We start from the raw sequence: 281,755 nt of genomic DNA on the forward strand, positions 1-281,755 counted from the left end.
CAACTCTGGTGTATGCACGGTGACCAAATACTAAGCAATAATCCTTTGGCAATTAGGCCTAGTGATTCTGTGGATTCACTTATTTTATACCAACCAGTAACCAAAAGTTGTCATTTAAATGGCTTCATTTCAGACTTACAAAAGAAAACCTAGTCCACCCAAGGCTGCCTTAATGGAAGAAGCAAAGCTCAACTTTTAGAACAACTATCCAGCATGGCCAATATGCTCATAAAAACCCCTATAACCTTGGGGGAGGTTAATTCTTCACTCTGAGATTCAGTTGTCCCATTTCCTCTACAAAATTTCTAGTCAATCCCCACCCAGCACAACAAAAGTTCACAATCCTGAAAAGCTGGATTTAAAGGCAACTGCTTAGTTTCCTTAGGAAAAGTAAAGAGCAACTGGACGATCCAAATCAGATATCAGGCAAAAAAAACATCCAAACTGTTAGCCTTGGCCTTTCCCGGAACCAACCAGCACAACTATGAAGGCCAGGAAGAGCAAGGACACCTGCTAAGACTTGAGCTCTACATGTGCAAAAGAAGGCAGCAAGAATCCATATTGCAAGAGAAGGGGCACACAGCAAAAGAGGGGCGCAAACTTACGTCTCTGAACGGCAACCCCGCGTGAAAGCACCGCCCTGCTAAGTTAAATCCATAAGGCAGCGTGTGATGTCTTAAAACGCTGGAGAAATCATGCCCAATGGAGACGGTCCTTGGTCTCCAGCTCCCCTTTGACTGGCGAGGTCGTGTCCTTCTCTCCTCCTAGGCGCACACAGCGATCACAGACCCTTCCTCCCAGGACAGAAGGCAATCCAATTTGCTCCCAAAACACCCTTCTTCCCGAAGCTTCAACATTCATTGGGGTGCGTGGCCGGCCCCTCCTCTCCAAAGTTACTTGTTCTTTAAGCAAACACAGTTGTCTCTGCTGAGCTGCCAGGCACTCCGCTCCCGGGAATCCAGAGGAGGTTAAAAAAAAAAGATCAAGTCGGTTTGGCAAAACTGGTTTCGTCCGATCGTACGGCAATTCAATCCCACGCTACATCCGTATGGTTGGGTTGGAGAGAGTCTCTTGCGAGCCGTGGAAAGGCTTCGGCAAAGCGTGTTTGCAAAAGGCACGGTCGGTCCGCTCCTGCCTGCCGCCAACTTGCAGCTCTCCTTTGCTTTCCAAGCGCGCGATTTCCCCTCCCGGCAAGGCACGCGTGGAGTGGTGGTGCTCAACAGCTTCCTCGGCTCACGGCTCCTTTTCACCACATGGTCTCCCGCTTGCAACTCTTTCCTCCGATCCTAGCAAAGACGAAGTGCAACGAGAATGTCTGCCGAAGAGAGAAAAAGAAGCGATAATAAAGAATGACGAGTGAAAGCACGGCTAGCATAAGAAGGGAGCGAAAAGCAAGCAAGGAAAAGCAATGGCTTTCTGCGACTGTGCCATGTGCTTGCCTGTTGCTGGTTGGGCGCTGATTGACAGGCTAACAGCACAGTCAGCGTGTCAGTAAGGAGAGGGGGAACTCAGAGATACAATGTAGATCTGCTCTTGCTAAACACAGGCAAGATCTTTACACCCAAAGCCTGCGTGCTCCCAAAAGGAACGGCGCTCCAGCAACGCTCCGGGGCAAATAAAAATGGAGAGCCCCAAGATTTCGCACCACTGCTTAATTCAAGGGTCTTCGCCCCTACAGCCGCCCCTTTAAATAAATCCAAACTGCTACATCGCGTTAAACGACGACCCTTACCTAAGGTTGTTTTTTAAACTCACTACTGCGCAGCTAAACGTTAGGATTCAAGCCGCACCCGTTTGCACGCAGGGACGCTGAGCAGCACCTGAACGACCTCCGAAACGCTCGCAAAAGATCGCGCTTACCGAATGCAAAGGTGCAGAGCTGTCTCCCAAAGCGCGGGCATCCGGAGCGACCAGTGCTAAATCCAAGGGAGCCCGTGGCAGGCAGGGGCTGGCCGTGGGGGTCTGCAGCTACCGCTCTGCAAGCCGCTCTGCTGTTTCCGAATGATCTTAACTCTGCACAACAGCATTTCAGCGCCGAGCCCCCCCTTCAGCCCTCCGTCACGCCTCCAGTGATGTCAATCTGTCACTCAGAAAGCGGAGCAGAAAACGCGGAGCGGATTTTTCCTCTCTGCGAGAAGAACGCGGCTTCCTCTCTCATTCATGCGTAATTTTTGTTTACCAGCCTCCTGCATTTTCTTCCGATTCACGAAAATAAAGCCAGATGGCGATCCTTTACTACCCACAAACCGGAACCGTAACATAGGCAGTGGTGGCATTTGGAAACAGAACTAAGGTTTCAGATAGTCAATGATTCCGAAATGTATTAATTAGCTACTTGTACATTTCTAATCTGCTTGCGTCACTGAAACTTTCTGAAAAAGACGTAGTTTTATTTATCAACTTGTATTATAGAAGGTGCGTTTTCTGCATTTTTTATTTATCTTGTCTCGCTGTTGTCTGTAAATCTTTTCATATTTGTAAAATTTAAACAAAGTCGCTTGCATAAATCCTGAAGTTCCTGTTGAAGATTACTTATTCAAAATCATCACAAGTTTTGATGACCCAGTTTGAGCCAGAGTGAGGAAAAGGAGCATACAAACATGGAGCTGGAAGGGATCCCAAGGGTCATCTAGTCCAACCCCCTGTGCAAAGCAGGAAATTCATCTCTTCTTGCCCTTCTTGTAATTAAATTCATAGTGACTAGTAGAATCAGCATTTATGACATCCTCAATATATTTCTTCATTCTTTCAATGAATGGCAATTACATCAGATTGATTGATCAAGAAGACTGGGAATGTCACTGACAGCTGCAGTTTTATTTGTCCCTTACTCCCTACTAGATATTGCCAACATCAAAACAAAGTAGAATGTCAATTACATTATATCAGTGGCATCTAGATTTGTTGTATGAAGTTTGTTGCATGCAGTTTAACACCCAATGAACTCAATAATGTTATTTACTTTATTGGTGGAATGATTTCATCTCCTGGTATGGCACTACATTTTGGGTAGTAAAGAAATAGTTACATTTGCCTCTCAAGATCTAGCACCACTCATAGCTCATTTGAAGTCAAGCAAACCTGTCAGGGTAAACCATTTTATTTATCTTATTTATTTAATTCATCTATGCTCTGCCTTTTTCCCCTGTAGGAACCAAAAGCGGCTTGCATCATTCTCCTGTCCTCCATTTTATTCTCACAGTGACCTTGTGAGGGATGTTAGGCTGAGAGAGTTTAACTGGCCCAAGGTCACCAAGCAAGCTTCCATGGTGTACGTGGAGATTCAAACCTGGGTCCTCTTGATTTTAGTCCAGTGGTGGCCACCACTGTTCTAGTCTGTCACTCTTAACCACTATGCCACATACTCTACCACGTTGGCTCTGATGGCTATGACAGAGGATGTGAAAGTGGATAACATTATTTCCTGACACTTAGGATCATCATGCCAAAGGTTCGGCATTAGGAACAAGTTTCCTGTGTGCTGGGGATAATGCCTGAAAATGCATTCCCCTCTGGGAGTGCCAGCGTGATATAGTGGCTACATCCAACTGTGACAGAGAAAGCTTGAGTTCAAATTCTCATGCACAATAAAAAATTCTTGGGGTGACTTTGGGTCAGTCACATGCTTTCAGCTTAGAGAGTAAAATGAAGAATGTAGGACAATGCACCATACCTTGTCTATGATGGAACAATAACCGATAGGCTTTGAGACATCCATAAACATACGAAAGATGGCATCAGAATTATACCCATTCTCCCTTTGCAACTTCTTGTAACATTCAAATTATGGTTATAGGTATATGGTTATTTGTATAGATGTCCCTTGATGTATAAGTGAACTATCTCCTTTGGCAATGTTAACAAGAGCAAATAGCAAAGCAGAAGTGGGAACAGGTGTATGTGGGGTTGTCGAGGCATACCTGCTTTGGGGGTGGAGCCTGGAGAGAACCAGGTTTGGGGACTGAAGCAGCCTCAGCAGGGATCATGCCACCCTCCAAAGTGGACATTGAACTCTGTTATCTGGAGAGCAGGTGTAATTCTGAAAGGTCGCCGGCAGTGGTGGGATCCAAAAATTTTAATAACAGGTTGCGATGGTGGTGGGATTCAAACAGTGGCGCCGCCGCACACACGCACCTCCAGTCCCCATTGGGCAGGGAGGTTGCTTTAGTAACCCCTTCTCGGCACTCAGAAAAAATTAGTAACCACTTCTAGAGAAGTGGTGAGAGCCGGTTGGATCCCACCTCTGTCGCCAGGCCCTACCTGGATGGGTGGCAACTTTAGATTTGTGCATCTCCAAAATGTTGTATGCCAATGATAGTTACAAGGATTAAACAGACAATATTATTGTCATCCTTGTTTGATAGCGAAGCTCTGTTTAAGGCTACATCAGAGAAGAAAAATTAATTTGGCCATTAATTTTTACAGTCTGACTTTTTAGGTAGTTAGCTAAATAATATACATGATCTTTATAAGAACAGTTCTGTTCATCTTATCAATGTGATCTCTCGATGGCCATTAAATATATCATGCCTGAGAAGGGTGTCAGCAATTAAAATGCATTTCCCATAGTACCCAAATTGTTGGTGTTTGGGAAAATTTTAAAGACAAACAACTTTTTCCGTTTTGTAACTTACGAAAGGGAGTTTTGGTTCTGGAAAACTTATGCCCTTAAATTTTTGTTAGTTTCTAAGGTGCTACTGGACTCCAATCTAGCTCTTCTGCCATTCTGTGAAATTTGCAGTGAGTATTGCTGTAATATATCTGGAGGGGGGGAAAAATTCCAAGGGTCATGTTGCTCACTTTACGAAAACCTTAGAAGAAAGATGGACACAGTTTGCCAAAAATTTATTATTTTCTGCAGTGGAACTGAAGGTCATTGATCATGGCTTCCCGCTCACCCCAATGGTACATTTAGCAACAGAGATGTGTAAAAGTATAATTTAAGAATATATTGTGGTCTGCTAATGAAAAAAAATTAGGCCAGATGTCCCTTTTAACAAGTTTGGGAGATTTGGAAAAAGTTTTTAAAAGGCTGGTCCAGATATATTTGTATTGACTTTTTTATTTATCATAATTCTTTCTGTTTGAAAGGGCATGTCTTCAGATGTTGTAGTGTTGTAGTCTTTAAAGATGTTATAAGAAAGAGTAGATGACTATATGTCAGTTGAATGATTTTTTTTTCCTACTGGTTTCGGTGTTTACAACTACAAAGTTCTATTATGCAACATTTAAAAATTGGTAAACTTTGAACTACGTTGTATTCATGTGAGTTATTTATTGTAAAAGCTGAGATGGTACACTGGCTAATCCTATCATTATAGGAATTAATTATTCTTTGGAATTAATTTCAAGGTTAAATGGGAGAGGCTTAAATATTATATAGGATCTATCACTCAGCCTATAGGATAATGGTTTTATTTGCAAATTATATGGAGAAAAAAAGTGTTGTATAAAGTTCAGTTGATTGGTCCATACCTTTTGACCCACTGGTATTGCTATGTGGCTACCTAAAAAAATCCATTATGAGCTTGAATGGAGTATGCCACCACAACCCAAATTCTTAAAGAAACTAAGACGGTAATCCTAAACACCCTTACTAGGGAGTAAGTCCATTTTAACTGAATGGAATTTGCTTCTGAGTATACATGCTTAGGCTTGCACTGTGAAAGCATATAATCTTATGATCTGGAATATGACAGAAAGTATCTCATAGTATATTCAGCTAAGAAATCGGAATGATCAATAGCAACTGGAAATCTTTCATTTTATGTCAAAAGGCTTAATCTACATATGTATACTTATAATGTATTTAATATTCTTTGAGCTGTTTGGGTCTTCGTAAGTTATATCCTTCATTTTAAAAACATGGATTGCATTCCTTCAGACAGTTGGTGGAGAACCCCTTGTATTAAAAAACAAGAAAACCAGCAGGAAACAAAAAAAAGGCGGGGCCTGGAGGGAATAGAATTTCTCTCTAGGTTGCATACATTTTCTATTTGCAGGAAGTTTTTAGTGCTGGCTTTAAACTTTACAGCCTAAACATCATTGCCCTTATCAGTATCCCCTACATCAAGATTCACAGATAAGACTTTGCTCCAAGTGTCCTCCTTGACTGAGGTGTGGATCCTTCTGAGACTGGATGAATAGTAGGTTCTTCTGTCTTCTCAGTAGCCAGCCCTGCCTTTGAAATTCCCTCCACAGTCCAGCCTTCTCCCCACCCCACTCCATCACCCTGCTCCAGTAATTGGTGAAGTTTTTGATTCCAGCAGGCATCTGGAAGGTGAGGCAAATTATTTTTTAGGTTGCCATAGTGTTTTATTTCCCTTTAGTGCAAAGTTTTATTGTTTTATAGTTGTGATCACTGTATTTTAAAAAATTTAGTTGATAAGATTTTATGGTCATTTGGCGCTCTTTTTATGTTAATTTCTTTACATTTACAAACTGCCTCTAGGACATTTTTTAAGCAGTGGCATAACTAGACAAACCGAAGCCCTGGGCAAAACCTGAGTCCCCCCCAGGCACATGCCCGGTGCAACACGCACCACCCTGGCCCCCTTGTAGCTATGGCCAGTGGCGTATGTAGGCAAACTGGAGTTTGGCACCCCCCTCCCATGGGCAGCTGCCCTCACCCACCGTGACCAAGCAATGATTTTTTACACCAGGTCGTTTCAAAGTCACCATCACATTATAGAACATGCCCCAACTCACAAATCTGAACACAGCAATAGGCCATGCCACCCAGCAGAAATATTTTTTGAAAACATTTTCAAAATGATTTCAAAATGTTTTATTACTGCTATGAAAACATTTTATGGTGTTGTATCCAGTCCCCCCAATTGGGGGAAACAGCATCACTTTCAATGTTATTTAAACTGGGAACCCCAGATTCTCCCTTTAAGGTGGATTTAAAAGGAGAATCTGAGCTCCCTAGTTTAAACAAGTGATGCTGGAATCCACCCCCAAACAGCATAATTTTCAATGGTGTTTAAACTAGGGAGCCCAGATTCTCCTTTTAAATCCACCTTAAAGGGAGAATCTGGGGTTCCCAGTTTAAACAACATTGAAAGTGATGCTATTTTGCGGTGGATTCTCCCCCACCCTGAAACAGCATCACTTTCAATGTTTAAACTGGAGACCTCAGATTCTCCCTTTAAATCCATGCCAAAGGGGGGGATTTAAAAGGAAAATCTGGGGAAATTTGGGGGGGTGCCTGCTGTCAGGGGTGTAATTGTTAAGCTAGCAGCACCAAACTTTCAGGGAATCTTTGGGAGACTCTCCTAATGATACCACCCTGGTTTGGTGAAATTTGGTTCAGGGGGTCCAAAGTTATGGACCCTCAAAGGTGTAGCCCCCATCTCCTATTAGCTCCCATTGGAAACAATGGGTGATGGGGACATCCCCTTTGGGAGTCCATAACTTTGGACCCCCTGGACCAAACTTCACAAACCTGGGTGGGATCAGTAAGAAATTCTCCTGATGATATCTCCCAGGTTTGGTGAAGTTTGATTCAGGGGGTCCAAAGTTATGGACCCTCAAAGGTGTAGCCCCCATCTCCTATTAGCTCCCATTGGAAACAATAGCGGATGGGGCACCCCCTTTGGGGTGGATTTAAAGAGACCACATAACTTTGGTCTCCCTGAACCAAACCTCACCAAACCTGGGTGATAGCATCAGGAGAGTCTCCTGAAACATCCCTGAAATTTTGGTGCTGCTAGCCTAAAAACTGTGCCCCCTGCAGGCCAAAATCGGAAAACCCACAGAAATACCCCAAAATCCCACAAACGAACCCTGTATTTTTGGCGCCCACCACAAGGGGGCATCCTTGTCCAATGGGCATTACACCCTTGTTTTTAAGGGGGCATCCTTGTCCAATGGGCATTACACCCTTGTTTTTAAGGCCACGTGGTGGGATGTAAACAAATACAAATACTCTATCAGTAGTGTTTGATGTGTGCTGGCATACCTGCTCCCCACCTCCTCACCCCCATGGTGAAGTTATTGAGTGATAAACATGGATGTATGAACCCTATCTTGCTGTGTAAGCTTCTTGGATGATTGTAAATTACTCATATATTTTCAGCCTAACCTACTACACAGGGTTATTGTGAGGAGGGGAGAATATTGTAAGCTGCTTTGGCCCCGATTGTGAAAAAAGGTAGGATATGAATGAAGTAAAGAAATAATAAAACTGAAGATAGGTGGCAAGTAAAAAATAGGTTGATAAATGGACAAAAAAGTGAGAATAAGGCTGGTAAAGGGAAGAGAATATGGGGGCTGCCGGGAAGAGGGAAATAGTATAGGGAGGGGAATATAGGAGGAAGTAAGGTGCTCCCCCACAAGTCTTTGTGGGCTCTATAACATGCAAGCGGGCCTGGTGCAGTGGCTAGTACCATACAACTACTCAACCTTCCTAATGCGAAACCCTTTAATACAGTTCCTTATGTTGTGGTGACCCCCAACCCTAACATTGATCCATTTTACAGATGGAGAACACTGATGCAGAGAGTCTCAGGCGACCCCTGTAAAAGGGTCGTTTGACCCCCAAAGGGGTCGCGACCCACAGGTTGAGAACCACTGCCCTAGCTACACCTCTGCCTGGAGGGGTGGGCAGAAGGTACTGCTGGTTGGGAACCCAGCCGTTGGAGGGGCAGGGGAGTCTGCCATCCCTGCCTTGGAGAGCTGCTTTTATAAGCACTGAGGCTGGGGGCGGGGCTTGGGGAGGTGTGGCCACACCCCGAACCCCCCATAAAAATCTATACCTATGTCCCTGTCCATAACCATAATAATTTTGTTATAATCTTGTTGTATCGCCATGGTGGCGAACCTTTGGCACTCCAGATGTTATGGACTACAATTCCCAACAGCCCCTGCCAATTGGCCATGCTGGCAGGGGCTGATGGGAATTGTAGTCCATAACATCTGGAGTGCCAAAGGTTCACCACCACTGTTGTATCATATTGCACTGTACTGATGCTGCTAGTTTTATGACTTTTGTAAATTGTTTTAACCTGATTTAATTTATTTTATTCTGTGTACTTGTGGCGTTTCCCCTAGTTGGCCCAACCCCGCAGATGGCTGTACCGACCCACCTTCCCTGATCTGGGGGTTGGACTCCCCAGACGATGTTACATTAGCTTGGCCCCGAGGGTCAAGGTACAGTCTTGCCCACAGGGCGCCTTGCGTTAGGACACGCCTTGTACCCTCCTTCCGTACCCTGGCCTGGGGTCCCGGTGCTGTTTGTCAGAGCTACCCGCTTGCCTGACCCTTCTCCCTCTCTCTGTTGCCTCACAGAAGAGAGCCCTCTGATTGTTCCTCCCCTTCTCCGGCTTCCTTGCCCCACCCTGTTATGTTTCACAGGGATGGGGTGGGTGTGCAGCAGGTGTGAAGCCCGGGGTTCCCCAGCCTGTTCCCACACAGCGCTGGGCAGCAGCCCCTTCTAAGCTCCTTGCCTCTCTACCACTCCCTTCCCCTGCCAATGCCCTCCCCAGTCCCTGCTGCAGCGGCAGCTCCAGAGGCCCATTTCCCTTCTCCTTTTATCTTGTTCTCTTCTTGGCCCAGCTGCAGCTCATCACTCTCTCTCACAGCCGGTTCAGCTGTGAGAGGCCCCTCCCTGCCAACTCTCACTCCGCTGGCTTTTACTCTGTTGGCTGTTATCCTGCTGTCTCTCCCTTTGCCAGCCCTTGCCCTGCCTGCTGTGCTGAGTCCGGGCGCTGGGGACATGGCCGTGCCCGGACAGTACTGTTGTTTTGGCCTATTGTATGTAATACTGTTTCTGGCCTGGTCTACACCGCCCAGAGCCCTTTGGGGGTGGGCAGTTTAGAAATTTGATATATATAAATAAATAAATAAAAATAAACTGACTGACTGACTGAAGTTGTTCATTCTGCTGGTCTGCTTGCCCGGTTTCTTCCTTACAGATCTCTCATTTTGTCCCAAATGGGTCCTGATTATACTACTATCTCCCTTCTTCAATCTCCAGAGAGTTGCTACAATCTGCACTTAACACAGACCCCAGAGTAACAATACACACAAATTGCATATCCAATTACATGCAATGTGATAGGCTTGTTATACATTCAGATGTCATGGATTTGTGACCATCCTGCTCTTATTTGATCCCAGAGAATAAGAAACATGGTGCCATCTCTTACCAATTCAACTTTACCTGTTATAATTCTGGAATGAATCAGTGTAATAAATGTTACTTCCAAAACTAGTTTTTAATTAACCCTAGTTTTCCTCATGTATTTTGAAGTACAGTTAGTGGCCATATGAAAAATCTATTATCTGCAAGGCAGGTACAAAGGATTAGTAGTTCCAATCTGCTGATGATTTAGATTTAAAGCTTTTGGGTTATCTTGATTTCCAAGACTGGTATGTAGCTTAATGTTGGCTCAAAGCTCTTTAATAAGATTTGTGTCAGAGGATGATGATTTACTGGATTGCCTAATGCAAGATAGTCCAAGCCATGTAAATACCTACTAATGTGATTCATGGGCTGGGATCTCAGATAGATGTATCTAAAGTGATTGAATTCTGCTATGAATGGAAGTTTTGTCACCAATGTAATTTAGATCTGGAACACATTCTTGGCAGTTTAGGAATCTGAAAAGATTGGGAAAATGTTCCTCATAAATCTTATGACTGGCTTTCTCCATTCCTTCTGCATGTATGGCATGTGGGTAAGACACTAATCCCTCTATCTAAGGATTTGTTCCCATAATGCCATCTGCCAGTTGAGCAACACTGGAGCAATTAATCAACCCAACAGAAACTATCATTGGCACTATATCAGTAACTTGTTTACATTCCTTCACTGAAGGCGTTTTTGGGATGATTATATAAGCCTCAATTGCGTGATAATTAAGACCTTAGAAATAGTGTTTGATCATTTTTGTAGTCAATATCCCATCACAAGAGACATGGCATTTTCAGTGCTTGTATAACAGATCTACTTACATATATTGGAAGCACTGAAGAAGATTCTTAGTGACTCAATAGGAAAGAATTCAAAACCTGGACTAAGGAGGTAATCCAAGCCCTGCTGTTTGTCACTCCATGTATGGACAGCATGGCTTTTTCAGTGGTGGGACCTTGCCTTTGGAATGTGGGAGGCTATTGAGGCTCACATGGTGCTAGGGTTGCCAGCCTCCAGGTGTGGGCTGGAACTCTTCCAAAATTATAGCTGATCTTCAGACAATGAATCAGTTGTCCTTGGGAAAATGCCAGGTTTGGAGGGTGGACTGTACAGCATCCCCAGGTGCCTCAAATCTCCAGGAATTTTCCAAGTTAAATAACCCTATCTGGCACCAATTCACATCAATGCCTATCAATTTGAATTTCAAATAATTGTCAACTGTAACTTGAAGCTAGGAGTCAGCCTACCATTGCATGGAAAACCCCTGAAACTGCTCACACACTGAAAATAAACCTTGCTATGAGTATATGAGCAAGGGAGGCTTGAAAATAACTTGCTGCAGTGTCTAGCTTCCCTGTAGTGAAAGGAGACTGAATAAGTGAAAAGCTGCAAAGCATTTTGCCACAGACAGCAACAATGAGTCTACAATGACCTTGAGGTAGACGATCAAGCTAGTTGATGATAACGATGGATGAGGAAGAAAAGGATCCTATTATGTTGTTCAACAAGACCCTGTATTTCCTTGCTCTTTTTAAATCAATCACCACTGAATGTTACCATCAACCTCCCGTTATAGCCACTTGTGCTCCTCAAATGCTCAGCAGAGTAATGACTTAGAAAAATACGAACCCAACAATTGTGTCATCTTCCAGTTCTCTCTGGAAAATGCAAAAAAAAAATGGACCTAACAAAGCATTCTGTGGTCAATTGTGTTATTAAGGCAGTTGGCACTACCAGCTGATTCTAGCTTACTATTAATCTCTTGGAAAATAAAATACTCCTTTGTAGTTAAAAGCCTAACCAGTTACTACTTAACAAAAGTGGCTTTTACAAAAGTATTGTATAATTCCTGGAAGTGGAATCAGACAGCGCTAACCAGCCTATATGGTTTAAATGCAGAGCAGTCAGTGGAGGGAAGATACTTCCCAGATGACAACATAAACTTTTTAAAAAAATAGTGGACAGTACTTCACATAGCAACAACAATATCAGTTGCTTCAGGACAGTTGTCCCATACAAACAGCAAAACTTCTGAAAAAAATGCTCTTCTACAATATTTTAGGATTATGATTGGTTCTTTCACTGGATACAGAAGGTGGAAGAATCAGACGCAATTGTCAAGCAAGAGGATTCAAAGGCCTTCATGCCATTTTTTCAGGAGTAATGTAATGTAATATCTTCAGACAGGAACCCAAGTTTGAGCCAAATGTCTTCAGGCACTCAGTGTTATACAACAGTTGAAAGTTCTTTTCCAAAACCAAGTTCTAAAATTGAACCTTGGATCTAAGAGGTTTGTAACAGCAGGACTTGATTGTAACAATATTACTTTTAACGACCGCTTTAAAAATTCACTTATCATTTTGAAAAAGAAAATATTTATAAGAGGGTTTCTCACTGAAAAACAAACATTCCTTGGGAACCCCTTCCCTGTGTGTGTGTGTGTGGGGGGGGGCTTTTCTTTTCAACATTTTCCCTGTCTTAATATTTGTAAACAAAGGAAGTATTCCATGGAACGGCAGGTAGTTTTTCCCAGGGCCATCTTTATAAGATGTCAGCTCTGTAAATTTCATAGGCACAACTGTCAGTTGTGCAAATTGTCTGGGATGAACATGAGTTGAACGTTGCTTCCTCTCTGGGTCCCAATTGTTGAAACAGCACTCTAGAGAACCACCACTGGAGCTAAGTATACTTAAGCCATCACATCAAGTCAGCTCATCATGACCACAAGTTGTTGTTTCATTGGCTCAGAATCAGAGTCAATAATAACCATGCTTATGCATTCTGAATTTGAGCCTATTTGACAGGGCTGATCTCAGTGGCTTCAACTATATCTCGCTGAACAGGTGGCAATTTTCATCTTAAAGGATTGTTGTTTGCATGTTCATCTGACAACTGCTCAGGATCCACGATTTCTGTTCACCACAGTGAAATGTAGAGTTTTGTGTTGTTATTTTTTCTGGGGTGCTGGATATGTACAATAATATATTTAAAATACAGTCTAAAGTCCATTTTAATTGAAACTGAAAGCATAGTTTACATTAAAAGAACTTAAACTAGACAATAATTATAGATATGCGTAGATTTTTGGATATGAGGACCAGAATTTACAAATCAGGAGCTGAGTCAGACATTCATTAATACCACAAATTTCTTGCCACAAACAGATTTCCAACATTCAAAGGCAGTCAGAAACTTTCCAATTTATTTATTGATATCTCCTTGCTGCATTTCATTATCCCAGGAAGCAAGCAAGACAATAAGGGCAGAAAGTGACTCAGAAAATATATGCCTGACAGGGATGTTGTTGAACCAGAACTGTCTGCCCATCCTTCCTGCCGAACAGGATAATCCTGACTGGCAGTTCTGAGAACACCATTTCCGCTTTCTGCTAATTGTTGCACCTTTTCACTGTTTTGAGGATGATTTTCTGATTCTCTACAAAATATGTAATTCTTTGGGGTTGTGCCCATTCTGCAAGGCTGGGGCAAAGGCTTTGCTTCAACAGAACATGTTGAGAGGGGCATTAGAAACAGCTGTCTGGACTACATTCCCCTTAACCCCAGCAGAGACAACGGCTTTGCTTGAACATGCTAGCAGGCAATCAGATCTTCAGAGCAAGATAGTGGGAATTTAGGCTTCAGCCCCTGAAAGGCATTAGTGACAAAGTTTTAAGGCTTATCTTCCCGTGACAGTAGAGAGTATGTGAATGTATACGTTTACATATGCATGGAATATGTGGATTGGATCGTGGGAAGAAGACCTGATTTCCTGAGAGAATTAGGAACTGAGGTTGCTTAGAGCATGGGGCCAGGTTTTAGCAAGCAGGTGAAAGAAGATTCAGAATGACCATGACTTCCATATTGTCATGGCAGAGGGAGAAGGAAAATTGGGCTCAGTGGGTGCTAGGGTACACATGTAGGAAGAAAGAAGAAATACATGGTGGATGTTTAATGGATTATTATACATAATTTTAACAGAAGCCAATGGATCACAGTTCTGAAAGAAAGAAGAAAAAAGTTTAAAATGATGGTAGCATAATTGTACTGTTAGAATAATGACAGAAACATATGGCAAGCTATTATGAATGGAGAAAGTTCAGTAATTCATATCACGCTGACAAGGTCCCCACAGCTATTCAAGCAAGTTTAATAGGAAAATTCCGACATCAACGTTGACTATGAACATTTGACTTACAAAAACAATTTGGTATGATATAATAGGATATTCACACTTCAAATGATACAAGAATTCTGGATTCCCCATTCCTCAATACAGATATATCAATCGCCTTATAGTGAATGCAGTCCACTCTGCTGCTGATAACTTTCATAGAACTGCTGTAGAGAATCAGGAATTCGAGGAGTTACAATAGCCAGAGCGTGCTGAAAATGCTGCTTCATAATACTCATGGCGTGTATATCTTCCTGAAGGGCAAGAAGGGCAGCTTCTCTACAAATGGCAGTTATCTGTAAATGAAAATAAACATGTGCATGAAAATAAAGACCACCCCAACAGTTTATCTGCTGAAGATCCGAAGCCACTACCCCTCCCAATGTTGCTGTCACCTCAGCAGGATCCCAGGTACGAGAGGAAATGCACATCTCCTTCTGCAGCACACCAGCAGGGTTTGTAGTGGGCTAAAGTAGAAGGGCTCCTGCAGCCCACCCTGGTGCCCAGGCTGCAACCATATGAGTGCAAGCCACACTTTCTACCTCCTCCCACCTTGATGCTCCCCTCTGGATTGAAGTCTAAAGTAATTGAATGGCGACACAGAACATATGACAGAAGCTCTTTTATAATAGCCTTGAATATTAATGGAGCATCTTGTTTTTTTGTTCTTTTTTCGGTGGTTGGTGGAATGGCAAAATTTGCAAAGGATGATTCAAAACCCAGAAACAACTGAGAGATTATCAACCCTCCCTCCCCCGTAGCTGTTCCTTTTCTTGTTTAAAACCCTGGCTTAAAAATAACCCTACAACATAAAAGCCAATCATTCAAACTGGAAGGCAGGAAGGCAGAAAAGGGCAGAAGGAGAGGAAGGCTAATAGCTCAAAGCTTGAGATATGTTCTTTAAGCTCCCCGGACTTCAGGCAGCGGAAACAGCCTCATGTTAATGTCATTTTAAAGACGCATTACTGTGGTGAAAAGTGCTGGAGGAATGAACAGAGAGACCACGGTTTTCAGGGTAAAAAGAAAAACAGTGATTGATATTGATTGTGCCGTTATGTGCGCAAATGAAAGAGCCAGCTGAAATGCATTTGTCAACCATTCAGCATATTTTTCGTTGTTTGTTCATTCGGTGAAAAGACTTCCATTGCCTGTGCTGAAATACCGGCTGCCAACACTGCTTAGGATTTTTAGAAGATTTAACATGCATTTAGGAAAGTCTTCCGGGGGGTGGGGGTGAAATGCAAAGGTTTAGACAGTTTTGTCAAGTTATAACAATATTGCTAGTTACCGCAGAGCAATCATTCCACAATTGTGTATTTTAATGCTTTACAACACAGTGAAGATACTATATAATGAAAAACTGCTGTTGTCACCAGACAGGAAATACCTATCAGTAGTCTACCAGCTAATGCAGAAAACACAACTGTACGCCATTTTAAGAGTCATCAGAGATTGTAGTGCATTTTCTTTTTGTAGCCATTATTAGATATCAACACTACTTCCTCACCCAGCCTCCCCCTCCATTATTTGTGCACAGGCTGTGTATACAGACACCACTTGCCCAAACACCCCTTCAGTCATTTCAAGAAACATTATGAACCAGCCAACAGCATCTATAAGCAATTGGTGCCAAATTTTAATAACATTACATTGGTCTCCCTGTGTTTGTAGAATTTTTAAAAATTCCCTAAGATGTCTACCAGGTCACTTCAAAAGAATGCTAAATACTTTGGTGGTCCTACTTTTTCTCATTGTCTGTCTTATAGATCAAAGAGATTCCATCTAAACACTAGGAAGAACTTCCTGACAGTAAGGGCTGTTCAACAATGGAATATACTGCCTCAGAAGGTGGTGGAGTCTTCTTTGGGGGTTTTAAACAGAGGCTGGATGGCCATCTGTCAAGTGTGCTTTGATTGTATATTCCTGCATGGCAGGGGGTTGGACTTGTTGGCTCTTGTGGTCTCTTCCAACTCTATGATTCTAAGAATATACAAAGACCCCTGATGGATCAGACCAGTAGCCCATCTAGTCCAGTGGTTCTCAACCTTCCTAATGCCGCGACCCTTTAATACAGTTCCTCATGTTGTGGTGACCTCCAACCCTAACATTTATCCATTTTATAGATGGAGAACACTGATGCAGGGAGTCTTAGGCGACCCCCTTATGAAAGAGTCGTTTGACCCCCAAAGGGGTCCCGACCCACAGGTTGAGAACCACTGATCTAGTCCATCATCCTGTTTCACAAAGCAGCTAACCGGCTGTCCTGGAGGGCCAACAAACAGAGGCCAAGGCTTTCCCCAAAGTTACCTTTTGGCACTCGCATTCCGAGTCTTATTGCCTTTGAATATGGAGGTTCTATTTAATTGTCATGGCTAGAAGCCACGGATGGTTTTTTCCTCCATGAATCATATCATTGTTGCTATGCATTCGGTATCCATCAGCCTACTTTCACCCAAGGGAGAAAAAGGTCACAGCAGGAAGCTCAGCCACCAAGTAGCTGCGACTCCAGCTTAGGAACAATATTCTGTGTGTCTGTCTGAGTCACTGTGAATAGACAGAGACAGCCTCTCTCCTTTGGATCTGTGAACATGCATGCTGAAGACTGTAGGTTTTGTGTTTCACATATTGCTTGAATATGTAATACTTACACTGACATATACTATGTGCCTTGACTCGGGACTTATCTGCTCTGACTGTTTGGAGCACTCTTCCATAAGACCAGTCTCAACCTCAGCCTTACCCATATGTAAAATGAATACATGTCTTCTAACTGTTTGATTCCTGAATAATGCCCTTCACCAGTCTGCGTTAAGCCCTTGTGACTGCATATGTAGTAAATGGCCAGATTCACCTGTTTATAACTTGGCATGCATTTTAGTTTTTCTGAGCTTGAACACAAGCTGGTGTGAAGATGATTTATGCTGGCCTGTTATCTCAAAATCAGATGTGCTTTGGGAGGCCAAGAACAGGTAAACAAGTCCAGCAGCCTTACATAAATGTCAGATTCCCCACAAATGGTTACATGATTGCATTACCTACTCCAAAAAGAACCCACAATTGTTGACATATTAGCAATCTTATTACTTCTAAGCCTCTGGATATACACTGCCATCTATCCACCTTCTCTGCAATAATGAGAACTAGAATATTTGAAATGTAACAGGGCTATCATATGTTCAAGCAAAACTGCCAGGTGTCCTACCTGTTGAATACATCTAGCAGACAGAGCTGCAGCTCTAATCTGAGGAAAAAAATAACAGAAATTTCACCAGGTATGACAGGATGTGCATGAGGGCGCCTTAAAAATGTTGAACTCAAATGCCTTTAATCATTCACTGGTTTAAAAAAGAAGAAAGCTCCGTGTTAGAATGGAGATTATTATTAACGAATGTCTAAATGAAGAAAACAAAATTCACTGTCAGTCAGTTGTGGCTTCCTGGGTGCAAACACTTTTAGGATAAACTGTCTTACTCCTGAAGCCATGTGCCGATAACCTGACAATTCATTTGCCAGGATGAATAAGTCAAGATGAATGGTTGATTCAGCCTGCTTGAGTCAGATCCATTGTCGTTTTAAGCACTAACTTTCTTCCAAAGGGCTGAAAGTTCCTTTCAACTTCTTTGTATTTGAAGTGCTCCAAACAAGCTTTAAAGATTTTTAAAAGGATTGAGGGAGGGAGAGAGAGGGAGAGAACGAAAGAAATGAGCTTCTGTGCTCAAGTCCTAGGTATTTTCAAGAAAGTGCCTTGGTTAATGCATCCTCTGCCAGGAACACCTGTGAACTATTGAATTTAATTGGGCTGCAGCTGGTGCTGATTGTATGTGCAGCCACTGGCAGCCTGATAGGCTGGCCTTGTACATTGTGTTTCATTTTCCTTTCCCTTTCTTTCAAGCTCGTTTCCCCCCCTGTAGATGGTTACAAGAGACTGCGTGAGAAAAGGATTAGGAACCTGAAGCAGATTGGCATCCTGTGGTGGTTTGTGAATAGTGCAAATTGTGGCGCTTCCCGGAGGAAGGCTACCTGCAAGACCATGACAGGGGTGCCTAGGCACCCCAAAAAGTGGGATTAGTGAGTGAGAACACCAAATTTCCCACTCAGCATGCGGGACAGTGAAAAGGCTCCAACATGAGGCCTTTGCGACGGAGGGAAGGATGAAAATCCCAGCGGTCAAAGCTAAAACCCCCTTTTTTCCTCCCAGTCACATGCACGTGCTTAAATCGCAAATGACGCTCGTAAGAAATGAACAGGTGTCAATGCGTTTTTAAAAGAAATCAAATATAAGTCAGAAAAATATTAAGACCACAATGTTTTCCTGAGTAAGGAACTACGTGCTCAGACATCTTAATTTGACACACATGACATTCCTATATGACGTTATGAAGCTTCATGTATTCATGAATTATGCTCTGTCCTTGAGCATTGTTCTTGTTTTACTCATGCTTTGGTACGTGGACATTCTGCGTACGCTGCATTTTAAGTGAATCCTTACAATCATGAAAGCTGAAGTCTGGTTTAGGTTATCTTTTCCGGAAAGATCTGTACCTGCAGGTTCAAATGAAAGACGGAGTTTTATATTCAAGGTGGCAGGAAAAGAATAAGTAGGAGCAAACTGCATTCCTGTTTTTACTTAAAACAAAATGTGCCAACTTGATTTCTGGAATCATTCTAGACTAAAGTTAAGCAATCTATGGAGTATGCATATCTGTACAGCAGAGATCTGCAAGTCCTACTTTCTACAATGCCACTTGCCAATACTTTTACAAGTCTCCAGTTTTCTGTACACGCTTCTTGCCAATTCTCACCACCTACTCCCATTCTCACCCACACGTTCAGTCTCCCCTTTGTAAAATGGGAATGATGAAGACTCACACATGAAGAATGTCCAAAGCAAAACAAGAATCATGCATTTTTTCAAGGCAATATAAATGATTCAAACTGAAGCGTACAAATTTACACATACAGAGGAAAGACTGAATGTCAACTGGGTGAATTTGCTAAAAAATTATTCAATCATCAAACTAGAAGGGGGATTCCCACCCACCCCCACCTCTGGTGCTTTAGAATTCAGAAACCCTTAAAGTTATAACATTCTGCAAGCCAGAGCCACAATTGAGAGGGTTAGGTGGCTTGGGGAAAATACTGTTTTGTGAATGTTCCTGGAAAAGTGAGTTAACATCATGGGCCAATTATAAAAATTAGATTCCCTGTTGCCTGCATTTGGGTCCATCAAGTATTCAGATGATATTTGGTTCTCTCTACTGATGTGCATCTGATTGTCATATGTCTTCAGAGACAAAATGAAGTGGCAGCAAATGAAATGAGTTCCTAGAATTAAAAGCCAGGACCTGCAACAAATGGAGAAGCTTAGACCAAACCTTTCTACATTGACTACATGGAGCTTTTATAAGCAGAGTGCTCATTCTCTATCATTCTAAGAATTAGTACCCTCAGGGTATATAGTCTTACAGCCCAATCCGGTGGGAGAGGAGCAGACTCACCTTCAGAATTGGCAGCCCATCCTGTTGGCCCAAGGTGAACCATTTTTCTGGCATTTTGATTTCTAACCTGTGCTCTAAGGATCCCTTGAACAACTTAAAATTTAACAGATTTCAAAAGGTCTCCTGATTGATTGTGTTAGCATTTTAGTAAAACTGTATTTAATAAAGACATAGCAGCTTTTTAATGATAATTTCCATATAAAACAAAATCCTTTTGGACATAGGAATCTCACAAAACACAATGTCTTCATTCTTGAAACTCGTGCAAATTTCCAGTGTATCTTAGTTACCTCATTTAATTTAAATGTTATCAGACTTGGTACAAGACTTCTTAAATAATAAGGAAAGAAGCTCCAAAGTCAAATTTCACCGTCAGAGAGGTTTGCTGGAGACACTGACATTTCAATGAGAAAGCAGCTCACCTAAAATAAATATTATTTATTTATTTAGTTTATAGGCCTCCCTTCCCCATACAGGCTCAGTGTGGCTTACAACAGTCAATTGCAATAAAACAGTAAAATCAATCAACAGCAAATTCTAATGAACATCCCAGCACCATTAATATCTACTTGAGGGGGACTAAGCCCTTTGGGGGTGAGTGGTTTAACAAATCCAAATAATAAATACATAAATAAAAACTTCATTAGAGATCTAAATAGTAAACAGATACCCTCTCATAAAATCAGAACCATTCATATACCATATGGGAGGGGGGAAGCAGAAAGTGAGGCTGGCTAGTGGGACACCATTGTAGTCCTCAACCATAGGCCTCAGGGAACAGCTTTGTCTTCCAGAGTCTCACTTGATAGAGCATTCCACCAGGCCAAGGCCAGAGCTGAAAAAGCTGTAGCCAGGCATGCAGTATTTTCCCAGGCAGCAAAGTCATGGAAACAAATGCTTCTATTGCTATGGGACCCAATGTGTGTGCGCTTGTGTGTGTTTTCTGCTCAGGACTTAGAACTGAATCCTTGTGACAACATAGCTATTAATAGCAGAATTAAAAAAAAAACCCTCCAAGCTCTTGCACAGACTGTGCATCTGGATTATGAAAACCGATGCATCCATGCATGGCCCTGTCAAGAACAAATTCTGTTTATCCTTGTTTTTCAGTCCCTAACCTTGTCCAACATACACAAGTCAAAGAAAAATAATGCCAGTGTCTTTCCAAGACTGTATGGCGTTTGTGTTATTTTTGTGTTAAAGAGATTTGACAACATCTTTGAAAGGATCAAGAGGATCAAGCCTCAGAGTTTCTGTTGGCTAGCTCCACACAACTGTTCTATATTTACTTAGGCAGGAATTTTAAAGATAGGCATACAAAACTAAGGACTTATCTGCATTATAGATTTTATGAGCCATGGAAGTGTTCTGGTTTTCCAGATATAAAATCCAGTTTAGATAATTGCTAGTTCTAAGATTCTATATTCTTATATCCCCCCTCCCACATTATGGTCATTATAAGCATTCGCCTCATAGTGCACTTTTTCATAGGTCAATTTGGGAAAAAACATGTATAATACCCAGAGGTTCCTATAAAAAACTGCCCCTTGTCACTACAGCTGAGATGTGACCACCACCACTTCCACTTTTATCACTATGCAAAAGTTAGGGTCCATAGGGGCCACCAAGGAAGGAGAAGGTCAAGGCTCCAGTTATTTGGCTCTATCTGGCTGTAAGGTCAGAGGGAAGTGTTCAAGGTGTTAGTTCTCTTCCCATAGTCCCAAGTAACTGAACTTATTCCCTCTCCCCACCAAAACTGCTTGTGGGAGGCAGGGGACCTATCAGCTTCTTGGAGTTGTTAGGAGATGTATCCTCCTTAGCTTGAATAACTCAAGGTGGGGTAGCTTTGGCAGGAAGATGAGTGGCAGGCACCAGCTGGCAGAGCCTACACGGAAGCAATGGAAAGACCTAATCCGCTTTTTGTGAAAGTGCTATCACGTCATGTTTCAACATGATATAGTTGACAGTTTAATGAACCAGTAATTATGTATCTCTGTAGCGTTTTTATCCCCTTCTTCCTCAAAGGAGTTCAGAAATGTCTTCCTCATTTTGTCCTCACAACAAACTTGTAGGGTAGGTTTGGCTGAGAGAGAGAGATTGATGAGCCTAGCTGCCACCCAGCAAACTCTGTGGTACGTTTGTACCCAAATCTCTTAGATCCTAGTATAACACTCAACCACTGTGACTCATTGGCTGATTGTATACAACTGACTGATACACAACCAATTTTCTTTTTACATTCCATCTATCTTATACATTCACAAGCATGCATTTTCTTTCACTGAAAATACTTTTTATTATTTTCACATGGTTGTTAGATGCCAATCTAAATTTTTAGACTTTTCAGTTCCTTGAATGCCATTTCTCATGTCTGAGTACAATGTTAATGATGCAGATTTTATTGTTTTGGGGTACTTAGATAATATTGTTCCGCTATCGTAATTCTGTACTCATCAGAGTAATTTGCCATTGAGTTTGCTGTGGTTTTTGGTATGTCAGAAGTTAATGGAGAATAGCTCAATAAATGGTTAAATGGGAATTCCATATTACAACTGAAATACTAATGATTATTTCATATCAGGAATTAGTTAAGATATGTTTTTTCCTTTGGTGTCTCTCTTATTCTGATAATTACAATATTGTATCTTAGAGAAGATTGCTTCAACATGATTATTTTTCTTTTGGAAGAAGGATATATGTGAAAAAGTTGTTATAATAAAACAGAAGAAACATTTCAATTTATATTGTTATTGGGTATCCACAAAATTAAGACTGTGGAAATCAATCTTTTTTGGTTTATTATATTTTCAAGAAAGCAGTAGCTTTTCCTCCTTATTTAATTATTAAAATATTTATACCCCTCTTTTTCCTTATACTTCCAAGATCACAAACTTACAAAATACAGTAAAATTCCAATAATCCTTCTCCCCAAGAAAATTCCATTAATTCTTCTCCCCTTCCACCTTAATTAAAAGCCCTTGCAAATAAAAAAGGCTTTAGCACCTCCTAAAATTTTCTTGACATTACTGGCTTCAGTAGGACCATCTCTCTCCATTTGTCCTTATGACCAACCATGGCCTTAAGAGTGTCATCTTAAATAAGGGAATATCTAGAAGGCAGCAAGCAAAAGACTGAGTTGGACCACAGGGTAACATGGGGAGAGAGGATCCGTTAGACATGAGAGGGTCCTAGGTTAGGAAGGGCTTTAAAGATTTTAATCAACATCTATAATTAAACTCCTATGGGGAGAAATGGTTCTTCAAATATATGGTTCATAGGGCATGAAGGGCATTAAAGTTTATGACCAGCATGTTGATTTCAACTTAGAAACAAACTGGCAGCCAAGGTGGCAGTTTTAAAATAGACAAGAGGTGTTCTTGTTGGGTAGCCTCTGGCATTGGTCTGGCTGCTGAGTTCTGAATTACATATTACTTCTTCAAGGGCAGCCCCATATTCTGTATATTACAGTAGTCCAACCACAAGGTGAAAATTACCTGAATTAACATGGCCAGGAATAATTTAGGTACAGAATGCATATGTGTGCCATTCCCTATATGAAGGTAGAATGGGAAGTACAGGTTCAGTTTGCCATCTGATTTGTTTTAACTTTAAATTTGTTGTTTAACTGGTTGTTTTAAAGTTTTATGCTGTTTTTATTCCTAATTTGTATACTGCCCAGGGCCCTTCGGGGGTGGGTGGTCTATTAAATACAAAATATAAATAAAAATATAAATAAATATCAAGTTGTGATGCCTTCGTATGCTTACAATATAGATTACCAAACACCATGAAGACATGACTCATTCAAAAACTCATAAAACTAATATTTTGAAGCTCAATCCATTCTAGAGAGGAGGTCTTTGCTTACTAAATATACACAATATTAAAAATTTCATTGCCAGCACTGCATGTGATGTCCTTTCCAGAGTTAATTTTTAATTTCCTGCCTCTACTGCATGTAAAATTTTCAAATACTTTTGGCATTCATTTCACAGCATGTGTGCACCTTATTGTAGGACAGCCGAGTCAGCCACACATAAGACAATCCACAGAGACGCTTCAATCAAACTGCAGGAATTACTGCAATCCAAAAAGGATTACAAATGCAGTATATAACAACTGCTAAGTTCTTCCTAAAGTTTGTTGTACTATAAAGGAAGGCAAGTATTTTAGCTGTCTCACATGCAAAACAGGATCCTTTTCTAGATCTGGCCGTTTTCGCATGGGCGGAAAATGACGGCCTGGAGACGGTAAAAACGCCGTCTCCAGGCTGCCATTCGCACGGGCGGTGCAGCTGCAGCTGCAGCGCCGCCACGCCGCCCCTGCGCCGCGCCACCCCTGCGCCGCCCGGCTGGCCCGCAGCCGGAGTATTCCGAGAACGCTAAGAAGCGTTCTTTTCGGAATACGCCGCCGTGAAGCCGCTGCCAAGCGAACGGCAGCGGCTTCACGGCGCCTCCCCGACCCGGCACTCACCTTGTCCCTGGGCCTCCGGTGCGTCGCTGAGGTCTGGGGACACGCCCCCCTGCCCTGCGCCGCTCGAGCAGGCGTGCAGGGCCAGGGGGGCGTGTCCCCAGGCCTCGGCGACACGCTGGAGGCCCAAGGATTCGCTTCCAGGCTCGTCTTGTTTCCGGCTCCGCGGTGCCGGCTGCCCGCCTCTTCCCGGAGGACGTCGTCGCGGGCCCGGTCCCGATCTTCAGTGGCTGAAGCCATTAGCAATTTCGCCGCCGTCTTGACGGCCTCTGTCAATTTTGAAAAGCTGTAATTTGTAATAGACAGAAGGCCATATATTTTAACGCTTTCCTGTTACTATACTCTTCTTCCAAGATCCAAACCATTTTGCTTTAAGTTTCTTAACTAATGACTGCATTAGACCAAAAACCAGTGAGAAGTTTTTTCTATTGTTAGAAGTCCTTCTCTCCACATTTAAAAGACAAATAAGTAACTTACAAATTAAATGCTGGGCTTGGGACCAAACATTTGAACATCACACTATCCTTTCAAAGCAAAGAGGAAGCGGCTGCTGCACAAAAGACAAGCCAAGAGAAATAATGTTCAACCTCAGCCCCATGTGAAAGTGATTTGAGATAATCAAAGGAATCTGCAAATAGGTTAAAAGACGAGACCACATACTAATAGGAGAGCTTTACAAGGAAGTCAGAAATGTAGTTGACCTTTGCCTTAATAATACACAGAAGCTTGTTAGGTGGAACGCTGCTACAATGGGCAGGAACAATAAAAAGAGAGGGCAAAAGATCCCCTTCTGGCTTTCAAAAACACACACTATTTCAGCAATTCTACTGGGCTGGACCCAAGGAACGGTGAACAGAAGAAAAATAGCAGCTAGCACTGTTCTGCAAATGCTTGTGTATAGGTTGTGAAAGAGTTCACACATTGCAAAATCTCTTGTCCAGGCATGAGACCATCTTCTTTTCTCACCAGGTGTAAAACAACAGGGTTTCCAAACTCCAGGTAGGCCTTGAGATCACCTGGAATTACAACTAATTTCAGATTTCAGAGATCAGATCCGCTGGAAGAAATAGGTGCACAATTCCCTCCCCTTACTCTATCCTCCCCAGGCACCACTCCCCCAAATCCAGGAATTTCCCAAGAGGAAGTTGGCAACCCTAAAAATAACCTTTCTCAGAATCCACATGGATCCACCTTTCTCAGAATCCACCTTTTGGATCCAATCCACTACTGTCTTTTTCTTTTGTGCAGTTTTTTCAGTTGTCAGTCCTAGAGCATTACAAGCACAAGAACAAATTTTCATTCTTACATTGATTTTGTATTGGGTTAATTATAGACAAAAATTTAGACAAACAGGATTTTTCACAACAACAACAACAACAAAAACATAGACTAATTTCAATTGTCAGAGGAGCAGGTAGGTTTCCAGGAAGCACAGAATGGTTCAGCACGCGGAACGGAAAAGCTGCCTTTTCTCATTCAGATAACACGAACCAAAAAAGAAAATGCCTATGCAGTTATTTTCTAAAGTGATTTCTAAGGAAATATTTTTTAAAAGTTACTGTGTTTAGAACTATGAAAAATCCCTCTCTTATTGGCTGCATAGCTTTCCCCCTGATTCAGGTCACTACGGGAGCTATGCAAGCTAAGCCCTGGTTAACACTCTGATGGGAGACCACCAAGGAAGCCCTGGGCTGCTATGCAGAGGAAGGCAATGGCAAACCACCTGTTTGTCTCTTGCCTTGAAAACCCTATGGGGCTGCCACAAGTCAGCGGCAACTGGACACTTTCCACCACCCTGAAAGTAAAATCTTCAGCTGTCATTTGCTTGGGGGTGGGGGGAGGGTTGAAATAAAATTTTATTTTTTAATAAAGACTTACAAAAGGAGAAAAGGAAATTTGGGAGTTTCAAAAATAGGCTGATTAAGGAAAACTATACAATAGAAACAATCATAGCATTTTGTGGATCTGCTTTGCACATAAGATACTGAAGGAAAATAATTATCATATAAACCGTCTAATTAGGTTTTAACAACATTCTCAGTTATAAAGTATTTTTAAAAAGTCTGACAGAATTTAATTTTATATATAGAAATGTCATCATCTAAAAAAATGATCCTAATTTTACATTGCATAACACTTAAGACCCCTATTTTTCTGTGTCAAATAATAATGAACCAATTTGGTTTAGTGTACTGGTATAATATATTTTTTAAAAAAATACAGCTAAAAGTAATAAAATGGGAATAAATTAGCACTTTAAACCCCTATTTTTCTTTAAATTCATGCTCAGTTCTTCCATTTACAAAGTTAGCGAGTTAGACATTCAAAAATACTCTCTCATCTTATCTTCTCAGTTTTCTTGGATGGGAAATCTTTCCATTTTCCAACAGGATGCGGCAGATACGTTTGAAGAAGTTAATAAGTATAGAAATAGTTCTCTTTTTTCTTTTTGGTAAGTCTTTTGGAAAAATTATTAATAACATTGTTTTTGGATCCATTTGGAATTTCATCATTGTTTGCATTTCTGTGTGGATCGTTATCCAATTTTTTTTAGCCTTTTTACAAATCCACCATATGTGAAAGAATGGTCCAGGTTTTTCTTGACAGCTCCAACAGGTCTCTTTGTATTTTTTTTAAAATCCATTTTTGATGTCTTCAGGGATTACGTACCAGCTATAGAATATCTTATACCAATTTTCTTTCAACAACTGACATGAAGTAAATTTAATATTTTTGTCCATTTTTGTCCATAATGTTTCCCAATGCTGTCAGGTAATCTCTTATTGAACATTTTGCATCTACTTTATCATGCAGTGCTTAATTTGCTCTGTTTCTGAGTCACATTTAAGTAATAACTTATAAACTTCCCATTAAACGTTGTTTTTGTTGGGTAATTTCTTTATCTTTTTCATGTATTTATCTCAACTGTGAAGGCTTTTCTGGCCATACAAGATTATGTATGCCAGTCTTCAAGTCTTTTGAGTCTATGTATTGTCAAAGGCTTTCACGGCCAGAATCACCGGGATGTTGTGGGGTTTCTGGGCTGTATGGCTGTGTTCCAGAAGCATTTTTTCCTGACATTTCGTCTGCATCTGTGGCTGACATCTTCAGAGGATCTTTTGACTCTAGTTTTATTATTCTTTGCCTTGGGTTCTTAATCTAGTCTGTAGTCCAAACCAGCTTAGATGCCTGGTTATACAATCTGAGATTAGATACAGCCAGACCTCCTCTCTTTTCATCTGATGAAATATTTGATCACCTTATCAATGCCATTTAAAAAATTATTACCATTGGAAATGGTTTTGTGCATTTGAGAGAAAGCAATGGGTGGAGTAGTTGCAGAAGAAAAGCAACTCTCAATTTTCCTTTCTGATGGAAAATATTCCATTTTCAGTAGGCTTCCGGGTGTGTGTGTGTGTTCTATGTTTCCTTTATGCTGTTTCTTCATGGGAGATTTTCTCCCATGAAGAATGCCCTTCTCTAATGGAGAAAGCTTTCGCTAATGGGGAAAAGTATTTCATGATTGAAGGAAACTGTAAGAAGACTTGGTGGAAGGACCCAATTTAGTGGAAAGAATTAACAGGATCCAACTTTTTCTTTCAGCCAGTTTAGACAGAAACCCTTGTCTTCACAGCATAACCAGTGGCAGCAGAAACAAACGGTAAATCTCTAACTGCATGCCCCAGTTTCCCCCATCCCAAAATGTATTGGGATTTGAATTGGCTCATTGCCTCTATCAAAGAGAAAGATGATTGCTTATTAATATTACCCGAGTTCTTTAAAGGAAGGGCAGACAAAAATGTTGTTAAAAATATTTCACAGTGAAGCACAGGGGAGAAGTGGAAGAACAAAACAGCTGAGAGGAAGAAAAACTTTGGTCAACTAACAATACTCAATTTTAAATTATTGTGGCCTTATGAGTTTGGCTGGCCAATTTCCTTTTTCTAGAATGTTCCTGTTAAAAAAAAATCACAGATGTTTACACCAGTACAAAAAAAGGGGTGTGTGTGTGTTCCAATTTTATTTTCACATTTATTTCAACCATTAGCAATTCAATTTTGCTTTGTGGGGAACCCATTTCCTGAAACTAGCTGTGCCAGCACTTGTTGTGTAAGAAATTAATCAAAGGGTTCCTATTGCAAAATGTTTGGAATGATGAAGAAAAGCAGACTGAAACACAAGTAAACAAAAGAGGCTGAATGGGTGTGCGTAGTTTTTGGCTAGTCTTCGTCCTTGGTTTTTGAACTGAAAATCTAAATCTCCCGCGTGGTCAAAATAAATCCCTCACAAATGGAAGGCAAGGCAATCACCAGGGATTGACAGTAATTTTATTTTGCAAATGATTAAACTATGACATGCATGTATAGATGCTGCTCTTAAATGGAAAAAATATGTTTAACGTACTCTAAGTCTCCAATGGATTAAGCTACATAAACTGAAAAAATAACAGTAACAAATGAACACTAATTGCTGGAAGACTCAGGCAACACACACCAAACACATGATTTGATCTTGCTCTACATTAAAGCAATATCATCATCGTTATGACTGAAAATGTAGAACTGGCCAATCCTCTTATAAACTAACATAAATTGATTTTTTGTTTTATTTCACAACACCAGTTTAAGGAGCATTTGCTTTCACACAACAAAAACTATGGTTTACTTTCTTCAGTCAGTTTCTGCTCTGCAATGTGCCCAAGATTTTGATTGCAAACAGGGACATTCTGTGGTAGCATGTAATTTACAGAGAAAACTCGCTGTTTGCCTGGAAAAGCTGAAGTAGTTTGGAATCTCTGTCCTCAAAAATAGCGCCACATTCTGTACTGACTGCATTTTAAAAATCAGTTTATTTCTGAGTTAGGAAGGTATGCATATTTTCTTCACTGGTCTTTATTTTCTCCATGCATTAATGGTTATGGAATTGCATTGACCTGTGCATGGAACCCAGGTTCACATGTGTTACTTTTGGAACAGTAAGTAGTTCAGTGCTTGCTGGGTCATGTAAGAATGTGAAATGATCTGGAAGTACTATCAACTACTACAGTGGTAACTGCTGTGCAAACGATCTTCTTGGAGTTATTGCTCTTTCACGTACAATAATTGTTTGCAGCAAAATATGCACCCTACCCCAGGTTTAACACTAATGGCAGCTGTAGTATGTGTAACAGAAAATCCACAGATGGCAGCAAGAGGGGATGCTTAGCTTTTTCCCTTCCATGTATTTCCTCTCTACAAATATTATTTCCTCCAATTAGGCTCAGTTGGGATGTCTCAGGAATGCAGCTGAGAAAAAGTGGTGAGCGAAGAATAGACCAAGCATTCACCATCTACCAGCCTTTCTCCTGCATTCCTGTTACCTGTGCAAAGACTGCATTTGCCAATGAGTTGTTCCACCCTAGATGTAGCTACATGGAGGTTCTAACAAAATCTCAGAGAAAACTCCACAAAACCTAAAAGTTATTTTGGAATGTTCAGTTACCAACTTCTGTTAGCCTTGTAAAGAATATGGGCAAAATGTAACTGAATCTACATACTTTCATACATCACTGATTTGAATGGAAGAAATTCCGAACATATTTAATCCACTGCAGTTCACAAGATTGAAAAGTGCACAACTGTGGCTGGATTACTCAACAAGTATATTTGCTATAGAAAATTACGCAACATAATAAGGTAATACACAGGGTGAAGCTACAGATGGATATTATATTAGGAGCTAACAATGAAATGGCATCAGAAATTGAGTTGGAAATATGTATAAATCAAAATTTCCTTCAGATTATGATACTGACACTATGAGCCTGAATAGCAGCATAATACACTGCCTGTATTGACAGCATATCATCATGTTTGTTTTACCGCAATTGTGCTGCCAACAGAAACAACTCTATTTTAGAAATTTAGGAGTGCAGCCAGTGGGCCAGGTGATAAAACTAATCTCTAATCTCTAACAAATGGGTTAAATTCACTGGATCTTATTTGTAGGACTGGATGTTGGAATCATGTTGATAATTCTTTCTCAATGGCACACCAAATTCTAATGATCAAACAGGTAAGCAATGCCAGCTGTTATCAGGAAAGAAACAGAATGTGATACAGGAAATGTCATAACACCCTGATACTAATCAGTGGTTCTGTCACACCTTGAAAGCAATAGCTTGCAAACACAGGACATTACATAAGTCCTGGATGCAAAGCCAATAGTCCTCCCACACATTGAGCAATGTGTGTAGATTGTCTTGCCATCTTTCCTTAAACAGGACACTCTTGAAGTGGAGGCATTAAGCACTTTCAAGGTATATTTAACAAAATTAAATAAAATTGTAAGTAGCTTGGTGATTCTGTTAGCATACTCAGGACACAATTTAAAGTGGTGGCAGAAACTGCATTCAGACAAAATCACCTGCCCATCTGACATCACCATAACATACTCCAGTACATTCAGATAAAATGGAGGTCCTGTGGCTGAGCCGAAAGAGGCAGGTGGGAGAGTGTCAGTTGCGAACTCTTGACGGGGTGTAGTTAATTGATGTGCCGGCCATCAAGAGTTTAAGTGTTTTCCTCGACACCTATTTGACATCAGAGGCTCAGGTGAATTACGCCACTTGCGCAGTATTTTACCATCTACGTCAAGCATCTACGTCGACTGGCACCCTGTCTGAATTGGAAAAACCTGTTCTGCATACTCAGGGGTATTTGTGCTTGGTTCGTCTTGAACAGCAACTGCTCATATTGCATGACAAGCCATCTGAAAAACTGAATATCATTTCAAACTGTTTTGTGATATGCCTTTGGCTCGTTAAGCATGGAACTCTTACTTTAGGGTTCTTCCCTGCACAGTACGCTAGTAATGGAATCTCTTCACATTTCTCTGTTTATATGCAAGGAGGCACTCCTGGCCACACAATTATTCTGCTGAGAACACTCCCAGATGTGCTTTTCCTGGTTCTCTTAACTTCACCCATCAACTCAGCCTTGAAGGCACAGATCTCAACACACAGGGTAGTTTCAAATTGGATGACTTTGTAAAAGCCTTTTAATTACAGTTATATCAACACTGCTGTAGATACTGATATTACAGTTATATTGATATTGTAGTCCTTTCCAAAAATAACCACCCCCAAATAAAAGAGGCAAAGCAATTCCCTGGACAACACACTGCTGAAGAAGGAAGTTATGTCCTCAAGCTGATATTTTCTCCCCCTTCCCCCCCTCCCCACACTTCTTGTCACTGCTGCTGCTGCAGGAGGAGACAGAGGTTTGTTATTTCAAAGCAGCCTCTGCTATTATATCGATAAATCAATATGGGAATTTAGAGGTCCAAATTTAGAGGTGTGGCATTTGAGAATGGGTGTCTTTATCACTGCTTTCCTTAATGGAGATATGGAGATTATTTAGGTTGTAACAAAAGAAATAAATCTGTGGGACTGAGCTTCTTTCTTTAAAGGGTGAAGATCAGTAGGCTGGCCATGGGTGGAGGGAAGATGTCCAGGGCAAAATTGTGCTCATTGGCAAATCTGCCCTTCTCTGGTGGTGAGGCAAATTAAAGTTGTGCCAGAAGTGGTGTCGCTTGCTGTGGACAGAATGGAAAGTGAAAGTGGGGCTCAAGGAAATACATCCATACAAGAAATCTTACTACAACGGACATTCACCTGCACTGTGTATCAGAAACCTTGTGCATAATCACCCCCTCCTCCCCTTCCCTTGCATGCCACCCTTCCCCCTCCCTCCCCTCTCCCTCTGCTAGGGTGGGTGGGCCATGTCCAGATTCCGGGACCCCTCCCTCCCATTTCCTTGCATACTACCCCTCCCTCCCCTTGCATGCCACCAAAGAGATTCCAGCTATACCTTCAGACATGCCTCATATTGATCACTAAATCCTGGCTAAGGTTTTAAACTAGGGATTCAGATGTTTTCAGATTACTACAGATTCGTCAGTCTTATATCTGAAGCTGCTCACATTTAAGCATTTATATTTAATCTGACTTGGTGTTTATTGAAGTAAATATGATTGACCTGGGTCAATCCAAGTCTGCGGGATTGCAGTTTTTGCCTGAAGATAAAATAGAACCACTGTAGTCAGTAGAATATTAAAGGGACAACAGCTCCCTCTGTTTGATTCCCAGCCAGCTTTTTATTCTGTTTCACCACATCTGATTTCAGCTCCCATCTCACTTGGCTTTCAAGCATTCTGCTCCCATGGTCCCTCAGAAAACCTTTTACTGTGGTCATTTCCCCCCAGTAGTAGAAGAAGGCTGATTACACACAAGGAATCTGCTGCGATTTCTTGTACAAATGTATTTCCTCAACCCCCACATTCATTTTCTATTCTCCCCATGGTAAACACGACCACTTTTACCACAAATTTAATTTTACTTAGAAGGCAGAACAGGCATATTTGCCAATGAGCACAGCTTTGCTCTGGGCCTCTTCCCTCTTCCCTCAGCAGCCCACCTAGTCTCACTCCCTACACTCCCTCATGCTGTTTTGCACGCTTCCCCCATCCCCTCCTCCCTGTTGCCAAATCCTTCCCATTTCTCTAAATGATTGTATAGGTACATCAGTATAGAAATAATAGGGACTTGACTTTTGCAAAGGAACAGCGCTATCATCTTTTTTCTGGCTCCATCCCACCTCCCCTGCGCTGCTTCTGCCCACCCCAGTTCAGGAGGGCATTTTAAAAATTCCCTGCATAATCAGCCAAAACGTTCAGATTTCTACCCCACTTTTCTCAACTGCAAGGAGTCTCAAAGAGGCTGACAAACCCCTTCTCTTTTTCCCCCCACAACAGACACCTTGTGAAGTAGGTGGAACTGAGAGTTCTGAGAGAACTGTTACTGGTCCAAGGTCCCTCAATAGGCTTCACATGTTGTTCTCCAGATTAGAGTCAACTGCTTTTAACCACTACACCACACTGGTTCCAGAAGAACATCTGGTTGGCTCCAACACATTAATCTTTCCTATGTCTATGTAGATTGCCACCTGCTTCATTCCTTTCTTATTTTGTTTTGAATTGAGAACAAGAATAGATACTATATGCACCACAGAGCAGAACAGGAGGAAGAAGAGCAACAGCAGCAAAATGAAAATGAATGACTTATCAAACTTGGAATGCAAGCTTGTCTGTTATCACAACTAATATTAGCATGTGTGCATTTATATCTCCTGCCAAATGTTATCAGTGTTGTTCTGACATGCAGGGAACAACATATTCCACACTGATAGTAACTGGGTAGGAAATGGTTCCAACTTATCTTTGTGACGCTCAAAAGGTAGCCTTGTTCACCAGAAACCACAAAGTGAATGATGATCTTTTCAAAATGTCTAGGTTTCTGACAAACTTTACGCTCCATCTTCAATCAGAAGTGAGCAGGGAGGGATGAGTGTGTAAAGTGCCTCTGGAATGCCTCAGGTTTTCAAAATATTTGAGGCATGAGGCATGCACACCTGTTCTGTTTTGACATATGTCTCTCTCTTGAAGCTGAAGTCTCAGGCATATTATTGGAAAAGCCAGAGAGAAGATATATGTTTGTTTGTGTTTTGCAAATAATTCAAGGACTGCCGGTAAATAGCCTAAGCTTAAAACCTAGGTGCCTAGAACCATACAACAGTGACATCACAAGACAGCTGAACTTTTGTAAGTTGACAGCTCAGAAACGAAACAGCAATCTGTTGTGTACAATTATGGAATTTTAGATTGACTGATGGTCAAACCTCAGCAGCTTTTATTTATATAGAGAGAGAGTGACAGGAGCTTTTAGGCACATTATTAAATTTAATGTAGTACACTTTTTAATTGCCCCCGAGGTGAAGTATATACTTTACAAAGCATAACACAATCCTACCGCTAGCAGGCCCTAGAAGGTTGCCAACCTCTTGGAGACACTGGGGAACTCCCCAAGTTGCAACAGAACTCCAGATGACAGAGCTCAGTTTCCCCTGGAGAAAATGCCTGCTTTGGTGGATAGGCTCAATGGCATCTTGCCCGTCTGAGGTTCCTTCCCAGGTGCCACCTACAATTCGTCAGAAATTTCCCAACCTGGAGCTGGCAATCCTAAAGTAATCTGATTAGCTGCATCATCCAGTCAAGTCTCACTCTAAAGCAGTGGTTGCAAACCTATGGCACTCCAGATGTTCATGGACTACAATTCCCATCAGCCCCTGCCAGCATTATTAGTGGCCACCACAATGCTGGCAGGAGAAAACTAATGAAGGCCAATTGTCACCATGTTATCTAGTGCCATGAAACTTCTCTCACCATGGCCCTAAAGTGAAAAGTAGAGATAATCTAATTGAAGTAATCCTGACATACAAAAGTTGTTTTGAAAAAAATCTCCAAGGAATGCAGTGCCATGACCTTTTCCATACTACTACTGCCAAATCAAATTTACTTTGTTTCTCAGTAAGTTGGGCAATCAAACCTAGCTTTTTGCTAACATACCTTTAAAAACATTAGAAGTATAAATATATTCCTCCCACTCTTTCCCTGTCTGTAATTTCTTTCTAGATTCTTTATCATCCTTATAGCTTTATTCTGAGTGCTTTCTAGTTTAATGTGTTCCTAAGCAAAACTGGGAAGTGTCTTTTCAGTACACCTGGCTGAATTGTATTGCTTATTTATTTAACTATCCATTCCATTTGGACCAGAGGTTCTGTTTTATACAAAAAAATCCTCATTAAAAACATTAAAAACAAAGCTGGGGTATGACAAAGGCACTCTCTTCTAATCAGCACATTGTCTTTAAAAAAATTATTGAAAATTTGTATTGCATTTTGATTCAGCACAATAAGACTTAAACAACCGGAGCAGACAGTTTCAAATCAACTACTTTAAAACTCTGATTATATATACAGGGGCAAACTATGGGGGAAAGCATTAAGTCCTATCAATGCTATATTTGAACAAGTTGCATGTTCTCTTTTTATTGGGGGGGGGGGGAGATCTGAAAATGACAAGCATATCCCTGCTCTACAGTCATACCTAAATACTGCAACTTTGATGTTTGGCAGAACACATGAAATTTCCAGAAACAGATGATTTAACTGCTGAGTTTCTCAGTTGCAAAGACTGATAGACTGGGAACTTGCACAACAGAAACTATGGTTCCACTGACAGCTCTGGATGGCAAACTTCCTATAGTACCTTCACAAATATCCACAGATGCACAGTGAAGTGCAAACAGAAAGCTATCGGATTAGAAATGCTCAGCAAAAATTTGGAATCCATTCAACATCCAATCATAGCTGAGCAGGTAGCCTTCAGTTCTTGGGTTCCATATTTTAACTTTCATATTTGTTATTGTTTGAGTTTCAAGGAAGCTGACAGGAATTTCAAATACCTGGCAAAGCATCAAAAATACAGGTAGGGCAGCACAATGTGTTCCTGACTTGAGTTGATAGCTTGATGTAAACATCCTATCTTAATTAGCCTTCAGGTAGTTGTAATTTAAATGCATCTATTGCCAACAAAAGGGGAAAAAAGCAAAGTACCTTAAATGTCATGCAAAATATATACGTTTTCAAGGAAGTGGTACAGAGAAATTGTGATGTCCCAAGCTACAATAAAGAAAGGTGAAACAATGAAGCCTTCAGATTATTGATCTTGAAGTAAGCTGCTGGTGGAATATGGAAAAGTGAGAGAAAACCCTTTCCACATTTTTCATTTCTAGGAATAGTCTAGAAAGGAAATCAGCAGAACACAAAATGATCAGTTTTGTTTAAAACCTACATACTTTTGTTACTGATGCCCACACACACCCCTTCCAATATAAACACCAACAGAACATCTCGTCTTACCCCACCTAACCCGCAATTTCCCCCGAAAACTAAATAGAATCAACAACCCAAACAGAAATAGCAAAAATGAAGAGAAAGGAAAAAAGTGAATAAAATAATGAGAAGGAAGGGTGCACAAAAGTTATGATCACATTTGATATTTTCTTCTTTTCTATATTTTTTCTTTTTACCACATGTATTTTAATACTTTATTGTGTTCTTTATTTCATTCGTTCCAAAGGAAAATGTTCTGGATCAAATGTTAACAACTTTGGAGGAAGTTCCCAGAGGCTAGATCTCTAGGGATCCTCCCCACAAAATTTCAGACAGACCATTAAAATCTGAAAGTACAGATGGTTGGGAATCTGTCTAATTCAGAAGGAGGAGTCCAACAGGTGTTGGATATGCTCCCCTTTAAAACACAGGTTCACAGCTTGGCCAGGGTCTTAGATTAGGGGCACTCCAAGACACCTATGTGGTAGCCAAGAATGATTTTTGCCTGTCTAAGCTAGTTTACCAATAAAACACCATTTCTTGGAGATTTCCTGGCTGAAAATGTTAGCATTACTGATTTATTATGAAATCTATTTTGGTGGTGGAAAGTGCCTTCAAGTCTCAGTCAACGTATGGCAACCACTTGGGATTTTAAAGGCAAGAGGCATTCAGAGGTGGTTTGCCATTGCCTGCCTCTTTGGCTGACTCGAATTCAAATACTAACCAGGGCCAACCCATCTTAGATTGCAAGATTGGACAAGATTAGGCTAGTCTGGATAAAGAGAAATGTTTTGGACCAATCCCTAAAAGACAGGTAAAGTAGGTGTATGGAGAGGATGAAGGAGAAAAACATTCAAAAAGGCTCTGGTTGATACCTGCCTCATGTCACAGGCTAGGCCAGAGAGAACAGGGTTCTGGAGAGAGATCTACAGTCTGAACGAGAAAGGCAGGGTGGTTCTTCATCTTATCTTTATTGAACCAACACCTTGAATTATGCTGAGAAACAATAAGGGCCTCAAGTCTGTTGGAGGAGGCCAAAGTACTCTACCGCCATCCTTGATTGTACAGAGGATTTCAACATGTCTGCATAAAGTCTGCATGAATAAAAGATGAACTGAATGTGTGAAATAGAGTGCAAATTTGAACTATTTAGTTTAAACTACTTAGAGAATATAAAGTCAGAGAAAGTACACTAATGGTCTTTTAAAATATGTTTCAGAAGAAATAAAAGTAAATGAAAATGGCAATTAGGATTAAAAACAGTTGTGGGTTAAAAGTATAAAAATTGCTATAAATTGCCAACTAACACATATACCGGTAGTTGGTAAATTAGAAACTGATTGAGTGGTATCAATGAAACAGTTTTGGAAAGTAACAGCCTCAGAAATGCTTAGGACAGAAAGCACCATTCTGATGCTGATATTTTTAATTTAAAAACTATTTTGCTATGTAAAACATACATGAAAAACTCTGAAAACTGACCATCACAATTTAACTTTTAAAAAATCTTAAAACTAAAGAGGGAGTTAAACCCCCACAATAAATAAAACAATAGTAAAGAGAGTTACTACTTCCTTTCAGAATGAAATTCCCAACTGTTCATAAATAGCAACATGTTTTTCCATTACTAGAATCCACTGCCAAAGAGACAATAAAGAAGCATGTCCAGAGGGAAGACCAGGAGAAGAAGGGGGGTTGAAAGCACAGCTGGATGATATATGGCTACTCTGGATCTTTCTTTTGTAGGCTGAGCTAAGTGACACTATCTCCCACAGTGAAAGCTACACACTTCTTTCTCTTACCTTCTGCACTGAAGGGTCTTTGACAACTTTATGTGAACAAATGGAGGGGGGGTGGAGATGATGAAGGAGATTTAAAATTAGGAAGCAGCAAGTGGAGATTCATGAAAACTCTCTGAAGTGTTTTGTTTCCTTTGCAATACCTTATTTACACTCATTCAGTATTCCTTCAGACATGCATGCACATACCCTTTTGTCACCAGCTTCTGGGGTGGGCAAGTGAATCCTCATTTGTTGTTTTGATGGCAAATCCCACTTATTAGATTTCAGTGGAAAGATCCAGGCCCTTCACTGGGATATTAATTTGCTGCCATAATACTGTCCCCTCTTGGCTGTGAATCACTTAACTTTACCCACAGAAATCAACTGAATGTGGGGGGGAAGGGGGGCTTCGAGGGAAGACTCATTGGTTAGGGTTGCCAGCTCCAGCTTGGGATGTTCCTGGAAGTTTTGTGGCAAGTCTGAGGAGGGCAAAATTTGGGGAGGAGCCTCAGCCAGATAAAATGCCATAGAGTGGACTTCCCAAAGCAGTCTTTTTCTCCAGAGGGATTGATCTCTGGAGATCAGCTGTAATTCTGGGAGATTGCCAGGACTCACTCAGAGGTTGGCAACTATAGGGCACATAGTAACCAGTGGGTCCTTTGAAACCATTCAGTTTCCATGACTCAACTTAGGCCTAGCTACTTGCTACTGCTGAACAGTAAGCTAGTAAGGTGAAAGCTAGTAAGGTATAGCAATTAGAGCTTCTGAGTAGGGATTGGGAGACCCCGGTTCAAATCCCTTGTCCTGTGGCAGATCGTTTTTGTATAATAAAGTTGCAGTTGTGTCAGGATTTAAGGGAAACAGAGCAAAGATGCTTTCCTGACTTACAACATACAGATACAGCCAAAGTGAAAGTTTGTCCTCATTCTGTTTCACGTGCTTTGTCCCTTCTGAGGAACTGCTAGTAGGAAAGCTGCAATGTACACCAAATCCTCTTAGGTATAAATGATAGATTTATGGTTTCTTCTCACACTTAAATGTTCTTGGTAAGATTGGTTATATGATATACCACAGGGGTCTGCAACCTGCGGCTCTCCAGATGTTCATGGACTACAAATTCCATCATGCTGGCAGGAGCTGATGGGAATTGTAGTCCATGAACATCTGGAGAGCCGCAGGTTGCAGACCTCTGCCATATAACATGATGCCAGCCTTGGCTTTTGCACCATAAACTGCCTGCCATAAAGTTCAGAGGCTTTCATGGCTTAATTTCCCATATACATGCACACCTCAAACTGATATCCAGTAATATCCAGGAAAGGATGGTATTTTGGCCTTCATTATTCTCCAAGGATCTAGAATTAGACTATTTCAAATGTTACTTAAACTGTTTATCAGAGGCTTAGCATTTATTGTTGCCATCTAGATTTAAAGATGAAATTGCTTCTGAACTAGAGGGAGCAGATGGAAAAGACAGATAATGTGCCCCCAGGTTTGAGAAATGTTTACAATATTAATTTGCTATGTGTAGAACTCTCACAATTAGTTCCATATCTTTTCATCCACAGTTTGAAAGGATCCAGAATTAAACAGATTCTTTTTTTTTCAAACAAAGGAAAGTGAAGATATAAACCACCTAATTCAGATTCTAAATAAAAAGAAGCCTGAGGAATCAGGGCTGAAGGGCCTCCCTCCAATCAACTGGAGTGTCAGGAGGCCTTCCACAGTGACTTCTGGTGTTTTAAGGGCCAAAAAACATAACAGTGACAGGGGGAAAGATGGAGCCTCAGAAGTAACATGGAAAAAGATGGAGACAGCACAGCCATGGCCGAGTTGCAATCAGAAGCCCACTGTAGCCTTAGAAAAAGGTGCAGTGTTAGCACAGTCCCAACCACACTGCAATCAAGGAGGGCCAGTAAGGCTGAAGAGCCAGTACCAGGCTGGCAAGGCAAAACAGACAGCTCACCAATCACCAGGAGGCTGGAATGGGAGGCTCCTAGGAGGGAGGGAACCTCCTGAGAGGGATAAAAGAGAAGAAAGACAAGAGGGAAGTGGGCTGGTATGATGCAGGGGGTCAAGTTTCTAGGAGTGCTGTTAACTGTCTGATGGAAGAAAAGAGCCTGTGAATAGAGGCCAGAGTCGTGTCTTATTTGACCCAAGATTGGCAGCTGAGCCCCTACAAGGTTAAGGTGGTCTACCCCGCAGGGGTGGCCGGCAGAGGGCGAACATACAGTGTGTATTTGACTTCAATGATTTGCCATAAGATCAGAAGTTCTGGGGTTCTAGCAAATAGGTCTCCATGACTGTCATGTATTTCATATTAACCATATTCATTTATGTTATACTAATTACTGATATTAAAAACTCTCTGTAAATAAAAAGTACATCAGTGAGAAATGGCCTAACTGAGACTTTTGCATGGAGTGCTAGTGATGTAGGGCAGTTTGCAAAACTGGAATCATTCAGCTGCAACTTGAAGTAGCAGAGTTCATTCGACAGTCTCAATCCTCTGCCACCTCCCTCTGCTGTATGACTAGATCAAGTATATAATCATAATGATGGGAGTAGAATTTCACATTTGCTTCCAAAAATGTATTTACCTCAGCTCCTGAGTATTTTTCTGTTTGTTGGACAAGTTCATCTAACTGGATCTCCTCCGAGATGGGCATTTTGCAGAACTGAAGTTTAAAGATTTCTCTACGAGTGGCAGCATCAGGCAGAGGCACATATATGATTCTGTCAATTCGACCAGGTCGCATCAAAGCCTGTGTCAAAGAAGTCATCGAAAGAGACCTATTAACTGCAACAGAAGGAATCAGCAAAGAAAATCACCTCCACCATGCCTTGCCTCTAACAAAATGGTTCAGCTGCTTAACATAGGGATGAACCGTCACGTCACAAAAGGTATTTAAAATGCCCTCAAACATCTAACATATATCAGCAATTGGATTCACACAGAAAAGTTTCCTGTGAACATACTGACACTGGCACCATAATTTGCAAGTTTCATCTGGATGTGTCTTTTCTGATGTCACCGTTAATTTCAAAGGAAGGAAGAACTTCTGTATTAGGGGAAGGATGGAATATGAAACTAATAAAATAAATAATATGGTTGGGGAGTCCGAGAATGTCTTCAATAAAGGCAGTCTAAGGGCTGAGTCACATTGCCGGTTCAACAAAGAGTTCCTGTTGGGAATGGCTATGTTGTGCTGTTTATTAACTTAACGTAACTTACACCTCACCTTTCTAGAAATTTAGTTCTACTTACTGAACAAATTATATCCATGGTTATCATCATTTGATTCTGCTTATGAGTAAATGCATGACACAAGAATGTATTCCCCATCATGCACAAATTTCATTAGTGGAACATGAACAAAAGTCCAGTATGTGTACTATTCTAACATTGTTTCTTACTGCATTGCCAGATCACATAAGCAACTTATAGGCTACAAAGGAGAGGCTCTGACATAAGAGTTCCTTCCCACAACAGTATTAACCCCATTTCTGGAAGGCCAACAGCAGCATGAGGAACAACTTGAGCACAGCCTCCTCCCCAAATTTACTACTACGACGACGACGACGACGACGACGACTACTACTACTACTACTACTATATTTAATAGACCACCCAATCCCCAAGAGGCTCTGGGCGGTGTACACCAACAGATCCAAATACAATACAACAGTAAATATCAAATACAAAATATAAAATACAAATTTAAACATTAAAATCCCTTAAAATCACAGCAGCAACATCATTAATCCACAATAGTTAATAAATTAATAAATTAATTAAAATGAATTAAATCGATGGTCTTGGGCTTCCTATGTTAGCTAATGGTCCATGGGGAACAGGGGCAGATTGGGAAGCAAAAATGGTCCTGGAAAAGCCCTCTCCAGTTACCTTTTCAAACCACTCCTACGGAAGGGAGGGGGGAGGGAAAAGCAGTTCTCACTCACCCGCCTTATGCAGGGGCTACTAGCCTACACAAGGTGGAGGCCACAAGCTTACAGCAGCAGTGCCTCCTGTCTACTTTGCATGGGATCCCACTGCCACCATCAGCCCAGTGAGATTTACCCCAGTGGTCTTAGTAACCCATCAGTCCCTGCAGCAGATATACATAGGTTAATATACATAGTAATCCTTAGTTAAGGTGACCAGATTTTTCGTATTAGAAAGCGGGGGGCGTGTGCACCCGCAGCAGCACACTGCCTTTTGTGGCGGCACTCCCCAGTCAGGGAACAGGGAAGCGCCCCAGAAGGTGCCTTCTGGGGCGCTTCCCTGTTTCCTGACCAGGGAGCGCCGCCGCAAAAGGCAGCCTTTTGCGCGGCGCTCCCCGGTCAGGAGGGAAACGCCCCAGAAGGCTTCGCGGCAGCCGTAGTGCCTTCTGGGGCGCTTCCCTGTTTCCTGACTGGGGAGCGCCACCGCAAAAGGCAGTGTGCTGCTGCGGGCCATTGTCCATAATCGGGACAATGGCATAAGCCCGGCGGGGCACGGGACACTCTACGAAAAGCGTGAGTGTCCCGCGAAAATCGGGACGGCTGGTCACCGTATCCTTAGTTGAATACAGGAGCACAACTTGGTTAGCCCATCATCATGGGAATAAGCCAAACCTTTTCATAATGTTCACCAATATAAACTCCTGATTCAGGCATCTGCATATAATCTATGGAACTGACCCCCCTCTCCACGGCACAAAAGGAAAGAACCAGATGCCAGAAGCTCTCTTTATTCACATTTATGTAACAAAACAAAATACAATCTTTTAATTTACTCATAACTATTGTCATCTTGTTAACAAACTGTTTGCATGCAAATTCTGAATTTTAAATACATTTTCAGCTGGATGCATTTAAGACACAGCACATAAACTGGATTGTTTTTATGCTGGAGTTTTCCCTTGGGCAGTGTAGCTGGAGTTCCAGTTGACTAGAGATATTGCACGGCTGTCCTGGGCTCACAGCCAGTAAGATTTTTCCCAGCCTGATCATGTCAGTGAAAGTCACGCTGAAAAATAGTAGGAAGAAGCTTTCCTTCCTGCACAGCATTGATCAAGTTAACACCCTTCCTTGAGTTTTTAAAAAAAGACTATTGTGAGCACTCTGGTGTGGAAAAATCCACCTTGCATGCTAAGAGATGTCCTGTTATTTTTAAAACAAAAGCCTGATTTTTTTTCAGCTAAGGAAACTGCACAGCAAGTCCAATGTAGCCACCCATAGGAGCACTGGAGTGTTTCCTTGAAGTTTCAACAAGCATGGAGACAGCACTGCCAGTTCATTGTTCAGTCGAGTCACATTTCTATCAGGATGCTGATTTCCAATTAATTTGCCTGCTGTCCAATATCCCCTCTAGGAGCCTCAACAAAAATACACACATTTTTTTCCTCTCAGCAACAGTTCCTTGTGCTTTGTCACAAACTAATTCTGAAAGGGCAGAAAGATTTTTAAGGACAGTTTGTCAGGCAAACAGGCCAGATTTGCCCCCAAACTGCCCTCCACATGGCCCTTGAGACCTGGATCTCTGCATCTTTACAATACAATGTTAAGTGTGAACACTGTTTTCCTGATAATGCCTGCCAATAACTGCTTGCATGACTCGCTGAAGGCTCATAATCAACGGTCACGATACTCTGGCTACATCAGAGTTATAAATAAAACCTTGATGAATTAAAATAAGGACAGTATCAGATCATACTTTCTAATTTTTTCTCCTAGAACATGACACCCCCCATTTATTCTTTCAAGATTTTTGAAGGTAAATCTCATGTAGGTGATTTCTTTTGTTGTTGTTTGTTGTTGTTGTAATATCTTGAATCTATTGATATGAGCTTATCAAGTACTTCTTGTTTACCTATTCTGCATTAGAAACTAATTGTATCATATTATTTGGGCATCAGAAAATGGTATCCTGTAAACATTTTCTTTTTCAATCCACAATGAAAGACAGGAGAATGACAGTAGCAAGTTCCTGTTTTAGTCCTTTTGTGATGGAAAATAGTTAGCTGAACTATGTATTAGCTAGAAACATGTGATATTATGCAACCAGTATTATTAGGAAGCTGAAGTATGTGAACATGGAGTTTACAGACTTCATCTCTAAAAGGGGGAGTCATGGAATGATGCTATCGCTACAGCAAAGGGAAATCACATATGACTGTGAAAAGCATCTTGGGTCTTTGATCCTATGCAAAGGTGCCAGGATACAATATCAAAGGCCTAAGTTACCTCGTGGCTGGAACAGAGTTTCCCTGAGAGGGGGAAAACAAAGGATTTTAGATTCCATCTTGAGACATGGTCAGAGAAGGATCTCTGGACCAAGGGTTCCCGGAATGGGGACAAAGAACTTCCAAATAAGATTGTATTCAGCTGAGCAATCTCTAACTGCATTTATGTTTTATTTCTTTGCTTTGAACTTTTACAATAAATCGTTGAGAACTCATCTGGTTGGAGTTATTGGAGAAAAGGATCCAGGTCTTTACTGAAACAAGCATTGGCTCTCCCAGGCTTGCTTTCATTATACCTTTGTCCACAATTAAGACCCTGCCGTAAGCAGAGCTTTTCCAAATCTGTAATTGCCCTCTTTAAAGAGGAGGTGAGACATTTTCTCATTCCCTAAGAGAAAATTATCTGCATTCTTCTGCCTCTCCCACTTCCTAATGGCTTGTTTCCACAGTTGTCTGTGAAGGGGTAAGAAAATAGAGATGGCTTCCTCCCATGGTGAAGTTGATCACCCATAGTTTCCCTCCATATTATAACATTGTTGCCGTTTGTGGAGGTTTTCTATTTCCATGGCCACGAATGTCAGCCATTTACTTCTGTGGAAGAAAGCAAAAACACTACAGGGGAAATATCCTGAGATTGGACCAGGACCATAAAATACTAGTACCTTTTTATCTCGGTCTGTTCCTCCCCACTGCAGCCAAGGTGGCGAGTTGAAACTGGGATCAAAATGTCCATCTCCTTTCCACGAGCCCAGGATCAGCTCGGCAGCTCTTTGTTGCTAGTTCTCTGATTGGCTGTTGCTTTGGGGCGGGAATGAGAACAAGAGTTCCCTTTTTTGTTTTGTTTTTTCGTCATGGATACGTAGCTACATTGTCACAAAGCATACAGCTTCGTGGCCAGGAACAGCATACAAAAGAGGCACATTGCAGTTTTATCCTTTGCATGGTCGTAGCTTTGTATCCAAGATGAAAACATTAAAAAAAGGTTCATTCCTGCCCGCGCTGAGTCATCCGTTCTGAGCATGCCCAGGCCACCATGTGCTGTGATTGGCTGACAGCTCGAACGGAGACTTCGGGCAGGAAAAATACCCCGGGATAATGGTGGATGTTTCCCCACGTTACCGGCCTCATCCCAGGATCGTCAGAAAAGATCCTTCTTCCTGACAATTTTTGAAAATCCCGGGATGGGGAGGATATCGCAGAGCAGGGTCAGGACAGAGCCGAATTTGGCCCGGGAGCCGTGGAAAGTCCCTCCTTGAACCAGGACATCTATCGTGAGTATCCTGGGATATTTCCCCTGTGGGGAATCGACCAAGGATAGCTTCAGCCAATCTCCTTCCCTTGGTGGACCCCGAATAAATAGGCACTGCCCCTCAATCTTGATCTAGATATTAATTTAAAATATTTATATCTTGTTTTACTCCTGATCTACAGAGTTGTTCCACAGAAATCTAAGGGAGGCAGATCACTGAGCCAGCCCATGTTTTCATGGTCCCAACTCTTTCATCTCTCCACCTTGCCTGCGGTCCAATTTTTCAGTCACTCTAATGTAACAGGATATGGAGAAAGAATGACCAAGAGAGAACACTGGGGACTGGCTATTACAGAAAGATAGACAGAAAGAGAGATAAATTATTTTAAAGAATCAGGCTGTACAACATTTCCGTCATGTCAGCCTTGCTCAAGACCTGAAGCGTTGTGCAAGCTGACAAGAAAAGACTTGATGTGTTTGACAGCAGGTGTTCTGGAAGAATCTGCAATATCAAGTGACAGCACTTTGTAAGGCACCGTCAACAAGACAGAAACATTTTACATGGCTATTACCCAAAAGTATTAATAAGGGGAAAAGAAACAGATGGCTTGATCCTTCAAGAAAGATTTGACAACTCAAAAGGAAAGGACATTTATTTGAAATGAGCGTACAGACACAAATGAAAGGGGACCAATATAAACAAATGAATACTAAGCTCTCTTCAGCAAACAGTTAGCAAGAAATTTGTCTGATTAATGCAAATTCTTCTTGCAGTGGTTACATATAATAGCTACAACATAAAAATCATCAAAATATGAAGAGGTGCAAAAATTATTTATAATGTGTGAGAAATTAAGCTAATCACAGTAACTCATAGGAAGGGTTACAAACATTCACTGACAAAGTAACTCATAGGAAGGGTTACAAACATTCACTGGCAATCCCTAACACAACCATTACAGGCAAAGGAGAGGGTGGCCACTGCAATTCTACAAATGGCTCGAGAGGAGGTATGGGAAAGTCCTGTTTTTAATTCCTTAAGCTATTTGAAAATAAAGTGCCACAACATTCAAGGTGTGTGCTGCCACATTGGCTTTCCAGTTCACAGACCTGGGAAAAGAAACAACGCACAGGGATTTAACTGCAGAGTTGGTGTTATGATTTTAAATCACATTTGAATAGCTCCCCCCCCCCAAAAAAAATGTAGCGTGTTAATGCTTCCTCCTTAAGGCAGTTTGTGGGATGACCTAGAAAATGATGAACAATTGGGGCAAAAAACAATCCTGGCAGAATTTAACCACTCTGCTGTCTACTTCTGGAGCAAACTGGTGCTATACTTCTCTTTATAGCTCTGTACTATTGGTCCCAACAAGAATCTAAGTGCAAAAAAGAGGACCACTACGATGCAGAATCAAAGCAGAGAAAAAGAAAAAAATGTGAAGTGGATTTTTTAAAAATTATGTATCCCTTGAAGATTCCTACGAATTTGGCACACTACTTCCATGTTGTGATTTGTTTCCACTGGGGGAATGTTTGGAGAGATGGTTACATTATAGATCCCTTGACAAAGCAGAGAACAAAACACATAGGGTTTGAGGTAACACACACTTTTTAAAAATTTCGTACTGCAGCACTTCTCAGTATCCTACCAGAATTATAAACTGAAATCACAACATTTAATTGGGTTTTTGGAATCCTATATTTGCTTTTTCTAAACACGTATACTAACAAAGAGTGTTCATTCTCTATCTGATAAATCAGTATTGCTGGGGTGTATGCTTCATTAAACTCAGTAAATTCTGTAACTGGTACACCAGGTAAAAAAACTGTGTGACAAATTCAGACAGCATGAAGAATTCTCAGGGGCTACCCAGTGTGGAACTCCCTGGCCCTGGGTAACCAAGTCTGATCTCTTAGAGACTTTCTTTTAGCTGTTGGGTATAAGCAAGAGTGATACAACTTTCAGTGGTTTGGAACAGACTTGAATTCTATCGCTGTTTTCTGCTAATGGAAGGTATTTTTGCTAGCAGCAGAAGAAAGTGACATTCACCAATGTCTGCCCACACTGAAGAGACCCACTTCATCTGAGGTGCTGTTTCTGGGCATCCACTGAAATGCAGGATTTCGGGGGGATGGCAGGTTTCAAGAGAAGTTTGCTTTTTAAACAAGATTCAAGCTAATACAGTGAACTGGACATTTTATTATCTCTCTATTGTGTTGTGCTTTTAAAAGCCTTTGTTGCCTGCTCAAATGCTGAAGGATACCATAGGACAGAATTTGAAACAAGTTCCGTTACTCCTCTAAAAGCATCCACCAGTAGTAAATCCACTTCCACAAGTAGTAAAGCAAATAAAGCAAGTAGTAAAGCAAATATCAGAGGAATTAAATTCATTAAAAGTATAGATTATATGTTATAAGGAAGACAGCATTAAATACACAAACATGTTACAAATACACACCTGCAGGTCTGTGATTATGTATTAAATGTGTATCCAACATGCAGAATTCACATTGGCCACGAATCTCCCCTTCCCCCAGCAAAAGAGAGCTCTCCATCACTTAACAGAGATACTTCCTGTTTTCAAGCAGTTGGAAAGGCATGACTTCCAACCCAAATACTTGGTTTGGCAAGCTCTCGCTGCGTTGATAGATGCTTTTATAACCACTTCATTTCACCTGAAGTTTCAGTACAAAAGCGGAGTACGGTCCCCACACCCTTCCAAGGAAGGAAAAAGGGACAGTGAAAAGGTGGGGGGGGGGGAGGAAAATATGAAAAGAGCAAGACAATAGAGGTTACTATACCTCAGTAAAGTATGAATTTGTAACAGGGATGATGTTTGAGAGGGGAAAATAAAGTCCTTAATCACTAAAGGAATGAACACTGGATTCTAGTTTAAATGCTACAAGTCCTCAAAGATACTAGAGAAATAAGCACCGGACAAATACTTCTGTGAATAGTCTACAGCTCCAAATTAATAATTCTCAGGCAGTTCAATGATCAGCATCCACCATACAAAAATCACCCCGAGTATTTGCACATGCATGGTCTGAAGACACACGGCTGCAGCCACTTTGCTGAAGCTAAGCAAGGCTGTATGGGAGGCTGCCTGGGAATTCTCTGCCGGCTACCTGTCGTTTTAAGGAAGAAAGGCAGTATACTAATCACATAGTTAATGAATCCTCTCGATATGATTAGCCCTTGGGTGCATCTTTTTCACTGGAGTATAGCTATATTCTTGCGAATAACATCTCTCTTCACAAAACCCACCTCCAAACCTGATCATCTGGGAATTGCTCCATTCCACTCAGTCTGAAAAAAACCATGCAGTTTGTGCCAGCAGCGCCGTTTGAGGATCAGAGATGAAATGTGGTTTTAAGATCTCCGGATATAAACATACAAGTGACTGATTCATGTAAAAAAAATTTTTATAGACAGCAGCCATTCTTGGCAGTCTGCACAACACGTTTTATATGGCTTCCCTTTGCTCTACTGCTGTCTCCCCACAACAAAGGAAGGGGGAAAGCATGTTTCTCACTCCTCTCCACAAGGGAAATAAACACAACTTCAGTATTGAAGGCGAAAGAGCAGTAGTAAGGAATCCAATTCTATGACTAGGTAGGCTGTGGATAAAAGAGGACAGCGCTGCAGGGCAGGGCCACAAATATGCATGCAATTCCAAAAGAAGATATTAGAGCTCTCAGAAGAAAGTCACCTCAGTGAAAGGAGCACAATTTAATTGTTCTCTGTTCTGTGTACAGCTCCAGAAAACCCTGAACTCTAAGATCCCAGCAAGAGAATACCTAGAACACAATTCACACATTTTGTGTACTCACAATACACTGTGTATTTAGGGACAATGACAACAGTCTGGACAAAAAAGAGAGATGTATTGCATGAACAAATCATGAGACTTTTAATGTATGTTCTTCAGATTTTCGCCAAAGAGCAATTCTGCTTTACACCTGAAGGAAAATCCTGCCGTTAAAGGAGAAACTTGGCCTATTTATTTAAAATATTTTGTAACTCACATAGAAGTTCAAAAACAATAAAGTAAAAACTACTAATTAATGCTATCATTCAAATTTCAAAATGCAAATATATAGTCACAACCAGTATAAACAAAAAAACAGATGAAGAAAATTTCACAGCAGCTGAAAACTCAGTAAAAAACATTTGGAGAAGTGATAAAATAGCAAGTACAAATGACTGAGCCAAAAGCCAACTGGAAAAAATGATGATGATGAATGTCAGGTAAAATTCTCAGGCCAGCATAATTATTGTGCCAACACAGAAAAGATTCTTCCCCTTTGTCTCAACTCAATGGGTAAACATGGAGAATTGTCTCAACAGATGATCTCAATGAGAAAGCAAGAGTTTATGGGAGTAGAGGGTCCTGCAGACACGCTGGTCCTAAGCTGCTGATGCACTCGGGGTTTAAAGGTCAGTACCAGAACTCTGAATTGGACTGCAAGCCAATTAAGACATTTCAAACCAGCCATACTATTCCTATATTCCTACTGAAACCCTGACCACAGCAATATTATACCAGTTTCCATTTCTGACGATCTTCACAGCCAGAGCTAAGAAAAGCATGTTACGAACCTCTGATATAACCAGCAATATAATCATGGACAGACCATTACTATCCCAGTCCATAAAGGGTATTGTTGAATAGCATGCATTGTTGAATAGCATGCATACTTTCAATGCCACAATTGTACGCTATAACTATATGTTATACCAATCACTTTCAAAACTTTCACGACCAAAAGGAAACAGAAACAGGTTTAAAATCCACCAATTCCCCAACAGACGTGGGCTAGATGGTGTCACAACACTAAGACTGCCCTACATCTGCTCAACAGAAGTTTCCTCTGATTTTGGCATCTGCTGCTAATACGATTGTGTGTAGTTCTAGTCTGATCAACATGAGAATTTCACAATTCAGACAGTTTCATAACTTCTACAAGATTTACTATCCCACTTGACAGCTGTAGGATACTTTGCAAGCAGAGGAATTCCCAAGACAAAAATAGTGGAATGAGGGTCTGAGATCTCTCCCCAGTTCCCCACCTTAATTACTTTTCCTAAAAGTTTGTCAATTCCCTGTTCATAATGCAAGCTGGGCACCTGTCACACAGTGAATAACAATTCATTTCAGAGGCAGAAGTCTTGATATCAGCTCAGTCTTGTTCTAATGTCAAGATGCGGAAGGTCAACTCAAATTACAGCAGCCAGTTATTATAAAGCTCTAGACTTTGCTTATTGCCTGTTAGCTTTATGTGAAGCAAACAAAAGGGGAAATTAGATCCTAAAGTACACAATGTTCCCCAACAACCTCTACCAGGTTTGGGTCCACCTGTTTTCCAATTGCCCAAGTTACTTAAAAGAGATAGTGAATTTCTCTTTGCCCAGAGCAGATAAAAACAACCAAACAGCAGTATACTGGCTCCATGCGAAGTAGTTGATACCATATGCGAACTAATTATTCACAGGATTTCTGTTGCACACATTCACTCGCTAACACCACAAGCTTGTTTCATCTGCAGCTGTGGAATTCCATTTTCTTCTTTTCTGCCTAAAGAGAACTCTTCCCTCCACTTCATAAGCAATAAATCTGTTGAAACAGACCACTTGGGAACAATCTGCATTCCAGACAAAAGGGGAAGAGGTATGATTGGAAAAGGAAGGACTGGTTAGAATATTTACAGTTTACTATGGAAGCGTGCTGAACAGAGTTCAGTGCGGTGTAGTACAAAGCACAGGTAAAGCCACAGTTCCTAAAGCCTGGCAACAATGCAGCGAAATCTTTTAACTCTCAGAAGGAACAGAAGGCATGGGGGGAAAGCATATGCCAAAAACAGAAAGAATTTTCTTTCCCCAAAGCATGCAACTTAAAACCATTAAAGTAAATAAAGAGTTTTGAAGCTGCATACAGCAGGATGTGGCTTGCACCCAAATTGTAATAAAATCATTGTTATGGTATTAGGCACTCTGTAACTTCATTGCACTAAGACCAGAGCACTTCCAAAACCATCAGCTTCGTCTGTTTTAAGTAGCTTTGCTTTTATGAAAGCAGATACTAAGCAGTGATACTAAGCAGGACATCATATATGTGCATTATGCTGAAAAGAACAGAATATACTCAGAGTATAAGGAGAATCCAGACAACACTTTCTACTACTAAAAGGGGAAGGAGCTTATTTAAACTGATTCCTCCCACAGCTGCATGGCTCCAGGTCACCCCTCATGGTGTTCCTGAAGTTCCTCTGTCTGATAGGAGCAGCATTTCAGAGAAATCCGAGGAAGGGGGAAAGAGAGAGGGGCCCTTTCCGCACAAACACTTTAAAACATTTTGAGGCAGGAAATGAAACGTTTCCTCTTTGGAGTTCCACATTGTTTTTACCTCAAAATCTTTCATTTGCAGTCTCAAAATGTTTTAAATGAATGCCCTTTAGTGGAAATGTTTTCAAAATGGCTTCATTTGTCTGTGTGGTCCCTTTATGATGTTTCCCAAGCCTCTCTGCCTTCCATGAATTTCCTAATCAGTGCCATTTTCTCAGCTCACTCCTCACTCTCACCTGTATTTTCCTGCAGGTTCCTTTATTTGGGGGGGGGCGCTATTGGGGGGGGGTAATCATTGAAGGATGAAAATGCAGAGAATTGCAGCACTCCACTGTGATGCATAGAAGCAATGTTCTCAGACAAAAAGGCAGAAAAAAGGAGAAATCACAAAATGGCTGCCAGGAATCATTTGGAAGGGGGAGTGCAGACATACATTGCGGTAAAGCGGGGGGTGGGGGTTAGAAAACATTTTGCAAACATTTTCAGGGATTTATGCAGACAGGGCCAGAGACACACACTCTCAGCCTAACCTTCCTCACAAGATTGTTGTAAGGACAAAATGGGAGAGGAGAGGTTGATATATGCTACTCTGTGCTACCTAGGAGAAAAGTGAGACAAAAAATAATTAAAAAGTCAATTATGTGGAAAGGATACTATTAACCGCAAAATGGTTCTAACTGGACACGTGCTTATGATCAACTTATGAGCTACTTAAAAATCCACTGTATAAAGGAGCTTGAAATAAAAAATAATTTTTCTGTGTAAAGGTGCCCTATTGTTAAAAGTAATGTCTTCTGAAATATTTAAGAAACTGCTTTTTATAAGGTTCTAAAAAAACTAGGTCTCTTTTAATAACATTTAAATCAATATACAACAATCACTGTGCTTAAGAGATAATTATCCACTTGCTTGCCTTTCAGTTAAACAACTTGATCAGACAAGGTTCTAATAATGTTAACAGTAGTTACAACTGTGTTATAAAAGTTACACTGCGGGCTCAGAGGTAGATTATATATTAATACCATTTATCATGTTTTGTTCCAATTCTACAATTTTCTTACTGTACAAAAAATGCTAAAAAGTGTTTTCTTGGATTTCCTAACTTCTGAATTGGGACAAAAGATGCAGAACTTTGTTTTTTAAGGTTATGGCTCATTTTCAAAACTGTTCTCCCAAGTTACACTGTTTACTTCAGCATATTTTCAATTAAGCAGCTTTAAGTGGTAATAAATATGGCAAAAGAATTTAATCCCCAAGCATATATTTAAACATTACCTGTGGGCCCATATAGCCTTAACATGAAGTAACTTAAAAGCAAGCCCACAGGAATTACTGTTAAATAATGGCATGATTATCAAAGAGAATGGAGTCTCTGTCAGTCATTTTAGATTAATTGCAAGTTGGTGGTTGGAAGGTAAAACAGATGCAATTTAGTTTGCAGTGCTTTCAAAATAGTTTTATTCAGGAATGCCAAATAAATGGACTAAGAGCAAAGCACGTGACTATACAATTACATAGGCTCTTTACAGGTGCCAAATAAGTTGCATCATATCTATACTTAGATCCTCAAAGGCTCCTGTCCTAAAGGAAGGAACTGGTGTGATAACACAACAAAACTGATCTGTTATATGAATCTGGAAACTGCTCAAATATTTAGTTAAAAATTATAGTTTTCAAATCTATTGGATTTCTCCATGGTTCTTCTTCACAATTTATTTTGCAAAAGACTATATGAATACAAGCAAGGAATACAATACTGTATATACTCGTGTATAAGCTGACCCGTGTGTAAGCCGAGGCACCTAATTTTACCACCAAAACCTGGGAAAACTTATTGACTAGCCGAGGGTTGGAAGCTGGGGTTTGAGGAAGCCCAGCCTGCCGGCAGGCAGAAAAAACTCCTTATTTGGGCAGTGACATCAGGGGGAGCAGGACATCAGTAGTGACCAAGCAAAGTCAGTTAATGAAAAAATGTGTTAGTACTGCAACCTGAAAACAGAACAATATTTTTCCAATTAGTTTTCTGCACCTCAGCTCAAGTGATATTAGAGTTCATTATAGGAAGCATCACATAAAGGAAAAGATATAGTGTATCTACAGAGAATGTACATATGTGTCCACAGGAATGGAGAGAGTCCTACATGCATGCTGCCCAGGTACCAGCTGGCTGCGGTCTTGTGGGCAATCAGTGGTATAAACACAAAAACTGTAAACCCATCCTGTAAAACAGGTGCCACAAAGAATATGTTTTGCCTGCTATTAACACTTTCCTGAGAGAAAATCTCCTCACCCCCGCCCCACAATTCCACACTGCAGTGTGCGTTTTGGCTGGCTGATAATTTCTTTGCCAAAAGAGCTAACACATGCACACCTCTGGCAAGTAAAAGAATGATTAATAAATGCCTTCAACATTTCTATTTTTTAAAAAAGGTAAGACCTGTCCTAAACAAACAGAAATGGAAAGTTCATCTGGAAGATGAATTGACAGAACAATGCATATTATTTTCTATTTCTTTTATAAGCACCACATTTAGTCCCCTGAGGCAATACACCCAGCCCTTCTTATTGTCTCAACATGTCACCTTGAGAAGGCTTCAATATCTTTCACACATTACACAATGATGGGTTATCCTTGGCTAGTCTAACACAGCTTTAGGAAGAGGGGCTGGGATGCTAGCCAAACAATTAAGGCTGAATTCCTGGCACATTAAAACTGTTCTCATTGCTGCTTATAAACAGAATTTTTAGATATGGAAAAAAAATCTTTTAAAATATCCATGTGCACTTTACTTCATTCAATTGTTTTTTCTTCAGATTAAGTCAGGCTAAAGATCTTCCTAAATTTAAAATACAGAACATGCCTAGCCAATATAGTAATAAAGCCATTAGACGTTAGGTTGTGTAAGACTTTTCCCCCTAGTTTACAGGTTCAGGAGGAATCAGAGAATTGGAAGGGGCCATATGAGGCCATCTAGTTCAATTGCCTGTGGAATGCAGGATCAGCCTAGGACAGTGATTCCGAACCTTTTTTGCACTCATGTACTCCAACCCCATATTAGCAAAACATTTGTAATTAATACTGTTGCTGTTATTTCAAATGTATATGTTGTAACTGCAAATAAATGGGCCAATAATGAGATGAAAAATAATAGAAAAATACGATGAACAAATAGTGCATATTTATCCACACTCAAAACTCAAGATAAAATGAGCTCAATGCTTAGTTAACATATATACTATATTGCATATACATTTTAAAAACATTTTGTTTATTAATACTTGAACTCTATAAAAGGAAAGGAGGGAAGATTGAAGGGGGGCACTGCACGTTAACTAACGGAGCCTGGTACTCAGATAGTACGAAATTTTACCCTGGGCCCAGGGGCATATTGACAGAAAATGGCGCCCAGGGCAAACTCTCAAACTGTGCCCCCAACCTCTTGTTATCTGAATGTTATGCTACAATTGATACATCTCAAGATCGCATTAACCTTTTTTGTCACTGCATCACACTGGATGCTCATATTTTAACTTACTGTCCATTCATACCTCAAGAACTTGTTCACACACGCTGCCACTCAGTAGTGAATCCCCCATCCAGAGGGAAGGGGGAAGGGATAGAAAGGGACAGAAAAGGGGGAGAAAGAGAGAAAGGGAAGGAGAGAGAGAGAGAAAGAAGAAAAGGGAGAAAATAAGGGGGAAAGAGAAATAGAGAAAGAGCGGGGAGAGAAAGGGAAGAGAAGAAGTTGAGTCTATATCCCTCCTTTCTCTCCTCTAAGGAGACTCAAAGGGGCTGACAAACTCCTCCCCCGCCCCACAAACACCCTGTGAAGTAAGTGGGGCAGACTTGGAGAATTTAGGCCATCAAAATTAGTTATCTCAAGAGGTTCAGATTCTATTTACGTATCCTTCCCACAATATATTGTAACAAATACATTATTGAATGTATTTAATTCATTTATACCCCAACTTTTTCCCCAATGGGGACCCAAAGAGGCTTCAATCACTCTCCTGTCTTTATTTTATCCTCACAACAACTGTGGTAATTTAGGCTGAAAAAATGTAACTGGCCCAAGGTCACCCAGCAAATTTTGAACCTGGGTCCCCTGTATCCTAAACTCTTAACCACTATACCACGCTGGTTCTCAATTAATGAAGATGTATCTAACGTCTGACATAACAACCCACAGATTATTTTATGGATTTGACTCTAGTGCTAGTTCCCCCCATAGGGTACCACAAGAAATTCTTACGTTGATATGCAAGATTTGAGCCTGGGGGCACCTTAGAGACCAATAAGATTTTCAGGGTGTAAGTTTTTGAGAGTCAAAGCTCTCTTTATCAGATATGAGTTGAAATGTAGATGTCCGAATCCTTATATTCTAGTCAGAAAGTGGAAGGGGTGTTGCAAAGAAGGAATTCAGGATTCAGAGGTACAATACACATCATAATTAGCTTGACTATAGCAGAGAGAAAATGTTTGGGGGACAGAAAATTAGCATCTGCAGTGAGATAAAAATGCCATGTCCCTATTCAGCCCAGTTTGGGGGGAGTGTCCATTGTTCTGAACTTGTGAATGAACTCAAGTTCAGCAATATCACATTGTAATCTCCCCTTAAATCTTCTATGTTTGAGGAATGCCATACTGTATCTGCAGTTTCTTGTTTACAACACAGACACACACCCTTCTGACTGGGATATAAGAACTCAGATCTCAGCGAACTCATATCTGACAAATGGAGCATTGACTCTCAAAAGCTTATTTCCAATGATAGACAATCTAGAAAAAATAAAAACCTGGCAAACAGTCAATGATGAAGAGGGAAAAATTATGTGCTTATTATATCATCAAATAGTATCAAAACTGAAAAAACAAATAGCCAAAGAAGGCAGCCAATTAAGAAGACTTTCAAGCAAACAAAAATTACAATAAAAAGTTTTAGAAATGTCAGAATATAGATGCAACATTCTATCATATGTGGTGGACATGCAGGGAAGCAAGAAGGCACAAGGAAAAACAGAGATACATGAGGAAATGCAAAATGTCTTAAAACTCAAGTGAGTTTAATCTGAAAAACATGCTACTAAATATTAAGTAATATTCCAAAAATATATAATGAGTAATGTAATGTATGCAGCAGAACAGAAGGCAGAGAATTTGAATGGAGGAGTAAATTAACCGAATATGCATGAATGGCAAAACTAGCATAAATTTAAGGTAAATTGAACATCTTTTTCAATTATATATATGAAATTGAGAATGAAGTTTAATAATCTTAGATCAAAACAAAAGAGAGATCAAAGCAATATATGTGTTATAATAAGTTATTAGATACGGAGATATATTGTAAAGACAAAGTAATATAATCTCAAATATTAATTTTAGACAGTAAGCTCTACACAGAGTATAAGAATATGAAAGTTTATGTTTGATTTCTATGCTTATTACATGTATTGAAATACAATTTTTACATTTAAAAAGCTTATATCCTAAAGACGTTGGTCTCTAGGGTGCAACTAGAGTCAAACTTAGCTGCTCTACTGCAGACCAATACAGCTATGCTCTGAAATTATCTTCATGCTGATATACATAAGTAAAGAATGTATAGATTAGAGGGGCCTGTGTACTTCTATCCACATGTGAAAGAAAGATCCAACTTCTTGACATTTACAACAAAGACCATCACTATGTTTACTCATCTTCTTAATAACTTCAGGCGTTATATACCATCTACAAAACAATTTATACCAATTCTCTTTTAACATTTGGCAATAAGTTTAATATTTTTGGACCATAATGTTTCCCATTGTTGAAAAGTTATCTCTTCTTTGAAGTTTTGCTTCTATTTCATCATACAGTCCTTTACCTGTTCCATTTCGTGCTTAAACAAGCTCTCACATATTCCTCCCATCAAATGTTGTTTCTGCAAAGTAATTTCTTTTTTAAAATTTGACATTTCACGTAATATTCCTCCCTGTAGTTTTAATTCTTTGCTGAGTCTGGATGCCAACTGAAAATATACCAACCATTGTATTTTCTTGCCTCTCTCCTTTATCTCTTGCCAGGATTTAATTTTCCCTTGCTTCTTGATCATTCTCTTATAGATTATATTATCATTCTTCTTCTGTGTTTCTTTATCACAATAAGCTTCTATGGAAGATTTTAAAGGTGAGATCAGGGGACTATGTCATAAGTAAGTTTTTTTCCCAGATTTCAAAAAGTCCTTTTTGTGTTACATGAAAGACTTTTCTAATAAAATCTGTCTTTTGATTCGCTTTTTCCCTTCATAAATAACTATGTATACCCATTGTTAAATCTGCTGTTTCTAATTTTATAAGTCTCTGAAATGGATTTTGTACCCAGTCAGAGATCTGTACAAGTCCTGCTGCTTGATGATATAATTTGATATTGGGTACAGCTAGACCTCCTCTTTTTTTCATCTTGCAAAACTTTAAATCTTATTCTTGGTCTTTGGTTGCTTTAAATAAATTTATTAAAATGCATTTCAACAGAAACTGAGTGGATTTTCTGGTGAGGAAACGAAGAATGTAAACTTTTTTTTCCATTTAGCCTTTATTTGGCATAAACAGTATAAAATAGAATGTAAACTTACAATCCCCAGTTATATATTATAGGATCCATATTCCAAGAAAAGAAGAATTCTTTAAATAGTTCATAAAGGAACCTAATATGTTGACAGTCATAAAGATTCTCACCTGAAATGTGAAACTTTATGTTTACTTCCATGAGAAAATGTAACCAACTATTGTATTTAAGATTTATTTTGATGAGCAGGGGTTAACACAGTTCAGTGCTTTTTGCTGGTAGCTTTGGAAGAATGTCAACATACTGGTATCTTTGCATAAGCATAAACACTAAAAAAGTTAAGTGGGGGGAAGAGGTAGTGGGTGTGGATTAAGGTGTTGAGTCATATGAAAACTTCAAGCATAAAAGTGTTGAGCCTTTGATGAGGTATGTGAAGAATCAGCCACAAAGCAAAATAGATTTTTTCCAGCCAGAATCCTAAACGAAGGAACAAACATACTTACTTTCTCTCCTGATGTCTTACGTTACTGACAGAAAATAACCACCAATATTAAATATTAAGTTTATTCAGGTATTTTGGAAATAATGTGGAGGACTGCTTGATCGATTGGTACAATTATCTTAGAACTCTAATGGACATGTACTTATGAACAGTGGATTATTTGCCCGGGGCCATGGGGTAATTCATGTCCCCAGGTGCTACTAATCTGCTCACATGGGGAGTGCAAAATCGGCCCCCATGTGACCAGATGCCTTCCTGCCCAGCAGCCATGGCACAAGAGGAACTTGCGCCCCAGCTGCTGGGCAAGCAAGAGGGACTGCTCTCATCTTCTCTTCCTACTCAGCAGCTGTGGCGCGAGAGAAACTCGTGCCCTGGCGGCTGGATAGGCAAAAGGGGCTGCCTTCAGCTCCTCTTCCCGCCGAGCACCAGGGGAGCGAGAGAAACTTGCGCCGCGGCTGCTGGGCAGGCAAGAGGGGCTACCCTAGGCTCCTCTTCCCAGCCAAGCAGCCGTGGTGCAAGAGAAACTCACGCTGTGGCTGCTGGTCAGAGAAGAGGGGTTGGAGCCCGACTCGTGAGTAAGCGGGGCTCCGTGCAGAGGGGGTTTTGTCTCCAGGCACCATTTGGCCCCCATACAACTCAGCCTGTGAGCAAGTCTCATGGAATTCGGTAAGCTAACGTAGCTCACTGGGATGTGTTTCTCAATAACCAAGTCCTGTTTTTCACACACACGGACCCAAAACCCTACATGCTCATAAAATAGAGCTAAAACACTTCTTGAACAATCATGAGATTTAGAACCATAATCAAAGCTGAGATTTCTTTTCCACTCCTCCTCAAACAGCATGAGCTTTAAATAAACCACTGGTACTTAGCTGGAGATGAATGTGTCACCCGTCAGACACTGTAGGTGGGAGACACGCTTTTCATAAGTTAGTAAAAATTCACGCTTTTCATAAGTTAGTAAAAATTCCCACATTTGCCTGCAAGCATGATGTAAAGTCTGCTGCCAATCCTACCTGCCGTGGCTTATCCATTTGTGACTTTTTGGCAGGCAAGCAGTAATGCCAGATAATATATAACTTTCATCTTCAGGAAAAGTGAGCTTTTTGTCTCTACCATTTGATAGAGTGAATGGACATGAAAAGTTGAGAACCGATGGAATAAACAGATATGATGAGCTTGGGAAATATATCAATGTTACATTTTATCTCTGCTCATTATAGACATCATGCCAAACCATGGAAGCATAATTATGTATGTGCAGAGATCTGAAATGCCAAACCACACAATGCAGCAAGCCTATATTCAGTGTTACAATGCAAAACACCCAAGATTCTCTGCACATGGACCATTGCAACACATGTCTACATTCCATTAGTGCCCAAACTGCCAACAGTAAGAGCAACTATGGTAAGTCTTTTTCTGCTCTTGCCTTTTCTTTTCCAAACAGGAGAGAACCTTAGTAACCTCTCCCACCTTGCGTAAAGGAGAACAGGAATTGTCAGGAGCCTGGAAGCCACAGAAGTCTGGCAAACAATTTGGCGCTGTTTTAAATATTATGCTGATGATACCGTGAACAAGTTCTACTTTGTAAATACAATTAACAACTGTTAAATACATGCCATTGACACTCAAATTTCTGAGTTTAACAATTTAATCATTGAGCTGGTTCTTGGTTAATTTACCAAATAAGGACACAAGTTGTGAATCCACTATCTCAGTTTCCACCTCTTTTCAAACATGCATAACCAACTTTCCAAATAAAGGCCACGTCTCTGAGAAGCAGATGCGCATAGGCGGGCTCAAAGCATGTGTGCGAGCATAGAAACACATGATCTATTTTCCAATTAAGTAACACACAGAGCAAGTTGGAGCTTTGTGAGGGTACAGCCTTTCTGAAACTGTAAAACATCAGGCTAAATTCCAGGCTATGCATCAGATCCAGAAGGAAAGTCTATAGTTTAATATGTAAGACCTAAAGAACAAAGAAGAGAGATGAGGGCAGAACAAAGTAAAAAAACTAGGGAGAACTCTGACTATAATCTATAACCAGACAAATCCATGAGCTGATAAGTTTGGGCACCAAGACCACACATAACTAGGCACCAGAGGCTCCAAGGGGGCAGCAGAGGTACGCAACGCACTGGATGTGCCCCCCTGTGGGGGGGGTGAGGAGGGCGTTCCAGAGCGGGGGCAAAGGATGCACTGGGCACTTTTCCCCCTTGCTACACCTCTGCTAGGCACCACTGGAAGACAAGCAGCACCAATCTGGAGATAGATCACATGGGCTTCTATAAGAACAAAGAACTGTAAGGCAGTCATCACTATGACAAATACATGGTCCTCAAATAGAGGACATATCAGTTTTTAAACTGATAAGAACAGATACTACACTTGATCTTAGCCGATAAAGCAGTGATGGCAAACCTTTTTAAGACCGAGTGCCCAAATTGCAACCCGAACCCTAGTTATTTGTCGCAAAGTGCTAACCCGGCAGTTTAACTTGAATGCTGAGGTTTAAGTTTAGAAAAAACCGGTTGGCTCCCTCTTCCTCCGCCCCACCCGCACAAGCAGGGGCCAGCCTGATCTAGCCTCCAGCAAGTTTTGCGTGCACCGCTCTGTGCCTCTCTAGCATCTCTGCCTCCTCTGCATCCCCCTTGGGCAGAAGCCACCCAAAGCACAGGCACCAGGCCCGCCAGCCGAGTCCTCCCTGCTCAGCACAGTGCGCGCACGTCGTGCTCAGTTGCCCAGGCCAGCCTAGATGTGTGTGTGTGGGGTGTGTGTGTGTGTGGGGTGTGTGTGTGTGTGTGTGTGTGATTTTCCATCCCCACATGATGAACTCTGTTCGTGACCACAGAGAGGGCTCCGAGTGCCACCTCTGGCACCCGTGCCATAGGTTCGCCATCACTGCGATAAAGGCTTATCAATTGACTATGACAAATAGTGAATTGAATGGCTTACCAAGAATTCCAAAACTAGAGCAACCCAACAAGCAGTAGGAATTTGCACATATTTGGTGGATGCACTGAGCATGTAGAACAGCCCACCAAAATGAACTCACAAGATCAGAGCATGCTTCAGGTGGCACAGAAGATAAGGAGAAGTTAATATCACATTGTTCAAACATGTATACTATGAGACCGCTCTCCATTGCTGTCCAGTCCAAGATCCAGATTCCTTAGACACAGAGTCAGGAGCCCAGATGTCCAGATAGAACTATTTACCTGCAGTTACGGGTTGCTCTGAAGGCAAAGCACAGGGCTGAGCCACAGAAGTTCAAGAGTCTAAGACACAGCAGCAGCCAAGAACACAGTGTGTGTGGGATCTGCCAGTGGGAGGAAGCACCTTTCATGAGAAATGGCTGTTGCCAAAGGATGCTTACAAGAAAATCACCTGCAGCAGGTGTGAGAGAACAAACTCTAAAAGAGGGATATTTGCAGATGAGACAGCGCTCCTCCCATAATCCATACAGATAATTAAAGTCTTGGACAGGAATTGCTAGTGTACCATATTTAACAGCTATTGCTTTTCCCAAATTCTGGTGGGCTTTTTCAAGAACTCAGTTTAACGCTTTTCCATCAGTCCAACTCAGTGAGAGACTGCAGCAATGGCCGATAGAAGCGCATTGATATCCTTGCAATGCAAATGTGATTGAGGCAATCAACCATATTCTATTACTGTCTGAGTTTTATAGGGATGTTAGACATCACTTAATCTTGCCCCTGCTGACTAAACCCTTTGGATATTCTAGTTATTCTAGTCACAGTAGTGATGTCAAGTTTTACTCAAAGATAAAGATTCCACAATTTTGCACACACTGTCAAAGTTTTGTTACATTGCAAGCAGGATACAAAAATCGCTGGTGTCATGTGAGATTGCTCGTTAACTGTTTGTTAACATTGTTGCTGTGTTTGGGTTTGTTTGGGTTTTTTGCTGGTCTATGACTGCATTTAACAAAATGAAAAAAGTGAAAGAATGATAATCAGTCCCACCCCTCAGGACTCCTATCATTTCATATCTGTATGCTAAAATGAATTACAAATGTAGGTGAAATATTTCTTGGAGTTCCATGACTAATCACTGACTATGCCCCTATTAAGACCACTAATTGTGGAACTGCTTTAGATAAAAGTTGCTGGGTGATTCCATAACTTGTGAGATCACTGTCAGCTCCAAAATGTTAGGAATCTGCTCTGTTATCAAACATGTAGATTTTGTAAAGGGCAACCTTAGCTCTCTAAAACCGTGCATTTCATGTGACAAACTGTGCACAGGAAGCTTAGTATTTATAGAAATTAAGCCTCAATTAGCTGCAAGTATTCTGACATGAGTACTAAGCTATCTTCTGGCAATACCACCAGATGAAACAGACACTGCATATGCTAGATAAACAGCGCCAAGCAAGGGAGAGAAGCAAGTTGCTGACACTTCCGAGTTTAAAAGGAGACAGCCACTGTGCTCGGCTCCTTTCCAGGTCAGACTGGCTGTCGCCACTGATACTAACAGGGAAAGTGAGCATGATGTTACCCAGCAAATGCTTAGAGAGACTCAGAAAGCCAGAGAAAAGGAAATGCACTGCCAGTACCATAGATCTGTACCTTCATGAAACCTGTTACACCTGCTTTTTTGTTGTTTTTAGATGAAGGATTAAAGTTCCTATATGAAGCCAACGGATTTAATCTTCAAGATGAACATGAGCCACAGAAAAAATGGCTAAGCATCCTGAGGTTTAGTCCCTGTAAACCAGAAGGCAGAGCCCATGGGCTTTATGGCTGGAGCAGGAGGCTGAATACTAAGTTGGTGATTTTAACACAGATTTATGCTTATGCCCTGGGGGGGGGGGGGCGCTGGAAGGCAGTAAAATGATCCACAAGTAGGCTCAGCATCTGGTCTACTTGTGGATCATTTTACAGCCTGTAAAGAGGCTATGCACATACAACCTGTAGATAGGTGTCTTCATGCAATTGCTTTTTTCAGGATTAACATTCACATAGTGAGAAATGGAGGTTTGGAATAGCTGAAGAGACTCAGAATGGTGTCTGTTTAGAATAGCTTGCGTCCATATCTCTGCCTTCTCATCCAGAAATTTAACTGCAACTCTGGGCTGAAACCTTTAATTTCAAGTAAACCCTTACTGTACAGAAAGATGCTGTTGTCATAGAGAGATGAAGAATTAATTATCTATTCTTTATGGTGACAAATAGGCAAGATGTGGATGACCATTTAGCCATCTGCCAGGAATGGACAAGATATCTGGATATAGTTAGTAGGGTCATGAAAAGTTTGGGATGTACACCTTAGTTTGATTGGAGAAAAGGCATATATGGAGATCCAATTCCAGTTTCACAAGTTTAACCCTCCCTGCTGGGACAGGAAAGGTTAAAAGGTCTGACCAACATGTGAAGGTGGAGGGAACAAAGGAAGAAAGCAGGGTTAATTCTGTTTTGATCAGCCTCTATCTGCAAAGTTCCTATGGGCTTACATCTATTTCAAGGAAGTCAAAGCCAAGATAACACAAATCATTATGTAGGTGTGTTACCCTTGAAAGTTTTACATTATTTCCCTAATCTGTGATATTCTGTAGTGCTTTGATACAGTTTTCAATGCTTTGTGCGCTACTGAATTGACAGTGTATTTTGGTGATTTTTGTTTCTTTTAAAGATCTCAGACGGTGGGCAAAAATCTCACTCATGTGCTTGACTGATCATTCTTTGCATAAACCATAACCCCCTGACTCAGCTACAGACAGGTAGCTGACCAGAGGGTATGGGTGTGGGAAACAGAAAACAGACCACCCAAACACGCAAAGCCCTATCCACAGGCAGAAAAAAGAAGGGGACTAATTGAGAGGTGATGTGCTACCCAGTGCAGTTGGAAGGGGAGAGAGACAGTAGGGCAGGCCCTCTCACATGGGCATAGCTCCCCTTTACTTCTTGGGGAGCAAAGGGAGGAGGAGAACACTTCTTTTATTTCTTTATATATGGTATTATTCCATTTATACCCACCCTCCACCAGCTACACCGGGCTCAGGGTGGCTTCCAACAACATACATTATGATCAGTCTCTATCTGCAAAGTTGGATATATATATCCAAGCTGGGTGGCCGTGGTTTCGTACCAAATCACTGCCACACAGCCTGGAAAACCCGCCACAGCCATACAATCTAAAACCACAAATCCTAATTTCACTTGAACAGATGGCATTCAAATTTCATACCTTCTATATAATAGTTGTCTCAGTGGTGAGCTGGTTTGCAGTGATGGTACTCAGAGCAAAAAGATCTTTTAAAGAGTGGAACAGGAAGGGAAAAGGAAAGAGAAGTGGACAGCGTAGAAAGGGGAGGTGAAGGGAAGGAGGGCAGGGGAGGGAGGCCAGCTGATCTATTTAACTGTTGCTGCCTTAACGATATTTGTGGTGGAACATCTCTGTACTAAAGACTCTGTGAAACTGACTTAAATCCTGCCAGACATAGATTTCAGACAGACTTTTGGGAAACGTTAGTTCAGACAGAAGGCAAAATGTTAAGTGATCCGTGAATGTACACCACCACACCAGTTAGCTTGAAGTACCACACTGGTTAGTTTGGGTACCTCAAAAAGTATCAGAAGCTGGTTTATTAGCTGCAGTTAGGCTTCACTGTGGTTTTACCTTGTGTAAGAACACAGTATCTTGGCATATTCCTAATGATGCTCCACACCCATTCTGCCTGGCAAGAGCAGCTCAAAAACGCAACCACTCTTGCCTTCAAGCTCACTCTCCCTAGTGCCAGAAGTCATTCTGCCCCTGGCCCTGAGCCCACCTGGCAACAGACTCCTCACTTAACCCCAATTCCACTTCCTTACTTATTTACTTAATCTATAGTCCGTCCTTGTTACAAAAGACTTAAAATTAAAAGACAGAGCAATGCAGCAAGCTTTTTCCATGCCTCAGAAACAAATTATTGCTCATCTGCAAATTGAAAATGTAAAATTTTCCAACATATTGCTTTTAAGAGGGGCATGAGTAAGAGTGCTATCATTCAGGGCAGTTCCTACAGCCACCTCTTCATCGTGTGAATCCACATTTCTTTTCTCCGTTATTATCCTCTCGTGCCCCCCATTTTTATTTTCACATTTTGGGGATTTTCTAAATCCCCAAATCTTTCAAAACTTAATCCTTTTCCCCAGCATAAGTGGAATGTCTTCTTCATTCATGTGTCACTTGTAGTCAGCAGCTGTCTTCAAAACCATGTTGCTGAAAACATATTAATAATTTCCTCCATAAAGACCCTTGCACATTGTACTACCAATCATAGCTCATTTGGAATTACACATGAATCTGTGCTTCTAGATTCCTGCATGGGCCAATGATAGCCAGTGCCAAGTCTTGATGAAGGCCTTGGAATGGAAAGGAGTGGAAGCAAAGAACAGTCACTGGGGGGGAATCCATGACACATTCAACAGGCTGCATCCTGCCCCAGCATCCCAGGATGTTCACATGTTCATATTGTATCTTGGGTACCACAGATGTATCATACAACATAACAGAGTCATGAAAGCATCCTAGATCTGGTTCTCACTAAGATCATAAGTGTAAGTCTTGCCTCTACCTCTAAATCCTGAAGTTGGAGGCTTAGAAAACTGGATGCTTCTCCAAACCAACGTGACTTCTACACATAAAGCTAGATGTCGGGAGACAGTAGAACATAAGAACATAAGAACTAGCCTGCTGGATCAGACCAGAGTCCATCTAGTCCAGCATTCTGCTACTCACAGTGGCCCACCAGGTACTAGATGATATGGGGTGGAAAGGTGGACCAGAGTCCATCTAGATGGACCAGAGTCCATCTAGTCCAGCATTCTACTACTCGCAGTGGCCCACCAGGCACTGGATGATATGGGGTGGAAAGGTGGGAGAGATCAGAAGTTCAGTACTCGCAAGCTTTTTCCCTGATATCTAGTTTTCCTTGCAGAGAAGTGTGTGTGTGTATGTGTTTCTTTTGCACAGATTAGTATCCTACCCTATGAGATTTCACCTGTGCTTCAAAGTGGTACAGCCTAGTTCAATTTCAATCACTACATGGTATGCCTCTTTTCCCAGAGCCCTCTTTCGACTTTTCATCCTAAGCTTACTTCTATTTCACCTCTTTGCTTTCCCATCCATTTTTAAGTGTTCCTACTTTTTTTCTAAATTAAGGTGTATTTTACCCATTCTTTCCTAACATTTTGCTTTCCCATGTGTATTTATGAAGGGAAGGCCAACATTTTAAAAAAATATGCCTAAAGTGGAAAAATACCTTGAGTTGCCTCAGCTTAGCAAATGTCTTCTTCCCAAGCTACTTCTGTCCCAGCAGCACACTCAGGCCTATGTAAACATGCAATATCCTGAGGCAATAGAATCCTGAAGTGATCAAATGGCCTGTGTCACCAAAAGGGAAGTACGTCTTCAAGTAAAACACAGTTTCTTGTAACCAAACTAGCATGTCAGGAACAAAGTATTTTCTTCCTTTAGAGCAGGGGTCCCCAAACTTTTTAAACAGGGGGCCAGTTCACTGTCCCTCAGACTGTTGGAGGGCCGGACTAAAAAAAACTATGAACAAATTCCTATGCACAAATGATTGTAAAATGTCTGATTTCACCTTTCAGCCTTTCTGTCATGGTCTATTTTTAGAACAGTGACCAAAGTATGTCAAGTACAGGGTGGGCTCCAAATATTGTTGGGGAGGCTGTGGAATACCTTCCCCTGTAAAAAAAAAAAAGCAGAACTTTCCCAATGAAACATTCCATCTAACCCAGGATCAGGTATCTTCCTGGGTTCTTTCCTCCCTAGCAGCCAACGAGCAATTTGCCAGCCTGGCTGATGCCAATGGGAGTGAGGCGGAACAGAAAGCCTTAGAGCAACACATGGAGTAGCTGAGAGGGAAGGGCGGAGAAGGCATTGCCACATGTAAGGTTTCCAACTCTGAGTCAGAAAATTCATGGAGATTTGGGGGTGCCATCATGTAACTGCAATCAACAGCCATTGGGCCGGTTCCTCCTCTCCCTCGAGCCCCCACTGCACATGAATGGAGCCATCACCGCCATGCCTGGTGGGCCGGATAAATGCCTTCAGGGGGCCACATTTGGCCCCCGGGCCATAGTTTGGGGACCCCTGCTTTACAGCTATGCTTTTAGGCATAAATATAATGTTTAAGTGTACATGGGCACTGGATGATATGGGGTGGAAAGGTGGGAGAGATCAGAAGTTCAGTGCACTTCTTTACCAGCTTGTTCTCATATTAATTATTTGCAACCCCTATTCTTAGTCAGAGCAAAGGAAGGGGAAACTGCCCCCGCCGCAGCATCCCCACCCCAGAACGTCCCCGCCATGCCCCCTCGAAGGCCTGGCCATGCCTCTGCCACTGCTCTGCCCGGGGCATCATGCCCCCACCTGTGGGTGCCGTGCCCCCTCACCCGTGGGCGCTACACCACTGCCCTTAGTAGAAGCTTCTGCTGAAAAGCTGCAGTAGAAATCCCATTTCCATCCCTCTCCATCAAATAACACAAGAAATAAAAGCATCGTAACACTGAAAGTATGTAACAGATTTGCAAAAACACAACGAATTAAACACACACATCACTGTGCAACCTCACACCCAAATACAGAAAGTTAAGTGATGTTTCCCTATTCAGTAAAAATGGCAGAAAATACCTAAAAAAAAACTTTTGCTCTATTTTTTCAACTTCTGTAACTCAGTCTTTGAAAAATAATTTCTTTGCAATTCAGACCACTTAAAACTTCCGACCAAAGAGACCCTTTCCACCAAACGTAAGAAAAAGGATAAACAGTTTAACAAAACTGAAGAACAGAAGTTGATTTATATGATGGATACCTTTAATTTAAAATAATTTAAAATAAAGACTTCTAGGCATACAGTATCTGCCTTGTACTCATTTGAGAACAGGTAAAGGGTCCAGTTCACAACATAGCCTAGAGTTCAGCACCTCAATGTGACATATTTGTACAAAAATACTGCAGCCCACCACACTTCATTTCCTCCTCAAAGCAATTCAAACTAACTGCTGACCAGGGTCATAGTTCCATGGAGTTTGGACCATGACTTACACGTGATGCAGCCAAACAAGTAATGCCTGAACTGAAAGCCTCTGTAAACCAGATTAGTTGCATTTGAAGTTGCAAAGTTAGCAAAGGTTCCTACAGCTACCAAATAACATGAAAAAATGTGCAGACCAAAATTAATCCAGAGTGTTTCAAGTGCATAAGATAACATGATTTGTTCCTACATCTTTCCTTTCATTGCCTTTCCTTGCCAAAAAAGCTGATAAGCAACATTGATGAGCCTATTTTCTACAGTATCTGTATATGTCTATGATCTGCTGCCATTGCTAGCACAAATTTGTGAAGTGTGCAATGCTCTAGTATGGTGGATTTATTAATTTTAAAAGGCATTACCTGAGAGTATGGCAGACACACAAGTATTCCAGTATGGGAAGAAAATCACAAATATAGACAAGGTTGAGATTGGTTCCCAGTTCCTATTTCATTCCCAGATCCTTATTCACAATCCGAGTTGCTGAATCCAACCCTTATTTTGGGGTGTTGTGGGCATGTTGATGTTCCAGTTGCTTATTCAAATTGCCTTTGCAATACAGGCTACTTGGTGGCACCAGAGGTGGGATCCAGCAGGTTCTCACAGGTTCCCGAGAGTAGGTTACTAATTATTTGTGTGTGCCGAGAGGGGGTTACTAATTGGTGATTTTGCCACGTGATTTTGGCCTTAGTTACGCCCCTCCTCTCAGCAGTAGCGCGCAGAACTTGAAGCAGTCTAGCAGGAGGTGCAACCGATAAGCGCGCAGTGGCAGCTCATGGGCGCCATGCGCAAGCATTCGCTTTCCTGCAAGGATCTCGCGCATGCTGGCCGGGCAAGTCCTTGCCACAGCCCCGCCCAGGAATGCCCCGCCCCCGGAGTGCCCAGCCACGCCCCTGTCATGCCCCGCGCAGCCCCATTGGCGCTACGCCACTGTTTGAATCCCATCACCATGGGAACCTGTTACTAAAATTTTTGGATACCACCACTGGGTGGCACCCAAAAGAGGACTGAGGTGCTACTGTATGTTTTCCTGCAAAGGACAGTCTCCAGAGTACAGGGATGTGTGCTTCAGGGTGGTCCAAAAACTGTTTTGGAGTGCAGATGGGCCTCAGTGTCTATATGAACATTTGACCTGGAGGCACCCCTCTTTGGAACAACCAGCCAGGACTAGGAACCAGCCTACAACCCCTTGGAGGGCAAAATCCCCTGAATGTGGGGATATGTGATGTGTGGTGGTCCACATCTTATTTTGGGGTGTAGAGCTTTTTAACTGTTCTCAATATTTGTCACTGGATTCCCAAATAAGGAAGCAAAAAGTGTGAATAAGGAACTGGGGACTGACTTCAGTCTTCTCATCAGATAAATCACTGTTATGTAAACAAAGGGCTTACTTTTAATTCAGCAAAAGTTAAAAGAAACTGATAGCAAGATACCGAGGCATCAGCAGCTGTTTGATATACAACATCAAACAGGCAAGTTAAGTATATATATACCTTACAGCAAAATATTCAAATAATAAAAATTTCCTTTTGTTAGCCAAGATAAAGTTTGTTTTATAATAGTTTTATAATAGTTTATAATAGTTTAATTTACAACTTTATAGCTAGAAATATTATTAAACAGATATTTAAAGAAACTATTTCTTTGTACCCAACTTGCTTTCTGTGGTAATTAACGTTTATGTTCCATTTTCTAAAATATGCTAAGCAGCTTATCTTTCCTTCCTAGGAAGCATAAGTGCTATGGCACATAGAGAAATGACTATCAGTGTCAAATAAAAGAACTCAAAAGTCAGGCATTGCTTCAGCAAAATATGTAAGAATGCCTTGCTCTGCACAGGCAAAACTTCCCATTTGCTTTAATGAGATTATGTAATGGTTCAACAATGGTTTAACTGGGCTGTGTAATTGCATTAATGAGACTAATAAGCTTGCTGAATCAGGGATTTTGGCATTTATTTACCTTTGATTCATGATGAGTTCAAGATATTTTTACTAGAACACAGTTAAGTTTGGGTTTACTTCTTGCATCAGTCTCCAGCTTAAAGAGTTTGACAGAATTAGTTATCCTATCTGCCCAGGAAACAGATGCAATTAACTGTGAGCCCAAGAGAAGAAATTGTACCCTGAACATTTTTTCTTTCAACACTGAAGACAATATTAACGCCATTACGCCTGCTTGTTAATTGCAAAGCCTTGTGGGTGGTCTGCTTTAACAAACGGTTAAAGCAGACATTATACTTCTTCTCTTACTTAAAGCTGGTTGTGACATTCTACATTTATTTTTAAAGATGCATTTTAAACATGGCCAACTTGTTTAAAACAAAGTATAACCCACCACTGATTTCTGGATAAAGTGGTAGTATGCAGGCATTTAAAACAACAACAAAAACTGCTCTATATTCTTTTTCCATTGCTTACTCCCTCTGACCCAATAAACCTGTGTTGCAACACTACACCAGAATACAACTCTGTGTTTCAGTCAATATTAAATGCCTTTAAGATTTTAATCACTCATTCATTGGCTGTAAAGTGGATATTACATCCCTTTCCTGTAGGCAATCAGATAGCACAGTGTTTTAATGTACAAACATGCTGGTACTTAATACAGTACTTAATACAGAAGCATCTTTCTGCTCACAGATTCCCTGATTTACCATTTGAATCATACCAATACACCACTGAGCAATGTTGCATCCCTTCTGGAAACCATTTTCCAAATAAATTACAGAACTGTGTGTGAAATATAATTGTCAATGAGGAAATTTTCACAGATGGCAAAGCAATGATAATTAACCAGAAACTTCCCTGATGGAGTTATAAACTGTACTCCTAAACGGTGTTTGCAATGCCACTAGCATAGATGCTGTCATGACTGTACTGATTACTTGCAGATTGGCAAGGATGATCAAGAGATACTTTTGTGAACAGGTAACTTGCCTACAGGTAGGAACCTGAGACCAATGTCCCATCGATGCTACACGACTATGACAGATAGGAAAGGGAAGAACAAGAAGGCAGAAGATTTGCCATTCACATTTAAGCAAAGACTGAGCAAGTGCTGGGAGAAGCATTTGGGATTCAGCCAGTTGATCTATTTGGTAATTTGATATAGGATTAGTAGTTTTGTTGCCTGCTGCTTCCTCTATGCCAGTGGTGGCGAACCTATGGCACTCCAGATGTTCATGGACTACAATTCCCATCAGCCCCTGCCAGCATGGCCAATTGGCCATGCTGGCAGGGGCTGATGGGAATTGTAGTCTGTGAACATCTGGAGTGCCATAGGTTCGCCACCACAGCTCTATGCTCTACTTGTATATTTGCGAACAGATATTATAAAGACACAAAAGTATCCAAAGGAATTAAATCCACTAGTGCAACATTAACCTTAAGAGTCTCGGCTGCTTAGAGGAGGGATTTTGAAATAATTGCTCAAAATGTTCTATTTTGCTTACCAATTCTGCCTAACTTGTCTAACAAAAAGTATCACTTTACCCATTTTATTCTTCTTATGCTTGTTCTCTGCCTAATGCAGGCAGTAAATTGAACTCAGGTTTACACTGCTAGGTTTAACACCTGTTTCAGAGGAACTATGTATATATATATTACTGTTCAGATGACTGAAAACCCACAGCTTGACACTTGGTCAAGTCAACACAAAGTCTTCCCTTCACTACCTACCCTCATTCAAATATCAAAGGTCTCAATTTTTACATTCGGTAATATTTTATTCAAGCTTCCCTTTATGCATGGCTGTGCCCTTTCCTGAACTGTCGAATGGCTTTAAAAGGGCATTAAAGTCTGATTACTGGCTGCTAGCCAGGATGACTAAAATTAACTTCTACATCCAGAGGCAGCAAATCCCTGAATAATAGTGGTGGGAGCAATGATGAAGGGAGGGAAAACTGCACCTGGAACATGAAGTCACCACGCGCCTCCACCCGCCCCACCCCGCCCCAAAATGCCCCTGACACGCTCCACCCACCCCCAATATGCCCCATGCACCCGACACATGACTGCAATGGCGGTGCCAGGGTGAGCTGCCCAAGATGTCCCCATTGTAGCTCCGCCTCTGGGTGGGAGGCATCATTAGGTTATGTCCTTGGCTTCTACACCCTGTTTATTAGCCCTCTGGGAAGCTGGTTGGCCAGTGAATGGAACAGGATACTGGAGTAGATGCAGCACTGGTTTGATCCAGCAGAATACTTCTTATGTCTCCCCTTCTTATTTATTTTACTGGATATGTATCTCACTCTTTCCCATCCAAAGACAGGTTCAGGGCAGCAAACAATATAAAATATACAAAACACACAAAACTGCACATAATTTCATTAATTACTCAACTAAAATACCACTTAAAATACCCCTGATGCCTTACAATTACAGTCTATTCAAACTTTTTGTTTGGTCAGAAGGAGGGAATGTAGGATCAACAACAAACAAACCTAACCCAACTAATAACTTATAATAAACTAAGACAATTACAATACATAGGTGAAAGGTGGGAAAAGGGAGCAGTGATGTAACTGTTGCTGCCTCAATCATAGACCTGAAGGAATACCTCCATCTTACAGGCCCTGTGGAACTGAACTTTCCACTTCTTTCCTCTCATCCTATTCTCTTCTCACTTTCCCAAAACCTGACCTCTGACTCTCACCTACTTCCCAGTCTTCGTTCTTTCTCTCTGCTCAGTCACACTACCACCAATATTTCCTTTCCTACTAATACACACACAACTTCTCTAGTGCCTATTTTATTTTTATTATTGTTGTTGTTGTTTTTAACTATTTTTCACATTTATTTCACAAACACAATAGTGTTTATATTCAGTGAGTGTTGCAATTGTTGACTCAGATATGTGAAACTGAAGTTAATATGTTCTACGCCTTCTGCCCCCACGTAACTCTCCCATCCAGCACTGGATTTTTTAGAGGCCGATTAGTAACATTGGATCCAAAAGTAACAACTGTACTTCCAATGAAAACAAAATTTTGTTTTCTTCAATTCTTCACATTATTTACACATTTAGTTAGACAAGTTGATCCCCAATTTGGTCTCCATAGTAAGAATACTCATGATACAACATCACAGCAGCTAACTGTAACATATTTTTATCCATTAATAATAATCATTTGCTATCTATTATATTAACATATAACCTGTGTTTTAACAGTTTAATTTGTAAGGTGTAATACAATTATCTTGCCAGTCAGAACATGATAAAAACTTTGAACAAGCAATACATTATCAGGATTAATGTCAGGTTTTGTAATAACCTGTACAAAAATGATTCCTGGATAACTGGGGAGTGAATTTTCAGGAATCACATTCAAGGCAGAATTTTTCAGTTCTAACTCTAAAAGTCCAAAGAAGAACTTGATAAATGATGAACCATTTCATAGTGTCTGAGGATGCTTCACCTTAGTTTAAAAGAATTAAGACCACAACAGGTTGAAACCATGAATACAAAACCACATTTATGTCTCTTCTATCTATAAATAAAAGATTGATTGGGGTGCTGTGGGGTTTCAGGGCTGTATGGCCGTGTACAGCCTGGAAACCCCAAAGCACCCCAGTGATTCTGGCCGTGAAAACCTTCGACAATACAAAAAGATTGACTACTTCTGCTCTTTTTAAGAAATAATAGGTGCAATGACTCATACTGCATACATTAAATATGTTCTTATGAATATTTAATCTTTTCAGTAACAGTTCTAATGGCAAATTATCAAGATAAAAATTGACACACACCCCCTAATATTTTAGTTTTGGATTACCAGCTTTTCCCATACTTACTACTATTATCAAAATAAGCAGCTATATAATTCTGCATTTTCTCCTTCTGGTTGCTGCCTACCGGCTAGATTACACTATGGTGAATAGACTACTTTGTTGTATCATTTTTCTATCCAGATTTGCATCTTTCCTGTGTACGGTTAACAGACAGTTTGCATTTGAAGGGTACCTCTATAGTGCTTCCCTTCCTGCCCCAAACTTCCTTCCTTTGATTAACAGAAGTAGGCTAATAATGCCTTCATTCACATGGATAAAAAGGAAACACATGACAGAAGAAATTATTCAGATATCCTCAAAGTCAACAAAATGCAAAGAAGACCACACTTTTCATGCTGAAGTTCTCTCACTTTATACTCTAGAAGATATTAAAATCTTATCCATTACAAAAATATGTAGTGTGAAGAAAAAGCAGAATAACCTGGGGAAATACTCTCATTTGTAAATTCAATCATGTGCGATCACGGAACCTTCTTCCAGGATTAGAGCTTTCTTTTTCTGCTTTCTAAGGTTAATTCTTAGTGAAAGATAAAAAGAATGCACAGGCTTAAGAAACACTTCATCTTCCTTCAGCGTGTAAAATTGTGTCATGATAGGAACTATTCTAAAGTGACATCCTAACTTCAGAAGTCAAACTTTACCTACAAGAGTGTCAAGATAACATAATTTGCCACATAGGCTACTTGAAGACTCAACATTTCACGTCAGCTAAGTAACAGAACTATCTTTAATTCAAACAATGCTTCAAGAGCTGGTCTCGATTTGAATATTATTGATAAGGATCCAACACACCTTCTCCCTGCAAACACGAGTAGAAAGCATTCCCCTATGTTAGAACAGATAGTTATCCTGACCTACAGAAGGAGCTACAGCAATGGCCAGGGGTTTATTTTAAGGGCTTGAAAATAGCGATAAGCTGCTTGAAACAATGGAAAAAAATGCCTAAAACAGTAGTTCTATCCATATTGCCTCTGGAATTCAATGGAGTTGCTCTAAGGAATTTTAGAGGACTGCGTACTTTTCCATGAACCTACTTGTCTGTTAAAATGTACTAATCCAAATGGACCCATCTTCAGAAGTCAGATGGATAGTTATGAGGGATGTCTTTTTTCTGGTGGCTGTGAAATGCCCTTTCTACATTAATTTGGTGCCTGCACAGTCAACAGGAAAATTCATTCTGTTGCATGATTTTAGGCAACCACTTGCCCTGTTAGATTTCCAGTACAATCCTGAAAGTCAATAGCCTGAGAATAGTTTATGCTGCAATTATGCTGTAATTCGCTTCACTAGATGCTGTTCATCAATTTTAGGAACCCTTTATGGCAAATAAGAGTTTTAAAACCTTAAATATATAGGAATCACAGGCTTTTCGATTCTAAAAAGTACACATACAGTAAAAAGATATGCAAAACATTCTAGACCCCTAGAATTTTTATTTATTTATTTATATTTCAAACTTATAGGCCGCCTCTTCCGCAGGGGGCTCGAGGCGGCTTCCAACATGGCTGTTCTCTGACAGCAACTCCAACAACATAACTTAACACATTTAAAATCCAGCAGCAATCATATACAATTTAAACAGTAAAACAGTAGACTAATAAAACGGTAAAAACGGGCGCCCGATCCCAAGGCTAAAAAGGGAGAAGTAGTAATAGAAAAGGAAAAGGAGGGAGCAGGCGGGCCCAGATGGAATCAACAGTGGGCCCGACCGAAATAACAGGGGATGGAGAATGGCAGCCTCAGTTTTGATTCCGATGTTTCAGTGGGGGGCAGTAAAACCGCGGCCAGCCTCCCCAAAAGCCCGGTGGAATAGCTCTGTTTTGCAGGCCCTGCGGAACTCACCAAGGTCCCGCAGGGCCCGAACTGATGGAGGTAGAGCATTCCACCAGGCAGGGGCCAGAGCCGTAAAGGCCCTGGCCCGGGTCGAGGCCAGCCGCATCATCGCGGGGCTGGGGGTCACCAGCAGTTCTGCCACCGCTGAACGCAGTGGCCTACGTGGGACATAAGGGGTGATGCGGTCCCGTAGGTATGAGGGCCCCATGCCGCGTAAGGCCTTAAAGGTTATTACCAGCACCTTGAAGACGATCCGGAACTCCACTGGGAGCCAGTGCAGACGGCATAGCACAGGGGTGATGTGATCTGAATAATCACCACCTGTCAAAAGCCGTGCCGCTGCATTCTGGACCAGCTTCAACTTCCGGATCAATCGCAAGGGAAGGCCCGCGTAAAGCGAGTTACAGTAATCTAGCCTCGAGGTGACCATCGCATGGATCACGGTGGCCAGGTCGGTGGCCAGTTTTTCAAAATTAAAACTGTGAGGTCATCATTAGAAAGTCCCAAATAAATCATAACATTCGAGGATAGCATTCTTGTGTCATTTAGACCTGGGGGGACAGAAAAACAAGGAAACAAGGTCATCATAAATGGCTAGTATTTACAACCCTCTATAAAAGACAATGAAGACAGGAAGCTTCCTATGGAGATTAAGGTTCACAGTCTCCAGCTAAAAATAAACAAGCTTCAACAGTCACATCTGCTGGAAAAACTGAGCTCAGAAGTGCCAGATTGACAGGAAAAGAACACTTCAACACACACACAATACAGCTAGTTCACACTAATAGATTTAAAGGAAGGCAAGCTAAATTTGTACTCGCTGTCACATTATAGCCAGCTTGCCACCAAATCCAGAACAATTCAGTTATAAATTGAGGCAGACTGAATTATTTCACAGTACTGTTCAGGGGGACTTTTCTTCCCCCCTGTGGAATACTGTCACAAGCAGCTGAGTCTGGAATTTCTATATATTACTGTTCTTGGGGTTTGAAATGTTTTAGATATTTAAATAAATTTCTCCTTAAAAGCAGAGATGATCATACAGTTTTCTGTAGCATTATCTTTTGTAGGCATGAGATCCTCGTTTAGATAAAACAAGTAGATTGAAAAGAGGGTTAATATGATGGAAGTATAACTGTCTCACAAGAATGTTACATTGTATATGTATTCATTCAGTATAAGACATATACTTGTGCTGGATAATTCATTTAAATTAGTGCACTTTAATGTTTGCATTCACTGTGACTCCTTTATGCTAGTATCATCAAGTACTTGGATGCTATCCCACAATTCTGGAGTTGCCCTTGGAAGGGGAGTGCATCACTGGGTGTCCTTATCACCTTTCACTAACTAGCTGAAAATAAAGAACGTATAAGGAAATGCCACCCTATTGAATACATATGTTACTTTCTTGTGGTACTCATCCTTACATTTTCCTGTAAGGTACAATTAATGATAATTAAATTAAATCTCCACATTTATATTAGTGATCTGAAAGCAATCCTTTTCAGTAGTAGAGGACAGGAAAAGTCCCAGTACACCATTAAAGTTTGCTGGATGACCCTGGCCAGTCACATACTAACCAGCCTAACCTAGGCTACTGTGAGGCTAAAATGGAGAAGAGGAAAACTATGTATACCACATTGGGTCCCAACTGGGGAAGCATAAAGTATATACATAAAGCAAATAAATAGATAATATATTATCAGGTATTACAATCATGCTTACATGGAGCCTACCAACTTAACATAACAGGAGGATGCATTGCCCACTATATTTGGTTGTAACATTTGTAACCATTTGGTTGTAACATTAAACATGAGAAGGGCTCTTAACTGACAGTTATAACTCCTCTGAAAAGTGAAGTTGCTTGCTATGATTTTGATTATGAAAGAGGCAAGATCACATCACAGGCAGATAAAGTAAGGGTTTCTACATAGCCAGGGGTCTATCAGATATGAAATAAATATTACTTTTACTGAAAAGATTTTATTAAACAATTACTTTGACAGAAAACATTAGTCCACAATTCTTAATGGGCTCTCCGCTCGCTGCAACATATTATTATTTATGCAATGTATAGCTGCCTTCTCACTGAGACTTAAGGGAGATTTTCCCTCAAGTCACATCGGACGTATGGTAACCCTGATAGCGCTTTCAAGGCAAGAGATGTTCAGAGGTAGTTTGCCATTGCCTGCTTCCAAGTCACGACTCTGGTATTCCTTGGAGGTCTTGCATCCAAATATTTGCCAAGGTCAACCCTACTTAAGCTTCCAGGATCTGAGGAGATCAAGTTAGCTTGGACTATCCAGATCAGGGAATTAAGGAGAATCATGTACTGTAAAAAGTAAAACAAAGTTAACTAGGAATGTTGGGATGTTTGCTGGCAATGCATTTGTCAGTTGAACCTTTCTCATTTGACGGTTACGGACTATGGTGACCCGATCCTAGGATTACTTGCAGGCCTGGCAAACACTGTAAATGTCTCACAAACTGGCTTGCAGCTGTGCAATGACTTCGTTTTTTATTATATGTTTGATCTCAAAGCATAATGAACAGAGTGAGCTGACACAAACAGTCTGAGAGAAATGAGGAAAAGTGAAGACTGAACTCCAGGGAGAGAAGAAAGGTGTAGTCTTTGCACTTCATAGTTGCTTCTAAGTTTCATCATAAATCACAAACGTTTCTGGCAGAGTTATTTAGTAGAGATGCGCAGGGAATCTGCCTAACCGCATAACTAGTGAAAAGGAAAACAGTATAGATGAGATGAGGACTCCAAATTCTATCAGTTCAGTGGCACATGACAAACTATGCAGCAGACTCTAGCTTCTGTGCCTTTCCCTCTTTTGAAAGCTGCAGAAAGTAAGAGTTTCCTGAAGTTTGCCCATTCCATGCACAAACAAATTAGTCTGGAGGGACAATAAAATGAAAGCATTCTTCTCCACTCTAGATTTAGGACAGGAATACTTTCTTAAACTATACAGTGCACTTTCATGGTTCTAACAGGCACTGCCTGCCCATGGAATTTCTTCATTGGCTTTCTACCCCTTCGATCACTTTATCAGCTCTATCTTTTGAGATCCAAATTTAGATTGTAAACTACTTGGGGTACAGACCTTGCTTTAAGCTTTTACTAATGACTTTTACACTGCAAAACACTGGTTTTCAGGTGTACAGTTTATGGCTGCAACGTTACTTGATGGTAAATTTGGAGTGAGTCCATCTATACACCATGAATATTCATTTTAAATCATCTGGTCAGTAATGAATACAAGTAAGAATTTTTGACCATATGGAAAGAGTTCTTTCTTGCTTGTCTACCTTACCAATTGCCTGTCCAAGAAACAAGATGAACAGCTTTTGTAAATACTTCAATTAGATGCTAAATTTAGGGAGAGAGTTGTGTAGAATGTGAGTTTAAAAGGAGGTCATGCTGAAATAAAGATTCAAACTGGGGGGGGGGGATCATTCAGGTGGTGAAGTGACATTTCAACTGCTGAATCAAATCCATTTTTCCCAATGGAGAGATGTTTGTAACATCAAGAAATGCTCAGCAATATGTCTGGAGTGTCATATGTTGAAACAGAGTTCCCAAACAGGAAGAAAATCCCTGGTGTTAAAGAAGCTATAGAGAAAACAGTCACCTATGCTCCTTTGTTCTCTCCATGGACATCTGTGCTGTTGTGCTCAACACAGGTGTGCAATCACACAGCGAACTTCAACAACTCAGCAATTATGCAGACTGATTGCTGATCAACCTGGGGTTTATTTGCAACTGGCAATCATGACACAAGTCAAAGCAGACCGGAGCATCCCTGAACGTAACAGGACTCAGATTGCATGGTTTTCTACTCTTGCAGTATTTTTAATGCATTATTTGACAGATTGTGCCTAATAATTTTTGCTTTGCCTCAGCAGTTTTGTAATCCTAGCCCTACTGCTTCAGTATTAGATACCGCATCCTATTGACTGCATTGATTTGCACTGTGAAATCCACCTTCAGGTTAAGTGAGAAATGTAGATCATAAACTAAGCAAATTAATGCAAGAAGGAGCAGCAGTGGCATAGTGGTTAAGAGCAGGTGCATTCGAATCTGGAGGAACCGGGTTTGATTCCCCGCTCTGCCGCTTGAGCTGTGGAGGCTTATCTGGGGAATTCAGATTAGCCTATGCACTCCCACACACGCCAGCTGGGTGTCCTTGGGCCTAGTCACAACTTTTCAGAGCTCTCTCAGCCCCACCCAACTCACAGGGTGTTTGTTGTGAAGGGGGAAGGGCAAGGAGATTGTAAGCCCCTTTGAGTCTCCTACAGGAGAGAAAGGGGGGATATAAATCCAAACTCTTCTTCTTCTTCTTCTGAAAGTCCTTTGATCCTCAAGAATAACTTGTAAGAGGACAGGAAAGCCCATTCTTCATATGAAAATCTACTGGGGCTCTGCATATGGTTGCCACCGAAATTCCTGGATACTTATAATTGGATACTGAAAGATATGAGGCCAGCCAAGCCTAAAAAACAAGGACTGTATATATAGGGATACAAGGCAATGAGGTATAAGCAGTTAGTTTGGCTGGCCTCATATCTTTCAGTATTGGGTTGACTGTATATATTTGCTGATCTACTTATAATTGGAGAAAGAGCGCTTTGGAGAGGGAAGTTCAGCAGGGATATAACACCATCGAATCTGTGGTCCAGCGCAGCCACTTTCCCCACGGAAACTGATGTCTACGGCCTGAAGTTCTCCACACCCCACCCGGAAGATGGCAACCCTAATTCCATCCCAGACTTTAGCTGATTTCTTTATTTTTTCGGACTGGATTTCATTCCTAGTATGTGTTTGTGCTCCCTTTCATCTATTGCAGTGGCAGTCCTTGCGTGCAGAGCTCACTGCTCTTGTGCCTTCTTGAAAGATATCTGAGTTTATGGTGAGCAGAAGTGCCTAGCAACAAAGGAACAAGTAGACTGTAATGAAATAAAGTCTCTACAACAAACTAAGTAGGGCTGCCTACTCTGGGTTGAGAAATACCTGGAGATTTTTAGGGGTGGAGCCTGGAAAAGGCAGAGTTTGATGAGAGGGGAGACTTTGGCAGGGTGTCCTGTCATAGAACCCATCTTCCAAAGCAGCCATTTTCTCCAGAGGAACTGATCTTGCTAACCAGGAGATCCCCAGGTGCCACCTGGAGATTGGAAACCCCAAGACTCAGAGGAATGTAAGCAGAATCAAGGTACAGGTTCAGTTTTGATGTCAAAGCAATTTGCTGGGGGGCAGTGAACTGAAGCTGGCAGAACCTGTGGAGATATTTCTGGGGTTTTCTTTCATTTGGGCCCGACCTCTACTTTTTAAAAAGGAAGCCTTTATGCCATTTATAAAGCTTCTATGTCACTATTTGAATACAACAGACCAGGGTGGCATCCTTTATTGTTTATTTACTTGCAAATTCCTCAACATGTACTGAATCATCAGGGACTATATGAAGAAGTAAAAGAAATGGTGCTTCAGCACAGGCCTATACCTTGTTCCATGTGCTCCACATCCTCCCACTTGTCGTCTAGTCCGGACCCGACTGCGACGAGTGGGGGGCATGGAGCACATGGAGGGGGGCAGTAGGAAATGGCAGATGAAGTTCAATTTTGCTTAGGTCTTCACATGGAACAGGTATAGTAAGAGAGCAACATGTAAGAAATACAAAATAATTCCTGAAGTAAGGAAGACTGCATACCTATTCCTTCCCACCTCTTAAAACATGAAGTCATGGAATCTGGACAAAATGAATGAAATCTTTGTAAGTGAGATTCAATGGACTCCAAATTTAAATAAATCAAAAATAATGAAATAAGGATAATCTGGGTGGAAGTAGCAAATTAAGATATCATACCCTTTGGACATGGATAATTAACTTAATATTCAGATATAAAGTCTACATAGTAAGTGGGAGACTTCTTTTTCCCCAGAAATATTTTTTGGGGAAAAAAGAGTGTGTTTTAGCTAGCAGAGCTCATTAAAAATAGACTTTCGCTGGGGCTTGTTGGAGTTCGACGTTGTTTTTCAGTTGCAAAGATCTTGTCAGTTTAAAGCCAAGTCATGTTCCCACATGAAATATTAATGTTCTCATTTTACACTGGTGGGCAAGTTTTATTCCAACAAGCTGCAACTTGCTGTCCTGGCAGGTTTGCTCTGCTGGAGAAATGCTGCATAGTTTTTAGATCAAGGTTTGAAAGCAAAGAGAAATACAGCTCAAGGTGGCTTCTGTATTTGCGCTACTCTCTGGCGCTACTGGACAACAAGAAACAGCCTTGCAGCACCTTTTCAAACCTGAGTTATAGTCATTGTTGAATGCACTGTAAAAACTTCATCTGGAACATATGGACCTAGGAACATCAGCCTTCTAAGTGGCACCATACTGCTGATCTCTTATTGGGTACAAAAGACCAAAGACATCAGTATTATTGTTTCCACTGTTTATCCCATTTGATCCCAAAGGCTCAGGCTAGAATTGCATTTAAGGATGATAGTTTCATCCATCCCCAAGAATCACACACCCTATGGCAGGGGTCAGCAACCTTTACCACCCAAAGAGCCATTTGGACCTGTTTTCCACAGCCCCGAAGATCTATTGAGCCAGAGAGTCTGGCCCCTCCACCCACCTTTCCTGGAGGGACACGCCCATGCTACCCTCCGACCTCCAGGCCACGCAGAGCCACAGTGGAAGGCTGAAAGAGCTGCATGCGGCTCCAGAGCCGCGGGTTGCAGACTCCTGCCCTATGGAAACCAGTATTATAACAATCATGTGGTAAGCATATGAAAACCACCTGACAAACTTTAAGCAGCAAACTGTATGATAATAGTAGCCACACATTTCTTTTGGATTGCCAGGACCTCATGTTGAACAGCAGCTGGAAAGAAGCCTCTTCTCTGTCATGTTAAAAAAAAGATAAAAACCTAATGATACATCTTCCTGTGGCTGCCAAATTTTTTATTCTGCAAAACCAGAAACTTTCAAATGGACCAGCAACAGATGCATAAAGACAGAATAGGGCTGTGAGTAAATTTGCTCAACTAATTCAGAGAACAAATGAAAAACAGATCTGAAAGATACTTGGACTTTTAAAATAATCTCACGTAAAAAACACTCAAGATGTATGGGGACTGCATTGAACACATCACTCAGACCCATGCTAAAAATACAGGATTTTTTGTCAACATTTTCATCTGTTAACTATTTAATGAAAGCTGGGGATTTAATTAGGAATGAAGGATCTATTTCATAGTAACGTAAGACCTAATAATCCTCCCGATAAATTCAGTTCGCATGCAATGACTGTCAAAAACTTATTCAAAACTGACAGCTATATTAGTTGTGTCCTCTACTTTAAAATACTTGAAACAATATAAAGAACAGGAATTTAATAGTTTTTATTTCAACCTTACTTTTTCAGAAAAATACTGCAACTCAGTTTACTTTATTGTTGATTTCCAATATTTGTTCATGTTTTATTTCGTATAAGACTTCAAATGGGAACATCCACAGTCAGCAACCATAAAAGTTTTAAAATGGAACCAATGGTATGGAAATAGTAATGGTCCGCAATTCTGGCTTCCACACACATTACGAATCATATTGACCTAGACAAAAAGAATTTAGATTTATACCCCACTTTTCTCAATTGTAAGGAGTCTCAAAGCAGCTTAGAAACTCTTTCCCTTTCTCTTGTGAGGTGTAACGGCTCATATTTCTTGAACATATGAACAGAAAACCTCCGCCATTTATTTGTTATTCTGGAAGAAAGAAGGATCTCTCTTCTACCAATACTCTCTAGAGTGCGCTCTCAAAGAACAAAAAGTACTAGAAGTGATGTCCACATCAAGTTGTCTTCCTCAGGATCTGTTCACTGGCAGCAGCTGATTTCTCTACACAAAAGCACTGTGATCACAGAATACCAGTTCCAGCAAGCCTCTTCAGTGTATTTTTAAACAGAGCTGGTAAGCCTATACACAATGGTGGGGATCAGATGCAGCACCAAAGTGGAGTTAGATATTTTGCGAATGTCTACATGCTTGTACACTATTCTACCCCCCTCCCTCATGTGTTTGGAGGCAATCACTTCTGGTTTAGGTCAACACAGTCTGATGTTACAGCTGAATTAGCAAACTCTAGTTTTTGGCTTTCTCTCCAAATCTAAATCAGGATTCCAAACAGTCCAATTTCAATTTGCAGGGTGGAGCACAAACCACTGTTTTCCTATATGGTCTGCATTAATCAGTGGAAGTAATTAATCAACTATGGCTGATTATTATGCAGGGAACACTCACCTTGGGACTCTTGGGTGTTATCAGTTGGAAAAGCATGCTCTATCCCGCAAAGAGCACCTTCTCCCTTCTTCCCAGTCACAGCTTGGGGTCCCTTAGGTATCTGTTCCCCTGCCTCTATCCCCACCCTTCAAGTCATCATAAGAACAGAACAAAAAAGTGATGCCCATTTTATCCTGACTAGCTACCTAGAAGATTGGGAGTCTTGGTTTCAATGAAGATACTGAATATCAGAATCTGTGCAGAGATTGAGAGCTTGTTCCACAAGGGTACTAGGGTCTATGGAACACCATAACCAGAAAGGTATACCTTCTTACTGTCTACCTGCTTACTGTACATCCTTTTTAGAAGGCCTTTCCTGTTTAGTAAGAAGCATGGGTAGCCCTCCATATCTTCATGCTGTTTTATCTAATTTTTATTTTTATAGATACAGTGAGCCACTTCTGGAGGAATAACTATCTGATAAGCAAGGTTAAATCAGTATTTAAAAGATACATACTACATGCTTCATCTCTAAAGTTTAATTTTATATATACTGGTTACCATAATTTACTTTTATACATCAATATTCTTTTTAAAATGTACAAGAAGACAAGTCCTTGCCCTGAAGAGCTTTAAGTAAAAAATTAAAAACAGGCAAAAACAGGGAATAGAAGGAAGCTGAGAGGTTGAAAAGAACAGGAAAGAATAGTTTATTCCATTTATAAAATGAAAAAGAGAACTAAGAGGTAATGCAAGAGGGTTGGTGGAAGGGGGGGCGATTAGGAGGTATTTGATGGAACTGAAAGTCCATCTCACAGGAGTTCTTGGGCACAGTTCTAGGAACAAGGGAGTAAGGTATAGGAGGCCTCTAGAAATTTCAAGATGAGATTGCAGGCAGGAACATTTAACCAGCTAACACAGCTTTATACTAACCATTTCTCAAAGGAGCTCTGGGTGGTGCACATAGTCCCTCTTTCTCCATTTTACCTTTACAACAATGGCACAAAGCTAGCAAGTTGGGGGACTATATAGAACACTGGTGGATTTTTACACCTTCCTCAAAACAGACCGACAACTTTTATCAAGGCATTCGAGTATGTCTTAGTGTCTACCTGGCCAGTTTTTCAAAGGCCTGGGAAAGATAGCATGAAATAGATTTTTTTAAAAAAACTTTCCTGTACTTCCAAAATCAACGATCTCTTTAAGCATCTGAATGAAAAACAATCATATATATTAGAAACATAATTATATATATTAAAAACATAAATCTAAAACAAATAGGACACATTTATAATACATACCTTCTAAAATACCCTAGTAAAGTAAACAGCACACACAGAGTTTCCTGCACAACTCATCTTGCCTATCTTTACTGTGTAATATATTCAGTACGGGCTGTTTCATAAGAGTTTCTAAAAAGTCTTTTTTTGGTCTTAGACAGACTCCAATATCCATCATACTTGCTGTTCACTGAAACAGGGCCAAATGCCTCAAATTTGAGGACTTTTGCCACATATTGTTTATGCGCTAATTAGTCTACTCCCTAAACCAAATGTTCCAAACAGTACACATGGAAAACTGCCATTAAGAAGCTAACCCCAGCATTACAGCCAGAAAGATCAGAGTTTGTCCAGCAACTGCCCAATCAGAGCAATTTCCTTACCCCCACCCCCAAAATGGTGCTGTGAAGAAATCAGTACACAAGCTACCTTAAAGACAAGCACATAGACATAGCTCTTGGACATCAATAATGTATTTTCAGCACTGCAAGTATGCCCACTCCAAGGAACAGGATAGGAAACCGCAGGTTTTTGGCATCAAGGTCTTGTTGAACTCACCTCAGAACAAGTTGTTACAAAGACAACAAGTGCAACAGCAACTTTTCTTCTAAAATATCACAGTACTCCATGGTTCCATAAGGGCCATCCTCCAGATACCAACCAGGAGTTTGTGAAAATCAACAAGTGAAATTCACACAATTAGTTATAGGGCAGTGGTGGCGAACCTATGGCACGTGTGCCAAATGTGGCACTCAGAGCCCTCTTTGTGGGCATGCATGCCATCGCCCCAGTTTGGGCACTCGGCAGTGGCATAGCACCAAGGAGGTGAGGGGTGTGCGGTCCACTGGGTGCGCACCCCTGCGGGGGCCTAGCAAGGGCATTCCGGGGGCATGGTGGCAGTGTTTCAGGGTGTTCTGGGGGCATTCCAGGGTGGAGAAACAGGGGCATGGCAGGGGCTCAGGGTACATGGGTGTCCCGGGTGCAGTTTTCCCTTGCTCCGCCCCTGGCACTCGGTCTCTAAAAGGTTCACCATCACTGTTATAGGGCCAGCAGGAACCCTGCAAAATTCCCACTACTGCAATGGTATTCTTATACATCACCAAAATGCCTAAATAATCCTAATTCGTTAAATACAATGAGAAAAATAATATTTAGAACTTTCTAATTTTAAAATAAATTTTTTTTGTGCAAAGAAATGCCTAAGAACATTCTAGGATGTCTAGAATCTGGTCCTTCCACAGCAACACGTACAGGCAAAAAAGGCACCCATTCCAGTTAGGGTTGCTGTGTAAAATTGTTTTTAATAATGAAACTGGTTTAATAATGAATCTATTTTTTTCTTTATTATTTTATACGTGTCTCAGTTTGTTCTAAATGTCTTTCATTTATGTTATTATTTGACGTTGTATAATATACAGCACCACACACGATTGAATTTTGTTTTTTAAAATAAATAAATAAATATGTACAGATTTTTTTCACACACTGAGCCCAAAAGATTTGCCATTATTGGGCTAGTGTCTTATGACTTCATTTCAATTTTTTCTAGGACTACATATACATAATAGGATGTAAATCAATACACATGAAAGGAATGTGCACATTTATTCTATCAAAAGCTAACAAAACATGTGTCAGGGGATTGTATCTAGTTGATGGAGATGCATTCCTGGCTTAATGTAATTGCTACAAGATATATGTAACCAGCTTGCTATATGGTATTCACTGCTGCTCTGGGACATTCTTTCCTTGATATTTGCTTTATGGCTTCACATGCCATGTAGATAACCAGGCTTTCCCCTGACACCTTTGTCTCATGGGAAATGGGATTGTTTCCATTGTCCTGTGGGGGCAGGATGCCTATTGCTGACCTTGAGGCGCCTTTCTCACATTCCTTGGGAAACTGGGGGGGGGGGGATTAACATCGGAATAAAACGGGTAGCAAAAGCCAGATTCCCCAGAACTGGCTTTGTTCAGCTGAATGTTTCGATATCTATCAATAAAAGCTACTGATCAACAATACAGAGTCCGTTTATTGCTTCAGGGTCTGAGACCTAACAACATGTATCTCTCATCAAAACCATGTAAAAGCTGAAGTTGTCACATCCGTCAGGGTGTTCATGCAGCATCTGTCAAAAAGCAAGATATTAACTAACCGTGAACAGGACCTGCTGAGCTGGGCCCTAAGCTAATGGAAGTATGGAAGTATGCTCTAGGACAGAATGTGTCAAAGCGTAGAATTAAACATTGATATGTAAGTAAAATGAAAACCTATTCACCTGGAATCAGAGTCTTAACCATTTATTTTTCCTAGTAGAAGGAATAACACTGAATAACGCCTCCCATTAATTATCAAAGAAGTAGTATTAATAGTACTCATATAACCATTATGCAGAGAAATTACAGAATATTATTAATATGAATGACTCATTTGGCAAATTATGCAAATGTAACAGTAAGTCAAATAAAATAAATAAATATTTACATAAAGATATACAAACCTAGATGTCTACGAGGGCAACAAGGATAGTGAGATCATCCAAAGTTTTAAGCAAATGGAAGAGTTTCAATTCCTTTTCAGAAGACCCAAGTAATTTGAAGGTTACTTCCTGCAAACTGATTATGTTCAGACAAATAAGGCACAGAAAGGGAATCCCCTTCACACACATTTTGATGCACTGAAATTAATACTGATCCCTCTAATGTAGTAGTGCCTCTCATGTGAAATTCTTAATTGGAATCCTTAACCTTTCATTGTCAAATGATAGACAGAAGGTTTTAGTTGAATTATTGAATGATGGATTTTTGGGCAGTTTCTGTGTAATGTTAACTTTGCTGATACTACAATATTGTCAAAGTTCTGGATATTGACCTTATCTGTACCGTGGCTGGTAGCTTTAATTTTAATTCTTCTTTTGAATTGTTATAAATTTGTTTCTATCTACTTTGAGAACCAAAGTGGAAAGAAGAAATGTTAAGATAAAAGTATCTCAAAGCAAGTAAGATGACAACTGCAGGCAAGCAGACAATAAATAAGAGGGCATTTTACTGCCATCATCTAATTTTCAAACATGGCCAGATCTGCAGATACTTAAATCTGTGGATCAGGACCATGTATAGTCTACAGATATTTATCTGCCAGTATGGGGGACCACTCCTCAAAAAATCGGAAACCCAAGTTAAAACAGAGATGGTTATAACAGTCATAGAGTTACCCAAATCAAAGGAATATTTGTGCGTGTGCATACTATACACTGTTGGAGCTGCCACTGCTTCCCTTTTTCTTCCTTTTGCCAGGGGGAGAAGAAGTCACTCAAAGTCACTAAGCAACAAATGGGGCGACAGTTAGATGCACAACAAGAGTGGATGAAAGACAGAGCAACAGTGAGAGGAGAATGGGTGGTGGAAAGGTCCAGCTGAGGAAAGTGGGGTAAGTGGTATGGCAAAGGGGAAAAGGAATATGGCATGGAAGGAACAAGACTGAAGAAAGAGGCGGCAATCAAAGGAAAGGTAGAAAAAGTGGCCTGGGGAGGGTCAGTGAATTTTCCTGTGAGTTTGCCATCGGTCCCTGCTTGTTACTTCCTATTTATAACATATATTTTATACTAACTTTTTGGGAAAGAAGCAGGCAAAAATGCAGAACATTTTTTCCCATTTCAAAGATATGATCCACTACCAAAACTGTGACATACAAAGCCCCTGGGAGAATAGTTAGTAGAAGCAGATGTGAAGCAGTGTATTGCCACAATTGCAAACACTGGCATATAAGGCAACCTCAAACAGTAGTCTCAATAAAAAGGGCTTATACATTTTGCTACAGGAACTTATGCCTACCTCAGAAGAATCTAGTCTAAGAACCTAAACATCAGAAAAATCGACATAAACTAGTTAGTCAAACATTTACTACATAAATCTGTGGAAAACAGTATTTTAAAATTTACTCTCCTTTTCAAGCAGAGATTTCCAGGCAGATTCCAAATAAAATCCACATGGCATAAAGAACTGTAAAACACAAATGATCAGGAACAGGAGTCAAAATATCCAAAATGCAGCAGAGTCAGTTAACACAAAACACACCATCCAAAATTAAACAAAATCTAGGCAAACAAAAGAAATCTTGGCTTGGCACAGAAACCTACACAGTTTCAGTGCCAGGAAGACTTGTATGTGGGAAACAGTTCCGTACGTGGGGTGCCACTACAGAGCAGGCCTCATCATAAGTAGTCAGTCTTAATGGTGGAGGCATCCACAACAGAGCCACCCCAAGAATATGTGTACATATCTATATATATCTGCATGTGTACATATCTACAAAAGAAAAATCATACAGCGCAGCCAGGAATTTTGTAGCTATATGGATGGGAACCTGATAGATATCTATATATATAAAAATCTAAACGTGTGTTTGTCCCTGATGGTCTCCCTCAGAAGCTGCTGGACGGATCGCCCCCAAATTTTCACAGGACATCCCTCCCTGTTGTGGGCAGGTAATCAGACCTTCAAATCACCGAAAGTCCATACCTGAGCCAGGTAAAACGTCTTTTTCCTGGCGCACCTAGAATATTTATATAATTAACAAATGCCCCCTCTTCCACCCCAAGATTTCTAAACCATGGGAAATGCCAGGCTGAGGTAAAAGAATAAAAACAGAAGGATTATTCCCCCAAACAAATATAACAATCTTACCAATTCTCCTCTAATTAGTAAGGGGCAAGATACCTTAAAATATTCTTTGATGCTCCTGATATATTAAAATGATTTATTAGAAAAGAAGCCAAAAAGCACTAAGAAAACTTGAGGGCAGAATGCAATAATAAAAGAGCCATGGGCAACTTAGAGGGCTGTAATAAGAAGTTTGTAGTAGAGTTCTAATTAATACTTTTATTTTCTTTTTGTGAACTTCAGTGTGGCACCAGACCCACACTTGAATTACAACTTATTCCCATCTGAAGGTTTTTTGGTGGGCTTTCATCCTCGGAAGCTGCACTGCAGACACAAAGCCCTTGCAAGATTTCATTTCACTATGAATTAGTGTCTAACACTGAGAATGCCTTTCATCATCGGCTTGTATTGCCTTCAGGTACCAATAAATTCCTCTCTGCCTTTGTGGAGCACTTGTCTATCAGGCTGTGTCATCAATTTTACTGCAGGCGAGAGACAGACACACCTCTTCCTGAGACACAGACAACACAACAATTACCACAAGTCACTTATCCTTTATCATTTTATATCATTCCATCAGCCACCCGCTAACCATCCAGAAGTTACTACAGAAGATCAAACTTTCCGGGATTGTTGCTTGTTTAAGTGACAGTGGGAACTGTTTGCCCCAGATGAAGATTCTGATGCCTAAGAAGATCACTAAAATTGTTACCTATTGTAGCATATAATGTGCAACGTCTAAAATTTGAATCCAGTAGCACCTTAAAGACACACAAAATTTCCCAAAGCTCATTTAGCAGTTTGATGGCCTTTAAGACGCTTTAAGAGACTGCTTGGTTAGTGGCTAGGAACAGGTGGACTTTGAAATGAAACCTTTAATGGCATATCAGTTCTTCAATGGAAGTTAGATTAATTTGAAAATCTGTTTAGACGTATAGCGTATAAAAACTAAAATATTAAACCGTTGAATTAAAATTGTGTCTAATAAACATTTGACAGGTGGATTCTAATCTGGAGAACCAGGTTTGATTCCCCATTCCTCCACATGAGCAGCAGGCTCTTATTTGGTGAACCAAGTTTGTTTCCTCATTCCTACACATAAAGTCTGCTGGGTGATCTTAAGCTAGGCACAGCACTCTCAGAACTCTCTCAATCCTACCTAACTCATAAGGTATCTATTGTGGGGAGAGAGAGGGAAAGAGTTTGTAAGTCACTTTGAGATATCTTACAGCTGGGAAAAGTCAAGTATAAAATCAAACACTTTTTACTTTCAAATGGTATTTGAGGTGCTTTTTGTTGGTCTCAGGTGCCACTAGATTCAAATATTGCTGTACTGCTGCAGGCCAATAGGACTACCCACCTGAAACTGACAGCATCCAGGTGCTTCACTGCTGAGCTTCCTATCAATAATGAACATAAGGTATGCAAGCAAAGGTTTCCCATCACTTCTATAAAAGGTGAAATGTCACAATGGATCAAAAGTTCACAGTTGTACAGGAATGCCTTTTTAACAACTGAATGTTGCAAATGCCACAGGCTTCAAGTAAGCTCTGCTTCGGTTTTTACACCTTACCAGGCTTTCCTACAAATCATTTACTCTAAATATGTCACAAACAGAACATTTGTATACAGCTTCCATTTAATTTCCATGTAGCATGTAGGAAAGAAGCCTAAGCAGGTAGTGGCCTATTCCATGTGGATTCCTGTTGTCGTGGCAGCAATTCCCACTGCATTCAACAGAAAAAGTCCTGGCTGGTCTAAGATTTCCATAAAGCCCATGTGAAGCTTCTATTTTGACTCAGCATCTTGGCACTTTTGGCCACAAGAGCAAGGCAAGATGGATATGTGGATGAACACGTGTACATAGTTTAAGAAATACTCAATCCGCCAAAAATCCAGCCATCCCAGAACTTCCATAAAGCTGCTACACAGCCCGCCAGTATCAAAAAGGATGCCAGAGTGCCACTCTGGCACAGTAGACAGTTGGCCAAATTGGAGTGCATGACACTGTTTAGCTAACTACACGTATGCCTCTAAAGGCACCCAGTCTCCCTCAAACTCTGGACTCTCCCATCCACTAGAAAGCCAAGTTTATGATGACTGTGATGCTCTCCTCTAGTTCCTTGTACGAAGAAACCATTCCACAGTACTCAATGAATGAACCACGTGTACACACTGCCCTTGACTAAATTCAATTGGCACTCTCAGCAACTGGATTTTTCCTTCCCACTCGGCTGTATAAATAAACTTACAGCATCAAATGGTTTTCTTTCTAAGCCATTCAGCCTCCAAGCTGTTAAATCCCACCCAAATGTGTATTTTGCTTTGGCTTTGTTTTGCCTTTTTTTTTTCAATCAAGGCTTTGATTTTGTTTCATAGGAAGGAAGTGATGATAAATCAGAACACAAAAGCATGTGAGCTCTGGCAGGCAGTTTCAAAGCTATTGACAAAAAAGCTTATTAAGCACAAGCCTTTCCCTCCTTTTACAATCTGTTTCCCTAATCAGGATGCAAGGAAGAACTCAGCAGCTCCTCCTGGAAAAAATACCTTGTGGGCATGGCTGATTACCAGACACAATAGTCCTTTACAGGCGTCTTGCCTGCCACTCTCCCTCCCTCTCTCCCTTTTTTTCCTTTAAAAATACTTCAATGCAACACACTGAAACAGAGCAACAGTAACAAATAAAAGCAGGAAGAATATTTAATTTACATTTCTATGAACTGTTATATTCATGCTTTTCTAACTTCAGGAACATTTCCAGTATTGAAAAAAGACATATTACTCACTGTGACCAGTCTTTGAAGGTTTTTTTTTTACCATTGAAGTCCTAAAAGGCCTGGAACTGGGCTACTCTAAAGTCTTCATCCTGAACTGTCCAGCCCACTGGTTAAAATCCCTCCCCCAACTCTCACTCTCTGTGCCCCATCTGCAGAGATCAGATGGTAGAAAGCAAAGACAGGGGCTTGTCAGTGGTAGCACTTCCTCTGTGGACTGCCCACGCCCTTAAGGCTCACCAGGGACCTCTGTAAGTATCTTTTAGGTGTCAAACCCAAACATTTGGTTTTTACCCGAGTTTTTATTAAAGGGTTGGTTTTATGGTCTGCTTTGCACCAGAGAGCTATTATATCAATACCAGTTTATCTGCTGAAAACTGTTTGTAGAAAGTCTAATGAACTCCTTGATTATTTTAAATTCCAATTTCAAATCATGTTTATGATTGTGGCTTTACAATTTTACTTCATACTGCATAAGAGGCCTCCAGAAGGTCTCTGGAGAGGCACAATATAAAACTTTCTTAATACACACTAAAATATATGCACTTGTTTATCATATATATGCACTTGTTTATCAGAGCCCTTCGGGGGTTGGGCGGGATATAAATTTGAAAAATAAATAAAAAAATAAATAAATTTGAACACTGCAGTTTTATTTACAGATTTTCTGATAAGAAATGAGCAGGATAATGTGCCAAAAGTGCAATCCATGCTCCCCGCTCTGTGTCATCTCAAGACTGGAGGACCACATGAATTCACCCTAATCACAGCGGTCTCTCCCAGGGCCAATGCCTGTGACCAGGACAGTGGTGAGATGGAAAATTAACTTGAACACACTTAGGTGATCTCAGGAGGCTCTGAAGAGGCTGCTGGTCAATCAGCAGACTGATTTAGCCCAAATTTGTCTAGAAATGTTGAGGTTACAATAGAACTTGCTTTTACTAGCAATTTCTCTACAAAGTATCTTGCAGCATTGTCCAAGGCTCATTTCTTTTACTCACTCTATGACAAACTGCTTCAGATGGCCCTTTTAAATCTCGTCTCAATTACACAACTGTAGATGCTGAGCTGACCTAGTCCCACTTTTGAAACTACCTTCCTTGCATGCCCAGGTGTCTCCCTCCTCTTCATGGCACATACCTCAAGATAACCTTCCACGTCCCATTGTACTCACATAGGCCCACACACTCTGCCATGGAATTCAACTTGCCATTCTTGTTCCTACCAGTCCAATGATCCTGGCGGTTCTTGGCCAATTTCTACCGCAAAGGCTGTAACTTGGCACTGCTCCCTTGGAGTTCTGCTTTCAGCCTCCTGTCATGGCAATCCTTCTGCCACAAAAGGAACTGGACAGCAGTTGACCGTAGTGTTTATTGTATTATTGTCTCATTTTTATTGAATTAATTTTGCAATCCAGTTTTTATTGTTTATTAGATGTTTTATACTATTTTTTGTAGTTTTGCTTTTAGATTTTGTCATGAATCTCCATGAGGAAGATGGACAATTGATTTTTTTCCCCAAAAAGTGGGCTTTTGAAGAAGGCAGTGACATCCTAGCTTTGCCTTCTGTAAAAGTCTACTGTGAAGGGAGAGAAACAAGCCCTCACCGAAGTATTCTGTGAATCGCAAGAAACTCAGGGAAAGAAGGGATGTTTCTTCTTCCAGTTCACACTGGCCTTGAGGAGCTGAGACTCAGGACAAGCTCAGACTTTTAGAAATCATTCGGAAAACAGGATTTCCCCCCTATAAAACAAAGAAGAATCTGAAGGGGAAAAATATCTGGCATATCCAATCCCCCCCCCCCTCCCATTCCAGGAAAGAAGAGAATATAAAGGAAAATCTTAGTCACATTTTGACACCTTGAATTGCTGACACCTTTCGATATATTCTAAGTGGTCATTAATGACAACTCCACAGCCTGTTTTATTGGCAAGACTTGACTCAAGATCATTAACAGAGGACATCTGAGCATATGCAGAGAATGTCTTTTGCTACCGTAACCCATTTGACTAGAAAAGCTTTTCAGGCAGCTGCAATTTCTATTCAGATGTAATCAAAAAGTAATCAGTAATCCTATAAACCTTTACAGACCACCATTCTCAACCAGCAGAATGAAATTTCTAAACTGATTTTGATAAATTACTTGGCAGTAATTACTTCCTAGATTTTGATTAGGTGTATATAAACTGTCTGCAAAACAAAGCTGGAAGCAGTTTCAGGCTTGCTCCCTGGGTCGGTATAATGAAAGCTCTTTCAGCTTTGTGTGGTATGTGGGGCAAGTGCTCACTGGGGCAGTTTGGCAACAGTTGCCATTGGGTGACAAGTACACTGTATATGCTCTGATGTTTCATATGCCCCTACAGCATATTCTCCTATCGTACTGGTATATAAATATATTAAGATTTCTAAAGATCCTAAGAATAATGAGCTCGTGCTATTTTGTGGAACGAGATATTTCCTCACCAACTGCTCCCCAAGGCCTCCACAAATATGTTGAAGACTAGGGATACAAAGACCCTTGTGGACAAAATATCATGAGGCGCAAGAGACTGAAGTAGACTAAATCAGGTGAGATCAAAATTAATGCAAGAATAAAAAAGTACCAAAAAAATTAGACTAACCACAAATAACCTGGTGCCTATTGTAACAGCATACACAGCAACTACCCTGGGAAGGCAGATGTCTCACTGTGCTCAGAAAAGAATGACCTTTCACAACTAAGTACCAATGGTCGTTCTCTCTCTGAGCCATAGGTCATCTGGGACCTCCCTTAGCTAACTGGGACCTCCCTTAGCTAACATTTTCCTCTCTCAAATAAGCAATCTGCTGTTAACTATATCTATCATTTGAAGCAGACATGAAAAAGAGCAGCTCCCCCTTTATAATTAGGGACCTTGATAATTACCTGGTGGTTAGCTGCAGATCCATTCTCAATGCATCTTCCTCTCGCTCTTTCCCTTGATAATGTAATCTAATCTCTTGGCTATGCTTTCATCTGGCAACCAATACTGCACACTGTTTATAAAACAACAATCTCATCCTGTGTAATGATGGAACAAAGGAAAAGAAAAGCAACTTTGGTAATAATGCTGCACTCACCACTTCAAACATAGCTAAGTTGATATAATATACATGCCAGCTTTTTAGTGTGTTTTTGTTGTTGTTTTATATATTTCCTTCTCAGTGGGCAACCTGATTCAAATAAATTCAGTCAGTTTCTGGACAGGATGTACTACATACACCTAAGTGTTTATGGAAAGTATGGTGCAATATCTTAATTGTGCTATTTAAGTTGGAGAAAAGATAGTATATATGAAATATGCCATCTATAGCTTTACAATATTTATTGAATTGCATATTGTAGGTTTTTTTTACAAAAGTATGTTTTTTTAATTCACTGACCACTAATGTAGAAACTTAGCTGCTGGTTACTGTTCATATAGGGCAGTGATGGTGAACCTTTTCGAGACCGAGTGCCCAAACTGCAACCCAAAACCCACTTATTTATCACAAAGTGCCAACACGGCAGTTTAACCTGAATACTGAGGTTTTAGTTTAGAAAAACCGGTTGGCTCCAAGACATGCGTTACTCGGGAGTAAGCTTGGTGGTAGTTGGTGGCTTTGCTTTGAAGCAACTGTGCAACTCTTTGAATGGGTGAATCATGACCCTAAGAGGGTTTACTCAGAAGCAAGCCCCATTGCCAACAACGAGCTTACTCCCAGGTAAAAGATCGCACTTTAGTTCTTCGCGTGAAAATAAGTGGGGTTTAACTGCACTTAACAGGGTTACCTACACTGCTTCCCCAAAACTAGGTCTTAGGTTTAATGCTAATAATTGAGCCCAGCGGCCCAGACCAGTCTAGATGTGGGGGGGCGATTTCCCCCCACATGACAAACTCTGTTCGCATGTGCCCACAGAGAGGGCTCTGAGCGCCACCTCTGGCACCCGTGCCATAGGTTCGCCACCACTGATATAGGGAAACACAAAATACATACAAGAAACGCAATGTATTCCTATGATTCTGATGGACTTATACTGAAGAAACTCTACATAGAACTGGAGTGTGGACCTACATGACTGGGGCATTTATTTATCTTCTTCCATTCCCTTCAACTTTATGCCTCTCAAACTTAATTCCCTTCATGACTCCCATCTCTTCGCTACTATCATCTATCTCAAGACATTCATTAATAAACTTTAGATACTATTAGAGATTGATCAATATTAATATATTGAGGGGTTTTAAAAAAATATTGAGGTTCACCTATTGTCCAATGTTCTTGCTTGCATTTTTTTTGCCAAGGTTTAGCCTAAGCCTAGCCAATAAACTTCAGATTTGAGCAACAACCCTGAAAATTCAAAATCACACAATTAAACTCTGTGAGATCACAAAATAGTAAGCAAATGTATTAGACCTCTGTTGGCTTTTAATTAATCTAGTTGTTACTCCCCTTGACAGTTATTTTTCAGTCTCATAACTATTAACTGTGTCTTGGATTTTAAATTGTTGTTGCTGTTTTAGTTGCTTCTCTGTTCATCATTTGTTTGTGGGATTTGGGGGGGAGGGCTGCCTTACTTTATTGTGAACTAACTTGTGCATATTACTTTGAAATACATATATTTTTGGAAAACACAATATAAATGTCTCCATTTTCAAGCAGAGGCCGTTTCCACATGGCCATGCTCGGGGGGTGCGTCAGCGTATACGTTCGCATGAACAGTCCCTGTAGGGGCGGTGAAGACTGCGCAGAGCTGCGCCGTCGCCCGAACGCCTTCCCTTCCCTCTGACCTTCTGGAGCGTTGTCCAGGCCAGGGGACACGCCCCCTGCCTTGCACGACAGCTCTGGAGTGGCAGGGCGGGGGGGGGGGCGGGTCCCCAGGCCTGGACAATGTGCTGGAAGGTCGGAGGGAAGGTAAGGCGTTCGGGAAAGGGGGCGGATGGCGCCTTCCAGCTGTTGCCGTTCGCACGGCAGTGTTTGGAAGCTGCTGTTTCTGAAATACCTCAACCAGGGAGCGAGGTTTGGAAACAGCGGCTTTGCACCGCTCGGGGGTTGCGAGGCTGCTGCCGCCGTGATGCAGCGGAAGCGAACCCCTCCCCAGGGACGCTGTTTTTAGCGTTCCTGGGTCACTGTATTCCGCCTGTGCAGAAACAGCCAAACATTCAGAAAAGCGCTTATCTTCATTCATAGGTCACAGAAGATATGACACTCCAAACACAACAAACATGTAATAGCTCATATTAGAACCAACCAAAGTGAGCAAAATAGTATTCCTGTTTTTCGTTCTGTCAGGAACTCTTCATCAAGATGGATGTTTTAAAATGGGGAAGGGGGGAGGCAGAGGCAGATCTGAATCCTACAAAGTTCTGTAACCTACAAAGAATGTCAGATAAACCTGAATAGATTAGGTGATGGTGGGTCATTATCCCAAATTATATACAGGATACCTGTAGGACACCTTAAGAACAGGAATTTTCCTCCTCCCCGTTTCAGTTTTGTACCTTTATTCAGTTTTAAATGTTCATAAAGCCCCCCTACCTAAACCTTTAGAAAGAAAGGGCATAATTAGTGATTTCCTCTTTGTGTGTCCATTCATTTATATGGGATCTGCCTTATGAATAATAAAGCAGAAACATCAAAGTAATAGCACCAATTACAGCACTGGAATGACACAATGGACAAGCCAGTGGGGAAGACATCTCATTCCATTGCTCAGATCGTTAATATTATTTTAGTCATTAATATTACTTTGATGTTTCTACTTAACTATTAACCCTGTAATTGCAAAGTTTTAAAAAGTCAGAAGAAGATATTTTCTGCATATAAAGTGTTGGTTCTGGTGTAACTAAATGCTTTTTTTCCTCCATGGAAAAACTGTGGAATGAGTCTTCTCTGGAGAAACACACATAGAAACTCCTGTAAGAATGGTAAAATCCACATGGATTTTGAAGAAAAGTTTCTTGAGCAGATCAAACAGCAATATGAATTTCTCGATAAAGATGATCCTAAAATTCTTTTGTTAAAGAAAACCAGTTCTTGGAATTAGCACCTTTAAAATAACAGCCAAAAAGTGAAACTAGGCCTGGAACTGGGACTTTTTCAAGCTATGTCCCTGTTTTAAAATCTTGATCCCATATGTAATCTCAAAGAAAGAGGTGGTCACACACCCACATCCCAATTTCATCCTGTTTTCTTTATGCCCTCTCAAGTTCTGAGGAAGTTGTCAAGACACAGAAAATATGTGAAACGTTCAATTAAAACACACAACTACTCATGAAATACTTATAATGGAAAAGAACATTTATGTTGTCTTCTGTCATGAAGACTGGCAGGAGGGTAAAGTCATGCCATATTTGATTAGTTGAGTGTTTTGCTCCCCAAGTTCAATGTGGCCGGTATAGCCAGTCTCATGATCCATTAAGACCTATACCAGGGGTCTGCAACCTGCGGCTCTCCATGGCTATGCTGGCAGGGGCTGATGGGATTTGTAGTCCATTAACATCTGGAGAGCCGCAGGTTGCAAACCCATGACCTATACACTTCTGTATAAGTCTTAATGAAGGTTTCGGCCTCTTCTGCTATGTTCAACGTAAAGATGTAACTAGATTTGTATGTCCATCTGCCACTTCCTGGAGCTGTTCAGGCTAAAATGCCATGCTAGGAGTATGGGGTGGACTGCATACTCTCTTTTGGTTAAAGTTTTACCATAAAAAGAAGGCAATTGAGGACGTGCAAGGACCTGGAGCCCCTCAGGGCCATCTTTAGGCTGGAACTCCTCTGAAGGGAGCTCTCACCTTTTCCTCACCCTGCCCTGAAGCCCCTCAGACTCCTAGCTGGGAGTTAGCAAGATGGTCCCATGGCTCACCCTCCACCCTTTCTGCTTGGCAGGAACTATGAGGAAAATGAGAGGTACCTTCTACTGTCCCCATCTCTTTTCTCCCACTTTCTTTTGCCCTCCATGTCTGGAGGTAGCTGCTCTCCTCCTACCTCGTGCCAAGCCCTTCCCTGCTCCTGCCACTGCTCCCACCCCCCACCATGATGCCATGCCCCATAGCTACAGGCTCTGGCTGAAGAGCAGCTTGGCAGGGTGTCACAGCAGCAGCAATGGCATGGAGGATAGCAGAGTGTTCCTGAACTTGGTGGGCCATGAGGGGGCAGTTTGCCCTTCGTGGGCACCAGCAACAGGTTTGATTTGTGGGAGAACTGGAAAAGTAAGCAAGGAGGAGTCTGGATGAGTCTTCTGGGAAAGCCGCTCTCCTACAGCATCAACCCAATGTACCAGCGGAACACCAAGTTCAGGAGGTGTGCATCTCTGTGGCTGCCGGGTGAGGAGAAAGAGGAGCCAAGTGGCAGTGGCAGGCCAGCCAATGAGAAGACAATGGTGGGCAAGAGGAGGGTAATAGATATTAGGGACTATTTTCACCTGCAGATGCTACTTCTACTAAAGCATAACTGCCAAACTTGATTCTTTTTGTTAAACAGAGTATAACAAAGACAAACAACACTTTTCACTGGTCTTAAAACTCCCAGTGGGATTCAGGGCAAAAGGAGAGATGGGCAGTTTAGCACAGTCAGGATGCTTGGGACAGCTGGGAATGGATTATACTCCAAATGTGGATGTTTCCAGAAACGATTTAAGAAATTTTTTGGCTTCAAATAGTAAAAGTCATAATTTAGCATCTTTTTAAAAAACTCACGTTTTAAGGGCCGTTCATGCTAAAATTCTAAATTGCATTATTACTTGTAGATAAATGTTTTTATATAAACTACTTTGACCTCTTCAGCACACTAATTTAACTTCCTTGAATTTCAGACCACTTTGCAATGATCAGAAGATTTCACATATACTCCTAAAAATATTTAACACATAAAGGGAATTTTTAACCTTAAAAAATTATTCAGTATTTAGGAACCTAAACTTGTTTAGAACTTTAAAAAAAGAGAACATTTTGCCTTACTGTAGAATCAGGAAGTGCCTGTTTATAATTAATACATTCCTGTTTCCCATGAATCTCTTTAATAGACCACTAAATGCTAGTTTCATCCTTCAGAAACAAGGAGTTATTACTGGAATAGACAGGAAAGGAGGAAAACGAATATGGAAACAGAAGCCTGCCAAACACAAAGGCATTTCAAATATTGCCACGGTATCTCTTTTTACTACTCCATTCCACAGTCTGAAAGCTGTCTCCCTCACTGTTCCAGAATCTTCTCTTTCTCCTTATCATGTTTAAGGGAAACAGATGGAATAAAGTAAACCAGGTAACATTAGCTGAGATAAAAAGTGATTTTTTTTTGTCAGGCAGCACTCATAAGCTGTGAATCTTTTCAAGGGAAAAATAAAACTCCATATAAGACGGGAGATATCTCAAGTCCTTCATTTGCTTTTACTTCTAACTCAGTGTACCTCAGTCTTGTCAACAGCATATTTGGAACTAATTGGAAAAGAAAGCTAGAGCTGGATATTATCCACATATTGACGACACTGCAACTCACACCCACATGATCTGACCCAGTGGCTTCATGTAGATATTAAATAGGATACTCGATAAGATGCAGCCTGGAGGTATTCCTCAGGCCAATGGCCATGGGGCAAAAAAGGAATCCCCAAAACTACCTTCTGAGACTGACACACACACACACACACACGCACACACACTGGGGTCAGGAACAGAACCAATGCAACATGGTGTCCCTAAGGCCCAGTGATAACAGGGTGTTTAGTAGGATACTATGGCCAATAGTATTGAAGGCCACTGAGAGATCCAGCAGAACAAATTCTTTGATCAACTGTCATCACCAGCAGTACTTCGGTTTTATCTAGAGTGAGCTTCGGTGTGACTGTACCCCACTTATTACAAACATGGCATCATGTACTTATTTATTCTGAGCATGACATCACAAATCTAGCTTGAATCTGATGTACAGGCAGATAAAGCTGTGTCTCATAAGCATACAAAATGACATACCGTATATACCGGCGTACAAGACGACTGGGGGTATAAGACGACCCCCCCCCCACTTTTCCAGTTAAAATATAGATTTCGGTACATACTCGCCATATAAGACTACCCCGTGGCAGAGGCAGCGGCGACACCCTGTGTGGCCTCGGCCTCAGGAGAGGCAGGCCGATCGTCGCAGGGGCGGGACAGAGCCCCGGCGGCAGCGGCACCCCGGATGGCCTTCCTTGGCCTCGGCGGAGGCTGGCTGATTGTCCTGGGGGTGGGACAGAGCAGAAGCGGCGGCACCCCAGGCGGCCTTCCTTGGCCTCGGTGGAGGCCGACTGATCGTCGCGGGGGCCGGACGGAGCAGCGGCGGCACCCCAGGTGGCCTTCCTTGGCCTCGGTGGAGGCCGGCCGATTGTTGCGGGGACGGGACACGGACGTTTCCATGGAGGCTGCCTGGCTGGCTGGGGAAGAGGGGAGATGTCCCCTCTTCCCCATCCAGCCAGGCAGCCTCCGTGGAAACGAGGGGTGCCCCAGCCTGCAGTCCTCGTATGGAAGCTGCTAGCTGAAGCTCCTGTCTTGCACGGAGGCTGCCTGGCTGGCTGGGGAAGAGGGGAGATCTCCCGCCAGTCTCTTCCCGGCTCTGAATTTCTTAAAGGGGCAATTCCCCAAAGATTGCTTAAAGGGGAAACTTTCCCCTTTAAGCAGTCTTTGGGGAATTGCCCTTTTAAGAAAATCATAGACAGAGGCTCAGGCTGACTGCCTGAAGGGCAACCTGGAGCCAGCCTGAGCCGAGGGGGATGTGTGGGGTCGGTGGCGGCGGCGGGCAGGCAGGCAAGAGCCGCACAGCAAGCAGGAAAGAGCCTTGGGCTAGGCGGTGGCAAGTCCGAGCAGGGGATGGGGGGTGCCCGGCCTATAAGACGACCCCCGGCTTTTGTTAAGATTTTCCTGCGTTAAGAAGTCGTCTTATAGGCCGGTATATACGGTAGATCTAATAACTTTCAAAGCTGCAAAGCTGCTTTTCCTGGGGAGGGATGTGTATGACAGTGCCACAGTCGAGTATTTAATCCTTATCCAGTAACTTTACAATAACTTTGAATAAGATTTATGAAGGTAAGAATTTATTCTGCACGTAGATTTCAGTCCATTTTTTAAAGCACCGGAATAATCTAAATCAATCAATGTTTACCTCAAGTGTTCCGATCTATCTTATTATCATAACATTTCATCTGTCATTATAATTATGTCCTAGATACCACATAAATATTTGTACTTCCTAGCTGATGATAATTCCAGGCCTTTCTTATCCACTGAACAGAAGAGTATTCTTACAAGCATGCCAACCACACCACCTACGCAATATTTATAAAATATGTCTCGGTTTCAAAAAATTCCTTCCAAACTCAACAGAAACAGCTTGGTTTTATGCCATACAATAATGCATCATTTCCAAAACGTATTAAACCTGTTATTAAAATACTGGAGCTACGTTATTCAGAAAAATATTTTTCTTCAACTACTGTTCAAATGTCAGCACGAACAATATTCCACAGTAGTATGTGAAATATAACTACTCAGTTTTATCACTTGTCATGCCTAATTGCCACTTATTTAAAAAGAAAGCTGAAAGATAATCATTTATATATACTTCTAATTATAGCAAATATGACGGAGTTCCCAAATCATTCAAGAAACTATTCCTATTGCCAAAAATGGCTTAGAAAACAAAAGTACCCAGAACAAAGTGTGACCTGGCTGACTGGAGGTTTGTGTTTTCATCAGCAGGATTCACAAGATCTGAAGGATGGTGTGTACGGTACTTATGTTAATATAATTCTGGTGTCAGGCAAAGCACAGATTGTCCCCAACATATGCAAAAAAAACAGGACATGTAGGAGAGAGCTCAAGCATATGAGAAGCAAGAACCCAAGGGTAATTCTCATGTCTTTGATTGAGATTTGGTCTCATCATTTCAGAAAACTGGGTGAGTACTGGTATTTGAACCCAGTGTAATAGATCATTACATAAATGCATCTTGGAGGTTATAAAATGCACCTCACTCAACCCCCACCCCCACAAACAAACACCTTGTTATTCCAAAGAAGTTTTTTTTTAACTTTGTACTTTGGTTTCATAATGAGAAAATGGTGGAGCTTGGGGGGTGGAGTTAACAGTATAAAACTAGAGCCAGGCAGCCTTCAGCGCTCAGTTTGCTGCTGGCCTCAGCAAGGCTTGGAGCCAGGTGAGGATAGCAGCAAATGGGCTGCTCCAAACTCCACATGGAAATTGGGGCAGGGCAGCTTGCCCTGAACTTGAACTCCACGTGGAGTTTGGGGGATCCCTCCCAAGCTCCATGTGGAGTTTGAGAGTCGGACCAGCTCTACTGGCTGACATTTAACTGCATGTGGCACAGTTGTGATGGGGGGCGGGGAATGCACCTCTCCTAAGAAGTGGTGCCTGTGGTTTAAAAAAACACATAAAACACGCTTTGGCTGATTACCCACAACCGGCTCTGCCTCACCCTTGCCTCACTCTGGCGCAGGAAGAGCTCTCATTTTCCATGGGAAAAACAAGAAGCAATGGAGGAACAAGAGGTGGTGTGTCATGACAAGAAATCTTGTCCCAAAGCGCTTCCTCTCTAGCCACGTGGGGACAAGATTTTTTGCTCCAATGTGCTTCTGCTCCTGATTATAAATAACATAAATAATTTTGACTATGGTATTTTCTCTCCCCCCTTATCTTAAAAACTTATCTTTAAAAGGTGGGGGAGCTCAACAAAGAGCGACTGTTCGGCACGCCAACCGGATGTCCTCTCCCCACTTATGACTTCCCCTCCACTCATACCTTAATTAACTAATGCCTGTGACTTCTGCTGTTCTAGCCACATTCTTTGCAGTCAAAAAAATGCCCTCTCTAAAAAGCTACCCTTTTCTCTCTTGCTGACCCTTATGCCTGGTACGGTGTCATGCCACATCTCATGTCTCTCAAATCCCTCTTCAGAACCACTCTTCAGAATTCCTCTTTTTTCACAGCCTCCATACCCACTTAAAATTAACCATCCATAACTTTTATTAATGCATATTCCTTCCACTGTTTAACCCCTGATTCACCTATCTTATTGTCTCCTCAATGTCAGCCTTTTAAATTGTAAGTTCCTTGAGGCTCAGACTTAATGTACTATGTAGAGGTTCATAGTCACTGGTATCACTAAATCATTACACCCCTCAAAATAATCACTGGTAACTACAAAATGGCTTTTCACCAGTATTAAAACTTAATTTTTATTTTTAACTTTGAAGTTACTCTCACAACCATCCTGTGAAGTAGGTTAGTCTGACAATATGTAACTGAGCCCACATCCTCATATACCAGTTCATACTACCAGAGCTGAGCATGTCAGCTGAACACTGAATCTGGCTGACGGCTGAAATTCTCTCTGGTTGCTCTGTGTTTCCTCAAATTGAGCCAGTAAACATTAGCATACAAATGAGCATTGACAATTTAGTGTTGAGCACCACAGAGTAAGGTCTTCTATCACAAACCAGGTGCTCAGGATGGATCCCACAGCGTAATTGAATCAATTGTGCATAGGTGGGACAGTCTGTGGCAACACTGATAGTGACTGCAGAAAATGAGAAACTAGTGGGCTGGCATGATATATATGATTGCTGCAGCTTCACTAGAATTCTTAGTACTAAAATACTACACTGCCAAAATATCAGTTTTGCAGGGCTGCTGAGAACTACCTATAGTCCCTAGGCCTAGACAACAATTCCCTCTAGGCTTCCCTCCACTTTCAGAACCCTGCCAATCATCAAATGAAAGGAATCATATGGAAACCACTTGTCTGGAACTACAGATCTCCATGGTTACCAGAATGTATCCCCCTTATACTCTTTAGTGGTCTAAGCAGGGATACATACCAGTTATGTTATGTCAGGAACAAAGAACAACAGACATTTGTTTCTGAAAAAACCAAAGTGTTGACATATGAAATATTAGTGCTTGAACTGGTGATTACAACAGAGGAAACTAGCAGCAACCTAGTATACTAGCCAAATGCATGCATGCAGAGCAATTGCCCATTAAATATCCATTCATCACATAAAAGGCTGGATACAACACAAATACTTCACTCATTAGCAATGCTCAGTCATTCTACAAAAAGGGACTGTGATACTTTAAAACCATTTTTCTTAGAAGCTGAATACAAGACTTTATAAAAATTTACATTTGTAATATATACAGAAAATGTCTTGAAGAATTTCCTGCTGTAATTCCTAATTCTACAGAAAAGCCTTCCAATCTCCATACACAAATTCAATTTGAAATATTCAGCTACTTTCATAACAAATTCCTGACAGTGTAGAAAAAAATCCCTGATAGTACATAATTTTGCCTCACAAGTCTTTCAAGCCTGCATAATGAAAGCAGAAAACACAAATGCACAACTATAGTTTCCAAGTAATATTCTTATGAGGTTTCATGAGTGTGATTTACGAAGCACAAAGATTTCCTTCTTTAGCAACGTTCCAACACATCACTCCATTCGCGATTAGCCGAAGACATGAATTCACTTGCCTAGAATGTAAGTGAGGTATTTACACAAAGGCAGCTCTTTGGAAGTCTATTATGATGAATACAAAACAGGAAGTACAGTAATACTACCAGTAGATGTTAAATAACCCTTAGTGTAAACTGTGCTGTTTAGTCAATATGCATAATGTTAACCCCTTAGGTGAAATGAGATGAAACACTGACTCATGAGAATTTCCCACAGTTTTTTATTTTAACTAGTTTACATGACATAGTCAGAAGAATGGAAGCTTAATGGGGAAACTACTGTTAGTAAATCAAAGAGTTTGAGAAACACTGAAAATGTGAGGCTCCTGGGAGGAATAACAGAGAATAAACATGAGAACTCATGTAGCTTCCTAACTATTGGACGATATTCACTCTAACACTGACGCAAATGGGCAGTACCATAGGCCTCCACGGCTGGATTAGAAAACAGCCTTTGTTAACAAAACCTCAGAACAAAACAAGATGTTCCAGTACATCAATGGACAGTACCAGTGTGATTGGTGTTTTACAGAACAAAAGATAATGGGAAGGAAACAAGAAATCCATGTTTTAATATATTTGTGAAGCTTGCTGTTTCTTTAACTGTTATGCAAGGACAGATGCTAATGTCAAGAAGAGCCTGTACTCAGTCAAATGAGGTATAACCTAGATCACTCCTATTTCCACATGTGGCAAGGGCTATTTAGGTAGGAAGATGGCACATAAACAAATGCACAACTTAAATGATTAGCAATCTTAACTGGAACCAAAAATGCCACCCAGTGATGATACCTGGCTCTGCCCTGTTACTTTGTCCAGCTCCATTAAGGCCCACATAACTTTGGAGCTCAGAGGTGGCATTTTGATCCCTCACTCACACACAGAAAACGTCCCTGTTGCATCTCAGGAGTTTACAAAAACAAGCATGCCCCAGCTTCTATTCTGGGAAACCTCTGCTGAATCCAATTCCAGGAGGTTTTCCAAACACCATGCCTCCCGACTGGGAAGGCAGCTTTCTCCAACCCAAGAGGGGCAAACTATGGCTGCCAGGATTATCATACTGCTCTTCATAGCCTGCCCCTTCAAGCCAGCAATCATTCTTCTAAACTCTCACATTTCACAGTAAATATACATGTAGTGAAATGTTCTTCTCAAGTAAACTGATTAGTGACCAAAAGAGAGAGCAACTGAGCTCTATGCTTTTCACAGTTCAGTTTTAACAATCATAAGCTAAGAACTATCTTACTGTAAACTTCAAGAGAAAGTTGTCTTAGAATCATGAGGCAATCACAGACTAAAAGAAAAATGCAAAAACAAGAACAAAAGCTACATGACATTTTAGGCCCAACCAAACTGACTCAGGAGTGTGTGAACACTTTTGAATTCTCCAGAACTCTTCATCAAATTGGACATTATATTTTAAGAGTCCTGGTTTGGGTTGGTACACTAGAACCTGACACCATGGTGCACTACATGCCTGTCAGCACTTTGACAATGGCCTTATGATCATAGCCTGAGACAATTATCCCAGCCACCTCCTTATTCAAGTAACATCCACCACTTTTTTGTGTCATCAGGTTGGCCCTAATAAAAGTTATTATACGGCTTTTGCTCTCGTTCCTAGATTAAGAGGAACTGAATAATAAATAATGAGGAATCAGTCTAACAGGAGTTCAATTTCCTCTTTAGTATAAAAACACACTTTATGACTTTGGAAAAACAATATGAAACCCTACCAGGCTGTCTACCTGACATGACCATGTATCTTGTCTCGCAAAGTACTAATACAGGGAAAAGATGATTAAAGTGAAGCTTGGTTTGACTGCCACCTGCTGATACTACGAGAATGGCTCCAATGCCAGAAATATCACAAACATGCTCATTTTCCAAATTTTCTGCAGTGGCAAAAAGTTCTGCCATTTGCGGTTTTATTTTACATTGCAGACACCACAAAACTGCTCCATGTGAATGGTCCATGCTTCAGCACGTGAGATTATACCTATACCCTTCCATATCTCTATCTTCCCCCTCACCCAAGCTCATATTGTGTATTTTAAACTGCATGACATTTTTCCTGGACATTGATACATTTTGAGAAGAGGGAGCAATATGGAGAGAAAATACACAAAAGTCAACCTCAAAACAAACCACAGACCAGACATGACAGTCCTTTTTGGTTTCCATCTCTCACACTCAAAAATGTCCTGTGGCATCAGTGTTGCTTTTCATGATGTCAAACTCTTTCTCAAGGTGCCTTGAGGAACTGAGGATGTTTTGACTCAACTGCAATTTGGGACAACTGAGGGAACTGGAAACCGTTAGGAAATGAAAAGTCACTCATCAACATAACGCTTCTACGTACTTTGGACAGAAGCATAAAATGCTTGGAACCAAAGTGCATCTAAGCTGCCTGTAGAGTGATATTTAAGGAGTTAGCATTTTAAAAAGTAGGCACACTTTGTATCTACATGCTTTTAATAAAAGTTAAATGGCCATTTTTATAAGTGCAGTAACATGTTCCAGGGTGTGTGCTTGCCAATTACGCACACCTCGTGTGTTGACTGATGAACACACACCCTGGCGTGTGTTCTTGCTTACATAGCCCACGTGCTGGCTTGTTAAGTAATGGAATAAGGCTTGCCTCACTAACTGGCTAAAGCTACCTTCTCTTGCTCTGTCGCCTCCCAGAAAACACGCGATTATGGGAAAGAACTCTCCATCTGGAAAAGACCTGGGACAAAATGTTTGACTGAATTCTCTTCACCTGTGTATCCTGCAATTATTGTAGAAGAAAAGTCTACAGTGGGGAACGCCCCCCCCCCCCGGCCCATTCCTTGTTGAACATTAGATAAATATTTGACTACTATTTAATTACAAATGCAGCTCTTTCAAAGACCTGTGGAAGAGGGGAGCATGAAGCTGATTTCCCCTCCTGCTTCCTTTCCTGTAAACTTCCATGGCCTCTCCCATTTTCATGCTTTCTTCTCTCTTTCCCACCAACCAGCCAACCTGCCTTGATCTGCACCCCCATCTTCAGTTTTTTCTCCCTTGCTCTCCTGGCAGTCTCTGCCCCAGAAAAGTATGTCCCAGCTGCATGGTAGAGAACCAAGGGGACACTTCATTTTTACCTGTATCCCCTTTTCCACACAATTTCCTTTTTCCTTCCTGGCAACCTCCACATAATCACCTTTCCCTGTTTCCTTCTCCCTTTCCCACCCACCAACCTATCCACCTTTTCTCTGCCCTCCCTTCTTTAGCTATGTTCACATCCTACCAAACTCCATAATATGGCAACAATGACACTAAGACACATTAAACTCAATCAAGACTCTTTTACTGAGTTTTTTTATGCTAATAGATTTTTTGGTTATATCAGATGTTAGACATTAGCTATGTGTTGTAACACAATGTTATCCTTACAGCTTACAATTGTGCTACTCACATTAGCATTTGTATGATTAAACTGAATGCTTTTTAAATTAAATAGCATAATTTATTGCCTCTGGACCATTTATTTAAAAACTCAATTTCTCCATCCTCTATACTCTTTTCCTCACTCCCTTTTTTGCTGATAGCAGCTTGAGGAAATAATATAAAATCACATTTTAAAAAAATCAAAACCATATTTCTCTTTACATTTGCCAAGAGAAACAGCAGAGGTGGCACTGAAAACTTTCAACACTATCATTCTCAGAAACATGTACAAAGTCCAACTTCCAGTGGCTTTCCTTACTCAACCTTCCCTTTCATAAGGGAGAGTTTCAGTTTTATAACAATGTAATATTCCAAGGCCTATAAATAACTCCAAGCACTCATGTAGTCTGAAATTAAATACCTTACTAAACTTTCAAATCATAAAAAAATTCTAGAATGTAAAAATGAACTTTGTCCGTTATCAACGGAAACGTACTCTTCTTTTGCTAGAAGATGCTACAAATATGGTTGCAATAATGGAGGCCTGAAATGTAAATTGAGAATTATCTGTTGGGGAACACAAAGATAGTGTTGCTAATCTCCAGGTGGTAGCTGGAGATCTCCTGCTATTGCAACTCATCTTCAGGTGATAGAGATCATTTCCGCTGGAGAAAGTGGCCACTTTGGAAGGAGAATGCTGTCAGGAAAGTCCATCCTCTCCCCAAACTCTGCCCTATTCAAGCTCCACCTTCAAAATCTACATCTATTTCCAAACCTACATAGAGATAACAAAAGGTCCAAAGAAGGGGGAGGAATATTTAAACTTCTCAAAACACTGTTTTCTCAATCTCAGTTGCCTCACTCTTGAGGCTGTAAGGTCTAGATGTACCTGTCAAAGTTTCCTCATCTCCACATCTATTCTTCATGCAAAAAATCCCTTGGTCCTGGTCATTTCATCTCTTAGCCACAAGAGATGGCACTAATCTAGCCTTTCTATATGAATCATGAGGATTCTGATCGAAGAATATGGCAATTTGCACAGAACAAAGGAAACATCCAGTACTGATATTAATTATTGTGTTGCCATAAGAAATGTTTTCTGTTACATAAAAAGATATTTATATTTACAACCGTACACATAGCCTACACTTCCATGGACAAAGGGAAAGCATTTATCCCTGTCTTATACTATAGCTAAGAAAGCTTTAGAAATGCAGCCCAACTAGTTCTTCTTCTACCTTGTTTTGTCGAACAGGTAATAAATCTTAACTGGAAAAAGTCACAGTACTCTTCAACTGTCACCTGGGGAGGGGGAGTCCCTAACTCAGCAGCCTCAAGGCTGATTTACCACCCTCTCCACTCCCTGACAATTGAAGGTTAGAAGCAAACATCACTTCTGCACACCTGGAAATATTTATTTACTGTACCTGTAACCTCCCCCCCCCCAAAAAAAAATTCAATTGAAAAGAATTTAGTCACATTTACAAAGCTCCGCATATAATAAATATAGAAAACACCAATATAGAATTGGTGCAGATCTTAACAGCAAGGCTCTGTTAGAATTCAGTGGAAACACATCAGCACCTAAGGTGGGCTTCAAAAAGGTGCCCTCACCTCTCCTTGCATGCCAGTGTTTTATGAACTGTAAGATGAAGACTTGTGTTTGCAGACAGCTGTGTTAATGGTGGAACAAACTAGAATATGTAGAGTATAATCCCACACCTTTAAAAACCCATCAACTTCAATGGAGTTAGAAAGGATTGTCCCGTTTAGGACTGTGCTGTATGTAGCATACAAGTGGCTTTTGTTCAGGCAAGTTTTAACTGTTCCCTCAACTCCAACACATTCTTTACTAGATGAAGAGCAGACGTGCAAAACTATAATATTAATTTGTCCTTAGGAATAAAAATCTTCTCTGACATTCGCCAGTTGTCAAATAAAGCAAAACTGATTAAAAAATAAACAGTCCCAGAAAGGAAAATGACACAGAATAAACAAGAAGTATGAAAATATTTGGTGTATTTGTAAAAACAGCAAGGACACAGGATCACTGGAGTGGGATTTCCCCCCATAACATATTATGTATTTCACAGTGCTCTTGTCTTCAAAAGTATTATATTTCTTCTGCTATTTAAAAAAAACCACAATGCACCTGGAAAAGTGATGTACTGTACTTTCTGCTGACTGCTAGAAATTGTGACATATATAGATGCACCTTAAAATAGCTCTGTGTAATTCCCTCTCAAGCAAAAATTATACTTCACTATGCTGGTGGGGGTTTCACACAAACCCCAAAGTCAATCACAATATATTTTTTAAATTAGTCTTATTGAACAAAGCACCAGCAGCAAAGGAGGAAAAATATACACTATTAAATGTTTTCTTTGCATTACAAGAATAGAACAGCAGTACAAGAACAGAACAGCAGTAACAATACTAGGGAGAACCTAAGAAAATTAATAATATATAATTTTGTGAGTTTCATCCTTGAGCTCATTTCAAAAAGTGCAAAAAGACCACAGCAGGATAAGTAAAAAAATTTAAAAAATGGAGGGAAGGGACATGAAATATTTTATGGCAATTATAAGGCAACTGAATTTATTAAGATTTAGACTGAGAAAACATTAGAGTTGTGGATGACTGAGAGCAATATTTTATTGACCACCCCCCCCCCCCCAACCTCCAAGTCAAAGTTTTTGGTGTAGGGTAGTCAGGCTAATGACTAGTATTCATTATTATTTCAGAAATTCAGAAGATATAAAAGTGCAAGTGTTCACGTAAGACCTCCTAAGCAATCATAAAATTAAATCTTGGCTCCAGCCTGTCCTAAAGTAGAGGGGTCTTCTTTTCTCTTTTTAATCTTTACCATCCAGTGTGAATTGTTGGAAAGCCAACAATTCATAGAAAAAGATTCCAAATGAGGAATTCTAGTCTTGTCACCTCAAAATTTTAGTAAGATTACTTGTTGAGTGACCTTGGGCTAATCACAGTTCATTCAGAACTCTCTCAGCCCCATCGACCTCACAAGGTGTCTGTTGTGGGGAGGAGAAGGAAGGAAGGAAGATTGTAAGCGGCTGTGAGTGTGAGGGGAAAGCTTCTAACCTTTTTGGGATTAAAATAAAAAAAGTAATCCCTGAAAGGTAGACCACGAGCAGCACTTCACACAAAAAATTACCTGGTGCAGAGTGTAGTCCAATGTGAGGTCTAGGGTTGGACTCAGATACTAGGAATCACTTATCAGCTTACCAGCAATAGCCAATTGGCCATGCTGACAGAGGCTGATGGGAATTGTAGTTCCTGAACATCTGGAGAGCCAGGTTCCCTAGGACCCTGGTCTAGGTTCAGACCTAGATGTTTCAGGAACCACAATGGCCCCATCAGTTCTACCAGCATGGCCAATTGGCCATGCTGACAGAGGCTGATGGGAATTGTAGTTCCTGAACATCTGGAGAGCCGCAGGTTCCCTACCCCTGGTCTAGGTACTAGAATTAGTTTGAAGCTACCTGAAGACCAAACAACATAAAATATAATTAAAGTGATTTATCAAAATTGTGCAAGAATATTTCTAAAAAAAACAGTGAGTAGTGAGAATTAAAATAACAAAGGTCAAATCAAAAGGACTAACTATAGTATGGGTTCAAATTACCAGATGTTAGCTTTCCAGCTGAAATCCTCCAGCAGCCAAAATCCACTGTTTCTGAGAGCCAGCCTGGGCAGACAGTATATCAAGCCCATAAAGCAGGTATGAAATCAAAACATCCAAGGTTGGATCAATGAGCCATAATAAGGCACTCAGGAGCAAAGCTAGACAACACATGCTAAACTTTATGGCCAAGTGTCTGAGTAGGCCTGAGTTCAATCAGATCCCTTGCTAGTGATGTCAATTAACAGTAACCCTGTTACTAAGCGGGCGACCCAAAGGGGTCAGAGTGAGATGGAATAGCGGAGTCTTATCATCCCCATGGTCCTCCCATGTCTCTCAGGTGTCAAGGCTCGTGATTAGTTTTTGCTAATTTAATGGAATGTGGCTCCACTGTTCTCAACCTTGGAGACTTAGAGGGGAATCAAGATACCAACTGCCTCCTTCCAGCATCTCGATTCTTATCTCAGTTGCAAAAGGTCAGTTTTACCAAATCTCAAGCAACAGCACAGTTATTTTCCAACAGAGGCTTTTTCTCTGTAGGTGTGCAGCCTGAACCAATATGCAAGAGAACAAGAAACAGCATTAATGGACTCAGTTTCTTGACACAGGTTCTCCAGATTAGTGTCTACTGCTCTTAACCACTACATCACACTTTTTCTATGAGAATGTTCAAATGCCCTTGCATCACTTCACATATTACTGCTTTCAGTCTGTCCCTGAGCGGAAAAAAAGGAAAAAGGTTATTTCTGTACCTAGAAGTATATATGGGTATTCTCAGAACACATAATTGCATGGGCATGTCTACAGATTTGCCGTTTCAGTCAATGTACAGTACCAGTTCAAGATGAAGTACTGTAAAGTGAAGTGTCCATTGTATGCCATGTAAATCCTACTTTTATGTTGTACTGCAACCAAGTTCTAACAAAACACTGTGCATTTTTTTTTCAAATACCAAACCAAAAATGTGAGTCAATTTCTCCCAATCTCCCTCAAGACATGGGAAAACTCCCCCCAAAAGGTGCCAATGTTCAGTACTGGGGAATTCAGTACCATCGCAAAAAAGACCCAAAAACACATTTACCAGTCAGATGGAAGACTGAAACCCCTGACAGCAAAACAAAGATCACACAACAGTAACCACAATTCGATCCAGACCAATCAAATGCTGAACATGTTTACAGTTTCAGATTACCTGATTTATGAGGATCTCAGCATGTTGCCAGATAACTCATATATAAGATTATTTTCCCCCTTTTCTTTTACTAGTAAACCCATAAAATGTGAATATTTGAATTTCTTTCATAAGCCTCCAGACAGGCAGAACTTTGATGTTTCTCAAGAGGAAAGTTCTATTTGCTTTTTTTGCTGCAGGCTAGAACCAAAAAAAAAATCTTGAAATTGATACTCAAATCACTCACCCCTTATTTTCAACAAACCCAAACAACTTTTAATTAAGCTAAACTCAGCTATCAGGCATTCACTGTTTTTAGAACATCAGATAAAAGTTCGCAGAATCATATAGAACTTGTTGATTCTGAGTGCAGTCAAGACTGTTTTTTAAATATTTCATTTCCCGCTTGTGAATGGCTTTCTAATGATAGAACACAATGCAATTTTGATCTTATTGGCAGAAGGACGACAGAGATTTACTTTTTTCCTACTAGGTCAAAGGCACAATCATTCCACACCGTGCCCCAGAGAAAAACACATCTCACCCTATCATGCTCTAAAGATGCCAGCCATAGATGCGAGCGAAGCATTACGAGCATTACCATGGCCACACAGTCTGGAAAAACCCACAACAGCCAATGTATTTTTTCCTTTAGAATCACGTGTTCAAAACTTATTTGGTAACAGACAAACACTTCAATGACAACTGCAAATACAGCATTTTGTGGAACTATGTATATATCAAGTGGGATCTCTGGGGAGGCAGAATAGACATTTTCTAAATAAAATAAATAATAGTCACGATGAGATAAATTTTCATGCATGTGGCAATGGAATCTTCTTCTTTTGCTTCCATCTAGTGGCACACAGTTTGTATGGTATGTATTTGTAACACCCAAAACTTGAAAACCTACCATTTCATAATTATTATTGTTGTCCTAGAGCCATGGTGGCGAACCTATGGCACTCCAGATGTTCATGGACTACAATTCCCACCAGCCCCTGCCAGCATGGCCAATTGGGAACTGTAGTCCATGAACATCTGAAGTGCCATAGGTTCGCCACCACTGTCCTATAGGTTCCAAAGAATAAGAGCTACAAATTGGCAAAGTACTTTCCTTGGAAAGACCAAATAGGTATGCTGAGGTTCCATGCGGCATGTTTCATCAGTCAGAATAGACAAGATTTTGAACTAAACCAGTCACAATTAATAGATAGCACTATCTGCTGAAAAATATTTTCCAAGAGACCAGGTCATTTTCAGGACTAAAAACAAATCATGTACTAAACATTCCTGAAATTCATAAATATAATAACAAATAATATTTTGGTGAACCAACATTATCCTACATGCAGCAGAAAAGAAATCACCCTTCCGCTGAGTCCAACTACAGTTGCAACCCTTTTTTATTATGGTTTTGATCAACTTTTTGAAAACGTCATGATGTGACGTCACTACGTAGGTCAGTACACATGGGTCTAGCCATCTAGAAATCTTGGCTATAGGCAAGGTATAAATAAATAAAAAACAAACAAACATCTTTACTTAATCAACCTTATAACATGTCTTGAGTTTAGCAACGTGGCAGATAAATGTCCTTTTGAGGACACAAACTGAGGATGAGAGCAAGCTGCCTCTAGAAGCCCCGGTAAATATGAAAAAAGCAACTTGGATTCTGCTGATGACATCGATCTGCTCGAGGAAGATGAGCCAAAGCTGCAGCATGTGACAACTAACCTGGATAGAGAAGCAGGCAAAATTGGCCTCAGGATAAGCACTGATAAATCAAAGATCATGTATGTTAGCTCCACAGCCCGAACACAGGGAATCATCATTGGATCACAGCAGCAAGAGAAAGTGGAGAAGTTCACCTACTTGGGCAGTGTGATCTCCCAGAATGGAGATGCAGAGACAGATGTCAGGTGCCGCACTGGGAAGGCTAGGCTACAGCCATTTTCTGGAGAATGAACAAGATCTGGTGCTCACCAACTGTTGCCCCTAAAGAGCAAGCTCCACCTATTCACCTCCACTGTGATCCCGACAGTCATTTATGCTAGCAAGACCTGGAAGCCGAGCTGTAGTGATGGGGGACTGCGTCCTGGGCACGTGTGTGCCCTGTGCCCCTGCCACATCCTGGAAGGCCCTCGCCCTGCTACCATCACACCTCCACACCGGTGTGCGCCAGGTGCAAGATGCCCCGTTCCCCCACGCGCTACGTCACTGCCTGGAAGGAATCAACGAGTATCCAAAACAGGTTCGATATCTTCCAATAGAAGTGCCGACAGCGAATCCTGAAGATCAAATATTATGACCACGTCACTAACAAAGACATGCTCCAAAGGAGCGGCATGTGCAAACTTCATACCATCGTTGCACACAGAAGATATTGAATAGCTGGTCATGTCTTTTGCATGGAGAACGGTTGGATCCCAAAGACAGCAATGAGATGAATACCTCCTGATGCCAAACAGTGGAGACACCCCCGAAACACCTGAAGGAGAACATTTGACCAAGACCTGAAGGCACTGAATATTGCATTGGAACAGGCTGACACACTCGCCCAGGACCGGAACTGCTGGAGAGCACTTGCTACTTAGCAAGATGGATTTGATGATGAACTGTATTCACCTTATATTGTTTTTAAGATTTTGTATATTATTGTGGAATATAATCGCTAATATGAAATAATTTTGTATTAGAAAATCCACTGTGGAATGTTAAGTCATAACAATATATATTATGTTTAAAAAGACACTTGTATTTGTTCACAAGGTTAATTAGCCATAGCTACAGAGTGATTTGCAATATTTTGAGTTGGAGGAAGGCAGACTAAGAACAACACAAATAAATACTCAACCAGTCACTAGGGGAACACTCACAGCAGATATAATACTCTGGGAGAAATTTATAGCATCACAAATGCTGATTCTTAAGTGGTCCCAATCAATGAATTTGCACCATGTGCTCCATGCAGAACAACAAATATTATTGTACCTATTTTCACATCTTAATTTTATGGCACAAGAGTTTGTTTCTTGTAATGAAAGCAAATCTAAATTTTTGTTAGACATTCTGTTTGAAATATTTTCCTCTAGCATCTGCTTTCTGTTATGCTGAACCTTTTCCGTGAGGTTGAAATACCGAAGGCCATCAATCTCAGGACAATGTGCCATGCTGACACCACAGAGACTCATTAATCTTCATTTGTCCAATCGCATCCTGCCATTTTCATGCAAATAAGACACTTGAGGATGTGGCTGCTGCATGCTGCTGTGATAAGGAAGAATAAGGCTGTCAGAAACTGCGGGGGGGCCATCCCAAAGGCAAGCTATCACTCTATTCTCCACTCTCATGCTCTACACATCACAGCTAATGTGCTTGACACTCAGATCTCGCCCAGCAGGCGCTAAAACAATTCCATTCCTCAGTGACACACATTTTACTTCCTGTTGTGAAACAGTCATGCAGCATCCTGGGGTTGTAACAACTTCTTCTGTTCCATCCTGCCATTGAAAATGGCAACAAGAGGAATTATTGATGATGGCTACTGAAGAAAAGATATCATCGCAGACAATGGGACCTCTCCTGATATTCTCAGGAAAGATCCAAACTAAAAAAAAGGCAAAAAAGACAGAGGAAGACAAAATACCTTGCAGAAGAAGAAATAAATAACTGATGCCTCATGATGGCATGTACTGGAAGGAACTAAGATTACATTATAGGATGTTCTTACAAAAGACATATAATGAGCTGGGGTGAGCAAAAACAGAGGTTGACCAGAAATGTATTTCCATTCCTCCGTATGTAGGAGTATATTCCAAAAAATAAGTAAATCCAGTGGGGCCCCATTATCCTGCAAAATATGATCCTTCTGACAACCAGAGCCATCCCTTGAATCCCAGATACCTATCGTAATGCCTTGTGCAAGAATACACAGAGGTATCCTTTCTCAAAACTGAGGTAGTAGCATTACTACTTAAGTACACAAAAATGTTAATCCAGAACAGAAGAACAGGATAACACTGACCTAACCTTTGAGTCTCCAGGAAAGATAAAAGGTAGGGTGTAGAATGATGATTGGATTCATAATTCATGGATTCATAAATGACCTGGAAGTAGGGGTAGGTAGTGTGGTGGCCAAGTTTGCAGATGATACCAAATTATGTAGGGTAGTGAGAACTACAAAGGATTGCAAAGAGCTCCAAGCGGACCTTGATAAATTAGGTGAGTGGGCTAAGAAATTTAGCAAAAAGTAAAGTGATGCACCTAGGGGCAAAAAATCCAAACTTCACAAACACGCTACAGGGGTCAGTGCTATCAGTCACAGAACAGGAAAGGGATTTGGGCGTCTTAGTTGATAGTTCCATGGGAATGTCAACTCAGTGCATGGCAGCTGTAAAAAAGGCAAACTCTATGCTGGGGATAATTAGGAAAGGAATTGATAATAAAACTGCAAAGCAGTGGTGCAACCGCACTTGGAGTACTGTGTTCAGTTCTGGTCGCCACATCTCAAAAGGATATTGAAGAGATAGAAAAAGTGCAGAGAAGGGCAACAAGGATGATTGAGGGACTGGAGCACCTTCCTTATGAGGGAGGCTGCAGCATTTGGGACTCTTTAGCTTGGAGAGGAGACGTCTGAGGGGGGATATGATTGAAGTCTATAAAATTATGCATGGAATAGAAAATGTTGATAGAAATTTTTCTCTCTTTCTCACAATATTAGAATACTTGAAAATGCTGGGGGGAAGAATTAGGACTAATAAAAGGAAACACTTCTTCACGCCACGTGACTGGTGTTTGGAATATGCTGCCACAGGAGGTGGTGATGGCCACTAACCTGGATAGCTTTAAAAGGGGCTTGGACAGATTTATGGAGGAGAAGTCGATCTCTGGCTACCAATCTTGATCCTTCTTGATCTGAGGTTGCAAATGCCTTAGCAGACCAGGTGCTCGGGAACAGCAGCAGCAGAAGGCCATTGCTTTCTCCCCCTGCATGTGAGCTCCCAAAGACACCTGGTGGGCCACTGCGAGTAGCAGAGTGCTGGACTAGATGGACTTTGGTCTGATCCAGCAGGCTCTTTCTTATGTTCTTATGGATTGACTCTGTTTACAAAGAATTGGAAGGCTCAACCAATATTTGAGGAGTGATATTCTTTCATCTGAGAGAGAATGGTCTCAGCAGAAGGCACAATCAAAACTTATAGGATTGAAAGGAGGGCTTTCTAACAACCAAAACTGACATGCTATGATACTGAAAGGATGGCCTGGTAAACCTATCAACCATTCTGTAGATCAGTGATTCCCAACTTTTTTCACTCCTGTACCTGTTGGCAACCCACTTCCTGAAAATTGTACTCCCCAAATTAGCAAACCCATTATGTAATTTTTTCGCCTATAGCAGGGGTAGGGAACCTGCGGCTCTACAGATGTTCAGGAACTACAATTCCCATCAGCCTCTGTCAGCATGGCCAATTGGCCATGCTGGTAGGGGCTGATGGGAATTGTAGTTCCTGAACATCTGGAGAGCCGCAGGTTCCCTACCCCTGGCCTATAGGATACGCACATACCCATGTACCAGTAGCGTAGCACCAAGGGGACGGGGGGGTGCTGCACGATGCACTGGGCACACGCCCCTGTGGGGGCATGGTAGGGGCTGACGGAGCAGAGGTGTGGCAGGGGCACGGGGCACACCCATGCCCTGGGCGCAGTTTCCCCTCGCTCCGCCCCTGCCATGTACCCCAGGTTAGGAACCACTGCTTTGGATGGTTAAACCACTCTGTTTTGTACAAGAGTCTCCTTTTACCAAGAGGACTCCAAACTCAGGTATTCACACAAAAGGGCAAAATATTGGAGCTGCTGTCAAAAGATGAGATACACTGAGAGAGCTCCTTTGATCCTGTCTTGGAGAACACTGTGGAATTGAATTTGCAGCCCCTTCTGTGGCCATAGGAACGTGAACATCTTTGAACTTAAAAATCACCAGATCTAAAGTGAAGTGGTATAAATAGCAAAGCAAGATAGACCGTGAGTGTGTGCATGCGTGCATGCATGTGTGTGAAAAAGCTGAGACAGAAATTCCCTCAAAATATGAATGGAGAAGAAAAAAGGGAACAACCCAATAGGATGAAGCCTGCAAATGCTCTCATTTTACCTCTGCAAGGCTTATTCTAACTGTGTGGCCCACCTGGTGGACAGGGACAATGAATAGAACTTGATGATACGCACAGACATTTGCTCCTTTATGAAAGAAAAGTAAAACTCATTTGGTTTCATTTTTGTAAAGTAATGAAACTGAATTAAAGAAGCAATGAATGAACAAAAGCCAGAGACTCATCCTGACTTACAGGGCATGTGATGCTGCATTGAGGCAGCTGTCCGGGGTGGAATAATTGACTTCAGCTTGTCCCCGTGGATGCTTTCCGGATGTACTGAAGGCTCTGGGCCTCTGTGCATCCAGGAAAGTGTAGGTTTCAGTGTACCTGATAATGACATACCGTATATACTCATGTATAAGTCGAATTTTTCAGCACATTTTTAATGCTGAAAAAGCTCCCCTCAACTTATATGTGGGTCATTAAATTTTTTTGTGTGTTTTTACTTTGCCGGCCAGCAGGGGGCGCAGTTTTTATGCTAGCGGCACCAAAATTTCAGGGTATCCTCAGAAGACACTCCTGATGATACCAGCCAAGTTTGGTAAAGTTTGGTTCAGGGGGTCCAAAGTTATGGACCCCCAAAGGAGGTGCCCCCATTCCCCATTGTTTTCAATGGGAGCTATTAGTAGATGGGGCTACCCTTTTGAGGGTCCATAACTTTGGACCCTCTGAACCAAACTTCACCAAACCTGGCTGGTCTCATCAGGAGAGTCTCTTTATGATACCAGCCAGGTTTGGTGAAGTTTGGGTCAGGGGATATAAAGTTATTGACCCCCAAAGGGATGCCCCATCCCCCATTGTTTACAATGGAAGCTAATAGTAGATTTTCCATTTCTGATAATATCCCTCTTAAAATCTAAGTTGGGTTACATTTGGACATACAGATGATGAGGAGGAATCCAGTTTTGGAGGATTTTAATTCTTGTGTTTTAGCTTGGTTGCTGGTTGAGCTAAGGTTTTTGTACTTTTAAAGTTATTGTTGATACCATATTGTTCTTGTTGACCCTCTTTTCCACTTACAGAGCCAGTTTACTGTTTTTCTTTGAAATAAATATTCAAAAACATTTAACCTACTGATGCCTCAATTGATGTAATTTTATTGGCATCTATTTTTATTTTTGAAATTTACCAGCAGCTGCTGCATTTCCCACCCTCAACTTATACGCAAGTCAATAAGTTTTCCCAGTTTTTTGTGGTAAAATTAGGTGCCTCGACTTATATGCGGGTCGACTTATACGCGAGTATATACGGTACATTTGTACTCCCATAAATTGTCATTTTAAATGCCTTTTGATCTCAAGAGTAAGTTTATACATGTACATAATGTAAAAATAAAGCATCTTAAAAGTTTGACATACACAGATAAATGGAAGTGAAGTGCAAAATCATAACAGTTCTCTGTTACATGGTGACATCTTCTACTTTGTGTTTAAAGCAAGAATATTGAATGAATTCTTAACTTTTGAATATATTCTTAACTTTTCGCCTGCATCTGTGACTGGCATCTTCAGAAGTGTATCACAGAGAGAAGTCTGTTACACTGTGATACACCTCTGAAGATGCCCGCCACAGATGCAGGCGAAACATTAAGAAAAAGATCTACCAGACCACGGCCACACAGCACAGAAAACCCACCACAACCAACTATTCAGGAGATCTGCCCAAACCCAATGCTGGACTTAAGAAAAAGCAAAGTATATGATAAATGACAGTAATTGCATTATTGAATGTTTGTATTCATGGCAATCTGACAGAATCTGCTCCATGTTTTTGCTTTTCTAAACTTAATACTGACAATAGAAAGTTAGCTTACTGAAGTAACTGCAGCTAAACAAAAAATAAAATCAAGTTATCTTACCTTGTCTATCATATCTGGTCGGTTTGTGGCTGCCAAAATTGTCACGTCCTTGAGCTGCTCTATGCCATCCATTTCTGTCAGTAGTTGTGCCAGGACACGATCAGCCACATTCCCAGAACTCGAAGAGCTATTGGAAACGACAAGAACCACAACAGCCGAATGTCATTTCTAAGTGTTAAGTGCAAGAGAAAATTTACGATTGCCTCAATTTGCTAATTTTAGTTCCTACACAGAATTTTAGTTCCTACACAGAATTCAGTCTTGATTGTGGTTTGAATTCAGGCTGCAACCATAGATGTTACAAGTTCCAATGTCATTAAATGGAACAACCTAACAGGGGAATTGTGACATGGGAAAAGAGCAAGTTATTTAAACCCGAGGTTCAAATTTTGATCTCAGCATCACACATTTTGTGACTGTGAACCCATCTGCCCAATTAATACAGGAACTTAGGACATCATAAGCCAGCAAGTGCTTTATGATGATGTCTATATGAGACACTTTAAGAATCAAAATTAGAACATGGATTCATTTTAAACAGATGCATCCATAACTTTAAGAAGTTAATGAGCTGTTTGCTTACTACTCAATACTGGAAGATTAATACAATATTCTAGTGAAGAAGAAAAAACTCTGGTTTGATACAAATCGTAAAAGCAGCTGTTCTCACATGGGATGTGAAACTCTGCTAGACAATGCTCAAGCAGAAACCAGTAAGTCAAGTGAAGGCCTTCCATGGTTTTCAGCTCTGATTTCACTTCTTCCATCACCATCAAATAAGTCCAAATCAAGCAGTAGCCAGCTAACCAATAAAGCCACCTCCTTATTAATTTGCACATCTGTTGCTCCAGATGTTTAAACGCGTATGATGTTTTGAAATCACCAAAAGGTTAAACCTCAAAAAGAAAGAGACATTTGGAAAAAAAATTATTTTGGAAGTAGCTGAAGAACTGAGTCTTCTTGTGCTTTTACTTTAAAAAAAACACATGAAAATGGGCTCAAAAATGTCATTCGGTATATAATTAAAACATTTAAGCCTATTCAAAATGGCAAAAGAAAATCTAAAATTGTTTTCTAGTCACACTATCATTTGACATGTATTTTAATAAGGGATATAATACTTTATTAACTTGATAAGAGCAGCATTCACAAGAACAAATTAAGACACAGTTTTACACATTACTGGCTGTTGTAGTTTTTTTGGGCTGCGTGATTGTAGCCTGGTTGTTTTAGCTTCTAATTTTCACCTGGGGCTGGGGCTGGCATCTTCAGAGACATATCACAGTGTGACTCTGAAGATGCCAGTCACAGACGCAGGTGAAACGTTAGGAGCCAGAACCATGACACTATGGCCACACAGCCTGGGAAACCAACAACAGTCAGTTGATTCTGGCTGTGAAGGTCTTCAACAATGCATTTATACATTCCCTTTCAACTTGTCCAAAATTCTAAGCCTGAAAAAACATGCACTAGAGTACCAGCCATATCAGCCACTTGGAAATGGAAGATGAGCTCAAGTGGGATGATTCCACACTGTTTTCTCTACTTCTGTGCAAAGTCTTACAGGATAGCCCCATATGGAATGCACACAGACTAAACAGGGAGAAGAACAATGTGTTGATAAAGCTGTTGTATGCAGATAGAGCTGTTCTATCCAGTGGATGCAAAAACAGCCTGCAAAATACAATCCATACAAAGTAAAGCATTTTAATTCTAATTTATTGTTACTTCATGGAGTTAAACATATGCTTTACAGAATGAAGAATTGAGCCATTAACTTTGGCCAGATTGCTCCCTTCTTTAATTGGGGTAATCAGTGAAGATAACTATGTACAAATTTGTACAAAGAATGTCCTAGGAAAATGCAGATGGTCCCATGAACAACTGTTAAGTGAAGCTGAAAATTTGGAGCAGGTGGAAAGTAGGAATAGAGGACAAATACACAGTCACAGAATTTAGTATCCGGATACACACACATCCAAAAAAAATCTTCTCAATTTTTTTTTGGATAACTGCTAGAAATATGGTCCTACTGAGATTTAAACACACAATCAATTTTCCATTGTTTATAGGCCAGGATCCCAGCAATGCAAATAGTTTACAAATGTCATGTATGTATTTTTATTGCTTTCTTTATTGCTTTATGCAATTACACTGTATTTCCTTTGCTGCGCTAGTCTATTACCAGTAGGGATACCAATATAAATTTCAGATCTCCGTGTTGTCTCGATATGTCGTGCTTGCCTTTATGTGTGGAACTCAGCTGTCAGATTACACACCATATTTAGCATGACTCCTACAAGTAAACAAGCCCTTCTGGCTTAACAGGATATCCTATAAAATGCAGACAGACAGACTTTTATTGCCGGAGATTTTTCCGCCAGTTGCTCCAGAACTGCGTCAGCAGCATGTGTGCTCAGAAGTTTGAGCTTTGCATAAACTGTTAATCTGAAGAGTGACATATAAGCATGCATTTTTCTATTTTCCCATGATTTCCCAGCAAGAATTTCAAACTAAAGCAGGCAACGCTCATTAAGGCAGCCTGGATTTTGACGCAAGCGTAATTCAAGACACACAAATTATGTTTAACCTTCCAGTCCAATTTACAAAACCAGCATCCAGCCAAGCAGCATATTTTCACCCCTACCTGACCTATGAACATTGATGTCATAATTCCAACACCACAGAAATAGTAATCAGGCACACACTGATGCAAAATAGTTTCCTATCAACAAACTGAGTGTATGCCAAACTGCACAGAAAGCTGTGTGTGGTTTGCATTCGCCTCAGTCCACCTGTCCAGTAACAACAAATTCACGTCTAGGAAACTGAAAGTGGAGATAAAAACAAGGCAGTAAAAAATTCAGACTGAATGATTGAGAACACAAGTCTTGTGAAACTAAAGCTGTATATACACAGGTTTTGTGTCCATCGTGTATTGTGTTCATGAGGGGATTGTCCGGGGGCACTTCAGAAGAAATTCTCAATCAGTAATGTAGGGGAAGGGATCTCACAGGAACACACATTTTTATGCCAGACTCAAAAGTTCATTTTTATGCAGAAAAACTATTCAGTTTAACCATTAAAAAAAGTTACATTTTATTAGTACAATCCTGGTTACCTTTACTTAATGTTGCCAACTCTCCAAAACATCTGCAGGCTCACCCTGGAGGCTGGCAACTTTAACTTCGCTTCAGGAGTAAACACATGTGTAGTAGTTTATTTCTGGTTCTTTAGAGCATAAATTATGTTGAAGTGGTATGCATTTAAACAGAAAACAGGAAATGTCCTCCTTTTCCTATTTTCAAAATCTCTTTGAAATTATTTGTTGATAACCTCCATTCGTGCATAAAATTCTCAACACAACCCTACTGGCGGAAAGGTCTCTATCACCTAAAGAAATCCCCAATATGCAGAAGCACTGTGAGAACAGAGAGGAAAAATCATTCCACGTGGTTTGCTGCTTCAAAAATACAGTTAGATGAACACTCCAGCACTAGGACTACACAGCTAAGAAGAACCTCCAAAAATTAAAAACAAACAAAAATACATCAGTCACAAAAAGAGCTGAGAGGAACCCTGCGTTGCTTATCATATTTTTAAAAAAAAGTATTTCATAGTTTGCTTCCAGCCTAAGGATCATTTTACCCTGTTCAGTGTGTATCTTATGCTGCAGCTCTTGCCTGTTGTTTACTGTTGGCGCGTTGATGGCAATGGCCTGGGTTTCTTTTTAATTATTGTGTTTCAGTGGCTTTGGTTTGTTAGTTGTAAGCCACCTTTAAGCAGGTGGCTGGAAGAACAGCATATAACTGTTTAAAATAATGGCCAAACCTCACCCTCTCCCGATTCTACTCTCAAATCTTCAGGAATTTCCCGACCAGGAGTTGGCAACTTCAGAACACAACACTGTACTACAGAACACTCACAAAAATGGGCATTCTTGTAACAGAAATGCAAGACGTGAGCACTACGTGCAAGAAAACAAAAATGAATATTACTCTGTTGCACAAAAATGTTCATAGTACTGCGAGAACTAAGAAGGCGGTCTCTTGCCATCACTATTTCTAATGAAATAAGTTTTAGAAAGCACGAGTCCTTTCAAAGTCCAGCTAAAATCCCCATTCCAACAAGATATCCCTGTAGGGGAGAGAAATATATTTGACTAGTTCCATTATGTCATTCAGATTTTATAATTTCATTTGGGAATCCTACATCTTTTTACAGGTATTCTAAAATAATTATGAAAGGAACACATGCTACCTCTTGTAAGAAAAATGATAACTGAAGCAGACTTTTCTACCATTATTCCTAGTTTCCCTAGAAGCTAGTAAGGTAAAACATTCCTAAAATACCAAAGCCCTTGCCTGCCAACACACTCCCACACTAAAAGTCACCCCAGCCATATTGTCTGAAGAATTTATTGAGTCTGACATTTCCGTCAGGCCTTTCACAGGAGGAAAGCTGTCAGCAAGGCACACCTGCCAGGTCAGTCTTTTCAATCCGACTGCCATGGCTGTAATTAACTGTCACACTGTTTTATTTCCTTCCCCTCACAAACGCGGGTGAAATATGTCTTTGGCAGGACACAGCTTTTTAAAGTACTTCTTTTTTCAAAATTTGTCTCAATAACTCCAGCAACAGACATGCACGTTTTCATTCAGAGAAATGATGTATTATGGAAATTTAACAAGGAGATGAGATCTAAAAACCGATGCTATTATGCTTTATTTAGCAAAGAAAGATTCACTTTTACATCCTATAATTTTTCCTAGTAAAAATTAATAAAACTCAGATTAATAGGTTTCCATATGGAGCACATATGTATGTAGTGAACATAACACAGAGATGTCCAGTTTAGATAACACAACCGAATGATGCACAGTGGGGAACGGGCAGAAGGTATGAAGTACAGCCTCACTCAATTAGCCTACCTGCCCTACTTTCCATACCTAGTAAAGAAGCGAAGGGATTGTAGCCACAAAAAATTGCAGAATTCATAAATCACCTATAAGCAGAATGAAAAGTCCACAAAACATGCATGAAATATCCAGTAACATTTAAATGTATTGCAATATTATCATAATACCAACTTAATTTAAATGTATTACAATATTATCATAATACCAACTTAGGAGCAGCAGTGACGTAGGAGGTTAAGAGCTTGTGTATCTAATCTGGAGGAACTGGGTTTGATTTCCAGCTCTGCTGCCTGAGCTATGGAAACTTATCTGGGGAATTCAGATTAGCCTGTGCACTCCCACACACGCCAGCTGGGTGACCTTGGGCTAGTCACAGCTTCTCAGAGCTCTCTCAGCCCCACCCACCTCACAGGGTGTTTGTTGTGAGGGGGGAAGGACAAGGAGACTGTAAGCCCCTTTGAGTCTCCTGCAGGAGAGAAAGGGGGGATATAAATCGAAACTCTTCTTCTTAAATATATTCATTATTGTGGTGTTATCTTCATACCACCAGAACACCAAAGAGCAAGTATAACATAATACATAAAGGAAATATAAAGTCCAGATTTCAATCGGAAAAAGTCCAAGTCCCAATCATCCAACAAGATGCCAGGTTATATCCTGCTTTGAATATATTCCTTCTTCAGAAAAACCCATCAAAGTCAAGGTGTAGATTCATTTCTTTCATAACAATCAATTTTCACAAATAGTGTGCACTGCATACTCATCCAGGAATCAACCTGGTTAAATATAGGGAGTATTCAGGGTGGGTAATGATCAGGGTGGGCAGAGCGAAGGAGAAGGCAAGAGACAGCTTTTGTAGGAAATACAAAGCAGATGTGTGGAAGACTGCTGGACTAATTGGTGGGATGGATAGGCTGTAGGGAGGAAATGAAAAGACAAAGGAGAGGCATAGCAGAGGAAGGATTCTGAACATAAGCACATGCACAGAGCATTGGGGTACTGACAGGCAAGGATAGGGATGGTTTGGCAGGGTGAAGCTGAGCTGTACACAGAAAAGATACAAAAAACAAGACAGAGTGGAGGTTTCTGAACCAACCTTGCTTTAGAAAGAGGTCCTTCCAAAACAGGGATGCCAAACATCACCTAATAAGGCCTCGCCTACTTACAGAAATTTCTTACCACAGAGTTCCTGGCAACTCTTTGAGCTACCCAGATGTATCAGAGCAGCTCTCAGAATCACTGGAAAATCTATGGTAAGAACATCCAGTCTTACCATAGAATTTCAAGTGGTTCCTAAGGATAACTTAATCACTTCCAGGTAGCTCTAGGAATCACCAGGAACTCCACCATAAGAATGTCCTTATTAACAGGCATTGCCTAACAACCCTAAGAACAAACTGCCTAAGAGAAAACAAAATGGCAGCTCTGTAAGGGTCCACAACCTACCTGAGAGTTGCAACAATGGGTTGAAGTTATTTATTGCATGCAGTGAACACTATTTGTGTGTGTCACACACACACACACACACACACACACACACACACACACACACACACACACACACACACACACACCAATGATGAAACAGCCACTCAGATGAGCCTACAGAAGTGCTGCTCCAGCATCCAATCACCAAGGATTAAATGTTGGAGGAAAGACAGGAGGGAGTAGAGACAGCTCAGGACTGGCTCAGGAAAAACAGAAGATCTTTCTGTTGGTGTGGCAGTGTGATTAGTTCTGTATTTGAGAGAATACCCTACTGTTAAGCCTGTCTCTAGGGCCATTTAGTGTGACTTTTGGGAAAGCACAGACTAGTGAGGGAGGAATCCTAAGTGAGTGAGAGGATCCAACCTAGTGGCTAGTCAGCAAAAGCCTGTTTGTGCCTGAAAGCAGTCAAGAAAGCCTAACTACGCTCTGAAGTCATAACTAATCTAAACGTATGTGCCTCAGCTAGGTTTCTACCTGCAGACCTTTGCTGCTGATCTATTGCTTTAAACCAGCCTGTAAATAAACCTTTTTTAGTTGTTCATGCACTAATCCTGCCTCAGTGTTCTCAATAATTTCCTTGTGACCACAAAACGTACCTCACAACAGCAAACTGAGAGCCCATACACTTGCTACCTTTAGAAGATCTGATAACTGAGGGAAAGGTTTATAGCTTAAAACAAACCTGTATCCCCCAAAACCATAGGAGGCTGTATGGGTTCTCTCAGTTGGTAGAACAGACTTGTCGTACATGGGCTGAAGGCCAGTTAGCTATTGTATGCAGAGCACAGTATTTACATATGTCACACACACATACACCAAGGATGAAACTCCCTCGCCTGTTAAATTAACTGTAATAAAGCATGAAAAGTAGACCTTATATTTTAATATTTTTAGAACGCTAAAACATACACAGTTACAACATGCAGATATCCTAAGGGCTCTAGCACAAATACTTCAGTACAAACAATACTGCCTATGCCATCTGTATCAGGGTGGAAACTTCACATTTGTGAAGTTGTGCTCATGCATAACAGAAATGTAATCAAGTTTAATATTCTGCTATGCTATTCTCCTTGCATACAGCTGTCTTTAAAGAAGAAACCTGACAGTACATTTTCCATTTCCTTTCTTTCTGTTTTTCTCAGCGTTTTTCCTTTTGTGCATTCCTGAACGTTAATCAAGCTGAAAACTGCAATCAATCATGTCTACTATAGAAGCAACTGAAGTTTAATCTGGAAGTACTACAGGCTACAATGTGGACACAAGTCTGGATTCCACTTACAGCAGAACATTATATCAATATTTAAATACAATACCAGGGATTTCTGGTTGTAATACTAGCAAGCCCTAAAATATTTAATCACTCTCATATGCAGCAACAGTCTTTCCCCTCTTTCTCTCCCCAACAGAAAGTGCATTGAGAATGCAAATAACTAAAAGTTTTCCAATATTCAAGAGTCAATAGCAGTTCACATAAACAAAACTGACATGCTGAAAAATCTATGAAAAGTTCTGCTTACAAGGAAGCAGTCAAGTACTTTGTTTTGGGAGCTTAGTTAAAATTATGAGTTGAAAGTCTGCAGAGCTCTCATTGGACTGTTTCAGGGTATGTATGGTACTTCCCAGATACCATCCTAGAACCAGCTTTTCATTGATCACATGCAATGTCAAAAGATTTCTCTATCACTAAATGAGCAATGAATAAGGGACTGTCTTGATACAGTTTAGTGCAGGATCATACATAACAAGTATTGTTTTACGATTGGGCTATAGCTGTTCCCACCTTCCACATGTTCATACAGTTACATATCACAGAAAAGACATGGTATTAAAAATGGAATCAGGCAAGGTAAGATGATGGGAGATATAATTTCAGCAAATGAAAAGACACATTTGGAAAGGTCTCCTGGGGGGAAAAATCATCTTTACATTGTCAAGCACTGTTGGAATAATGTGGAAGTTTAAAAAGAATAAAATTCCTTTATCACAACCTAAGATACTTGTTCAAAATCATAAATTTTATCATACATGCAACTGAGAAGTACAAATATAAAACAATGAAACATTAAGATATTTTTTTCAAATTAGCAGCATTTACAAAAGACTGCAGAAATGTGTAAGAGGCTCAGTTTAGAGCTATTCACCTCATTAGATTCAAGTTCTTAATACCATATTATTAGCCATATATGTTGGGTAATAATAATATTCATCTGGGAAGATAGTGTAGAAATTGAATATGCTGTATTTATTGAGCAACTATTTAAACTCATCTGGTAATAAATGTATCCAACTATTTTGGTGGGTTAGTTTTTTCATGGAGGAGGAGCCCGATTTTCTCAGTTTATCTCAGGAGCAGATTTGTTATGAAACAAATATGACTAGAATACCTTAGAAATCATTCTGAAGAAGTGATACAAATTAATTTAAGCTAGTAGCCCTGAGCACTGAAAATGCATAAGATATTCTTTTTGAGTATTCAGACTGTCCACCTGGAACCAGGAGAGAAACTGCCAGAGCATCTCAATAGCCAGAAAAATTCTGCAAAGAGTTTATTCACAAGTAAGGAAATGAGGCGAGTAAACAAAATTAACTGATAACAGCACACGTATTGAAGATGACAAACATACTGGATTGGTGGGACAGACAACTTCTGATCACTTCTAATTCTTAGATGTAAAATGGGGGGGGGGAGTTCTGAGGATCAGATAACTTGTACAAAAGAGCTATGGTGACCATAGAAATGCATATTTCTGAAAACTGCAGAATGAGGAAACAGAACAGAAACAATTTCTGCCATATCTCCTGCACGTGCCCATAAGAATCAGGGAATCTCACTGACAGTAGGGTTTGATAGAATCTAAACTTCCCTGATATCCAGAATAATCTGGTTGATCTCATCAGATCTCAGAAGCTTAGCAGGGTACTTGGATGGAAGACCCCTAAGGAATTCAAGGATTGCCACACAGAGGCCTATTATGCACTTTTGGTCTGCCCCACAGTGACTGTGCATTGCCCTATAGGGCAGAGTTTCCTTTACAGACATCTTTTCACCGCACTGCAGATCCAATAAGCCCCATGATTTCCAGAATCAGGGAACTACAAATCTTTCCTTGCCTGTGCAGAGAAAGCCAAAGAAACCACTTGTTTGTTTTGCTTGCTTCGCCTTTTCTGCTTGTCTCCGCCTTTCCCCAGTCACACAAGAGCAGGCATTTCCGTAGGAGCAATGAGTCTCCTTTTTTTCACATTAACATTCTATCCTGGGAGTAATAGAAGGTTACAACACACTCCCACCCCCACAAAAATTAAAAGAGGGCAAAAACAGGTGGCAATGAACCTAGCAACCTCAAGCAACCTGGAAGCAGGAACAGGAAAAATGGCAGCTTAGCATCAGAGCAAGCAGTGAGGCACCTCCTCATGTGTAAGCAGAGGAATGCAAGGAGATCCCACTACGAAGCCAACAGCCTTGGGATAAGCACAGCATGCATAATGGGCCAGAGAAAGGCAATGACAAACCAACCTCTAATCTCCTTTGCATGAAAACCCTATGGTGTCATCATAAATCAGCTCCGACTTGGGAGTAATTTTTCAAAAAGCTTCTTTGTTCCACACTAATTTTGTTATCATATTTAACTAGATGCTTACAACTTTGCCACATTTAATACAAACGGGGGGTGGGGGGAGATCCAAAGAGTTTAGCCAACCAGAGTGTGGAGAACATACCTATCTGTCAATCCCACAGAAGAGTCAGCTCAAGTTCCCTTCACCCAAGAAATTATTCGTGGCCTGTGGTGGCAGCAGAGAGTAGTGAGAGAGAGAGAGAGTGGGTGGGTGAACCAGAGGAAGATGCACCATTGAAGATGGTGCGTGGGTGAACCAGAGGAAGACGCACCACATTTATACACAGGTACATCGCAAAAGATTCTGTTCATTGCAGTGCTACATTTAAATGTAAGTTGCTAAACTCATACTGAACATTTTCCTCAGGTGCTGATTAATTTCAGCTAAACCAGAAATCTATTCACAATTATACCTAACCATAAATTTGCCCTACGACTGTTCTTTCACCATTCAACCATGACATCTTGCAGGGCCAGGGCATGAGATAAAGATCCACACAGATTTAAAGTATAATCAAATGTTGTTCTCTAAATGGCTACATTTTCAGGAGCACAGTGGTTACCTTCTTCTCAGAGGCTTCCCCCTCTGGCCTCAAAAAGCAAACTAGGTGCCTTATATAGTTCTCAGCCTTCAATAATGTACAGCAAGGGGCTGACTTTTTAGAACGGGAATGTAACAGCAGTGTTCTCTCCAACCCACGATTTTTCATGCCTGAGACTGCTTATAAAAAAAAAAAGGAACAAACATGTCTATTGCCTAAAACTCCCCACAATTCTACATATATAAACAACATCCTTTTTCCAAAGCACGTAGATATCCCAAGTTCAGCAAACAGACTGTCTGAACAGCATTTACACAGAGTCATGCTCATTCATCACCTTCAGATTTAATTACCAAGCCATTTCCTCTTGGTAATCCCTACTGGTCAGTGGAATTGGCTTTTACGTGGTCAGGACAAGAAGGAATTACCCAAGAACCCACAATTCTCTGCAGCTGCACACTTTCTTAAGAATCTTAAGCTTTGAAAAAGGAAAGGATTACTTAGGAACAAACATTCCTTCTCACATACAATTGTATCTGGAACATTCATGTGTACATGACCTCAACGCAGGGTTCTTTTCTGCAGTAACGCCAAGAAAGCACAGCTAGCTAACAGAAACCCAATATTAGTCACAACCACAGAAAAATGGGAAAGTCATCCATCTCTTTATTAGTAGTACAGATTGTTCCTTATGTGCATTTTGACTGTGGATTAGCCAGTTTCATTCGAAATATGCCCAAATACATCACTTTCTTTTGGAGGATTTATTAAATTCCCCAACGCATCTTACTGCCAAACTATTTTTACAATAGTCAGCAGGAAGAGCCACAGCACCTCAAAACATAACTTCTCATTTTATTCTCTTAATAACTCCTTCAGATACCCACGAAATAATCTACTCCATTCTTTTTATTAAAATTTGCCGATCATGCACAATTCTTCTAATTTCTGTCCCTCTACTGCCTTAGCGATTCTTGAGGTTTTGTTTTGTTTTGTTTGTAAACCAAGCCATTTATGAATCAGGGGTTGAGAAGCAGAAACATCCTAAGGATATCACAGATTCTTCCTAGTACTCCTCTCAGCCTCTGCAAATATCTTTTGCATGTAGGTTATACACACCTGCACTTGCTTAATCAACTCATTTATCTATTAACTATATTCAGTGGTGGGATCCAAAAATTTTAGTAACAGGTTCCCATGGTGGTGGGATTCAAACTGTGGCGTAGTGCCAATGGGGCTAGGCGGGGCACAACGGGGGCGTGGCCAGTCATTCCAGGGAGGGCAATTCCTAGGCGGGGGGCTGGAGGCAAGGACGCCTTAACCGCTGCACCGGGTCACTTAGAATGGAAACTTGAATGCACGCAGGCTCAGGCTACCGTGCACGCCGGTGCACCTCCTGCTAGACTGCTTCAAGTTCTGCGTGCTACTGCTGAGAGGAGGGGCGTAACTAAGGCAAAAATCACGTAGCAAAATCACCAATTAGTAACCCCCTCTCGGCACACACAAATAATTAGTAACCTACTCTCGGGAACCTGTGAGAACCTGCTGGATCCCACCTCTGACTATATTTCTATACCACTATTCCTCATCACCCTAGAAGATGAAATGGTGGAGTGATTACCTTCTTTCTGCTATATTTCAGAGCAAAAGAGTAACTAGCAAGTCACAGTTAAAAGTAATAGATCAACTTCAGCCTATATTCACACCCTCTTATGTTTCTAACACTGGAACTTCAGTCACATACCCAAACCCATTTATCAACCTATCTAGGATTTAAGTTGCTGTTTCTTGATTCCAAATGACAAAGCTCAAATAATGTATCTCTTTAAGGCTCCTCAACTGAATTACCAGCTTGCATTTACAGAAGGTCCCCAGCAAATGTTGCGAAGAAGAGAAGAAGAGGAGTTTGGATTTATATCCCCCCTTTCACTTCTGTAAGGAGACTCAAAGGGGCTTACAATCTGTGGACGAGGTACCAAATCTTCCACAGTGCAATCCAAAGCTGAGTTACACCTTTTCTCAAACCACAGAAGTCAACCGATTTAGAAAAATGTAACTCTAGATAGGATTGCACTACAAGTATCAACACCCCCACGCAGGCCTAAGCACAGTCTTTTGAACAAAGTCCTGACGCGGCATTCATCTACTTTAACGTACAGCTCCCATCCAAAGCCTGTTTCACCTGTATAAAATCGGCTGGTCTTGTTGCCTTACTTTTTCTTAACAGCTGCTACAAAAATGATATTGTACACCACAGAAGTCAGCTACCCAAAATTTTCTATATTCCAGATCTTTGTGCATAAATGCTGCCAAATTAGTAGAGTAAATTGTAAGCAGGAGATGTTTCACTAGTGCAGGTAGAGAAAGGAAACAGAACATTAAGCGACAGCAGCATGCTCTGTAAAGAAAGAGTGCTCTGCCAGTAGGGAGACAATATCAACAGGTGTTTCCTTGAAAACTTCAGTCTGGTTACAAAAGAGGAAATGGCTCTCTGGAGGCTGCAAATCGTTAGCATCTCTAATGCATTTGCAAATTCCTACTGTGAAAAATCAGCCTGTAAAAACAGGCCATTTCCAATAAGTGCCTTGTCTGGTTTCTTACACCGTTTAATTTCAGATGAATTTTATGAGAACTGCATTACATATTTTACCTCCCATGTGGTTCATATTTTACAATGAAATGTTTGTGGCCTACTCTCCTCTTTTCCACCACCACCACCCCCCCGCAAAAAAAAACAACCCAGATGTCTCCAATGGAACATGACTCCTCAAGGTCATACCCCTATCCCTAATCAAGCTAATCCAAGGCTACCCTTCCTTCAACCTCCAAATAAAATTATCATTTCAGAAATTCCCCTTAGCCAATGAAAAATAAAATACCAATGAATATACTTGCCAAATTGGCCATTTTTAAGATTCTTAACAGCTATTGTCATAATATTGATTTACCCATAAATCTTACAAAAACTCTATCTGCAATTTCCATAATAATTTGATAAATATCTGATAAAAGAGAAAGAAAACTAATATAGCAAGATATAGCCAACAGCTGAAGTTACAACTTTGTTTCAGTCATTGTTTCAGCATTGCACTGCAAGGATCAAATAGATGAGCAACTTTAAATGATTCTAACAGGCAGAAGAATCTGTTTGAACTACGGCCAATCCTGCAGAATACTTACACACCTAGAGAAATATAGCAACCAATTCCTAATTAAGCTTTCAGGGCAGATGGTTTGTGTAGCCATCTTCCTACTTGTAAAACAGATGTATTTCAATTTGACAAAAAGGGCAGTAACACATCCAGAATATCAGATAACCAGTTTCATAGAAACACTTTCCAGAAGTATGGATTTTAGCAGATTAGTAATTTCTCTTACCTCCCCCTCTCTACAGCCAGGGCATCTATTTCATCAAAGAACAATATGGAAGGTGAAACAGCTCTTGCTTTCCTAAATATCTAACAAATTCAGAAGATGACAAAAACATTTTAAATAGTTGAATGGTATTTTTTAAATAATATGTTATCTACAAACCTTTACACACTATTAATGTCATCAGGATCTATGCAATTTATATTTAATCATGGAACACTACAATGGAACTTCTGAAGTTCTAGTGGAAGCCCCTACTAAAAGAATTATCACTGCAGCTACACAGAAACATGGATACCAGACTAGGCAGATTGTGGGGTTAGAGTGGACCACACCAAACTCTTCAGGGAATCTGGGCTCAATTCATAAAAGGATAAAGGTCACTGAACTGGGAAGGTCCTTTCCAAACTTTTCCTCTCTGCTCCCCACCAAGCTTCATAATAATTACTAACGAATACATTCTCTATCTTTTGTTGGATAAACATACTATATAGTCAAACCACTCTCTTCCCATTCGCTTTCTGCATATTCCTTTTCTTTTATATAGACATAATTACAGAAGTCTGCAGTTCTTGTTAAACAATAAATAAGTGGGTAGGCAATAAATAGGTAGACCATGAGAACAGAACCCATTATTTGAATTATTCAAAAGGCAAAGGTAGTCCCCTGTACAAGCATTTACTTGGCAGACTTTGATTATGGAGTGATTTGCCACTGCCTTCCCCAGTCATCTACGCTTTACTCCCAGCAAGCTGGGTACTCATTTTACCAATCTCAGAAAGATGGAACGATGAGTTAACCTTGAGGCGCCTACCTGAAACTGACTTCCTTTGGGATCAAACTCAGGTTATGAGGAGAGTTTTAACTGCAGTACTGCAGCTTCCCACTCTATATCATGGGGCTCCTATCTGAATTATATAAGCCTGTTTATCCTAATTATATTTTTCTTCCTTTATTTTTTATTTATTATATTTATTTATGCCAGTTGTATTCTGTCTTTGCCCTCCCTGTGAAGATCCAACGCAGCTTACAATAATTCTGTGCAGTCAGTTAGATCAAGAATGTATGAATGGCCCAATGTCAACCAACATGATTGCTGATTTATGATTCAATGACGGGGGAGGGGCTTGAACCTGGGTCTACCAGATACCAGTCTGATACTCTAATCAGTACACTTTGCTGGCTTCAATATTCCTTGCCCAATTGCCAATCTTGGCAATTACATATCCAAACTGACCTCAAAACAGATGAACACATGACAAATTCTGAAGTAAGGATGGTACTGTAAGAAGTCTATGAAAATTAGCTACTACAAAGCAATACCCATAAAATGCAAAAAAGTGATGTTACAAAATAATCTCTAACCTTTTGCATTCACATGCACAGATAACTCATTTTTTCAGTGAAATTCATAGCATCTTACCTCTCTGACTGCACGTTCCGACTCCCCAACATATTTATTCATTAATTCAGGTCCCTGCATAAAAAAGAGAAGTGAATTTAAATGACAGGGTCGACATACCAATTGGACTTTTAAAAATTACATATTATGATATCATGCAACATTCTACACTGAAAACAGCACTTGAGGACATTTTACTAGACACAGATTCCTACATATTAAAACAAATGGGACTAAAAAGCAAAATGTCAATGAGAAAGTTTCTACAGATAGAATGGATTTCTACTCCTGGAGCCTAACTTCTCCAGCTTCCCTTTATTGCTGTAGCACAAAAAGTGACCAGGATACAGGGAAGGAGTTATAGGTCTGCAGTGGCAAGAGGGAAATCAGCAAGACCACCGTCTGGTATGCATGGCAATTCTCTGGTGGAACCAACCCAGCGTCATTTAGAAACTGAAGCAAATTTAATGAGCTGGTAAGAGGCAGAGAGAGACGTGCAATAGAAGACTCTTCTAGACCATTATAATAGTACACAGGACAAAGTTTGTATACAAAGGGGCAAGGGCATTCAGAAATTTGTGTCGATTTGGCAGCAATGTCCACTGTTTGATTTTTAGGTAAGAAAAATATTTAGTTTATACCATTATTAATAATGCCATAATGGCTTTATGAAGTGTCTAAAGATAATGACCTCTTCAAAAAAAATAAACTGTCAGATACATAAAGATTCTGCTTGAAAGCAAGATGACTGAGATCAAAAATAATATTTGTTGCAGCATTCTCTTACTACAAACTAATGTCACTATTCAAACAAAATAAACTATTTAGTGATTTATACTTCCTTCTCTGTAGTCATTATATTTTTAAAAAACAGAAACAAATGCCACTATCAGTATGATTTAACACATTCAAAGACTGGACCAGCCTCTTAAACCAAAGATCCACAACGTTGTTGAGTCTGTAGGCACTTCAGAGTTTTGAGAAGATGGTGCCACCACAAAATGATGCCACAAGAGTGGGAAAACAAAACACAAAATGGCTGACACTGGGACTGGGGGCAATCAGAAAATGTTGCACGCTTCCATATCGAGCAGCTTTCAAACTACAAATGAAGGTGCTATTAGCCAGACTGGATCCAAAGAGGGGGACATTAGTTTAAGGAGCTCCAGAAAGTAATAATGCAAAACCTGGCAGCACATGTAAACAAAAGTAGACCTTGGTGGGAATACCCCCCAAATAAAATAAGACCAAAAAAAGATAGTAAATATAAGCAAATAACTTTATTGTATATAAAACAAAATAATAAAAATGTAAAGAACTTAACTAAGCACCTGAGAATTGATTCCCTAGCCACTCAAACATACATACACCCCTCAATAAAAAGGCACACCTTGTAAAAGATAGAAAGGAAGAAATTGGGAATTTTTAAAGGAACATACAACCTTAAACCTGGGCCTTGAGGTCTGGAAAGTTCTGGGGACTGATGCAGCTGAGATCCAAAGAGAAGAGTATTGAGGAGAAAAGAGGAGCCTGATGCAGGGGTCTCCAGCTAGTGGGAGAACCTGGCATCAATTGGTTGCTCAACTATTTATAGCTGGAAATAGTTTACATTGCCTTGATGAAGTATCCCTTAGATTCAATTGTATTAGGCATGCCTTGGAGCTGGGCAGACACCTCTAGGGTATATCAGGATATTAGGTGACAGCCTTAACTCTGAAAGGTTTTTTGTTCTTGAGTCATAGAACTGGGAAGAATTGCACTTAAGTGGTGTTTAAACCCAGTCACGGCTGGACTCACATGCCATTATGAGACTCCCCAAGTTCACTGGCGTAATGCCCATTGGGCAAGGTGGGCAGCTGCCCAGGGCATCACCTTGTGGGGGGGGGCATCAAAATGCTGGGTTCGTTTTTGGGTATTTTAGTGGTTTTCCATTTCTGGCCTGCAGGGGGCGCAGTTTTTGGGCTAGCAGCACCAAAATTTCAGCGTATCATCAGGAGACTATCCTTATGCTAACCCCCAAGTTTGGTGAGGTTTGGTTCAGGGAATCCAAAGTTATGGACTCCCAAAGGGGATGCCCCTATCCCCCATTGTTTCCAATGGGAGCTAATAGGAGATGGGGGCTACAGATTTGCGGGTCCATAACTTTGGCCCCCCTGAACCAAACTGCACCAAACTTGGGGGGTATCATTAGGGCAGTCTCCTGATGAGACCCTGAATGTTTTGCGACTGTGCCTTCAGAAATGTGTCCCCCACAGCCTGCAACCCCCATTGACAGCAATGCAGAAAACTCAATGCAGAACAAAGATTCTTGGGCAAATTTCTAGGATGTTCCTGCAGGGGGTGCATTTTTGGATGTATCGGCACCAAAATTTCAGGGTATCATCTGGAGATGATGGCACCTCCCAAGCTTGGTGCAGTTTGGTTCAGGGGGGCCAAAGTTATGGACCCTCAAAACTGTAGCCCCCATCTCCTATTAGCTCCCCATTGAGAACACAATGGGGATGGGGCATCTCCCTTTGGGAGTCCCATGGCACCGGACTCCATGGAACCAAACCTCACGCAAACTTGGGAAAGTAGCATAAGGACAGTCTCCTGATGATGTGCTGAAATTTAGGTGCTGATATGTCTAAAAATGCACCCCCTGCAGACACCAATGTCCTGGTGCAAAAATTTTTTTGGTCATGGTAGGAGTGAAAGCAGCCCTTCAGAGAGGGGCATCCAAACGCTTCAGGTTTTGCCCAGGGCTACAGAGTTTTGCTCCAGGAGACTTGCCCTCAGTTAAGCGCCCTGCCCAAGTTCCAGACCCCTTGGCACTTACATTCTAAAATGGGGTGCCTACTGAAACAACTAAGTCCAAAGTAAGAGAGGCCCTACTGACTAAGGGGTTTGGCTGAAGGAAGAGACACGGTTCCCACATGGCTTCTGAATAGACGGTCCCTGCAGACACAAAAGTGATGCCTACTGTACTGTTCTGAAAGGCCTCCATGTCCAGTGAGCAGGAGAAAAGCCATTCTTTGCTTTGGGGAAGAAGGAAGTGCTATGTTGAATATCGCCATCTTCAGTATTAGCAGACTAGAAGGAGGAAACTAACCTTCATCTGCTTAATGTTAAAATGAGTATCTGTGTTTTCTCCACATACACATACACCCATATATTTGGATTGTAAACCTGAAGTCAGTGCCTTTTACATTCTGCTTAAATCCTCATACGTTGTTAGGATTATATAAATGTTTGCTAATACTAGGTCTTGTGCATGAATAAATCAGCCTCCGCATAATCTGGGATTTTGATGTATCTCACTGAGCAACCAAAAAGCGACATGGCCCACTCCAACTCTGTTGACATCTAATAATAAATGAGCAGGTCAAATACAAAGCTTAGAAAAATCAGGACTCATTTTTATAAAACATCCATTACTTGCCCAATCATGGGTAGAGATCTGAACATTTTGCTCACAAAACAACAGCTAATGAAGGACCTGCCGAAAATCCTGTCAGAACACTAAACAATCTTTTCCAGAAGTTCCTTGATAGTTGTTCATAAAGCAGAGAGGATGCCTTTCCAAGTCTCATTAATCTGTTTTAACAGCTGCAGCCAAGAGGAAAGGAGAAAATGGCAGAGGAAATTTCAACTGGAAAATATTTTGACGTAATTGACCCAGATGACAAACTAAACTTAAGCACATGTCAAGTGCAAAGAGTCGCAGGAAGGCTTTTGAAGAAGGATATACAAAGTTGGCAAATGTCAAGGTGAAGTCAGAACTATGAAACCAGAGTATATTTTTGTAATTATTGATAATCTGGAAAAAAGAAAACATAGAACAGAAAAGTTCTTATAAAAAACACACAAAAAGAGGGACTACAGGTATTTTCTATCAAAAGCTTTTACCACAATTGAACAAGTGAAATACTAATAATATTTCTGAACCATCTGTCTTTCATTGACATCCATGTGCTGCTACTTCAATAGTAGCCATTAGTCTTTAAACTAATCTTAAAATTCAGCCATTTTAAACATAATTTCTTGAACATTATAAAAAAGAACAAGTGAGGACCTGAGATACTCGGGGAGGGGGGGGATACCTCTCCTCTACTTGCTTCCTTCCTACCTACCCTTGCTGCAGCTGGGGCCTCTAAAGATTCCCCACACACACACATTTCATCACCAACGCTGTCAGGCCAGGTGCAGCTGCTAGCCTGTCAATGAGTCTATCACAGCTTCTTCTCTCCCTCACCATCAGTGCCGTTGTGGCTCCTGGCTTCCACCATCAGGCCTGCCACAGCTTCTTCCATCTGTTGTCTCTGCTTCCACAGGCATGCCTTGCACAGAACCCAGAATTTGGAATTGGGTCTGTCAATACGCCTTCACCCCCCAGCATTGTCACCCTCACCATTTTTGTTTCCATGGAATTTAACCCCCCTCCCCCAAATGTATTTTCTGCAAACCTGGGAAATCCCCCAAGTTTGCAGCAATATCTGTCAGTGTGGCCCTGATCTACAGATTTCAGTATCCTCAGATTAGGCTACTTGATACTAGAACATACAAGTGGGAACACACAAGGAGCAGCAGTGGCATAGTGTTTAAGAGCAGGTGTATTTTAATCTGGAGGAACCAGGTTTGATTCCCCACTCTGCCGCTTGAGCTGTGGAGGCTTATCTGGGGAATTCAGATTAGCCTGTTCACTCCAACACATGCCAACTGGGTGACTGTAGTCGACCCACGCGGTCAGCGTAAGAACGAGACGAGACGCGGAGATAACATCTGGTGGAGATCGCCAGCAGCGGGAGACCGGAGGTCCGTGTTCCTAGCGAGTCTCCCGTCTGCCGGTTCCTGGCACCTTTTATTGTTATCCTATTGGGGGCGTGTAGGAGGGAGGACCGGGGGGAGTTCCGGGAGAGCGGGAGGTCGGGAGATCATCATGTGATGCATGATCTCATCTGGCTACGTGCGGAGAGGAGCGTACGCGTCTGAGCCTAATCCTCACCTGGGGGCAAGACCATTGTCCCTGCGCCCGGTGATTGAGCCAGACAGTTCATGACCCGTGACTCATGGGGGGATGAGGAGTGGGGGTGCGATGCGACCGGCAAGGCAGCATCTCCGTTAACGTCCCAGCGTTCTACTACGGCACTGCTGGAGTCGGCAGTGCACTACTACATCTCCTCCTTTTTTACATTTTACCGAAAACGGGGGCGAAACGCTAAAGGCGATTTAAAGCGGCGCTTGTCCTCCTCCAAGCCTTACGTTTGGTCAAGTTGACCAACGCTGCTTGTGTAACTGTTTAGAACTTGGTTTTAACGGGGTAAAGTGGGAAATCTCGCAGGGCTTCTTACACCGCGTTACAGGCAATATTAGACACGCATTGAAGCAAGGGAAACAAAGATCCGATAATGCGGCACACAATTAAACCAATGCAGGAAAGCTGCAATACAATACACTCCAACCATCCTCCCGGTAGCCAGCTCCAGAGGGCTGACCACCACAATGGGGCAAAACATCAGTACTTCAGATTGAGATGATAACAACTTCTTGCAGCTCACGCACTTTCATGTGAATCAACTGGGAATTATCAGAAAGATTAAAAAAACATGCCACATATTATGTACATTCTCACAACCTTGGTGGTGTAACAACAACAAATGGTAATCAATAGCCCTGACACAGATTGTCACTAAGGGTCGGCTTGTGAATTTGTTCCTGCTGCTTTCGAGGAGGCCAGGGCACATCCAGGCGGTGGAGAGTAGAGTTGATGTGGACCGCCAAGAAGGCACAGGCGCCAAGCCGGCCAATAGTCTTAGCATTGTAGGAGGCCAGTCCGGGGGACTCCACTAGGGAAGTTGCGAGGGAGGGGCTTAGGAGGCTCGGCTAGGAGAGGAAGCGACAGCGCCGTCGCTCCGACAGGAGGGTCCGAACCAGAGCAGAGCCGGGCGGCGGCGGCGTCCGGGCTCCTCAGGGTGGAAGCCTGGGGAATTGCAGAGACAATGGTGAAGGCCTGGCTGAAGGGCAGCAAAAGAGTTCCGGCAGGGAAGCTGGCGGAGAATGTAGTTAAACGTCCTCCTCCCGCGCAGGTCCAGAACCAGCCCCTGGGGGAGCAGGATGTTTCCGAACACGGGGGGGAATGTCCCTCCATGTGTGTGCAGTTCCAACTGGCCGCAGCCAGCCGAATGGGCCCGAATTACGGTTCCCACGTTCGGGCTCGGGCCGGGTGATCGCGGCGCAGGTGTTAGACTCGGGTGGGTTACGCTGACAGTCTTGGGCGGACAAGGGAGAGAGCGCCAGCCGGGAGGGGTTTAGGGCGGGCGGGTCCCCAGTGGAAGCTCATAGAGTATCCTGATGGATAGAGCGACCATTCAGCAGAAGGGCTGGCCTTCAGCCCAGACTCCGCTTAGGAAGTCTCCGAGGGTGCTTGCAGGCGAGGGAGCAGGCAGGTGGGGAGCTTAGCAGGCTCCCGACTCCCTAGAGTACTGGCCCAGCAGGCAGAAAAGATGCCAGAGGAGCGTTGGTGGCAGCGGCAAACCTGCTCCCGGGGATGTTGGTCCTGGTGAAGAAAGCTTCTGCCAGGGGTGAGCCCGATGCACGCCATCGGGCGGGAGGCATGGCACAGACGGAAAGGCAAAAGAGATGGTGAATTTGCAAGCTGGGGAAGTATGGTAGGTGCATGATGACTCCAAAGAGAGCGGCACAGAGGGTTCTCGGGCAAGTCTCGGGGTGGGTCTTGCTGGCAGCAGCGCTAGAGGCCTGGCTGGTGAGGTCGCCTTTGGCGTCTCCCTGCAGGTCATTCGGGTCTTTGGGCGATTGGCGGCGAATGGCTGGATTCCTGAAAGTTGGGATCGAATTGCTGGGGCGTGAGGATCCTCTAAAGAGAGATGCGTTCCAGCATCTCAGCGGGATGGGGTTGGTTTTTCCTCCTGGCGCCATTCCATGGGTTGGCCTGTCAAGTGGCCGAATCCGAGGAGTCCCACGGGAACCATGTAGGAAGAGGGAGCCTGAAACACACCCCCTTTCCCAGGCCATTGCACCCGGGGGGCCGGGTCCCTGCCAGGCTCAGTTCCTAGAGCGGATGGCATGAGGAGATTGGGATCGAGGATTAGGTAAGTTTAGATTTAAATATGGAAGGGAAGAAGGCTTGTTTTGCAGCCTGTGAAGTTGTTGCTTTAATGCTGTAGCTAATAGCCACTCTTCTGGGGGGTCATACCACACTCCTCTTTTCTTTTTAGTTGTTTGACAGGGAGGGCAGGAGGTAGCTGCGACCCTGAGTGGGAATTGGCTTCAGAGGCGTCATATAGGGTGCGTCAAAGGCGAGGGTCCGAGCTCTTGAGGGAGGTGAGGGAACAAAGGCGAGGTCCTGGGGGGGATTGTGGAGTATGCATGCTTAATCAGCAGCACAAAGGGGAGGCTTTGGGAAGCACCTTTTTGGGGGGGATGGGTGCATCCGGGGGATGAAGCAATCCGGCAATTAGGAGGCAAATTCCTCGCATTACACACAAAGGGAAAAAGAGGGAAAGGGGGGGGTTTCTTTTGGCAAGGGAGTTGCACTTACCGTGACCTTTGGTGGCTAATGCAGGAAGCTGGATGGTGCTAAAATTTTGTGATCCGGAATTATCCCGAGGGTTGCCGCCGCGCGAGACACGCTCCTTAAGGGGCGGCTTCGGCTGAGCGTGGCAAACACCACCCACCCAAATCTTGAGAGGATCTGTGTTTGCAGCAACCCCTTGGCTAGGAGTATTAGGGGCATAATGGCGGCAGCCCCTTTTTAAACTAGGGGCCTGTCCTGAGCTTGAGGTGCTTCACGGATTATCAGGGACGGGCCCAGATTTTTAATCCAGGGAGGAGCCAGTCAGCCAATTGGCCCTCCCGCCTTTACTGGTCGAAGAAAAACAGAAGGAAAAAGGAGAAAGGGAGAGGGAAACAGATTTCCTGCGGAAGTGCAAATTAGAAAATGAGCATTTCGGAGGGGCAAGATTGCAGGATCAACGACCTGGTGACGGCTCTGCACCCGTCCCCAAACCAAGAGTCGCTTTTGGACCTGACTGCATGAGGTCCCTTCCCCAGAGATTGACATGGGTTATGTCCAAAATGATGGGGCGGACTCGTGAAGCTGCCGCTCCCGGAGTCCTGGGCTGTTGATCGTGGAGCGGCGTAGATGCTCCGTCTCGCGGTTTGTCTCCCCACCCCAGATGATAGCGGGCAAGCCTCGGTGCGGCCACTGGTCGGGCCACTCGGCTGCTCTTGATGACAGTAACATCAGCGCCGGTGTCCACCAGGCCCTTGAACCTTACATCCTTCTATGGCGAAGCTCCAGATATGGGACGGGAGGCTCCCGATCAAGCGTCTCCACACGCTCTTGGCTGACAGGTAGGTGAAGGCTGCGCCATGTTATTGGCTGCTGGGGCTTTCGTAGCGCTTTATTGCCAGGTCGGCAGACGGGCAGCGCATGGGAGACAAGAGAAAGAATCCCAGCTGGCCGCAGCCTTTGGCTCCGGCGGAGCAGCTCACCACTGTGGGATGGGTTTGTCCCAGACCTGGAGGTGGATGGGTCCTTGAGTGGCGTGGAGTCGATCACTCCGGGGGCGATGAACAGTCCCTTGTTTATTCAGCGGCAGAAGGCACTTTGGCAGCACTAGCCCAAATTGTCCCGGTAGGGATGGAAGCAATCGCCATACTAGGTTGGGGGTGACAAGAACCTCGTGGGGGAACTTTCAAAAGGAGATGGGCTGGGTGCATCTTGGCTGAGCCCGAGATGCCCACGAGAGGGGTGGTTTTGGTAGGGGCAGCTTGGCGTTTGGGTCTGCTCTCTAGTACTCCTCCCTCCTCTGGTCCTGGGCTGGGGAGACGCCCGGGCGGGAGTTTCCCGGCGGGCAGTCGTTTCTCCAATGGAAGCCCCTTCTGGCAACGTGGGCACCGGGTTTTAGGTGGCCTTCTCTCCTCCTGGGGGAGTGACCCTCCTCCGCATCGGGGTTGTGGTGGCCCCCCCACCTGGCTGCCTACACTCCCTTCGGAAGTGTCCGGGTCTGCCGCAGTTAAAGCAGTCATCCTTGAGACTGTCTCCCACCGGTGGAGAGTGCTGCGGCGAGGGGAGGCTAGCCTTGGTGGGCTTTGGAGGACCCGATGTCCTGGCAAGCCTTAAGCATGTCGGCCAGTTCAGGATTTTTGCCCAGGCACGTGCTTGCTCTGCGGCACTCCGTGGAGGCGTTCTCTTTTGCGAGGCGCATGCGGAGCTCGTTTTGGGCCTCCCCGCTATCTCCCTGCCTCTTGAGCGCTTCCTGGAGCCTGTTCACAAATTCGGCATAGGGCTCTTGGGGTTTTTGCCGGATGGAGGAGAAACTCTGGGTTGGCTGGCCGGCATTGGGGACTTTGACAAATGCCTTATAGGCGCACTCAGAAGTAATGCGACTGCGTAAGGGTGGCCTCAGGCAGGACATAATCTGATGCGTTGGGATTGGCAAAAGCATCGAAGCCGTAAAGCTGAAGCTGGCGGTGTAGAAGCGCCGCCAGAGGTGGCTGCTCTGTTGAAGCATTGCTGGCGGAACTCACTTTCCCAGACCACAAATTGCGCAGGGTCTCAGGAGCATGCGAAAAGGTGGTTCTTCCAGTCATCTGGAACCATTAGGTGGTTTCCCTTGCGATGGCCTCCAGCATGCCTCTCACGTAGGGGTTATTAGTGACTCCTACGTCCCGCATTGCTTTGCGGAGCTCGGTAAGGATAAAGTTATAGCTTAGAGGGCTGCGGTACTCGACAACTCCGCCCGGGATGAGATCGTTCTTATCCTCCCCTCAGTATCTGTGAAGTGGATGGGGCACAATGCAAGAACTATCGGGCCCGGCGTCTTCCGGTCAGGGTTTCTTTCTTCTGCAGATGCGTGGCTAATACGTTCTGCAAGAGTTTTTGAAACCAGCGCCATTACGCGGGCATGGCTTCGACGGAGGTGCAGTGGCCCGGAAAATGAAGGCAGAGCAAAGAGGGAGGCGGCACGAGCCGCTGAGGAAGTTTGAATTGGGTGAAGGAGGCCGAAGGGGGCAGAAGGAGGACAGGCGTCCAATTTAGTGGATAGAGAAAATTCCGGGGTTGAAATTGAAGGTGAAAGATGTCCGAGAAAGGAGGGCGGCCTACAGCAAGGGAGCCGTAGGTCTGCAGGCTGATGGCGACAAAACATTGCTCTCCACGTCAGTAGCAGCGACATCGGCGTCAGCGAGGGCTCTGTCGCGAAGAGTGCGCCCGATGTTTTCCCAGTCCTTAAAGGCATCCAATGTCCCCCTCTGGGTACCATGGGACACTGAGCTTCAATCTCCTCAACCAATTTGGCGCAGCTCCCTTCTCTTTACGGGGACCCTGCAGCATTTAGTTAACGCTTTCAGTTCGGCCAACGTGCTTGTCATAAGTCCCTGCTTTTGCAAGCTCCTCCCATACTCACCGGGTGTTCCGGTCGGACGAGAGAGTGTCCTAGGACGCAGCGTGTCTCTGGATCGCCGATCCAAAGCGACAGCGAGGCGATTACCGAAAGCGGGTGGTCCCTGGATGCGCCCGATCCAGCCGGACTTCGATATCGCTGACCCTTCCCTTGCAAGCGACGGTGGAGCAGGGTGGAGGTTCGAGGATTCCCGGGTTTACGGCACCAGCTTGTAGTCGCACTCCACGCTGGGTCAAGCGTAAGAACGCAGACGAGACGCGGACGCTGGAGATACGACGGAGATCGCTAGCAGCGGAGACCGGAGGTCCGTGTTCCCATGGTCTCCCCGCCTGCCGGTTCCTGGCACCTTTTATTGTTATCCTATTGGGGGGCGCAGGAGGGAGGACCGGGGAGTTCGGAAGAGCGGAGGTCGGGAGATCATCAAGTGTGATGCATGAGTCTCATCGTACGTCGCGCGGAGAGGGAGCGTCACGTTGCCTGGAGCCTAATCTCACCTGGGGGGCAAGACCATTGTCCCTGCGCCGGTGATTGGAGAGCTTGTGACAGTTCATGACCCGTGACTCATGGGGGGGATGAGGAGTGGGCGCGAGCGTCGACCGCGGGCAAGGCCGCTTGGAGGTCCTGCTACGCCCCAACGTTTACCACGGCAGGCCTGCTGGTCGCCAGTGCAGGCACTACTACAGGTGACCTTGGGCTAGTCACAATTCTTCTGAGCTGTCTCAGCCCCACCTACCTCACAGGGTGTTTGTTTTGAGGGAGAAAGGGAAAGGAGTTTGTAAGCCCCTTAGAGTCTCCTTACAGGAGACTCCTCCTACTCCTCCTCTCTTCTTCTCCTTCTCCTTCTTCTTCTTGTGGGAGGCATCTATTCCTCCTACTCCACTATATCGCCTTTCTTTTCCTGAAAGTCTTCATAGCCTATCCGCTTTCCCTTCTGCCTTCCCTACTTCCCAACCAATAACAAACCTACATTAATCTGTATCCTCTCTTGCATGTTAGGGAACCTTCGAGGACTTCTGTGGTGGGGAGAGGATGTCACTTTCTCCTGTATCCTCCATACATTATTTTTTTCTTTCCCTCTTCCTTCCACTTCCCTAACCCCCTTCCCTGCCTCTTTCTCCCTTCCTCAGCCATTCACCGACGCACCAGTTGTCTGCCTCACATCTTCAGTTGTATTTATGAGTTATTTCATTTATACTTCAAAGTGGGGAGCAAGCAGCTTACATTATTCTCCTCTCCTCCTCCTCTTTAAGGTCAAGCTCTCGCGACGAAGAGCGAAACAGCCGGGTCGGGCGCTACAACGCCGCACTGAGCTAACGCTTTCGGGACCGCCTCGCGATGGACGCGTCCTGGAACTAGCCGGACAACGCCGCCGCTGACGCCCGCCCGCCCAAACTGTCCTGAGCCTCAGCGTCACCGAGTCCTGGGACACGCTTCATGGCTCCTGCGCGCCTGCTCCAGTGGCATAAGGCAGAGGCATGGTCCTCTTAGGCCTCGTGACGCGCCGGAGGCCCGAGTTCATCAAAGTAAGTGCCGGGTTGAGGCGTCAGCGAAGCCGCTACCCAGTTCGCCTCGGCAGTGAAGTTTCGGCCCGGCGCTTTCCTCAAAAAAAACAAAGCTCTGCCTGGGAAACACCACCGGCTCAGCGACGTGGAGTGGATCGGCGCGAGGGCTGGTATGACGCCAAGGCTGAGACTGCAGCTAAGCCGCCCCTGTGCGAATGGCGGCCTAGAGACACCGTTTTTACCGTCTCCAGGCCGCCATTCATTGCCCATGCGGAAACGGCCATACCTCATAACAACCCTGTGAGGTAGGTTTGGCTAAAAGTATCTGATTGACCTACAATCACCCATTGGGCTTCCACAGCAAGATGGGAATTCCTATCCAATCTCCCAGACCCTGCTCTGAAGCTCTAATCATGAAACAGCACTAGCTTTCAAAGGGTAGCTGCTGTTGAAGAGTAGCAAGCAGCCAGACCTAGTTGAGTCATACATGTCGAGTGGTATCATCCAGTGGCTGCTGTCAGGCGGGCTTGGCCTCGACGAATCCTCCCTCAATGGCCTAAACAGCCCTTTAAAGGATTCTGCATCCTCCCCATCCTTTTACTCACAGAAACCAAGTCTGGAATGTAGCAGTTGAGGAACTCCATTTCTTAAAGATTCAGGCACTCCTTTCATCATTTTGAGGTTTGGGGTGTTTTTTTAAGATTTCATAATTTTCCGCAAACCTGGGGTGTTTTTCAGTTTTGAAGAAAGATGCCTGTTCATGGCTCCAGTCACCGGATTTAAACATTCAGATTTGTCCGGGAAAAGAATTGTTGGTTTTGGTGACAGATTAGTGATGATATTTAGGTATTTTTGCGGATGGAACAGAACTGAATTATACATACAAACAGTGAAAACGTACAAATACAAATCCCCAGAGAGACATCGCATAGACTCACAAAGGAGAAAGCACAAATGACTAACGCTTTCTGTTCAACTTGTATCCTATAACATCCTACCACAATAATGCTCACCTTCACTGTCAAGAAGTTCAGCCCACTTTCATGGGCTAAAGCTTTTGCTATCAATGTTTTTGAGCATCCAGGAGGTCCATAAAGTAGTACTCCTTTTGGTGGCTGAATACCCATTCGAATGAAAGACTCAGGATATTTTAGTGGCCACTCAACTGCCTGTTTCAATTTCAGTTTAACATCTTCCAATCCTCCTATGTCTGACCAGGATACCTGTAAAGCAAGCCACTTCCATTAATCAGAAGAAAATATTCTTCAGAGTACAAGAATAGGTTATTCTTTTAAAAGAAGCAATAAGTAGCCACCTGAACACAGAATGTATGCTTTAAATGCATTCTCAATGCTTCACTCGTTTCTATTGTCTCCCTAAAACTGCTGGAAATGTACAATTTAAAAAAACCACAGTATTTAAACAGTGTTGTCAATTGGGAAACAAAGAGAGGAACTGAAAATCAACAACGCTCAAGACAGATGTGGCAAGCATAAATAACACAAGGAGAGCTTTTTAAATAGTTGTGATAGTTTGGGAGAGGGAAGCATTCTAACTCCTTTTACTTATGTCTATGAAGACCAGTCATTTTCCCTAACACATGCTCTCACCCACACATATTCTGACCAGAGGACGGAGGCCAGCAGTGCTGGTGGAGGGTCAACATTACCACTACAAACACAGTCAGTCACCCCTGGAGATCTTGGTGCAGTGATTTTATGACAGACGCAAATCCTTGAGCACACCAGTAACAAGAAGCTGTCAGGAGGCAAAATCCAAGTCAGCAATTGCAGCTACAGCTACACAAACAGAACCATGTGGAGTAAAACATCTGTTTCGCCAACAGGTTTTCATTTGAGAGTCCTGTCTCCTCTCGTATGTTTCTATGCACCAACTACAGTCTTCAGGCTTTTACCTGCTAACTGTTCCTCCACAGAAAGTGGCCTGCATGGTATTGACTGGAGTTGGGCCTTTCATATTACAGCTCCCACTTCAAAGCAGGGGCTTCCTAAAGAGGTGAAAGGAGCCCCTTACTGGATATCTATGGGAGGCTTGTTAGCCCAGAAGCAAATGGCAACTATGAACAGCTGAAAGTGTGTGATCAAGAGTTTGTTTATGATTATAGAGGCATAACAACACTGGCTCCCAATTACTTTCTGGGTTAAATTCAAGGAGCTTGTATTGACTTTTAAAGCCCTGTATGGCCTTGGGCCAACATACCTTAAGGAATGCCTTCCTCCATATGAAGTTACCCATTTACTCCAGCCATCTTCAGATGCCCCAGATTTGGTTGCCTCTGCCATCTGAGGCTAGCTAGACAACGGTGACTCAATAAAGGGCTTTCTCAGCCCTGACACCAATCTTTGTTACTCTGTCTCTCTCTGTTGATGTCTTCTGTCAGCGAGGGAAACACCCTCAGTAACAGTTACTGGCCTTCTTCCCTGTTTCTGGTATTGCTTGTTATGTTTTTAGTGAATAATTTTATAACTTTTTAAATTGTTTTTACTTGCACCACCTTCCAAACCCTAAATAGGTGGGAAGGCAGCATAAAAAGGTTAAATAAAAATAAACAAGACTCAATCTAGGGTTCCAGTGGGAAAAATACAACATTGAGATGACATTGCCACCCACAGAAACTAGTACAAGAAATACAATCCTGCTTGGGCAAATTTGAAATGCTCGTTTTCAAAGGGGACAATGCCATACCAACATGCATTTAGCTATAGGACTGCATGCTAATTTCAAATATATGTTTGAAGTCTTCTGCCTTCCCATGGAACATATTTCTGTCACGAAACAAATCACTCAATCCTGTCAGTGCCCTAGTCATGAGTCATATTCTCTCTACAGAAAGTGTGTGTGTGCAGGCATATATGTATTATAATGGGACATTTCACTAGTTCCAGACAGAACCTAGTATGCTGTAGTGAGTATAGTATAGTCATGGTACCTCACTGAATATGGATGGCACAGATGGCCACACTACATGATATGGGCATCCCTTGAGATCCCCCATTATTTTGAAACAGTGAGTTCCCACTGGGCCACTCTTTTTAACTGTACTGAGGAGTCTGATTCTAGTTAGGCCCAGTGCGGCACATGAGAGGAAGGCCTCCTGCCTTCTTCTCATCCCAGTTTCCCAGCCCAAAAAGGCATGAGGAAAGCAGACGGGCAAATAATTAGAAACTTGGTGCTGGCCCTCATCTCTCGGAATCCACAAGTACAATATAGGCTTTGCTATAAAAATATGGTAACCTCCCAGTTCTCCAGTCATGTTCTGGGAGGAAAAGCAGCCAGCACGGATTATTAATTTAATTTATAAACATTCTCTCCAGTGAGGACCAAAATGCAGGTTGCATCATTTGCCTCTCCTTTATTTTATCCTCACAACAATCTATGAGGTAAGGTAGACTGACTAAGCACGACTAGCCCAAGATCACCCAACAAACTTCCACAGTGATTTGAACACGTGTCCCCAAATCCTTGCACAAAAGTCTAACTACTATACCACACCATGTCTTGTTTTTTACGTCTCCTGTAACTCTACCATCTATTGACTGAATCACCCTTCTCCACACACTTGTTCACATGCTCAAATTACTTCAAAAGCTTGGTGAAGCAGGTCTTTCCTTTACAAAGTAAGTGAAGATTCAGTAGAACTAGTTCCATATGAGTTTAATAATTCTATCTTTAGTAACACCAATTTACCTACAAACAGATCTTTGGTTAATTGGACTGTAATTTCCTGGATATGGACACACTGACTCCTAAAGCAGGTCTAATACTAGCACATGTGTTTCCCTTATTTGGAGAATGAAAGTGAGAAGAAGGAGCTGGCCCCCACACTCTTTCATCTCAATTGAGACATTCTAGGCAAACTCCTGCATAGAATCCAGGATTAGAAACAGAATACAATTTATTTTGTTTAAAAAAGCTATATTTAACTTTTTAAATGATCCTATATTCTATCACAATAGGGGATGCTACAACATAGTAAGGTGCACTTTCAGTGTACCATTCTTAAGCTATTGTTGTAGTCAGGTGACTGCTATCAACCATGTTGCACCAGGAGTCTCATTAATGTGGGATACTGGAAAGGCAAATACTTACTTTTGGCACATCTATAGCCACTTCCCTCATGGCACTAGGCCGAACTTCATTCATAGCCTTCAGGAAATCACTGCAAGTGATAATCACTGTTCCAGAAACATCATCATCTGAAGGGTTAGCCTGTTGCCCCAGTACCCTCTGCAATGCGTACAAGCCTACAGAAAGAACAAAACATTTCATAAACTTCGTCCCGCTATGACAAATGTGCAACATGTACGTCATAAATAAAACACCCCATCACTGCAAGTGGAATTATCTTCATTTGAAATGTTCCAGCAAGGAAGGAGAACAATTTTATATTTTATTAATTTGGGGGGAAAAGTACATCACCTCCCCAGGGAGCTTGTCCACAAATAAAACCTAGTAAAAACGCAACACATTAATGCTATTAATTAAAATCCAGCATTAAAAACCCAGCATAAAAACAGAGACTCTTGAGCAGCTTAAAACATCATTTTTAGGTTAAAAGCACACTAAAATGGGCATCCCATTCCAACAGTATATTGGTTGTTGCATTATGGACCAGATGAAGTTTCCACACAATTTTCAAAGGCAGTCTGACACAGAACCCATTAAAGTAATCACATTATGAATCATCCTGCCAAGATCATGCTTTTCAAGAAACTGCGGTAGTTGGTGTATTAGCCAAAACTGATAAAAGGCATTAATGTGCCGCAGAGGAGACACAGACGGCCAACTGTAGGCCAGGTACTGTAGGCCAGTAGTACCTCTAACCTAGAAATCTGCTCTTTCAGGGGCAATCCCATCCAAGACAGGCTAAATAGTCAGTCAGCTTTGTCTGCAGCAAGCTACAGCGGCCCGCATCCATCCCTTACCATTTCCAGGAACCCTCTAAGGACTTTCACAGGCCCACCTGACTCAGTTTTTAAGAAGAAGTAGAGCAGGGTGCCTTCTGAATATTGGTGGCCCCTCATTCCAAATCCCTGATGGTCTTTCACTGTCATGTAGATATTAAACAGTGTGAGGACAAGGTGTAACTATGTATCCAGTTTGAGGACAAGACATAAATGTTACGGGGCCAAATAGCAGTCCCCTAATGCCACTTTCTGGAATTAGAAAGTCAAGTATTTATTACTAACTAGCGGGGCCCGGCCACGCGTTGCTGTGGCTTATTGTGGTGAAATGGAAAAGGAACAGTAGCAGCAAATCAATTGCAGAGGCCAGCAATACGTGCTCATGCAAACACGCAGCCTGATACTGTGCGATGTCATTGCTGTGTGTGCCCGCATTCCTTGGGGGGGAAGGAATGGAAAGGCACCCCTCCCACACATCTAGGCTGGCTGGTCATGATCATTTACCTGGGAGCAAGTTTGGTTGGTGGCAATGGGTGTCGCTTCTGAGGAAACCCTCTGAGGGGCGCGACGCAGCCATTCAAAGTATGTCACGGTTGCTGTACCGAGCGTACTCCTGAGTAATGAATGCCTGGTTTTCTTAACTGTAACTGCAGTATTCAGGGAATCTAGGGTGCCTGGCCCCTCCCTCCCATCCCTTGCATGTCACCCCTCACTCTCTTCCCTCCCTCACTTCTCTTCCCTTGCATGCCACCCCTCCCCCTCCTTCCCTTCTCTTTCCCTCCGCTAGGGTGGGTGGGTCATATCAAGATGCTGGGCCCCCTGCCTCCCCTCCCTTGCATGCCACCCCCCTGCCTCCCCTCCCTTGCATGCCACCCCTCACTGTGTGTATGTGTTTCACTTCCACTTGAGTTGCTGCCTATGTACTGTTTTCACTGCTCATATCTGGCCATCTGAGTGAACATTCTAAGCAGCATGAACATTCTAAAAGTGGCAGTTACACACAGGCAGCTGCATGTCCTTCACCATGGAGCGCCAGGATAAGGCGTTTTACCTGGGCCAGGTGTGAAATTTCAGGTATGTGAACATCTAAAAACACTCTCGCCTGACTGACTACAGTGGCTGGGAATTTTCAGAGGAATTGGCCCAGCAGTTACTGAGGTATACTGTCATCAACAAAAACACTGTTAGCTTTTTATATATATAGATTCTATTTCAAAATGGAGAAACCAAATGATGTTATGAAATGGCTATCTGATCAGTGTGAATAAGATTAGCCTAGTGTGATATCCAGCAGGAGCCCATGACAAAAACATTTAATGTTACTTAACATCTGTAGATGTCACATGAACATGGAATAATTGTGTGGAGATGGTTCCCTGACAGTTATGTTCAATTATCTAGAGATTATAGAAGATGACCTTTCTGAGATGAGGGTAGCAAAGAAAACAGCACATGAAAGTATGTGAATTGCCTGATGGATACACAATTTCTCCCTCTCTCTCTGGATCTTATGGGAATAGTGGACTTGCTGCCCTGCCAGTGTGCCTCTGTTCCTTTACATAGGATCTACTGACATAATTGTAAATAAAGCAATACCATATATTTGCAATGTTCTCAGTCTTCTCCAAAGGAAATTAATGCTCTGCCTCTGGAGCTTCTTACTATAATCTTTCTCTATAGGTTAAAAACACAAGTTAACCATGGAATAAGTTGCTGTTGGTGGTGTTTCTTAAGCCCTAGAATAGTTAAGTAAAAAAGCAACTCTACTGTCATTTAGATTTTTGCTTGTATCTCGCTTACCCACAGATCATTCCTTCACACTCTCGTAACATTCTCTTCATTTCTCACATTCTCCATCTGTTTTAAAATTTATATACTCTTTATCCCTTTCTCTTCTGCTGGCTCTCTCTCTAACACACACACACACACACACAATATCAATACTTCTTTTTTGGCAGAACTCTGAAGTTCTTCTATTCATCGCTTCCACCTCTCCCACACACACACACACAAGCTTTTCTTTGGATTGCCCTCGTAACACCTGAATAATTTTTCATCTGTTGACGGGGTTACTGGGGGTTGGGAAATTTCGAGAGATTTAGGGAAAGGGCAGGGTTTGCGCAGGGGAGGGACCTCAGCAGAGTCCAATGCCACACAGTTCACTCTCTGAAGCTGCCATTTTCACTGAGGGAACTGACCCTGGAAGCCTAGAGATCAGTTGTAATTCCTGGATATGTTCAGGCCCCACCTGAAGGCTGGCAGCCCTATCTGTTGAGGGTATGACTTCCAATCAGTGAGCTGAATTACATTCCGATCAGTGAGCTGAATTACACACTGAAAAACCTAAGGAAGGTGTCTCAGTTATGATCCTGAAGAAAAGGGGAAGTTATTTTGAAATGCAATACATTTTAAATATTCACTGTCCAATTAGAGATATACTTCCTTTTAAAGACAGATGACCTTTTGTATTAAAATAAAAAATTCACAAGTCATCCTTTCAGCAGAGGATGCAGGCTGAAGTGATACTAAAGGACTGCCAGCATGCCAGCAACTTTAGTTCTCATCAGGATATACACAGAACCTTAAAATCTAGGTCACACAAATTTTGTAAAGATTTTTTTTTTTATAATTCAGCACTTGCATAAAAACACAAAAACTTGCACAAAAACTTGCATAAAATCAGGCAAACTTTCCTACACCAGTATTTAATATGCGATGATCGCCTCCCCCAAAGTCCTGGGCGAACAGATATGCCTCTTCTATGGCCGGTGTCTTGCCGGCTAGCAACAAAGCTGCTGCTATCGTGAACAACTCTTTTTAAAAGTCAGAACTGTCTAAACAAAGCCTGAACTCATTAAGGTAGAAGTGTGCACATGCCATTATACAGGTCACTCTCTAATTGAAACAATATTTTACAATAAAACAATAATAAAAGACAGACTGAAGCAGGACCTTGATTCTTCCTGTTTCCTCTTGTTAGCATAATCATTTGTTCCTGCCCTCCCCACTAACCCCTGACCTCGAAAATTGGTTGCATTATAGCCAGGAAGGATAAAGTCAATATCTTGCCAGGAACAGAAAAATAGATCACCTCTTCTTTCAAGTACGTTCAAGAGACAGAAGATTGTCTCCCGCTTGCACAGCTAACAGACCTTTTCTTAAAAGGCAGTCTGGATTTGTAATTTGTAAAGTCACACAAACCTGAGTAATGAACTTATCCACATTCTATTGAAACTACATTCCAGAAAACAGCAAACATCTGGTCAACACAAATGAGTTTTTTTAGATGGGGCCTGCTGGGGCATGTTTTCGATCAGATGCCGTCTTTACCCTGTTTTGCAAGTTGCCTCTGAGCACATATTTATGTATCAGATGGCACCGATTTCCAGTGGCTTAGTGAGCAATCATGTTCTCTTACCACTGACTAATTATTTGACCTCTCTTGCAACTCTTACTCAAACAAGTAATCATTAGTCATGTATATACCAACAGCCTAAACAAATCTGTGGGTACTTGCAAGTTTTCTTACAGAATGCATGTAGTCCTTTGTATAGGGAACAGTAAATCACCCCCAGTGCTACACAGAATTAACCCATGCTAGTCCATATGTATGCTTGTCGCAGCACAGCTGGATGGCTTCTGAGGCTGCAAATGCATAAGATTTCCTTGATTCAGTGCTAATGCAACAATAAGTTCCCCAGAGGTAAAAAGGATGTGGCATAAGAAGTCACACAATTAGAGGAGAAGCCATGACTGTCTCACCCATATTTCAAAGAAACAGAAGGAACCATCACAGGGTGTCTTTACCTATATGAAGGTCTCCCACAGCAGACTGAAGCATGCATCATCGGGAAGGAGGGGGACAGTTCCATTACCAGCAAGAATGAGTCTAATTCATTTCAACATAACCAGCAGTTTGTTAAGACTAAAATTTGGATTTAACAGGACAGCAGGTAGGCATGACATTTTGCCTGCTGAACCCAGTGGATCGGTCACATCTGAGACCATTCTGTTCCAACACTTAGCTCATACACTTCAATTCAAAATGACAAACATGATGTTGTAACACAAACAGAGGGGCACTTGCCAATTTCTTTTCCCATTAACAAAAGGAACTCACTTGTTTTCCAAACAGGTCACTAAATACAAAAGCCTCGTTGTTTCTAGAGGGGAATGGACAGGATCCATAGACCATTGGTCAAACACTAACTTTGCAACCACAAGGTCCAGGCTCTAACTTCTCCAATTCAATGGTTCTCAAGCAGCAGACCTGTTTAGAATTGCTATTTGAGACCTTGGAGAACGGCTGCCTGTCAAAGCAAGCAAGATGGATCAATACTTTGCCTCTGTAAAAGTAAGATTCACAGATTAAATGAACCAAATTGTGTAGAGAACAAAGGCTCATCTTGGTTCAGGAATCTCACCTTGTTCTCTAGCTCCAAATAGCCACCATCAGCCTAATATGAGAAGCCAGTATCACTTTTGCAGGTAAATCCTATATAAATATGAGGGAGAACTACATGGAGTTTTATGTCTTATGGAGAAGGGAGGGTATCTGTGGATACTTAAATCTGCAGATTGGTTACCCAGAAGACAGATTTTTCTACAAACTTGGGGGACCCTCAGGTTTAAAGAGAAATCTGAAAACTGGGGGTAGAGGAAATATAAATCTCAAAATATAGGTGCTTTGTCTGCGAATGTGAAGCAACACTTCTCTGTTGGAAATGTTGTGAGGGGGAGATGCTATAGGCAAGCAAGTAGGCCATGACCACAACACCTGACTTCAACAACAATGCTTCCTGGCCCACTGCAGTTCTTGCCAAGGCATAGAAGGAGAAGGCTATCGCCATCATACTGTATCTTCACCCTGGTCCAGTGCTGCTCCAAGTATTGCCATTGCTGCCCCCAAGAGAAAGTATAAATTTTCTTTTCAGTCTCTCTATATGTGTGTGTGTTGTTGTTTTGTTTCCCTCCAGCCCCTTCATAGTAGTATAAAAACAGTTCTAAGCTCAACTTCTCCCATTTTAACTTGTTCTTTCATCACTGTCGCAAAAGCAAGAACCAACTCAATTACTCTTTTTTAAAAGAAGAGTGTATGAAGAATTGTCTTGAAAGAAGATCCTTCACTGTGACAAAAACAATGCTAGGCTTACACATTCAAGCCACATCACTGCCAGCTAAGGCAGCTGCCTTAAGATTCATTCTTTCTAGAAACTTACAGCGACTAAAACCCCCTATGATTTCATGTCATTTAGTGGGATTCTTGACTTACATGTATGTCAGCCAAGTGTAGAGAGAAGGAGAAATTTTGTAGCATGACACCATACCACACTACACCATTTGCTCCGCTATAAATTACCTTAGGCAGAAAAACCATGAAGGGAGAACTGACTTTGGAAACAGCCACCCATCAGCCACAATGTCTACTGTCAGAAAATGTTCCTATGAAGCATTTGGTACTGCTCACCAGCAACACACAGGATAATTTGAAATAAAGTCATATCCTTCAAAGCATTAATATTTTATTAAAATCCTCTGTCACACCATGGAACCTACCTGGGATGCAGCCAAAGACAGAGAGGGAATACACACACACACACACAGGAACTACTAAAGTTGTTATTTATCACAAGTAAACACAGAAAGCAAACTGGCAGGAACCAATTTAGATTTTTTTAAAAAAAAAAGTAAATAGAAACATCAGCCAAAATGTAAAGGAACACGGATCTAAACACATAATTGGATTAGTGTGTCTGTAATTAAACACAATGTTTGAAAACAAAATGCTACAAATTAGTTACAGATATGCAGAACGCAAGAACAAAGTGGATGCTGGAACAAAAACGGAATCAGAGCATGCTCACGTTTATGTTTCAGTACGATGAATCTTCAGGAGGTAAATCAGATTGAAATCCTAGATATGTACATATAGAGACAAATGCACAAGTAAAGATCTGCAACTAGACCTCTTGTAATGGGTTTGCAACTTTTTGCAAGTGATAGTTCACATTTATTATAGCACCCACCATCACCATCAAAGTACAATGGCTGTTTTTAAAAACCATTTCAGGTGGGCAGCCATATTAGTCTGTAGCAGCAAAACAAAATTTGAGTCCAGTAGTACCTTGAAATGCCCTGACCTGGATAGCTCCAGGCTAGCCTGATCTCATCAGAAGCTAAGAATGGTAAGTTCTGACAAGTACTTGAATAGGAGACCTCCAAGAAATGCCAGGATTGCAACGCAGAACCAGACAGTGGTAAACCACCTCTGAATGTCTCTTGCCTTGAAACTCCACCGGGGTTGGCATATGTCAGCTAAGACTCGATGGTAGGGAAAAAGTCCCTCAAAAAGCAAAATTTTCCAGGTCATATTGGCCCACAAAAGCTTTGTGACCTCTAAAATGCAAACATCAACTTGCAATATCTCAGTAACACTGAGCCCCAAACGTCCTACCACAACCACATCACCCAACCATTAACTGAGCCATCTGCCTGACCTGAATAATGCTACCCACCAAATTTCAGAAACACCACTGGTGAAAAGGCTGAGAGGCTTGCACAGAATGACAAGTGCACCTGAGTTTCTACTCAAAATAAATAACTGTAATGGTCGCGATCTGGAGTACCACCCATTCATAATTAGTTTTGACTTAAAACAGCTCAGGTGTTGAAGGGAAGACCATGAACTCTGCCATGAGAGCTTCTTGGAGGAAGGACAGGGTAGGAATGCGACAGAATAGAATCCCTCAATTTCAAATGCAACATGGAAGGAATGGGGGATGGGGGGGACTACTATATGCACTAATTCTATTTATATTGTGAAAAGAATACAGAATCTATATTGTTATGCTTTAATGGCAATGCTAGGAATGATTTTGAGCACAACTTATGTGCTAGACAGTCACTCGTGTTTCTGTTTTGTTTTAGCACTTTAGCAACTTAGACAATGAAAATTGACCCATCTCTCCTGAAGTATACAGGTGTCTGATGCTCAAAGTTTGGATATTAACAAAAGAGTGTATATATGAAGCCACTCATGCTTCCCAGTTCAGCACACAAATGGTCACATTCAAAACTTAGCCTAAGTTTGGTTTCTCTTACGGAGTTTAAGTTGCCCTAGGAGGGATTTTTTTTCCTGGAGATGAATATAAGGGCAACACCACATTCCATCTTGTCTTACACATCTTTCCACAAGTATCAACATCCAGATGTCATTACTTCTACATTAAAACCATTGTTCCAAATTGATGTTCTTAAAAGCAACCCACAGACAGATGTTACAGCTTTGGTCAACAAAAACAATTCTGTTTTGAATGTGTCTACACAACGGGCAGCACATTAGGATGTTAATTGCAAAGGGGGATCAAGTAGGTTGATCTTTATCTTTATCTTAAGGGGTTAATTCAAAAGTTCAGTAATATTTAATAGGATTTTGTCAATACAAAAATAAATGTTATTTAAAATATTTTGAGCGCAATCCTAAGGTGGGGGGGAGAGCGCATGGGAGGATGCTGACGGTCTCTTGCTTTGAATTATCTCAGAGACATGCCAACATAACAGGCAGTTATACTGGTGAAAATTCCCAGTGCCATTGTGCTGCTTTCAGGCACCAGTGTTGCTATGCAGTGGCTACAATCAGAACAGCTCAGGTACAGGGCTCTGCTCTGATGTTACTGAAGGCAGACCATGGGGTCTGGCAGAGTTAGTCCGCTCCCTAATGCCTTTCAGACTGGGAATGTTTCCTGACAGAGTCACAAAGTTGCCCCATGTGGACTCAGAGTGAGTGCTGGAGCAACGTGGCAGTGGGAAAAGCACAGAGAAGGCACATGGGACAACTGGATGAACACTTTGCACAAACACTCAACAGGAAAAGCAAGGGCTAGCCTCACCCCATTCTAAACCTAAACAGGTACCTCATCTCCTCAGCCAGGACCCAAAGGGGTGGCCCCATCCTGACAGATAAGCAGGGAACTGTTCACCAGACTTCCTTCCCCCATTCCCCTCATCTACAATTGGAAGCTGCCCACTGATTCCTGCCCTGAGCTTGGTAGCCAGCGGGGGGCAGCAAGAGCACCATACTCTCCGGAACAGGGGAGGGGGTGCATGCCCCAGATAATATCATATAGCACACATTGAGGGCCTGCAGGATACGGAGAGTACTCCTTGCAAAAATAGCTGGGTTCTTTGGGCCAGGGCTGCATCATAGATGGGTGGGGCAGCTGACTGGGAGGACCATCACTTTCCTACAGTGTACTATCCAAGGGTATTACATAATTTAGAAGGGGAAGACTTCTCTAGCTGTTTTCCAATAATTTGGGTCATTTTCAGAATTTCTATCATGGATGTTCAGACATTTGCTGGGACATAAGTACACAGCCCCTCAAAGTTCTGTATTCTCAACTATGTTTTCAATATCTAAATAAATATGTTAAAAGATATCATGCACAGCTTTGGGTGTACTGTCAATATGCTAGTGACATCAAGCTTAACTATAAGCCTTCAGATGTAACAACTATCCAAAACTAGTGTCTGACTGCTGTGATCAAGAGGATGGGGGAAAACAAGCAGAAAATAAACCCAGACACAGAGGAGATGCTGGCTGGAAAAGATGTTCTAGGGATAGCCTAGCTCCATCAAGGACAGACCAAATAACTGAACATGTGGATTTTGCAGATCTGGATCATTCCTTGCTTTTTAAGAAGCAGATTGAGCTAGTAGCCAAGGAGACAAAAAACCTGTTTAGTTATAGCTCCCTCAGAAGTTCTTCCTTCTAGATTCAGGGGATCTAGCTACATGGCTATTGATGGGGAATGGAAGTATTTCATGGAATTAATTAATCTCTCCCCTTCCCCCACTACTGAACATGGAAGCCACTGAAGGACAACTCAATATGGAACATGGAAACAGCAACTGAAGGACAACTCAAAAGAACCCATCCCCTTTCTCTCTTGTACAGCTCTTTCATGACTGTGGAAAAATCTTGTGTAGGTGGATGAAGAGATTTCTGCTGGTTCCCTCTTCTCTATGCACCATTTCCAGGGGCCACAAAGGTTATGGGTTGTGGAGAAAGATTTGTTTTATGAACTTCTTCACAGTACTTACTAGAATGCAACCCAATGCAGCAGCACAACATAACATCTCCAGTGTCACTAACAACCACACAACCATTGTTTAAAATAAAACATTTATTATTCCTGTCCCCAATAAATTTAAAGGAAGGGGCATTTTTATCCGCATTCTGTAGCCAATGTTACTGTAAGGATAAGCATTAACATTTTCAAAGACAGTATTTCCTTTCCCTATAAACAAAACAGCCCTTCTCAAGTCCCCAAGAAATAAAGTTATATTTATATCCATCCAGCTCAAAGCCTCCAGGGAGCCTTAGAAGGATAAGTTTCTAATGAATTGCTATATTTGGAAGCCTTTGTTGCTAAGCATCTTATAATATTCAAAACTGTTTATTCCGTTCACATCCTCACTGCCTAATTAAAGTCCCATTCGTTTTAATATTTTCTTTTTAAAAAATGCAGCAGTGGCCTCTGTTTATTATAAACACTTCACAAAATAAAAAGGCTTTGCAAGTACTTAATGGGAACAGCAGCATGAACTTAAAAGAATACAGATACAGGACCATTCAGCAGTACTAGACACTGGCTTGTAAAAGCCGAAGATGTACTGAATTCTCAACTCACAGTCCAACAGAAAATGGTAGAAAGACAGAAAAATGATGGCTTGGTAAGGTTACTAAATTTTCTCATAGTTCATAATAGTAACACAAATCTAGCACTTTTTCATTCTAACAATGACTACATACCCTGGCTTCTCTCTCTCTCTCTCTCTCTCTCGCCCAAGGTCATAGACTGAACATTCTATTTTGATAAGGGAAGAGTTTGTAGACTTTGATCTTTCATTCACTGAGACCACAGTCATACACTTGAACCTGCACTATATCAAGTCAGACATCTGCTCCGCCAAGCATTGTCTACTCAGTCTGGCAGAGGCGTTCCTCCCATTGGGCAAAGTGGGCAGCTGCCCAGGGCGCCACCTTGTGGTGGGTGACAAAAATGCAGGTTCATTTGTGGGGGATTTTGTATTTTCAATGTTTTTTCTGTTTTTGGCCCGCAAAGGGTACAGATTTTAGACTAGCAGCACCAAAATTTCAGGGATTTTTTTGGAGACTCTCCTGATGATATGACCTGGGTTTGGTGAGGTTTGGTTTAGGGAGTCCAAAGTTATGGACTCCCAAAGGGAGTACCCCCATCCCCCATTGTTTCCAACGGGAGCTAATGGGATATGGGGGCTACACTTTTGAGGGTCCATAACTTTGGACCCCCTGAACAAAACTTCACCAAACCTGGGTGGTATCATCAGTTGGGTCTCACACAGATACTCTGAAATTTTGGTGCTGCTATCTTAATAATTGCACCCCTGACAGCAGGCACCCCCTAAATTTCCCCAGATTCTCTTTTGAAATCCACTCCCTTCCTGCCAATGCTTGTTTTCTTTCTTTATTTTATTCTTTCAATGCCTAATAAAGAAGAAGGAGGAGGAGGAGGAGGAGGAGGAGGAGGAGGAGGAGGAGGTGGTGGTGGTGGTGGTGGTGGTGGTGGTGGTGGTAGTGGTGGTGGTTGTTATTAAATCCACCCCCTTCGGCATGGATTTAAAGGGAGAATCTGAGGTCCCCAGTTTTAACATTGAAAGGGATGCTGTTTCGGGGTGGGGGAGAATCCACCCCAAAATAGCATCACTTTCAATGTTGTTTAAACTGGGGACCCCAGATTCTCCCTTTAAGGTGGATTTAAAAGCAGAATCTGGGCTCCCTGGTTTAAACATAATTGAAAATGATGCTGTTTGGAGGTGGATTCCAGCATCACTTGTTTAAACTAGGGAGGTCAGATTCTCCTTTTAAACCCACCTTAAAGGGAGAATCTGGGGTCCCCAGTTTAAATAACATTGAAAGTGATGCTGTTTCCCCCAATTGGAGGGACTGGATACAACACCATAAAATGTTTTTATAGCAGTAATAAAACATTTTGAAAGCATTTTGAAAATGTTTTCCAAAAATTATTTCTGTGGTTTGGCATGGCCCATTGCTGTGTTCAGATTTGTGAGTTGGGGCATGTTCTATAAAGTGATGGTGACTTTGAAACGACCTGGTGGGAAAAAATCATTGTTTGGTCATGGTGGGAGAGGGTGGCCACCCGGGGGGGGCGGGCATCAAACAGGTTTTGCCCAAGGCTCCAGTTTGCCTAGGTACACCTCTGCAGACTGGCAGTGGACAACCTCTTCCACTTTAGACGCTGCTGGGCACAGAACCTGGAATCTTCTGCATGCAAAGAAGATGCACAAAAACAGAGCCCTTGCCCCTCTTCTATTAAAAAAGTCGCAATCACCCTGGGAGTAAAAAGAAAGGCATTTAAAGAACAGAGTGACATGTCTCAACTGTTAGGACATTTCAGTGCAATTTATCGAAGCTTAATTAGTAAAATGTTTCATACGTTTGTTAACTTGCATCATTGCCATATATTATTTCAAAACACAAGAGTTCCTGTGCTGCTTTAGAGGGTTAACGCAGGAAAAACAGAGATAATCCTGTACAGAATGGAAGAAATCAATTGCAACAAAAATATACACACAGGCTTGATGCTTTCCATTCAGTACAAGAATATCTCAGTTCTTCAGTACAAGAATATTTCTGTTTACTCAAGATACCCAACAGTGGAGAGGTACTCTGTAACTTTATCCATTTTAAAGTCCATAAATAGCAAGAATCAAAAGTTAATGTTTTGTGTAGGGGGAAAAAATCAGATTTTGAAAAGTAAACAATAGTGATAGGCACAATTCCAAACATTTTCTCAGACAAAGTCATTTTACTCTTTTTTCTGCCAACATAAAATAAAAAAGCATCTGCAAAAAGGTGACTGAAGGACAAAATACATTTCACAAAATGATCATAACATATCCAAACATACCTAAAGTTATTATCAGCAACTTTAAAGATGTGGACATTGGGCTTGGTATTTCTAAGGCCTGGAACATGCCTGTTCATAATTATGCTTTAAAATATTTTTTTCTACACGTGTTAAAATGTAAATTGTTCAATCTGGAAGACATTTCAAAATCCTTTTTCTATAACTCGTTTTGGAGAAAAAGTGTTAGCTGTATAGGTAAGAACTCACATTTCACCACTAGATGTCACCCCAATGTAATAAGTGACTACTGTGAATCTTCATTACTTTTCACATGAGATTCGGTTCTTCTGCCTTCTAAGGGATTCTGTGCTATTTAGAAAGCAGGCATCCCCCCTTCAACCAACAACATGCAATCCAATATAAAGGACTCAAAACCCACTTTCCATTTCCAACATAACTACAGATTACTTATTCTGACCCACCTTGCCTACATTTTCAAGATTTAATTCTAATTTCCTGCTACACAAGAACCATGATTACAATATATAAACTGAAACAGACTCAAAACAATGAACAATTGTGCCTTACTAACAGCTTCACAATTAAAACTGGGCCTCACTGATGGATATTTTTTTACCTGTTCTACAGTCTGGCACAAGCCTGAGGCCTGTTTTATCAATATAATTTTAGACTGTGTAGTTTGTTTCAAGGTCTGCTATGGTTTTATTGTCTTTATTTACTTGATATCATTTTATTGCGAGCAAGCACAAGTAGGTCCTAAAGAAAGAACACAGTTTTTCTAAACAGATACTAAGGTTTATTAATTAATCAACTGACTCAACGTTATAGTCCTGGTTGGTTATCTGTTCATCATTTGTAGTAAGAGGCAGAACAGATTATAATTCTCTCTCCTTGGTCCAGAGCTGGATGTTTAAAACTGGAAAACTAAAAGTGCTCCACTTTACAACTATTTTGTGATCCTGTCTTAAGGTCTGGTTCACTCACACTGGAACATGCAATGTACTGCAACCCAACTAATACAGCCATGATCTCCTTATCATATATCAATGCATCCAGACTAAATCAATTCATGAAGCAGGGGCACAGATGCAAATGTGAAGTGTGTTATGCTTACCAGCTTCCTTGCATAACGCTGCTAGGTCTGCCCCCACATATCCATGGGCACTGTCAGCCAACTGAATCAACTCTGTTGCTGATAATGAATGAGGAACCTTGTTAAGAAGCTTGTGGAGGATTTCTAGCCGGTCTTGAGCATTGGGAACACCAATTTCTATCTCCTTATCAAAGCGTCCAGGTCTGCGAAGTGCTGGATCAAGTGCGTGGGGCCGGTTTGTGGCTCCAAGTACCAAGAGCTGCCCTTCATTGCCTTCCTAAATTAGTTAAAAGATTTACTGTAAGTCAACAGTCAAGCCAATGGAGTATACTAAATAAACTGGGATCCTTTTAATATGGGAGATCAGATTCCCATTCTGCTATGACACTTAATTTATAAGACTGAGGATTGAGATAAGAACTCTGAAGCACTGAAATCAAAGAAAGGGGACAAAGCCAGTTAAGTGCCTGTTGCTCCAATTCAGCCTTAGCTGATTTTCAGCCTGAACTTATCCATGCTAATCAGATACATTCAAAACAGCCATGACAGCCCTCAAACCCATTGAGGTGAAAGTTACTTCCTACAGTAATTAAGAGATACCAATGGGATCTAGCTGGAACCAGCTTTCAGTGATGTAATCCCAAGCAACCCAGAACCTGCTAAAAAAAACAACCCATATTTTTCACCATGGTCTCCACGCCATGATAGTAATTTACCAGATCTTTACTTCACCATGCTTGCTCCCATACCTATAAGCTGAAGAATAGCAGTCATTCTAACCTCTGTTTCAGGGCATCCTGGAACAGACACTGCAGAATCAAGTGGAAATCCACAGAATGTGGATCAAAATTCCAGTTCCTTCCAAAATATTTCCAGAGCTATAACTATGTGGCAGTCTATATCATGCTACCATGTCCTCTGCTTACTTATACAGTGGAACCTCAGTTTTCGTTGATAATCCGTCATCTGGTGGAAACCTCAGCAAAATCCGAAACTGATGAAAACCGAGGCAAACACTGGGAAGCAATGGAACTGGGGTATACAGGTCGCCATTTGTTGTTGCAAAATTAGAACGCGCCCGACGAAATCCAACAAAAACCGAAGCAAACGACAAAAAAACAAGGCAAAATTTTCAGGGAAAGAATCGACAAAAACCGAAACTGACGAAAACCGACAACAATGAAAACCGGGGTTCCACTGTACTTGAACATAACTATTGGGACAATGGATAGTGAAACAAACTGATGGGGTTCTGAATAGTCCAGCATGAATTAAATTGATCTTAATCAAGTTCTGGCAGATGAAGGAAAGGCTGCAGCCAATGGCATTTAGACATGTTCAAACTTTTTACAGATCACAAAGTTCTTTACAGCAGACAGTAACAAACAAGGATACAAATAAGAATTAAACAAATTCTTCAATCTTGTTTCACTGAAAATATCAGGCTTCAGTTTTGTAATACAGAAAGTTGACAGACTTTAAAAGCGGTACTGTAACAAGTCTATAAAACTGTTTCCACAAGGCAAGTGGTACAAACACAATTATTTAATGTCAAGCACACCACCATAATCAACATCGTTTTACTTACCGATCCGATGCCATCCATCAGTGTTAATAACGAAGCTACAATTCTTTTCTCAACTTCATTCTGTGCCCCTTCTCGTTTGGGACAGAGGGCATCAATTTCGTCAATAAATATAATGGATGGCCGACTGAAAAGGAAAGAATTCAATTCAACATGGAGTCAAAAACATACAAATTAAAAATGTTATAGTGCAAAGTTGCTCATTGGCTGATTCACAGTGAAATCCTAAGCAGATTTACATCCTTCTAAGCCTACTAAACTCAATGGCTCGGAAGGTTAGGACTATACTGCCACAGTCTTTCACTAATAAGGGTAACAAAGATTTTAGGTACTTCATATAAACGGAAGTAGTAAAGTTTGGTTTATTTGATCTCTCAGAACTTAATCTTTTTATATTATGATCCTGAAACAGAAAATCCAAATGTATTAAAATGTATCCTATGCTCAGGCATAGGAGAAGCTGACATTTGGAATATACCAAGTTCAAGACACCTGACTGCGAAGAGTACAAAAGTGTATAGAATGATAGAGTTGGAAGAGACCACAAAGGCCATCAAGTCCAATCCCCTGCTATACAGGAATACAATCAAAGCACCCTCGACAGATGGCCATCCAGCCTCTGTTTAAAAATCTCCGAAGGAGTCCCACTACCCTCTGAGGCAATGTATTCCACTGTTGAACAGCCTTTACTTTCAGGAAGTTCTTCCTAATATTTCGGTGGAATCTCTTTTCCTTCACCTTGAATCCAGTACTCCTTGTCCTAGTCTCTGAAGCCACAGAAAACAAGCTTCCTCCCTCTTAAACTTGACATCCCTTCAAATACTGAAACACAGCTATCATGTCATCCCTTAACCTATGCTTCTCTGAACTAAACATACTCAGCTCCCTAAGCTGCTCCTCATAGGGCATGGGATCCAGACATGGGACATCCAGCAAACAATTCAATAGGATCTGGACTGCATAAATCTGGAACCAAGCCTAATAGAACTGTGTAGTTAATTCTGAATAAATCTGGATCAGTGCATAAACCTTTTCAACTTACAAATATAGAGACGCCTGCAAAATCAACTTGGAGCTAAAAAGCAAATCTAGGCCGCATCAGCACACTGTTGGATATTGTACTGTCTTTGTTTTTTAGCAAACATTTGCAACTGGATTGGTTTCTCCAAGATATCCAGTTCCAGTTTATTTATTTAGAAGGTTTCTATGCTGCCTTTCTGAAGAACCTACATGAGAAAGCTTACAAAACCAAACATCAGCGATAAAAACCCAACCACAGCATAAAACAGCAGAAATTATTGCTATGGTGCAACAAGAGTGCAGCAGTTATGTGTGAATGTACCCCTGGGGACATACCTCACAAGGCAAACACACCTGTTACAGCGAGTCTTCAGAGTTTTCCAACTTCTTTGAAAATGAACCTGAACTATCACACTGAAAACAAGCAGTGTGATTTAAGAATGCAAGGACAGCCCTGCTGGATTTCAGTGTTGCAGGCTGCCTGGAAATCCATAAAATGGACATGAGGGAAACAGTCCTCCTTCCTCATTGTTTATCCCTCACAACCTGACATTCAAAGTCATACGGACATGTAGCTATGCTGATTGAGGCACAATGGTCACTGATAGAACCTAGCCTCCAAAAGGTTGTGTAAGACATCTCAGTTACCATCATATCTTAGTGGTGAGTTCTGTAAATTGCTCAAAGAAGTACTTTCTAATATCTGTCCAGAATCTACAATTCATCAATGAAAAAGGAAGAAAAATCTCATTTTCACAGCAGCCATAAGCTTTGAAACATCAATCACAGCTTCAGTATTCTTGAAGGGACCCCAGGACATGTCTTATTTGTGAGGCTTAACCCATTCAACCACCCAAGATATGAAGTAACTTCTCTGAAGAGACAAAAGCATACCATAAAGCAGCTTCTGAAAATATGTGTCGTAATCTAGCTTCACTCTCTCCATAAAACCTGCAACCAAATAAAAAACAGTTGAATCAGCAAAGTAGTTAATTAATTATGCAGTCAGCAGAGCTTTTAAGAGTCAACAGTTAAAACAGAATATTGAAATTATTAAAATCTGGCTGATGGTTATTTCTTCATCTGGGATCTTATTGCAATGGCTACATTAAAAAAAACACTGCCACTTTTCCAGTAATATGGACATTGTCACCATCCAGAAACAAGGTAACTAGCTGTTCTGCTACTTCATAGATAATACTGGACCAAGTTTGAGAATACTCAAGTTCAAATCCCCTCTAAGCTATGAAATATAACCGGTGATGTTAGGTCACTCTCTTTTTCAACTTAGTTTCGAGGATAGAAGTACTGGTTTGATGAAGGGAGTTTTGATTCCTGAAAGTTTATACCCTGAAAATCCTGTTGGTCTCTAAGGTGCTAGTGGACTTGAGTCCAACTCTTCTATCAACCTAGTGCTCCTCTGAAAGTTGTTGTTATGAGGATAAAATGGAGATGATAAAGTATTCAACTCCTTGGAATGAAAGATAAGATATAATTATATTACACATAGGTTGGCATTTCTCTGTACAGTCCTCCAAATTGGGATATCCACAAATTATCATGAAAACATTCATATGAGAAATCATTACCAATTCCTTCAATTCCATTTGCAGAAGTAGAGATGACCTATCTGCAGGCAGGACTCAGAGACCACTTTCTTGCTCTTAAGTAGCCTCTTCAGTATCAGCATCTAGTAAGTACAGGTAGGAGTACAAGGACAACAAGGCAAATATAAATAAAATTTTGCACAACTTACTTGCTAATAATTTCAGGACCATTAATTGTAGTGAAATGAGCTCCAACCTCATTTGCAATTGCCCTGGCTATCAGGGTCTTGCCAGTACCTGGCGGGCCATACAGCAGCACTCCTCTGGGTGGTGGGATTCCTTGAAAGAGACAGACACAGAAATAGAGACAAAGAGATCATGTTTACACCTGCACCCTAAAGTGAGGAAACACATGTTATGGACTGATATTCATCATTATTATCCATACACCAAGCAATTGCATAGTTCATAAGCCTAATAATTTCATTGCATATCTTGAATTTGTTTATCTAAATCTCCAACATTTTCAAGAGACAGGGTAGTGGCATAAAATGTTTTTGTTATTTACTTTTTAAATTTATTTATTTATTTATTAGGCTTATATACCGCCCAACCCCCGAAGAGCATTTTTACCTAATTTTTTGGAAGTGCAAAAACTTATTCTTAGTTACCTTTAGCATGATGCATATTTTTATTTGTATCGATTCATTCAATGTAACCTGCTCCAAATCCAAGCTAGGAAGGCAAACTATAAATAACATCAATAAATATATATTATAAATATATATTATTTGGTTCTTTCACGTATTACTAGCATAGTATTTGTGATATCCAGATGAAACTCGAAGGCTGCAACTTTATACAAACTTTTCAATTGTTGCAGAGTTTCACAATAATCAGACCCAAGTTAAGCATTTCAATGGGAGAGTCCCAGATAGGTGTTTCAATTCTCCCACTGAGGCTAACAAGGTTTAAAAAGGCTTATGCTGTATCATCTGAAACATAGCATCTTCTAGTTGAAATTTTTTTTAAAGATTCTAAAGCACAAAAGAAATCAATCTCTACCTCAAGGTAATAGTCAATATTAGTAATATGATGGTGCACAATACAAACTTTCTTGCCATTAAAGATTCCATCCATATGGGTTTTTTTAGTTATCTGCAGCTCACTATGTGGTTAAGTGTCTACATGAAATCCTGTCCATATGCTTAGAGTAGACTTTATGAATACACACACAAACAGATGGGATGTCACTGGAATAGTGGAGTATGCATAAGAGGAACTCGTTTGAATTAAATAGTGAATACTAGTTAAATTCCATGTTCCACTGGCCTTCCGCTGAGGGAGAACACCAACTCAAAACGTATAGGATATTTAATTTTCTCAAAACCGCTGATCTACAAACAAAAAGGTGAATAAGAAGCTGAAAATCTGAGAACATTTCAGTTACCATGAAGGATCCAATGAAATCCTGATAATGAAATGTATGCATTGGTTTGTTTTTTTAATGCACCTGATATCCACATAGTTCAATAATTCATAAAGTTAAAGGCAGAGAACAGGACTACAAGATTTAAAGTCCCATCCAGTTGGGGGGGATCTACCTGTGGGAGTGGCACATGGCCACTCCAACGGATTTGCCCTCCCCAGGGCACTTAACCCAGCGTGCAGGTGCTGTCAACCCCCATCCTTCCTGGTGCTGGAATGTGGTGCTGAATGCCATGCCAACGTTCCGCAGGCCCATTGTTGGGTTGGGGGGTTGACCAAGGGAGGAGCAGATATTAGGCCAGTGTAAGTCCACTGCGGTCCAATGGACTTCTTAGCAGCGGGGAGACTGTTTGACTTTTCCAGTCTCTTTGGGGGCAGTGGCCGGAGCAGCCTCTTTGGGGACAGCGTCTGCAGCATCATGGCCATGTGCCTGGCTCATGGATGGTGCCACCTGCCTAGATTACCTTTATTCAACGGTGCATAAAAAGAGACACATGAAGCTCCTTTATTCTGAGTCAGATCACCAGTTTACCAAGGTGACTATTTTGTCAGGCAGTAGCAGGATCTCAGGCAGAAGTCTACCATATCACCTGCTTACTACCTGATCCTTTTAACTGGAGATATCAGGAATGGAAGGTGGGATCTTTTGTGTGCTCTACCAACGAGGCCACAGCACCTTCCAAGTAATACAAAAAATAAGCAACAGTGAAATAAAGATATACTACTGGAAAAGAACTTGAAATTTGGCCTTGTCATAGCTGAGAAAACAATTTAAGCTAATGAACAACAGTAACTGTAACTAAGAGGTCCACTTCAGAGATATCCTACCATAATTTCTAAACAGGTCAGGATTCTTCAAAGGAAGTTCAATCATTTCTCGTATGGTTTTTAGCTGGTTACCGAGTCCACCTATTGAATCATAGGTCACTTTTGGTTCAGGATTACGTTCTTCTATTTCTTTAGTCTGAGATTCAATGAAACTGATCTGAGTCCTTGCAGAAATGAAGTAAAAGGGACCAGAGTTTTGGGGCACTCCTTTGTCACCAGTCTGCAGCTCTGCTCCATCTGTCAGGAACTGCTTGCTTAATGATACTGTAGCAGAATGAGAAATGGAGGTGGCAACATCGTCACTGAATGAGTCATTCCCTTCTGTGTTTTCACTGCATGCCCCAGTCTCTATGGGATTATCAACCAATGCACTGTGATCCAGATGCTTACACGGAGTGCTCGTGGATACTTCATGATGGCCTTCTAGGGATAAATTCCGAAGTTTCAAAGATAAGTCTAAATCACTGGAGTCAAAACTGGAATTCTCCACTGATGTCTGCTTTAAAATGGAGCTGCATTGCATTTTAAGCAGAACCCCATCTGTTCCTTTCACCTTTGTCACCAGCAGGCTGCAGCATCTGCCGTAGAAAGTCACTTGAAGGACATTGCCTGGTAAAACAATCTTGCCTTCTATGAGAAAGAAAAAAGCAGAAAGGTTTTTTTTTTAATCTATTCAAATGCTTTTTTCATCACATCATCCTAGCTTACATACCATGGTGATAGGGAGCATCGAGAAGGGGAAACATGAAGTAGATGACAGAAGGACAAATATTTGTTGTTATGCTGAGGAAATGCAGGAGACCCTGGAGCCATTGGCCTGGGAACAACACAATAAGCTCCTTGGATTTCAGATTGAGAAGAAATGGACCCCCTTTATGAAGACAAATCAGCTCGACAGTGGCCGTTTCCCCACCCACCGTTTGTTGTGCACTACTTTCCCCAAGTAATGCGGGGTCCAGCGGCCCTCCCCACTACAGGGGCGGCGACAACGCAGCTGCCCCGACTCTGTCGCTCTCACGCCCCCTCAGCGCGCGTCATTTCTGACACGCAGGGCAATGGGGAAGCCCAGAAAGTTCAGCCTCCAGAGCTGCGCTTCAGCCAATCAGAACAAAGACCCGCCCTGCCGATCACCAGCAAACGAGCTGATGTGGCGAAAGTAAGTTGCTCTCCTCTGCAGCCCGAGGCAGACGAAAGCCCGAAAGCTTCTCCTACGGTACAAGCTGGAAGTGGGGGAGACCGGGTTGCGTTAACTCCAAAGCTGGCGGGCCTTCATAATGTAGACCAGTTTGCCTCAGCATTTTTTTTTTTTGAAGTGGGAAATCGCCCAGTAATAACCTTTTTCTCACTAGCCAGGAAGAGACAAGATGTCGCTTTTGGTGTATCCCTAGAGCAATAAAAACCAAGGACATGGTACTTGTTGTGATTGAGTAAGTCAGTGGTACGAAATGGGGGCACACATTTCAGGATAGGGCAAAGAAGAACCTTCACAGCTGGAAGAGAAAGAGGTAAAAAGCCTAGCACACTCTGGGAACATTGCATAAGCCAGGGAATGGGGAGAAATAAAGTGAAGTCTGCATCAACCAGCCTGAATGTCAAAGTTTCAGCTTTGTTTGCTTCCATTCCTTTGAAAGGAATGTCAAGTTAAAACCAGTGACTTATATAATCCATGCATTTTTTCCTCTTTTTTATTAGCAGTTTCTGTAAAATTACTGCTAATGTTCTGATACCCCTTTCCTGTCCATCTATGTACTTAGAAAATAGAGATTACATTAGTGAATCAATATTTTTTTTCCTTTTTAAAGATCTCAAACAGTTACCCAAAGGTTCTTACCCAAGCATTTGGTTTTTTATCCACCTGTAGACAAAAACACCTGACTAACCAAGAGAGTTAGAAGATAGGGGACAGGTGGGCATGTGGCAGCTAGCGCATTCCTAAAGGTAGACTCAAATCTGTGCCTCAAATCTCTGACAACAAGTTTGCATGGTGGCAGGTATCAATGCTATCCAACAGAAGGAAGGGACTAATGGGTGAAGCCCTTACCTAGATTTCTCAGAACGCTACTAGACAATTCTTCAACATTAATGCAGGCATCTTCATCCCTGGAAACATAAGAAAATGTCACTTTACAATACGGAACCACATGGTTCATAATTATAACCCTATATTGACTCACGTGACCAGTAAAATGTTGTACTTGTTTTCAAAACAGTGAATCGTACTCAGCTTGTCAGACAATAGCGTGCTAATCTACTAAACATGTCCACAAAACACCTACAAAGGATTCTGTTGTACTACTTCCCTTTCTGAAGAACTTGAAAAATGCTATTCCCCAAAATAATTAAGATTATTTCTAGATGCCAGTTTACTGCACAAGTGATTGCACAATCAGCTTTAGCACTTTATCAGCAGTCCAGCAAAAGAAGAGGCATAATGTCGCATGGGATCTGGGCAACGGTCTCACTGCCCTGTCACTTCACAGCATAACTGAGTCCACTATTTGGATTAAAACTGAATACATGTACTCAGTCAATAAATCTGACACTCAAACCTTTCCCTCTGAGAAGTTCTCAGTTCCTTCAAATAAAATTACAATAACAGTGGGAGCTCTCAGCTCAGTAATAGAAAGTATTTGCAGATCTAATCTCTGATTAGGAGAAAGCTTGTAAATAAAGGATCAATTTCAAGCCACTCCACAATGCAGTGCCACAGATCTTGCTAATGTTAACATATTGCCTTCTTTATCCCAAATATCCCAATGAGAGCATCCCTTCAAATTCAATACTTGGGCCTTCAAATTCAATACTTACACTTCAAATTCAATACTTACAATCCCTTCAAATTCAATACTTACACTGTACTTCTCTTCTAAACTTACTTGTGCACTTTTCTTTCTTTATAGTCATCTGCTCCCAAGTCCTAAGCATGATACTCTGCATGCCCAGCCAAACTATCCTATTGCCCAAATGAATGCCATTTGCTCCTTCTATCATGGGCTTAACATTGATGTGACAGATATCCACTTCACCCCCAGGAAGCAGAAAAATGACGCCCTCATTATTACACATAATAAAATACACCTGCTTACACTACGCTCAGTCCAGGGGATACAGAAAAAATCCAGGCAGGTCAACATACCTCAACTTCACCTCTACTTCCTCTGCCTGCACCACAGCACCAATCACAGGCTGGACAATGACCCCATCACTAGGTACCACTCTCAGATTTTTCTGTGTAGCTTTGCTTAGGCCTATCTTTCCAACTGGAAAGTTCACAACTGGCCATGCAGTACAAACCTATTCAATTTATCATGAAAAATAACCAGAAATTAACAAACTTTGAATTAAAATATCCACACAAAACACATTACAAAGGCAGAGCACCCTACACACATTTGGGATGTCCCATGTGTGCCCACAGCCATTATGAAATCAGAAGCCCTGCAAACAAATGACTGTTTCAGCAGCCTAACTAATCCCTGATGCACCATTTTCTGGATGATGAAGAAAAGATGCAGTAGCTGCAGCAATACAGAGAACTGACAAGGAGTGTGGGGTGATGCATTTTATTTAATTACTCTGCTTCTCCCCCCCCCCCCTGATATGGACACTCAAAGTATCTTAGAACATCATTCTCTCCTACTGTATTTTCTCACAATAACCACCCCATGAGGTAGGTTAAGCTGAGAAAACATGACTGGTCCAAAGTCACTCAGCAAGCGTTCAGGATTCCAGTCTGATACTGTATCGGCGATGTCACACTGGCTGTTAAGAATTCTGGAGGAGAACATTAAGTGCTGGGCTGGGAAAGGGAAGGAACCAAGAGTGACAGAACAATGGGGAAAGCTCTGTCTTGCTGCAAAAAGTCATAGCTCTTTTCCTAATTTAAAGAAATGTCAAGTATTTTTTTAATATGAGGAAAAAAGGATGCATTTATGTCTACATTCCATACTATATAAAAATTAACTATAACAAAGTACCACAGAACAAAAAATGTCAATTAAAGTCCCTATATTTGCATGTGCCATATCAGAAACAGCAAGTTTGAAAGCTCTTTAGTGTTTTGTAAGTACATATTTATTCCTCCAAACAGTTTTTAAAAATCTTTTTTTTTAAATCTCACCTCTTGTTTTCCATTTTTACCAGTAAGCAGGATTGGTCGCCCTATGCATATATTTCCGGATTTCATGCTGCTGAGGGCCAGCTGGGCAACAGATTTCCTGAACACTTTAGGAACTTTGTCATCTGCTAAAATGAAAGCAAAATAAACATTTTTCAAGTACAGATTATTTTTAGCAATGGGTTTTCCAACGGAAAAATCATTATAAATAACAATACCGTAGTTACTATGATACAGAAATTGATGTGTGTAAATTAGTGTCAAAAACCTTGTAAACTTCTGGCTATTGTAACCTACCATAACAAGGTACAATATTCTGATACCAGGGAACGTGTCTTGGCTATGGGACAGCCATTGCTGTTGCTTGCAAAGTGCTCAATTCCTCCGGAAACAAATATGGAAAACACAGGAAACTTCATCTAAGAATTACCTAACTAGCAGAACAGACTGGGTTGGGGGACAGGACAGCAGGCGTGTTACTACATGATCCCATCTATCTTAATTTGGTTTCTTTGTTCTTGTATTACCAGACATCATTGAACAGAATCACAAAGAAGCGACTATCACTGCACTCCTGCCCTGTAAGGACTAGTTAAAGAATCAGATGGGCCACAATGAATTAATGACATGAACTTATACTACTAAATAAGCTGGGGGTCATAGCTTAGCAGCTGATTTTCTGCTTCACCTGCAGGCAGATCCAGGTTCAGTCCCCAGCATCTCCAGTGAGAAGAAATGCATTATGTGACTCTATTTGAGACTGGAGGGTCAGTCTGAGTAGACAGCAGGCAGACCAATGGTCTAACTCAGGATAAGGCAACTTCAGATATTCAATGGACCATGTAGCTCTTATTACATCGATTTCATCTAGAATCTGAAACCTGCAGCTCTGGAGCCGTATGCGGCTCTTTTGTCCTTGTTCTGCGGCTCCACGTGGCTTGGGTCCTCTCAGCCTCTTTCTGAGAGTCGCCCTAAGGGTTCATGGGAAAGAGTCCTCGTTCCTAGAGAGGCACAGCCCGAGATGGCTATCCCAAGCCACTTCCGGCTTCCCTGTCCCAGCTGCCTGGTTGGCTGATGCCGGTGATGACGGCGCGGGGTGGGGGCAGAGCACCACTGGATCCTCTTGAACAGGTGAGCGGCAAAGGGCGGGAAACAGGAGGGAGTTGCAGGAGCGCAGATTTTCAGCGCAATCCTAACCTCAGTCTGCCCCCCCTGAATGGGGGGTCAGGGGTCGACCCTGCTTTGGATGGCCTCATTTCCCCCTCCCCAGGTCCTTCTTGGGGGGCGGGACCACATGAGGGACCCCAGCAGCAGCAGCTTGGATTGCAGACCCCCCAGCAGCCCCACTGAGCTCCAGGGGCTTTCCTGGCGGATGGCAGTCTGGCTGAGTCCAGGTGAGAAAGACAATGTCAGGTTTTAAAGGAGTTATTACCTGCAGCCCTGCAAGATTGCACTCATCGGGGCTGTTTGATGGGGAAGCGGGGGTGGGTGAGAATTGTTTCCTTCTGCATTACCAAAGAGGGCAGGAGCGCATGGGGAAAGCCTTGCACGTGGATCTTGGAAGGTTTACTTCAGAATAAGCCAGTGGAGGGTAAGCTTGTAGATCGTGGAAGGGAGGAAGGCCAGGATCATCCTCAGCCATGGTTGTCGCAGGTTGCCAACTCCCGGCAGGCAAATCCCAGGACGTTTGGGGGTAGACTCTCAGAAACTGTGGCTTTTGGAACCAGGGCAGGGGCCATGCTCAGTGAGGAATATGGCTGTCAAGTCCACCCTCCATGGCAGACATGGAAGTCTGTTGTTATTTTTTAAGAGTTCAAAATGTTCAAAATGTGTTCTTTACATAAATAAAATATAATTTTCTCTGTAGCACTTCATGGATTTCATAAGCAACACTCTATAATTGTTTATACAAAGCGTAAAGGTAAAAAACCCAATATACACAGTGTTATCTACATTTTAAATGCCAAAAAGTATTTGCGGCTCCAAGTGTTTTCTTTTCCATGGAAAACGGGTCCAAATGGCTCTTTAGGTGTTAAAGGTTGCCGACCCCTGATCTAGATCAGTATTAGATTTAGCTCTCTTGCGTGCAAACTATTATACTATTGTGTAAAAATAAATCTCACCGACATCTTTTCTTTACATGATTGGGCAAACATAATAAATAAAGTGAAGATTAAGTTTGGCTCTAAATCAGAAAAGGTTGCCTTCTTCCCCCAACAACAGAACAAACTCAATCACTCACACACATCCACCTGTTAATAAGATTAAAGCCCTCAGGACAGTCACATGGTGTAGTGGTGGCTGGAGAGCTGAGTTTGATTCCCCACTCCTCCACATGAGCAGCAGACTCTTATCTGGTGAAGCAGAATTGCTTTCCCTGCTCCTACACATGAAGCCTGCTGGGTGACAATCCCACACATTGTTATTCCAGTTTGTTTAGACATGCTTTGACCATGGCTGCCAAGTATATGCACATACTACCAGGAATGGCAGTGCTCAGGAGCAGCAGCAGAAGCAGAATGCCATTGCTTTCACATCCTGCATGTGAGCTCCCAAAGGCACCTGGTGGGCCACTGTGAATAGCAGAGTGCTGGACTCGATGGACTCTGGTCTGATCCAGCAGGCTTGTTCTTATGTTCTTATGAATCCCCATATCTGTTAGTGACATATTAGGATCTACACTCCAGTTTCACATAGGCTCCAGCATGCACCTGTTTTCCCAGCATTTATTTAGTAACTACATGGCAGCACTTAGAATATAAACCAAAAGCATGCTATAGACGACTGCATCGTGTATAGAATTTGACAGCCAGTGAATTGCTGTTGTCTAACTGCGGAGAAAAAGGAGGGCGTTTAAAAATCATAAAGTTAACTAGTAGTTATCATAAAGTTAACTGATGCACCCACTTTCAAGCCCAGCCTAGCCTACCTCGCAGAGGAATTGTAAATATGAAAGGCTTGGGGAGAGGGAACTCTTCCAGGAGAAACAAAGTGAGAGCAGCATGATTAATTCATAACACCGCCACGGAACGAGGCTGGCAACTGTTCGTGTGAATGAGCTTAGTCACGAGCCTCGGTACGATTCCGATCGAAGCGTCTTCGCGGTCCTACCTTTCTCCTGCAAGTCTGCAGCAGCCAAACTCAGCATTAGAGAAACCGGCGGGAGACCGTCCGGCGAAGCAAGCGGGGAAGAGCTCTCGGGGGGAGGCCGCCCCTTGCTGCTTTTCCTTCGGGAGGAGGAAGACATGCCGGCAAAGGAGGTTGAGCCGGCGGAACATCCACGCAACAGACCTGAGAGAGCCGCCGAAGCCGCACGCGACCACCGCCCAAAGAGAGCGTCACGGACAGCCTTCACTTCCGAAGCCGATCGCAACGGCTGGCGTCCTCCATGTGCGTGGCAGTCCCTCTCTATAGGAGTAGCCCACCTAGATTTAAAAAAAAACCCCAAACTTCGTAGTCTTACACCTACGCGTCTGATTTAAAACAGCACTATTTTTATTTTACTTTCTCAATGCAGAACGTGCACTTAGAATTTCCAAGACCTAGAAAGCGGGCCCAATAGACGTTTTCAAACATTACCGGAAGTTTTGGCTACCATTTTTTTCTCGTCTCTACGGACGAAGAGAGGCGCTGTGCCGCTCTAGCCCGTCGCTTCTATTATGAATAGCAACACCGGAAATGTCAACCCGGCCTGCCTGATTGGTGGGAAAGGAGCCCGTTGACTCGCTGCTCCTCACAGCTGCCATGACGGGTGCTGGTTGGCTGCGGCGGCTGTGGGCGCTGAAGCGGCGGCAGGTGCTCCTGGGAGGTCCGGGGCTCGGAGCGTCGGTCCGTGGCCGCTGCATTGGGGACTCTGCCGTGCCCAGGCTGGTCGAAGAGGGGCTGCGGCCGCGGCTGGACAAGTTTGGTGGCCTCAGCCTGCAGTTGGCTCAGCTGCGATCTCCCGACAGCCTGGACTGTGCCACCTTCCGGAACTGGCTACGGGGCAAGTGCCTTTCGCCCCTGGGTGATGTGGCCAAAGAAGGGGGGGAGGGGGGCTGCTGCATCAATGGGATGTGCTTCGAGGGCCCGGGTTGCATGTAGTGCCTCTGAACACGTACAGAGTGCTACTATTATGTAAACACATACATTTATTGTTGAAGGCTTTCACGGTCGGAACCACTGGGGTGTTGTGTGGTTTCTGAAGATGCCAGCCACAGATGCAGGCGAAACGTCAGGAGAAAATGCTACTAGAACTCAGCCATACAGCCCGGAAACCACACAACACCCCACATACATTTATATTCCGCACTTCTCAACCCAGTGCTCTAGAGGCAGCTTCCATACTCCACAAACAAATTTCAATATAATGAACTATTGGTTCCCCGCACTCTTCTTCCCCACCTTTCCCCCTCTCCTTGCTTTCAGCAATCACAGCCTAACTAGACATGCCTGGGACTTTCAGCTAATTAACCTATTTTGCCTTTTCAAATTTAAGTGCTGTATATGAAAGAGTATTACTGGCTAAGTACATCTTTTCCCAGCAATAAGTGGCAACTCAGCCTGAACAATGGCCCTGTATCTTGATATGCCTACCCTGGCCACCTGTGCACAGTAATGTCAAGATGAGATTGATGTAATGCATTGTACATTGGTTTCCCCTCAAAATCAGCTCAGAAACTCCAACTGATCCACAATGCACAGCTCGACTCTTAGCAGGAGCTAGATGAAGCATGCATATTACCCCCATTCTGTAGACATTTCACTGATGGTTCATTTGTTACTAAACTCATTTCAAGGAGTTGGATATCGCATATAGAACAAGTGACACTGGACATTTTTGATATAATAACAAAAAATAAACAGTGGCAAGATAAACAAAGCGAAATTTTGAAGATATGGACAATATACATGGACTGGATGAAAGAAGCTGGAGTCAAGGAGGAAATATGGGAGAAGAGATTACAAAGAATGAACTTACTGCTGTTTGTTTGATAAAATTATGAAGAAAATACGAGGGGGAGGGGGAAAAAGGGGAAAATGTATTGTTTGAAAATGAATGAAGAAGAGTACTAATATAAAATGGAATATTCAAATGATACAATAAAAAAATTTTTTTAAAAAGATATCACATATAAAACCCTTCAAGATCTTGGCCCTTCTTGTTTATGGGATCACTTCTGTCTCTATCCTCCATCACAACAACTCCGCTCCTGTCAGCCGGAGTTTCTGCAAGTGCCAACCTGCAAATGGGCACATTTCAACTGCCCATACACATGCATCCTCTATGGTGACTCCCACCTTGTGGAATGGCATGCCCCAGGAGTCCAGGAAAGCTCCCTCTCTCCTGGTCTTCATCAAACTATGCAGAACTAAACTATTCACAAGGGCACAGAATAAAATGGTTTCACAAACTTACTTGAATAAATCATTGGGAATTTGTCTTACTGCTGTATATTGTAGATTGTACGTAGGGACCTATGATGTAATTTCTGTACTGACTCACTATGTGTAATCCATCTTGAATCCCTGTGAGAAAAGTTGTCTATAAATAAAGTAAATAAATAAGATAACTAAACTCAGCAGGTACACCCAACAAGTTTAGTATTAATAAAAATTGTCGCCACAAAAAAAACCCCATGGTTTGGATTTATAAGCAGCGATGTTAAATAACCAAGTCAGATAACCTTGCAAAGTATAATTACGGCAAACTTGAAGTTAGGAGGTGCCCATGAGCATGTGCCCAATCTCTAAACTATATTTTGATGCTAAAGTGTCTGGATTGAGCAATAGAGAGACAAAATCAGAAAACAATTGTGAGCAAACTATTGTTTTGTGTAAATGAGTGTGGTATATTTACTTCTTTCCCCTCTTCTTTTAGATTCTATCAAGCAATGGAAAGCAGAAGGTCACAAAGCAATCTGGCTACATGTTCCTATACTCCAGAGCAGATTTATAGCAGTTGCTGCAGAGCAAGGCTTTACCTTCCACCATGCAGAATCAGACTCTGCTACCCTGACCCTATGGCTAGGAGAAGGATTCAACAAGCTGCCTCATTATGCTACTCATCAATTGGGCGTTGCAGGTGAGCTCTGGAAATCTAGGATAGGAGCAGTCCTTCCAAGTATAACTTGAGAATACACAAACCAGAGTCAAAAGCAAAAGCATCATGGTCTGGTTCTGACCTAAAATCCCAGACTCTTCACTGTGATTCAGAGTAAGATGCCACAGGCTCCTGCAGTTCTCCTACCTGCAACCACTGTTAAGCAAACCCCTCTCTCCGTGAGCTTCTTTAATTGTGGTATGTCATCAGCATTAAATGTCATTAAGAGTTGACCAAGATTGGCTTCCTAGATAGAAGACGCTTTCACACAGACATTTTTCTATGTGCTGCCCACCCCCAGTACTGGAGCAGTTCTTTTTAGTGCTTCAACACAACATAGCCCCCCCGCTTCCCCCACACACGCATCCTGTTTTTTCCACTTCTATTATTGAATTATTATGGATGTCCCAGACTATCCTGATCTCACCAGATCTCAAATGCTAAGCAGGATCAGCCCTAGTCAGTATTTGGATGGGAGACCACCATGAAAATCCTGGGTCAGTTCAAAGAGGCAGACAATGGCAAACCACACCTCAGTGTCTCGTACCTGTTACCACGTGTCAGCTGGAACGTGACAACATTATGGATTTTCCTAACTCTGTTTTGGTACAAAACGAGGGTTTGGGGAAAGTCTGGATGTCTACATCTGGCATTACCCGCCCCCCCCCCCCCCCGGGACAGTTTGCTTAGGTTTTCAAAATGTGTTTATCAGTAAATGATGTAATATTATAATGTCCTAATACTGTTAATATTACTGAAAGCCAAATACTGTTACTGAATACCAAACATCAGAAAGCAAAAAGCCTGACCTGGGGGAGGGGGGGGCGGGCAAGGGAAAAGGACAGAGAATGTTTCCTCAGCCATGAAGGCAGACTGGAGGATCATCTCGATGCAGCAACAACCAGAGTTGAGACCCCTTTTTAAAACTTTAGTTTCTAATCCAGGGAATTCCTACGCCATGAAATCTCTTCTTTATTTTGTAGGATAACTGTGAAGCATAAAGTCAGTAGAGGGCAGCAAAGACAAAAAATGGTTGCTCTTTTGTCTTTAAAGGCATGTTTGAACATGTTTCTTCAAAATATGGATATAACATTAAAACATTCACTGTCAAAAAAGAGACCCAAGTAAATTTTATAAAAACACAGCACTTGTATTTTCTGCAGGTGTGATCCAGCTAGTTAAGCACTTTTGAGCTCTGCTGGAAAGTCTTGAGGACAGACTTAAATGTAGCAATCCTGGACAGAAACATGCAGGAAAATTCCATACTAGGACTAATTCTAATAGAAACTTTTCTGCTGATAGGACCACTCTTTGAAGAAAGAGTTGTGCACGAATCTTGCAGATATCATTCAGTGAGATAGGCTTGCATAATCTATGAGTGCTTAAATAGTGTTAATTCTCATTTGACAAGAAGACTATCTGAAAGTCAGTCCTGCATTTGAAAATCTTTTTTAAAAAAATTATTAAATCATCTTCTCTTTTCTGTCCCCTTATTTATCCTTTGAAATTATTACATGGGAGATAAGGCTATGATCTTCTACAAATTTTTTGAGGAGCAAACTAACTAAACTCAGCCGGACTTGTGAGTAATCATGTTAGGTTTGATACCAAATATGGTATCAAACAGCACTAATAGCAGCTGTTGACCTGAGAGTTACAATTTATGGTTAGTGACTCCTCCTAATGTAGCATTCATATGTTGAGATAGTAGAATCTCTGGCACAAACCAAGGGATTTCCAGCCTGCTGATTAATTAAGTACGTGTAGCTCCAGGAAATATGAGATTGAATGCCATGATATTCCTGATTTACTTTAGAATGTAAAAGTTCAAATTCACTCTCCCATTCATCCACCTACATCCAATTGTGGATCTTGTTCAGTTGTGCTTTTACACTATAAATCCTATTGATACTTTTTTGCTGTCAAGTTACAGCTGATTTATGACAATCCTGTAGAGGTTTCAATGCAAGAGATTAACAGAGGTGGGTCGCCATTACCTGCCTCCATGTTGTGACCCTGGACTTCCTTGGTGATCTCCTAACCAAATTTTGACCAGTGTTGACTCTTCTGGTCTTCCAAGATCTGATGAGCTCAGATTAGCCTGGAGTATCCAAATGGGGGGAATAAGGCCCATGGGAACACAATAAGGACTTTTGAGTAAATATGCACAAATTAGATGGTAAAGTTTGTAAAGAGCAGGCCAATTGGATAAATTCATTGTTACCCTCCTTTATTTACAACAGGCATTAGGCAGCAGTCCAATGTCCACCTTTTGGGGACTAAGCTCAGTAGAAATTACTTTTGATTGTGCTGAAAAGGATGTTCTGACATGTGGAAACATGTTCCCTGCTCCTTTTCTTGATCAGATAAATAGCCAATATATCCTGGTGATGAAGAAAAGGGCTGGCAACCTTTGTTTTTACTGGCCTTGCATCTGTGTTATCAGCAGTGCAAAAACACATAAATTAATCATGCAGTTTGCCAGTTCCCAAGTTTCTAGATGTCAAAAGCAAAGAAGCATTGTTAAAAGCATATGTTAAAAGCAAAGAAGCATTGACTGTAAGGACACTAGCAACCCCAGCGAGGAATTTGATCAAATCCTCTCTCTACCAGACTTATTTTGAACAATGTCACAAGCAACAGCCCCAGAGCCACAGTTTTGTTGATCATCTACTAAGCAGAATATGTGGACTGATAGGTAATGTTGTCTTTACTGTCATATAAATTTGAAATTAAAATTAATTGGAATATAAAAACAAAACTGAGTAGCATCATTACAGACAGCTTCAGAGTTGATCTAGTTGTTTTGCCTCCAAAACAAAATTCCACACCAAGAAACGCACTGCCAACCATATGCAGGAAAGATGAAATCATATGTATTGTGTGACATTAGCTAGGAGGCATATGACTAATTTTTCTAAAGAATTCCTCTTCAGGAGTTTATTTCAGGATTGTTGTTTCATGTTTAAAACATTTCTCCTACACACAGACATGTGATTATTAAAAGGAAATAGTGTTTTCAGTCTGGAAACTCATTCCTTAATATTTCCTTCCTACTTATAAAAGAATTTCTAAGTTGCATACCTTCAATAGCTAACTCCACACTCTGATAATGACTGAGTGCTGGATAAAGTGCAGGGTACTTCAGGGCAGGTAACCTATTGAAATCAATGACAGAACATGTGTTCATGTGACAGTTCTTACCTTGATGTGCCTTTAAATGAGCAGGCGGGGCAGAATGGTTGACCATAATGGAAGGTGGCTCTGATGCAGAACAAACCAAATGAAAACCTAAGGGTAGACACATCAGGCTTTGTGATTGGTGGTGGAAAATGCTGTCTAGTTACAGCCAACGCATGGTAACATTGAAGGGTTTTCAAAGCAAGACATGAATGGAGGTCGTTTGCCATCGCCTGCCTCTGCACAGCACAGCGACCCGGATATTCCTTGGTGGTCTCCTGTTCAAATACTAACCAGGGTTGACCCTGCTTAGCTTCAGACTGAACGAGATCATGCTGGGCCTTCCAGGTCAGGGCAGGCTTTGTGATTAGGCTAATAAAACAATATGGTCACTTTGGTTTTTAAGGAAAATTGAGTTTTTGCCACACCAATCTTGAGGTTGATCAATGGCCATGTCACAGGTATCAGTCTTTTTAAAAAAATCATCTTGAAGTCCTCCCATTCCATTGAAAGGGCACCAAAAGCTTTGAATGTCACATTTGATTACAGGATATATTATTTAATTTTAACATGAAACTCAGAATGGATTATTTTTCCAACAGGTGCCGTGTTAGATGTCAATGCTGGAAAAGTATTAGTGGTACAAGACCAAAACAAAGTAAGTTGATCACATTATTTGGGGAAACAAACAATCTTACTATATAATTGAGCAATGTGTTTCTGATTACAAACCAGAAACAGCTAAAGACTCTGGGAGATGTAGGCCTGAGGGTGCTATTTCTCATGTACAGAGGGGCTGATGGGACTACAACTTACAGGTTCCTTCTCACTCAGCTGGTAACACTTCTTAAAGTTCTGGGTCCTTATAGGGATGTCCTTTCCTTGCCTGAGCCAACTCTCAAATAAGTCAGCAGTGAGCCTGGTACCAGTGGCTAGGAATTAACAGGCTATCCTGCCCCAGGTTATTTGGGGGAAAGGCCTTGGTGTACACAGAATGGCTCTAGCTGAGCAGTGAGAGTAGGGGTGTGCAGGGATAGGCCTCACCACACCCATTCGGAGTACTCCTGGCAAGCTACCAAGAATTGGGATGGGGGTAGGGGAGAAGAGAGAAAGAGTTGGAGTAGGGGTAGAAAGAGAATGAATGCTGGGAAGAGGCATAAAGAGAGAGCTAGGGTAGGTGGCTAGAAAGAGAGAACAAAGGCTAGGTTAGGGTGGCAGAAACAAAGAATAGAGAGTTGGGGTAGGAAAAGAGAAAGAGACCTAGAATAAGTGGGCAGACAGAGAGCTAGAGGGCAGAAAGAGAGTTGGGGTAGTGGGGCAAAAATAGAGAAGATTAAGAGAAGGGGTGTAAGTACAGAGAGTGAGAGGAAGAGAAGAAGGGAGAACAGGAAAAAAAGGTGCGGGTATGTTCTCGCAGGTTCTCACTTGCTAGAGGCTGTCTGGATCTCCAATTTCACAGGCACCCTGCTGTCTCCCCCCACTTTGTGAAGCCGGAATACAGGTTTGAAACGGGTTGCAGGGATGTATATGGAGATTCTCCCTGTCTTCACAGACCCCCCTGCTGGCTCCCCCTCCCTTTGCAAAGCTGTGAACCAGCTTTGCAAATGGGATGGGGGATGTCTATTCAATTTCAGTGTTTGCACTGGGTGCCATTTCCTGTACATAGGCCCCATCCACGTCTCTTGCCCTGGGTGGATTAGTTTTCTAGAGCCCATTGTATTTTTTCACACAATGGGTTTTATTACTAGTTTAATCTGAATTGACATGAATAGAGTAGGACACTGTGCTAGAAAAACTTACAAATCAAATTCACACACACTGCAGTTAAACTGATGAGTGACATTATTTATTTATTTATTTATTTTTATTGTATTTTTTGCTAGTCCATTGTTTTCAGACAGGGAACTTAAACCGTGGAGTGACTTTTGGTTCCTGGATAGGAAGAACTTTCCAGGAAAACCTCATTGTGAGAGTATCACTTTTGGCTCCTGTTATCTCCCTTCTAGAGTTTGATTTTTCAAGGCTTCAGTGGGTGGGTGTACTCTCTTTGAAGGACGGTATTTGTTAAAACAATATTTAATAAGTAAATTATGCCTCAGTTCATGGAGTAAGCTGCACTGAACATAGTGGGAGTTATTTCTGAGGAGACATGCATAGGACCAAACTGCACACATCTTGATATCTTTTCCTAGAAGCAACCAAAGCTGAATATTCCTTGTGGAAAAAATGCAAGAGCAGATGGCTATGGAATAATTGAGAATGAAAACCTTACAAAGAAGACCTTAAACCACTAGCTGTAAAGAGCAGTCTAATTGCTTTTAGTATTTTGGAAGATGCCAACTAAATTTGAGGTTTCAAAAATAATCTAGTAGGCGTCAGTTGTAATTTGCACTAAGAGAAATATATTAAAGTTTTAGCAGAGACTGCGTGGCAGCCAAAATTGGCTGGGAAGGCCCACTCTCTCCAATCTAGAGCATGAACAGAAATACATAATGTGCAGCATGTGGTTTAAGTACAGCACACGGATCAGTTACATGAACATATATGTGCTGAAACTGGCATAGCCCTATGAATTTAAAGAAGACCACCAGGGAGATAATATGGCCTGTATTCACTGGGGTGGAGGGTGTCACTATATTAGCTAATGGCAACATAACATAGATACAGACCTGTGCTCAATTAGTAGTAGAGGCAATAAAACATAGAAACAAAAGGCAACTTAGAAATACTTAACAGATTTGCCTACAGTGCTTATACTTGCCCACCCACTATCATGATGATGCCCACCAGTGACATGCCCACAGAATCCATGCAGAGAATCCACCAACTATTACGCAAGGATGGATAAATGAACCATGAAATCATCAAACTTGGACTTTATATAGCTCATAGATGCACAGAGTACAAGCAGGCAGCAACAAAATAATCACCACCACTTCCCAATGTAGACTACTATGGTTGCAATGGGAAGAAGAGCAGGAACTGATACCTGTAGCCTGATACTAGACAGGTACATGAAGAAAACTATTTGAATCACTTGCCAGACAAACACAAAGGAGCCTGAAAAATAACCATCCTCCAGCGGAAACACACACACACACACACACACACACACACACACCCCGACAAGCCTAGGCTGGGAAGCAAAAATTGTCCTAGTCACATTCCAGCAAGGTCCATATGGCAGAGGGATGGAAGCATGGATGGAGAATCATGGGCTCTTAGGAGAAGCATTTTCAAGGCCTACCATGGGAGTAGTGTTCCCATAAACATCAAAAAAACAAACTCCAAGAAACACGGTTGTTTGGCTGCCTGTGTGATGAACAAGCGTTTTGCCAGGAGAAGGTGACATGCATGAGAAAGAGCAGAAACGGTAACTGAAAGCTCACAGGGACTGGTGCCAGGAATTTCCTGGAATTTCAGAGGGGGGAAAGCTGCAAAGAAGGAAACAGGAGATGGAATATGAGCCCACCCCAGTGATACATTGAAGTGACTTCCAAAGTTTACCTTCTAGAAGTTTTGCCAGGAACAATGATTTTAGATAAAGAAGGCATCACATTTGAACTAGAACCCAACATGTGGAATCCACAGATTAAACATAGATGTAAGAGCAGAGTGCAGACTCATGCTGAGTCTCTGCAGGGTTGTAAGGACCAGTCCCAAAACATTCCTCCTCCCTCCTCTACCATCCTCCTGTATTATTCCATGTGCTCCAGTCTAACAGCAGAGCCTAGGGTTGCAAATTCTGGGTTGCTCAATTCCTGAAGATGTGGGGATGGAGTCTAAGGAAGGCCCTTAACAGGGTATAGTGCCATACAGTCCACCCTCCAAAGCGGTCATTTCCTGCAGGGGAACTGATCTCCAGAGATGTAGCTAGGGAAAATGGAACCCGGTGCAAAATCTGAGTTTTGCCCCCCCCCCCCCCCGCCCAATGTTCGTTTGTGTTTTTTGTATTTTAGTGGTTTTTTAGTTTTAGGCCTGGAGGGGGCGCAATTTTTAGACTAGCAGCATCAAAATTTCAGGGTATCTTTAGGAGACTATCCTGATGATACCAGCCAGGTTTGGTGAAGTTTGGTTCAGGGGGTCCAAAGTTATGGACTCTCAAAGGTATAGCCCCCATCTCCTATTCGCTCCCATTGGAAACAATGGGGGATGGGGGACCCCTTTTGGGAGTCCATCACTTTGGACCCCCAAACCAAACCTCACCTAACTTGGGTGGTATCATCAGGAGAGTCCCCCAAAAACTCCCTGAAATTTTGGTGCTGCTAGCTTAAAAACTGTGCTCCCTTCAGGCCAAAAACTGAAAACACTAAAAAAATACACAAACAAACCTGCAATTTTTGCTGCCCCCCCCCCCCCCGGCGCACGCCCAATGCAATGCGCACCCCCGGTCCCTTGTAGCTACGCCTCTGCTGATCTTTGTTGTCTGCAGATCAGTTGTAATTCCTCCAGATCTCCAGGGCCCACCTGGAAGTTGATAACCTTAGCGAAGCCTCAGGTAAGGCTGTGAGGCCTAACTTGGCAACTGAGTGGAGACCGGGGACTGGGTGGAGTCCTGATGACTGAGCAGAAGTGATAGAATAGGCTTAATTTATCATTCAAAAGCTGAAGGGTAAAAGTCTCAAATGAACTGAGTAATAAAGTATTGACTTTGTCTTTATAGTTAGTGTATTGCAGGACTTCATATTTCCATGCAATGGGAGCTTCCAAACTCGTTTTGACTAGTTGCCAGCTTAATGTATAAATTTGACACACGCTCTGTAAACTGCACAGATGATAGTTATAGTTTCCAGCACAGGAAAATCTGTATGTGTTAATTTAGCAAAAGAACATTTCCCTCTCCGATGAAGTCTATAATGATGAAGAATACTATATTAATAAATATAAGAACTAACTACTTCAAGGAAGGTATGCTTTAAAATGCTCCTCTGAAGGAGAAGAACAACTTCATAAAGAACCATATTGTACTTGTTAAAGATCTGGCTACATGCCTTTTAAAAACTTTTAAACTTTCAGCTGAAATTTGCCAACAGCTACTTTTAGATACAGAAATATCCTGTGTAGATGTATATCTGTGCAAGAGGAACGTGTTTGTTTTGAAGGTTCAGAGCACTCTGAGTTCCAGAGATGTGACCAAGTATATTGAAAGTTCACAGACATGATGTTTGCGTAATGGTGACCTGAACTGTGATGGAACATTTGAAGAGCTGCTTATGTGACCTGTCTAAAGCCAATCAAAAGAAAAAACAGTTTCCAATAAAGTCTGAAAGTACATTCAATATTTTTTTCCTTAAATTGGTTTTATATATATACCAGTTAAGTCACTAGTTAACACAGTGTGTAATAGCGGGGGGGATACAATTTTAATCCTGATAAAAATAGAGTTACAGTTGATGTCTGATCTGGGATATGTCCGGTTTTTGGTTGAGGTTGTACTCTCCTAAAGGACCAGGTTAACATCTTGGAGAAGCTTCTGTTGGATAAACAGCTTCAGCTGGTGAGACAGCTGTGGCCCTTCCTGAGCAGGAAAGATCATGCCACTGTGGTGCATGCCCTGGTAACATCTGGGTTAGATTGCTGCAATATGTTCTTTGTGGGGCTGACCATGAAGACTGTTTGGAAGCTACAGAACACTAACTGGAGTGGGTCATAGAGACCACATCACTCCAGTCTTGTTCCATCTGCAAGTCTCTCGCTATGCTTCTGGACCAAATTCAAGATAGTGGTATTGAGACCTTTAAAGCCCTAAACGGCTTAAGACCTATATCGTCTTCCTATATCATTGTCTTCTGCCAGCAGGTGAAGACTTATTTTATCTGTCATTCCCTCACAAACTTCATAATTTTTGGATTGTTTTAATGCTCATCACTCTGGGGACCCTGAATTGGGTGGAAAACCAGCACAGAAATGTTTTAAATAAATACACGTAGGAAGGACTCAATATATTATGGTTATCCTTACACTCTGGCTTCCTATTTTTGTTACTTCACCTTTGGTGGGACTGGCATCCTCCTTTCTGGGTAACCCAAGATCTTGTTTGCCCATACAAGATATCAGAAGTGCTAACCAAGATTCATTTGCTTAAGGAATCAGTGAAGCATTGATGTTTCTGCAGGAGACAACGACTGCCACCATCACTTCGGGGGGGGGGGGGTGTGCAGGGAGATGAAAGCTATACTCTCACACTGATGGATCTCACACGCACAATAAATAAAAGGCACCTGACATTTTATGTAAGAAAGAGCTTCAAGTTTCTAAAAACAATATTTATTTTGTTAATTGTTTAATTTGAATTATAGAATAAGTAATTCATCAGATGACACACAAATATCCCAGTTTTATTTTTGAAAACCAAAGATTTATTATTAAAGGTACAAAAGAAAACTGTTTTCGCAGTGCAGTATAGAACAGTACTACAATCATTGTTTCAAAACATACTAATGTTTCTTGTAAAAAGCAAACATTGAAGAAGACTACAATAGTGATTAAATATTAGATTATATCAGCTTCAATCCAACATTCTGGTTTTCTTTCAAGCCACAGAACTCAATGAATTTAAGAATCCTTCAACTACATTGGATTGTGGCCATAGACTACCTGTAGCAGCTTCTTTAATGTCTCCTTTACTACTTTAACTAATGAATGAGCAGCAAGGTTGCAAGTATAAACTAACAGTGATCAGACCAATCAGTAGATGTTTTCTTGCAATATATTCTGTAGACACTTACCGGTAGCTGTCTTTGGCGATCACATTAGCAAAAACAAAAATTTATAATTCAACATAGGAATTGTACTTTGTTCTTCATAACAATCAAAGTAAGATTATCCTGTTATTTTTATTTACCTTTTAAGACTACAAATGTATGGAAATTTCCGGGAGGACTGTCCGAACCAGGTGAAGACATAGGTAAGCACTTGGCTGATAGAGCTATTACAGTAATGGATGCCTTTTAATTCAAAAGCAATGAACTTGCAGGCCTCCACTGGTTCCATGTTAAAACAAAGGTGGCAGTGTAAGACAGATGGGAGCACAGATGAAGCAGAAAGCATCTGCAGACTGAACGGTTCAAATGTGCACTCAATGTTTAGATGCAAAGACTTCTACTGTTTGTCAACAGTAACCACACCACTCACATTTTACCACGTAGGACAGATCATGTGCAATAACCCTCACTATTCAGGCCGGCTTCATAACGTTTTCACTGCTTTGGCATCACTGACATACTCATTTTTATTGCTGAAATACAAGTAATGTTTCTTAATGTCTTCAAGGCAGGTTGGCAGGAAATTTATTGAATGATACATACTAAGTATATTAGTAAATAATGTTTAAAACTTTATTATGTACTAAATACATTTTCAGTTTGTTAAGATTCTCAGTATCTTAATCTTAACATCTTGAATACTTTTGTCTTTTCAAAATGGGATAGTTGATTAGTGAGGAAGACTCATAAGACGTTGTTGAAACATATTTTCTCAATGTATTGTCGAAGGCTTTCACAGACGGATTCAACTGGTTGTTGTGGGTTTTCTGGGCTGTGTGGCCGTGGTCTGGTATCTTGTTCGTAACGGTTCGCCTGCATCTGTGGCTGGCATCTTCAGAGGTGTATCACAGAGAGAAGTCTGTTACAGAAGTCTGGACGCAGTGTGTAGTTGTTATTTGGTTGTGGTCATGGGTCATATCTTGTTCAGAACGGTTCGGCTTCAAAATCTGCATGGCATCCTAGAGGTGTATCACAGAGTCTGCTGTAGGTCTGGACGAGTGCACAGACTTCTCTCTGTGATCCCCACACCTCTGAAGACTGCCAACAGATCTAGGTGAAATTAATAGCAGTTAGGGACAAGTGATCTACTTCAGACCACGGTCTACACAGCCCTGGTGAAAACCCACAAACTCACATTTCTTTCCCTACTCAAATTTCTGCTGAATAATGTATATTGTGAACAAATATTTGCAAAACAACAGTGGCTCTTTGTAGCTGTATAGTTGTATGACTCATTGAAACCCCAACCACATTTAAATAAACTTGGAAGCAATTAAAATCAATGGAGCCATCATTCACATACGTATATGATGGGAGAGCATATATATAACATATATATAGAATGTCATTGAGGCATATTTAGACATCTCATATATCCTTTCCTGAACTAGAATATGATGTACTTCTTTTCCTAGCTTTCTACAAATTTAATACTGAGACTGACAAATTTAATACTGATACTACAAATTTAATACTGAGTTCATGTATTACTTTCACCAATAGATAAAATACTTCCACAGGCAACATTTATTGGGATGACCAGAAAAGAAAATCTTGATATTAATCCTCGGAGTTGAGACCTGGGCTCACTTGACCATTTCATTGCATAAGATATTAACCATAGGCCTACAATGTATATTTGAGCTTTTTATGTCTTTCTTTTATAGTTTTTATGTCTTTATGTTGGGCAGACTTTCTGTGGGGTTTGGTTGCTCACAGATTAGGAACCTAGACATGTCTATGGTGTTCGGATTGATAACAGTTTCAGATGGTTGCCATGTTGGTCTGATGAAGAGAGCTTCAACCCTGAAACACTTATACCCTGAAAATCTTGTTCATCTTTAAGGTGCTAGTGGACTTGAATCTAACTGTCCTGTTGATTATGTAACCTGATGGAAGCCTAACTAGTCATAGTCTGCCAGTGTCCTCAATAAATAACATTGAGATGACTATTGGGATCTGACAGTAGCTCACCTCCAGTATGACACACATGGACTGTAAACAGTTACCTTTGTACTAAATGTAACCTTCTATCATTTATGATTCCCAACTGGTAAGTCAATTTCCAAAAAAACAAATGGCTTTTTACTTCTCCCAACAAATATGTGACCTAACAAAGCAAAACTCTGTTGGGGAAAATGTTCTTCATAAACGGGTTGAAAATCATAAGGCCGTGGGGTTTTCTAGCACTGAGATTGTACCTACAATTAAACTGAAGAGGTAGAAGGTAGAAAACAAACGTTGTAAGCCTCAACAGTGTTTTGCAAGAAGCTGTGTAATATTAATCACAGCATTTCAGATGGAAGTTAAAGCAATGATTTTAGAATATCCACAAGAAGGATGAAAGTGGCCAATTTTTGTTGCTTTCCCACCCCCTTCCCTTCTAATGGAAGGAAAAGCAGACAAAATTTACATGGTGGAAAGTCATATTCAGGAGCTAGCAGGGATAAAACCGAGGAGCAAAGCCTGAATCATGCTGAAAATTCCCAAAACATAATTTCTGACTAAAAGTAATACAAGAATTCTCTTTTCTGTTTAGGAAACACAGCCATTCGAGAAGTTTTTGAAGAGACTGGCATAAAGGCAGAATTCAAGTCCCTTCTATGTATAAGGCAGCAACACAGACACCCTGGAGCCTTTGGGAAGTCCGATATGTATATCATCTGCCGCCTGAAGCCTTCCTCTTTCAACATCAGTTTCTGCCAGCAGGAATGCCTGAGGTGTGAATGGATGGACCTAGCTGAACTTGCCAAGGCAAAAGACACCACTCCAATCACCGCCAATGTAGCCAGACTACTTCTCTATGGCTACAAGGAAGGGTTTGATAAAATTGATTTAACCATGAGGGAATTTCCAGCCATATACACTGGCCTTTTCTATAAACTGTACCATAAAGAGCTACCAGAGGATTACAGAAATATCACTGACGTATAATGAATCAGGCATGGGTTGTAAATCAAAGAACACTTTTACTAACATTTTGGTGGATTTTACTCAAAATAAAAGGGATTGCAAATTTTTAATTCTAAAAGGATAATATATATTATTGCATTTAAACTGCTAAAGATTTCTGTAAAACTGCACATTTTAAATTCTTTAACACTGAATGGTCAAACCTATTTTGTAACGTTCTAGGATTCTCAAGTAGAAAACAAGAATAATATTGATTTGGTAGTAAATGTGTATGGATGCTTCATCTTATCACATTCTTTCACAAATGCATACATGTGCTAAAAGGCACAATGGCTCCTGGAAATGAAGTAATTTGAAAGCTGCAATACACAGTTCTACATAGTAATAATCAGATACCAGTCAGTAAGTGAAGTTAATCCTGACAAATATTTGGTCACATTTTTGTCTTGTGAGAAGGGGGAGGTCTACCATTGCTGCAGCATATCTTGTAGACTCTCTCACTGTAATCAGCATTTGGCAGACATGGGAAGGAAAAGGATAGCTTTCTGGCCTCGTCCAGTCTTTGGTCCAGGTTTGTACTGGCCAGTTCGTTTCAGTGCAACATACCAATCACGGTATTTCCGAGAACGATACGTGTTGTAATTATTGGATTCCAAGCATTCAAAAAAGAAGCATTCATCTGTTACATATTTCTGAAAATGAAGGAAGATGAAGTCATAGGTTTTTTCCCCAGTCATAATTAGATTCTCTTGACTAATTAAAAATTGTCTGATGATTCCTCCCACTTAGCAAAATAACTGACTTTATATTAAACCCGCATAATATAAATACTGTAAACGCATAAGTAATCTCAAATAGAAGTAGGATATTTAATATGGCAGCTTCATGTTATAACAAATCCTCTACTTAAATGTAACGTGACCAGTAATTCTGTGCTTTAAATATTTTAATAACCAAACTATCATCATTGCACTTGCCACAATTTTTGATTAAATTGTTTATTAACATTTTCATCTGGTACAAGCAAGTTTCATACCTAACCATAGTTTGTATGAACGAATCTGGGGCTTCTTGGGTTTGCATGGATCTTTTCCTCACAGCTTGCTTTCACAGCTAACCACAGGTTATTATTTTAGAACCACAAACCATAGTATGCTCTCTTGCTAACACACCACGGGAATAGAATTTGGAGTTGGAGAAAAGGGACCAAGCCATAGTTAGTGGTTCAATCTTAATGACAAACTGGTTTCCCACAAAAGTGGAAGTCTCTAATTATCAAGCCATATATAAGGAGAGGAGAAAGTGGGACAGGGTATCTCAGTCCAAGGATCGCCCAGCTTGCTACTACAGTTTGTCAGCTAGAATGGTGCAGTGGTTAAGAGTGACGAACTCTAATCTGAATGGAGAACTGGGTCTGATTCCCCACTCTTCCACATGAAGTCTGCTGGGTGACCTTGGGCTAGTCACAGTTCTCTAAAAACTCTCAGCCCCACCTACTTCACTAGTTCCTGCTGAAAGGAGAGAAAAGGAATGTGATTATAAACCACTCTGAGACTCTTTGTGGTAGAGAAAAGTGGGATCTAAAAAGGCTTCTCTTCATCATGTATGAACAATTTCAGCAAGTATGTACATCTATACACTCATACATATGTACATTAAATTAAAGTATTCAATGCCAAGAAAAAGCACCAAGATTAGACTTCTTGGTGACTGTTCCACAGTAGTGAAGTCACCTTTCCTGTATCCAATTTTTATAGGACCTTAAAAGCGTTTATTTATAAATGTTAGCATATTCTTACCAGTGCAAGCAATCTGCCATCTTCATTCATAGCAAGGAAACGATTTGCGCAGACACCTTTGATTGACACAACACCTCTTTCTTCTGCCTGAAGCAGCAATTTGACTAGACAGAAAGAAAGAAAACACCAATTTGTCATGCAACTTCCATGTTTTACCAAGTGAAAGTTGTTTCTCAAATCACTTAAAATTGAAGCAGACACATACAAAGTCTTTAATTTTTATAAACAAATGTACTATGAAGGGGAAATGAATAGGTTGTACAATAAACAAAACAGTTATTCTCTAATCAAATTATGTATGTTGAATGTATTGTCGAAGGCTTTCACGGCCGGATTCAACTGGTTGTGGTGGGTTTTCTAGGCTGTGTGACCGTGGTCTGGTAGATCTATTTTGTAACGTTTCGCCTGCATCTGTGGCTGGCATCTTCAGAGGTGTATCACAGAGAGAAGTCTGTTACACACTGTGTCCAGTGAGAAGGGAATGTTTTAGTGGGGTATATATTCTCCATGTCCCAGGGTGGGGAACCAATCAGTAAGTGTTTGGGTGGAACTTGCTGTGCAAAGGTTTGGTTGATAGTATTGTATTTCAGGTGGGGTTATTATACATACCAGTATGTATGTTGAGTCTTTTTAGCTATATGATTCAAATTGATAGTCTAATTGATGCCACCCCTTCCTTGAAATAAGATTCAACATTTGAACCCAAAAATGAATTTATTGCACCTCACAATGTACAGATGGCCACTCTTCATTTACATTTAAAATAATAATACATAAATATACCTATGTAATTAAAAAGCACATTCAGCAAATTGGAGTGTTTGTACTGATTTTTACAGTGGGGATACACATACATATATTACATATACACACAAACGTCCTGTGAAAATGAATGAAAAAGTAAACATGCAAAGAGTTGCATACCTATTGTATGAAAATAATCAACGATTAACCTAAAAATCTATACTGCAAAGTGTGAAATCTAACCTGTATCTTGATGCTCCTCTATGAATGCTTGAGTATTTAAAAGGGTAAAAGTTTAATGGAAGTAAGAAAATAAATCAAGTTTCATCTATGAATCACTTCAACACTAGTTTACAATGTTTGTTAGTCTAGCTTTTCTGTGCAGTCTAGAAGCTTGTTTAGTCATAAACAGGCCTTCAAAGTGATTTATAAAAACTGCTTCCAGATCATTTTCAGCCTTAGAAATATTCAAGTGAACTACTGTGGAGGTCTGAGGCTGCATCCATATTTGTTCCCCTTTACCTTTTTAAGGGAGAGGGAGCATACATACAAGACATCTTTAAATCATTAACTTTCCAAATTTCCCACATCAATACTATGTACTCTCTCAAACCTGGTTTAGAATAATTTTTCAGGAAATAATGGAGTCTGGAAAAGAGGAAGCTGGATGGATGGGAATGTGGGCATTTTAGAATGTCCTGTCTACACTGGTACCATTTTTTTCTTCCAGATACATTGTGGCCATCAGTTCCCTACCCACATGCCATGAGATGACATTTTAGAAAATCTGTAATCATAAGGAGAACATCCTGTCAAGTCACAACCGATTAAGAGCAACTCTCCTATGCATGGGGCATTCCAGGCATGAGACAATCAGAGATGGTTTGCCACTGCCTTCCTGTCTTCTTTCGTGGTCTTCCATTCAAGTACTGTTCATGACCAACCCTATTTAGCTTCCAAATTCTGACAAGCTCAGGATAAGCTAGCGATTCAGGCTGCTAAATGCTAGATCTCTACATAATTATAACATTACATTGATATATTGCAACAATCTGCCAGGTGTTCTCCTTTTCCGGCTTTCATTTTTATAAAGTAACGATTCCAAGACTTTGACACATTTTATAGTCATCTTTGTGCATAATTATATGTGTGCAAAGGGCCGGCAAACTGCAGACAAATGGTAAGAGACATTCATAAGTGATTTGCCATTGCCTGCCTCTGCCTAACAACCCTGGACTTCCTTGGTGGTCTCCCATCCAAATACTAGCCAGGGCTGACCCTGCTTAGTTTCCAAGATCGGCCTCATCTGGGTTATCTAAATTAGGGCTTGTGCATAATTACTATAACCCATTCCTTATTTCAAAATGTGTGTGGGCGGGTCACATTTATACAGATTATGGGTGGACAAAATAGCATTAGGAGTTCCAGAAAAGGGGGATGCTACATCCTCTGCCACAAGCTGAACAATAATACTAGTGAGAGATAGCCAAGCCTCAGCATTATAAACCAGAATGAAAACATATCATAAATGGTTATTGTAGAGGCAATACTTTTTAAAGCTAAAAAAGCCTTTGGAAAGTGAAAAAGTAATCAATATATATATTATTTTTGAAGTATAGCAGTACAATCCTAAGAAGAGTTACTCCAATCTAAATCCATTCATGTAAATGGGTTGAGACTGGAATAACTGCACAGGATTGCTCTGTAAATCTTCATTAGTTGCTGAAATCAATCACTGGCACGCTGGAGAATTTCAGGAAATAACGTCATGCATTAATTTCCTGAACAGATTGGCTTTAGAAAGTGCCCATGTTTTACACCACCTGGCTGCAAAATATACTTTTCTAAAGAAGGGAAAGCTCTCTGCTGCATGGTGTGGTGATTAAGGCCAGTGGCCTCTAATCTGGAGAACTGGATTTGATTCCTCTCTCCTCCTCAAAAGTAGAAGACTCTAATCTGGAAAACCAGATTGGATTTCTGACTCCCCGCATGAAGCCTGTTGTGTGACATTGGGCCAGTCACTGTTCTCTCAGTACTAAGAATTGAGAGAAGCACCACCTACTTCCACAGGTCCTGTTGAAAGGAGAGACAGGGAGTGTGATTGTAAGTCACTTTGAGATTCCTTTCATTAGAGAAAAGCAGGATATAAAAATCAACTGTTCTTCTGTTTATTGATCTGTAAGGAGCACTTGACTCAATCTCCCACAGACAACTTAGGGAGAAAATGGAGGCCACCTCAATATTACCCAAGCTTTTAAACTTAAACATCTTTATGTGTCCTCTGAGTACAAAGTGCAAGATAACCACTGGGGTTATTTAACAAGTCCAATTGCAGTTACCTGGGCAGTACATCAGGACCATACGTTGGCTTTGCCATTTTTTACTCTCTACCTGTATGAACTTGCTCAGAAAATTCCTGCCAATTACCTACATGCTCCTAAACTGTCATGTCATCCAGTTCCTATTCTTCCCTATGCTATGCTATTTTACTTTCCTTCTCAGCAGCGGGCATCAGGCAAGATCTAAAACTCTTTTCACTGTACTGTGTATCTGAATTATCCACTTAAATTACTATGAATCCAAAGTAATTATTTTAACTCAATCTCTTGGTTTTTAGATAAATGTCTTGGTTTTTAGATAAATGTAATTTATTTGTTTAATTATTTAGGCTTATTATTTCCTACCTACCTCTCATGGGCTCCAAATTTCTATCGTACATTAACAGGTATAACTACCAATACGACAGCTATTTAAAGATTCTCATTTACCAGGCGTGGCCAACACATCCCATCAGCAGGGGGGGGCATGGGGGGCAGAAAATATAGACTGCACACCGGGCACAGTTTGGCCCAGCTACGTCGCTGCCTCTTATTGCCATTTTTTCTCCCTGGCCCATTTTAAAGCATTACCAACTGCTGATCTCTCTGTCTAACATGCCACATGGACAAAGGATTTGTTCTTGCAGTCTTGAGGTACCTGAAACCTTGACACATTTTTTTTCTTCATATACAAAATCTATGGCAGTTTAAGTGATTCTCTGATAACTCCCCTTCTTTTCCCAACCACTCAGAGAACCACTACTTACATAATCTTCTCTCCGGAAATGAAAATCACGTCTTTCTGGCAGTAGTCAAATACGGTATATCTTGGCTGCACTAAAAATTCAAGCTACTGCCATTAATTCAGTGCTTAGTTAAATGTGCAGTAATTCTGTGGCAATCTGAATTCAATATTTTAAATTATGTACTCAATATTTATTTTCCTAAACTGCTGAATGTTCTTTATTTTCTTTTTTCCAATTACTGTTATATTATTTTGTCGAAGAGCCTATGAGCTATGTAGACTTCCTTGTATAAATGAATAAATGAACTATGTATTATTGCTTAGATAAACAACACCATGTTATTGGAGTGTTTCCACTCCAGGTTGGCAAATTCCAGAATGTTTGAGAATGGTACCTGGTCAGGGTGGATTTTAAGAAGGAGAGGGCCCTCAGGTCCCGCTAAAGCTGCCTTTTTCTCTTGGGGAACAGATTTCTGTAATCTGGAAGTCAGCTGTAATTTCTGTGGAATTTGAGGCCCCACCTGGAAGTTACCAACATGTCACTGCCAAATTTTCAAAAGAAAAAAAATTAATACCTGACCAATCAAACGCAAGATATTCAAGTACTGGCAAGAACAAGGTGCTATGTCCATGTTTAATGTTAATTAAAAACTGACTTGGAAAATCACAATATACAGAAATAAGTTTGACAGTAATATTTTTGCACTTTGGTTGGAGAAGTTTACATTTTGCAAGTTTTCCATTCTTCCTCTACCATTCTAAAATGAACTGGTTTCTTCCATTCATTGAATTATTATATTTACAATCAGTAACATTTTATTTGTACTGCCTCTGTACAAAACAATTCCAAATTGCAGAGATATGCCAGCATTACAATGTGTTGTTTGTTTATAATCCAACTTTCTCACAGGGAATCGAGGCAGATTACACAGTGTGTCAATATAATCAACATTCAATACCCAATGCATTAGGATTTTAGAAGTCTGGAATCACCAGAAAGAACTGAAGCGCAGAATAAGTATTAACGTGACACATAAAGCAGTACAAAAATACATAACAGGATCCTACTTACAGTAATTTATGAACAGTAGTATAGGCCACAGTCCCTAATCATTTAGCTATATAAGTTTGTGAACTGTTTTATATAGTGCAACCTCATTACCCTGTGCCGAAAAGCCCTCCTGAATAGTTCAGTTTTGCAGGAGATTGGGAGCTTTCCTGACCTCCCCTACAGGCCGTTCCACAAAGTAGGAGCTACAAAAGAGAAAGCGTATGGTCACCCATTTGCAGGTTGGCATCTGCAGAAGCCCTTGCTGGCATGAGCAAAGTTGCAGTGGCAAAGAATAGGGATAAAGGTGGTCCAGCAAATAAGGAGGACCATGGCCACTAAGGGTTTTGCATATGATAGCCAATATCTTAAACTGGGCCCAGCAATAATGGAGTGTCTGTAGAGTGGATGTAATATGCATGATCCATCTTGCACCAGCTGATAGCCAAGCTGTGGCATTCTGGACCAGCTGAAGTTGATTTTTTTAAAATTTATTTATTGGTTTTCAAAAATTAAAATGCATAATGGTAAGTTAACAAAAAGAAAAGTACAAATAGTGTTACATAATCAGAAGCTGTCCATAAGTTCTCCTTTTCTTCAATAAGGGAATTATACAATAAAGAAAAAAAAAGAAAGGCACAAAGGCCTTTACTGTTACGTGCTGTTATTTCACAACGTTACCACATTAATGTTAATAATGAGAATTTTTTAAGAAAGAAAAAAAAAGTACAGTTAAACAAGTCATTATTGCATATCTTCCCCACTAATACAATAGGGTGGAGATTCTTATGTAGCTACTAACCAGATTAAAAACTTATCTTGCCACAGAGTGTACTAATATTCCCCTCCCCTGCTTCTAATTACGCTCTGTAGTTAACCCCTCCCCAGGCCTCCCCGACCTGAAGTTGATTTTGAGGGAAGACCAATGTACAGTGCATTGCATTTATCTAGTCTTGATGTTACTGTGGTGTGAAGCCAGATGGCCAGGCCAGCCGTCATCAAGTTATGGGGCCATCTTACAGGTGAGGCAGCATTGGTAGAAAGTCTTTTTTGCTGCAGAATTAACTTGCCTCACCAATAATAAAGACTCAAAGGGAAAAAAAGATAGCATAGTGTGCAGAATCCAGGACACTTGGATACAAGAGAGATTGTTGAACAAAACTGGTTTGTCTTCAGAGAAAGGTCTGGGAATATGCAGGGCTGCTTAGTTGTCCCAAGATAGGTTTAGAATCCTGAAAGATTAGACAATACACCCAGTACATAAATAAGAAACTGTCTTATCCAGGGTTTTCTAAACTTGGAAAATGCCATCAGCACATATAGAATTTTAAAAAGGACCTGGTTAATCAATTATGTCCATGGTGCTGGTACTAGGAACACTTACTTTCTGGGATGAGAGCCAGAAAGGGCTGTGATAGTTATGCCAAGTTTCTTTCCATTCACCTACGGTTTCCAGAGGAGAGGGAATAATCATGTGTCAAAATACACATTATTATATATTTTTTAAAAAATATGGGATTTGACAGATACCTCCGATGCATTATTTGTCTTTCAGTTTAGCCTGTTCCTTTCTCGAGCACACAAGCTGGTGTGATGGGCAGGGGAGTTGGCAGGCAAAGCATTTTCCCACACACACAACCTCCTCAATGGGCTTCCACAGCCTCCTCAATGGGCTTCTTGCTTTGTTAAGCATTAACACCAGGACCATGCCAAAATCCAGCACAGTTAGTTCTTTATTTTTCTCTCTTCCCATCTGAAATATTTCCACTTAAACAGCTACAAAACTTGAGATCATTTTGAAGCAATCATCGCATTTTTAATTTGTTTCTAAGGAATAGCAGGAACCAGAGTCCAGGGGTAAACTCCAGACTTCTCACTAGCTTTTTTTTTTCAATGTGCTGATTTCACTGATAATCTGAACTCACACAAATTGTACAGAAATGTAACAGTTTCATATTTGCTTAGAACTCTGCATGATCCTGATAAAGCAAGAAAGCAAACAAAAAAGTATTTTAAAAGAAGGAAAGAAGTCATACAAAATCTGAGTCTCTAGTATGCAGTAAATTTATTTCAGCTGAGCAAAATGATTAGCAAAACACTTCTACTTTAGTTTATAAGATAGTCTGTGTACTCACTGAAAAAATGCCCAGTCTGCACGTCTTTGGATCAATGACCAGTATTACTACCGTCTCTACTACGGAAAAGTCAATTCCAAGCCAAAAGCTTAAGGCCCATCTCCAACATAGTTGCAGAGGCCCTCTGAGGAAAATTCTTTCCTGAGGCCCCTGCGTGACTATGGTCAAGTTACTAGGCCAAATCCATTTTAGTTAAATATTGCTCCTGCACTTTCAAGTGTTATGAAGCACAGCACAAAAGCTATTAATCTGGATTATTATTAACCTAGTGCCACAGGGGAGGGGTAGCATAGGATAGAGTTAGCATACACATACACTATCTTCCTAGCTCATTTTGTAGGGAATTAGCAGTGACCCAGGTCAGGCAGATGCATTTGCTGCTGTCACTCTGCGTTTGGACCTGAGAGAAAGGATCTGGAGAGACTGAAGCCTCAAATGGACTGGGACTGCAACAAACTCTAAAACCAAAGGAAAAAATAGTGTGAATTAAACAAAACCAATAAACACGTATCTATGGTTGAAGAAACTTAAACCAGTTTACGGCAAAAGGGGAAAAAATAAAATGAACTTGACAAAGGCTAGGCAGGTAATAGTTCTTGAGAGAAAGAACAGGAGACACCATAGATTCGTAAATACTATACTGTCACACAAAAAGATTATGCAATGACAGCTATTTGCACAGAATATGAGGAAGCAGGAAGCAACAGCCTGTTCAGTAACAAGAGAATTTTCACTGAATTCCCAAAGCAGATAACTGTAAAATTATATGGAGATACTAGTGTCTTGCAGGGGCTTTGGAGCCAATACGAAATCTTTATTCAAAGCAGCAGTGATCTCTCAAAAACATTTCAATTTGCAGTCCAATCATGAACAGAATAACATTTTTCTAAACCCACTAACATCAATGTACTTACAAGGGTGCAGCTCTGTATAGGACTGCACTGTTAGGCTGATTACATACAAGGTGTTTGCTGCATGGTAGAGGTGTATGTCTGGCAAGATTTCTTGTATGGAACTATTTCCTCTAGCCCTGCTTTCACTTTCCACTCTCTTCTCACCAAGCAAATCCACTTATAGCACAAAGAGTGGGACAGATTTGCCAGTGGGCACAGATTTGCCCCGAACCTGTTCCCTCTGCCCACAGCTTGCCTGCCTAGTTTTACCTCTCCCACTCCCTCACACTGCTTTACACGCTCCCCCCTGACCATCCTTCCTGTTGCTGACTACTTGCTGCTTCTTGTCGTGCTGTATCATTTCTATTGCCTCCCTGTTCCTGTATATTTTTAGATTTAAAAAAATTAAATAACTGTATCAATAGATGGATAAATTGATACTAACACTACAAAATGAAAAAAAAATAACAAGACTAGTCGATCAGTCCAACATCCGATTTGCCCCTGCATTTGATCAACTAACTGGGACATCTCCAGCCTTGTAGTTTAATACACAAGCTATCAGTGATACCAGACACACCAAGAAAAGCTCATCAGTCTTGATGTTTGGGTTAACAGAACATCAGGAGATGGACTATTGTGAACCTGGGGAGCTTAGCAAACACTGTCCTTTGGTGGTTTTGCAGTCTGCACGCTGCCATTACTTTTCCATAATTTCCCACCATAAAAGACAATCAGTGTTTGGGCAAAACATACCGATGCCGTATGCAAGATTTTTCTTTAATAGTTCGCCTGTTTAATGCCGATATATCAATCTATCAATAGATTGATATATCTATCGATAAGATAAAGATAAAAATTAAAGATATTTAAAATTAAAGCATACATGTGCAATAGAGAACCCACGAAACATGCCCCCCAGATGCAAGTAACGTCAGCTGATAAATAATGCCTGTCCCACTGCAATCAGGGTAATAATGCCAAACATGCCCCAAAACAAAGACTCCCTGGCCAATTCTCTTTGACGTTGCGGAAACCTCACCATGCATAACCAGCCTTAATTACCTTAACATTCTATTGATAGTTCTGACTTGCCTGCAGAAGGGGAATGTTTGTGGAAACTGAGTGTACGAACAGAGCTGTTGCACATATTCAGCTGGGGGAGATGGTCATTTAAGTATCTGGGTCACAGATCATGAAAAGATTTAAAGGTCATAACCAGCACCTTGAATTGTGTCTAGAAACAAACATGCAGCCAATACAAAAATCTCAAGTTAGGTGTACCATGTGCAAAGTAGCTAGCTCCAGACAACATCTGGACTGCTACATTGTGGACCAACTGAACTTTTCAGGTTGTCTTCAAGGGCAGCCCTACACAGAATGTCTTACAGTAGACTAGTTTCAAGGTTACTGTAGTATGGTTCATTGTTATTAGGTCAGCAAAGAGAGGTATTAATTGCCATGAAAATGAAGCAGTTTTTAGTAATTATACTAAGCTGGTTTTTTAGCAGAAGAATGGAGTCCAGCAAAACTCCCAAATCTATAAGTAAACCAGTCAATGATAGCTTCGTTCTATCTAATGTTAGTAGCACCGTTTCCTACAGAAGATCAGGCTTACGAACCAGCATCACTTCTCTTCTGTTAGAAATAAGTTTCACCTACATAACCACAGCAAACAGACACAGCAAACAAGCCTTTGGCAGAGACAGCTGCTTCTGGAGGCTTATTCAGAAAATATATAACAACATTATTTATATTCAATCGAAAACTTTGGAGAATTTCATTCAATGTTACATAGCTATTAAAAACCAAGAGTTATAAAACACAACATCTCAGGCCAAATCACAGACTACAGATTCAAAATCCAACCATTACCTTCTGAACACAGTCTAACAAATAGAATTTAAACCACACAAGCACTATTCCTCTGACCCCCTCCCCTCCCCACTCCAATCCAAACGCTTCAGGAAAACTGAGTATTCTACAGTGTCAAAAGCAAATTTGAGGTTATCTTAAACATGTTTATGTCACATAATGTTGACAAGGCACCCAATTATTTCTTAAGAAAACTTTCCCTGAGCAGGTAATCAGCACTGTTAAACTGGACAGCACCTATATATTTTCAATACTGTACAAATAGTTCCAGTTCAACAGTGGAAATCATACATGAAGTCCCAGTTGGACACGAGGATCAAGCTAGGTTCTTTATGCATGAAGCACCTTGTTATATATGTGGGTCCCAATACAGAAGAAGAATCAATGCATGGGATCTTGCAATGTATAGGCTAATATTGCTGGATAGGAAGGAAAGACATTTGTTATAATACAATTCATAGCATTTGTTGTCAAGCTAGATTCCAGCCCAGATTACTAGTTAACATTTTAAGCCTATGTGTTGAGAAAGTGTTACTCAAATGCAAAGACTAGTGCAAATTACCTTTCTTAGTAGGCATACACAATCAGAAATTATTCATTCATTTAGTTGTAAATTTAGGTTAAGAAATACAGAATAATTCTAACACTGGATTATGATGCACACTTATTTATTAAAACACTTATCTCCTGCCACTCCTTCTGGTTCAAGGCGTGTTTCCCTAAGCACTTTCCTAAATGGTTGTGAAACTGATTCCTAAATAAAATCTACAGTACTCAAATTCCATCACACTCATAGAGTTTAATAATCTGTAATACTTGTGCTGCAAGGCAACTCCAGGATTCCATCACAACAGCACAGTGGCAGAATAACATCTTCCTAACTCACAAATCCTACAAGGCTGGGCCCCCAGGCTGGGTAAACCCAGCCAGAACATTAGTCATCATATATATTTAGCACAGAGAACTAAGATGTTTTGTGAATCTTGTGTCACCTCTTTGGAAGAAGAAATTGTTCTCAAGGCTTCTGCTTACATAGTTTCTTTCTTCATATGGTAAAAGATATCATCACAACCCCTAATCCAGGCTTTTTACTTTTGTTAAAAGAGTTGTATCAGAATCCTCTGGAACCAACTCAAGTTCCCCACAGGAGTTTTGGGGAATAATAACCACCACCACCAAACAGGAGTACAGAAAAACATGTGTTTAAAACAAGGACTGAAAGCTGACACAACAAAGCATTGCTGGCCAATTTCTGGAGAAGGTCAAGGACAAGGTGGACAATAAAAAGACCTGGCTGTGGTTAACAACTGGAACTCTGAAGAAGGAAACTGAATCACTGATTTTAGTTGTTTAAGAGCAGGCAATTAGGATAAATACGATCAAGGCCAGAATTGAAAAATCCTCAGATGATACAAAGTGCAGATTGTGAGATTGTGCAAGGAAGCCAACAAAACTGTAGATCATGTACTCAGCCACTACAAAAAGATCGCCCAGACTGAGTACAGACAGAGGCACAACTCAGTGGCCAAGATGATCCACTAGAATTTATGCAAGAATTAAAACATTAGGACAGCTAAAAATTGGTGGGCACATTGTCCAGACAAAGTCACGGAAAATGAGAAGGTCAAGATCTTATGGGACTTTTGAATCCAAATGGACAAACTGCTGGCACATAATACATCGGATATCACAGTGATCGAGGACAAGAGAGGGACCATCATCAACATAGCAATACCTGGTGACATCAAGATCAATGAAAAAGAACATGAGAAGGTCACTAAATACTATGATTTGAAAATCAAGATTCAGAGACTATGGCACAGTGGTAATCCACACCCTGGGCTCCATTCCAATAACACCAGGGCAGAACTTGAAATGTCTTTAAATTGACAAAATTGATATCTTTCAAAATCAGAAGGCAGTCTTTCTGGGATCTGGACGAATGCTACGCTGATATATTACAATGTCATAGGCCTCTGGATGAGACTTGAAGTGTAATGAAAGCCAACAACCAGCCTAAAGACCTGGCAGCTGTGACAGTAAACAAAATTAAATAACACTAATAATAGAAAGACTGATTTGGCTCAGATCACTGCTGTGAGGGAAAGAAGGTCTCACCCACAGTGCTAATTTTACTATTCTGCTTTTCCATGTGGAGTAATCTGTGCCTGTGGAGGTAGACAAAAATAAGGAAATAATCCCCTCCCCCCAGCCATTTCATCATAGGAAAGTGACTGGAGGGGGGGGGGGCGGGAGTTCTTCCTCCCCTGCGGTGGTGATCTAAGCCATCGGTTCCCAACTTGGGGTACATGTACCCACAGGGGTGTGCAGCAAACCATTGGGGGTAAGTAGGAAAAGTTATTTAATTGTGGAAAAAAGGCACCCATATTTCTCCTGCCCCTCTGCCGTAAAAAAACACCCTGGGGTTGCTTTAAAATTAAACTTAACTTGTTTCTAAGGCCAGGGAAAGAATGTCCTCTCAGGCCTGACCCCATCCCCAGTCTCCTCCCAGTCACAGCATGCTCGCCTGGAAGTAAGGGGGGGCGATGGGAGGAGGGGGGGTGATGGGAGGAGGAACATGGGCAATGTTCCCCCAGCAGCTTCCTCTTCCCTCCCTCTTCCCCTTTCTCTCTTTCCCCCTTTCTCTCTCTTTCACCCATTTCTCTTTCCTCTTCTGTTTCCCCTTCTCTCTCTTCCCCCCTTTCTCTGTATTTTTCCTTTATCTCTCTCCCTCATTTCTCTCTTTCATCCATTTCTCTCTCCTCTTCTTTCCTCTCTCCCTTCCTCCTTTCTCTTTCTCCTTTCTCTCTTTCCCTCTCCCTCATTTCTCTCTCTTTCACCTCTTTCCCTCTCCTCTTCTCTTTCCCCTTCTCTCTCTTTTCCCCATTGCTCTCTTTTCCCCATTTCTCTCCCCTTCTCCCCTTTCTCCCCCTTCCCCTCTCCCTCCTCTTGTTTTTTATTTTCCTCCTTGCTTCTCCTTTCTCCCGCTCCCTCCCTTTGTCTCTTTCTTCCGTTTTTCTCCCTTTCAAGTGTTAATACATTCACTATAAAACATTAATGCATATGGAATGTTTATGTTAACTATTAATTTGAGTTCATTTTAACTTTGAGTTTTGAGTGTCAGAATTATAGATGTAAAATGCTGGAAACTGAGTCATGGAGAACAAAACAGGACTGGAGAGGCACAGGCCAGTCTGAAAATTTTAGGGAATATGAAAAATATGCAATACTTTGGGGGCAGCCCTATCTAAACTGGACGTGACAGGCCATGGTGTCAATGCAGCACCACCCCACCACTCCAAAAGAAGTGTCCCAGCAGTGTGGGGAAGCTCAAAAAGCACAAAATCCTCCCTGCCACCAAAAGCCTCTGTGAGCCACAGGCGGATTTGCCCTTCAGGATGGGGGTTTTTAAATCACATCCATTATTACTTCCCTCCTGTAAAATGACTTATACCATGTATTATTAATTCATCTGTTAATTAAATTATATATTTCTGAAATTCAAAAGCCTTGGTTGGAGGCATGTTAAATGTAAAGTACCAAAGCCTTGGTTGGAGGCATGTTAAATCTAAAGTACCAAAGGATGCAGAGTCAGAGAAACATTATTTCTGCTATTTATTTAGCACAATTGAATTAAATGCTATACAGAGCACAGAATGACAAAGTCCTTTAAATGGGTGGGCATAAAATCTATACAAAGCAAAGATGAAAAGTGTGATGATGAGAAAAAAGTGGGATAAGCAGTTGTCCCAAATACAGGAAAGTAAAGGTATGGAGGATTAGGGAAAACGTCTCTAGAACATGCAAGAACAAAGGCTACATCTCACCAGTGGGAACTTTTCAGCCAGTCCTTGAGCTACTTAATAATTCACTGGGACCATCAGCCCACCAACTTCAAGCACTGGCTAGCAAACCAATATTACCACCCACCACCAAAGTTTTTTTAAAAAATCACTCTGAAGGTCAAGAATCACTAAAAACAACAGGGTGGAAGAGGAGACCATATTTCTACTCTCTTGACATCCCTGCCCACTTTTGAGGGTTCAGAGTTGAATATGGTTCTTCCAGCACTGAAAAGGGATGAGACAGTTTAACAGGAACCTCACAAGTAGGTAAAGAGCAGATGTGACTCTTCAGTTTGAAAATTCACCCCCACAATCAAGATTAAGAGGAAAGTAATTTACAGTACAATACAAACTGAAGTCAGTGCGTCTATAAAGATGTACCTCTGGTTAGATTTGCACTGCAAAAGACCTGTAAGGAGAAAGAGGGTATTTCAGACTTCAAGAGAACTGCAGTGGAAGAGAACAAACGAAATTAGAAAAAAGGAAAAAGCAAGGGCAATTACTAAATAGGAAAAAAAATACTACAGGAGAAAGTGACAGCTATCTGTTGGTGTGAAAAATGAGAAGCTACCAGTCAAATTTTTGCCATATGTGACAACGTATGATATTTAGGATGTTACCCTATGTAATATTTCTTGACTTAAAACAGTTTTTGGTTTTTAAATGGTTGTAATTGGTATGAAATAATTAGTTGGCAGGGGCGTTCTGGGCCGAAATGGCACCTTGGGGCATGACCACCACCCAGCGCCCCCCCACCTGGCTCCCCGCACGACTGTCCCGTGCAGAGAGGGTGGGGCACCACAGCGGGCAGCCCAGGCAGGCGCCACGGCTGGCCACCGAGCCCCGCCCCCCTTCGGGCCTGCTTCTGATTGCAGGAGCTGGCCTGCAGGGAGGCCGGGAAGAGGCAGGGCTTGGCAGTGTGTAGCTGGGGAACACACCATTTTGTCAGGTGGGGGCGCCGGGCACCCCTCCACACATGACAAAACAGCGTGTGATTGGGGACATGGGTTACCATGTCCTCATTAGCGGCATACCATTGTTAGTTGGGGTATACATTAACTTTTTTTCTTTTTATGATCCATTAATATTCAGATGTGTGAAAATTGCTTGGGAGAACCTCAAATATACTTTTAGTGCCATATTTTAAAAACATATTTACATCAATATAGGGTACATCAATATACATCAAACATCAATATAGGGTACTTGAGATATAATGTTGGTAGAAGTGCTTTGAAATTTATGAACAGGGAAGGGAGTAAGTCATGAACGTTGGCATGAAAAAGGCAAAAACAAAAAAAGTAAAAGGAAGAATGAAAATGAATGGGAGAAACAGAAAAGGCCCTTAAGACATGCTTTACATCAGGGGTGTCCAACTCTGGCCTTCCAGATGTTCATGGACTACAATTCCCATCAGCCCCTGCCATGATGACGTATTAATATGCTTTACATGCTTTTCCTGTGCCGAATAAATAGGTCAAGAACTATATAGCTTCTTTTTGCTCACACTGCAGGCTCCACACTACATCACAAACGGTTTTTTAAAACTGAGCAAAGTTTAAAAAACACAGTGTGATATGACAGAGGGTAGTAGTGGTCAGCTGTTTATAAAAAATATAATTTAAAATCCACTGGACTAGTGAATGTTCTTGCACAAGACAAAGCAGCAATCTGTATCACAGCCTGTGTTAAGATATATTGTGAAATGTGTAAGACTTATACAAAACAAGGGGAATGATCAGAAAATTAAAAAATACTGTTACAATATAACCTAACAGAACCAATGTCAAACTGGAGAATCCCAGCAGTACATCTGACATGTCGAACACAGCCAATCTTAAGCCAGAGAATCCAAGCCAAACTAACTTAAGCAAGAGGCATATTTTAAGCCTAACAGCACTAGTGTCAAACCAGAGAATCTAACATGACCCTTAAGCTCACATACCCCTTAACAATAATAGGAAACAGCAAAAATTCAAAGGAATTAACAATTATAATTTTTATTTTTTGTTCACATTACTTTAGCTAGCCAAAAACAAGCTAGCCAAAAACAAAACCCAAAAGGATAAAGAAATATATAATTGTGTTTAGAAAAAATGTAGCAATAAGAGCTTGCAAAGGGGACTTATGGGTCAATGACTCCTTTCACTCTTTGTAACACACTTGAAGGGATGTAATTTACAGTAAACAAATCTCTTTTAAGAACCAAGCCACAGAGAATAGCTTCCATGGTTCTTCTATCTCATGTGTTTTCATTTTGTAGGTGAAAAGACAATAAATGATCATTTGCTGACTCCAAAAAACACAAATATTTCCCTGATATCCCAAACATAACTTCCTAAACCAGAATGAAAACACTATGTAATGTTAGCCAAGTAATTTAGGAAAAATAAGTGAGTAAAATAAAGTCAAGCCACCTACTCCATATTTGGATATATAATCAGCCTGATTACTTTGGTATTAATCTGTTCATAGAGCTATTAAACATTTGGCCACACAAATTTGGCCATGGAAACATTAGGATATATGGAACATTCATGTGTTAAAATGTTGAATATACTTTGCTTAAATTTACTGGAAGCTCTCAAATTACAGGATTCTGTTTTTAAAACAGATTTTGTAGAGGGTGCATTCCAAGATACATTATGTTCCTTAGCTAATGTAATTAGGACTCCACAATAGTGGGCTAATAATGCCAATTTCATTCCTCTTGAAAATCAAGGACACCTAATAAGTATTAGATTTTAAACAATCATGTTAATTGATACTAATATTTTGTGGTGATGAAAATGCCAAAATGACTTTTGCAAGTCACTCAACAAAATAGAGCATTTGTATTAATCTATTACAAATTAAAATAAAAAATAGGTCTTAAAAATCAACAGTACAATCTTTATTTGCATAAGTTTGTCTTTTGTTTCTGCAGTTTTGTGAACTTTCCCAAAACAAGAACCCAGACCCTTTTATACCTAAAGAAAAAGCTGTATCTCCAACCAACAAGCTTTAATATAAGGATACAGAGCTTCTTTTTGACAAGCTTGAGTTTTGACAAACTGTCAAGAGTCACAAATGCTGTCACATTAGGGTGACTAATGTATTGTTTTTATCATAAACCACATTGAATACATTTCCAGAAAATGCTGCTGCTGCTGCTGCTTCTTCTTCTTCTTCTGCTTCTTCTTCTTCTTCTTCTTCTTCTTCTTCTTCTTCTTCTTATTATTATTATTATTATTATTATTATTATTATTATTATTATTATTATTATTATTGGCAGAAGATACTAGTGAACTGTAAGAAAGGAACAGTGCTGGAACCAGCAGAGAAGATGCAGTTGAGATTACTTATACAAGGAGGATCTGAGGTGGTTAGCTTTGGATGAAGATGATGACATTGATGAAATCCAATGGAAATACACAATGCTCACTAAAAGGAGACCTTGAAAAAGTGGTTACATAATTCTCTCTAGCAAGAAAGACCAAAGCTGGAAAAAGTGGATGCTGATTGACATGACGCAATATAAGGGGAGCATCTTTGGGGTTAGTGGATGTAAAGGAAGTGATGTACACAGTGAGGCAGTGATGGATAATGAGAAGGACTGAATCTCATATGGAAACAGTAAATTATGGGGCATATAACATTCTAAAAACATGGTTGCACGGGAAGTAATGCACAGAATATGCATTAAATGTGGACTCTGATTTTGCCTGCAGGGTGACTGAGGAAGGAACTCAGAATGAGGGACAGTAGGCACTTTGCAGGATGGCTTAGCAGAAAGGCAGGTAGGTGAGAGACAACATATACAGAAAAACATATGCACTGAACTTAAGATCTCCAATGTTACAGTCACACAGGCACAATCATCGCTGGAGTTGGGACCAATTAATACATCCACAATCTGAGAAAGATATCACTGTTTTTGACAAATGGTTCTGGATGAAGTTTCATCTTATAGGAAGGGAAGCACCAAGCATCTGTTACTACAGGCAAAGAGGTCTAAAATGAGTGCAGGTAGGAGGGTGCCCAATATGGGTGGCACACTTGCTGCGGGAGGTGGTGGGATGAAATCAATGTTGCACCAGAGGATAACGAGGCGGGTAAAAAGAGCGGTGTAGCTGTAGGAGCTACAATGGATGAGCTCCTATATGGACTCCAGGGGAAAGGGACAACAGTCAAAACCTGCTCCTGCTCCACATAAGGTACCATTGCCCCAAAGCAGAGAGGGGTATTTACCCCAGTTGTTTTTAGTGGCTTAATGATAAAGTGAGGGAAAGAACGTGAGCTTGAAGGGGAGGGAGGGATCCCTGAATAGACTGGGCGCCAAGGGGGGCAGGCCATTCGCCCCGTTACTTGGGGAGAGAGCGAGGGAGCGGACAGGCACTCACTGTGGGGGTCGCTGTTCTCCCGCACTCCGTCCACTCGGCCGTCGGGATTGATCCTCAGGAAGAAGCCGCCGTTTTTGCAGTACAGCCTCTTCGGGTCCTTGAAGTGTCCCGGCGGGAAGGCGCCTCCGCTGCTGCCTCCGCCGTCGTCGGGCAAGCCGGGCAGGGTGGTGATGCTTCCAGCCGCCATCCCTGCTGGCCCCGCCGCCGCCCGCGGCTCCCCTCGAGCCGCCCTGGCGCGGCTGCCCGCCACTCCCGTCCCTCGCCGGCCGGCTCTGCCCCTGCCCCTGCCCCCCAGCCTCGCCTCCTCCCGGCTTCGCCCTCGGCCTCCCAGCCTCGACGCCCAGCAGCCGTCTGGGAAGGCCGAGGGAGCGCGAGGGGCGGAAAGAGAAGGGGCCGCTCCGCTGTGGAGCGACGCAGTTGGCAGTCCCGGCGCCCCTTCCCACAGCGAAAGAAGCCCTTCTGGCTGCAAAGGGGCTGCCGTCTAGTCCGAGGAGAAGGTCGGAGGGAGGAGGGATCAGCCGGTTCTGGCTTCCAAGACGAGCCTCTCCAATGCACGCACGCCCTCTTCCAGCGGCACGATTCTGTATTTCTCCGCAGGTCTTCCCTCTCCTGCCGCCCCCTGCTGCGCGCCTCTTTCTCTGGAGGGCCGGTCCTTCGCTTGCGACTACGCAGAGAGGCGATGGCTGGTGCTGTCGCTGCTGCTGCAAACTGGCGGGGACGGCCGGGCAAGAAATCCCCTCCTCCGCAGCCGTCAGGGCAACCCTCACTTGCACGACGCCGACGCCACTTCAGTTCTGGCGCTGCTCTCGTTTCCCGTCTGGGCGAGTCCAAAGTTTTGCTGCCCGGTCGACGCGATGGATGCGAGGAGGCGGGCTGGAGTCGCCTCGAGCTCCCACGGCCCGAAAGCGGGCCCTGCAGTAGCGTCTATCAGTCCGCACCCACCCACCCACCCAAAATGGGTGCAATCCAGAAAGAGGCCAAAAGCAAGCGGCTCCCGCAGACTCCAGCCACTAAAAGGAAACACGGACAGCGACCCCACAGATGCAATTTCATGGGAATAAGAGTTGGATATGAACCCTTTAGAAGAGTGTGGTGCGGCCAGAGGGGAGAGTCCTCCTATTTAATCATTTCACTTGCTGTACTGACTTGCCCCACTGAAGAATTTGGTGACCAAACAAGCCAATTGTTTTTGGATTAGAATAAAATCTGGGGGCTTTTTTTTAACTGTCAAGGTTCCCCACCCCGAAAGTGGCAGAACTTCAACTGGAGCTGAGCCATTTTATACCAGAGAATGAAGGAGTGGTAAATTTTCCCAACATTCTTGCAATGGTATGACTTTTTTTGAGCAGCATTGCACTCTTTAAGGAGGCTTTGTGGGGGGGGGGGGGTTTGTTTTTGTTTTTTTAGGTAATGGCACCAAATTGTCAGCATAGTTAAGTTTGAGTCAGGGGATCTAAGTTTATAGGCACCCAGTTTTTCTCCATTCTCCATTGGGGACCCCATAAAAGTGGAGCCTCTGAGCCAATCTTCGCCAATCTTCACCAGAGCCCTTCGGGGATAGGGCGGTATAAAAGTCCAATAAATAAATAAATAAATAAATAAATAATAAAATTGACGGTTCTTGTAATGAGAGTCACCTGCAGATAGGCTGCCAATGTGGTGCCTCTACCTCAAAAGGAACCATCATCCTGTCTCTCCTCTTTGGTCTGTAACAAATCAAGCCTATCTGTCATGCAAAAGTCCAAGAGGTTTGGCAAACATCCTGGAGAAAAAAGGGAAGCAAGATAAGCAGGAAAATAGGCAGGAGTAGATTACTTTATATGCTATTTTTAACCATGAAAAACTGTGGTTAGCTAACTTGGCTGTGGAAGGTGCAGTTATGGTACAATAAGAGAGAAAATACTCAACCAGGCTATGTAGCTATTATTCAAGCACTTCAATCAAGGTACTTTTGGGCACAATAACCCAGGATGGTTCCAGGGAGTTGTTGTCTTGTTTGTGTTGGGTCTGTGATATGTGTATTTGTGGATATTCCTTCGTATTCTGGTTCTGTAAGGTACTTGAATATTACTTTGCTTGCTCATACTTTTGTTACACACAATAAACGTTCTCGGTTATTCTGCTAAATCCCTGCCTCCAGTTTCAGGTAAAGCTTGCTCTAGAGATCCATCATTTTGTTATGCGTCTGTAAAATAAATGTGTGGTGGTATAAGTCCAGGATTTGGCCATGTGCCCTTTAGCCAGATATCAATTCAACTACTCCTACGAGGACATTAGCTAAAGAAAGCAGAGGAGACTTGGTTATTTTGTGTAATGCAGAATCCAGGTTGAAAAGTCATTCATTCAATATGTCTAACATACACTTGTTCATAAGGCACACAGAAACAAAGAATTCAACATAGCCAAGTACTTTATTTTCTCGTCAGTACTTAGTTAAAAGCCCAGGTCTGCTGTGGCTCCCAAGCTGTGCTGCCACTGGGTGTAGTGTTTAGTCCTGGTTTTTTTAACCTCCAATTTTTTTTATGTCAGATTTTTGTGTAAATCTGGGGATCCCTCAGATTTGCAGAAACATCTGTTAAGTGTAAGTTGGTAGTGTATATGTATGCATAGGAATACTACTTCCTGGGAGTCAACAGCACATGAGGCCTATTGACCTGCTGATAGGTAGGCGTTGTGGAAAATAGGATGGTGAAGTATCTAGACCTGCTGTCTGATCCAGCTGGGCTGTTCTGTACTTATGCAAAAATAAAAAAGCATTCTCCTCCTTGGCAATTAGTTTTGCTCTCACCGAATAGCACACTGAAGTAAAACTGTCACAACATTTCAGTTTGTTTTCATTTTATTTCAGAATTGTTTCCATGGATCCCCACAGTTGAGGCCCAGTGAAGGGACTCCCCAGAGCACAGTGATGAGGTTGTGTTCCAAAACATTGCAAAGTACAGTGTTATTGGTACATAAAGGCCTCAAAAAGCCTGGATGGAATGTTGACCTATTCTACTATTAGTTGTTTGCCCATTGTCTTTCCAGTTACATGTATCACACAATGAAATTGTACTGACCCAATTCATTGGGGAAAGAAAAGGCAGAACTTGCTGAGTATTTTTTTGGTTCTGAAGATTAAAAAAGATTATTTTTAGACAACCATTTTGGATAGCTGTATGTATGGTCTGTACAGGAAAAATCCAAAAACAGCAGTAGCGTAATATCTTTTTATTAACACCAAGCAAAATATCACAAGTTTTCCCGAAACTTTTTCTCAGGCTGGATATTAAGGGCAATGAATTGGGGGGAGGGGTGTTTCAAGACATATTGGATCAGCCCAAGCTCTACAGTTCTTGGGATTCTTAAAATAGAGGTTAGTGGCTACTATATAATTCTCATATACATAAATGTATTACATGGTAAAGGGTATAAGCCTTGATGCCTCAGGCTCCCAGGCTGAAGATGGGGGGTGGGGGTAGGGGAGAGGACGGAACAAAAACAAACAAGAAAATCTTCAGTCTTTGAAAATAGACATGCCAGAAGCTTATTAGTAGTCTCTCCAATTTTATACACAGCATACAGGTGCCTACAGCAAAAACTAATAATCTACATATTCAAAAAGCTGAAGATTTATATAAGACTAGCAGGGCCCAGCCACGCGTTGCTGTGGCAATTGTCCTTCTCATCACAGTCCGCAACCCACACAGATGTCCATGCAGGTCCAATGATCCCCAGCATAGCCTTTTGGGGTGATCAAATGGAATCCCTCTTTCCCTTTTCAATGCACATTGTTATATGGTGCTGTCTTGTTTTTTTAGTATTAGGTAACCCTTCCCATTCCACAACGGAACTGTCCAGAGTGTGAATCCCGCTGTCCATGAGGCTGGTTGACACGCACAGTCCTGGCTTGGGTAAGGCAGAACTGGGGCAAGGAGGCTATCCCAGTCAGGCAGCAGAGGCAGGGTGGTGAGGCGCTCAGATCGAGGCCAGCTCCCTGGGTTCTTAAAGGGCCACGTGCAAAAGAAGCGGAGCCAGTAGTGTTGGTTCGCCCCCACCCCCGTGGATTTTCTTAGAAGAAAAAGGCAAACTCCAGCTCGCTTTTAGTAAAAGAGAGCTGTGGCGAATATGGGTGAGGGAAGTGGAGTAAAGTGGTGGTTGGATGTGAGGGAGGGCAGAGTGAGGTGTGTGAGGATGAGCTGGATGTGTATGAAAGTATGTGTGTTATGTGGTAGCAGTGGGTGAGGCACAGAGAGTGAAAGTTACCTGCGTTTGAGCGGGGGAACCCCACCTACTGTCTCACGCAGCAAAATGTGTATGTGTTTCACTTCCACTTGTATTACCTACCAGTATTACCTATTTACTGTTTCCACTGCTCATCTCTGCCCATCTGCGGGAACATCCTAAACCTTCAGGCCTCAGACAGACAAGCGGCACGGACATTCTAAGGGTGACAGTTAAAACACAAACAGCTTCATGGCCTGGTGCGCCAGGAAGAAGACGTTTTACCTAGCTCAAATATGGACTTTTGGCGATTTGAAGGTCTGATTACCTGCCCGCAACAGGGAGGAACGTCATGTGAAAACTTGGGGGTGATCCGTCCAGCCATTTCGGCGTTAGGGAGTGACTAACAAAGTCACGGTTTGCTTTTTATATATATAGATGATGTGCTATGTTGCACATGAATTGAAATCAAATTGTCTAATGGCCAGCATGTATGTACCCTCCCCCACAAAAAAACAGACTCCTATTAAAATATTATCCTCCAGTTGTAGAATTCATTTCTTAGAGGCTAAATGTGATATTTCCCCAAAAAGACTGAAATTATAGGTAGCTGTGTTGGTCTGTGGAGAGAATCCAAAAGAAACAGTACTGGAATAACTCTACAAGGACTAGCCAAAATCCCACAAAATAGTCAGTGCAAGTTTTCAAATTTCCCAGAACACTTCATCAGGCTGGATGCTAAGTACAAAAGGGGGAGGACGGAGGAGAAGGGAAGAAAAAAATGGTTCAGGGCATATTGGAAGCGTCTGGAGTTGGAGGTCACAATTTTCTTAAAATGGAGAACATAAAAGAAATATATTATTTTTAGAACCTTTTAATGTTTGCTTTTCAAAGTACCATATACCTCAGAGAACTTCTGGACTGGAGGAAAAAAAATCTCACTCATAATAAAGAGGGGAAATATGTTCTTCTTGACATGATAGCATACTGGGGCACTGATTAACAGTTTCCACCCTTTTGATAAGTATTTTAGTTCAGGATGATATTTTGTTAGAAACACAATGCAAGCAAGACCTTTGAGTTACAGCTCTAATTTCCATTTTGTGAACAGCTTGCCCTCACTATTTTCTGCCGCTTCGAGATTCTCTGTGTTGCCTGCCATTTGCGGAAGGTTCCCATGGAGGTTTTCACTGCCAATTCGGTGCACGTCAGTTTCCTTTTTTTTCTTTTTGAGGGACGTATCTTTGAAACTACGATGACTCGAAAAATGCGCATATTGCCAATTTTCATGTTGTCATTTTGTGCCGTTGAGGAATGCAGCAGGTATAAATAGATTAGAGTTGTGGTTGATTGGGTTCTGGCTTCATATCTTTTTATTGCAAACATTTGTATACCATACTATCTGAGAAAGCTGCTCATTACATTTCCAGGAAAATAAAAACAACAAAAATTAAACCAGTGCAATTAAATTACAATGTAGAGAGTTCTAAAACTTATTGAATACAACATGTTAAAGAAGCAAACATAAATAACACAAAGAAATAAATAGTTCAGAAAACAAGAAAGAAAACCACAAATAGGTAAGTTAAAAACATAAATACAATCCTATGCAGTCTTATACCCTTCTAAACCCATTGACCTATATGAACTGCACTTGGGAAAAATAAAATGCATTGGCAATTTTGGCACCAGATGAAGAGTCAACAAAAGGTGTTTCACTGGTAAAGCATCACAGCCTAAAAGGTGCTATCCTCACCACCAAGTGCAGGACAGGAAATGAGAATTAATTTGACCAATTATCCTCAAGATAAGAAATATTTTTCTTACTGCTTTTCCCCTCTTTAATGCATGCACTTCTCCACTATGTCAGTTTCTCTTTTTAGATCTGTGTAGGTTATGAAAATGAGTTAGTCACAGGGACCACCTGGGCGAACCTATCCTAACTTAGAGTCACCATCAAACAGCCCTCTGCCTCACCATGTACTTCACACCAGCCCTTTTCCCATTACAACGGATGAAGTCAATTCCTTGGTAATGTTCATCCATCAGTATGACATGCAAATGACCTTTTATTTTTCTTGGGTCGAGCAGAACTGAAACAACAGGGAATACTTTCCCCTTTCCAGGATAATATATTGAAGGGTGGTGCTGTCGGACTTTCCCTAAATTTTTGTCCAATGGACAATGTGCCTCAGCAACTGAAAGTTACAGAAATCTGGCAGTCAAATTTTACACCTACTTACTTTAACAGAAACCATCTAGCTAACTGCTAATGTTAACTTAAAAGAAAGAGGAAAATAACCCCACGTCTGTAAAGTTAGGGATAATTCATTTCCTGCCTACCCATCTACAGATGCAAAGAGCGCCTGCAGAGCAGAATTAGGCTACGTCTGCAAAAAATAATCTGCCTCAAAATACTGCAGTATACAAAAAGCAGAAAAAGGCTTACGGTAAATTGACTTATTGCAATGGGATTCTTCACTCACCATAGATGTAATATCTTGCATATCCCACCTGTTAAGGATGATAATTCAGCAATACCGATGTGATTTCCCATTCTACCTGCTTATCTTGCCCTAGGGTTTGTATTAATTCCATTTTATCCAAACCTCTTTGAGTGAACTGGTAACTCTTCTTACTGGATCTTCTTTTAAACTGGCCTCTCTTTACAACATCTGTCCCCTCCCAGATTTCTTGTTGTAAATGTAAACCACCAACCTAATGGATATTATCTGAGGATGTGAGCTCTGACTTATCAAAGTTTATGCTTAAATAAAAAAATTAAGTCTTTAAGATGCCACTGGACCCTTGTTTATTTTGCTGCTACTAAAAAAAACCGACTCGACCATATTTGTTTCAGTTTAAAAGATGAAAAGGATAATGATGATGAACTTTAATGACTGCCTTTCTCACCAGGACTCAAAGTAGACCACAGAATATGAAAAGCAATTAAGACAGACACCAAAGACCTTCAATAAATAATGTAGGACAATTAGGATTACAGAACTGGAAAACAATGCAAACGCAAATCAATCTAATACTATTTGTTTTAAAATGTAAAACAACAAGCAACAGAGTACAAGAAGAAACAAGAAGCTCTTGCAGGTTCTATTATCTGGCAATTCCAACTGATGTAAAAGGGCGATTGAGTAATTGACCGATTCACTAATTGTTTGCTTGAGATGTCATGGAAACAGTTATTTGATTCCTTCTCTTTTTTAATGAGAAATGGGGTTTTTTTTTGTTATTTAAGCAAACGTTTAACTTCATTAATATTTGCTCACCAGGTTTTATGCAATGGTCTTTTCATGGAAGAAGATGCAATACCCTCCCAAGGGAAGGACTGCAGACTCCTACAACTAGCAAACTGTCAACTGAAGACAAACCCTTAATTGTCCCTAAGGTTCAGCAATTTCCTAACATAGCATGTTTGGATGCTGCAGCAGAATGAAGCAATTTTGCTGTCATAGCACTCTCTATGCCAATAAAGGCTTGCTGCTGCTGCTGTCATAGCCCTGCCTTGATATAGTTGTTTCAGTTATTCAGGACTATTAAACAAGATGAAGTATGACTTTATTAATGTCGGCCTTCCGTGACAAAGATGGGATAGCTCACACTGGTGTTTTCTTCACAGCACAATTATAACATCTTACAAACGTTATAAATGAAATTGTTTCCCCTTTTTTTGTTCATATGGTGCTTTTCACAACAATCTGATTGGGCTGTTACTCACTCCCTGCACTCTCATATCCAGTGTTCCTGGTCTCCTCTATTGGTTGGCACATGGGGGCAACTTTTCACCTCAGCTTCCTTCTCTCTTTCCACCCGCCATTTTGTCTACTGTGGTTTGATAGCAACATTGGCATGATTTCCAGTTTTCATAATGGAGCTGGAAAAGCTTTTCGGTTTATATGTTTTATATGTGTGGTTTATACGTTTTTGGTTTATATGCATCTATATTTTCAGGGTCAAAGGATGTCTGTGGTTTGGGTGGCCCAATGTTACCTTTCTCTTTTAGGCGGGCATCCTAATGTCTTTTTTTCTGCCCTATTGACCTTTGTGGAATGTTTTCAGGGACATAGGAGGTCAAGGGGCGATGCTGAGGGACATGGGATGAGGATGTTTGAGGGACAGTTGAGGGTGGGTCTGCTGTTGGGTGGCTGCCCTGTAAGTATTTGTATCAGTGACTCTGCCACTGATTTAATGGTGTCCACAGCCTCAGACATTATGCTGTGGCTTCTGGCCATAGTATGTTCCAAGTTTTCCCTGAGCAGTCTGCTTTCCTCCAGCATTGCTTCATGTCTGCAGTTCTCTTCTTCCATGACCTCAGCATGCTATCTCCCCTCCTCGACCAGAATTTGTGTGACATTTTGTCTGCTCTTTCTGCTTTGGCCACAGATTACCTCAGCAGTTGTCAGGTGATATCCAAAAGTAGGGAGACTCGCCTTCTCCTGTTTCTCCCCACAATCGGCCTTCACTCAGGAGACGTCTCTGCAAGATGTGGGATGTGGGCTTGCCCTTTATTAGGAGTAGAGGAAGAATGGCACAAGCAAATCATAGTTCATACTACTAGAACTATTTCAATAGAATGACAACTTTTTCAGATGAAGGAAATGCTGTGGATGTATCCTGCCTTGACATCTGTAAGGCCTTTCTCTGGTCTCCCACGATATTCTCACTTTCCAAACATCTATTAAAATGGGGCCCCAACAATACTACTGGTGGTTTGCCAAATGGATCTCATACTGTGCTTGCCAGTAGGGATCCTCTCCAATGGGGCAAAAATTACTTCAGAGTGGGGGGAGCAAGGCTATGCCCTAGGCCTGGTGAGATCCTTTTTTGTTAAAAAAAAATAAAAGAGCTGGCTGATGCATTACAGGGCATGCTAATCAAAATGGTAAAGGATACCAAAATAGGAGAGTTAGCCAATTCCCTCATCTTACAGTGTTGAGGAATGTTTTCATGTGGAGACCATAATGGGAAGATGTGATCCCCCTTACTGGTGAAGCTCAAGGTGCAGGGAAAAATAATATATGGTAAAGGGGAATGTCCACTCACCGACTCATTGCTGATGCAAGGTCATTTTGTCCCCTCCTCATGGTCTCCCTGGTTTTCCTCTTCATCATCTGATTGGACCCGACCAAGGAAAAAGCACCACATGAATACCAAAAGAAAAGTGTACCTGGAACTCTCTGCAGGACAGAGGCATATCTAGGGGAAATGTAGCCCAGTGCAAAATCTGAGTTTTCCGCCCCCTTTCCCACCACGACCAAACATTTTTTTACACCAGGTCGTCAGGGAAGGAGGGGGGGTTGATTTTCTGCCCCCACATGACTAAATGGCCATATGTCCCCCTGGGCGGTTCGTCCCTGCTGCAGGGTGAAGATCAGTGGGGATGCCAGGGAATTTCCAGTCATTCCCTGGAGGATGATATCCTTGGGCACATGCTCTTCAAAGTGACCAAAGAGGTGAATTCTTAGCTTGGAAATGTGTTGTGTTAAAGTCAACAGCAGAAGGGATTTCTCTGTGCAACCCCCACCCTCCAGTAAGGAATGAGTGCAAAGGGCCCCCTTTCCCCGTTGATCTTTGCATGGTGAAGAAAAGTGGGCATGCCAAGGGATCTCCAGCAGCCCCCTGGACGATGACACCCTTGAGCACATGCTCTTCAAAGTTACCAAAGAGGGGAATTTTCCGCTTTGAAACATATTGTGTTAAAGCCAACAGCAGAAGAGACTTCTTTGGGGCACCTCCTCCCAGCAAATAATGAATGTAAATGGCTCATTTCTCATGCCCCTTCCCTTCCCCCAGAAGTTAAAGGAAGAAATCAAACATGACGTGCGAATCACACTGACCTTCCAGTGCCTCTTTATTGATCTGGGTAGTGTCAGGGTTCTCCTCTTGTGATTCACCCAGTCCTTAAGAAGTAAAAAGTATAATATTATCTGTGTGTCCTGACGCCTCAACATTCAATATCGAAATAAAAAAGGCGATATGTTCTTCCTTACTTGATCCAGTGGGTTTGGAGGGGGGTGAATGTCCTTCTCATTAATTGTGTGGAGACCATGTGAAAACAGCTCCTCTGATCTTAACACGGGTGGTTTTGAAGGAGCTGGACCAGTCTCGATTTTCAGTTGGAAACTCCTGACCGCTCTTTGTGGCCTGATGCTCTCTTCTCCTCCATGGATACAGCAAGTTATCATCTCATTCCCTGACCTCCTATTGTATGAGACCACTCTTTTATGCTCGTGGCACATTGCCTTAGTTTTGGTCCTGCATTAGGCACTTTGGTTTTAACCCAGTTTTCTAATTTCTCTTAAAAATATCAAACTTTGGGTGGCTCTTGGTCAGAGTTTTCTGGAGGGAGTACTCTCCCCATATTCCTAAGAGATCTCTGATCTTTCTCCTCCATGCCACCCCTCTTCCTGGGGGATTGTTTGGGACAATCACATCTGCAGTAGAAAGTCATCACTAATCCCATTGGTTATCCTCGTTTGCAACTTTATTCCTTTGTATTTTCAACAATTTTTTAAAAGGAAATCTGCCAGCAATACTGAATGTGTTACTAGACATTGATGAGGGAAATGGCAGACATAATCGCTTCCAGGGGAGAAAATGTGCTTGGAGAACTTTAGGAAATGATGGGCAGGCAGCCTAAAACATGCTTGGGAAACTGTACAAAATGGTGGGTGGGCAGAGAATCAGCCCAAAATGCACAAAATGGCAGACAGCAGCAGAAATGAAAGTAGCAGGGTGGAAGGGGGGAATCGAAAGGGAAAAATAAAGCATCTCCTGACTGTTTTGTTAGTGCAGGAGACATCTTCAACCCAGGTTAGGGTAAAAAGATAGCTTGTTTAGAGATTTTTTTGGGAAAAAACAGGCTGAGAGGAATAAAACATCCTGAATACATTTTGGGGAGAGAGAGCTGTGTGAACCTCTTCCCCAAAATGCTTTTTATAATGTTCTCAAGACTTTATATTTCTCCTGTCCAGAAAAAAAAACAGTGATGTGTGAAAGAGACATAGACCACCCAGGGGTGCCCTCAACCAAAGGACAACAGGGTAGCTGCCTCAGACTTCATGCTTGAAGTCCCCTACTGCCCAAGACCCTGCCTCCCATGAAGGGGGACAGCTAGCTTGTCAGTAGTAACTCTTGTGCTCACCCTCTGTGGGTCTTGGTAGCAGCAGCCACTCATGTCCACCTCATCTAAGGCTCAGGCAGCTGGGTACTGGTAGCAGCAGCATTTCCTGCCTGCCTCACTTGAGCTGAGGACTGTCCTTTTTTCAACCCTAGTGACCGAGGGTGGTGGTGGTGGTAAAATGGTGGGAGAAGATGCCCATGGCCACAGAATCACTAGGATCAGCCTTGAGTTACCCAAAGATTTCAGCAAGAAGAAGATAGATAATGAGGCTATTAAGAAGGTGGTGAAAAGGAATCACATTAGGTCTTGACAAGCCATAGAACAAGGACAGTAAAGAAGAACAACCAGACACCGCTGATCTGAAATTTAACTGCTTTTTCACTTTTTGTAAAACGATGCTGAAGAAATGTGAAACTGAAACATTGATACATCAATTGTTCTGCTGCTCTAAGTCCGCAAATATTAGATTAAAATATTCTAATATGTTTTCTCTGATTCCTGATGAAATGGATGCTCCATGCAGACTTCTTTTTTTACTGGATAATTCTGATCTCACAACTTGTGAAATAGTAGCAATTTTTTAATTGGAAGTGATGTATAACCAGTAGCCTACACTTATGCTATATATTTTGCATTTGAATACTGCTTTTATTATAAATTCTGTATTTTTGATAGGATTTTATTTTATTTGTTTTATGCCAAATAAAGGCTAAAGAAAGAAAAGAAATGTGAAACAAAGAAATTTTATTTATGTGCACTGTACAACAAAAAATAATTGTTGGTGTGGGTTTCTCTTCTCTTACATTTATGCATCCCCTCATGAGCACTTTGGTTCTGACTGTTATTCAACTGTTCCAAGGGAAAGTGGGGTTTAAATTATGTGTTTCCTCTAAAATACAAGGTACAAAACTCTAGAGCATAAATTGGACCCTACTAGGATAATTAAAGGGGATTGGATTAAAGACCCAAACTTGCAATTACTGGCAGGCTAAATACGTATGTAGGACAACCATGGTCGTTTCCCCACTCATCTTTCCTTGCGCAGTAATTGTGGCAAATAAACCAGGGGCCTGCTGCATTCCCTACTACCTGAGCAGCAGCAACGCAGCGCCTCCGACTCTGCCCTCTCTGTCCTCCTCAGTGCGCGTCATTTCGATCCCTGGATGGTCGAGCAACATTGCGAGGCAGTGGGTAAGCCAGGGGTCACTGCGGGTTTGAATTCCCCGCCGCACATGGTGATGTGGACCAATCAGGGCACTGTGGGGCGTGCGCAATGCGCATGCAGCATTTCTTTCCGCCATTTTTTAAACCAGGAAATCAGTTGTCTGCATGTTGCTTCGAATGCACGCCGACAAAGTGTATTTTCATAGTTCATTCAGAACATTCATTCTGTCAGTTCATTCAGAATATTCATGGTTCATTCAGAACTTTCATCTCATGAACATTCATCTCATTCATCTCAGAACATTCATCTCATGAAATGGAGGAGAAAGGAAAGCGGGCACTTCCATGTTCCGCAATTTTTTGCACCGCAGCACGACAACCAATCAGAAATCATTTTTTTAAAAAGGAAAAAAGGCATTGGTTCAATTTGCGATGACGACTGTGCATGTCAACGTTTCATCAATGATTTCAGGGTTTTTTTTACGAAGTTCCGCCCACAAACCGGCGCTCCAGCCAATCGGGACAGAGAAGCGCCCTGCCGATGACCACGGAATGCGCGCTTATGAGGAATGCTGCATGTCATGAAGCTCGTGGCTGCCGCAAGGTTGACCACAGAGACAAGCTGTGGTGGGGAGTCAGACCTCATGTTCAAAAGCACCGATTCAAAGGAGCGCAGTTTGGCTCAATGTTATTTTTTAAAGTGGGGAAATGATGCATGTTAAACAGCATTGAACTTGTACTGACCAGGGTGCTACTGTAACACTTCAGTGAACTGTACATTCCAGCCCCACAGGATTGTTTTCCTAAATTCAGTGGGTTTTTTTTTTCATTTAAGTGTAAGGATTGCCTCTTTGATATTGTTTAATATGTTCTTATCGTAATACTGGGCTAAACTCCCTTTTCCTTTATTTTACAGCGGTTGTGGTATTCCTACATTTAAGGAGTGTTCTCCAATTAGCAAGGTAATATCACGGCTAAAAAAATTTAATTTTTTTTTAAAAAAAGAGCACAAGCAGCAATATATTTTGCCGCAATCTAAAGGAGTTCTAATAGCAAGCAAGAGCTATCTGCCAAGGTGAAAGTTCTTGTGGAGATTAATTACAATAAGTTCTTTTTTAAACATTGATGAAGCAATTATTAGAGCAGAACACTGTATAGCTAACACTACTGTTTGTGCATTACATTTTGTGTTGTATTTGGTATGAATATATGATTGTCTGGTGTTTTCGTTATGATTATGTGATTGCCAACTGACCAGTGATCTTAAACAAATTAGAAACAATTGATACATGCTTTCCTCAACAATGTTGTATTTGGAGTACTCTATGTACTACATAGAGTACTACATGTAACTTGCCAAGAATTATTGCTGATTGCACAACTCAAGGTGATGGTTTTTTTACTTATATATATACTTATATATATACTTATATATTAAACAGTATTTTGTGCTTTTAAAAATGTTCTGGCTCTTCTAGACTCTTCATGGTTTTGGGCAGTTTTCTGTAAGTATTTTTTACCCGTGTTGCCTTCTATTTCTCACAGGATATCCCGTTAGTATCTACATGAAGTACTCTTCGCACATAATACCTATGCTGAGCAAAGGAGAAACTTTCTTTCTGTAAAACATTCTGTAAAACCCTTGAAATTTTTATAGAAAACTGAATGACTCTTTTGTTGAGTTGCCAAATACATTTTACGGTAAAATGGGGGAAGGGGATTAAACGTATGATGGAATATTAATTTCACTTAATGGTTAAGGAGAAAATGACCTATAAATTTGGACAAGTTTTGCTGTTAAAAACAGATGATTTGCTTGTGTTGTTATCCAGCTCACATGCAAACAGCTCATTAAAAATGGGTCTTTGAATTTGTATTTGTTTATTTTCATACGAGGACTGCCTGAGTATTGCTTTTTTTATGTAATAATATGCTTGGATCATGGACATGCGGAATAATTGAAAGCACACTTCCATGGCTTCAGGAACATATGGCTCTTTGCAGCAGGGCTAATGTAGAGAAGGCAAATAATAACATAGTGAGCCGAGGGGGTGGAAAAGTCTTGAACAAAAGTGTTTGCAATTAGTATAACCAATTGCACATACTGGCTACAACTCAGTCCAGAGGTAAGCTAGGGAAAGAAGCATAACAAACGAATTAGAGATGTTCACTTCTGCTGTACAACTCATTCTTTGTGTTTTTCACACGTACTCTCTTAAAAGCAGTCTCTGGTATGAAGGTACATGATGCAACAACAAACATTGTAAGAACTTCAGATCTTTTTTTAAAAAAAAGAGAACGAAGCAGTATCACAGAGAAAACCGAGAAGGCCTGGAGAGCATGTTGATCACAGGAAGAAGTTACATTTAGTAATGTAATATTTTGATACTAAGAACCACTGAGAACTCTGAGCAGTCCAACCCAAGGACGAGTAAGGCAAGGTAGATCATTGGACAGTTAGGTGGATGGATAGATAGATGCTTATAGACTTACATAGATGTTATCAGTTTCAACACAATACAGAAATTTAACTCAGTGGACTCATGTTTCCTCAGCATGCTCATATGAATTTGCTTAAAACAATTGTGGGATTTATTATTAATTCTGGCAAAGAAACACACACAGGGTATGTTATGGTACGAAGGAGGGGTTCTTTCCTGCTGGGAAACTCCCAGCAATATTGTCACATATATGGTTATACATGCAAGCAGCCCAGCCACAGTGTCTATATCTTTTAGGTGTTTTAAGTTTCACAGCATTGATATGGGTCATTTGGGAAACAAGTCTTATAAATACACTATATAGGGAATGTCCAAAATACAAGGAATGCAGAAATGTAAAATAAATGTTGTCAAACCCTGATAATGAATCCAGAAATAGTTCCATGTTTCCCCAAATCTCAGACATTTACCTGTGGGTAAAGACAATTAAGTTTAGAAGATTGTCAGAATTCACTGGACTATCTCTGGCATTTCAGACACCAATAAGATTTGTCTAATGTTGGAAAATACCATCAGATTCCAGTTAGTCACAGTAACCCACATGCTAATAATTACGACTCATCCACCGACATTATATACTATTAGGCTTGCCAACTCTGGCTTGGGAAATTTTCAGAAATTTGGGGGCAAAGTCTGTGGAGAGTGAGTTTGGAGAAAGGAGGTATCTCAGTACATGACTCCATATAGTCTACCATCCACAGCTGCCATTTCCTCCAGAGGAATGAATTTGTATAGTCATCAGTTGTCAAGGCTTTATATACAAATACCACCCTTCAAGTGAGATGTGACCCATCGGGAAAATTAACGCCAAAAATTCAATCCTTTAAAGGTGTTAAACAAGGCTGCGTTTTGGCCCCCTTGTTATTCAATCTGTTCATTAATGATCTGTCCTCTGATCTAAAATCGGTCAACTCACCTTGCCCCAGCTTTGGTAATGTGACTCTACCACTACTTCTATTTGCAGATGATGCGTTATTACTCTCTAGAACGAAGAGGGGATTAAATTCCTTGTTATCCAAATGCAGTGATTATTGTACACGGAATTCTTTATCCATCAACCCCAAGCTAAATCTAAGGTGGCTGGTATCAAGCTAACATTTATGTCCCAGTAGGGATGGATGTTAGATGGTGCATTGGTTGAACAAGTCTGTTCTGCAAATATTTAGGGAATCGCTTTCTATCATAAAGCCTGTTGGTATAAACACAGAGACCTAGCCATGACAGCTTGCAGGGCTACTCGTGGTGGGTGTGGAGAACTTTTTCTTTACGAAAGGCAATAGGGTTTATCCCCGCCGAAGTTAGAGTTCCTAACATGAAAGTGATTCCCTCAATTGCCTCCCATGGAATCCCCCTGTGGATTTCAATGCTTGGAGCCAAAAAGCTGAAAGCGCGATCCAGTCAGCCTTCTTATACATAACACTCGGAGTGCCACATTGCATTCCTCTATAAAGCGTAACTCTGTTTGGAAGCCGGACAGCATCTGCTGGTTAATGGTAAGCTTGGCACGGCCACCCTTAAGTTCTGGGTCTGGCTTCTGTGCTTTAATTCAAGTAATTGGTAGCCTTATCAATCATATCCTCCCCCAGCTCCATGGATTCAAGTGGTGGCGGGCAGTTGAAATTAAAATATCTTCCCTGGGATTCTCCTGGGAGTCTTTGCCCGCTACTCCCTTCCCAACTCTTTTTTTTTCTTTTAACTAAAAAGGCGACTCCTTGACCAGGAGAGCTACAAGTTCTACAAGACTGCTGAAGCAACTGTTCCCCCTTCTTTTTCAACATCAAATTCAAAACCAATGTGATGGTAGACCATTCTGAGCATAATTCCCAAGTATTCAAGCTGAGATGGATATACACAAGGGCTCGTTGTAATTCCTTCCCTTGTTCTGTACTCCAAGGGAGGTTTCTTAAAATTGACTCGCAAGAGCGGAAATGCCCCCACTGTACTATAGTGGTGCAATCCATGGAACATATAATGCTCAACTGCCCCAAATACGAGGAAGCTAGGACCAGGCTTTTGACCTTCCTTCCTGCTAAGTTTAAGGAATACTCTGTTGCTGGGAAGGTGGCATTCCTACTAAACAACTCTTCTTCTGTGATTTTAAATTCTGTAGCTAGGTTCCTTTTAGGAACCTTGGAATAATACCTGTGGTGGTTTTATATATGGAACATCTGTCTGGATAATGCTGGTTGTTATATTTGTTTTATGCCTAATAAAGGTTTTATGTATGTATGTATGTAAATACACTATATAGGGAATGTCCAAAATACAAGGAATGCAGAAATGTAAAATAAATGTTGTCAAACCCTGATAATGAATCCAGAAATAGTTCCATGTTTCCCCAAATCTCAGACATTTACCTGTGGGTAAAGACAATTAAGTTTAGAAGATTGTCAGAATTCACTGGACTATCTCTGGCATTTCAGACACCAATAAGATTTGTCTAATGTTGGAAAATACCATCAGATTCCAGTTAGTCACAGTAACCCACATGCTAATAATTACGACTCATCCACCGACATTATATACTATTAGGCTTGCCAACTCTGGCTTGGGAAATTTTCAGAAATTTGGGGGCAAAGTCTGTGGAGAGTGAGTTTGGAGAAAGGAGGTATCTCAGTACATGACTCCATATAGTCTACCATCCACAGCTGCCATTTCCTCCAGAGGAATGAATTTGTATAGTCATCAGTTGTAATTTTTGGAGAACTCCAGACCCCACCTGGAGGATGGCAGCACTATATATCGTGATTACATGGCACTCATGTGGAAATAAGGAACAAAACATTGTCTGAGCATATGTTTTTACATCCTACAGACTACATCTTCCTTGAGTGGAAGTGGCTCTGTTCATTTTATCTGCCTTGGGAACTGTAGTCCATAACATCTGGAGGGCCGCGAGTTTGTCACCTGTGGCATAGAGACAAGACAGAGGGAATGTGGCAAGATGGCTAGATGGGTGCTATTCATATGTTAATATTGAGCCACAACACTACCACAAAATAGCAATATATTTTCACTTACTATTTCAAATTTTAACATAATTATTATAGAGCATACCCTGACCTGGATACGCCAAGCTAGCCCAGACTTTTCAGATCTCAGAAAAGCTAGATAGTGGCAAGTATTTTAATGGGAGACTTTTTCTCCAACATTTTTTCATGCCATGCAGCATTTATGTAGGCTTTTTTAAAAAAATGTAATTGCTATTTCTCTAGTGCTATATCTGTATAACCATGTAGCATTAGTTACCCATTTCTGTCTTAAGTTTTAGTTCCTAGGAACTTCTAGTTGCCAGGAGCAGGAGATCTCCCCCCTCCAGTGGGCACATGGCAATCCAAAAGAGAAGCTCAACACAATATATTTGACAAAAACGTATATAAAATTCTTGAAATAAAAACCAACACTGATGTTCAATGAAAATTCACTTCATCAGAAATAGAGCTTATTTAGGAAAATTCAGGCTGACAGATCAGTCTCTACTGTACATAAAGATGATGAAGAATTAACAGTAGAATTATAGAAGAATTAACAGTAAAATACAGCATGACAGCTTTCAGATTATCCATTTAGACTGGAATATACATCATGGAAAATACAGATGGCAATATCATCAGCTTGGGTTCCAGAATCTTTTTTGCAGACTTGATTTGAGACTATTTTGTAACTTCAGTGCAATTGCAGAACCAGATCCACATGTGGACTAACAACAAATGTAGACTTTTCATAGCTACTGTTCCTTTAACAATTGTCCTTTCCTTTCCCTCCTTCTTTGTTTTAAAGCTGCTTCCAATTCACAGCCTCCTTAATTATTCATATTCAGTTGTGCAATGTTCCTGAAGAGGTTCTCAATCAGATTTTAGCTGCATGTGGAAAGTGTGTGGGAAAATGTGGGTGAAATTAGTTTTGATTTACTACTTTTCACAGAAGTTATATCACGGGTCCAAGAAGGACACTCAAATCTTCTGCTCCTCTCCTTGACTGTTAATTTTAAAAGTTAGTGTAAGCAAAATGAGAAGAAAGATGTAACGGGCAAAGTTTAAAAAAAATCTAAGGGGACTCTTCATTTATCACAAATATCAAACCCAAACTTTTCAAGGTCTGACTTCTGAATACATATGAAGATAACAAATGCACTAGATCATCACTGAGCCTTTAACAAAGGTGTACTTATATGTTGCTTATGTGTTTCCTGAATCATGACAGCAACGATCTCAGTTACACATTTACAAACTCTGTTTTCTTGTGAATCTGCTGAAACATGCAGTTTCTATGACCAGATTTTTTAGAAGAAAGCAGTAGCCATCAAAGTGTCATAAAGCTGTGTGGTGTATATATACAGCAATATAAGTATGAAAAAACTATTGTAGCCATTCCTTGGATTATTATTTTTTCAGAACCATGATGTCATTTTTACAGAAAAATGGTTCTATGCAAGACTGGAAATTCCCCTGCAATTAGATGAAATTCCTTGGAACTGAAAAGACCAAGGGTCAGCAGCCTTTCCCCCAGTGTACACAGATAGACAACCACTCACCATTTCTAATGTGAAAAGAATGACACCATGGCCTTGCTAAGTTGTGGAATTTCCTCCTTTGATGGGGCTAAAACTGCCACAAGTGTATGGATACAATAGAAAAAAGGCTAAGCCCTAGTATGTGGGGGGTTCTATTGGAAAAACAGCATGAAAAAAAATGTTAACTTATCTCCCATTACACTATTGCTCTGATACGATCGGACAGGATCCATGGTTCCTTTTCACATAAAAAGTCCAGGAAATCCAATCCTGCTGTCCCCACTCTTGTGTAACCAAGCATTCCGATATTATTATTCCTCTCAACAGTGTTTGTCAATAACTTATCTGTAACTGTTATTCATTAGCTGTCTTCTAGGAAGGCAAACTGTGCATGTGCAGCCCAGCCTCAGGAAGAACTTTCTAGCTCTTAATAAGACTCTCCTCCCTCCCCATGAATGAAAACGATGTATTCCCAGCAAAACCACCGCATGGCTTGAGCAAGGAATGCCATTTTCCCTCAGTTCTCCCAAGCCATTGGAACTCCACCAGTAAATAGCAGAGCTTGCTGGGGGCAAGGGGGAGGGGTTGTGTGCATCCACAAAAGACAACTTGATGAATGACAATTACAGGTAAGTGTAACCCTGTTTTCATCTTCAGTCTTCTGTGCAGTTCCACATTGGGAGCCTAACAAGCTACTCAACGTGTTATGTTCCTTTAAAATATGTTCAAATGGGGGAGTTTTAGGACAACACTAGGGAGAGGCTCCATTGAGGAACTGGATGAACCTGAGGAGGGTAAGGGCTAAACAAGGACTTGAGGAACTGTCTAGACGTATACTGAGGAAAAAAACACTGCCCATAAAATAATGGAAGGTTAAAATGGCAGACACATGCTAGTTTTGCCCATGAAAACAAATAATTATATTGGCATACTTCCAAGTTTGCAGTTTGCCATGTACATATCTAAAATGTGAGGTTCTGTGTCTCCAGGTTGGGCCTGGAGTTCTCCTGGAAGTACAAGTGATCTCCAGACTATATATGTCAGTTCACCTGGAAAAAAATAGTAGCTGCAGGGGATGGTCTTTATGGCATCACATGCCTGCTGAGTTCAATTCCCTTGCCAAACTCTGCCCTCCTCAGGCTCCATCCCTACCTCACAGGAATTTTCCAAACCTGGATTTGGCAACCCCATTAAGATTAACAAACTATCATAGGCCCACTGAACATCAGAACTGGCTGTTATCCAGCCAAGATAATATGAGAGAGACTTTCTGAAATCTAAAGAGTTCTGTTAGACTTGCTTCCTTAATAATGTAGCTACAATGATATAGTTAAATACATCTCCCTGTAACTTGAATCTATAATATAATATCAATAGTATGGGCTTATTTGCCTACCTCCACTCTAACAGAAAATAAAGCAGATGTTAAATGAAAATTCAAGGCTGTTGCAAAATGTAACTGCATAAAAGCAAATAAAACCATATTGCAGTGGCATACTGCTAATGGGGACATGGGGTATCCCATGTCCCCAGGCGCATGCCATTGAGCCCCGCCCCCTCCTGGCCTCCCTGCAAGGTTTGGCAGTGGGCAGCCACAGCGCACGCCTGGGCCACCCGCCACAACACCCCATCCTCCCTGCAGGTTAGCAGGCCCTGGGGAGGGCAGGAGCTGGCCTGCACGGAGGCCGGGAGGGCAGGGCACCATGGCGGGCAACACAGGCAGACCCCACAGCGCAGGCCAGCCCAGGGGCCAAAGAGTTGGCCTGCCACTGTAGCACCTGACCGAGCCACTTTCGAGCCCTGCCCTCCCTGCTGGTTCCTGTAAGTGGGGGGAGCCAGGCGTGGGGGCAGGGAGGCAGTCATGCCCCTGGGCACCATTAGGCCTGGTATGCCACTGCCATTTTGCATTGTGATTTCAATGGCTTTATGGAGCACATGGACACTGCAAAAAGGCTGATGATTTGTACAGAATATTCATAAAGCCCATTTTAAGATCCCAGTGTACTGTGCTGTCAGTTGCTACCTCCTGATGGGCTCATTTTACTGTCTCCTCAGAGTGTCACAAAGAACAACAAAAATTGTCTCCTCTGAGCTGCTTTATCCACTACCAATTTTTCCTTCCCAGGTAGTTGTCTATGTTTACCTGGTGATAGTTCAGGACCTGACTAGACTTTAAAAAATTGAATGATCCAAGCTAAAATAAACAATAGCAGAAATAAAATAATGTTTCATGACACAACGGCTGATTCTGCATGGGCCAAAAACAGCGGTGGGAAAACGGTGGGAAAACAGTATAAACCCTTTTGCACTGTTTTAAACCCTTTTACACCATTTTCACACCGTTTTCACACTGCTGTTTTTGGCCCATGTGGAATCAGCCAACCAGAGCATCCACTTCCCAAAGAGTCACTCAGTCCCTTCAATGAAGGGAAAAGACTTATACCTACATTCTTCTGCTAGTTTTTCCACAATGATGCTGAGAAATTTTGCAGAACAGTGCATATTTTGAAGTACATATCCATTAAAAATAAAGCAAGGCTTGGCACAGTTGAGGTGGCAGACACAGAACAAGGTAATAGCAATATGTAATTACTAAATTCATCCAGCAGAAAACCAGTATTGTCTAAATGTTTTTGGTTTCTCTAAGGCAATTGTTCAGACAGAAGATGGAAACCTTCTAACATTCATACTAAATCATACGCTGAAACATGAAAAATTCCATTCACTAAGGCTGATTCCTCATGGGCCAAAAACAGCGGTGTGAAAACGGTGTGAAAACAGTATAAACCTTTTTACACCGTTTTAAACCCTTTTACACCATTTTCACACAGTTTTCACACTGCTGTTTTTGGCCCATGCGGAATCAGCCTAAGAAAATGGGCAGCAGTAAGCAACTGCAGTCTCTTAACTGATCTTGTGAAAGGAGAATCAATACTACTGCATAAACTTTAGTTAATGAATTTTTAATTTTGAACCTTTGTTTAAAAACAGCACTGTACTTTATGTGGTATGGATACAGGTTTCAAAAGGAATATCATCTGAGAAGAAGAAGAAGAAGAAGAAGAAGAAGAAGAAGAAGAAGAAGAAGAAGAAGAAGAAGAAGAAGAAGAAGAAGAAGAAGAAGAAGAAGAAGAAGAAGAAGAAGAAGAAGAAGAAGAAGAAGAAGAAGAAGAAGAAGACTTTATTTACAGTCAATGACCAAATATGTCATCTGAGAAGGGAGAATAGCAGGAGCTAGGGATTTGGAATTAATTGCAGTGTCCATGGGAAGGTCTGAATAGTAGTCTTTCTTTGGGTGCTCTCACTTTTTCTAAAAGAGTGGAAGCATATTTATCCAAAGGATGTTCTTATTACATTTAGAATTCCTTTTTTGTTTTTGTTTTGTTTTTTTAAACTTAGTGACACGTCGGCAAGTTTTGTAGAACAAACTGCAATACTTTTGGTAATTATTTAGATTAAAGTGAAGGGAACTTGATGTAAAATCATGTATTATCTTAGAATGAATGTGTATCCTTGAAGATGTGACTGTTTGTTCTGTGAGAATAATGAGAACAATTTTTTAAAAAAATTAAAAAGCAACATTATTTCTTGGTTGTGTGCTCTGACTGTTCCTGAAATGCAAATTTCAAAAGCATGAAATATGTTGTGCAGTGAGTGGAATAGTATAAAATAAAGTTGCTTTATTTTATAGTATAAAATAAAGTTGCTTTATTTGCGTGAACACTTCTTCACGCAACGTGTGATTGGTGTTTGGAATATGCTGCCACAGGAGGTGGTGATGGCCACTAACCTGGATAGCTTTAAAAGGGGCTTGGACAGATTTATGGAGGAGAAGTCAATTTATGGCTACCAATCTTGATCCTCCTTGATCTCAGATTGCAAATGCCTTAGCAGACCAGGTGCTCAGGAGCAGCAGCAGCAGCAGAAGGCATTGCTTTCACATCCTGCATGTGAGCTCCCAAAGGCACCTGGTGGGCCATTGCGAGTAGCAGAATGCTGGACTAGATGGACTCTGGTCTGATCCAGCAGGCTAGTTCTTATGTTCTTATGTTCTTATGCTTCTGCTTCTTGGGCAAGTGGGGTTTTCGGTGTATCTTACACCGTTTCCCCACTCACCACGATCCCTCCTATGCTGCGCGCTGCTCTCAGCGCGCGGGTCATCAAAAGGCGCCATTTACAAGAGTGCCAGGGATGCCGTGCGCTGAGGGGGCGCGACAGCAGCAGCGTCGGGGCAGCTGCACTGTCGCCGCCCCTGTCATGGGGAGTGCCGGGAGACCCCGCGCTACTTGAGGAGAGTAGCGCGGGGCTTAAGGTGAGTGGGGAAAGGCCCTTAGTTATGATAAGTAAAGTATAAACTATACTTCTGATTCACCAGCTGAAAGAGCTGACTTTAGTTTTGGAATGTAATTCTAATTTGTTTCCAGAACCGTGATGTATAACAGAACAATTGTTTCCCTTTTGAAGTCGGTGCTTCAAAGGAGAGACAACTGCCCAACAGATGTTTATAAAATTATAAGCAGCATGAACAGAGTAAACTGGTAAATATTTGTTCACTGGACCCAAAAGGCAGTGAGTGTCTAATAGCATTTCAAAAGCTTCCCCTTTCTTACAGCCTTACAATTCCTCCCCCCGCCCCACTCCAAACTCAGTGACCTTCAGGAAGACCTCTAATTTAGTTCAAGCACTTGAGGTTGTAAACCAAAAGAAACACCTCCATTTGTGGTAAGTGATTGCATGTGTCTAGCAGCCCATTCCTATGGAGGCCCCCGAAACTGGCTTCTGGAGCAAGCGTGGGACCAAGCAGGTAAGTTTGCCCACCCCACCAGTGCCAGTGGCACTTACGCTGGTGGGGAGGGCAAACTAGATGGGCACCAGAGAACTCCATGGTACTCAAGGTAAAAGAACCTGCGCCCCACCAAGCTGTGCTGGCCTAAATCTGGCCGCCAGTGCAGCTGGGGCTGGCTAGGGGTGTTCCTAGAAGCATCCACCAGGCTTTTGAGCCAGGAACGCCCTCTGGTACAGGCCTTGGATGTATACCACCCAAAAGGATAGTGTAACTCTGGTTAGCCCCCTGGAGGGCTTTCAAGCGTGGCAGCAGAGCCATCCCTGGCCATCATGGCCTCTGGATTAGATTGCCTGAAACAATTAGCTTCTCAGTCACTCTTCCACACAGCACCAAAAAAAAAGATGTGGGGGACATCTTAAAAAGAGGCGACTTCTTCAGTTCTATCCTGCACACCCAATATAAGACGTCCTGAGGATGTCTTTAAAAAAGACATCTCTCATTTGTTTTCCAGCTGTCAGAGGAGGAAAAAGCCTTTTCCCCACCAGACAGTTTTACTCTCTGGTCAGTCTCATCCTCTGCTTGCACTCAACATTTTTGGAGCTGTTGAAGGGATTCTCCCTGCCTCCATTTGCCCCAGGATGTTTGCTCTGCAGGCTCTGATCCTGGGCACTTTTCAGCCTGAAAACTACATAGTTGTCCTCAGCTGACCAGAGAGCTAAACAGTCAGGCAAGAAAAATAAGCAGGGGCGTACCTAGGCAAACTTGAGCCCTGGGCAAAACCTGAGTTTGATGTCTCAATGGTGGCACTTCCCACCATGACCAAACAATATTTTTTTCCACCAGGTCGTTTCAAAGTCACCATCACATTATAGAACATCCCCCAACTCACAAATCTGAACATAGCAATGGGCCATGCCACACAGCCGAAATAATATTTGGAAAACATTTTCAAAATGCTTTCAAAATGTTTTATTACTGCTATGAAAACATTTTATGGTGTTGTATCCAGTCCAATTCAATTGGGGGAAACAGCATCACTTTCACAGTGTTATTTAAATCTAGGGGCTCCAGACTCTCCCTTTAAGGTGGGATTTAAAAAGGAGAATCTGGGCTCCCTTGACGTTTAAACAGTGATGCTGGAATCCACCCCCAAACAGCATCATTTTCAGTGGTAAGCTTAAACTGGGGACTTCAGATTCTCCTTTTGAAATCCAGCGCCGAAAGTAAGGGTAGGATTTTAACAAACAACAACAAATAAATCAAATAAACAACAACAAACAACAACAACAACCTTTATTAGGCACTGAGAGAATAAAAGAAAGAAAACAAGCATTGGTGGGAAGGGGAGGAATTTAAAAAGAGAATCTGGGGAAATTTAGGGGTGCTCTGTTGTCAGGGTGCAATTATTAAGATAGCAGCACCAAAATTTCAGAGTGTCTTCGTGAGACCCTACTGATGATACCACCCAGATTTGGTGAAGTTTGGTTCAGGGGGTCCAAAGTTATGGACCCTCAAAGGTGTAGCCCCCATCTCCTATTAGCTCCCATTGGAAACAATGGGGGATGGGGGAACTCCCTTTGGGAGTCCATAACTTTGGACTCCCTAAACCAAACCTCACCAAACCTGGGTGACATCATCAGGAGAGTCTCCCGAAAAATCCCTGAAATTTTGGTGCTGCTAGCCTAAAATCTGCGCCCCCTGCAGGCCAAAAACGGAAAAACACTGAAAATACAAAATCCCTCACAAACCTGCAATTTTGTCGCCCACCACAAGGTGGCGCCCAGGGCAGCTGCCCACTTTGCCCAATGGGAGGTACGCCTCTGAAAATAAGACACCTCCAGTAGCACCATTTGTATGCAGAAAATGTACTTTCTCCCATACTGAAAAAGAAAGGTGTTGCATCACCTATTAGCAAATTCATGGGGAATCAAATTATTTCTGCCTTTCTGTACAAGTAACAAATTATCAGGCTGTTTGGAATAATCTACTTAACCTGCAGTATACCAGGTCTGGACAAAATGTAAAAAGTACAGAATAATATTATTAGCCTTTCTGCATGAGTGCACAAAAGTTTAATAGCATTTATCTAACCACAATTTACCCAAGAAATACATTCTAATTAAGGAGAAAGGATCAAAAGTCAACCATACTAAGGCTACCTCAACCTTCTGCCTTCTCTTATTCACGAGACTGGAACTATTTTTTTACTAGAAGATAAATTTCCAGACAGTACTTATTAATAAAATCAGTAAATCTTAATGTTCAGCTCAGATGGATTTATAGTGAACATGCCTATAAGTATGGATATTACAAGAATCTCTGTTGAAGGTAGCTGCTTCAAGTTTCCACATCTTAGAAAAATAATCTTTGTGACATGGCCTACAGATCCTGTCTCATTACTGGGGAGCTTCTTTACCAGTTGTCCAGATCTTATAATCACATGACAAAGTAGAGAAATTATGATCAAGACCAAAATCCCATTAGGATATCCAGGTATTCACAAGGCCCTGAATGAAAGCTGAAGTAATACACAAAAAATGGAATGTCTTTCTACTCATAAAACTACGAATTTATGTCTTAACTTTCCACTGAAAACATATGTGTGTGTGTTATGTCTTTTGAGTACACTAAATTACTTCAGATGCATGTTGAGTTCAGCTAATTGAAATGACCGCTCTTGGAAAAATTGCAGAATATTTAGTTTCAAATGAACAGATTCTGCTCTGGAAATTCTAGTTTCACAGAAATATTTGGTACAAGAGAGCCCACTTATTTGAGCAAAACAGTGGTTATGTTGCAGTGAAGCTGTTGCTGGCTGATGGACTTTTTCCTAGTTAAACAGTCCCCAAATAGAGAGCCAATAAGGACTAAATAAGCTTCAGTACCATGTAGGCAGTGTTGATTTTGCAAATACAATTTGAGCCATGAGCTTAACAACAAAAACACAGAAGACTATATGTTAACAGACAATGTGCCAACACAGGAAAAGAGTGTGCCAAAGGCATTCTACAAAAGAGTGTGCCAGAGGCATTCTACAACAAGGGTTTCCTGTTTTTTTTTCTTGTCTTTTTGTCTATCATGTCTATGTAAGGGTGTTGAATTCAAGAAATGCTGCTGTTAATCATGGCATTGAAGTGATGGGAAAGCAGCAACATGAATTTATCTTAATTATGTAACTTTAAGACAGAGGAAGGGAGGCAACAATGAGGATTACTGCCAAATTCCCAATGGGGCTGCCACCATTACAAAAGAGAAAGCACAACTTCACTTTAAATATCCATGTTAACACCTTCTGCTTGGGGTGGGCAGAACTGGCACCTTAAATTTTAGTTCTAGAAGAGTCCAACACAGTGCTCTGCCCTGGTGCACAGCTCACAATGTGACTGACAGAGACCTAAAATGACAAACCCCATAAAGTCATATATTGATATTTGCATAAAAATTGCCATATCTTCTGTTTTAGAATTATATACCCCATGGTGCAATGAGACTACCTGAAACTTGCATGTATAAAAATATCTGGGGGAAAATGAATGGGTACTGAATGAACTGACACATAATGGTTATCAGTTAAAATAAACAAAAAATCAGCAGATTAATTTTCTGTGGAACCTTTGCTCAAAACTAGAAAGATAGAATGATAAATAAGATCTCTTATAGAACTGTCCTGTCATGCCCCCACAGAAGCCTTTATTATTTTAATTATTTTGTATCAGTTTCCCACTGGGCCTTTCCCCACTTACCTTAAGCCCCACGCTACTTGAGGAGAGTAGCGCGGGGTCCCCTGGCACTTCCCACGAGAGGGGCGGCGACAGCGCAGCTGCCCCGATGCTGCCGCTGTCACGGCCCCTCAGCGCGTGGCATCCCTGGCGCTCTTGCAAAGGGCGCCTTTTGATGACCCCACACAGAGAGCGGAGTCGTAGGGACGCTGAGAGCAGCGCGCGGCATAGGGGGATAGGGGGAGTGGGAAAAAGCCCATAGATAGCATGGGTTTAGTCCTCTGCATAGTCTCCAAAGGGAGGGAATTTCAGTTAGCCCCTGTCCCTTTAGGAAGTTTCCCAAGAGGCAGTCTTTCTGTTATTACCCAGCAGTGCCCCTGTTTAACTCAGTTCAGTTCAGTACAGGTGCCCAAGGAGTTAGGAGGCAGAAGTATTTTGCCACGTCAAAGGTGTACTGAGAGTACAAAATTGAGGTTTACAGAGACTAGTAGCCAGAAAAGACTCAAAGAACTTTCCTGAAAGCAGTCAAAGAAAGAACAAAAGTCTACAGTTTCTACTGTCCATTCAAGCAAGTGCTTTATTTTAAGCAGATCCTGGGAGGAGTTAGGGTCTCCATTCTTCTAAATATTAAACCTTTTGTTTGAACCTTGCTTGTGACTCTCCCACTCTGTTCTGGCCGGGCCCAGGGCACCAGAAACAGTTTTGCTTGGGGAACAGAACATGTCCATTGACATGAAACTTATCTTCTTGTAAATTCAGTGAAACCTCCTACCTGATGACAACAATCAAAACAGTAATATGCAATTAGTTTAAGTAAACAGCCTTGAAAACCAACAATATGGAATATATGATACTAATGAAAAGTGAGTGTTTTAGGGCACACAGTTACGTGAACCTGGGTTCATTTTACTGTAGGATAGAAGCCGCCTGCATTTGAAGATGAATTGCTGCACAAAAGGCACTTCAGGTCACAAAGTGCTTAGTCCTCTGAAGGAAATTGACATAGGCAACCTATGCTTCCCAACACTCAGGAAAGGAGGCAGTGGCATAGTGCCAATGGGGCTGGGTGGAGCGTGACACCCTGGGTGGAGCAGTGAAGGGGATGTGCCCAGGCCATGGAAGGGGCATGGAAGGGGTGGGGTGTCCTTTCTTCCCTTTAGATTTCCCCAACTACAGAGTTTTTGAACTAAATCCACCTCAGAACTGGGGATGGGAATTCTTCTCCCACAAAAAAGTTTAAATTCACCTCCTGGCTAGAGACTACTCCAACTCTGACAAACTAGCTCTATTTTTAGATCCTGGGCTAGGAAATTTTTTTGCCTAGAAATTTATTCCACTCTTTGGCTAGAGTAGGGTCCTTTTTCTCAAATGCTCTTTCTCTGCCAACACCACTAATATCAGAACTCTCTGGTTTCAGGAGTTTTAGCCTATAATCCTGTCAGCAGCTCTGACTGAGTTCTAAATTTCACCTACTTCCATCATGTCACTCACATATACAGGCTCTGAGATTAATTAACTTTTAACAGTGAGTGCCCCCCCCCCCACAGCTTCTACATCTTCCTAGCTTTGAAACAGAATTATAAAGACTTTTTATACAGTATTTTCCTTAGTTCTGTCACAGGTACAAACACCCACCCACCCTCAACACTTACCATTGCTTAAAATGAGGATTGGTACAGAATTTACCTCAGAATAGGACTATCAAAAATAATCAGATCGTGAACATGAAAGTCCAGCTCCATGTTTGCACAGAATATGAGTGGTGCAGTGTGCTGTAGAAATAGCATGAAATGAAATTAAAGTCCCACATTAACCAGCAAATATATGCATTAAAAACTGTGCTGAAGTATGAATAAACGTTTTTTCTTTTTGTTTGTTTACTTCAGAAAGTGTGTCACACAGAAGCACTGTGTAGCTCCTGTTTCGAGGTTAGTATGGAAAACTGGCTTCCTTTTTATAAGAAAAAAAAGTTCCACAAAGTTACAAAATTGCCAGTTTACTTTTTATCCACTGTGAAAACATCTGGGGAAGGATCTTTCTTCTCATTAAATGCTCAGACAGACGTGTCAAATGGCTACCAACCAAAATACAGAAAAAAGTCAGAGTAGGAAATGTTTGAATAGCTCAAACCAGAAGAGAGACATTAGAACTACTAATGAAAGCTTTCTACTTCAGAAAAGCAAACAGAGCTGGCAGTCTTCTCCATTACCAAACTGGACAGGAAATAATATTTCAAATTGTCCCAAGATGACGTCATTTGTTTAGAAGCCAGCCTAGCAAACAGTTTGGAAAAATATTTTAAATTCCTAGTTATCAGCATCAAAGTGCCAAGATTCCAGGTGACTAGATAAGTATCTGGGAATTGGATGGCACAGTTAATAACACTATATAAAATATACATACAATGTAATATATGCTCTACTTTCCCTAGATTCAGCGGAAAATGTTAAATTGGTTTACTAAATAATATAAAATATCAAGCATCCCAATTCTGATATAATTCTCCCTAATTGGTAAACTATGGCTTATTGCTCAAGAATGCCTGAGTAAATCTTATCTCTGCATGAATTCTACTCTGGCCCAACCCTGTTAGCAAAAACTGTTATTTATTGTGATGTCTGAACCAGCATAACCATCCTTTCCTCTGAAACCGTTGTTTAAATTACTAGTTTGAATTCAAACAATGGCTAGTGGTAACTATGACTAGTCTCTAAATCAAGTGTTGCTAGTTGAGAAAGGGAGAGAGGGTGTGAGTCCAAGACAGAAGGAAGAAAAGGGAAAAGAATGTGCCCTAACTGCCAAACCATGATTTGACAACACAGGAGTAAGAATGTCTGAACTATGCCAGTTATTGTTTTTGTATGTGTCACAATTCCTGATTAGGCTTTTTTCTTCCATTATGCCACTTTGCCAGTAACAACTCCTTCAGGCTGGGGAGTTGACCCATCTCAACCCCTACACCCTCATATTATGTTATTATACCATGTCTACTTTCAACTTTAGGTACGTGAAATTGATTTTTAAAATTAGTGTGTCTCCTTTTACACACACAGGATTCCTTAATTCTGTACCAGACAGCACATTAATTACAGATCAAGATCCCTTTTGTCTGGATCCTTCAGTGTGTAGTGTGTTATATAGGTTGAGGATCTAATGGAAGGCACCTCATTTCCCCTGTGTATCCTCCACACTATTTACCTCTTCCTGGTAGCTCCCATATCTGCTTCTTCACCTGTTTCCTTCTCTCCTTCCCTCTCACCAACCAATTTTTATCAGTCCCCCTATCTTCAGCTACATTTATAATTTCATTTAGTCTCCACATTTCTCCTCAGTGGAGACTCAAAACAGCTTACACCATTCTCCTTCCTTCCATTTTACCCTCACAAAAACTGTGGGGGCAATATATATGTTTTTTCTTGATAGTTCTAAAAATCTAGTCAAAGCAAATTGGCTCCTCAATTCTACAACCTTCATGAGTAACAAAATCCTATTATTCTAATTAAACTGATTTTAATTCAACATGTTTATGAATGGGGCATGCAAAAAATAGTATGTTGCCACCTGCTGGCTAAAAGGCAAAAAATAAAAAGAGAGAAAATGAATTGTGACACAATATTTTAAACTCTAATTCACCTGATCTGCGGTAATATCACTATGAGGTGTTCTAGAAGGGACTGATGGATGAGAATGCAGAAACTATTGCAAGCATTCATTTGGGTTTCCATAACAAGGCCAGGTGGGAACAATTATAGCAATAAAATAATAATAATAATAGTACATACAGCAATATTATTGTAGAAATCACGTACATTATCCTAGTATTTATTTACAATATTTATCAACTGTCTTTACCAGCTCAAGATGGCTCACAACTGAATTTTTAAAATCATATAAAACTATCTAAAACAAGTGTAGGGATAAACAATATGTACTGTTCCTTTATAGGTACTGTTCCTTTGTTTCAGTTTGAAGGCTTTCTGGAAAGAAAAGTATTTTATTCTGGCCAAAAGGCCTGTAGAGAAGGTACTAATCTTGAGGGATAGGAGCTCCACAGTTGGGAGCGGTGATTAAAAACCAAACAAACTGGCAGGTACCAAACGACTTAACTGTAGCTAAAACTGGTTGCTGCAGGATGGTGCCATGTGGGATTATTGATAATTAATAAGACTATAAAGTAGATTGGCATTATTTCCATCCTTGAGATGCAGAAGGCTGGTATGTAGTGTCTTGCCTCACTACAAGATATGAACCAAGTGTTTCCAAACTAACACTCAAATCCACTATGAGACATTAAACTAGTTCCCAGAAGTCAGTTGAACACATAGGGGCTTTCCCCACTACAAAAGGGAGCTGAGGTTGACTCGGTTACCTTCGGTGGAGGGCGATTCCAGGCTGTCCCCACAGCAACTGAGTTGGCCCCCTGGAACCGAGCTAAGTGGGCAGGATCATCTTGGTGCCTGTTTCGCTCCTCGATCGTGATTGGCGCTTGCGTTACGGCAGGCAATGGGAGCAGTCTTTTTTTTTTTTACAGTTTTTACAGTTTACAGTTACATGCGCTTTCTGCCCGCCACAACTCTCCCGTTCTGTGCATGCCACAAAAGCGGCTCGTGATTGGTTGAACGGATGAGGTGTCGTTTCGATGCTTCCTTGTTCTGGCAGAAAAGTGTAGTTCATAACTGTGACAAGGATGTTGCAGTTCTGAGGGGGGGGGGAACTGAAACAAAACAATGTTGAGCTTGGTGGCAGTGGGGATTCACTGAGTCAAACCTAAGTAGAAACCAGTACAACTTTGTCAGTGGGGAAAGCCCCTTAATCAATCTAATTGTGATCATGTGAATCATGAGCATGGAATTTAAAAATACAAATGTAAACACACACACACACACACACACACAGAGAGAGAGAGAGAGAAGTGAGAACTGAACTGAATAATATCAGTAAATTGTACTTCAAAGGTTTTATCTAGAAGCAGTTAGCATATGGTTTCCAGGCCAAGATAGAAATCCTCAGGTCGATTAAGGAGCTTCTCCTGCTCAACAGTCAGCTCCTATCCAAGTGGCTACTGGGCCAGAGATAAGCTTCCCGGTCGCGCTTACTTTCTGAAGCTTTTTTTCTTTCACACACACACTCAACGGCATACGTTAGCACCTCCCCACATGCGGCACCTCCCCATGGCACCCCTCCACTTCTATACCAAGCAGGCTGGAGAACAGGGCTGTTCCCTTCCAGGCTTCAAAGGCCCTAGTGGGAACTACATTTCCCAGGAGACCCTGGGAAATTTAGTTTCCACCAGGGCCTTTGAAACCTGTTCTCCAGCCTGCTTGGTTTGTAATGTAAGTGTGTGTGTGTGGGGGGGGGTGCCGCAGGAGGAAGGGGGAAGGGTCTGAGGGGAATTTTGTGCCCCCATGTGACTCAAAATCATGCGCCCGGTGCATGGCGCACCCCCCGTCCCCCCGGTGGCTTCGCCACTGGCTCCTATAGATGTTTTGCATCACCTCACATCTTTTCCAGAATCTTCTGCAACATCCTGAAATTCCTGAGGTATCAGACATGAGCGAAGAATGTAAGAAAGTATATTTCCTTTCGACATGTGTGCTGCATACCCCTCAGGCCATTCCAGTTATTAATCTTTTGCCATTTATGACATTTCCTGCATGCATTTTAAAAACGGAAATAAGGAACCGTCACTTCGAAACAGCTTCCAACAGTTCTTTAAGAAAATAATATCCATCCCAAAACTAATTTCAATAAGAATTACTTGTTCCTGAAATAAATTTTAGTGGGGTTTGTCATCTTGTTAATGGCTGACAGACTTAGATAACTTTTAAGTAATGTTCAGCCAGGATTTGAAGCAGCTTCCTGTTCATAATTGCTTTTATAACCTATGAGTATCCAACATCATACTATTAAAATGCATGCTATCTGAGCTGCAGAATATTCCACAAATATCTTTGATGTTAACAAAACTGGTGCCAGGCATTAATGTTATGATGGAAAAGTTTCAGCCTCAGGAACTCATGCAAGTGCTACCATTTACATTCTTTTCCCATAAGAGCTTTATACAAGGTGTGAGATACTAATTTTAAAGATGAGTCATGGCATGGGTCGATTCTACATTTAGAAGTAGGTTTTATTAGAAAAAGGCCTAGCTCTAAAAAAAAAATCCCAGCAGTGGACATACTGAGGGTTCACACAACAAAATGTTTCCACAATCAGAAAACTACATTGTAAGAGAGGCTAGGCTACATTCTTCTGACAAAGTTTGTCAGCAATTTTTTGTGTACAGAGGTCCACTTAATCATACACTCATCTACCTACAGTTTGAAATGGTATAGTTTCTGAATACTGTGATTTGTAATAATTAGATTTGTGTCCATTTATTTATTTATTTATTTATTTATTTATTAGATTTTTATACCGCCCTATCCCCGGAGGGCTCCAGGAGGTGAACAACAGACATCATAATATAGTCATAAAACAATCATAAATAGCTAAAACCTATAAAAGCAGCGATAAAACAATGAAAACTAACTATAAGAGATAGAATAATTATAGGCGGCGTCCGATAACCTCAATTTTATAAAATCCTCTCCCAAGAGGGAGGGACGGCGAGTCCTATGAGATGATAAAAGGCTCATTGAATGTTTGTCTGTTGAACGTTTGTCCTACACAGAGAGCAGAAAGGCACAATTGGCCAGGAATGTACACTAGAGGATGTGCAAGTGGATAAGCTGAAGATGATATAGTAATTAGTTCCTGTAATGCTATTATTTTAATGTACATAGAGACATCGTTGGCATCTTAGTTTTTTGTGTGATCCTTGCATTCACATCTCTATTATATGCCCCACTGTTGTTGTTTAGAAACTTGGTATAGCATTATGTAGTACTAACAGGGCCCGGCCACGCGTTGCTGTGGCAATTGTCCTTCTCATCACAGTCAGCAACCCACACAGATGTCCATGCAGGTCCAATGATCTGCAGCATAGCCTTTTGGGGTGGTCAAATGGAATCTCTCTTTCCCTTTTCAATTCACATTGTTATATGGTGGTGTCTTGTGTTTTTGGTATAAGGTAACCCTTTCCATTCCACAACGGAACTGTCCAGAGTGCGAATCCCGCTGTCCATGAGGCTGGTTAACACGCACAGTCCTGGCTTGGGTAAGGCAGAACTGGGGCAAGGAGGCTATCCCAGTCAAGCAGCAGAGGCAGGGTGGTGAGGCGCTCAGATCGAGGCCAGCTCCCTGGGTTCTTAAAGGGCCATGTGCAAAAGAAGTGGAGCCAGTAGTGTTGGTTCGCCCTCACCCCGTGGATTTTCTTAGAAGAAAAAGACAAACTCCAGCTCGCTTTTAGTAAAAGAGAGCTGTGGCGAATATGGGTGAGGAAGTGGGTAAGGGGTGGTTGGATGTGAGGGAGGGCAGAGTGAGGTGTGTGAGGATGAGCTGGATGTGGATGACAGTATGTGTGTTGTGTGGTAGCAGTGGGTGAGGCACAGAAAGTGAAAGTTACCTGTGTGTGAGGGGGGGAACCCCACCTGATGTCTCACACGGCAAAGTGTGTATGTGTTTCACTTCCACTTGTATTACCTAACAGTATTACCTATTTACTTTTTCAATGCTCATCTCTGGCCATCTGCATGAACATTCTAAGGGCATACCAACCCCTCAGGCCACAGACATGCTGCACGAACATTCTAAGGGTGACAGTTAAACACAGCCAGCTTCATGGCCAGGTGTGCCAGGAAAAAGACGTTTTACCTGGCTTAGGTATGGACTTTCAGCGATTTGAGGGTCCGATTACCTGCCCGCAACAGGGAGCAATGTCATGTGAAAATTTGGGGGCAATCTGTCCAGCCGTTTCGGCGTTAGGGCATGACTAACAAAGTCACTGTTAGCTTTATATATATATAGATTGGTAGATTACTGACTGGTCTGACCTAGGAATTCCAAGCAAAAATAGTGATATTCTGTAGTTATCTCTTCAGGGTCAGTCTTGTACCAGACGGTTTCTGGTTAACAGTCTGCCAGAGAAAAAAAAATGGAGACACATATCCATACAGGGATACTTCATATGCATTGGGACTAGATCCTATGACTCTGTTCCATTAACAGTGGAATTTTCTTCCAGGCTTCCTGCACCAGTGGAAAAAGCCTCTTCTGAGTATGCCAAAGGTTCTGCCATTAGTAGAATGAAGTTCAGGATCCAATCCAGTATCTTTTAATGTTTATAACAATTCTGCAAGGGAGGTTAATATGATTATGAGCTGAAAGAGAGCAACTTTACAGAGGTTCCCTAGTGAGTTCATGACAGAAGCAAGATCGAAGTCTGGAACTTTCAGGTTTATAGTTCAGTGTTTCAGCTACTATGCTATATGTTCGCAAAAGATCTTTCCCACTGCTTCAGTTCATTTCAATGGAGCCTATGTCCAAAAGAACTTTTAAGTGGAATACGAACTTGTACATTTTCTCTTTCATGCTCAGCACTCAGCCTAGAAAATGTGAAAGAATGAAAGGACAGGGAATTTTTTAAAAAATCCACTTTGCCCAATCCAATTGCTTAGCTTTGATCAGTAGAATGTCTAATGTCAAAGCTCATTCATGTTTATAGAGAAATAACCCACTGATTTAATTTTTCAACTTTATACCCCACCATTAAGAACATTAAGGAAACTTACAATAACCCTCAAAACAAAACCAACAAGGATAAGGCTTGTTGATTTTTATAACAAAAGTGAAAATAATTTTTTTAAAAACCTCAAGCCCTTCATTATTTCAGCTTGATGATAGCCAGAATTATAACAATAGTTATTAGCATTTAGGTCAATGCAATTTACTCACATAAGCATAAACTGGGTTATGGGGGGAAATTAAGAAATAGGGATTAAACTGAGATCAAGGAAATAAATCATCTTGTGCTTGAACATCAACTTGTTGGAACAGGAGAGCAATAATATGGTATTTTCATAATTTTATATTTTATGTGTATATTTGTATATATTATGTATATTATGCGTATATTATGTATATTACGTGTATATTTTGTATATACACTTCCTTCCCCCTCTCCCCAAAGGATCCAAACGAGTTTACTGAAAATTCCAGATTATAGAACCATACACATTTATATTTTATTTACTCAAAAGGAAGACTAGGTTTTTTCTCTGTGCTGCCAACAGAGCGGGGAGGGGGTCATCCTATGTTTACAACTTATGTACAGTTATTAAAATAAAACTTTTTGTGTATAACAGTTTTGGAGGGATTGTCTCACAAACAGGATCTTCCGGAAGTATTTATTGTATCTGCTTTCAAACTTGTGCATATTCTATAAATATGACCATATGTAGGCTTACAAATTCTTATAAAAACACCAGCTCACTGGAGACTTGTGATTTTAACAGCTGCTCTCTCTTAGGCCCTGTTATAATTTCAGCATCTGTCTGAAGAACTAGAAGCACTAAATCTAGAGCTCTACGCCATGCCTCTGTCTTAGCCATTACATTGTCATACACTTTTAAAGTCTTTTCATATGTCCCTACATGTTCAAAGATTGCCACTCCCAACTCTTCCTTTCTAAACAGATCCATTATATAGTTGGAAGGTGAACTGTGCATTGCTGCTTTTCTGAGATGCTGCTGTATGAAAATGCTGGCTTCAAACTCAGATGTACTGTTTGCAGTGTTGCACAAGACAGTGCAAAGGTACTGGTGCCAACCGTATGCCAAAGCATTAAGCACCAAAGGTTTATACTGTTCCAAAGATTTTGCAAGCCAGGAGGAACCAACATGAAATTCTCCTGAGGAATTTTTAGCCTCTTTCCCCAACTTCTCAAGATAATTGAGGCACAGCAACTCAATGGCACCACCTCCAGGAAAGACTGCTTTATCAAGGAGAGCATGATGTACACGATAAGCACAAGTCCAAAAGTTATCTTCAATGGCTTGCATCTTGGATAATACTGGACTGCTCAGCACCACTGTTACCAGACGAATTCCTTTTGCTGTTATAACGATCGGAACTCTGCTATCCACTTCTATCCAACTTGATTCTCCAGTTCCCCAGAAGTTTAAATAGACATCCTTGCCAACACAGTGTTCATTCACCTGAGCAAGGTAAGTCACTATTTCCACTCCTGTAGTATTGCTAAAAGCTTGCAACACCCTATGAGTTACATGATTAATAATCAGTATGTTATGTTGCAAACATTTTTCCTCTAAACTTTCACATGTATTTCCTTGCACCAAAATTAAATCAATGTGGTACTGATTCAGAATATCTAACACAGTGTCATCCCACAAGCCTGAGCTAGTTGCTGGATAATTCCCACTTTCTAAGACCATTCTCACATTGCATGACCTGTTAAAACCCAAATGGCGATACATTTCTGTTAGATCACCATCTACAAGAACAATATTAAGAAGTCTATCCAGAAGCTGCTTAGCAACAACAGCTTTCTCTGGACCTAATAACATGATATACCCAGGACAAACACAAGAATAACTTTCAGACATCCCTGGTAAACAGCAAGTTACTATTTCTGAAATATTAAACTGAAAAGGATGGGAGCCAGCTGTTTGATAATCAGTCTGCAAGCAGCATCTAAGAATATCCTGTACCAGTTTCATTTCAGGCCCCTTCCCATGGCTAAGAGACATTGCCACTCGATCCAAACATTTGAGTTCATTCCTCCTTTCTGCAGATCCATCCAAGTAATCTGTTGGATGTTGTGATTGAATTTCCCTTGCAGTACTGAAATATCTACTATGGATGAATTTTGATCTTTTGTTACCATCTGACACATTCAAAGGACTTTTGCAAACTGTGAAAACACAATTGTCATCTACTGACTTAGCATGTGAACATGTTGTGTTGCTTTTAATGAACACCAATGGATTTTGAGAACTTTCCCAAGGCCCAACAGTATTTGCTTGCTGAATGGTAGGGTCTTTTAACTGTTTTTCTGGCGTATGGCCTTTGAAAATGAGGTTGATACCTGAAGTTTTCATTTCCATCATCTGCCTTCCAGTTGTATCAGACCAGATGTCAATGAAGGGTTTGTGGTCATATTTTATAGGAATATCATCTAGCTTTTGTGTCATGTTGGGTACTGATATTTTCAGGCACTGAACTTGTTCAATGCAAGAACCAAGACCTTCAGACATCACAGCTACTATTACTGAAAGGGGAACTCCCTGCTCAAGGCACTCAAGTACGGCATTGCTCCATAAACTAACAAGAAACAACAGGGTTGCTGTTCCAGTTTTATACTCCTTGTTCTGTGCCTGGATGGCATCGCTAAGAAGTTGTCCCACTGCTTTATCTGAATCCAAGCTTTCAAGAAGTCTTACTGCAGAGCAAATCAACACACTTTCATAAGTTCTTCCATCAACAATAAATTTAAATGATTTAACTGGTCCTAAAAAGCTCTTTACAGGGGATGCCAAAGAAAAAAGTTGCTGCAATCCCAAATGCCTCTTCCGGTTCATGTCTCCAAAAGCCATGATCCCAAGACATCTGCAAAGGAAACACAGGTTTATTGTTTCAGCCTTTTATTGCCTTCTTCCTCTTACTTCATTCATTCCATGCTATTTAAATTTTGAAAGTCTTCAATAGGGATACAGCAGCTGGAAACAGATGAAATTTTAAGTCCCTCACAAATAGTAGTTAAACATGGAACACAGGTAACGAACATTATAACTAAGGCAATAGCAGTGGGCAGTTAGAACTAGCCATATCTACTGGATGAGGACTTCAGAAGGAAGAACTCTAGAGCTAGGACAGGACAGAAGAAATGCTCCGATTGATAATCTATTCCCAGAGATGGGAACAGAACCCCAACATTATCTGGGAAAGAGATTAATGAGTCCCATTCTCAGACTGATTCCTCCCGTCGCCAAGTCTTGGCTCTCATGTTTTGAAGTGACTGGGTCAGACGCCATGAGCTGACTCCATGGAGATTTCCCTTCTTGTGGAATATTTCTTTGAGTTTCCACTTCCTTCTCTTGCAGATTAGAGTAAAAGAGCTCTGCCCTCACAACTGTATTGTTAAACTAGTTTCTTTAAAATAAATTCAAGTTTTTGAAGCAAGGTTTTCACTAAACGATGTTTTAATATATGAGAATATGCAAAGACATACAAATAGAAGAAAAAGGACACGTGTACAATGCCAAATGTTTTTGGCAACTTTTCTTGGCTGTCTCTTTTGATAACCTACTTTTACTCAATTGAATACAAGTATTTTCCACAAACAACTGAATCATCAAGTAACTTTAATTGCCAGTGGCACCACTCTGTCTTTACTTCGTATTAAAATAATGGAATGTCATTATTTTAATATCAGTCAAACTCCTCACATATCTTATATGATGACTGCAAGAAGCAACATCTGGCCCAAATAATACCACAGTCAGTCTTTCTCCCTGGGCGGGTTCTATACTCCCCCCCCCCCCCCATCACCAGATGACAGGAGATCTGTGAATTTCATCTGCCATTTCCCGGACCTTCTTTGTTCTAAAATTCTCCTCTTGAGTCCTAGTGCTTACCTAGTTCTGTCTCCAATGCACTAGGACCCAAACGAAGTATTCTATCTAGAACAAAGAAGTTCCAGGAAATGGTGAATGAATTCACAAATCTCCTGTCATCTTTGAGAAACAGTACAGCAAGCAATTCAGAATCCCCACCCAGGGAGAAACTTAGTTATAGCATCATATCTTAGGAGAGCAATGAATCATCCAGAATTTGTAAAGTACACACTATGATTGAACTCTTTAGAAACCACTCCGTTTTCCTCTCCTACACACGAACATATGAATGCCTATATAAAAGAACACAGTGAAGGGGCACATCAAAACAAGAGACTAACAGGAACAAACTCCAGTGTTTCTGAATGCCTTTCTCAGAATTTTTGACAAAGATACATTTGACTCTTCCCTAGCTATCAGGGGGTTATGCAAATGTTTGTGTATGCTACCTATGGTGGTCATCCCAGGTTTACTGTTAAATCATTGTGTGTGGGATGAAGAGAGCGATTGGGCATTATTCCCTAGCCAATAAACTAGCTCAGATCAAAACATTTTCATTTTTGAACAGATCAGTAACCCCGAATGGCAATATTGTATTCGGGGGGGGGGGGGGGGATACCTTGGCTTAATTCCTTGCTGATGACCGGTAAGTGACTGCAAGCCTACATTACCTGCTTAAATGCTAGCTCCCCTTAAAAGGATGGCTACTCCTATCTCTTACACCTGAAGATCAACGGATAAGCCCTCATTCCACCCACCGCGTGGATGAACCCCGTACCCAGCATCTCCCTTGGGATGCAACTCCCACAATTAAAGCCCACCCCACAAATTCACCCCCACATGAAGAGGGGTTGGGGGGAGAGAGAGAGAGAGAAATCAGTGCTAAACGATACGCAGCAAAAAAACAACAACAACAGCCTGGCAACTGGTTGAATTGCCAGGTGGAGAGGGGCAGGGGGGTGGAGTTGTCCTTTGCAAGGTCTCGATTCCAAGAACTGCGCTCTCAACAGCTGCTTTGGGTTCCCGAGGGGAAGGGGGCATATCACCTCTCAATTTGGATGGGTGCCTAAGGGTTGGGCAGGGAGAGGAAACCAAATGCACCTCCAGCGAGAAGCGGAAGTCGTTGCAGGCAGGAGGTGGCAGGGGTGACGGAGAGGCTCGGGGCTGTCTGTCTGTGCACTGTCCATGCAACTCAGCAGGCCATTCCAGAGCTTTCTTGCCACGCTTTTTTTCCAGGGCTCAGTTTAGCCTTAACCCCGCCCCCCTCAATCCCAGAAACTGGGAGCGGACTTTGTGGAGCTAGAGGGACACCTACCTCGCGTGCAGAAGGTCCCAGGGACGAACCCAACTAACAGCCCACCCACAATTATTTCTGGTCACTCTCCGTTGAGTCTTTGCTGGCAAAGATAGGCAGCAGTTTGTAGATGCTGCCACCTTATGGCAACCTGTGGAAATATCACCTTGGTCGTGCGAAATTGGCCATGACTGTGGGGTATAATTGCACTTAGCCGAAGAACTAGGGGGTGCTGATACTATCCAGGGCTGGGGAGAAGTACAAAATGAGCAGGGTAACAACTTTAATACAATTTAAAATATATTTACACATTTTTTTCTTCATATATATGTATATAATCAACAACTCTTTAAAATGATAGAATAAATGATGTCGACTTCTATGAACTGTTAAGGAATAATTGATAATTATATGTAATTTATTATATCTAATTTATTAACCTGATGTTAGAGCAGAAGGAGAGGGGTGGCTTATTAAATCCAATAAACAAATTGCACTTTTATATTATTTTATTTATCATGTTTGAATATTCCTTCAACCCCTCTGCATACATAAAACCCAACTCAAGGAGAAAGTTCTTCTGCCTAGCCCTTTCCTGGACACTTAAAAAAACAACAGCAAACATAATGTTGACATGGGAAACACCAAACTCACCTCATGCTCCTTCACAGCCTGAAAAAGACACCTGAAGAAAAGCTTTTTTTCTGGTAATTATGCTGCTAGAAACTAAAATGACTAAGCTGAAACTAGTGTATTTAGTCACTGAAAAAGAGAATAGTGCTAGGAAATGCTGAAGACAGTAAGAAAAGCAGAAGACCCTCCATTCAGCGGCGAAGCTCCCAGGGGACAGGGGGGGTGCGCGACGCACCGTGCGCACGAATTTGGGTCACGTGGGTGGGCGCAAAATCCCCCGGCCCCTCCCCCTTTCCCCCACCCCCACTTGCTTTAGAAAACCGAGCAGGCTGGAGAACAGACCTTCCTGTTCTGGTGGGAACTACATTTCCCAGGGTCTCCTGGGAAATGTAGTTCCCACCAGAACAGGAAGACCTGTTCTGCAGCCTGTTCAGTTTTTCTAAAGTAAGTGTGTGTGTGGGGGGGGGGACCCAGCATGATTCCCCCCACAGCAGCCCCCTGCGGCGCCCCCCCCCCCACACACTTACTTTAGGAAACCGAGCAGGCTGGAGAACAGGCCTTCCTGTTCTGGTGAGAAATACATTTCCCAGGAAACCCTGGGAAATGTAGTTCCTACCAGAACAGGAAGGCCTGTTCTCCAGCCTGCTCGGTTTCCTAAAGTGAGTGGGAGTGGGGGGGGGGCCACCACCGCGGGGGGAGGGGGCAAAAAGCCAGAGTGCACACCGGGCGCACTCTGGCCCAGCTACGCCTCAGCCTCCATTAGATGGATTGACTCAGTCAAGGAAGCCACAGTCCTGAGTTTGCATGACCTGACTAAGGTTTTTAATGAGAGGATGTTTTGGAGGTTATTGATGCACAAGTCAGAAGTGACTTGATGGCACATAATGCATTCTTGACCTCCCCTCCGCCTTTCCTAAGTATCCAATCGGGCTCTTTATCAGGTTCTTTGGGTAAAGCCTAACCTATCAAATGGTCTTTGGCAAAGCCAAGCATTAACAGCTTTTAAAGTAGGGGGGGGGAGCCAAAAGAAGAGCATGTCCTTCTCCCCTCTGCCCCATTTTACTCTCGGCTGCTCCAGGCCCTGTAGCTCCTCAGCAGAGCACACAACAGAGGGGTGAGAAAGAGCAGCGCTTCAGGCATTCAAAACCTTTAATGGTCTCCAGCCCCCAAAACACTTTTTCTCCATGGAAGTTTAAGATGCATCCTAAGCCCTTCCCCCTCCTCAAAGTCTCAGGTACAGAAAGCCTACCACGGACACTGTCAACGCCAACTCGCAGTCCTTGAAAGCGGGGTGGAAATCAAGGAATTGGAAGGTCCTGCAGGTGAAAGAGTGGAGGGTGCCTTGGCCAGGAAAGGAGGGAGATTAGCAAGGCCAAGGAAGGTTACCTGGAAGTGTCTCCCACTGCATAGAACCTGACATCTTTGAACATCTCAGGAACCTTTAGTTCTACCTCCTCTTCTCTTGCCATAGTCTCACCCAACTAACAACCACTGTTCCTGCCTTACCAAGGGCTATGGGTTCCCTTTGAAGCCCGGGTCTCCTTCCCCTTACCCCAGTGGTGTGGGGGGGGGGGGAATGGCACCCAAGGCAAAATGGCGCCCACTCTGCCCCCTCATGTGACCCTGATTTTCCATCCCCAACATGACCCCAATGGCGCATGCCCGGGGCGCGGCATCCCCCTCCATCCCATTGCAGTTACCTGACTGCCTTGCTTCCTGCCTTTAGTGCCTTAACAGAGCTAATGAAATCTGAACTCAACCAGACAGTAGCTTGTTGTAGTGCTAGAGCTCTGCAGTGGTGACTAGTTTGTTTCTCACCCTCCCACAAAGGCCTCCAAATGCCCTCTAGTACTTCAGCAACAAAAAAGTGCCAGAAAAATATTCCCTAAGGATCTGGCAGTGAGAAAATGGCACCAAAGAAGGCAAGACCTTTGCAGAATAAGAAAATGTTCCAAAGGGCACATAATATGCAGCAATCTGGAACAATTCTGTTGCCAAATTTCTAGCAATTGTGGTCTCTCTATAGAGATGGGTTTTAATTAATCACACTGTATTTTAATGTTTTACTGTTTGGCATTTTAAACTTGTATTTATTTTGACCTGGCTCAAGATCTTTGGTCAGAGGACTGTAGCAGTAATAATAAGGAATAGCAGTAATAATAATTACATTATTTACATTAAACAATTAAATAATAATGTAATTAAATGATTAAATAATAATGTGATTAAATTAAATAATAAATTATTTTCAGTATCATAAAAGGTGGCTTGTAATGCATGTTGCTCATATTTCTGATATCTGTTACTAGCTGGACCAGAAGAGAAGGATTAAATTATGTTAAACTAGCGTGCAAATCAGGAAAATGAGAAATGGCTGATGGTTACCAATTCTTAGAACCTGATTCTAAAAAGCGGTGCTTTGTCTCAACCTTATTGGAAATCATACAAATTTTACTAGTAGTTTAGAGAGACACTGGCTTGGATCGTAAGCAGCCTGAGCAGAGTTGCACTGGAAGAAGACAATTCCCTCTTCCCCCTCTTACTGCAGTGGGTCAGTGGACCCAAAGAAACAGCGTGGGAATGCAAATATCATTAATTACAAAGGTACGGTGATGAGGAGAGAGAGGGATACTTCCATTGTGGGACCTGGTTGCTGGGCTAGGAGGAAGGAAATGGCAAAAATCTTCCTTTCTTCCTCTACAGACAGAAAAGCCATTGTGTGTGTGTGTGTGTGTGTGTGTGTGTGTGTGTGTGTGTGTGTGTGCCAAAACACTAATCTTGTAGCCCTTCAAAGAATAACATATTTTTGTGGAACGAAATTTGAATCCAGTTGTACCTTAGAATCCAGCCAGATTTTCAAAGGTAGAAGCTTTTCTGAGTCTAAGCTCCTTTTGTCAGATGCTGCCCATCAGATACTGTGTCCAAATTTTGTTCAGCTACTACAGATTAACATGACTACTCACCTGAAAAAAATTGTGATTGAAGATACTCTACACATGTTCAAAAGTAGACATGTATTGATTGATGTTCCACATTATCCAGGATGTAGCTGTGCTAGTGAAAACAGTTTGAAAAGTGTACCCTATCACAAATGTAGCACTGGATAACCAGCCTGGCACAGCTCTCACAACTGCACACATACTCTGTTTACAGGAAGAAATCCCTCATTAACCACAAATGCATGGGGTGGGCTGGACAGGCAGAGATGCTCATAGTTCTGCTTGCCAGGATGCAAACATCCCTGTCAGTTTGGTAGTGACATAACAACACAGAATTCTATGGAATGTCACAATGGTCAACTGCCATTCGAATTGCCTGGTTGACTTTTGGAAGAAAATAAGATTGTACTTCACCAGAATCCATTTTTTCCCAGTGGTTGTGCTCAGCTTTTAAAACCAACAACACTGGCAAATGAAGGCAGTTGAAGATTCAGCTCTCCAAGGTTTGTTTTGAGCACACATAGCGGTGAGAGGAGGTAGCAGCTTTTACGTAATGGTGAGTTGTGTGTGATTCTTCCCCAGCCCAGTAGTCAGTAAGAATATTTCTCTCTCACCCTTTCTGACAGTTGAATTACGAGAACACTAATTGGTAAATCTGTATTTGCCCATCTGCTTAAGCCTTGTTCCCTGGATTAACTAGTTATAGCCACAGAGTTCATTACTGCAGTGTGTGGTGCCCAAACAATCTTTTAAGCAGTGGCTTTATATTTATGCTAGCAGTGAAGCCTGCTGTAGGGTAAGAAATATAGCAGACCCAGATAGGGTGGGATGTGAGGGCAGGTGGGGGACTGGGTTTTCCCAGCTTGTCTTTGCGGAATGGGAGACACCGGACAGAGGGATGGGAAGGCTTGTGGCAGCCTCAGTCTGCCTTATCTTTGGAGAGCAGGAGAGGCTGGGTGCTGGGGGATGGCGGGGAGGGCTTGTTTGGGGCCAGGGTGGTCTCTGTGGGTGGGGGGAAAGTGGGGAGGGCTTGCTGAGGGTAGAGGAGTGGGCAGGTCAGACATTCCATCCCTTGGTGCTTTATTATTGGCAGAGGCGTAGCAAGGGGGGAAAGCGCCCGGTGCACCAGTGTTTCCTCTGCCCTGCCCCGGAACGCCCCTGCCCCCGGAACGCCCTCACCACATCCACACAGGGGCGTGTGCCCGGTGCGTCCTACCCCCGCCCTGCCTCCTTGGAGCTACGCCTGATTATTGGTAAGATTTTTACACCAAACCCACATGATTGATTCAGACGCATCTGTGTGTGCATCGTTGACACTTGGGTTACTGGCTGCTTTTGATCTCTGTCATTTCCCTTTCTGTAGTATCTCTTCAGCCCCATACTTTTAATCCCTTCTCATACTGGTTATTCCAGCATTTCACTTGTCCCTCCAACATAAATCCAAGGTTTGATTTTCTTGTTTAAAAAAGCCATACAATTGGCTCTTGAACCTGGATTGCAGATTTGGCATACTCCTTTGCAGCCTCTGCAGTTTGATCTTCCCCATGTCCTTTCCCCCCTGCCCAAATACCATCCAAAGTTCAATTTTTATCTTTGATCAGCACATGGCCTAAATATAATTTTTCATAGAATGTGATGCCATAAATTGGTTTTTGCTACTTCTAGTTTTCTCCAAAGCCTCTTTCTTAGTTCTTCCTTTACATATTTACATATTACTTTACATATTTCTTACTTCTTCCTTTACATGTTTTTAGCAGTCAGCATCTGGTTATAAAAGACATAACTTCGGTTCTCTTCGGCAAAAGAGAAGTGGATTAAAGCATGAGCTGACTGAAGAGCAAAAGGAGGAGATCAGAAAAGCTTTTGATTTGTTTGACACTGATGACACCGGAGCCATTGATATGAAGGAAATGGAAGTATGGGAGGCTGCTTTAAGTTAAATCTGGTTTGAGTTTTATGATTTTTCAATGTCCCACTCAGTGGTGGGATCCAAAAATTTTAGTAACAGGTTCCCATGATGGTGGGATTCAAACTGTGGTGTAGCGCCAATGGGGCTGGGTGGGGCACAACGGGGGCGTGGCCGGGCATTCCTGGGAGGGGCTGTGGCAAGGACGCAGCCGCTGCGCCAGTCCTTGGGCAGGAAACGAATGTACACAGGCACAGACTGTTACGCACGCCGGTGCACCTCCTGCTAGACTGCTTCAAGTTCTTCACGCTGCTGCTGAGAGGAGGGGCGTAACTAAGGCAAAAATCACAGTGGCTAAATCACCAATTAGTAACCCCCTCTTGGCACACACAAATAATTAGTAACCTACTCTCGGGAACCTGTGAGAACCTGCTGGATCCCACCTCTGGTCCCACTGCCAATTCAAAACATTATCAAAAGTCGTAAACAGAAAGCACAGGAAATGTCCTGCTGAGTTTTGAAAGAAACCCACCTACTTGCAGATGTTAAGAAGAGGTGACTGGGGGAGAGGAGTGGAATTGTAGTGGCGAGCCAGAGAGGGAGCCAGAGAGTTCCTGGTAGCAGAGCTGATGTTAGTTTCCACCCTGGTTCTCAAGCAATTACACTGCGGCCCAGGACATGGATTTACACCACCCTTTTGGGTGACATAAATTCATTTAGTCCTATGGAGGGCTATCCGGGGTGTTGTTTTTCCTGCCGCTATGTTGCGCCAAAAAGCCCCCTTGAGGCAGGAGGAGCAGCATTACAGCAGCACCATCCTTGGCTGACCTGATGGATCTCATATCCTGCTTGGAATTCCAGCTGTTATCTTCTTACCCATAGAATCCTTAAAATTTATTTGCTCTTCCAGAAAAGATAGTTAATCGCTAATATTTGGGTTGGTGAAGATTTCAAACTCTTTGCTGGGAGGAGATAAGTACACCCTTATTAAGAAGCAAATATTCTGCTTATCTGAGTGAATATAATAGCTATATGTTATGGCAAATTCAGCAGATCATTTATTTTCATAAATTTGAATTGATGTTAGTGGAAAGCAGAATGTGACATATGGAGCACCTTGCTTATTATGGTGTTCAAATCAATAGCTATATCTTGTTCTAGATCTGTAATGATATTTTTGAAGATACTCCCTGGAATTAGCAAAAGATAATGCTACCCGCACTTTCCACATTTACTTATTCTAAGGTAAGGGTGAAGGAGGATCGTAACATTTACCTGACAACGGATCAGGAGTCAAGTCATTCATCATTACTTAATGTCCAAATAATAGAAGTATCTTGTTTCCCCACCCCTGAACTTTCTTGCTCTTTCATATCCTAAACACTTTATGTAAGCTTTGCAATTCGTTCCATTCACTTCTTCCATCCAAGTCAGATTCACTGTTTTTTATCTAGTAAGGTTGTCACCCATCCAGTTTGTTTTGGCTGGAATAGCAGCTGGTAAGAACTTCCTGACCCTCTGCTTCTTCCCTAATAAGTTGTATAAAATCTCATGTACGTTTTCTCCTTGCGGCATTCTAGTGTCCGAAATCCATTTACTAATGCGAGTGTTTGCAAATGTGGACTTTCCCCCTTCATCCTTCTAGTACATCCTGCTACTACTCTCACTCCAAATTGTGCCCCCAGGGGTTCATGGATCCTTATGGACAGCATGGTATGAATTGGGGGCTGAAGGAAGGGGAAATTGGTGAAAATCACACAAGTGTCATCTGCAACCAGAAAACATGAACAGGATACATATCACTATCTTGTGTGTGTTTAAAAACCTCCTTCCTTTCCACTGCAGGTTATGATGGATGCTCTTGGCTTTGAAACAAGAAAAGGGGAAGTTAGAAAAATGATAGCAGAGATCGGCAAAATAGACCCTAGCCGCATAAATTTTGAAGAATTTTTGACGATGATTGTTAAAAAAATGGTAAAATAGTAGCCCATAATTTTGCTTTCATAAGTTACAAACTTAAAGTTGGTGCTCCATTATTTTTTTTTCTTTCTCTTTGTAAGAATGAAAAAGATAGCAAAGAAGAACTCATAAAGGCTTTCCAGTTACTTGACACTGAAGGAACAGGCAAAATTACCTTTGAAAATCTCAAGAATGCTTTTGGTGTGCTTGGAGAAGTTATATCTGATGTAGAAATTCAGGTAAATAATTTGCTTTATTATGCCTTGGTAGATACAGCAGGTTTGGTCACCTCCATTAGACCCCAGTGAGAGTTACCACAGCTAGGTCATGGTATTTGTCTGACAAGTGTACCTGGTGGGTTTAGTAGCTATTAACTATTTAGTAGCTATTAGCTAGGGATCATGGTATTTGTCTGACAAGTGTACCTGATGGGTTTTAGTAGCTATTATCTTAGTAAAATTCCTTATCTAGATGAGATCAGTAGGGTGCCATCTTTAGAAAGATTGTTCCATTTTATCAATTAAGATCATTTTCCTGTTCCTGTTCCTGTCCCTTCTCCTTCCCCCTTCTCTTCCTTCTGGAGAGACAGCACAGTGTAGTGGTTAAGAGTGGTGGACTCTAATCTGAAGAACCGAATGATTCCTCACTCCTCCGCAAGAGTGGTGAAGTCATATCTGGTGAATTGGATTTGTTTCCCTGCTCCTACACATGACGCCTGTTGGGTGACCTTGGGCTAGTCACAGTTCTCTCAGAACTCTCTCAGTCCCACTTACCTAACAAAGGTATCTGTTGTAAGAAGGGGAAGAGGAGGAGTTTGTAAGCCATTTTGAGACTCCTTACAGCAGAGAAAGGCAGGATATAAATCCAAACTCCTCCTACTACTACTACTACTCCTTCTTCCTTCCCCCTTTCTTACTCTCCTCAGTTAGTTTTCTTCTCAGAATCATTAGGTGGGGTGTCAGGAGCAAATTGTGTTTTAATTTATGTATTTGTTGTAAGCTTCCCTGAGCTCTCCATGGGCAAGTGAGGCCTAAAACCCCCATAATTAAATCAAAATAAATAAAAAACAGTGCTATTTATCATTTATCTCAATTTTAATAGCTGAAGATGAGAAAGCCCTAGCATAAGGGCTCTTTATTAAAAGCAAGAAACAGCATTTTTGACACATCCACAATGGCACTTAATTTTAAATGTTTTTACAGGAAATGATAGATGAAGCTGATCGTGATGGTGATGGAGAAATTAATCAGCAAGAATTCTTGAGAATGATGAGAAAGGCCAATTTATATTAATTGTTCTGTTCTATTACGTACTTTAAAATCCTCTTAAAAGCCTTTAAAATAGTCTCTTGTTTCATGATGTATGAAAGGAGGGCACCATGTTTTATTTTTATTTTTAAAAATTATAAATTCAGACCTAATTGTGTAGAAATAGGGAGGTGTATGTGACTGTGTGCATTGAATCCAGTGAAAGAAACAGTTGCTGACTGAATGTGGAAAGGGCAAAATGATTGAAGTGGTGGGATTTATTGTTTAACTTGTCATGTGTAAGACCTGGAAAAGTTTTGATTTAAGCTTTGAAGGATATATATTACTCCACTGGAAGCCAAAAATCACTCAAGTAGACTTATATTGCCCACTATAACAACACTTTGCATCAGTGTTCATTGACTTGCAAATCAAATGAAGATACAGTCATGACTAGGAAGGGAAGAAGTTTGCATTTTTGGTATTCTGGTGTATCTCCTGAAAGTTTTCCTCTTTACTGGTCATAACTTTCAACATCTGCAAGAAACATTGAAGGGAATAGCATAAGAAGCATAAGCGACCAGAATCCAGTTCTTCCTTATGTGATCAAACATCTGAACAGAGTTTCAGTCCTTGATGCAACTATGATGTCAGAATGTCAGGTTCTGTATGGGTCAAGAACTACATAGAAATGAAAACTTCCCCTACTCAATTATGCGTACCCTATTATGTCAAATGGACAACCTCAATTAAAATGTACATGCTTCTGCTCCTGCCCCCATCCCCAATATTTACATGCATCCATTATACATCTAAACCATTTACACAATCTACAATTTTGTTTAATAATAATCACATTTTGCCTTTGATGATGATTTTACTTCTTTGGTAACCTAACATTTTCAGATTTTGTGCTTGTACTTTGAACCATGAACTCATGAGGGTCTTGTTCATGTTATCACCACCTCATCTATGTCCTGACATTTTATTTGTCAACTGAGGTCCAAACACGGGAGAAAATATTATTTAACCCTTCCTTATCCCCATAAACACCAAATGCTTTTCTACCCTATGGCACAAAAGCAGCTAACCTGGACAGCCTAACCCAGGGGTGGCCAAACTGAGGTTCATGAGCAGATCTTTGCCACATAGTGCTTGCAGCCAAAGAGGCTGGTCAGTGGAGTGGATCTCCCCCTCTTCTGGCCTGTCTCTTGCTGTGCATGTCCTTGACCCTGGCTGCACTGCTACACTTTGCTTTGGGATCAGAGGCATATCAAGGGAACATGGCGCCCGGGGCAAAACCACACACACCCTGGATGGTGTGTGCGGTTGGTTGGTTGGATGGATGGTGCCCCCATCACAAGAAAGCAACTGGGAGGGAGGGAGGGAGGCCTGGGGAGGGGCTACTGCCCACCCCTGCTCCCATGCACCAGTCCTCCCTGCGGGAACCGGAGAGCGCGCCCAGAGTCCTCCTCATGCCCTCGCCTCCCCAGAGTCCCCCTCATGCCTCTCACCTGGCAATACTCCCACTCTCTGTTGCCAGGGAGACATGCACCTGGGGATGCTGTGCTGCCTTTCCTCACCAGCAGAGGGCGCTGCGCTCAGCTGAGCCCTGGGCGGGGGAGGTGAGGGGCAGTGGCAGACCCGCATTCTGTCTGCAGGTGGCAGCAGGTCTCCCTGGCACCCTCCCTCTGGGTGGGGGCAGCAGCCTTCTGGCTAGGGCCTCTTCCTTGCCCAAGCCACCCTGTCCAGCTTGGGGGGAGATGGGGGGGAGGCCCATCCCCGACTTTGCTGGGTGGCTGAGCTGCCGTCTATGGACTCCAGGCTGGGGAGGGGGTCAGAGTGGAGCAGGGGTGCAATCGGAACACCTTGTCTGACCAGCAGAGGCATGGGGCACCATCCAGAGAGAACGGCCTGGCACGGGAGGGAATGATGGGTGGATAAGGCAATGCTGGCCTGGCCAGTCGGTGGCCATGCCGGCCCATGGCTTGCCACACCACCCCCACATGATCAGATGGCTGGCACCTGGGGACATGTCCCTTGTCCCTCTGGCAGGCCCACCCCTGTATGGGACAGCCAGACCAAAGCGGCAGCAAGAGCCTGTGTGCGGGGATCAGAGCAAGACATGCCTAACTCACAGAAATTAATGCTGGGAGGTGATATCAATTTATAAAATCAACTCTTTAGCTGTGTAGTGACCTGAATTGGACCTGGACTGTGAGGATAATGGTTTTTCTGGGGCCATTTCAGGCCAGGAAAACAGCATTTGGGATTAAGGCTTAACTCTCCTCCCTTGCTCCCATGTACCAGAGTCTCAATGCAAAATTAGGTAGAGTTATGAAAGAACTGACTAGCACAAGGTCACCCAGAAAGCATCATGTGTAGGAGCAAAGAAACAAACCCGGTTCACCAGATTAGAGTGAGCTCTCCATGGTAGAAGAAGAAACAATGTGTTGGGAACAATATCTACAGACAGATGCCGAGAAATATTGAGCAGTGGCTACCGGAGGCTTCTTAAAGGAAAAAAGGGACTCTCGGGGTTATGCAGAGTGACCCTTAATCACCCAAGACAAAGGGGAGTCCTGCCTTTCCAGGGAAGAACAAGAGAAAAGTGATCAACTTGGAATGACGATATTCAAGTTGATGGGTAAAGTAATTAAACTGGTTCTGGTGGGTTTTCCGAGCTGTGTGGCCGTGGTCTGGTGGATCTTGTTCAATGGTGGGATTCAGCAGGTTCGCACCACTTCGGCAGAGCCGGTTGTTAAAATGGTGCTTGTATACAACAGTTGTTAAATTGTTTGAATCCCACCACCAGAACCGTTGTTAAATTATTTGAATGCCACCACTGATCTTGTTCCTAACATTTCACCTGCATCTGTGGCTGGCATCTTCAGAGGTATATCACTGAGGGAAGTCTGATACAGTGTGTAACAGACTTCTCTCTGTGATACGCCTCTGAAGGTGCCAGTCACAGATGCAGGTGAAATGTTAGGAACAAGATCCACCAGACCACGGCCACACAGCCTGGAAAACCCACCACAACCAGTTGAATCAGGCCATGAAAGCCTTCGACAATACGGTGCAACTTCCGGTGGGGTCGGCAGCTCCATTGTCGAGTGGAGCTTCGAAACGCGGTAAAAGACAACCCATAAAAACAGGGGTTGAAAACAAACAACTATTTTCAAGGCTCAGCATACAGAACCTTGCAGGTGACCTCTCTGCACGACAGGTCTGAAGTGAGCGGCAGGGACGCCAGGCGAGAGGGCTGTCCGAGCAGCCGCGAAGCAAGGTCTGGAGAGCCGGGGAGACGCGGTAGAGCGACGCCGAAAGTTACAGCGAGAGCGGCGGAGCGACGGGGCGTTTTGCGGGCGACTTCGGAGAACCAGCGACATGGGAACCAGTCGGGTGGTCGACGCACTGGCGAACGGGGGCAGAGCTCGTCAAGACACTGGAACGGGTGAGAGAAGCCCAACCGCGCTACGTGCCAATAGGCAAAGACCACATCCGGTTTTGCATTTTCAATGTTGAAATTCTCTGTGTTTATGTCTTAAAACGGAGCTTGTGCGCATTAGCTTAAGAGTAGCTTTGCAGACTTTGGGAAAATTTCTTCCACGGGTCCGAGTGATTAAAGATAAATAGACTTAACCTGCTGTGCCCTTTATGTTACCGGGGAGGGCAAGGAAATAAAGAACGCTATAAAAGTGAAAATGACGCCAAGAAAACATAATAATAAGAGCCAACTCCCCAACTACGGTACTCAGCATAATCAAGTCAGTACACCAGACAAAACCACAATGAATGAAGTGTTGGCAAAATTGGACTTAATAACGGAAACGATCATGGAGACAAATGATAAAGTCAAACGAATAGAAGAACTTAGTGTTAATGGGCTAGGCCAGGGAGTGACTCAATCATGGCTGCAAAACAATGAGATGCAAATAAGGGTGTCTTTAGTGAGAAATTAGTTAGAGGAAGGAGTTAAGATTAGCACTGTACTGGCCGAGTCACTGGGACCAAGGATACATGCAAATAGAGTGCTGGTTCTTGGTTTTGAAGGGCTAAAGTAGCCCTCAGGACCTAAGACGGGGGTACAGCTAACACTCCCCTGCAATTCCTCACAGGCCCTAGAATGTATTTGTATTATTATAATTAATCCAGAACTGTTTTCCCAGCATGAAATTTTAAGTGTTCTGCTTTGTGCATTATTCATTATAAGAAACAGACTCTTCTTAGTCTGGTGTGGCTCCTAAAACACTATCTTGCAAGCTGATGTATAAAAATCAGGTCAGGCAGTACTCAACCTTGTTTACAAGCAGTCATACAAGACTTTCTCATAACTATTTGAGAGAGGTAACTGTATTTGATTGAATGAAGAACTTTTTTCACAAAGAGCTTTCATCATAGTGATTTCTGTACAAACAGTCAGAACTCAATATGACTGACTAAGTGCTTCTGGGAACAGAACCATCAATACAAATCCACTACTGAAACTAGGGAAAAGCTGGCAGTTAGATGTTGTACAGTATTGTCTCATACTCTTCTCAAGGTGGCAAGGTTAGAGGTAGGCAGCCTTAAGAGGAGCAGATCAGGCAAGAAGGTTTTCTTCAAAGTCTGTAGTGGGGAGAAAGAAACTTAGTCAGCCCTACTGCAACAAACATTTGAGTTCATGTTGATCAGCCTTGCTAGAATTGCTACCGCCAGCCACGACTAACTACCTTACAGACTGAAATTTGGAGCATACCATTAGGTACCCGACACAGCTCTGTTCACAGGTGATCACTAACTTTGAAGCACTGCCTGGTGCAATTCTCTCTACAATTGAAAGTTAGCACATCAAGGCAAAAGCTAGGTTAGAATACTTCACTCATATGTGAAGCTTCATATACAAACAGTCTTGAGACAGAGATACTATGACAAGAGCAATGCTGCACATATGTTCTCCATTAGTGCTGTTTTGATCATATTGTGCACCTCCATGAATGTTTAGTTTCCCTTAGGTCTAGAGTTTAATCTCCCCAGCCATGTGACTCTGATGTCAATTTTTGTGCAGCTCACTGGGTCCCCAGCTGGAAAAGTTAAAGACCACCGCCTTGTAACACCAGTGCTACAGTGGGTGATCTGTCTTTGGAGCAAGAACAAGCCTTACCCTTTAGATATCAGAACGGGGACAGGCCAGGGGCGTGGCTGGAGGAGGAGCCAACAATAGTCAGGTACCCCCTGGCTTTTTGCCAGTGGATGGGGCCTCTGACCTATTCCACCCAAAACAGTGGTGTAAGTCTATGTAGCCCAATGGGGCCTTCTTGGTGGCAGGGAGGTTTTTCCACTTTATTATTCTCCCTGTGCTGTCAGAAAACATCTTTGGGGGTGACAGCCCAGTGTGACTGTGGCACCACAGCTGCGCACACAGCTCCTTGGCGGAAAATATCGAAGTATAAGAGCTAAGTCTTTTCCAGTTTCTCATAACCTGCTGACAAAATATAAAGTTATTTAAATAAAAGCAGTCATGTATATTAAAATAATGTACCGGTATAGTTGTCAACATTTTCCTTATACTACCTAGTCTAGTCATTTTTTAGTACTTGGTATTTTTTTTATTCTTCCAGCACTGGGCATAAAGAATCTTTGCCACTGTTATCATGCAGAGTATTAATGTTCTTCATTGCTTCTCAGTTTCAGGATATAAGATGTTAAGTAAGTACTATTCTGGTTTTAATTTGAAGTCAATTTTCACAATTTTTCTTACATTTTCATGAAGCTGTGTCTAATATTTCTTTGCTTCTACATGTCACACAAATGGTAGAAGGTACTTTCTACCTTTTTACAATAGCAACAATTAGTTGACCCATGTTTTTGTATATTTTAGATAGAACCACAGGGGTTCTATGATATCGATATAGAATTTTATAATAAATTCTCTTGTTCGTTCCTAATGTAAATTTCAGATTTTTTTCCCATATTGTTTCCTAGTTTGCCCCAATTTTTGCCACTTTTTTGCCAATTTTGTGACACTTTTATTACCACTCTTTCAGTATCCCTTTTTAATAACAAACAACAGATGTTTATGATCATCTTCTCTTCTTTCTCATATATGAGCCTTTCCTTGAAGACTGTCTGGAAATGTCAGTTAGTATAAAACATTAATCGTTTATCATGAATGAACGCAGGTAGCACTATGCCAGATATATTTTAAAGCCAAGTTGTTGACTTTGTCTTTGAAAAACCTATTTCCAGAAAACTTAAGCTGATCACAAACCAGAGAGTTATAAATCAGAACCAGTGTAGTAGTTAGTGTTGGACTAGGTTTTAGGAGGAAGAAGAGGAGTTTTGATTTATACTCTGCCTTTCTGTCCTGTAAGGAGTCTCAAAGCTGTTTTCAAACTCCTTCCCTTCACATCCCCACAACAGACACCTTGTGAGGCAGATGGGGCTGAGAGAGTTCTGAGAGAATGGTGATTAACCCAAGGTCACCCAGCAGGCTTCATGAATAGGAGTAGGGAAACAAATCCAGCTCACCAGATAAGAGTCCACCGCTCATGCGGAGAATTGGGGAAGCAAACCCAGTTCTCCGATTAGAGTCCTCCTATTCTTAAAAACTACACCACATTGGCTCTGTTTAGGAGACCTGGGTTCAGACTGGGTGGTATCTAGAGATTTCCCAGGATTACAGCTGATCAGCAGTCAACACAGACCAGTTCTCCTGGAGGAAATAGCAGCTATGCAGAATAGACCCTATAGAATATGCCCCCTGAACCATAGCCTGAGCTCCTTGGAGGTGGGACTGGACAAAATACCATAAATATGTTTTAATAGTCCTTCTATGCCATGTTAAATCACTAAGCAATAGTTGTTATTCAGTCTTCTTATTGGTTTGTAATTAAACACAAAGTTGTTTCCTTTGGGAAACAATTATGTTGATTTCATTCTAATTCAACTTGGTGCTTTTATCAGTTGCTATTTACTTTTAAACTGATTTTCCTTAACTCATAAATGGAAAATACCAAGAGAAAAAAACATAAACAAAATGTAACTCAGCATTTAAGACAACTGCTCTTTTTTCAACTGCAGGATGTATTCTTACTTTTAAAAAATCTTAATACTGTCCTGTGGAAAATGTTTGCTGAGGAAAGCAGCTTGGTTTTGCAATGATGTCATGAGAACTGCAAAGAAATAAATTTTCCCCAGAACCCTCATTGCATCTGTCAAACCATTTTCAAGTAAAATGAGACCACATTGCCAGAACGGCAACCTCAGAATTATGAATTATGATGTGGAGTGAAAGAGCATGTGATAACTTCATTTATACTTTCTACAGTGAATCATATTGTTTTACTTTTAGTAGTAGTAGTACATACAGAAAAGGTGAATCATCTATTTTTCAAATATTTCCCATTATACTTTTATCATTCCCTAATGATCTGTGACACATACCATGGACAAAGGACTGGAACAAAAGAGATAGAAAAACTCCACTGAGAATTATTCTTTTTGAAATCTTTCCAATCACTGATTCCCTCCTCACTCACTCACTCAATTCCCTCCTCTTCTTTATTCTCCCATCAAATATGCATATCATTTCATAAAACAGTCATTGAGAAGTTCTTTGAAAGCAGTTTGGATTACTAACAGTTTTTAACTGGTTGAACTGCATCTAACCTAAAAGTGACTAAACCAGAGGAAAAGCATTTCATCTGATTAACTATCGTAGGGTGGGTGGGGGAACTAGGCTGTGAGTGAAGATGTTAAAAGGTAAAGTAGTTGCGTAGAAAGTGACAACTGTCCAGAGAAAGGAGGGAACACTAATCTCAGTTGCGGAGTGTCTGTGGTTTAAAAGAATTCCATTTAACATACTTTTAAAATTAAAGGACACAAATTTCTGACTCAGGAGGTTCCTAAGCTATGTGCTAAGAGTAATGTATGCACAAAATGAGACAACTATTCTTATCAGATAACACACAACTATCTATTTAACATATGCTTAATGGTTCCATTAATTAGCTCCATGCAACAGTCGTGTTCTGTGACTGAACTCTAAATGCATAATTTGATTCTAAACATTAGCTAGGAAATAGGGATCGAGGCAGGAAAGATGGCACATCAATCTGATCTGATCAGATCTCAGAAGCAGGGTCACTACATGGAAAGGAGACCTCCTAGGAAGAGTCTGCAGAAAAAGGGAATGGCAAACCACCTCTGCTTCTTAATTGCCTCGACAGCCCCTTGCTGGGGGTCACCATAAGTTGGCTGCAACTTGATGGAATTTTACACAGACACAGATAATACAAGTATAATAATTTGTGTCTCCCCCCGCCCCGCCCACACTACCACTCAAAGCAGGGAGAAGGGGGTGATTGCTAGTCATGGAGCTTAAACTGTATCACACATAGTTTGACTTGTAAAACGAAACTTCCTATCATATAATGTAGAGAGTTACAACACATTTACACATGCCAGGAGAAAGTACCACCATCACTACTGGCATGTTATGACATTTTATTACATTTATGTCTTGTGATTGTCCTTTCTGGAAAATATTCAAAGAAATATTTTCATCTCTTAGCCACACTATCAGGTATGTAAGTTGAGAGATGAAATCAGGCCTGAGAATGCAGTGGAAGGTATTTCATTGGGTTGTTTTTTATCACTGAAGTATTAGCTAGCAGGGGACCTTTTCATTTTCATCTTTTTCCTTATTGCAGGTTCCTCAACAGTTTAAAGGGAATTTGAAGACCTATGCTTCCTTGTGATACAGTCACCAGCCATGCCTCGGCAGGGTCATTTTTTTCTCTTTACGAAAGTAGAGCTTGAGAATTCTTGCATTATAGACTTTTGATGCTAATTAAAATAATGTACCATGTGAATTCTGTGACTGAAATAGATTGTCCATAAATCGTAAATTATGATATAAAAATTAACATGTGAAACAACTTTAATCATCTTGGGTAATGATCTCTGGAAAAATGGTGGATGACTGTGTGCCTGCTGATTCCCTTTGATCCCTCAGCGGTTTTCAGTACTGTCAACCATGGTATCCTTCTACAGAGGGCGACTGCATTAGGAGTGGGACCAAGCATGCATTGGTGGCTCCACTCTTAGACCTTCGCTACACACTGGAAAGAATTGTTCCTGATTTTCTTGGGAGTCGATCTCCAAGCACTGCAGTCATTTTGGACATGGTTCTACTTACATCTGCCTTCCTTGTGCATTTTTACAGTTGTGGAATCAGTTTATTTTCTTCTGCATATGGTTTAAATAACAAGTATTTTCAAGTGAGGGTGCTGTCATCATCAGTGTTGCCATGTTGGCAACACAGCAACCTCTCTTATTAAAAAAAGCCCTAAAATATCAATATAATGCATTAGTGTTGTGATGATAATTTAAGCAGATTCTTCTAGTTCCCAGCTTTCATTTTTTTAAAAGTAAGTCTCTAGTTCCTTCCCTTGCACAAATATGTTTTTTCCTTATATCTCTGTGAGTAAAGCAGATAAGACTTACTTTTTATTAAATTAAAGAGGGGGATTCAGAGGACTTGCTTAAAGCATTATTGGCCCTTTCTGCACAGAAACCCATTTTGGCTATTCCTTGAAAAGCATGATTTGGCCTGGTGATTCATGCTCTTCACCTGCCGGTTAATTCAGAGTAATGCATTCTATGTAGGGCTACTTCTTAAAATGATCTAGAAATTTAAATTGATCAAAACTGTAGTGACCAAGCTATTTCTGGGAATAAATACAGAGTTCCTATCAGCCCAATGCTGAAATTTCTTCACTGGGTACCTGTCAGTATTTTGGCCCAATTCAACAATCTGATTCTTACCTTTAAGGCTTTAACAGCTTGGAGCCAAAGTAGGTTGATGGACAATCTCCTCTGTACTGTCCAGTTTACCAATTTAAGGTCTTCCAAGCAAGCTCCAGGATGGGGTAAGTAGTGAGCTTGGGTTCAACAACATAACGAGATAACTTCTTGCTGTATTTACCACTGTGAACTCTACAGTTATCAGATAATGCCCTTTTGAAAGTACTACCCGAATTAGGTAATCAAGACAGCCTGCATTGAAAGGAGTTTTTTTTACAATAGCCATAAAATGAGGGGATCTACTACACACACAGCCCTTAGCATTTGGGTTAGTCTGAGAGAGGCAATAGGATTTTTTTAAACAAACATTATATATTTTTTTAATTCTTTACTTTTGGGAGAACATGCTCTATATACTCATATAAATATAAAAACAAAACACAAAGTAGAACAAGCAAAATTTACACCATGCCTTAGTTGTGCATCAAAGACTGCATTTCAAAATTAATAAGGATTATATTATACAATCTGGTGTGGGAGGTACTGTAGTAGTTAGAAAGTTTACCCTTCAAAAAATTTCCTTATGCTTTTAGGCCTTTACATCATTTTTATAGGTATTGGTAATAGGAGCATACTGGGAGTGAATGTCAAACGGTCAACCGCATTCCAAGGGTCAATTCAAGTGACTAGTGCTTGATGGGTGTAATCATTCATTTCCTCATACTGTAGCCTCCTTGGATTTCACAAAAGGGTTCTTTAATTGAAATAGTCTCATGTTAAAATGGTGTAATTAATTTAGTGTCATTCTCTCTGATGTAAAAATTTTTTATAAGAGCAATCCAATGATGCTCATCTTCTGCAAACTACCAGTTTCTCATGCAAAAGCAGAAGACACTCTTCCACACTAGGATTATTGTATTGACCTTTATGATCTGCATGACCAACTGACATTAATGAACTGATAAATGTAAAAAAAACCCCTCCATATCCAACTCATAAATCAAAATTTTCTCTGACCCAAATTTTGCTCCAACTGCAGCATGGATAGGTATGTCAACTCAAGCAAAGCAAGAAGTCTCAAACAGTGAAAGAATCATGAAGCATATTCATATGTGTGCATCTATCGTATTGCAATAGCTGACTCAGACAAAAAACGGGAATTCACCCTTTCACTTTTTTTCCTGTCCAATATGCGAATGGGACATATTTTCATCCATTTCATCAATCCCAGCTCCTACGCACAACCTCTCTCACATATACCTCTAGCCAGTGGAAAAGAAAAAAGAGTTACTCATTGATCCATGAAATAAAGCTTTCCAAACTGAAATAGGTGGTTTTTCTTATTTCTCCAGAAAGTCTTAATAAATAGGTAGGTGTACAGGTAGATATAACTTCCCAGAGAACTGATAAATCAATCAAACTCCTCAGATAGCACTTATTCTTTCTCTGATTCGTTTCTACTTTTAGTTTAAATTAAATCTCCTGCAAATATGCAGAGGGTACTGATTTGGTGTCTGGTTTGTGCCTGTTCTGTCAGTATGGTATGGGGTGCCCCCCCACGAGTACTGTACGATCAACTTCGGAAAAATGTAGAAAACTTAATGACTGTGGTGAAAAGTGATGTAAGTACAGGGTTCATAGTAATGTAATATATCATATAATTCTCTATAGTCATTTATAATTTATATGTTTATTAAAAAAGGAAATGTTTTTATATTTTAAAATATATTTTGTTTTCTATTTCTCTAGGATGCTGAAAAACTGCACGCACCAATAGATGTTGAAGTAAGACTGCCTCACTGTTTACTTCTAAATATAATTATCTGATGTTAAATGTTATTTTCCGTTCGCTGGCATTTTTAATTTTTATTTATATTAATTTACTTTAATTTATATTTACATTATACAAGCATTTATATTTACATTCTATTTACAATATAGGCCTATGGAATGTACCACCAGCAGTACAGAGAATATTAAAAACTTTGTGAACTGTATTGTGAACTATACAATGGTTATTTAAAAAAATAGATTTTATTTTTCTGAAGTAATAAATACAATAAAAGGGTGGAATATGCAGCTTTCTCTTGAGCAAAATGTAATACTAAGAGGATTCCCAAGACATTCAGTGGCTATGTCAATAAATTAGTAGATCTACTAAAATATTAGCTGAGCTATTTTATATCTTCTTATTCAAATGGCGCACACTATAGAGAAAAAACTTTCACCTGCTGGATGAATGTTCAATTTTTTAATGATTTTTAGCATGCTTTAGTACATTTTAATCCAACAGTTTAGTAAATCAGTTCTATGACCTTTTGCATGACATTTGACATATTTTGGGACCTAGATTTATCTTCAGGCAATGGAGATATTGCGAAGCTAATGGACACACAACCATTTGTTTTAAAAGGTCTAGATCTTTCCTGCTGACACGTGAACACTAAGTTTTCAGTTTATCTTTTGTATAAAATAGCACTGGTCCATGAAACTGTGCTAGACATTTAACATCAATATAACCTTCAAAAGAAAAGACAGCTTTATGCAAGATGCATGGCTAGCATTAGTATTTACTATGATCCCCACCACCACCACCACCACCAAAAAAATCCAAAACAGGTACAGAAAATTATTTGTTTTAATAGCCAACTGAGCAGGAAAAAGAAATCACTCACCTGATATTTCTCTCCTTTACTACATTCAGTTAATGTTACCTTGTGTTGTTGTTGATAAATACATGTGCAAAAGAGATGTTTCACTACTTTGCAAGATATGATAAACTTAAGATGTGACCAGGGTTCCCATCAAAATCATCCTTCTTTGTTTGGTTAAATATGTGTTTCAAAATGAAATTACACCAAAAAATAAACTTGTTTATCACCAAGAAAAAAAAACCCTCTTTGGGATCCCAGAAACAAAGCAACTACAGTTAGTGACTAATTGCTTAATCATAACTTTTCAAGCAACACCATCTGCTAAACTCAGGAAATAAGTGGTTTCATATACACAATAGTTTTTCAGTATCTTGATTGCATTTCTCTGATTCATCTATAGCTTTCTGGAGGTAGTTATCTTGTTTTACTATGTGGTGCTTCCTTTACATTTTACTAAACACTTAAACTGATACAATAGCTTTATAGGTCTCTAAAGTAGACAGTGCCCAAGTAATGAAATTAATATTTGGATCTTCTTTGGGAGGTTGGACTCTCACTTGAAAAATTTCTACTTGTAAAGGAGCAGCTTTCATATCCTCAAAATGTTTCAAGTATAGTGAAAAGGTGATATGTTTTCAGCAATACAATTTTATTATGGCATTTATATCCCACCCTTCTTGCAGATATGAAAACATATTGAAAATTGGCTACTTTAACAATCTATATAGTTAAAACTTGTGATGTTCGTGAATTTGCATTTCCCCACTAGTAATGATAGCTTGCAACCTAATTTTATCTTGAGCAGATCTCTGCAGGGATGACAATATACATTTTATAAATAGATTTTCGATATAATGTGTTGAATCAATGAACATGTCTTCCTGAAATAAGCTAACCAACAAAACTTGCTTGAGAGAAACTTGACAGCTGAGGCTAAATCCCAGAAGAGATCACTTTTATGGTACCATTTTCCAGCAACGTATAGAGGTTATTTATTTGAAGAAACTGCCTTTGTGGGCATGCCACCATGGTAGCTCCATTCAAAAGAATCTCACATATATCATGTTTTAAACCTCATGAAACTTATGGACAAGTTAGATAATGAATCTATCTTCTTATGGGGTTTAACTCTTAACTTTAAAGT

General features: G+C 41.5%; 6 protein-coding genes and 1 pseudogene across 12 annotated transcripts in view; 2 read left to right on the top strand and 5 right to left on the bottom strand.

The window, feature by feature from the left end:
- SPRY1 (sprouty RTK signaling antagonist 1) overlaps window positions 1–2,031 on the bottom strand; it is a 7,413-nt gene extending 5,382 nt beyond the window's left edge. Inside the window, exons 1-2 of the mRNA XM_048509318.1 lie at window positions 1,861–2,031; window positions 606–1,315 (exon numbers count right to left, since the gene is read on the bottom strand). The gene's annotated coding sequence lies outside the window, so the exon portion shown is untranslated. The remainder of the gene's footprint in view (window positions 1–605; window positions 1,316–1,860) is intronic.
- A 12,233-nt stretch (window positions 2,032–14,264) lies between these two features.
- SPATA5 (spermatogenesis associated 5) lies at window positions 14,265–182,418 on the bottom strand. 6 transcript variants are annotated; one of them, XM_048509795.1, is made up of 17 exons: window positions 182,037–182,352; window positions 178,929–179,053; window positions 177,945–178,102; window positions 176,850–176,908; window positions 175,199–175,438; window positions 174,809–175,072; window positions 172,702–172,831; window positions 171,840–171,896; window positions 169,929–170,052; window positions 168,362–168,617; window positions 154,500–154,654; window positions 151,403–151,612; window positions 138,503–138,556; window positions 137,086–137,165; window positions 123,142–123,268; window positions 40,429–40,593; window positions 14,265–14,604 (listed from the first exon to the last, which is right to left on the bottom strand). In XM_048509795.1, exons 1-17 carry the CDS (start codon window positions 182,170–182,172, stop codon window positions 14,428–14,430), a joined length of 2,517 nt encoding a protein of 838 aa, XP_048365752.1. In that variant the 5' UTR covers window positions 182,173–182,352; the 3' UTR covers window positions 14,265–14,427. The 6 variants fall into 6 exon arrangements, 4 of the variants coding, with proteins under 4 accessions (XP_048365752.1, XP_048365751.1, XP_048365750.1 ...); XM_048509794.1 differs by having other exon boundaries at window positions 174,809–175,438; window positions 178,929–179,050; window positions 182,037–182,353; XM_048509793.1 differs by having other exon boundaries at window positions 174,809–175,438.
- LOC125440429 lies at window positions 61,012–61,124 on the bottom strand (annotated as a pseudogene).
- A 220-nt stretch (window positions 182,419–182,638) lies between the features above and the next one.
- NUDT6 (nudix hydrolase 6) lies at window positions 182,639–199,950 on the top strand. The gene is made up of 5 exons (XM_048509343.1): window positions 182,639–182,910; window positions 184,786–184,989; window positions 188,790–188,845; window positions 195,040–195,094; window positions 197,491–199,950. The coding sequence occupies exons 1-5, from the start codon at window positions 182,670–182,672 to the stop codon at window positions 197,883–197,885; spliced, it is 951 nt and encodes a 316-aa protein (XP_048365300.1). The 5' UTR covers window positions 182,639–182,669; the 3' UTR covers window positions 197,886–199,950.
- FGF2 (fibroblast growth factor 2) lies at window positions 198,371–218,110 on the bottom strand. Its single transcript, XM_048509344.1, has 3 exons — window positions 217,649–218,110; window positions 199,664–199,767; window positions 198,371–198,556 (listed from the first exon to the last, which is right to left on the bottom strand). Exons 1-3 carry the CDS (start codon window positions 217,833–217,835, stop codon window positions 198,371–198,373), a joined length of 477 nt encoding a protein of 158 aa, XP_048365301.1. The 5' UTR covers window positions 217,836–218,110.
- A 36,662-nt stretch (window positions 218,111–254,772) lies between these two features.
- BBS12 (Bardet-Biedl syndrome 12) lies at window positions 254,773–259,584 on the bottom strand. Of its 2 annotated transcripts, none has more exons than XM_048508662.1 (2): window positions 259,499–259,584; window positions 254,773–257,180 (listed from the first exon to the last, which is right to left on the bottom strand). In XM_048508662.1, exon 2 carries the CDS (start codon window positions 257,165–257,167, stop codon window positions 255,026–255,028), a length of 2,142 nt encoding a protein of 713 aa, XP_048364619.1. In that variant the 5' UTR covers window positions 257,168–257,180; window positions 259,499–259,584; the 3' UTR covers window positions 254,773–255,025. The 2 variants fall into 2 exon arrangements, with proteins under 2 accessions (XP_048364619.1, XP_048364618.1); XM_048508661.1 differs by having other exon boundaries at window positions 259,503–259,578.
- A 2,188-nt stretch (window positions 259,585–261,772) lies between these two features.
- Window positions 261,773–268,210, top strand: LOC125439624 (caltractin-like). The gene is made up of 5 exons (XM_048508741.1): window positions 261,773–261,880; window positions 264,808–264,969; window positions 266,805–266,933; window positions 267,020–267,157; window positions 268,121–268,210. The coding sequence occupies exons 1-5, from the start codon at window positions 261,773–261,775 to the stop codon at window positions 268,208–268,210; spliced, it is 627 nt and encodes a 208-aa protein (XP_048364698.1).
- The last annotated feature ends 13,545 nt before the right edge of the window (window positions 268,211–281,755 follow it).

The sequence above is a fragment of the Sphaerodactylus townsendi genome, linkage group LG10 (genome assembly GCF_021028975.2).
Source record: "Sphaerodactylus townsendi isolate TG3544 linkage group LG10, MPM_Stown_v2.3, whole genome shotgun sequence".
Classification (NCBI taxonomy): domain Eukaryota; kingdom Metazoa; phylum Chordata; class Lepidosauria; order Squamata; family Sphaerodactylidae; genus Sphaerodactylus; species Sphaerodactylus townsendi.

Excerpts from the sequence above, each read along its gene's own strand:
- SPATA5 (XM_048509793.1), bottom strand. The coding sequence starts at position 182,172 with ATGTCTTCCTCCTCCCGAAGGAAAAGCAGCAAGGGGCGGCCTCCCCCC. Across the intron at positions 176,909-177,944 it reads GAAGTAGAGGTGAAGTTGAG|GGATGAAGATGCCTGCATTA; the intron begins GTATGTTGACCT and ends TTATGTTTCCAG. Across the intron at positions 175,439-176,849 it reads TAGCGTTCTGAGAAATCTAG|AAGGCAAGATTGTTTTACCA; the intron begins GTAAGGGCTTCA and ends TCTTTCTCATAG.
- NUDT6 (XM_048509343.1), top strand. The coding sequence starts at position 182,670 with ATGACGGGTGCTGGTTGGCTGCGGCGGCTGTGGGCGCTGAAGCGGCGG. Across the intron at positions 182,911-184,785 it reads CTTCCGGAACTGGCTACGGG|ATTCTATCAAGCAATGGAAA; the intron begins GCAAGTGCCTTT and ends CTCTTCTTTTAG. Across the intron at positions 195,095-197,490 it reads CGAACCAGGTGAAGACATAG|GAAACACAGCCATTCGAGAA; the intron begins GTAAGCACTTGG and ends TTTTCTGTTTAG.
- FGF2 (XM_048509344.1), bottom strand. The coding sequence starts at position 217,835 with ATGGCGGCTGGAAGCATCACCACCCTGCCCGGCTTGCCCGACGACGGC. Across the intron at positions 199,768-217,648 it reads GGAGAACAGCGACCCCCACA|TCAAATTGCTGCTTCAGGCA; the intron begins GTGAGTGCCTGT and ends CTTTCTGTCTAG. Across the intron at positions 198,557-199,663 it reads ATGGCAGATTGCTTGCACTG|AAATATGTAACAGATGAATG; the intron begins GTAAGAATATGC and ends CTTCATTTTCAG.
- BBS12 (XM_048508662.1), bottom strand. The coding sequence starts at position 257,167 with ATGGCTTTTGGAGACATGAACCGGAAGAGGCATTTGGGATTGCAGCAA.
- LOC125439624 (XM_048508741.1), top strand. The coding sequence starts at position 261,773 with ATGCCCGGGGCGCGGCATCCCCCTCCATCCCATTGCAGTTACCTGACT. Across the intron at positions 264,970-266,804 it reads TTGATATGAAGGAAATGGAA|GTTATGATGGATGCTCTTGG; the intron begins GTATGGGAGGCT and ends TTTCCACTGCAG. Across the intron at positions 267,158-268,120 it reads TATCTGATGTAGAAATTCAG|GAAATGATAGATGAAGCTGA; the intron begins GTAAATAATTTG and ends ATGTTTTTACAG.